At 41.8% G+C, this 288,358-nt stretch overlaps 3 protein-coding genes, 2 non-coding genes and 1 pseudogene across 19 annotated transcripts; 3 read left to right on the top strand and 3 right to left on the bottom strand.

The window, feature by feature from the left end:
* The first annotated feature begins 31,780 nt into the window (after nucleotides 1-31,780).
* On the top strand, nucleotides 31,781-31,910 carry LOC139037256 (small nucleolar RNA SNORA3/SNORA45 family). The gene has a single exon (XR_011490086.1). It is a non-coding gene; the product is annotated as a small nucleolar RNA SNORA3/SNORA45 family (small nucleolar RNA).
* Nucleotides 31,911-65,700: 33,790 nt separating this feature from the next.
* PTH (parathyroid hormone) lies at nucleotides 65,701-68,326 on the top strand. The gene is given in 4 exon segments (XM_020873034.2): nucleotides 65,701-65,741; nucleotides 65,743-65,789; nucleotides 67,617-67,707; nucleotides 67,827-68,326. Coding segments are annotated over 4 exon segments (441 nt in total). The 3' UTR covers nucleotides 68,089-68,326.
* Nucleotides 68,327-83,747: 15,421 nt separating this feature from the next.
* Nucleotides 83,748-153,656, top strand: BTBD10 (BTB domain containing 10). 9 transcript variants are annotated; one of them, XM_020873059.2, is made up of 10 exons: nucleotides 83,748-83,943; nucleotides 102,144-102,219; nucleotides 105,258-105,415; nucleotides 128,676-128,872; nucleotides 130,856-131,141; nucleotides 133,461-133,563; nucleotides 135,037-135,157; nucleotides 145,936-146,133; nucleotides 148,541-148,651; nucleotides 152,546-153,656. In XM_020873059.2, exons 3-10 carry the CDS (start codon nucleotides 105,315-105,317, stop codon nucleotides 152,854-152,856), a joined length of 1,428 nt encoding a protein of 475 aa, XP_020728718.2. In that variant the 5' UTR covers nucleotides 83,748-83,943; nucleotides 102,144-102,219; nucleotides 105,258-105,314; the 3' UTR covers nucleotides 152,857-153,656. The 9 variants fall into 9 exon arrangements, with proteins under 9 accessions (XP_020728718.2, XP_020728719.2, XP_020728720.2 ...); XM_020873060.2 differs by having other exon boundaries at nucleotides 102,141-102,219; XM_020873061.2 differs by lacking the exon at nucleotides 102,144-102,219.
* A 752-nt stretch (nucleotides 153,657-154,408) lies between these two features.
* On the bottom strand, nucleotides 154,409-262,650 carry BMAL1 (basic helix-loop-helix ARNT like 1). Of its 7 annotated transcripts, none has more exons than XM_020873052.2 (20): nucleotides 262,487-262,650; nucleotides 229,583-229,655; nucleotides 190,435-190,563; nucleotides 187,443-187,567; nucleotides 186,585-186,731; nucleotides 183,879-183,917; nucleotides 183,322-183,363; nucleotides 181,871-182,028; nucleotides 180,035-180,114; nucleotides 175,179-175,271; nucleotides 173,961-174,078; nucleotides 171,535-171,684; nucleotides 168,844-169,090; nucleotides 167,398-167,504; nucleotides 165,910-166,060; nucleotides 164,985-165,073; nucleotides 163,362-163,485; nucleotides 160,255-160,348; nucleotides 156,056-156,158; nucleotides 154,409-155,077 (listed from the first exon to the last, which is right to left on the bottom strand). In XM_020873052.2, exons 5-20 carry the CDS (start codon nucleotides 186,722-186,724, stop codon nucleotides 154,917-154,919), a joined length of 1,896 nt encoding a protein of 631 aa, XP_020728711.1. In that variant the 5' UTR covers nucleotides 186,725-186,731; nucleotides 187,443-187,567; nucleotides 190,435-190,563; nucleotides 229,583-229,655; nucleotides 262,487-262,650; the 3' UTR covers nucleotides 154,409-154,916. The 7 variants fall into 7 exon arrangements, with proteins under 7 accessions (XP_020728711.1, XP_020728713.1, XP_020728716.1 ...); XM_020873054.2 differs by having other exon boundaries at nucleotides 168,844-169,087; XM_020873057.2 differs by having other exon boundaries at nucleotides 163,362-163,470; nucleotides 168,844-169,087.
* Nucleotides 262,651-270,548: 7,898 nt separating this feature from the next.
* Nucleotides 270,549-270,655, bottom strand: LOC139037287 (U6 spliceosomal RNA). Its single transcript, XR_011490108.1, has one exon. It is a non-coding gene; the product is annotated as a U6 spliceosomal RNA (small nuclear RNA).
* Nucleotides 270,656-274,706: 4,051 nt separating this feature from the next.
* LOC139037250 (small nucleolar RNA SNORA70) lies at nucleotides 274,707-274,853 on the bottom strand (annotated as a pseudogene).
* Nucleotides 274,854-288,358: the final 13,505 nt, after the last annotated feature.

The following is a 288,358-nucleotide window of genomic DNA, read 5'->3' as shown; positions in this document are numbered from 1 at the left end:
ATCCTCTGAATGGCATCTTCATAGAATTTCATAATGCACATGCACAAAAACAATAAATATGTGTATGATTCTCAGTATTTATGTTGAAAAATGTTATAATCAGCATGAGGTATGTTACAAGTAACTTATTATTAAGAAAAGTTAAAAAAACAATTTACAATCACAGCTGACCTCTTTGCAGAAATTGACAAGCTTTTCTTAAAATTTATATGGAAATTCAAGGGACTAAGAATAACCAAACAATCCAAAGCAGTATTGAAGAAGAACAAATTCAAAGGACTCAAGCCTCCCAATTTCAAGACAGTGCTACACTAATCAAGACAGTGTGGTTCTGGCATAAGGATAGAAAGACAGATCGGTGGAATAAAACTGGGATTCATAAATAAACCCTTACATTTCATGAACAGCTGATTTTTAACAAAGGTGCCAAGACAATTCAATTGGAAAAGAATAGTTTTTCAACAAATAGTGCAGGGACAGCAGGATATCCACATACTACAGAGTGAATTTGGACTTATACCTCACATCATATGCAAAAATTAACTTAAAATGAATAAAAACTTAAATCCAAACAGTAAAAGTATAAAACTCTTAGAAGAAAACATAGGGATAGATTATGATCTTTGATTAGGCAATTGCTTCTTAAATATGAAACTAAAAGCAGCAGCTGAAGGAAAAATAGGTTAATTACACTTTATCTAAATTAAAATTTTTTGCGTTTCAAAGTACACCCACTGAAGAAGTGAAAGGCAATATACATAATGGGAGAGGATTTTGCAAATCTTATCTCTTGGATAAAAGACTAAAATCCAAGGACTTCCCTGGTGGTCTAGTTGTTAAGACTCCTTGTTCTCAATGCAGGAGACCTGGATTCAATCCTTGGTCAGGGAACTAAGATCCCACATGCTGCATAGGGTAGTCCCTCCACAGGGTAGTCCAGAAACACTCTGAGGAGCAAGCCTCAATGCAGAGTGAGAATCGGTAAAAACAAAATGATCAAACCCTAGCTTTCCATCCTTAAGAAGGACAATCCTGAGGCCCATTTTGTGTAGCTCTTTAGAGGGTTCGGAGAGGGATTGAATTCCAATTGCCTATGCAATAACTCACTTAATAACACATCTTTTATCAGGAGTTTGTCTCATTTGTTTAAAAACGTATTTATTTTTAATTGAAGAATAATTGCTTTACAGTACTGCATTGGTTTCTACTAAACATCACCAGGAATCAGCCATAGATTTTCCCCTGTCCCCTTCCACTTGAACATCCCTCCCCATCCCACTCCTCCAGGCTGTTACCAAACCACGGTTTGAGTTTCCTGAGTCAGGCAGCAAATTCCCATTGGCTATCTCTTTCACGTTTGGCAAGGTATATTTCCCCGTTACTCTCTTCATACCTCCCACTATCAGCAGTTTTTCTATGTCTCATTCACTTTATTCTCTCCCTCCTGCTGACCTCCTAAACTTAAGCCCTTGTTTCAAACTTTCCTTTGTGAGAAATTTAAATGAATAATTGTTTAAAAGTATGTATATAAGATTATATGTTGTATTTAGTTTTATTTTGCACACAAAAATATACATACATATTCCTGCTAAGAAAGAACGGAAGACAACTTCAGGTGCCCAGCTAACTAAATTAACTTTCATACATGTTATGTGTGATAGAATGTAAAAATCTCTGGGGACCCTGGCACTAAGACTTGAGTTAGAAGTTTGACTATAACTGGAAACACTAATGTGTGGATCATCCAGATTGCTTCACGGAAACAGATTCCTCCAGTCTTTCCCACTACCATGGCAGGTACCAACAGTGTGACATTTTTTGTTTTTCTCTGTCAAATAAAATCTTATTCCAAGAGGAGGGATAAGTTCAGTGTCAATCATTCTTCATGATTCTTCTTGTCTGTCTTTGGATTTTATCCAGATTCCAGAGCTTACTGAGTTGCAAGGTAAACAAGACAGAGACCTCTAGCCTTTAGTCTAGTGTGATCACTACCAGAGACAGCCTCAAGGCCTAGTCTCATTTAGTCCATGAGTTCTGCCATGAGATCATTTTTCATTAGACATCATATTATGCAAAAGTAGATGGTTTAGTTGCGAAGACTCAGCCACGGGGAACTTTGCCACAGATCACCAAGCCAAGGTACAGAGAGTTCTGCCATGGCTTAGTGCAGCTACCTGTATGTTTCCAGTGCACTATATTTGGATTGTTCTGATTTCTCTAAGGAAGCTATTACTTCCATACTTCTACTGGCCTTTTCCTACTTTTTGCTAATCTACCTCTCCAGGGACACAGGCTTTTAATTCTTCCAATACTTGAAAAACACCCAGGCTTTCTTTTCCCACTACTTACTTTAATAATGGACTTAACCATGCATTAAGAAGCTCTAGATATTTTTTAAAAATATTTATTTACTTCGCAGTGCTGTGTCTTAGTTGTGGCATGTGAACTCCTAGTTGTGGCATGTGAGAACTAGTTCCCTGACCAGGGATCAAACCTGGGCCCCCTGCACTAGGATCATGAAGTCTTAGCCACTGGACCACCACAGAAGTCCCAAAGTTCTAGATATTTTAAACAATGAGAACAAAACTTCAACATCATCAAAAAGAATTTTCGAGGGATATGACACTCCCAGTTTTTAGAAAAGTGATAGTCTGTCAGGGATATGCAGCATGTTGCTTCTAAGCAGCAGAAAATAATACTATTGAGTGTTTGTATCCAAGCTCATTCCATTTAATTCTTAGTAACTCAGCTGGGTGGACATTTGTCTTGGTTAAGGGGCATTGGTGGTGTTTCCTGGTTAATCCAGAGATTAACTGGTCTTTCTTAGCAGGAGAAAAATGTCATGAAGGGTAATAACCAAATGACATGAGCATATATGCATATTACCAAACTCTGAGAAGTTTGGTGAAATAATTGAGAACCCTGGTGAGACAATCTAAGAAATTCTCATGACATATTTGATGTTAGTGTTTTGGTGGGATAAAATGTCTCCTATTTCTATTCCTTAGAATGCTGAAGGAAAGATATCATGAGTCTGGGCCATGCCTTCAGCTCATATAGTAAGTCAAGGACAAGCAAAAGTTGAGAACATACAGCATATGGATGATGCTAGGGGAGGTATTCTAGTCAAGCCCCAGCAGAAAAGGTTAAGATAAAACTATAGCTCATCACAGGATCATACCTCATTAGACACAGAGATATCTCTGTCTCAATAGAGAGAAAATGTTACTGAGCCTTTTTGGAGTAAGCTTCAAGAGCATCACTTTTTTGAGGGGTGATGTTCTTTCTTTTTTGCCACCCTCCCAGTCCTACCAGGTAGAAGAGACAGAATTAAACCTGTCATTGGAGTTTATTAATTTTGTTAAGCAGAGGAGCCAGGGATGATTGGGAGAAGGAAGAGGATAAATGAGAGAACTGCCATATCGGGAAGTGGCAAGGTTGGTGCTAGTAGTTTAAGCGTGAGTGAGTCCAAGAAAGTGCACAACTATGTCCCTCGGCCAGCAGAGCCTTGCTGTGGGCACGAGTAGGCTTGGAGAACTATACCCGCACCTCCTGAGCTGACGGTGAAGATGAATCTTCCAAGAGAGGAATGAATAGAACAAAATCAGGAAAAGTCAAACTGAGGGTGCTGACAATTGATGTGACTCTGCTGGGACTGGTTGTTATGGGGAAAGTAGACACGTAGTGTGGAGAGGCCGAATTCTACTAACATTATCCTCTGAGACATGCACAGCTTTCAGGGAGACCCTTTTTATTTTCTTGACCTTATCTTGCTAAATGGTTTCATGACCCACTATTAATGTTGCAATTAACTTCTTTATTTAATTTTTAAACATTTATAGGCTATGTTTTTTGTCAAAAAAGAATAAAATTATAGATGGAAAAACAAATTTATAAATACTTGTAATAGCTCCTCAGATTTAGCCACCATTGGTTACATATGGCATCTAAAGTTTTTTGTATACAGATACAGACATCTTTGTTCAGTTCAGTTCAGTCACTCAGTCATGTCCGACTCTTTGTGACCCCATGAACTGCAGCACGCCAGGCCTCCCTGTCCATCACCAACTCCCAGAGTTTACCCAAACCCGTGTCCATTGAGTCGGTGATGCTATCCAGCCATCTCATACTCTATGGTCCCCTTCGCCTCCTGCCCTCAATCTTTCCCAGGATCAGGGTCTTTTTAAATGAGTCAGCTCTTCCCATCAGGTAGCCAAAGTATTGGAGTCTCAGCTTCAGCATCAGTCCTTCCAATGAACACCCAGGGCTGATCTCCTTTAGGATGGACTGGTTGGATCTCCTTGTAGTCCAAGGGACTCTCAAGAGTCTTCTCCAACACCACAGTTCAAAAGCATCAATTCTTCGACACTCGGCTTTCTTTATAGTCCAACTCTCACATCCATACATGACTACTGGAAAAACCATAGCCTTGGCTAGATGGACCTTTGTTGTTAAAGTAATGTCTCTGCTTTTTAATATGCTATCTAGGTTGGTCATAACTTTCCTTCCAAGGAGTAAGCATCTTTTAATTTTGTGGCTGCAATCACCATCTGCAGTGATTTTGGAGCCCCCCAAAAATAAAGTCTGACACTGTTTCCACTGTTTCCCCATCTATTTCCCATGAAGTGATGGGACCAGATGCCATGATCTTAGTTTTCTGAATGTTGAGCTTTAAGCCAACTTTTTCACTCTCCTCTTTCACTTTCATCAAGAAGCTCTTTAGTTCTTCACTTTCTTCCATAATGGTGGTGTCATCTGTATATCTGAGGTTATTGATATTTATCCTGGCAATCCTGATTCCAGCTTGTGCTTCCTCCAGCCCAGCGTTTCTCATTATGTACTCTGCATTTAATTTAAATAAGCAGGGTGACAATATACAGCCTTGACATACTCCTTTTCCTATTTGGAACCAGTCTGTTGTTCCATGTCCAGTTTTAATTGATGCTTCCTGACCTGCATACAGGTTTCTCAAGAGGCAGGTGAGGTGGTCTGGTATTCCCATCTCTTTCAGAATTTTCCACAGTTTATTGTGATCCATACAGTCAAAGGCTTTGGCATAGTCAATAAAGCAGAAATAGATGCTTTTCTGGAACTCTCTTGCTTTTTTGATGATCCAGTGGATGTTGGCAATTTGATCTCTGGTTCCTCTGCCTTTTCCAAAACAAGCTTGAACACCTGGCAGTTCATGGTTCACGTATTGCTGAAGCCTGACTTGGAGAATTTTAAGCATTACTTTACTAGCGTGTGAGATGAGTACAATTGTGCAGTAGTTTGAGCATTCTTTGGCATTGCCTTTCTTTAGGATTGGAATGAAAACTGACCTTTTCCAGTCCTGTGGCCACTGCTGAGTTTCCCAAATTTGCTGGCATATTGAGTGCAGCACTCTCACAGCATCATCTTTCAGGATTTGAAATAGCTCAACTGGAATTCCATCAGCACCACTAGCTTTGTTCGTAGTGATACTTCCTAAGGCCCACTTGACTTCACATTCCAAGATGTCTGGCTCTAGGTGAATGATCACACCATTGTGATTATCTGGGTCATGAATATCTTTTTGGTACAGTCCTTTGTATTCTTGCCACTTCTTCTTTATATCTTCTGCTTCTGTTGGGTCCATACCGTTTCTGTCCTTTATTGAGCCCATCTTTGCCTGAAATGTTCCCTTGGTATCTCTAATATTCTTGAAGAGATCTCTAGTCTTTCCTGTTCTATTGTTTTCCTCTATTTCTTTGCACTGATCACTGAGGAAGGCTTTCTTATCTCTCCTGGCTATTCTTTGGAACTCTGCACTCAAATGGGTATATCTTTCCTTTTCTCCTTTGCTTTTGGCTTCCCTTCTTTTCACAGCTATTTGTAAGGCCTCCTCAGACAGCCATTTTGCTTTTTTGCATTTCTTTTTCTTGGGGATGGTCTTGATTCCTGTCTCCTGTACAATGTCACGAACCTCCGTCCATAGTTCTATCAGATCTAGGCCCTTAAATCTATTTCTCACTTCCACTGTATAGTCATAAGGGATTTGATTTAGGTCATACCTGAATGGTCTAGTGGTTTTCTCCAGTTTCTTCAATTTCAGTCTGAATTTGGCAATAAGGAGTTCATGATCTGAGCCACAGTCAGCTCCGGGTCTTGTTTTTGCTGACTATATAGAGCTTCTCCATCTTTGGCTGCAAAGAATATAATCAACCTGATTTTGGTGTTGACCATCTGGTGATGTACATGTGTAGAATCTTCTCTTGTGTTGTTGGAAGAGGGTGTTTGTTATGACCAGTGCGTTCTCTTGGCACAACTCTATTAGCCTTTGCCCTGCTTCATTCTGTACTCCAAGGCCAAATTTGCCTGTTACTCCAGGTGTTTCTTGACTTCCTCCTTTTGCATTCCAGTCCCCTATAATGAAAAGGACATCTTTTTTGGGTGTTAGTTCTAGAAGGTCTTGTAGGTCTTCATAGAACTATTCAACTTCAGCTTCTTCCACGTTATTGGTCAGGGCATAGACTTGGATTACAATGATATTGAATGTTTGCCTTGGAAATGAAGAGAAATCATTCTGTCAATTTTGAGATTGCATCCAAGTAACTTTGTTGAGGTAATTAAAAAAAAATGGGCTCAAACAGCATGTACTATTTTGTGACTTGCTATCCTGAACAACTCGGTAAAAAATAAGTAAATAAATAATGGTTTACTGTGGTTATAGCTAAGTCTCCCCAGCTGTTTGAAATACATCAGAGACTTCCTTGGTCTGCGTTCTTCAAAAGATCCCAAAGACTTGGGTGGATCTGAAGTTTTGTGAGGTCAGTTCTGAAACAGAGACAGCAGGAAGAGAGACATCTCCTTTCTCTTCCCCACAATCTCCCCCACCTCTTAGCCTTTAAGAACTGAGACATGAAGCTAACCTCACAGCACTATTCCAGAATGACTATGCCTCCCTCAAAGTCCCAGACCATGAGCTTAAGAGAATGACTAAGAACAGAGGAGCCATCAGAAAGGCCAATTCTACTCTGGTTTCACTTCTCAAAATCTTCCTGACTATTCAAACACTGCTTCCATTAACCTATTTTGTTTTTTATAATGTACAGCCCGATTCTCTTGTCTCTCTCTTCCCCCATTCCCCGCAGTTTAATTCTTTGCACAATCCAGGATTACTCACTCTTTGAGATTTTCTTTTCTTTTTAATATTTAATAAATAAATGTTTTTATTTATTTATTTGGCTGTGCTGGTCTTAGCTGTGGCACATGGGGTCTTTAATTGCAGCATGTGGGATCTAATTCCTTGACCAGGGATTTAACCTGGGCCTCGGGCACTGGGTGCCCAGAGTCTTCACCACTGGCTACTAGGGAAGTCCCTTAGAGATTTTCTTTGAGGGATGATGGGAAGGCTCCAGAACAGCTGCCAAGTAAAACCCATATCATGTTTAAGGATTTCCAAGGTAGTATCTGGATGTAGTTTTTCTGGAAAGGGCATGGTAGGGTGGCCAAGAGCATGGCTTCTGGAGCTAGGACTGGCTGAGTCTCCCTTCTGTCACAAATTGTGTGACACACCAGGGCAAATTACCTACTATCTCTTTTCCTCAGTTTTCATAATCTGAAAAATAAGAGTGAGTTTATGACAACTTACCTCACTAAGTTGTGAGATGTAAATGATTTTTTACACATAAAGTGCTTAGGACAGGGTCTGACCCATGGTGGACCATTAGTAATTTTCTCTCACTTAGTGAGGGTTCCTCCTTCAAACATCCAATCTCCTTATCCCCTTAGCCTCTGTCTCATCCGATCTCCTCCCTGAAAAGCTCCAGTGTAAAAGCTGAGAGGCATTTGCAATACCGCAAACCTTAACCTGAAATGATGAAACTATAGTTGCAGGTTGTGTTAACATTGGCAACATGTCTCTACACGATGATTCTCAAAGATCAGTAAGTAGAAGGATGCTCATGTTCATAAATAGTAACTCAAACCTCTATATTATTAAAATATTAAAATCCGTAAAGAATATTCCTGAGGGTCAGATTGTACTACAGCCCATGGAAGTGAAGCCTGCTTATTCTTTCCAACCCCTATGTAGGCTACATGTGTTCTCAGTCGTATCTGATTCTTTGCAACCCCATGAACTGTAGCCTGCCAGACTCCTCTGTCCATGGAATTTTCCAGGCAAGAAGACTGGAGTGGGTTGCTGTTTCCTACTCCAGGGAATCTTCCCAACCCAGGGATCAAAACTGCATCTCTTGTGTATCTGCATTGGCAGGGGGATTCTTTACACCTGCACCACCTGGGAGAAGTTCTAGTCTCTAAGTTTTGCCTGACTCCTTGCAACTCCATGAACTATAGCTTGCCAGTCTCCTCTGTCCGGAATTCTCCAGGCAAGAATAGTGGAGTGGGTAGCCATTCCCTTCTCCAGGGGATCTTCCCAATCCAGAGGTTGAACCCAGGTCTCCTGCATTGCAGATTCTTTACCATTCTTTCACAGGCTTCTTTCACAACCCTGTGTAGTTCTGTATATTAGGTGAGGTCAGAAGCCTCTTTTTCCTTTGCTTCTTAGTGTTGCTTTTTCACACTTACTCTTCTATCCACTTGTAAAAATCTTTGCTTTTTCATAGTTCATGCCACTCAGCTTTATCACCTTCTAGTATTCCTTGTGTCTATGGTCATCTCTTGACATCCTAGATTCTACCTCTCAGGCATTGTAGACACAGGCACTCAGCTCATAAACCTTCCTCTCCACTCTTACACCTGACATCACCATAGGTGACTTCCATGTCTGGAGAATACTAATGATCTAACATCCTGCCTTTCGGTCTCCTGAACATTTTATTTTCAGTAACCTCCACCCCTGTCACTTCAGTCACATAGTCCCAATACTACATCCTGGTTATTATTTTCACCTAAAACTATTTGCCTGTAAAATCACCAAATTAGATATCCCATTCTCAGCCTTCTAAACATCTCTCTTCCCATCTCTGGCCCCTTATCAAGTCTCTGCAGATGAACTAACCTTCTATTTAATTGTGAAATTAGGAGTTGATAATCTGGTACTCCTGAAGCTCTACCACAAAATCCTCACATCCACATGCATGTGGACCCAATCCCCTCTGTCCCTTTTGTTGTAAGGTAACAAAAGAGCCTCTTAATGAGGGTGAGAGAGGAGTAGAAAAACTGGCTTAAAACTCAGCATTCAAAAAACTAAGATCAAGACATCTGATCCCATCACCTCATGGCAAATAGATGGGGAAAAAGTAGAAACAGTGAAAGATTTTCTTTTCTTGGGCTCCAAAATCACTGAGGATGGTGATTGCAGCCATGAAATTAAAAGACACTTGTTCCTTGGAAGAAAAGCTATGACAAATCTAGACAGCATATTAAAAGCAGAGACATCACTTTGTCAACAAGGTCCATATAGTCAAAGCTATGGTTTTTCCAGAAGTCGTGGGGTGATGTGAGAGTTGGACCATAAAGAAGGCTGGAACACCGAAGAATTGATGCTTTTGAACTGTGGTGTTGGAGAAGACTCTTGAGAGTCCCTGCGATTGCAAGGAAATCAAACCAGTCAATCCTAAAGGAAATCAACACTGAATATGCATTGGAAGACTGGTTGTTGAAGCTGAAGCTCCAATACTTTGGCCACCTGATGTGAAGAGCTGACTCTTTGGAAAAGACCTGATTCTGGGAAAGACTGAGGGCAACAGAATGGGGCAACAAAGGATAAGGTGGTTGGATGGCATCACTAACTCAATGGACACGAGTTGAGCAAACTCTGGGAGACAGTGAATAACAGAGAAGCCTGGCATGCTGCAATTCATGGGATCATGGAGTCGGACTTGACTTATCAACTGAACAACAACAAAATGTATACTATCTCTTACTTAAAGCTAATATTTGCATTTTTGCTTTTGATATTACTCCTCAACTGTTCTTACTAAACTTACTTTATTATTCTCTTCTCACTTGTGCCATTAAAAGCTCCCTCTCCCCTAATATATAGAGCTGTGAGAAGTTGAGAAGAAAAAGGGCAATAACCCGGGAGGAGGAGCCAAGATGGTGGAGGAATAGGACAGGGAGACCACTTTCTCCCCTACAAATTCATCGAAAGAACAATTGAACGCTGAGCAAATTTCACAAAACAACTTCTGATCGCTAGCAGAGGACATCAGGCGCCCAGAAAAGCAGCCCATTGTCTTCAAGGGGAGCTAGGACAAAATATAAAAGATAAAAAGAGAGACAAAAGAGCTAGGGACGGAGACCCGTCCCGGGAAGAGAGTCTTAATAGAGGAAGTTTCCAATCACCAGGAAACCCTCGCACTGGCGGGTCTGGGGGAAGTTTTCAAATCTCGGAGGGCAACCTAACTGGGAGGAAAAATTAAATAAGGCCCACAGATTACGTGCCTAAAAGCAACTCCCAGCAGAAAGTACCCCAGACACCCGCATCCGCCACCAGCAAGTGGGGGCGGAACGGAGAGGAGCGGGCAGCATTGCTTAGAGTAAGGACCGGGCCCGAAGGCCCTGAGAGCAATCGGAGGGAGCTTTTTTAAACTGTGGGATAGAAAGGGAGAAAATTAACCGGCCTGAACACACTGCCAGCCGTTCGCAAGATGAAGGGACTGAGAAACTCCAGAGAAGAGCCGGCCCATCCCCGCAGGAGGTAGGAGGCAGGGGGGAGGGGAAAGGGGCAAACTCAGCCCCAGAGAAGGCATCCCCTCCCACACTGCAAACAGGCCTCCAGTTTCTATCCAAAGACTTCCTGAGATTCTGGATGGTCGACACCCGCCGCCGGAAGGGTCGTGGCTAGAGGCCAGCTCCTGAGAACAAACACAAGCTGCTGGCACCCGACCTGCATGAGTGGAAATTGAGACTGGGGCCGCGGAGGGGAAAGGGTGTGCCGCACCCGGGGAGAGTGTGCCCGTCAAGCCCCTGGCTGCCTGAGCCGCTCAGGCCGGGGAAGGCACAAAACGCAGGCGCAACCGAATCTGCGCTTTTGTTGAATACCTGAAAACTGGAACCGCACGCAACGCAGGGCCCGCTCCATATAGAGCAGCCGGGATCCTGAGCAGTGTAGACAGGGAAAGCACAGACACCCGTGAGCGGGGCAAACCCAGCGTGGCTGGTGAGCGCTAGCCACAAGGAGCGGTATCTGTCTGCAGTGCCCCGCCCTCCCCGTAGCAGGACTGAACTAGGGAACCTAAATAAGAGATCACCTCCGCCCGCCTGTGTCAGGGCAGAAATTAGACACCGAAGAGACAGCAAACAGAAGCCAAATAAACAAAGGGAACCGCTTCAGAAAGGACCGGTGCAACAGATTAAAATCCCTGAAAGTAACACTGACTACACCAGAAGGGGCCTATAGATATCGAGAAGTGTAAGCTGGAAAGAGGAGCTATCTGAAATTGAACTGAACCCACACTGACCGTAACAGCTCCAGAGAAATTCCTAGATATATATATATATTTTTTTTTAATTAAAAAAATTTTTTTTCTTTCCTTTTTTAAAATTTTTTCTCTTTTATTTTCTTTTAAAATTCCCTATTACTCCCCCATTACTCCTTAACTTTCATTTTCATATATTTTTATGATTTTTTTAATTAGGGAAAAAAATTTTTTTCTTGTTTTTTTTTCTTTTTCTTGTTTTTCTCTCTTATTTCCTTTTAAAGTCCTCTAATACTCCTCTATTATTCCTTAATTTTCATTTTCATTTCACTATAACCTTGCCAAAAAAAAGAGAGAAGCCCTATTTTTAAACCAAACTTCATATATATTTCTAAATTTCTTTTGTGTTTTTGTTTTTGTTTTTAAATATTGTATTTAAAAGAGTCTAACCTCTATGCTAGATTTTTAATATTTGTTTTTCAGTATGTGATATAAATTTTGGACATTTAAGAATCCAATATTCAGTTCCCATTTCTATTCAGGAGTGTGTTGATTACTCGCTCCCACTTTTGACTCTCTGTTTTCTACCTCAGAACACCTCTATTTCCTCCTTTCCCCTTCTCTTCCCAAACCAATTCTGTGAATCTTTGTGGGTGTCTGGGCTACGAAGAACACTCTGGGAACAGACAATTGCGTAGATCTGTCTCTCTCCTCTTGAGTCCCCCTTTTTCTCCTCCTGCTCATCTCTATCTCCCTCCTCCCTCTCCTCCTTTTCAGGTAACTCTGTGAACCTCTCTGGGTGTCCCTCACGGTGGAGAATCTTTTCACCATTAACCTAGAAGTTTTATTATCAGTGCTGTATAGTTGGAGAAGTCTTGAGACTACTGGAAGAATAAAACTGAAATCCAGAGGCAGGAGACTTAAGCCCAAAACCTGAGAACACCAGAAAACTCCTGAATACACGGAACATTAAGTAATAAGAGACCATCCAAAAGCCTCCATACCTACACCAAAACCAACCACCACCCAAGAGCCAATGAGCTCCAGAACAAGACATACCATGCAAATTCTTTAGCAATGCAGGAACATAGACCTGAGTGTCAACATACAGGCTGCCCAAAGTCACACCTAACACATAGACCCATCACAAAACTCATTACTGGACACTCCATTGCACTCCAGAGAGAAGAAATCCAGTTCCATGCACCAGAACACCGAAGCAAGCTTCCCTAACCAGGAAACCTTGATAAGCCAATCGTCCAACCCCACCCACTGGGTGAAACCTCCACAATAAAAAGGAACCACAGACCACCAGAATACAGAAAGCCCACTCCAGACACAGCAATCTAAACAAGATGAAAAGGCAGAGAAATACCCAACAGGTAAAGGAACATGAAAAATGCCCACCAAGTCAAACAAAAGAGGAGGAGATAGGGAATCTACCTGAAAAAGAATTTAGAATAATGATAATAAAAATGATCCAAAATCTTGAAAACAAAATGGAGTTACAAATAAATAGCCTGGAGACAAAGATGGAGAAGATGCAAGAAATGTTTAACAAGGACCTAGAAGAAATAAAAAAGAGTCAATTAAAAATGAATAATGCAATAAATGAGATCAAAAACACTCTGGAGGGAACCATGAGTAGAATAACGGAGACAGAAGATAGGATAAGTGAGGTAGAAGATAAAATGGTGGAAATAAATGAAGCAGAGAGGAAAAAAGAAAAAAGAATCAAAAGAAATGAGGACAACCTCAGGGACCTCTGGGACAATGTGAAATGCCCCAACATTCGAATCATAGGAGTCCCAGAAGAAGAAGACAAAGGCCATGAGAAGTTACTCGGGGAGATAATAGCTGAAAAGTTCCCTAAAATGGGGAAGGAAATAGCCACCCAAGTCCAAGAAACCCAGAGAGTCCCAAACAGGATAAACCCAAGTCGAAACACCCCAAGACACATATTAATCAAATTAACAAAGATCAAACACAAAGAACAAATATTAAAAGCAGCAAGGGAGAAACAACAAATAACACACAAAGGGATTCCCATAAGGATAACAGCTGATCTATCAATAGAAACCTTTCAGGCCAGAAGGGAATGGCCGAACATACTTAGAGTAATGAAAGAGAATAACCTACAACCTAGATTACTCTACCCAGCAAGGATCTCATTCAGATATGAAGGAGAACTCAAAAACTTTACAGACAAGCAAAAGCTGAGAGAATTCAGCACCACCAAACCAGCTCTTCAACAAATGCTAAAGGATCTTCTCTAGACAGGAAACACAGAAAGGTTGTATAAACGTGAACCCCAAACAACAAAGTAAATGGCAACAGGGCTATACCTATCAATAACTACCTTAAATGTAAATGGGTTTAATGCCCCAACCAAAAGACAAAGGCTGGCTGAATGGATACAAAAGCAAGACCCCTATATATGCTGTCTACAAGAGACCCACCTCAAAACAAGGGACACATACAGACTAAAAGTGAAGGGCTGGAAAAAAATATTTCACGCAAACAGAGACCAAAAGAATGCAGGAGTCGCAATACTCATATCAGATAAAATAGTCAAATAAAGACTGTGAAAAGAGACAAAGATGGACACTACATAATGATCAAAGGATCAATCCAAGAGGAAGATATAACAATTATAAATATATATGCACCCAACATAGGAGCACCACAATATGTAAGGCAAATGCTAACGAGTATGAAAGGAAATTAATAGCAACACAATAATAGTGGGAGACTTTAATACACCACTCACAACTATGGATAGATCAACTAAACAGAAAATTAACAAGGAAACACAAACTTTAAAGGACACAATGGACCAGCTAGACCTAACTGACATCTATAGGACGTTTCACCCCAAAACAATCAACTTCACCTTTTTCTCAAGTGCACACGGGACCTTCTCCAGAATAGATCACATCCTGGGCTATAAATCTAGTCTTGGTAAATTAAAAAAAATTGAAATCATTCCAGTCATCTTTTCTGACCACAGTGCAGTAAGATTAGATCTCAATTACAGGGAAAAAAATTATTAAAAATTCAAACATATGGAGGCTAAACAACACGCTTCAGAATAACCAACAAATCATAGAAGAAATCAAAAAAGAAATCAAAATATGCATAGAATGAATGAAAATGAAAACACAATAACCCAAAACCTATGGGACACTGTAAAAGCAGTGCTAAGGGGAAGATTCATAGCATTACAGGCCTACCTCAAGAAACAAGAAAAAAGTCAAATAAATAACCTAAATCTACACCTAAAGCAACTAGAGAAGGAAGAAATGAAGAACCCCAGGATTAGTAGAAGGAAAGAAATCTTAAAAATTAGGGCAGAAATAAATGCAAAAGAAACTAAAGAGACTATAGCAAAAATCAACAAAGCTAAAAGCTGGTTTTTTGAAAAAATAAACAAAATTGACAAACCATTAGCAAGACTCATTAAGAAACAAAGGGAGAAGAGCCAAATTAACAAAATTAGAAACGAAAATGGAGAGATCACAACAGACAACACTGAAATACAAAGGATCATAAGAGACTACTACCAGAAGCTCTATGCCAATAAAATGGACAACTTGGAAGAAATGGACAAGTTCTTAGAGAAGTATAACTTTCCAAAACTGAACCAGGAAGAAATAGAAGATCTTAACAAACCCATCACAAGCAAGGGAATTGAAACGGTAATCAGAAATCTTCCAGCAAGCAAAAGCCCAGGACCAGATGGCTTCACAGCTTAATTCTACCAAAAATTTAGAGAAGAGCTAACACCTATCTTACTCAAACTCTTCCAGAAAATTGCAGAAGAAGGTAAACTTCCAAACTCATTCTATGAGGCCACCATCACCCTAATTCCAAAACCAGACAAAGATGCCACAAAAAAAGAAAACTACAGGCCAATATCACTGATGAACATAGATGCAAAAATCCTTGACAAAATTCTAGCAAACAGAATCCAACAACATATTAAAAAAATCATACACCATGACCAAGTGGGCTTTATCCCAGGAATGCAAGGATTCTTTAATATCCACAAATCAATCAATGTAATACACCACATCAACAAATTGAAAGACAAAAACCATATGATTATCTCAATAGATGCAGAAAAAGCCTTTGACAAAATTCAACATCCATTTATGATTAAAACTCTCCAGAAAGCAGGAATAGAAGGAATATACCTCAACATAATAAAAGCTATATATGACAAACCCACAGCAAGCATCACCCTCAATGGTGAAAAATTGAAAGCATTTCTCCTAAAATCAGGAACAAGACAAGGGTGCCCACTCTCACCACTACTATTCAACATAGTTTTGGAAGTGTTGGCCACAGCAATCAAGGCAGAAAAAGAAGTAAAAGGAATCCAGATAGGAAAAGAAGAAGTGAAACTCTCTCTGTTTGCAGATAACATGATCCTCTACATAGAAAACCCTAAAGACTCTACCAGAAAATTACTAGAGCTAATCAATGAATATAGTAAAGTTGCAGGATATAAAATTAACACACAGAAATCCCTTGCATTCCTATACACTAACAATGAGAAAACAGAAAGAGAAATTAAGGAAACAATACCATTCACCACTGCAACAAAAAGAATAAAATACTTAGGAGTATATCTACCTAAAGAAACAAAAGACCTATACATAGAAAACTATAAATCAGTGATGAAAGAAATCAAAGAGGACACAAACAGATGGAGAAATATACTGTGTTCATGGATTGGAAGAATCAATATTGTCAAAATGGCTATACTACCCAAAGCAATCTATAGATTCAATGCAATCCCTATCAAGCTACCAATGGTATTTTTCACAGAACTAGAACAAATAATTTGTATGGAAATACAAAAAACCTCAAACAGCTAAAGTAACCTTGAGAAAGAAGAATGGAACTGGAGGAATCAACCTGCCTGACTTCAGACTCTACTACAAAGCCACAGTCATCAAGACAGTATGGTACTGGCACAAAGACAGAAATATAGATCACTGGAACAGAATAGAAAGCCTAGAGATAAATCCACGAACCTATGGTCACCTTATCTTCGACAAAGGAGGCAAGGATATACAATAGAAAAAAGACAACCTCTTTAACAAGTGGTGCTGGGAAAACTGGTCAACCACTTGTAAAAGAATGAAACTAGAACACTTTCTAACACCATACACAAAAATAAACTCAAAATGGATTAAAGATCTAAATGTAAGACCAGAAACTATCAAACTCCTAGAGGAGAACATAGGCAAAACACTCTCCGACATAAATCACAGCAGGATCCTCTATGACCCACATCCCAGAATATTAGAAACAAAAGCAAAAATAAACAAATGGAACCTGATGAAACTTAAAAGCTTTTGCACAACAAAGGAAACTATAAGCAAGGTGAAAAGACAGCCCTCAGAATGGGAGAAAATAATAGCAAACGAAGCAACAGACAAAGGATTAATCTCAAAAATATATCAGCAACTCCTCCAGCTCAACTCCAGAAAAATAAATGACCCAATCAAAAAATGGGCCAAAGAACTAAACAGACATTTCTCCAAGGAAGACATACAGATGGCTAACAAACACATGAAAAGATGCTCAACATCACTCATTATCAGAGAAATGCAAATCAAAACCACAATGAGGAACCATTACACGCCAGTCAGGATGGCTGCTATCCAAAAGTCTAGAAGAAATAAATGCTGGAGAGGGTGTGGAGAAAAGGGAACCCTCTTACACTGTTGGTGGGAATGCAAACTAGTACAGCCGCTATGGAAAACAGTGTGGAGATTTCTTAAAAAACTGGAAATAGAACTGCCATATGACCCAGCAATCCCACTTCTGGGCATACACACCAAGGAAACCAGATCTGAAAGAGACACGTGCACCCCAATGTTCATCGCAGCACTGTTTATAATAGCCAGGACATGGAAGCAACCTAGATGCCCATCAGCAGACGAGTGGATAAGGAAGCTGTGGTACATATACACCATGGAATATTACTCAGCCATTAAAAAGAATTCATTTGAATCAATTCTAATGAGATGGATGAAACTGGAGCCCATTATACAGAGTGAAGTAAGCCAGAAAGATAAAGACCATTACAGTATACTAACATATATATGGAATTTAGAAAGATGGTAATGATAGCCCTATATGCAAAACAGAAAAAGAGACACAGATGTACAGAACAGACTTTTGGACTCTGTGGGAGAAGGCAAGGGTGGGATGTTTCAAGAGAACAGCATCAAAACATGTATATTATCTAGGGTGAAACAGATCACCAGCCCAGGTTGGATGCATGAGACAAGTGCTCGGACCTGGTGCACTGGGAAGAACCAGAGGGATCGGGTGGAGAGGGAGGTGGGAGGGGGGACCGGGATGGGGAATACATGTAAATCCGTGGCTAATTCATGTCAATATATGACAAAAACCACTACAATATTGTAAAGTAATTAGCCTCCAACTAATAAAAATAAATGAAAAAAAAAAGGCCAATAACCCAGTGGGAAAATAGTTAGATATAAGCAATAAGACTCTTTGAGAGAAAAAGTACATTATTTAAAAAATGCAAATTGCTTTTAAACATACAAAAACATGTTCAACTGTTTTCATAATAAGATAAATGCAAAATAAAAATATATTAAAATAACAGTGACCACTCATGACATTATAAAAAACTCAAAGGTGGGATAGCATTTTCTGTGACTGGAGCTAGGGGAAACAGGCATTTTCACATAATGCCTGGGAGAACAAAATGATACAAATCCCATGGAAGGCAATTTGATGTTATCCATCAAAATTTAAAATGCTCCAATCTTTAATCCAGAAATCTCACTTCTGAAATATTAACCTAAAAACATGCCCATACATATAAACTTTCAATTGTATAAGATTAGCCAATGTAGCATCATTTACAGTAGCAAATGGTTGGAAACAACCTGTGTCCCTGAATAGGTCTGAAAAGATAGACAGGATCTATTGTTAAGTGAAAAAAATCAAAGCTATGCTGCTTTGGTGTAAGAAAGAGGGGAGGATTATTAATTTAAATTACATTCACATTCACTATGTTAGTATGTGTTTATATCTGCCTAAAGAAATAATGGAAAGATAAAAAAAAAACTATTAGATAGTGGTTACATATAAAGGTCAGAGTAGAGGAAGAGAATTGTGGGGAACTAGAGTAAGACTATAAGACTATTCAGTGTATAATTAAAAAAATTTAAACCAAGTGAATTTATTGAGCTGGCCAAAAAGCTCATTCAGATTTTCCCAAAAGATCTTATAGCATCTTATGGAGAAATCCAAGAAAACTGTTTCGCCAACCCAATATTATTATTCTTATTCAAAAATAATTAAATTGAAGTTTTAAACATATTACCCTCCAACCCATATAGCTGCTCCAAGTGCAAACCTAATTCACTCTTCCCCTTTGCACTCAGATTTTTTTCAGAGCTGTTTCACTTACTGGGCCTATTTGCTTACCTCCTACTCCCGAACACAATACAGTTTGATTTTTGTCCCCATTAGGTAACACTCATAACACCATACAGTCTGGCTTCTGTCCCCATTAGGTAACTAGATTGCTCTTACCTCTTGTCTCCAGTGACCTCCAGGATGCTATCAGGTTGCCACTGTGCCTACGTGTTTAGTCTTCTCTTACACAGTCACTGAGGAGCAGTTGACAAACCGCCTCTTTTGTGACGCATGTTCTTCCTGTGATTTCCATGTCTCCACCAAACCCTAGTTTTCCTCCCCACTCTCTGGATGCCCTTATCTTTCCTCTTCTCTTCCATCTTAACATTTTTTTCACTTTTGGTCAAGGGCAGTGTCTAGAGGCAGACCTAACTGTCAAGCTTTTAGCAGCCCAAATACCTGGCAGTTGTAGAAGGGAAATTTGGAGGGAGTATCACTGCCTCCACTGCAGATACACATATTTAATAGCTTCTCCTGGTATGTGATTTGCCTTTTCATTTTCTTTTTTCAATGCTTCAGTGAATGACTAGTTTCAGTTCAATGAATCTTTTTTTTTTAATTTTAACTTTTTTTCTGTGATGATTTAAAAATATTTATTGTGGTAAAAACACATAACATAAATAGTGCTAAGTAATTCACATTGTCATCAAATAGATCTCCAGAGATTTTTCATCGTATAAATCTAAAACGCTAACCCGTTAAACAACAACTCCCTCTTCTCCCTTCCTCCAGACCCTGGTAATAATCTGCAGACTGAAAAAACTGCACAACCTGAAAGTTGAGAATTATGTTTCATTTGGTGACAAAACTGAGGACTTAAGACCAGGATGCAGTGTCTCAGCTCAGAGAGTCTGCTCCAAAGAAGTAAGAAGGGGACCGGGATGTATAGGAGTTTTCGAAAGACCAGGTAGTCGAAACTTCAAAAAATTACTGTTGATTAAGAAAACCTGACACCTCAAGTTAATGAATTGTGTGCTTTTCTATGTTTGGGAAAATGCATAGCTCTAAGCTCATTGAAATCATTCAGACCTCAGTTCAGTTCAATCGCTCAGTTGTGTCCGACTCTGCGACCCCATGGACTGTAGCACGCCAGGCCTCCCTGTCTATCACCAACTCCCGGAGCTTACCCAAACTCATGTCCATAGAGCCAGTGATGCCATCCAGCCATCTCATCCTCTGTCATCCCCTTCTCCTCCTGCCTTCAATCTTTCCCAGCCTCAGGGTCTTTTCCAATGAGTTCGTTCTTCACATCAGGTGGCCAAAGTATTGGAGTTTCAGCTTCAACATCAGTCCTTCCAGTGAATATTCAGGACTGCTTTCCTTTACGATTAACTGGTTTGATTGCCTTGTGTCCAAGGGACTCTCAAGAGTCTTCTCCAACACCACAGTGCAAAAGCATCAATTCTTCAGCACTCAGCCTTCTTCATGGTCCAACTCTCACATCCATACATGTCTACTGGAAAAACCATAGCTTTGACTATATGGACCTTTGTCGGCAATGTCTCTGCTTTCTAATATGCTGTCTAGGTTTGTCATAGCTTTTCTCCCAAGGAGCAGACATCTTTTAATTTCAAGGCGGTAGTCACCATCTGCAGTGATTTTGGAGCCCAAGAAAATAAAGTCTGTCACTGTTTCCATCGTTTCCCCATCTATTTGCCATGAAGCGATGGGACAAGATACCATGATCATTTTTTGAATGTTGAGTTTTAAGCCAGTTTTTTCACTCTCCTCTTTCACCTTCATCAACAGATCCTTTAGTTCCTCTTCACTTTCTGCCATAAAGGTGGTGTCATCTTCGTATCTGAGGTTATTGATATGTCTCCCGGCAATCTTGATTCCAGCTTGTGCTTCATCCAGCCTGGTATGTTCATGATGTACTCTTTATATAAGTTAAATAAGCAAGGTGACAATATACAGCCTCGACACATTCCTTCTCCAGTTTGGAACCAGCCTGTTTTTCCATGTCCCATTCTAACTGTTACTTCTTGACCTTTATACAGGTTTCTCAGGAGGCAGGTAAGGTGTTCTGGTATACCCATCTCTTTAAGAATTTTCCAGTTTGTTGTGATCCACACAAAGGCTTTAGCATAGTCAATGAAGCAGAAGTAGATGTTTTATTGGTATTCTCTTGCTTTTTCTATCTTACAACCAACTGTAAGTTTCTTGAACTTATTTCCCTCATATTCCTTGAACCTGGCCAGGGGTGTATTACATAATACAAAGTGTTCAATTTTAAAGTGCTTTGTGAAAAAGTATTCCTGGGGACTTCCCTGGTGGTTAAGAATCTGCCTTCCAATGTAGGGAACAGGGACTTGAGCCCCGGAACTAAGATCTCACATGCTGTGAGCAATTAAACCAATGAGCTGCTACTACTGAGCCCAACACGCCGCAACTTGAGAGAAGCTGGTATGCCACAATGAAGAGCCTGCACGCCACAACTAAGACCTGATACCACCAAAAATAAATAAATAAAGTACTGCTGGGAAACTCTCTGCTTTTCCGAGCCTCAGTTTCCTTATCTGTTGGTAAGTTAGAATTATAGTACCTACATTGTATATCAAACCCAATAATTTGCATAACAGCACTTATGCCATACATTTCTGCAACATTTAACTTCTGAGGTCTCCACGCGTCCATTCTCTATGCATCAATCTAAAACCTAGAAAATAATAGACTCTTAATAATCTGTGTTGACTTACATCCAAGTTGCAGGCATTCTGCATTAGCTAGGCTAGTCACCATGACAACATAAAGGCACTGGAACATCTGAATGAACATGTGAGGCTAGAAGGTGTTTCTTCTCTCCCCACTTGATGGCAGCATCACCCAAGTGCAGTGTCAAGAAGCTACACCAGGGGGCTCCCTTGCATTTTCCGAATGAAGTCTGTAAAAACATCTTTCACCACTCCGAGTTGTGAGTTCTCCAAGTATTAAGTGTTTGCTTTCTTTTGAAACAAGACCATAAAGAAACACGAAACAAGACAGAAGCCTGGAACCAACACCTTTTATTTATATCAATCCACTGTCTGAGATTTCCTGTTTTTCTTAGTCCTTTAAAGAGCTGACAGGGAAAATTATTAGTCCCCTTTCTGAAAGGATTTAGCAACTGTAGGACAGTCTGTCATTCAACTGAGGACTACAATGAATTATTTATTATCCATTTTTATTGATCCCAGGTTGAGCTAAATAAAAGACAAACTTAATAATGAAAACATTTAACTACCGTGTTCTGAGGAAGATCCAGCAAACAGTAGATGTGGGAAAAACCAAATAAGTAAAAATACATTTGTTGCTTTTCTTCTTAAAAAAAGCTACAAGTTGTAATACAAATAGACCTAGATAAAGAATCAAGAACTGCTTTTAATGCTAGATGTACTTCCAACTTTGGCTACTTGTATCATCTTTAAATTTCAATGTTTTCACCCTTAAAGGAGGTTTTAGGGTGATGTTCTTTTTATTTTTTATTTATTTTTATTTTTTTATGCTCTTTTTAAAAATAAACTTTGACAATATATTACTTGCATATGCAAGGTGCCATTTTAGGTGTAATTTGATGAGTTCTGAAAACGTGCATAGTCCTGTAACCACCACCATCATCACGATATAGAATATTTCATTTTCATCACCACAAAATCCTACCTAGATAGCATATTAAAAATCAGAGACATTACTTTGCCAGCAAAGGTCCAACTAGTCAAAGCTATGATTTTTCCAGGAGTCATGTATGGATGTGAGAGTTGGACTATAAAGAAAGCTGAGTGCAGAAGAATTGATGCTTTAGAACTGTGGTGTTGAAGACTCTTGAGAATCCCTTGGACTGCAAGGAGATCCAGCCAGTCAATTCTAAAGGAAATCAGTCCTGAATATTCATTAGAAGGACTGATGCTGAAGCTGAAACTCCAATACTTTGACCACCTGATGCGAAGAACTGACTCATTGGAAAAGACTTTGATGCTGGGAAAGATTGAAGGCAGGAGGAGAAGGAGACAACAGAGGATGAGATGGTTGGATGGCATCACCAATTCGATGGGCATGAGTTTGAGTAAGCTCTGGGAGTTGCTGATGGACAGGGAAGTCTGGTGTGCTTCAGCCCATGGGGTCACAAAAAGTTGGTCAAGACCAAGCAACTGAACTGAACTGAACTTGATAGACAATCTCCTTCTCTTCTGCCGGGCCCGTGGAAAACGTATATCTGATTTTTATCACTACAACTTTGCCTTTTCAAAAATTTCATGTCTGGCTTCTTCTATTTAGCATAATGTTTTTGAAATTCATCAGTGTTGTACATCTCAGTAACTTGCTTATTTATTGCTGAATTGCGTGTCCTTTTATGAATATATCACAGTTTTCATCTGTTTGTCAATTGAATATTTTGGGTTGTTCTCAGGTGAGTTTTTTTTAACTTTTATTAATAAGTCTAGTGTTAGCACTCATATACAACAAGTCTTTGAGTGAACATATGTTTTCATTTCTTTTGGGTGTGCACACAGTAAGTGGGATTTCTGGGTTAGATAGTAAGTGCACAATTAAGTTTACAAGGAATTGCAAACTGTTTTCTAAAGTGACTATACCATTTCTCGTTCTCACTGGCAATTGTAGACAATCTAGTTATTCCACATACTTTTTAACAATTTGTATTGTCAGCCTTTTCATTTTGGCCATTCTGTTGCAGAGAATGGGCCCCTTTCAGGGCTTGGGAGTGGGCTCTTGTCTAACACTCAGAAATGAGTTGTCCAAGGAGACACATAAGCTGACAAAGCTGACCTTGGGAAAGGTCACCTGTATGGAGAGCAGCAGGGTAAGAGAACCCAGGAGAATGCTCTGCCATGTGGCTCTCAGTGTCAGGTTTTATAGTAATGGAGTTATCTTCGAGGTAGTCACTGGCCAATATCTCACTTGGCCCATATATGGTGACTCAAGGTCCTTCCGGGTGGCACATGCATCTCTCAGTCAAAATGGATTCCAGCCTGAGGGCTTCAGGAAGGCTGGCAGGACATTTTGTCTCCTACCTCCTCAGTTGGGCCCCTCCTAAACTCTCCTAAACCAGTCACCGTGTTCTCTATCAGGACCTCCTGTCGTGAGACAACTCAGGCAAGCAGTCATCATTGTGCCTGGCCAAGGCAGGCAGTTTCAGTCAATGGTTCCCTAACAATTCTAGTGGGTGTGTAGATGTCTCTAATAGTTACTTTAATCATCATTTCTCTAATCAATAATGATATTAAGCATTTTCCTTGTATTTATTTGTCCTTCATGTATCCTTTTTGGTTAAAGATCTTTAAATCTTTTATCCATTTAAAAAATTGAGTTGTCTTTTTATTATGGAATTCCTTGCATATCCTGGATAAATGTCATTATCAGATAGATTTTTTCCCAATATTTTAACCCAGCTTGTGGCTTGTTTTTATAGTTTTGTTTGAAGGGAAGCCACTGGTACATGTGTCAACAGTCAAATTCTTTGGATCTAAATTTCATCACACTTGAAATGAGGTCTTTGGGTAAATGTTCTTTTCTTTTTATAATGATTTGATTGAGGTATATTCCGCAAACCATAAAATTTACCCTCTTACAGTGTGCAACTCAGTGGTTCTTAGTATATTTACAGAGTTGTGCAATTACTGAAACTGAACGGGACCATGTGGAGCCCTCCTGGGCACAAAAACCTTTTCCATTCCAGTTTCTTGTTTACAGGAGAAAGACTTCAGCCTCCTGAGTTCAGTTCAGCCACTCATTGTATCTGACTCTTTGAGACCCCAAGGACTGCAGCACAGCAGGGGATCAGCCTCCTAGATCTCCTTGAACTCCAAAGAGCTGATTCAAACATTTGTTAATCAGGGAAGTAAAGGAATGCAGGAACAAAGGAGAAACAATCAAGAAACTATAGTGCAGTGATTAAAGCAGGGTCCTGGTTCCTATTCAAGGAATATGCAATGTCTTTGAGTCAAGAACTAAGGTTCTCATCTTAGGTGGAAGATGGTAACTTTGGGCTGAGTAGAAGATTCCTACAACACTGCTCCGTTACCTCCCAATCAACCAATCAGAAAACAGTCATATATGGGACTTTCCTGGTGGTTCAGTGGCTAAAACTTCATGCTCCTGTGAGGCTGCCAGGGCTAACACCATAACAGGTGGCCCGGACCTAAGTTTCAGCTTCCCCCGAAATGGTAAGATTCCCTGCCCCCATCAGGCTACCTGGGGCCAGCCAATCAATATGCGCCCAGTAAGAAACAAAGGGAATCTATCAAGGGAAAGCTGAAAAGCCCGCGAACGCCTAAATTTGAAAAAAGCCCGTGAAAGTTTGTACCAATAAAATTGCTTTGCAAACATGTAACCAATCCGCTTAAGCCAGCTACCAACTGCTTATGCACACCCTATAAATTTGGGTAACAGCTTGGGCTCGGGGCTCCCTGATCCCGCACCACTGCATTGGATGCGGCAGGAGCCCTGACTCGAGTCAGTAATAAACTTCCCTTTTTGCGAGTTGCATTGTCTTGGAAGCCTTCTCTCTTCCCGCCCAGGGATTTGGACATTGGGCATAACACTCCCAATGCAGGGGGCCCAAGTTCAATCCCTGCTCAGGGAACTAGATCCCACATGCTGCAAATAAATATCTTGCATGCTGCATCAAAGATGCCGCTTGTCACAATTAAGACCTAGCACACCTAAATAAGTAAAATAAAACATATGTTTTTAAAAAGACAGTTACATATCCTGCAGCCCTCACCCCAAATTTTGCCTATAAAATGTTCTCCCAGTAAATCAGCAGGGAGTTCAGGTTTTTGAGCATGAGCTACTTGTTCTCCTTGTTTGGCCCTGTGATAAACTTTTCTCTGCTTTGGACTCCAAACTTTTGGTTTACCTGTCTTGCTGTGAGTCAGGAATAAGAACTTGCATTCGGTAACAGTTCAGTTCAGTTGCTCAGTCATGTCCGACTCTTTGCGACCCCATGGACTGCAGCACACCAGGCCTCCCTGTCCATCACCAGCTCCCGGAGTTTACCCAAACTCATGTCCATTGAGTCAGTGATGCCATCTAACTATCTCATCCTCTTCTCCCATCGTCCTCTTCTCCTCCCACCTTCAATCTTTCCCAGTATCAGGGTCTTTTCAAATGAGTCAGCTCTTGGCATCAGATGGCCGAAGTATTGAGTTTCAGCTTCAACGTTAGTCCTTCCAATTGTTAGGTAGTTAGAATAGGGAAAAGGAGTCCAGAATGGCAGTGGCTAAAAGACCTGGAAGGGAAAAGCCCATGAAAATAGAACAAAGGAAGATCCGAGGACTGGAGTGAGAACCTCAGGTAAGACAAACAGCACTCCGGCTGGCCCAATTTACATAGGACAGGCCCAGGGAGAGAAAAACATAAAAACAAGAGCCAAAGCTAGCACTCTCTTTCTCTCTCTCTCTCTCTCTCTCTCCCCCCCGTGCGCTGAGGCGCTCTTCTCTTCGTGTCTTTGGATCAACTTGCCCTCACGCCTCTAAGATGGATTTTCCTGCTATCTTCTAAATACAATAGAGCTGTAACACAGTCTGTCCAAGACCCGAGAGCTGTGACACGCCGAGGGGGCTTTAATGTCCGTCACTCCAAATCTTTGTTGTAACGAGACAAAAACCGAGGAGCATACACTCGCCTGACATAATGAACACCCAGGACTGATCTTCTTTAGGATCAGTCCTGAACTGGTGAAAGTCCTAAAGTGGTAACACTATCACCACTTTGTAATTTCATAACCCCCGAAAGAAACTCTCTGCTTATTAGCAGTCATCCTCCCTTTCCCAGCACCTGATAACCATTAATCTAAGTTCTTTCTCAGTGAATTAAACAATTCTGGGCATTTCATACAAAAGGAGTCATACGATACTTGGTATGCTGTGTCTAGCTTGTTTCATTACCATAATGTTTTCAAGGTTCATCTATGTTATAGCATATACTAGTGCTTAATTTATTTTTATTGCTAATGTTATATAAATATACCACAGTTGATGGATATTTAGATCATTTTGACTTTTTACTTTTTATGAATGACACTTCTTATGAACATTTGCATACAAGTTTTTGAGTGCACATGTTTTCAGTCCTCTTAGGTAGATACCTAGGAGGAGGACTTCTGGGTCATATAACTGTATATTTAACATTTTGAGGAAATACAATATTGTGTTCCAAAGTGCACTTTACATTTCCACCAGCAAGGTATGAGAATCCAATTTCTCCATGTTTTCACTCCTTTTTTCCCACCAATATTTCTTTATTTAAATAACTTTCTGCATTGTTTATTGAAGTCTTTTTTTTCTTTGCTAATTCTTAGTGATCTTTTTAAAAATATCCATTCCATGGTATACAGTTGTATCTGAATTGTGGTTTTGATTTGCATTTCCCTTATGATTTTGATTTGCGTTTCCCTAATGGAGAAGACTCTTGAGAGTCCCTTGGACTGCAAGGAGATCCAACCGGTCAGTCCTAAAGGGAATCAGTCCTGAATATTCATTGGAAGGACTGATACTGAAGCTGAAACTCCAATACTTTGGCCACCTAATGCAAAAAAAAAACTGACTTATTGGAAAAGACCCTGATGCTGGGAAAGATTGAAGGAGGAGGGAGGAGACGGGGACGACAGAGCAGGTGAGATGGTTGGATGGCATCACTGACGCAATGGACATGAGTTTGAGTAAACTCTGGGAGCTGGTGATGGACAGGGAAGCCTGGCATGCTGCAGTCCATGGGGTCACAAAGAATCAGACGTGACTGAGCGACTGAACTGAACTGAATGACTAACGATGTCGAGCATATTTTCATGTGCTTATTGGCCATTTGCATATCTTCCTTGAAGAAGTGTCTATTAAAATCCTTCAATTTAAAGGATTTTAGCACATTTAAAAGTTGGGTTATCTTTCTCTTGTTGAGTTGTAAGAGTTCTTTATATACTTTGAATATAATTCCTTTATTTAATATATAATTTGTAAATATTTCCCCCTATTCTGTAGGTTTTCTTTTCACTTTCTTGCTGGTATCCTTTGGCACAAAATTTTTACTTTTGATGAAGTTCAATTTATCTTTTATTCTTTGGTTGCTTGTGCTTTGGGTGTCATATTTAAGAAACCATTGCTTAATAAAAAGTCACCAAGATTTATTTCTATGTTTTATTCTAAGAGCTTTGTGATTTTAGTTGTTAAATTTAGGTCTTTGATCTATTTGAGTTGAATTTTGTATGTGATGTGAGTAGGAATCCAACCTCATTCTTTTGTATGTAGATACTCAATTGTCCCAATATCATTTAATAAAAGTACTATTATTTCTCCATTGAACTGTCTTGGCATCCTTGTCAAAAACCAGTTGACCATACACAGTGTGGTACTTGCATAAAAACAGACATACATATATATATATATATATATATATATATATATATATACGTATATATATATATATATATATAGAGAGAGAGAGAGAGAGAAGTGGAATAAAATGAAAAGTCAAGAAACAAACTATTTGCATATGTGGTCAGATAATTTTTGTCAAGGGTGCCAAGACAATTCAGTTGGAAAAGAACAGCCTTTTTGCAAATGGTGCTGGAAAACCTGGATGCTTGTGTGCTAAGTCACTTAGTCATGTCCGACTCTCTGGGACCCTATAGATTGTAGCTCACCATGCTTCTCTGTCCATAGGATTCTCCAGGCAAGAATACTGGAATGGGTTGCATGCCCTCCTCCAGGGGATCTTCCCAATCCAAGGATTGAACCATGTCTCTTATTCCTGCATTGGCAAGGGGTTCTTTATCACTAGTGACACCTGAGAAGCCCAGCAAAAGTGGATATTCACATGCAAAAGAATAAATGGACTTTTATTTAACATGACATACAAAATTACCTCAAAATGGATCAAAAACTCAAATATAAGACCTAAAAGTATAACACCCTTAGGAGGAAAAATAGGACAAAAGCAATACAATATTGGATTTAGCAATGATTTCCTAAATGTGCCACCAAAGGCACAGGTGACAAAATTTAAAATGGACAAATTGTGGTTTATGAAAATCTAAAAATTTTGTGCATCAAAAAACACTGTCATGTTTCCCTGGTAGCTAGCTGGTAAAGAATCCACCTGCCAATGTTGGAGTCACGGGTTCCATTCCTGATCCAGGAAGATCTTATATGCCAAGAAGCAACTAAGCCTGTATGCCACAAGTTTTGAGCCTATACTCTAGAGCCCGGAAGCAGCAACTAATGAGCCTATGCACCCATATTACTAAAGCCTGTGCGCCCTAGAGCCTGTGCTCCACCACAAGAGAAGCCACTGCAATGAGAAGCCCAAGCACCACAACTAGAGAGGAGCCTCCATTCACCACAACTAGAGAAAAGCCTGTGAAGCAATGAAGACTCACACAGCCAAAATAATAATAAATAAAATATTTTTTTTAAAGAAACTGTCGATAAAATAAAAGGGCAACTCACAGGATAAAGGAAAATATTTACAAAGAATATATATGATAAGGAATTAATTTTCAGGGTATACAGAGACTCTTAAAACTTAATAACAACAAAAACAAACTGATTAAAAATTTGGCAAAGGACTGAAACAGACATTTCTCCAAAGAAAATATATAAATGGCCAACAAGGGGGAATTCCCTGGTGGGCCAGTGCTTAGGAACTCCATGTTTTCACTGCAGGAGCAACTAAGTTACTCTGATGGGGAACCAAGATCCTCATAGCTGTACTGTGCAGTCAGGAAAAAAAAGAATTTAGGTTGTCTATAAATGGCCAGTAAGCACATGAAGCATGCTCAACATCACTAATCATTAGGAAAATGCAAATCAAAACTATAATGACATACATCCATTAGGATAGGTCCTACCAAAAAAAGAAAGACCAACAATAACACATCAATGGGGATGTGGAGAAACTAGAATCCTTGTGTGTTGTTGGTGGGAAAGTAAAATGGTTCAGCCACTATGGAAAAGAGCATGGCAGCTCCTTAAAAATACAGTTACCGTATCATCTAGCATTCCACTTCTGGAGATATTCCCAAAAGAATTGGAAGCAAGGACACTTCTTTGTACACCCATGTTCCTAGCAGTTTTATTCACAATAGCTCAAACATGGAAGCAACCTATGTGTTCATCATTGATGACTGAATGGCAAAATGTGGTATAAACATACAATGGCATACTATTCAGCCTTTAAAAGGAAGGAAATTCTGACATATGCTACAACATGGAAAAACCTTGAGGATATTATGGTGATTGAAATGAACCAGTCACAAAAAGACAAATACTACATGTTTCTATGAAGTAGGTATTTAGAGTAGTCAAAATCTAGAGAGAGAAAGTAGAATTGTGGTTGTCAGGCATTGCAGGGGAGAGTTTATTGTTTAATGGGTATAGGGTTTTAGCTTTAAGAGATTAAAAGTTATAAAGATGAATGGTGGTGATGGTTGTACCACATTATGAATATATTCAATACCACAGAGTGGTACACTTAAAAATTATTAAGATGGAAAATTGTCAGTTATGACACTTTATCTCAACAAAACTTAAAAAAAAAATCAACTGAATCTTAGATATGGGTTCAACCCCTGGTCTGAGAGGATTTTGCATGCCATAGAGCAACTAAGCCCATGTGCCACGAATACTGAGCCTGGGCTCTAGAACCAGGGAGCTGCAACTCCTGAAGCATGGGTGCCTAAAGCCTGTGCTCTCCAACAAGAGAAACCACAGCAATGAGAAGACCGAGCACTGCAATGAAGAGTGGCTCCCACTTGCCGTGATTAGAGAAAGCTTGCAGGCAGCAAAGAAGACCCAGCACAACCAAAAACAATAAATAGTTGATTTATTAGTAATAATAAATTAATAAGTAATTAATTTAAAATCAACTGATAATAAAAGTGATGGTTTATTTCTATCAATTCCATTCCATTGATCTTTGTGTCTTATGCTGCTACTGCACTGCCTTGATTATCTTCTTAGTACATTTTGAATCATGAAGTATAAGTCCTCCAACTTTGTTTTTCTTCAGAGTTGTTCTGAATAAGAAAGCAGCCGTGTTTCTTTCAACTGTGTGTTTTATGAGAGAAACATTTAAATAACATTTATAATATACCCAAAACACATATACACATCTAATATAATCCTCATAAAAATTATATAAGGTAATATTATGACTTTAATAATTAAGCTATCATATTTTTATCATCTGTTCTGTGTCAGACATTATGGATATAAGACACTGGGCTGCAAGATAGGCAACATGATCCATTTTCAGGTTTAGGTAACTCTCTCAAATTGGAATGCAGTTCTCTTGACTCCAAGTCCCCAAATAGTTTCACTGCAAAAAGATTAATTCCTTCTGTAGTTCTCAAACATCTTCTATATTTTCTCTCTGGCCTGGGCTGGATAAGTGGCCATCTGAATGGCATGAGAACCAAGGTAAATCCTGGATCTTATAGCCTTCTCATTTAAGTGGGAGGTCATTCAATCATTTGTTCATTTAAAGAATATTTATTCAGGGCCAACTGTGCGCCAAGGATTAGTGTTATAATCAAGAAGAGACAATGTCACTGCCTTCATAGAGCTTACTTTCTTGTACAAGAGACATGTAACAAGAAATTTCACAAATAACAAGATAATTACAGCAAGTAATTGCAGGTTTCTATAAAGAAAAGGAAAGTCTGCCAAAATTGAGATTATCAGAGATAGCTACCATTGATGGAGGGTTTACAGAAAACCTCACTTTAAAGACTTAAAATTTTGTCAAGGGACAAAGAATAAGAGAGAACTGGCCCCATCAAAAGCATTTCGAGCAAAGAAAGTACAACAGCAGAGTCCCTGAGGCAGGAAAAAAGCTGGGTGTAGCCTGGGGACTGACAGAAAGCCAATGAGATTTATACTAAGCCAAGAGCACGGTGATCCTGGAGAGGTAAGCAGGCGGTGCTTACAGGGCATTGGAGAGGACTCAAGAACCGAGTTATCCAGCTCGAGACTACAATCACATCCTGACAGCTCTTGGTCCTGGTGTGCTAGAGTCCTTGGAGAAAATCTGCTGCTCTTGATTCACTGGTGAGGGCAATCATTGCCCCCAGCAGTGCCCAGATCAGACACACGCCTTCACTGGCTCCAAGATGGAGTGGATTGGTCTGCATCTTTCTTCACATTCTTGGCCATGGTGTGTTATAAACACTTTTCCCTGTTCTTCTAGGGTTACTACGAAGTGTTGGGGAAGGGAAAGCTCCCAAAGCAGCCTGTCATCATGAAGGCCAAATTCTTCAGCAGAAAAGCTGAGGAGAAGACTGAGAGTGTAGGTGGGTCTTATGGCCTGGTGGCTTGAAGCTACATGCTGGAAAATTCATTAAATGTTAACAAGTGCTTTCTTTCTTTTTTTTTAGTTCTACCAGTTTATTGCTACCAACCCATCTCCCTCCACCCTCATGCACACATGCTCAGTCATGTAATCCCATGGACTGCAGCCCGCCAGACTCCTCTGTCCGTGGATTTTTCCAGGCAAGAATACTGGAGTGGGTTGCCATTTCCTTATCCAACAAGTGCTTTCTTAAAAAACAAACAAACAAATAAAAACTGTTAGCCAAAGTACAATTAGAAGCCATTGAAGGATTTTAAACCAAAGGATGTTGTGATCTGATTTATATTTTTAAAAGCTTACTCCTACCATGTGTATAGAATGGATTGGGTATATAAGTAAACAAGGTTAAAATCCTGAAGTTCATGAAGTTCAGCTAGAAGGCTATTGCAGCTGTCAAAATGAAAGAAAGCTTTCTTAGACTAGAATGGTACTGGTGGAGATACATGGAGAGAAGTGAAAATATTCTAGATGTATTTTGGAAATGAAAATAACAGGTTGACACTCAAGTTTTTGGCTTTAATAACTGTATGGTGACATCATACGCCAAAATGGGGAAGACTACAAGTAGAGAATATATAGGTTTTAAAAAATCATCTGTAATTGCATCTTAGACATGTTGAGTTTGAAACACTTATGAGACATTCAAAAAGCTTGTCGGATAAGGATCAGGCCCTTCCTGCAAGGAAAGAAGCTGAGGAAGAAAGCTTACTGTCAAAGGAAGTCTGATTTCCAGGGTCCTGGAGCAGGTGTCAGCTGAAGGAGACCATTATCCTGAGACCAAAGAGATAAGAACCAAGAACTAACAGTGCTATTGCAGCTCATCTTAGGAAATATTCATTGAAAGTCCATAGGAATCACCATGAGGCTTGTTGTTGATGCTAAATCATGTCCGATTCTTTGCAACCCCAGGGACTGCAGCACACCAGGCTTCTCTGTCCTCCAATATCTCCCAGAGTTTGCTTGGATTTATGCTCATTGAGTCAGTGATGCTATCCAACCATCTCATCCTCTGCTGCCCCTTTCTCCTTTTGCCTTCAGTCTTTCCCAGCACCAGAGTCTTTTCCAATGAGTTGGCTCTTCACATTATATGGACAAAGTTTAGGAGCTTCAGTTCAGCCCTTGCAGTAAATATTCAGGGTTGATTTCCTTTGGGATTGATTGGTTTGATCTCTTTGCAATCCGAGGGACTCTTCAGAGTTTTCCTCAGAACCACAATTCAAGAGCATCAGTTTTTTGGTGTTCAGCCTTTTTTACGGTCCTACTCAAATCCATACATGACTACTGGAAAAACCATTGCTTTGACTATAGAGACCTTTGTTGGCAAAGTGATGTCTCTGCTTTTTTAATAAGCTGTCTCATTTGGGCATAGCTTTCTTTCCAAGGAGCAAGTGTCATTTAATTTCATGACTGCAGTCACTGTCTGCAGAGCTTTTGGAGCCCCCCAAAATAAAACCTGCCACTGCTTTCACTTTTATCCCTTCTATTTGCTATAAAGTGATGGGACCAGATACCATGACCTTAGTTTTTTGACTGTTGAGTTTTAAGCCAGCTTTTTCATTCTCCTTTTTCACGTTCATCAAGGGACTGTTTAGTTCCTCTTCACTTTTTGCCACTAGAGTGGTATCATCTGCATATCTGAGGTTGTTGATATTTTTCCTGGTGACCTTGATTCCAGCTTGTGATACATCCAGGCCAGCATGTCACATGATGTTCTCTGCATATAAGTTAAATAAGTGGGGTGGCAATATACAGCCTTGTCATACTGCTTTCCCAATTTTGAACCAGTCAGTTGTTCCATGTCTGGTTCTAATTGTTGCTTCCTTACTCACATATAGGTTTCTCAGGGACAGATAAGGTGGTCTGGTACTCTCTTTAAGAGATGGGAGTACCTGAATAACTTACCTGTCTCAGGTAACAGAAAGAGGCATAAACTTGAAAAGAGAAGACATGATTTAAGGTCTGGTGACTGGCAAAGTTCAAACTTCTTTGATCCTTTTTGGATGATTGTGAAAATGAAGAGGAAAAATTCATGTGAAAGCATCTGGCTGTATAAATGGAGGTTTATAATGTACATTGTGAGAGCAGGTATTATTATGAGCAATCAATATGAGCTCTGTACCTATAACATTGCTTTCTGAAAAAAACCCAGTAATTTTGATGATGATTTAACAAGATCAAAATTAATGCACTTTACCCTGTACAGGCCAGCTCTAGCATCACCCAAGTGAAACAGATCGGGACAAAATGACACCAAGGAGACTGATGTGTATGCTGAGTTCCCATGTGGGTAAAGAACTCATCTCAGAATCAGTGAGTCTCAGCAGATCTTGACCTTGATTGCAATGTGACCATGACTAATAGCAACAGCTTGGTTACACTGGCTGCAATCTCTTTACCATTGCATTCCAAACATATCAGGGTGTTGTCTGCATATCTTGTACCATCTTTTAGAGCCTACCTGTCAACATTAGCCCACAGTCTTGGCAAACATGCCAGTGATTGTCTGCCTTTCTTCCCATACAATCTCTAGACTTGCTGTTTCAACATAATAAGCATTTTTTCACTCTTTTGCTCTACCCTTGCAGAACAACTCATTTTTCTCAAATACCATGTACTTTCACATTTCCAAACTTTTGTCCTTATAAAGGTTCCTTAGGCCTAGAAAGTCCTCACCCCTCACCTTCCTACTGATTAACTATTTATGCTTTCAGGGTCAGATAAATGTAAATTGCCATCTCTCCTGAAAATACTCAGTGGAATTCATTGCATCCTCATCTATATTTCTATTTTATGCTATTTATAGTTCAATATACTTATTCAGCAAACATTTACAGAATGTCTGAATATCAGGACCTTTTAAGATGCAAATGACAGAAAGCTACTCCAAGTAGCTTAAATAAGCTAGCTCACCACATTTCCATCCTCACCTATATTTTCATTTTACTCCATTTATAATTCAATATACTTAGTCAACAAACATTTACAGAATGCTGCTAAAGGTCAGGACTCTTTTAGATGCAAATGATACAAACTCAGATCTAAATAGCTTAAACAAGCCAGCTCACCTAATGGAAAAGTACAATGAAAAACATGGTGTGATCCAGGCATTCAAATGATGTGATTTGTATTCATCTTTTTTTTGTACAAGTTGATTAGGTTGGGTCCCCTAGAAATAGAGTCTGAGATAGGATTCTTATGAAAGTGATTTATAGTGGGGATGCCTTTAGGAAAAAATGTGGAAGGGAAACAGGGGAAGAAAGTCAAGTAAGAACGCAGCCTCCATTGGAAACTAGTTTCAGTTTTTCCACATGGGGAGATTTAAAGCATAAATCACACCAGAGTTTATCCTACCTGGAGTCAAGAGTGTTTTGCTTTTTAAAAAAAGAAATTATTTCTTATTTTTTTGGCCGCAACATGCCACATGTGTGATCTTAGCTCCCCGACCAGGGATCAAACTCACGCATCCTGCATTGGAAGCACAGAATCTTAAACACTGTACCGTCAGGGAAATCTTGAGGGTATTTTGCCTTTTGTATTCCCTTGATGATGAGTCAAGAGCTGTTAGATGGGAATGTCTGTGTTAATCTTCCCTGTAAAAGGGACATAGGTGAAGTAGTAACAGCAACCATGTGGCAGGCATGACGACTGCCAAGATTGATCCGCAGCTTGGTCAATCTCAGAGGAAAGATCTTCTCCTTAAATCTCTGAAAAGTTCAGTGTGAACTCTGATGTGTGCAATTCTTTTGCAATACAGGTGGAATCAGAATCAAGTAAACCACAAGCTGTAGATGCTTCTCAGGAAAGGGGGGTTTTTTTAATTAAAGAAGGAAGAAGGCTGGTTGGCAATGCCAAGAATTCATTCTACCAGGTTCCAGGCACTGGTGGAGGCAAAGAATACAATGGTGAGCAAAAAATACACACATCTCTGTTGTCACAGAGCATATCAGCTTTGTTTAGTGCAAATAGACAAAAAAGAAGCTGCAATAATGTAAAATATACACTGTGGTATGGGAGGGATTGATGGCTATGAATGCATTATGTTAGTTTTTCCAACTTTGTATATCCAGTGCCCAGATAGTACCCTAAGTATTGTAAGCAGTCAGTGAACGAGCATATGCAGCTAGTTGTGTGAACTCAGGGTTTTGCAGGAAGGAAGTAGATCCTCTCTGGGAGTTGTCCTTTTAGTTAGTTTACGGGCCACGCAAGACAATCACTCACTACTTAATGGCCACATAGTGCCTTTAAGTGGAATGATTCTTACATCTGATTCCTGATGACTTTTGCCTATTCCCAAATTCTGAAACCGTTTTCAAATGGTAGATCTCCCACCTTTGAGGATATTTAATTTCTCTCAGGTTAGTTCAACACATAACTCATTGACCATGAACTTTGTGTTAATAGAATGCTAAGTGTTGCAAAAAATAGAGATGAATAAACCATAGTCCCAACAAACTAATAATTTAGGACAGCTGCCTAGCAGGACCAATATAATGATTTGTAATGACAAGGAATGTAAATTTCACTTTGTGCATTCTCTGGGTAACTGCTAGGGGGATTGCACTTTTTAAAATCTGCTCTTCATCATGTGCAGTGTCATTGAATCTAAGGCCAAAAGAACATAAACTCAGAAAGAGAAACCCTTACATAAGTTCCCTCAAGACAGGAGCAGCCATTTTGATACTAATTCCTCATTTAAATGCTTTCTTCTCTGCAATCACCCTGTTTTTTCCAGCCTCACTTTACTGAGGCTTTCAGTGGCTAAGTCGAAGGTCTCTCTTGGTAAATGTCACATTGCACTTGAAAATATCTGGGTTATTTTCAAACATCTTTTGATACTGATTTCTAACATAATTCCACAGTAATAGGAGAACAGTCTGTATGATTTCAACATCTCTAGGCCATGAAGTTTTTGCACCTTGCTTTATGTCCCTGGATATGTTCCAGTGTCCCCTAGTTTACAGTCTATGGAAACTTGAATAGAATTTGTGTCCTATTGTTGAGTGAAAGAAGTATAAACCTTAATTATGTTGAATTGGTTCACAGTGCTTTTCAGGTCTACTATATCCTTCTACTTCTCTATATATTCATTGAAACTCTAACTCAAAATCTTAATTCATCTGCTTAAAATATAATTGTAATATAGTGTAACCATATGTAACCTTGTTCTGTATTTTCCAAGTCTCCTGTAAATGTGTTATCATACTTTCATAATTTAAAAGAAAAAAAGATAGAAGCAGCAAATAGTCTGTCATCCTTGACTTTTATCTCTTTTTTACCCTCCACCTCCAGTCACACCTACAGATCAAATCTCCAATCCACCATCTTAGTCCAAGTTGCTCTCATCTGCCACCTAGACTTGCTTTCATCTCTCTCCTGCAAGAGCTTTCTAACTAGTCTCTCAGATCCTATCCATTGCATCCATCACATGCATTTACCAACACAATTAGCAAAGTAGTCTTTTGAAATTGTAAATTTATTTATATCTTCTGCTTAATCCTCATATCAGCCCTATTTAAATTCCTGTTTGGCTTTCCCATTGCACTCAGTATGAAATCCAGACCATTTAAACAGCATCCTATCAGGCCCTACATGAACTAACACAGCTTCCTCTCTCTCCTCCCTATGACTAAACTCTACCATCACTGGCCTGTCTTCAGTTCTGCAGACTGTACAAGGGGAGAGCCTTTAGGCACATGGTCCCCGATCTGACTCCAACTCAGTTTTCAATCTTGGCTTAAATGGATTGGCTTTAAAGAGGCCCTCCTTCACATCTTATTTAAAGAGAATATCCCAGGACTTCTCTGGTGGTCCAGTGGCTAAGATTCTACCCACCCAATGCAGGGGGCCCAGGTTCAATCCCTGGTCAGGGAACCAGATGGCATATACTTTAACAAAGATCAAAGATGCCACATGCTATAACTAGATCCAGTACAGTAAAATAAATAAATAAATAAATAAATAAATAAATATTTTTTTAAATAAATAAAAATTTTAAAAAGAGGGTATCCCCTACCCATAATGGTCTTTATTGTCTATCATAAAACCCAGTCTTGTTCATTCATGGTGCTTATCACAATTTGCAGTTCAGTATTCATTTTATTGCCTATGCTTTCCACTAGTCTGAAATTGCAGAAGGGCAAGGGTCATTGTTTTATTTTCTAGCAGTGTACTCATTACATGGTTCAATGCTTTCATATAATAGGTGCTCAGTAAACATTTAAGTTCATTCAATTCATCCACTCATTCATTCATTAAAAAATATTTTAAGCCTTAAGATTTTTAAAAAGCTTTGAAATGAACTTTTCTGGTGGTCCAGTGGCTGACTCTGCACTTTCACTGCAGGGGGCACAGGTTTGACCCCAGGAAGTTCCACATGCAGCAAATGTGACCCCCTCAAAAAAAACATGATGGATGGACATCAGATATGTATAATTTTCAAACTTTAAACTTTGGTTTTTTTTTCTTTCAGTAAAAGGTGAAGGCATGTTTTACCTTGTTTGTCTTTAAGGAGGACCTTACTTGATTTGGGGGAAACCACCTGAAAAATTCTGTTTTATATGAAACAGAACATATATATGCATATGGGAAAGTGAAAGTTGCTCAGTCATGTCCAACTCTTTGCAACCCCATAGACTATACAGTCCATAGAATTCTCCAGGCCAGAAGACTGGAGTGGGTAACCTTTCCCTTCTCCAGGGCATCTTCCCAACCCAGGGATTGAACCCAGGTCTCCCACATTGCAGGTGGATTCATTACCAGCTGAGTCACAAGGGAAGCCCAAGAATACTGGAGTGGGTAGTCTATCCCTTCTCCAGTGGATCTTCCTGACCCAGGAATTGAACTGGGGTCTCCTGCATTGCAGTTGGATTCTTTACCAACTGAGTTATCAGGGAAGCCCATATACGTATACATATACCATATATATATATATATATATATATATATATATATATATATATATATATCTCCCAAATACCTATCCATTGGTTTTCAGGAAAATGAAAACAACACAAAACCAGATGTCTTGGATGAAGCAACTCAGTTTTCTATTTGATTACATAAATTTGATGTGTTTTAGCAGTACTGCTCTTTAGAATTTGTGCTTATCTAGGAAGAATTATTCTTTCCTTTGAATGAATTTAAACAGCTTTATGGTTTATTCTATGAAAATATGAGAGTGTATTTCTACTCTAAGAGATCCAGAAATCTGAAAAATGTGCCAAAATATGAGATTGCAAATTTTATCTGGAGCTGGAGAAAAGAATAGGATGAAAGGATCTAGACTGAGTTAGAAAGCACTATTGATTATTATCTAGAGATCATTTGAAGGAATAACCCAATGGTGCTGATGTTGAAATATTTTTATCTGAGGTTGCATTTTTGTGAGCCATTCTACACTGCAACCCTCTTATGGATAGTAGAAGGAGGAACTTCATTGAAGTAGAAGAACTTCATTCTCATGGATGAAGTTGATATTTCCACTCCCACTCATTCTGTCAACTTAGAAAGACATTGATTCTGGAACAGAAAAGGAGGACTAGAGTGATAGATCTAATATTTGTGATAATTCCACATCATACATGGAACTTCAACGTGTCAGGCAAAATGTTCAAGGGATGGTCTTTTTTGAGAAAGAAGATGGCGCCAACCAGAAGGTGGTGGACCAGTAGCCAGACATCCTTCCATCGTGCTAACAGGGCGGGTCTGAAGACTCAGAGCAACCACATTCAGCAACAGGTGTACACTATTTTCTCTGTTCTACTTTCTGTCCATTATCAACTAAAGGAAGGGTCTACATCCTTCTCTCACTGCCCATGCCAGAAGGGCAGAGGTAGCATATGTTTGATGATGGATGATAATCCCCAAATTGCAGCATGTGATTTGCAGGAAATGAGTGGCTACGCTTATGGATAGAAAACCAATATTCTGAGGCCAGCAGCTTAATTAGGTGGCATACCCTACTAGGTTGGATTTGTGAAACATGTAAGCTTCTCTGAGGTTAAAAACACTTGGGGAAGAGAGCCCAGGGAATGACTAAACTTTCTTCAGTCAAAAGGGATGGGGGCACAAAGCCCTTATAATTTGAATATTAAAGAAATCACTTCACAGTCTTAGTTTGGGGAGGTTTAGAACCATTAAGCCTGTGACAGTTACCACAAGGAAAATGAAGATAAATTTGCAGCAAGTTATTTCCCATCTAGGAGCTGCAGACTCTTTGTTAGCATCTCAGTCTGTTCAGGTTGCTATAACAAACAGCTGTAGACTAGATGGCTTTATAACAAAAAGTTATTTATGTTTCAGAAGCTGGGAAGCCGAAGATCAAGTTGCCTGCAGACTCAGTGCCCAGTGAACCAGCCTTCTGGACTCACAGACTGCTGTCTTCTCTCTGCCTCCTAACTTGTAGAAAAAGGGTGAGGAAGCTCTCTGGGATCTCTTATGAGGAGAATAATCCCACTCATGAGGACTCCACCCTCATGACCTAATTACCTACCAAAGACCCCACCTCCAAATACCACCACACTGAGAATTAGGTGTCAACATATGAATCTTCTGAGGACACAAACCTTCAGTTTACAGTAGTTAGAAACCATGAAGGTGTTGGTTTAACTCATCTCTGAGTGGGTATCAGTTGCCTAGTCGTGTCCAGCTCTTTGCAACCCCATGGACTGTAGCCTGCCAGCGTTCTCTGTCCATGGAATTTTCCAGGCAAGAATGCTAGAGTGGGTAGCCATTCCCTTCTCCAGGAGATCTTCCCCACCCAGGGACTGAACCCAGGTCTTCCTGCATTACAGGCAGATTCTTTCCCATCTGAGTCACCAGGGAGGCCTTAAATCATCTCTAATGGCCCTTTGGAATCTGAAACTTTGTTCCTTTCAGCTTCCCTTCCATGAATTGCTCTTGATCTAATTGTAGAGACAAGATATACATGCAAAATTTTTAAGTAATAACATAATTCCTAATTTTAAAACCCAGCTTGAAGGCTACCTTTTCTGAGAAAATTTTCTTTACAACTTCTCCACCTACCTTGGGATCCGACAGCACTTTGTTTCCATAGCTGCCATTAAGGCATTTATCCCACACAGTCACGTGGATGTTGGTGTGCAAAAAAACAAAGACCAACCAAACGAAATAAACAAAGTCTATTTATTCTAAACATGCTACAGCAAGGGAGCCAGACACTGTTATTTGCATTTTGTCATAGACTCAAAGGCAGGCAGAGGAAGGATAAAGTTTGTGGGGAAAAGTGGAGGTTTCAATATGCCACGATTAGAGGCTGTTGGAAGGTGCAGCTGAGGTGGGAGTGCTGCAGGGAGGAAGCCAATTCTGACTCCATCTTGGAAACTTTCTTTGACTTGCTTTTATTATTATAATCATACTCAATGGTTTGCCTGGAGGACCCTGCCCCTCTGCCTGACTGTAAACTAAAGCGTCTTTGTTCAGCTCACCAAGAGATAGTTTGTCCCTGCCCACCTGTGAAGATTAACACACCCCTTCTGAAGGTTAGACATGCCCTTGGAGATGTTTTACAAGACTGAAGACCCTTTCAGTTTACTTCCCCTCGCATCTCCCTCTCTATTCTGCCTTTTGACTTTAGTTCCTCACTGCTTCTTTCTCTCTGATCTATAAAAGAATGTGGCGTCCAGACACCAACAAATGGTTATTTTGAGGCGCTAGTCTGCCATCTTCTCTGTCTGCCAGCTCCCCGATTAAAGTCTCTTCCTTGCCTCTACACCTCATCTCTTGGATTCATTGGCCTGTTGTGCAGCAAGCAGAATGAGCTTGGACTCAGTAACAGAAGTAGAGCATCCTATGTGGTTGGTTAGGGATACATATTTGGCTTTCTCTGGTTGGTCCTAAGTTGGAAGCAGGGACAAAATTAGAGAAACTGTGATCAATCAAGTCCTTACCATTTGAAGCCAATTGTTACAGAAATTATTGTTTAGCTTCCTGGGCTGTTACCAGAGGTAGCAGCCTGGCTCTCTGCAAGTCTGATTTACAGAAGACTGGCTTCCTGTGTTGTTTATTTTGATGAGGGACTGGTTTCCTGAGTGTGTTGCTGCAGGCTGTGGGCCACGGTCCTACTTTTATGTATGGTCTGGCCATTGTTCATTTGCACATTCAATCTTTTAGTGGCTTCTGGTTCTCTTACCTAAATTATGAGTTCCTCAAGGTCAGTTGCTGTTTATTCTTATTTTGTTTTATGCTAGCACCTAATCCAAGGCTGACACAGTGTAGGCCCCCAATAAATATCTGTTGACAGCTTTTTCAAGAAGCCAGTTAAAGCACAACATTGATACTTTCAGTTTGAAGACATCGAGCTGGAGGTTAGTATAAGTCATAGGATCCAGTTAACAAGTGGAGATATACAATCAGAATTTGGATGAACACTTAGGACTAATAAAAACATGTTAGAGTCATTGGAAAATTAGAATTTAAATTTAAAAAAATCAGTATTTCAAATTTAGAGAGATGACTGTAACCCCAACCAATATATTATCTACAACCTCAGGAAATACCTGTCACAAAACTGACCATCCAAACCACTACTGAATTCCTGACTACAGAAACAGTAGAAATCACAAATAATTATTATTGCTTTAGGCCACCAAGTTTGGGGGTAATTTGTAATGCAGTATTAGATTCCCTTGTGATTTCCCTGGCGGTTCAGCTGGTAAAGAATCCGCCTGCAATGCAGGAGAACTGGGTTCGATCCCCGGGTTGGGAAGATCCCCTGGAGAAGGGAACAGCTACCCGCTCCAGTATTCTGGCCTGGAGAATTCCATGGACTGTAGAGTCCATGGGGTCACAAAGAGTTGGACACGACTGAGTGACTTTCACATTGGTTTCCTAATACATATAGTAATATAACATGGTATTAGAAATGACTCCCCTGGCCTCAGTTTGCACAATGGTGCTAAGTACAGAGGTATCAGACATCAACGTGTGTATGAAACAGACCTCCATAAACAGAATTTACAAAGGAAATAAAGAAAGCTCATTCCATGACTCTCAAACTTTCTCACACACTTTTAGACTATGAAGATGTATAGAAGTGATTTTGTGGAAAAGATACTTTGAAGAAATTGTAGCTTTACCTTAAAATATAGTAAGGGAGGCTTCTGCACTGCTGTGTAATATGTGAGTTCCATAGGTAACAGCAAGGTGATCAAACAAGTCAATCCTAAAGAAAGTCAACCCTGAATATTCATTGGAAGGACTCATGCTGAAGCTGAAGCTCCAGTACTTTAGCTACTCACTGGAAAATGATGTGAAGAGCCAACTTATTGGAAAAGACCCTGATGCTGGGAAAGATTGAGGGCAGGAAAAGAAGGGGGCGACAGAGGATGTGATGGTTGGATGGCATCTCTGACTCAATGGACATGAATTTGAGCAAACTCTGGGTGACAGTGAAGGACAGGGAAGACTGGCATGCTGCAGTCCACAGGGTTGCAAAGAGTTGGACACAACTTTGTGACAGAACAACAGTAATAGTTAACAGTGCAAGATGGACTGTATATGTATGTGTAAAATAGGAGGTTAAAGTGGAAGAGATGTAGAAAGCTTTCCATTGGTCCTAGAAATTAATGGTTTGGAGATTAATGGGAACCAAGGGCAACTGGAAGGTGAATGGAATTTGCCATGGAGGGGCCAAGAGAAATTTGCATAGATTTCTGACTCAGAGACACATAAAATTGCCTACTGTTGTTATGCTCCGTAGCTACTAAACTAACATGTACACTTGATCTCTCTTTAATTTCAGATAATTTAAAGACTTATTGAGGGGGGTTTGTGGCCAAAAAAAAAAAAAAGTTCAAGTATGAAAAGAAATGACCACAGTACTCAAATCACTGTCACACAACTGTTGTTTTCCTGAAAAGACAATCTCCAAATTTTTACTAGCCTCTATTTTGAGATTCATTGGTCAGTCTGCAAGTGTCACAGCTTAGAAGTTAATGTCAGAGGTGGTGGGGGTATTAGAAATGGCTAGACTTGGGTTCCAGCCTTGGTTGCCATTTTCAGTGCTTTGATGGAGATGAGTACAAAGTGCCTTGGCATTATCTCAGTGGTCAGTGTTCACATAGGCATCACAGATGAGGTTATAACTGGTCTGGATCTTAGGGATGGGCAGGTATTTGTCAAGTGGCCAAGGGAAAAACCAGAGCCTCGGAACACAGATTTAGTTCATGTGAAATTGCAGAAGGGTAGAAGCAGACTTTGAATAGGTGATTTGAAATTGTTCACATTGTCTGTTGAGTAGAGGAATTCTGAGGATATTCTGCTGTAGGCATTTTTTTTTTTCTTTTAGTAGAAAAGGACATGGGGAGAGGGAAAAGAGGTGAGGTAGAGAGAGGTCACTTCATGTCAAGCCTCTCTGACCATGGTTATGAGTTTGGATTTTATTCTAAAATAGGAAAACATTGGAAGTTTGTAGGTGAGTGTATGATGTGATCTGTTTCTGTTTTGAAGTGACAATTCTTGCAACTGTATGGAGAATGGATTTTCTGGATATTCGTGCCGTGATCCAGATGCAGGGTGTTTACAGGGAGCTGAGTGGCAGAGTTGCCATACTTGGAAGCAATGACACAAATGTAAGAGAGATAATATTTTTTGAAAACATATTTATATATCTCTTTTTTTGGTATTTTTGAAATTATGATGCTTTGTCTAGTAGAACATAAGCATCATCTCCTTGAGAGAGGTTGGAATTTGTTGCAGAAGGACTACAAAGGTAAAAACAATAAGTAATACCCAGAAATGTTAATGTTTAAAATAGGATATTATAGCAAGAAAATGGGCTTTATGAAGGAATTTTCTAAATTCTTTTAGCTTGTATTTGAAGTATCAGAAGCTAGATCTGAATCAGAGCACAGTGTTCCTTCCATAAAGTAGTCAAGATAATCCCTCCATTTACTATGACTAACACAGGAGACATGCTGCCTGGTAGCAGAAGGGTATGACACAGGGAAACTAAAATAAAATCCCACCACTTGTCAAAAGGGGTGAAAGGGAGACTGGTTGGAAGAGAAAGGAAGACTAAGAAGAGAAGAGGAGAGGTAAGACGTTACACTCATGAGCTCATGGATTCTCTTCACCACTTTAGGATTTACTCTAAGATGGAGAGGCCCTGGATAATTTAAAATAAACCCCAAGAACAGCTTCCCAGGTGGTGCCAGTGGTAAAGAACCCACTTGCCAACACAGGAGATGTAAGAGATGCAGGTTTAATCCCTGGGTCAGGAAGATAACCTGGAGGAGGGCACGGCAACCCTCTCCAGTATTCTTGCCTGGAGATCCCATGGACAGAGGAGCCTGGTGGGCTACATTCCACAGGGGTGGTGAAGAGTTGAACACAACTGAAGCGACTTAGTACACACCCACTCTCCCAGAACAGAACAGTTCTTGCACTGATCCCCATTTGAGACTTTGGAAGGAAATCACTATCCTGCATGGTTCCATAAAAGAAGGGAAGGTGCAGCATAGCTAAATGAGTTGAGTGGCCTTGTCAGGTAGAGAGAGCTTTCAACTTGCTCACTCATGTTCCCTTGGTTCCCTTGAGGTAGGTACTCTGAGTTAAGGGCCAGTGGTTCTGTCACTGTCTCACAGCTCCCAAGTAAGATGTTGTTCTTATTGTTTAGTTGCTAAGTCATGTCTGTATCTTTTGTGACCCTGTGGACAGTAGCCCAGGAGGCTCCTCTGTCCATGGGATTAACCAGACAAGAAAACTGGAGTGGGTTGCCATTTCCTTTTCCAGGGAATCTTCCCAACCCAGGGATCGAACCCAGGTCTCCTGCATTGGCAGGCAGATTCCTCATTGCTGAGCCACCAGGGAAGCCCAGAGCAAGATGATGTAGCAGCAAAGGCATTATCAGGGGGCAGCCCAGGCCAAGGCCTGGCTGGAGAATGCAGAGTCTGGGAGTGGAAACTGTAATACCTAGAGACAAGAAAAATTAAATCAGCAAGGAAAGGCCACTGGAAACTAAGTGAGCAAGAAATAGACTATAATTTCATGCCAAAGGTCAGGAATGAACCAACTGCATCTGAATCGATGGCCAACTGTGCACATGCATGGACCAACTTAGGTGAGGGTCTTTTACTCACCAGTGTCACAAGATCATGTGGGCCAGACCCTTCCAACTATGCCCCTGGATACCATCTTGAAGGGAAAAAAGAGGAGAGGGGGTACATTTAGAAAGACTAAATTAAATTTAGAAACCCTTTTAAATGAGTGACTTGAACTAATTTTTTGGTTTTATTTTTTTGTGGAAAAATACACATAACGTAAAACTTTACACAATAATTTTTATGTGCTCAGTTCAGTGGTATTAAGTATACACATTGTTTTACAGCCATTACGATAGCCCATCTCCAGAAATTCATTCTCCCAGACTCAAACTCGGCATCTATTAAATAACTCCTCACCCACCCTACCCTCTCAACCTCCGGCAACCATTGTTCTACTTTCTGTTTCTATTGTTTTTGACTATTCTATCTGCTAAGTCACTTAAGTCATGTCCAACTCTGTGATCCTATAGACTGTAGCTCACCAGGCTCCTCTGTCTATAGGATTCTCCAGGCAAGAATACTGGAGTGGATTGCTGTGCGATCCTCCAGGGGATCTTCCAAACCCAGGGATAGAACCTTACATCTCCTGCATTGGCAGGCAGGTTCTTTATCACTAGCGCCCCCTGGGAAGCCCAGGAACCATACAATATTTGTCCTTTTGTGTCTGGCTGTGAGAAGATACCCCTCGTTCAAGGTAAGGAGCAGTGGCTGTGCTTTGCTGGAGCAGCCGTGAAGAGATAACCCACGTCCGAGGTAAGAGATACCCAAGTAAGACGGTAGGTGTTGTGAGAGGGCATCAGAGGGCAGACACACTAAAACCATGATCACAGAAAACTAGCCAAACTGATCACAGGACCACAGTCATGTCTAACTCAATGAAACTAAGCCACCCCGTGTGGGGTCACCCAAGACAGACGGGTCATGATGGAGAGGTCAGACAGAATGTGGTCCACTGGAGAAGGGAATGGCAAACCACTTCAGTATTCTTGCCCTGAGAACCCCATGAACAGTATGAGAAGGCAAAATGATAGGATACTGAAAGAGGAACTCCCCAGGTCGGCAGGTGCCCAATATGCTACTGGAGATGAGTGGAGAAATAACTCCAGAAGAAATGAAGGGATGGAGCCAAAGTAAAAACAATACCCAGTTGTGGATGTGACTGGTGATAGAAGCAAAGTCCAATGCTGTAAAGAGAAATATTGCATAGGAACCTGGAATGTTACGTCCATGAATCAAGGCAAATTGGAAGTGGTCAAACAGGAGATGGCAAGAGTGAATGTCGACATTCTAGAAATCAGCGAACTAAAATGGACTGGAATGGGTGAATTTAACTCAGATGACCATTATATCTACTACTGTGGGCAGGAATCCCTTAGAAGAAATGGATAGCCATCATGGTCAACAAAAGAGTCTGAAATGCAGTACTTGGATGCAATCTCAAAAATGAGAGAATGATCTCTGTTCGTTTCCAAGGCAAACCATTCAATATCACAGTAATCCAAGCCTATGCCCCAACCAGTAACGCTCAAGAAGCTGAAGTTGAATAGTTCTATGAAGATCTACAACACCTTCTAGAACTAACACCCAAAAAAGATGTCCTTTTCATTATAGGGGACTGGAATGCAAAAGTAGGAAGTCAAGAAACACCTGGAGTAACAGGCAAATTTGGCCTTGGAGTACAGAATGAAGCAGGGCAAAGGCTAATAGAGTTGTGCCAAGAGAATGCACTGGTCATAGCAAACACCCTCTTCCAACAACACAAGAGAAGACTCTACACATGGACATCACCAGATGGTCAACACCAAAATCAGATTGATCATATTCTTTGCAGCCAAAGATGGAGAAGCTCTATACAGTCAGCAAAAACAAGACCCGGAGCTGACTGTGGCTCAGATCATGAACTCCTTATTGCCAAAGTCAGCCTTAAACTGAAGAAAGTAGGGAAAACCACTAGACCATTCAGGTATGACCTAAATCAAATCCCTTATGACTATACAGTGGAAGTGAGAAGTAGATTTAAGGGCCTAGATCTGAGAGACTGCCTGATGAACTATGGATGGAGGTTCATGACATTGTACAGGAGACAGGGATCAAGACTACCCCCATGGAAAAGAAATGCAAAAAGGCAAAATGGTTGTCTGAGGAGGCCTTACAAATAGCTGTGAAAAGAAGAGAAGCGAAAAGCAAAGGAGAAAAGGAAAGATATTCTCATTTGAATGCAGAGCTCCAAAGAATATCCAGGAGAGATAAGAAAGCCTTCCTCAGTGATCCATGCAAAGAAATAGAGGAAAACAACAGAATGGGAAAAACTAGAGATCTCTTCAAAAAAATTAGAGATACCAAGGGAACATTTCAGGCAAAGATGGGCTCAATAAAGGACAGAAATGGTATGGACCTAACAGAAGCAGAAGATATTAAGAAGAGGTGGCAAGAATACACAGAAGAACTGTACAGAAAAGATCTTCATGACCCAGATAATCACAATGGTGTGATCATTCACCTAGAGCCAGACATCCTGGAATGTGAAGTCAAGTGGGCCTTAGGAAGTATCACTACGAACAAAGCTAGTGGAGATGATGGAATTCCAGTTGAGCTCTTTCAAATCCTGAAAGATGATGCTGTAAAAGTGCTACACTCAATATGCCAGAAATTTGGAAAACTCAGCAGTGGCCACAGGACTGGAAAAGTTCAGTTTTCATTCCAATCCCAAAGAAAGGCAATGCCAAAGAATGCTCAAACTACTGCACAATTGCACTCATCTCACATGCTAGTAAAGTAATGCTCAAAATTCTCCAAGCCAGGTTTCAGCAATACGTGAACCGAGAACTTCCAGATGTTCAAGCTGGTTTTAGAAAAGGCAGAGGAACCAGAGATCAAATTGCCAATATCCGCTGGATCATCAAACAAGCAAGGGAGTTCCAGAAAAACATCTATTTCTGCTTTAATGACTGTGCCAAAGCCTTCGTTGTGTGGTTCACAATAAACTGTGGAAAATTCTGAAAGAAATGGGAATACCAGACCACCTCACCTGCCTCTTGAGAAACCTGTATGCAGGTCAGGAAGCAACAGTTAGAACTGGACATGGAACAACAGACTGGTTGCAAATAGGAAAAGGAGTACGTCAAGGCTGTATATTGTCACCCTGCTTATTTAACTTATATGCAGAGTACATCATGAGAAACGCTGGGCTGGAAGAAGTACAAGCTGGAATCAAGATTGCCAGGAGAAATATCACTAACCTCAGATATGCAGATGACACCACCCTTATGGCAGAAAGTGAATAGGAACTAAAAAGCCTCTTGATGAAAGTGAAAGAGGAGAGTGAAAAAGTTGGCTTAAAGCTCAACATTCAGAAAACTAAGATCATGGCATCTGGTCCCATCACCTCATGGGAAATAGATGGGGAGACAGTGGAAACAGTGTCAGACTTTATTTTTGGGGGGCTCCAAAATCACTGTAGATGGTGATTGCAGCCATGAAATTAAAAAACACTTACTCCTTGGCAGGAAAGTTATGACCAACCTAGATAGCATATTAAAAAGCAGAGAGACTTTGCCAACAAAGGTCCGTCTAGTCAAGGCTATGGTTTTTCCAGTGGTTATATATGGATGTGAGAGTTGAACTGGGAAGAAAGCTGAGTGATGAAGAATAGATGCTTTTGAACTATGGTGTTGGAGAAGACTCTTGAGAGTACCTTGGACTGCTAGGAGATCCAACCAGTCCATCCTGAAGGAGATAAGTCCTGGCTGTTCATTGGAAGGACTGATGCTGAAGCTGAAACTCCAGTACTTTGGCCACCTCATGCAAAGAGTTGACTCATTGGAAAAGACCCTCATGCTGGGAGGGATTGGGGGCAGGAAGAGAAGGGGACGACAGAGGATGAGATGGCTGGATGGCATCACCGACTCGATGGGCATGAGTTTGAGTAAACTCCGGGAGTTTGTGATGGACAGGGAGGCCTGGCATGCTGCGATTCACGGGGTCGCAAATAGTTGGACACAACTGAGCGACTGAACTGAACTGAACTATTTCACATAGAATAAAGTCTTCAAGGTTCATCCATGTTGTACCATGTGTCAGAATTTCATTCTTTTTTAAGGTTGGATACTATTCCATATTATATATGTATATGCTTCATTTTGCTTATCCATTTATCTGTTGACGGTCATTTGGGTTGTTTCCATCTTTTGGCTAGTGTGAATAATACTGCCAAGAATCTGAGTGTACACTTATCTGTTCTAGTCTCTGCTTTCAGTTCTTTTGGGGGTATACCTAGAAGTAGAATTTCAGAATTATATAGTAAGCCTGTGTTTAGTATTTTGAGGAAGCACCATGCTGTTTTTCACAGTAGCTGCACCATTCTATATTTCTATAATAGTACCCAAGGGTTCCGATTTCTCCACATCCTCACCAACACTTAGTATTTTCTGTTTTTCACTTGGTTTTAAATAACTGTCATGATTATAAAGTAGTATGTCATTATGGTTTTAATTTGGATTTCTTTAATGACTATCAATTTAGATCATCTCATGTGCTTATTGGTCAACTGTGTATCTTCTTTGGAGTATTTATTCAAGTCCTTGGTCCATTTTAAAATCAGGTTGTTTTGTTGTTGTTGAGTTGTTGGAGTTCTTTATCTAATCTAGATATTAATTCCTTTTCAAATATGGTATTCGTAAATACTTCCTCCCATTCACAGAGTGTTTTCATTCTGTTGTCTTATGATGTACAAAATTTTAAAATTTTTGTGAAGTCTAATTTGTCTATTTTTAATTTTGTCACCTGTGCCTGGGGTGTCACATCCAGGAAGTCATTGCCAAATTCAATGTTGTGCAGCTTTTGGCCTGTATTTTCTTCTAGGAGTTTTATACTATTAGGTCTTACATATAAGTCTTCAATGCATTTTGAGTTTTGTTTTGTTTTGTTTTGTTTTTTTGCCACTCTGTGCAGCATGTGAGATCTTAGTTCCCTGACCAGGGATTGAAACCAGACCCTCTGTATTGGAAGCACAGTTCCCTTGAGATTCTATATGAATTTTAGGTAGATTTTTCTATTACTGCAAAAAACACCACTTGAAATTCTTTTTGGAGATTGCACTGAATCTGTAGATTGCTTTGAGTTATATTGACACCTTAGGAATATTAAGTTCTCTTGGGAATTCCCTGGTGGTCCACTGGTTAGTCCCTTGGACTATAAGGAGAAAAAATCAGTCAATCCTAAAGGAAATCAACCCTGAATACTCTTTGGAAGGACTGATGCTGAAGCTAAATCTACAATACTTTGGCCACCTGATGCGAAGAGCCAATTCACTGGAAAAGACCCTGATACTGGGAAAGACTGAAGGCAAAAGGAGAAAGGGGCAGTGGAGGATGAGATGGTTAGATAACATGAATGACTCAATGAACATGAATTTGAGCAAACTCTAGGAGATAGTGAAGGACAGGGAAGCCTGGCGTGCTGCAGTCCATGGGTTGCAAAGAGTCAAATATGACTTAGCGACTGAACATACATACCAGTGGTTAGAACTATGTGCTTCTTCTTCTTAGGGCTTGGGTTTGATCTCTGATCCAGGAAGCAAGATCCTGCAAGCTGTGCACTATAGCCAAAAAACAATTGTCTCCCCAGCCATGAAATTGTGTTGTCTTTCTTTTTTATAATTAATTAATTTGGCTGCAATAGATCTTCATTGAGACATATGGGATCTTCATTGTGTCATGTGGCACACAGACTCTAGTTGTGACTCATAGGCTCTGGATTGCATAGGCTCAGTAGTTGCACATGGACTTAGTTGCTCTATGGCATGTGGGGTCTTAGTTCCCTGACCAGGGATAGAACCTACCTCCTCCACATTGCAAGTTGGATTCTTAACCACTAGGTCACCAGGGAACTCCCTGGGTTTTCTTTCTGTTTATTGCTATCTTTAATTTCTTTCAACAATATTTTGTAGTTTTTACTATACAAGTATACAAGTCTCCCACCTCCATGGTTATGTTTACTCTTAAGTATTTTATTCTTTTTATGCTATTATAAACAGAATTGTCTTCTTAATTAGGGGGGTGTTCTTTATTAGTATAAATTAATGCAACTGTGTTGTTGACTTTGTATCCTACAACTTTGCTGAGTTTATTTATTAGCTCTTAACAGGTTATATGTATGTGTGTATGTTTGTGTTAAAATTTTTAAGAGTTTCTATGTACATGTTATCCATGAACAGAGCTAATTTTACTGCCTTTTCCATTTGGATGCCTTTTATCTCCTTTTCTTGCCTAATTGCTCTGGCTAGGACTTCCAGTACTATGTTGAAAAAAAGTGGCAAAAGCCAGCCTTTTTTTTTTCCTATTCTTAGAAAAAATGCTTTGTCTTTCATCTTTGAGCATGATGTAAACTGTGGATTTTTCATATGTAACCTTTATTATGTTGAGGTAACTTCCTTCTCTTCCTAGTGTGCTGAATGTTTTTATCATGGAAGTGTGTTGAATTTTGTTAAATGCTTTTTCTGTATCAATTGGGATGATCATGTGGTATTTTCCCCCCTTCATTCTGTTAATATGATATAGCACATTAATTGATTTTTGGATGTTAAACCATCTTTGCATTACCAAAATAAATCCCACTTAATAATGATGTATAATTGAACTCTTTTATTTTTGGTTACACTGGGTCTTCATTGTGGCATATGGGTTTTCTCTAGTTGTAGCTTAGTTGCCCCCAGGCATGTGGGATCTTAGTTTCCTGACCAGGGATAGAACCTGTGTTCCCCACACTGCAAGGCAGATTCTTAACCACTGGACCACCAAGGAAGTCCTTGAACTCATTTTTAAACTAAATCAAATTAAGAATTTTTATGCTCCTGCTAACTAGCTCTTGGGAGCTCAAGAAGATCAAAATAATTTTAGAAATTAGAGAAACTGATTTATAATATAAGTAAACTAATATACTATTCAGTGTGTGTGTCTCTGTGTATTAGAGAGGGTAAGTGGACAGTATGTTACAGAACGCAGGTTCAGCTGCTGGCCACTTGGAAGGTGTTGTTTGGAAAGGAAAGTTCACTTTATTTAGGTGGCTGGCAACCTGGGGAGAAGGGGGACTCAAGAACCAACTCCAAATATTCTGCTTGACCAAGAAAAATTTGAAAGGGAGAAAGGGGAAGCTAATCGCAGGGGAGGAGGTCAGAGTCTTTATATTCCTGTGTGCAGACTTTCTGCTGGTAGGCTGGTGGGGAGGTAGCGCAGCAGTGTTGAGCCTGCAGTTACTGTCCTTTACCCAGGGTGGGGCCTTAGTTCCTGCAGAAGGAGTCAAAGATACTGTCATGTATTTCCCTTGAGGAGGAACTAGAACCCTGCTTTATCACTGCTCTATTATTTCTTACAAAGAAACAGAGGAAAACAATAGAATGGGAAAGATTAGAGATCTCTTCAAGAAAATCAGAGCTACCAAGGGAACATTTCAAAGATGGGCACAATAAAGGACAGAAACAGTATGGACCTAACAGAAGCAGAAGATACTAAGAAGAGGTGGCAAGAATACACAGAAGAACTGTACACAGGAGATCTTAATGACTCATAATCAAGATGGTGTGATCCCTCACCTTGAACCAGACATCCTGGAGGGCAAAGTCAAGTGGACCTTAGGAAGCATCACTATAAACAATCCTAGTGGAAGTGATGGAATTACAGCTGAGCTTTTTCAAATCCTAAAAGATGATGCTGTTAAAATGCTGCACTCAATATGCCAGCAAATTTGGAAAACTCAAAAGTGGCCACAGGACTGGAAAAGGTCTGCTTTCTTTCCAATCCCAAAAAGAGGTAGTGCCAAAGAATGTTCAAACCACTGCACAATTGCACTTATTTCACACACTAGGAAAGTAATGCTCAAGATTTTCCAAGAGAGGCTTCAACAGAGTGTGAACTGAGAACTTCCAATTGCTCAAGCTAGATTTAGAAAAGGCAAAGGAAACACTGATCAAATTGCCAACATCCGTTGGATCATAGAAAAAGCAAGAGAATTCCAGAAAAACATCTACTTCTGTTTCACTGACTACACTAAAACCTTTGACTATGTGGATCATAAGAAACTGTGGGAAATTCTTAGGGAGATGGGAAAACCAGACCACCTTACATGCCTCCTGAGAAACCTGTATGCTGATCAAGAATCAACAGTTAGAACCTGACATGGAACAAGTCTGGTTCCAAATTGGGAAAGGAGTATGTCAAGGCTGTATATTGTCACTCTGTTTATTTAACTTATATGCAGAGTACATCATGAAAAATGCCAAGCTAGATGAAGCACAAGCTGGAATCAAGATTTTCAGGAGAAATATCAATAATTTCAGATATGCAGATGACACCACCCTTATGGTAGAAAGTGAAGAGGAACTAAAGAGCTTCTTGATGAAGGTGAAATAAGAGAGTAAATAAGCTGGCTTAAAACTCCAACATTTAAAAAACTAAGATCATGGCATTCAGTCCCATCACTTCATGGCAAATAGATGGGGAAACAATGTAAACAGTGAGAGATTTTATTTTGTTGGGCTCCAAAATCACCACAGATGGTGACTGCAGCCATGAAATTAAAAGATGCTTGCCCCTTGGAAGAAAAGCTATGACCAACCTAGACAGTGTATTGAAAAGCAGAGATATTACTTTTCTGACAAATGTCTGTCTAGTCAAAGCTATGGTTTTTCCAGCTGTCATGTACGGATGTGAGAATTGGTCCATAAAGAAGGCTGAGCCCCAAAGAATTGATCCTTTTGACCTGTGGCGTTGGAGAAGGTTCTTGAGAATCCCTTGGACAGCAATGCAATTAAACCTGTCAATCCTAAAGGAAATAAAATCCTGAATATTCATTGGAAATGAATATTCCATTGAATGCTGAATCTCCAAAACTTTGGACACCTTATGGCAGAATGTGAAAAGATGTGAAAAGATGTGAAGAGCCAACTCATTAGAAAAGACCCTGATTCTGAGAGATAGAAGGCAGGAGGAGAAGGGAATGAAAGAGGACGAGATGGTTGGATGGTACTCAGCCATCAGTGGCTATGAGTTTGAGCAAGCTCCGGGAGATGGTGATGGAAGGGAAGTGCTGCTTTCCATGGGGTTGCAAAGTCAGACAACTGAACAACAGCAACAACATTATTTCTTGACTGCTCCTCCTTTGTTTCTGCATTTTCTCCCTTCCTTCCTTGATTTGTTGTTCAGTTGCTCAGTCTTGTCTGACACTTTGAGACTCCATGGACTGCAGCATTCCAGGCTTCCCTGTCCTTCACCATCTCCCAGAGTTTGCTAATCATCTTCCTTGATTGGCAACTGTTTAAATCTGCCCTTTGCAACTCAGAGAAGGTTAAGGAGGCTAAATGAAGCCTATTTTCTACAAACAAGAAATAGAGGCCACAGAAAAGATTTGTACTGGGAAGGGTCCCACAGATTCTCAAACATAATCACTCCTCAGTTCAAATCATATCCGCTATAGTTTGGTAACCCCAGATAAGTTTTAAACTTATTTATGTTTCAGATTTCCTCAGTTGTAAAATGTGTTAAAGTAGTCCTACTTTAGGACTGTTGTAAAGACTAAAGATACAATGTTTGTGAAGCACTGAGAATAGTTCCTGGAATGCTAGTAACTGCTCTATGAACACTGAGTCAAAGTTGCCCTGTTAGATTTGATACTTTGGGACCCCATGGACTATATAGTCCATGGAATTCTCCAGGCCAGAATACTGGAGTGGGTAGCTTTTCCCTTTTCCAGGGGATCTTGCCAACCCAGGGATCAAACCCAGGTCTCCCACATTGCAGGAGGATTCTCTACCAGCTGAGCCACCAGGGAAGCCCACGAATACTGGAGTGGGGTAGCCTATCCCTTCTCCTAGTGTAACTATTATTATATTGTTGCATTCTGACTAATGAGACATAGGAGTATTTTGCTGAATCCAAATTTAAAGTCAGATTGCCAGCTAAACAATTTGGTGGAAAGGAAAGCACTTACAGCTAAAAAACTATAGGCAGCAATCTTTACACTGGATAAAAGACTGTCAGCTTTATCATTTGTGTGTGTCGTCTTATTTATATCTGAAAAGAAACCAAGATGCCTATCCTTCAGTGTTCCCTCAGGTGAAAAAAAATAATCTTCCAATCTGCAGAGATTGCATATAAGTGGAGGAGTCTGACCTTGAAATTTTTTACCGCCAGGAGGAATGAGGTTGTGGGCACATTGAAGAGGTACCTCTGCCTCCCCTTCCCATCCCAGTGGACCTACTATTATTGTAAATTACAGTTGTCCGTCAACCACTGCCCCCCCCAACCTGCCTCCCCCAGCACATACATAAGGTCAAGGTTCATGCCTGACCTTCTCTATACCATCCCTTTCAACATCTGAGCGGATATGTTCTGGATTTAACTCCTTTCTTCCATTCTATTCACCTTTCTATTCACTCTGTTATCTGACACTGAGGAAGAAGCCATGGATATCAGAGATGTAGATTTAAATTCAAGGCCTTGTTCCTTCACTAGCTGAGTAAACTTGAACCAGTAACCTCATAAGTTCAAGCTTCAACTTCTCACATAAAAGCTAGAAATAATATTTACCTCAAAGATAATGTGAGAACAAAATAAGACAATGCATAATATAAAGCGTTATGAAAAGTGATAATAGATGAACAAAATAGTCTTATTTGGCTGAATTTTGCAGTATCAAGTCACCTATCTAGTTCTCAATTTATTTTCTAAACTTTTTTTGCTTAAATTGCCACTGGTTTATTTATCTTGGCCTGCCATATCTCCATGAGCTTTTTAAAAATTAATAGACTTTCAGAACTTCCTTGGTGGTCCAGTGGCTAAGATTCTGCAATCCCAATGCAGGGCTGGAATTTGATCCCAAGTCAGGGAACTAGATCCCACATGCCACAACTGAGAGTAACTAAGAGTTCGCCTGCCACAACCACAACTAAAGATTGATTCTGCATGACACAATGAAGATCTCTCATGCTGCAAATAAGAGCCAACACAGCCAGATAAATAAATAAAAGAATTTAGGACTTTCCTGGTGGCCCAGTGATTAAGAATCTGCCTGCCAGTGCAGGGGGCATGGTATCAGTCCCTGATCCTGGAAGATTCCACATGCCACGGGGCAGCTCAGCCACTGCACCACAACTACTAAAGCCCAAGTGCCGTAACTGTTGAAGACTGAGTGCCCTAGAGCATGTGCTCCACAACAAGAGAGTAGGCCCTGCTTGCCGCAACTAGAGAAAGCTTGTATTCATTAACAAAGACCCAGGGCAGCCATAAATAAATAAATGAAATGTAAAGAGATTATATTAAAAATTAATGGACTTTACTTTTTTAGAAGAGTTTTAGATTTACAGAAAGTTTAACCAAGTAGCAAAAGCATTCCCATAAATCCACCTCTATGCACAGCTTCCTCTATCGTTAGAATACTGTAATGATATAGTACATTTGTAATAATCATGAGCCAGTATTGACTTTTTTATTAATTAAAAGACATAGTTCAATATTTATCTTGTTCAAACTGAATGATTAAATGATTTTTGTAATTTTGTTGGCATTCAGTAGTAGTATCCAGTTCTTTCACATTAAAAAACCCATTGACTTCTCTTTAATAAATACAGTTAAAGAATCCTCAGTTTAATTGATGCATTAAAATACTTTCTAAAGAGAATGTTCCCCAAATTCTTATTGGCTTTTTAAATACTCCATTGAATGAGGCTTATTTATTTTTATACAAGGTTTTCAATATTTCTTTAGTAGTCAGATTATGCAAATTAAAAGAAGAGCAACAGTGTTATTAAAGTGCTCCATTGCTTATAGGAACTTGTTAAATATGTTCAACAAGAGTCGATAAAAAAAATGTTTCCCTTTAGGAACTTATTCTTAAAAGGGATAACATTACTTATTAATAGGTAAAGTAATTTTGACTTGAAGTGGACAATAATTATGGTACTTGCCATAGCTATATTTTCCAGTGGATTTCATCCCTTAAAGAATTTGATTGTTACTTGTGTAGTCTAAATACTTACCTAGCATGGCAACAAATGAAATCATTATGTGTAGTGTTGAAGAAGAGGGTAATCAGTATTGATATTCTTTTCTTGTCAGTGGCTAAAAATTTAAAAAGTCATTGACCAAGAGGTGAAACGTAATTTTGAAGAAAGGAAAAAGTAACTCATGTTATAAAAGATGATACCAAGAAAAGTAGCTCATACCATGAACAAATCAAATTTGAAGAGAAGTTCTTGGAGTTGATTTTATTCCTGTACAGGTTCAGGATACCCCCTTGTATGATAATCTTGAGCATTTTTTCTCATTAATATGTGTTCATTCCAGAAAAGATTAAAATAATTTGGATGTAGTCACTATAGAAGCTATGTTACAATGTAACTGGAACATAGACTGTAACTGCAATAAGTCATATAAGCAAATTCTACAAAATAGGAACTATTAAGAAAAGCCAAATCATAAGGGAAATATAATTAAAGAAGGAGGTGTGGAACTCAGATATTTATCTCAGATAAATGCATATAATTTTTACTACACACATGCCCCACGCAATATCTTTTCTAATTTCAGTATGTATTTGCATAGGTACTTAGAAATAAATCAAATTTAACTGGTTGTCCTGTGGGTTTTTTAATTCCTGTGGTTTTTTTTTTTTTTTTGGTTAATTTTTTGAACCTGTCACACAGCTTGTGGGATCTTAGTTCCCCACAAGGATTGAACCTGGGCCCTTGGCAATGAAAGTTCAGACTCCTAACCACTGAACTGCCAGGGAATTCCTTAATTCTTTTTTCTTTTTTAATTGTGGAAAAAATATTTAACAGGAGATTTAGCCTCTTAATAAAACTTAATGTATAGAATACATTATTGTTGAGTGGTGTTCTGTTTTTATTTTTGAATCTAGTGATCCTACTGATGTCAGGATCTGAACTCAAGTCTTCTGACTCCAAATTTAGTGCTTTTTCCACTATGACCTTCCTTATAATTGATTTCGTAAAAATAACCAGCCACATGAGTATATTTGGAATTGTTTCACAGTGACTTTTTCATACTTTACTGGTGCCCTGGGCATCTGAAGAATGTCCCTGGCAGGGAAATATAGAATCTCATTTTCATGCCTCTCTTTGTACCCATTAGATTATTCTTCTGGACAGTTTGTTGAATTAAGCCATGCTGAAGATTCTCTTCATTGTTGAAAGATGAAGTCAATAGCATTCTAGGTCAAGCCTTTAGATCAGCTCTGTGATGTTTGAAATGTCATGCAATAAGCTTGAAAGGGGGAGACAAAAGCTGCAAACTGGAATTACACAACCCTAACAGGATTTGTAAAAATAGTTATTGTTATTAATAGTCATAATTTTAATCAATACCAGGTGTGCAGTTGACAAAATGCATTCATATATATTATTCTATATGATCCTCATAATAACATGACTTATCCTGGGTTGTACAACTAATAAGTGCCAGCCCTTGCCCTCATCTTCCATCTTCAAGTCTTAAGCATTTCCACTGCATAGTGCTGCTAGATGGATGGATGTGAGAAGGTCGTAGCTTCTAGGGCTGCCTGTCAGTTTAACTTGTGTTGGAATCCACTCTTCAACATTTTGTTGTACATTTTGTTACTAACAATATGAAGATATGCTTAAGTTTTAGTTTAAATTTTACAATTCCTTGTACAATTAGCAAATTCAAAATGGAATTTATGAACACCACAACTATCTACTGCCTCAGAACTCTCTGCACTTCAGGGGGCTGGGCTAGTGGGTCTTGGTCAAACAGAGCAGATTGACTTCAGTAACTCAACACTCTCCAAGTTTACTCCTGGGGACTCCCGAAATGAGGCTGGATCTGTGTGAGAGAATGGGCAAGGGACACTTTCCTTTCTGATTTAGATTCAATATGCATTTTTTGAATGCCAGTTACATGCAAAATACTTTCATATAAGATAGCTCATCTCTGAAAGGGAAGGCAGTATTCTACTTTGACATATTGTTGAATTTGAGATCTGAGAAAGTTAAGATGCTCCAACTTTAAAAGATGACGAGAAAACAAAGTTCAGGGAGAAGATTGTGAGCTGGGAAATTGCTGCTGTTTCTTAACTAGTTGATTTTAAGTGCTCAACAAATATTTACTATGTTGGATTGAAATGGTAATTTAGATTGACATGTTGGCATTCCTAACTGAGATTCTGAGCACCCAGATCCTTCAACTTACAGCTTCCCTAATGGGAAATCAATACCCACTGTCCTGTTGTATTTTCCCCACACTATCGTAAAACATAAAGAAGGAATCAAGGTAGACAGCCTACTGGCTCCAGTTGACTATTGGGAAGGGATGTGAAAGATGCTGTATTTTTTCCCCCTGATATCATAAATTGTGTATGGTATTCTACCAAGGGTAAAGGGGAAATGGTGTGAAACTAAAATCTATTCCAAGGGAAAATTTACATTTACTGAGGAAAACATATTGTTTATACTCCAAATAAGAACCTTTGATCTGAAAAGTATGAGTAAATTTATGAGATAATACAAAAAAAACATTTAGAATTAGCAGTGACATCAGTGGTCTTGTCAGCTCACTGAACAGAGTCATTAAAAATGTGAGACTTTACTTCTCCATTAAATTGCTATGGTTATCCAACTTCCTTATGGTTCCAAAATAAAAACTCTCAATTGAGCCTACATTCCCCCCACCTCCATTTCTTTAAGAAACAGAGATTAGAAATAAATTAAATCTCAGGGGGCTTTTGAATGAAGAACACTCATGGACTTGTTCCAATCTTTCTCTATGTCACAAAAACATGACAGAGGTATCTGCACAACTAGAAATCTTTTCAATCAATAAAGATCCAAAGACTTCCCCAGGTGACACCCTGGTTTACACTGTGACAAGACAGAAACATTCCTCTCTGTCTTTTGAAGGACTGTCTCATCCCTGGCATCCAGAATCTTAGTATTTGTTTACCCTCAGCCCCCACCTGTAGAGATGCCTCTTTATGACTATGAAAGCAGTGCATGTCATCTTAACACTCCTCCATTTCACGTAAGCATGGTGAAGGCTATAAACACATGCAGGGATGCACACTCACTAATAGAATGGACAAAAAGCAGCAGCAGTATTTCATAACATTTGTGAAGGTAGCTGTACATTTCATCTTTGAATGGCTACTCAGGTATAATGGATCCCAGGGTTTATAACAGCTCATACACATAAAGGGATCAATGGCTTATTAAATGCTGCCTATCAGAGAACCACACTCACAATATACATCAACACAAGCCTATGGAAAAAGAAAAATAAAAAAATATTACAAAAAAACACATGGAAAATTCAACAGTAGTTATATGCTGTTGAATATGTCATATGTTGAACATATGTTATATATGTCCTTTAAAACATTTTTACTCATCTCTAACAGCAGAAAAGTCTGGGGGCTGGTGAGTAAGAGGGAGGAAAGTTGTTTCTGAAAGTTCAAGAGCTCAGTAGCTCAATATCCCACAGGAGAGCTTAAAGCAAAAGAGTAGGTCAACTGTTAAGATAGTCATCATCCAATCTGTCAAAAAAACACAAAATTAGGAGAACTATAGCTGTACTTTCTAGGCCTGGAAATTACTTCTTGATGCTAAGTCCCCCAAACCATAGTAATTCCTACTGAACAAACAGAAGGAAAATGTATCAGTCTCAGATTAAACCTCTCACAATGCAAGAGGAAACAACACATGGCCCTTTATCACTCCCAAATATGAGGAATACAGTAGGTTGTCTGACCCTGGCTTCAGAGAATTTGAGAGCATTAAGAAAGGCTGAGCTTTTCAAAGGAAAAAGCTGTGCTCAGCTTTTCCCTGTCACTGTGACATCAGCTTCTTGTGCCCTCATAGCCCTTAGCCCTCTTATTCCTAAATGGTTTCCTTCTATCTAATGTCTGCAGTCCCAAAGGTTGATGGTTCAGATAAACTATGAACCAAATCTTGGCATTATATCTCTTCTTTGTGGGAAGGTCAAAGTTGTACTTTACAGGCAGTAACTGTATGCCAGACCCACTCCAGTATTCTTGCTTGGGAAACCCCATGGACAGAGGAGCCTGGAGGGCTACAGTCGTTGGGTGGCAAAGAGCTGGACACATGAGTTTAGACGTGAATACAAAATAAACCCCTAGGCACATCACACAAAAGCCTTCCACAATTTGTACCATACTCACTTTTTTAAAGGGCCATTGCTGTGTCCTCTCTTCTCCCATTTGCACATATTCAGTCTTCATGGCTTCCATGTCTTTGCACATGCTATTCCTTTTTTTCTTTTCTCACCTTCTGTGATGGAAAATTCATGTTCCTCCTTGAGAATACTTTAGCTTTTCAGTAAAACAGCTGCCAACAGCTCCAGGAAATTAGTCACTTCTTCCTCTGTGCTTTTTATAAGCCTCTGTTAATATCACTACTACAATGCCTATTATATTATATTCTAATTTATGTGTCAAATTTCAGGGCAGGGATCGTGTTTCAATCATGTAATGACTAACACAGTCTGTGGCAGATATCTAGCAGATACTCAATGCACTTTTTGAATGAATAAACCTTGTCTGTTTTCTTTATTTTCCTGTAAAACTAGTTTAATAATGTGATTGTCTTCAATATAGCAATCTATTCTTAAATAATTGTAATAAGAGGAAGACAGTGAAAGCACTGTTTTCAATATTCCCGAAAGTTGTCAATTATATCAATCTCGCCCAAAGAAGCAGAAAAAATATCCAAATTACAATGTTAAACATGGCTTTATAATAATAATGAAAAAACATGTTTATGAAATCATTTGTTTTCCCAATTCTCCTTCTTAGCAAGAGTATAATAAAAAATTATACACAAACATCAGGTTTAGACTTTACATCAGAAGACTTTTAGAGGGTCAAAACAATAGCTGTTTTTTTTTTTTCAGTCAAAAAGGACATCTTGGCTATCTAGTTCAACTTTCTGCTCTGTATGAATCTCTACGGTATCTCTGATAAATGCTTATTGAGCTTTTATTTGAATACTTCCAGTGACTGGGAACTCATTAGGAAGGTATTGATTCTTTATTTTAACAGTTATAATATCCACATTGAGCTCAAATTTGCCTTCCTGTAGTCTTTAGCCATTGGACTCAGTCCTTCCTTCTTAAACCACAGAAAATATTCCTTCTTCCTTATGGAAACCCAAGAGTTAAAAACAGCTTTATCACCTTTCCAAGTCCTTCCCAGTTTTATTCAATTCCTTCTGAGATGTCACGTTTGTCGACGTTTTCACCAAGCTGCTTCATATTCTCCAGACATGTCACAGTCAGTCTCTAACACTTCTGAAATGAAGCCTGGAGCAACTCAAGTGAGATGTGCCCAGTGTAGAGGATTTCTCAGGGCAGCACTAACACGTACCTTTCATTGCAGACTTTGTACAGGTATTTTAAATTTGGATTGGCTCTTACTTGATGTAGAGTCAAACCTTGGCAAGAGTCAGCAGCAAAGAGGATAACATGAAGCCTGAGTAGGCACAGAGCTGAGAGAACTGATCCAATTCTGGGGCTTTTTTTGGGAGGCAAGCTGCCTAATGAACCTTAGACATACCAAGGGGACTCAAGGGGTTTTGGCCAATAGATGGGGACCAGGCTGTAGCAGTATTTGAAATTAGACAGGTGGCAGCATCTTGCTTCCATAGGTTTTAGAGCAGGTCCTCCATCACCAGGTGGGGAACATGAGAAACAAGACCCAATTCCTGTGCAAAGAGGCTGCAAAGGGCTGGGCAAATTAGAGTGAAGAAGACTGGGGTTCAAAGAAGGTATATATAATTTCTTAATATCTTATTTTTAATTGGAAGGTAGTTGCTTTACACTGTTGCGTTAGTTTCTGCTGTACAACAATAATCAGCTATAAGTTTACATATATCTCCTCCCTCTTGAGCCACCCGCCCCATCCTGCCCCTCTAGGTTATCCCAGACCTGAGCTGAACTCCCTGTGCCACATAGCCGCTTCCCACTAGCTAGCTATTCTACATGGCAGTGTATATATGCAGTGTTACGCTCGCAATTTGGGTTACATTTTTAAGGGGAAACTGAGGTAGTAAGAATCAAAATAGCTCTGGAGTCATAAAGACTTGGTTGAATTCCATCTTCTCCACTCTCCAACCCCAGTAGCTTCCTCAAGTGAATATGGAGCTAATCATAGTATTTACTTTAAAGGATTGGTATGAAGATTTAGCTGGATAATATACGGAAGTCTGGCATACGGTTATTGTTGCTTAGTTGCACAGTTATGTCCGATTGCTTGCCATTCCATGTACTGTATCCTGCCAGGCTCCTCTGTCCATTGGATTTCCCAAGCAAGAATACTGCAGTGGGTCTGGCATACAGTTACTGCTTTTCAAGTGTTTTTTTATTGAAAACTAAAATTAAAAGGGATAAAAATATAAGGTAAATGAATTTTAAAATAGTTTTACTTTTGAAGCCTTTAAAATTATGTACTGAGAGCATATTCTCAAAATATTTTTAACACTTCCTTTAAGAAAAGCACTATACATACTTTTTTGAAACAAGATCAGGAATGATATAGATTGGTCCAATATGGCTTATAAAGTAAGCATAACGTAATATGATTCATTATAATCCTCATAATAATTGTGCCAATGTTATGGCTGTAAGAAATATATTTATTTTCAATTTCACTTTCAAATACAATAAGATGGTGTGGTGGTGGTTTAGTTGCTAAGTTGTGTCTGACTCTTGTGACCCCATGGACTGTAACTTGCCAGGCTCCTCTGTTCATGGGATTCTCTAGGCAAGAATACTGGAGTGGGTTGCCATTTCCTTCTCCAGGGGATGTTCCTGACCCAGGAATCAAACCCAGATCTCCTGCATTGCAGGCAGATTCTTTACTGACTGAGCTACGAGGGAAGCCTGCAATAAGATGATGACTTAACCATAACTTTTTGAAATTGGACTTTATTTTAAATTTTGTTGCTAATTCATGTCTAACTCTTTACAACCCCATGGACTGCAGCACACCAGGCTCCCCTCTCTTTCACTGTCTCCCAGAGTTTCCTCAGATTCATGTCCATTGAGTCTGTGATGCTATCTAACCATCTTATTCTCTGCCACTTCCTTCTCCTTTTGCTCTTTATCTTTCCCAGCATCAGGGTCCTTCCAATGAGTCGGCTCTTTGAATCAGGTGGCAAAAGTATTGGAGATTCAGCATCAGCATCAGTCCTTCCAATGAATATTCAAGGTTGAGTTCTTTTAGAATTCCTAAAGGAATATGTGTATATATATATATATATATATATAATATTTATAAATATATATTCCTTTTTGGAATATAGATTCATTAATCCAATCAGAATTACAATTCACTATTTGTTAGAAATCTTTGCATAAACACTTTTCCCAGCCCACACTGTTTTCCTTTTAATATCCAATTATCTAAAATTTAAGAAGAATAAGCACCACCCCATGGGAGTGTGTGTGCTGCTCTCTGATCCTATAGTTAAAATTCAGAGTTGGGAGTGACGTCATCTGTAACAATAAAAAAGCTTCACAGTGTGCGGAAGACTTACATATATAAAAGTCACATTGAAGCGTCTACATACAACTCAATTCATCAGCTTTCTCAGGTTTACTCAACTTGGAAAAAGCATCAGCTGCTAATACGTCTGAAAGAAGATCCTGTCCTAAGACGTGTGGTGAGTAAACTTTATTTTCTCTTTTAAGTTTCTATGAGTTCTTTTCTTACAATCAAGTAGTCATTTAATGTGTACCATATTTCCTACTAATGTCATGCTGTTTATTCAAGGTAAAATGTTAAGGGAGGGTTTGAATTATATTTAATATTAAAATGCCACGATAAAAAATAAATTTATGCTACTAAAATATTGTTGGAACACTTATTTTTGTGATTAAAGTATTTTGAGAGGCCTTGCTTTTTTTAAACTCATCTGCAATTACATGGAAATAATTAAAATTTGGCATGATGTGCTTTAATGATATCTTGTTAAAATTTTGAAATAAAGCAGCCTAGTGAGAAATGAATAATTCTGATTTAAATAATCAATGTAAATTTATGTCTCTGAGTTAAAATTTCATTTTTTTTCCCACATAATATCCTCACAGAGAGCTCAATCTGTGTACTATAGCTGGAGAAACTGTTTTACTGCTGAATATTTGGTCCCTTTACATAAAACATTTTCTAGTTTTCTATGTGAAAACTGTACATGAATTTTAAGGATGTTTTACACCTTTCTAATGACCTTCTTGTAAGAATCTCACCTCTCTATTAAGAACAGGGAAGAAAGGCAGAGGTTCTCACTAGGTGTATGTGACAGAGCTGGGACAAACTCCTGTCCTCTGGCTACAGTGATTGTTCCTCACATAAACCAAAAATGAAGAATATCCATTTGGTGCTCCTTCAATAGCTTATATTGCACAGTGAAAACAAATATAGTAGGTTATAATGTCCCTTATGCTACTTCTAAATGATGCAGTTTCCCACAGCCACCCTATGTGTATGCTAAAATGGAGAAAATTAAATATTAAGAAAAGGCACTTCTATCATGAAGGCTTTTGCAATTGTTGAAATGCAGACCAAGGTAAGACTTTTCTATTTTGAGATAAAAAGCTTAAAAGCAAAAGAGCAAAATTCTAAACATTATACTCAAACAAAATTGTTAATAAAATGAACTGAAAAGATAAGATACAGACAAGCATTTTACATGGACTCAAAGCTCTAAATTTGTATAACAAGTAATTAATTAGATGATGCTTAAATGCTTTGACACATTCTTTTTAATGCTAGAACTCAGTGTTAAGTTAGTAAAAATCTCTAAATCAGAACCTATTAATTTGGCTTTTGTAGTTATCATGACATTGAAAGGAAGTTTTACTTATGAAAAAGAAATTTGCTAAGTAAACAGACACTGTTGACAATTTACCTAATTAAGAGAAGTAGCCCTTTTCAAGCAAACTAGAAGCATTTAATCATAATTAACACGAAATGTGGGAGGAAATTCTAAACAGTGAATTTTCTGATTCTTCACATAGCTTAAAATTCATATAACTTGCACAAGAACTCTCAAAAAGATAAGAAAGTAAAACTAATCTGTCTCATTTCTAAGCCAATTGGGTTATACTTACTATATACTAATTATTGTATATATACAATATATACTAATTATGTGTATATGTAATATATATAAACTGTAAAATAAAGAGACTGATTCCAAAAGTCTCTCACAAAGAAAAATCCAATTAGTCACTGTCACACTCTGTGCAAACTTGTATGGTTATAAATATAAACTACTATAAATTTAATTGTACAGTTTGGAATGTAAAAAGTATTTTTAAATACCTCCATTTTGCTTTTTCTTTTTTAGTTAATATGATGTCTGCAAAAGACATGGTTAAGGTAATGATTGTCATGTTTGCCATCTGTTTTCTTGCAAGATCAGATGGGAAGTCTGTTAAGTAAGTACTATAGCCTATTCTGCATGGTGAGGCCAGGGGAATTAGATTTTTAAGGTTGGCTTTATGATTTGGAAGAGGGGAATTAATGGAGTGATCCTCTCTGATTCTGTTCCCTCCAGGAAGAGAGCTGTGAGTGAAATACAGTTTATGCATAACCTGGGCAAACATCTGAGCTCCATGGAAAGAGTGGAATGGCTACGGAAAAAGCTACAGGATGTGCACAACTTTGTTGCCCTTGGAGCTTCTATAGCTTACAGAGAGGGTAGTTCCCAGAGACCTCGAAAAAAGGAAGACAATGTCCTGGTTGAGAGCCACCAAAAAAGTCTTGGAGAAGCAGACAAAGCTGATGTGGATGTATTAATTAAAGCTAAACCCCAGTGAAAAAAGATCAGATATGATCAGAGCACTGTTATAGACAGCATAGGGCAACAATATTACATGCTGCTAATGTGTTCACATTCTATTAAGTGCCAATATTTCTATGACCAACATTTATGTGTAATCTATTGCTAGCTGTGATACCTACAATTTTAATTGATTATTTTGATTCTACTTTATTAATCTAAGAGCTCTTTTAATAATTCTATTTCTGCTGATTCCAAATAAATGAAGTTAAGTATTTTTCACTTGTAAAAATATCTTTTGGTTATGAGTAACACCAATATGTTAAAATTGATCATGACTAAGAAGAACAACACAAAATGTTTTTTAACCATATGTTTCATGTTATGATATTTTGAAATTATCCTTTTAATATTATCAAAGTACCAGATCCCTGAATCATTACTAGCTTGATACTACTGTCCTCTTCACTTCAGGAAAGGAATTGAAATGCTCAGCAAGCAGAGGCAGAAAGTGGTCAGAAACATGGCAAAAGCACTTGCCTATACCCAAAGCCCTATACCCAAAACTAGGGATACTGATCATATCCCTAGTCTGGAGGTCAAATTGCAATAGAATAGAATTTTTGTATTTAAAAGAATATAACTGTTCATTTGTCCTTCCTCACATGCATTTTTAATAAATTGAACTGACTTAACCAAGGACAATTTAGAATATCAATGGTCATTATGGGGAACTTTTGAAATCTCCAAACTCAATCTTCTTAAAATCAATTTGGATTACCATAGCTCTAAGATTTCCAAAATTGAATGAATTGCCTATTTTGATTGGTATTTTGAGGCCTCCAAATATCACCAGCACCCTAAAATTGCCTCTTTACAAAGTAGGATTTTAAGATAAACTGAAGCAAACAAGCAACTAAGGAAAGATGAGGGGACTTCAGAAACCTCATGCTCCTCTCCCTTGGCTCCTTATGATCAGGCTACATCTTCCCTTCTGTACTACCCACACCTTCTCTACACCCTTAGCTCCCCTGTATTAATTCTCTCGCTGAACTGTCCTATTTCTTTAAAACACTCCCCATTTCCTTTTCCTATGAACTTACCAGAACCTGTCCCCTTAAAATTAAGCCTTCTGAGGACCCGAAGGCTAAACCCTGAATGTCTTATACTCCCTGGACTAAAGATGAATTGCAAGCCATAGTCAAAGATTTTCCCAAAGTAACTGAAGATCTTCACAGATTTGCTGAGGAATTTAATATAGTTTTTCAAACTTGTCAGTCTTGTTTCTCTGACATAGTTCATATGCTTGCTGGTAAAGGCCAGGCCCACTCAGCACGGCATGAAAATTGCTAATTGGAAAAGGAGAAGGAAGAGGAGGAGGAGCGGCTGAGAAAGAGGAATGAGAATCCAGATTAGCAACCTTAGGAAGTCAAGGCTGTGGTGGGTAGGAGAGTGCATCTAAGGCTATTTGGGCTATCTGCCCTTGGAATTGAGCCCCAAGAAACAAGTCATGTAAAGCAGACGGCTACTCAGACTCCTGAAAAATAAAGGTATTTGTTTAAAAAAAAGAAAGAAAGAAAGAAAATTCCTAATTGGAAATATCCTGAAAGGTCTCTAGAATTGCAACTGGAAGACCAGCTGCTAATTTATCATAAGATCAGGCTTGGACAGTTGCTGAGTAACTTCATGGAGCAATTCCTAGGGCTTTTCCAAAGCCTGTTGATAGCAGCAAAGTTTAGGTTTGCACAAAATATCTGATGAATCTGTTCATGACTATTACAATTGACTTCAAATTACTTTAAAGGAAATTCTGGTCTTCCTTCAGATGTTTATTCCATACTCCACTTGGGTAGCTTTAACTCCATGTTTATACAGGAGTTGAACTAGAATCTTTCCCATCTAGTATAAAGGATCAGGATGGAATGGGAAGCTATGTCCGCTCCAGACTTAATCTGATAAACTTGCTCTCTGGCACTGTAGATGATTCACCTAAAAGAAATACCACTAGGGAATTCCCTGGTAGTCCAGTGTTTAAGACTCAGAGCTTTCACTGCTATGGCCTGGGTTAAATCCCTAGCAAGGGAACTAAAATACTACAAGCCATGTGGAATGACCAAAAAAGCTTAAAACAAAGCAAAATTAAGATTATTAATCTTCAAATCCAGCAAACAAAGACCCCATAAACAAAACCCTTCTAGTTCCCATTATTGCAAAGAACTAGGACACTGGCAAAGAGATTGTTATGCCTTCAGGTAGGCTTTCCAGGTGGCTCAGTAGTAAAGAATCCACCTGCAATGCAGAGAGATGCAGGAGATGTGGTTTTGATCCCTGAATCGGGAAGATTCCCTGGAGAAGGAAATGGTCGCCCGCTGCAGTATTCTTGCCTGGAAAATCCCACTGACAGAGGAACCTGATGGGCTAAGTCCATGGGGTCAATAAAGAGTCAGACATAACAGCAACTGAACGACAGCACCGTACATTCAAGTGCTTCAGGCATCTCCGGTCTTCTAAAATGCCTTTCCAGCATCCCCCCAGTCCCTGATGGTGGCGTTCTGAGAAACGACAGGAGCTTTCCCCAAATCTTCATCTTAATCTGCTTGGAGAAATGTTTCTCTGGACTGGGTATTAATTTCTTCCAGTCCTAACTGACACAAGAACCACCACACTCTCTGCTGCTCAACTTCACTAGTATAAAACAGCACCTGCCTCAAAGTACTAAATCAGTTCAAATAGGGGGATCACTATTCAGCCTCAAGAGATGTCTGTCTCCGAACCTGTTTCCTTTTGCTTGGCCCTTTGACAGGTATGCTCCCTTTTCTTCTTATTGCCTCAACCCCATTCACATATCAGGCTTAGATTTCTTAGAGAAGTATCATGCTGGAATTTCTTTCTTCCAGAAGGATAAAGGATAAACAGTTCTAGAACTTGACAGTTGTCATTAAAGTAACCAACCAGGTGAATTAAATAACCCCTTGATAGCTCAGTTGGTAAAGAATCGCCTTCAATGCAGGAGACCCCGGTTCAATTCCTGGGTTGGGAAGACCCACTGGAGAAGAGATAGGCTACCCACTCCCATTTTCTTGGACTTTCCTTGTGGCTCAGCTGGTAAAGAATCCACCTGCAAAGCAGGTGAAGGGAAAGGCTACCCACTCCAAGTATTCTGGCCTGGAGAATTCCATGGACTGTAGAGTCCATGGGGTGACAAAGAGTTGGACACGATTGAGGGACTTTCACTTCACTTTGATATCTTTTACAGGGTGGGTGCTTATCCAGGACCTTTGGCTAATAAACAACTTTGTTATCCCAATACCGTTCTGTTCCTAAACCTCATACACTACTAATATCCATTCCCAATGGAAGTGGTTTCTTTACTGTAATTGATTTATTCACTACATTCTTTAGTAGTTCAGCTGATAGAACTAGTCAATACCTTCTTTACTTCACTTGAAAAGAAAAACAATTCACGTGGACAATAATGTCTTAGGACTTATTTATTTCTCACAAATCTTGAAGACTTATCCAGGTGATAAAAATTTCCCTAGAAGTTCTATTTTGTTGTAACATGTGAATGAAATCTCTTTGCTCTTCTTCTCAAGCCTCTTCACAGAAAGACGCTAAAGCTTTTACCTTTAAAGGGACATACAGTTGTCAAGGAAAGAATGCAGTTTGCCCAAACCCAGGTTTGCTATTTAGTTGGGCTTCCCAGGTGGTGTAATGGTAAAGAATTCACCTGCCAGAAGACCTAAACAGACATTTCTCCAAAGAAGACATACAGATGGTAATAAACACATGAAAAGATGCTCAACATCGCTCATTATTAGAGAAATGCAAATCAAAACTACAATGAGACATCACCTCACACTGGTCAGAATGGTCATCATCAAAAAAAATCTCTCCATTCATCCCACCCTCTCCTTCCCCTTTGTGTCCACAAGTCTGTTCTCTATGTCTGCATCTCCATTGTTGCCCTGAAAATAGGTTCATCAGTACCATCTTTCTAGATTCCACATATATGCATTAATATACAATATTTGTCTTTCTGTTTCTGACTTGCTTTACTCTGTATAATGGGCTCTAGTTTCATCTACCTCATCAGAATGGACTCAAATGTGTTCCTTTTTATGGTTGAGTAATATTCCATTATAGATGGAATATATATATCTTTATCTACAATTTCTTTATCCATTCATCTGTTGATGGACATCTAGGTTGCTTTCATGTCCTAGTTTCCTTTTCTCCACACTCTCTCCAGCATTTATTGTTTATAGAATCTGCCTGCCAATGCAGGAGACACAAGAGATGCAAGTTTGATTCCTGGGTCAGGAAGATTCCCTGGAGCAGGAAATGTAGCCCACTCCAGTATTCTTGCCTGGAAAATTCCATGGATAGAGGAGTCTGGTGGGCTACAATCAATGGGGTCACAAAGAGTAGAACATGACTTAGCTACTGAACAACAACAACCTTTAATCCTGGTACTCTTCTCTCCATCACCAATGACATCCCTCATGATGCTTAACACTGATGGGTCACCTCCTGACTCCTGGTGACAATCTATAGGCAATTCCTCTGTGTAACACTGGTTTCCCATGGTTCACTGGTGGTTCTTATTCAAAAGATGACAGTGGCAAATATTGTGCTGCATAGTCTATTGCAACTCCATTTGATACTGATGAGGCAATATCTAGACCTACGACTACTTTGGCCCAACAGCATGAATTATACACTGTTACACAGGCTTGTGCTTTAGTCAAGGGCAAAACTTCTAATATTTATACTGATAACAGATATGCTCTCAGAATAGCTCACAGCTTTGGAATGTTTTGGAAGCGACATGGCTTCCGTACTTCCAGTAGATATGAAATGTTAAATGGTCCCTTTGTTCAGGAATTGTTGGATGTAATACTTTTACCTGCCACTTTAGCTACTATTAAGATTCCAGGGCATTCTAAACTTGACTCTCTGGAAGCTAAGGAAAATCACTTTGCTGACATTTCCATAAGAAATGCTGCTCTTAAAGGAACCAAGAGCAATCAAATCTCTGTCACGATCCAGAGGGATATTTCCCCAAATGATAACTTAGGCAACTGACTAGAGAAGCCCAATAGTTGGCCTCAGAAAAGAAAAAACAAGATTGAAAATACACAGTTTTTGGTTTGAAAAAAAGAGAAATTTCTGATTTGAACCAAATAACATCCTAGTCCTTCCAGAAACTCTAAAATTCTGATTGCTAACCACTATACATGCATTAAACGATTGGTCTATTTGCAAAATGATAGCATTCATGTGTCAGTATTGGTGAAGAAACATTAACAAAGCCACAAAAAAGTCCCTACCCTACTTGTCCCACTTGCTCTAAATGCAACCCAGGAAAGTCTGTTTGTAGCTCCTAGACATTTTAAACTGTCTAATGGACCATTTGAGTTCTTGCCAATTGGATTTAATTTAATGGATTTAATGAGGTGGAGCTTCCTCCACCTCATGGATATACATGTTTTAGTCATGGTCTATATGTTTTTCACACTGGACTGATGAACTACTGCCTGTTCTGTCCTTTTGGCTAAAGTCTTTTTGGATAGGATTATCCCTACCTGGGGAACTGCTCTTGAACTTCATAGTAATCAAGGAACCCATTTTATTGATCAGGTACTTTTACCAGTCTGCTCTGTTTGGCTGGTTTTGTAACACTTTCACTGTGCACAATCCTCTCATTTGGTTTAATGTACACAGTGTTATTAAGATTCAATTGACAGGAACTTCTCTGGTAGTCCAGTGGTTAAGATTCCAGACTGCAGGGGGGATGAGTTTAAACCAAGGTTGGGGAACTAAGATTCCATATGCCACCCTCACTCCCAATTCAACTGACAAAATTTGTAGAGGTCCTCCAAATACCTTGACCAAAAGCATTGCTGGTGGTCCTTCTAAATCTCAGATCCAGCCTTTTTGGAACGCATCAAATCTCACCCTTTGGGACAGTCACAGGATGCCCAATGCATTTGGCTCCTGCCTCTTTTGACCCACCACTGATGAAAGGAAAGATACTCCAATATTGCAAAGATCTAGTTGCTTCTATTACCAATAATCACAGAGCATTCTTTTCACCACGCATTCCTGGAAGAGGAAGACCTTAAGCATCACACTTTGCCAACTGGAGATTTTGTCTATTGGAAAAGGCACCTCCATGAAGACTCTCTTTAACCTTGCTGGAAAGGCCCCCATCAGACACTGCAAACCAATTTTTGTGCTGTCAAACTCCAGGGAAAAGACTTGGAGATTCATGTGACACATCTAAAGAAAGCACTGACTGGACCTGCACATTATCTAGTGATCTGAAAGTAAAGATTCCTGGAATCGAAGCAGACAACTTTTGATGAGATAGTTTTCCAAAGCTATTTGGACCATGCCTGTTGGAAGTCTGTCTGCCAAACTTGATGATGACATAATGTTTCAGGTGATCTCCAATGCCTAATATCTTGATAATATATAAACTTCAGAGAAAAAGTGCCTGAGAGCTCTGTCACTTACACTCCTTATTACTCAAATGTGACTTCAATAGGTTTCCAATTTATGTACTTTTTCTGAGGTGAGACACTACACTCAGGAAAAGTCTTTCCTGACATTGAGGGACAGGGAGCTGATAAAATCAGAAAACCTGACCCTTGATCAGTGATTCTTTCAGAGAGATCAAGATTAAAAGAGGAAATGTAAAAAAAAAAATAATAATAACAAAACAGAAACGTCAAATCATCAGGAGACCAGAAGGGGGAGCTCTAACGCCCTGCTTCCAAAGCAGGGCCCAACTGGCAGATCTTTTCTTTCCTGCCAATAACTTGGCCAATGAAAAGTCCTGGATTGTTTATTATAGCTCTCCCAAATTCCGTTCCCGTTCTATGAAAGGGTTCTTCTTCCCTTGCTGTGTGGAGACTTACATGTTGCTCGCCATGGTTGCAGATCCTGAACTGTAATTCTTTTTTCATTTTTTTTTGCTGGAGAAATGACTAACAGTTTATTTATTTTAGGTCAACACCTTAAACTATGAGTCTCTTGGGTTTAGTTCAACTTCATCCCAAGCAAAGCCCAGTATTTAGAATTAAGTTAGGTTTTAAAATCAATTGTTTTGTTTTTGCAATTCTTATCCTAAGGCTTCATTTTCTGTTTAAAAAAAAAAGATAATTTTCTCAATCATATAAATTCATAGTAATATCAAAAGAGCTTGGGGGCATATGATCCATTAGTTTCATGCTATACGCTTTTCTTTTGGGATAAGAGATCACATATTTCTTTGAAAGGACAATGGCCAAATTTTAACATTTGTAGCTTTGTTGGCACAAATCTTCACAGGTTACATGTTTTCTCCCTCTCTTGGGATCCCAGGGGAAAAAGGTGGGCACAGGAGGCTCCAAGGTAAGATATATTTGTGAAGACGTATAAATGAGAACCATCAGAGGCATTGAAGAATACAATGGCTTTCAGGTTCCAGTCCAGAAAAATCCTCATCTTTAAGTTTGAGCTCACATGGAGAATAGTCCTGGTTTCTGTACTGGCAGTGACTCAATGTCTCTGCCTGGGGCTCACAACCCAGAATCCCAGACCTGATGATACCAGGAAAGGTCCTTCATGATATGCAGATTCCATGTAAACATCCACAGCCAATTTCAGCGTTTACTCAACTTCCACCTCCTAATAATGGCAGCCAGAAGTGAAGCAGAACCACCCCAGGACACAAGCAGCAGAGATACATGTTTTGGCATCCGCTAGTGGTCTTGTCTGAAACTACCTCCTTCAATGCTCTGCAGGTCATTAAAAGAATAAGAGGAAGTTATTGTGTATAGCCAGATTTAGAGTCATTTTCACATAGAATCTCAGCACAGGCATCACCCCTTTAATCTCAGTCATCAGTTTCCTCAAGGCCATACTGGTCTGGATCCTCTGGATCCTGGAGATGTCCAGACACTGGAGTCAAGAGGACAGGATGTCCTGATTCCCCCTCTCCAAGTGCCTAAGGCAGGTGAGGCGTAAGTTCTGTTTGTGGAATGTCAAACAGGGATCTTGTCTTTTTTGTTTTTTTTCTGCCATGGCCACATTTCAATACAGCCGTTATTGATTTTGTGCTTCTCTTGGGTACTGAGGGCTTCCTTGGTGGCTCAGCTGGAAAAGAATCTGCCTGCAGTGCGGGAGACCTGGTTTGATCCCTGGGTTGGGAAGATACCCTGGAGGAAGGTATGGCAACCCACACCAGCATTCTTGCCTGGAGAATCCCTGTGGACAGAGGAGCCTGGCAGGCTGCAGTCCATAGGGTAGTAAAGAGTTGGACACAACTGAGCAACTATAGCCAGGGTACTGCAACTTCTTACCTGGATCCTAGACTTCTCATAAAGATACTTTGCTCCATACATTACTGGTAAATCAGTGCTTCTGTGAGGAACCAAGGGCTAGGACTTTCTATTCTACCATATTGTTGACTTTGCTAACAGAGGTTTATTTATTTATTTATTAAAGATATATGCATTTATTCATTTATAGCTGCGCTGGGTCTTCGTTGCTGCACGTGGGCTTTCTTTAGTTGCACGGGCTTCTCTTGTTGTGGAACATGAGCTCGACGACATGCGGGTTCAGTAGCTGTGGTGCACAGGCTCGGCTGCCCAGTGGCATGTGGAATCTTCCCTGACCAGTGATGGAATCCATGTTCCCTGCATTGGCAGGTGCGTTCTTAACAACCAGACCAGCAGGAAAGTCCAACATAGGTTTGTTTTTGAATTCTATGTATGTATTGATGTATTTGCCTGTTCTTGCATACTTTATGTACACACACACACACACACATATCCTTCTTTATAAACCTCTATTTTACCATTCAATATTTACACTGAGTTTGAGTTCTCTTCTAAAAAATCCAGCTGCAGTTTTATCTGGATTGTATTAAAATTAAATGTTAATTTTAAGAAGAATTGTCACCTTATTATATTGTCCTATTCATCAACATAGTAAACCTTTTCACTCATTCTAATCTACTTTGGTAGTGGTGGTAGTTTAGTTGCTAAGTTGTGTCCAACTCTGTAATTCCATGGACTGTAGCCCCCCAGGCTCCTCTGTCCATGGGATTTCCCAGGCAAGAATTTAATGCCTTCTAAATAGAGTTTAAACATTTTTTTGTAGAAAAATCTTATGTATCCTTTGTTAATTGCTAAACTCTATATGGTTAATGTGAAAGGTATCTAAATGTTTATTATATTTTCTAATTGGTTAATTTTGGTATAGAAAAACATTATTCATTTTTCTAATTTTCTTTTATTACCAAGAAACTTGCTCTACTATCTTATTAATTCTAATATCTTATTTACATTTGGATTCTATGTGGATGATCATATAATCTCAAAAAATGATAGTTTTCTCTCTTTTCTCCCTGTGATTACACCTCTTTTTCTTTTTTAAATAGTATTATCTAGTACTTCAATACCGTGTTAATGAATGAATGGGCTTCCTTATCATATTCTGGACCTTAATAGGAGTATACATATAATTTCTCAACAAGATGATGGCCTTTAAATATTGATGATATTCCCTTATGTAACTAGTTTTCTAGGGTTCTTTTGAAGTTATAAAAGAATCTTATAAAATGCTGTTTCTCAAAAAATATGTAACTTTTCACCTTTAGTCCATTAATGTAATAAATATTTTTGCATGCCTATAATAAAATCTACTTTATATTGATGTGTTTTTACTTTTAAAAATAGTAAAATTTGTTGTATGTACAAAATTTATTGTGCATATATATATAGATTTTTAAGGAAAAAAACATTTACTATTTAGATCATGAAAGAGAATATCGTTACTACCTCAGAAATTCCTTGTAAGCCCTTCCTTGATCACATTCCCTTCATCCTCACCTTATCACTATTCTTTTGCTCTTCTTTATAGAAAAGCAATATCCCTTGGTTAGGTTGGATGGTCTAATAAATATTTTTCGTATTTATGCTCTTGCATAGCAAAGGTTCTATTTTTCTAGCCTGTGGTGTCTATTTTCTCACTATCTATTATGGCTAAGCCCTGGCTCCCTATTGTTAGGTTTTTACCAGTCACCTTTTTATACATTTAAAGGTACTCATCTCTGAATTGGTTGAATTGGTTAGGGTGAGCAAATTGCTTTAATAGATCCCAAATATATACCCACCTAAATTAAATAGAAGTTTATTTCTTATTCACATATTACTGGAATGTTATACTACTAGGCCAGTGAACAATTCAATAGGATAGCTAGGAACTCAGCTTCTACCATGGTAGCCCTAACGGTCACCTATCCAGATAAGTGGAAGTGAAAAAGGTAGGAATGCCATGTGGGAAGTTTTTACTGGTCAAGCCTGGGAAGCTGACATCATCTCTTCATATTTCACTGATTATAATATAGTCATGGAACCATACCTAATATTGTAAAGAAGGGTGAGACAGCTTCTTTGAAGTCTCTGACTGGGTATAGTATGGTATTCTGTATAGTATGGTATATTCTGTATAGTATAGTATAGTATTCTGTATAGTATGGTTAAGTCTATATTTAACTTAAAAATCTACCAAAATTTTTGCAAGGTGGCTGTAATATAATTATGTTCATACCAGCACTGTATAAGGACTCTTCTCCCTATTTTCATCTACCCTTGTGTCTGATATGTTATTATCAGTGGGGATGTAGTATATTTCATTGTGGTTTTGATTTACATTTACTTAATGACTACTGACATTTAGCACCCTTTCCTGCGCTAATTAGCTATTTGTATGTCTGCATATAAATGTCTTTGCAAGTCTTTGCCATTTTTAAATTGGGTGGTCTTATTTATTAGTGAGTTGTAAGAGTTCTATATATATTATAAGTGCACATCCTTTGTATGATTTGCAAACATTTTCTCTCAGTCTATGGTTTGTCTTTTCATCCTCTTAATACTGTCTTTAGAAGCATAAACTAAAACAAATTCTATTTTAGTGAACCCCAGTTTCAATTTTTTCTTTTATGCTTTGTGATTTTGGTATCATATCTAGGAATTCTTTGCCTAAACCCAAATTCATCAAGATTTTCCCTCTAATTTCTTATAGCAAATTTATAGTTTTAGTTTTTATATTTAGGTCTATGTTCCATTTAAAGTTAATTTCTTTTTGAGATAAGGATCTAAGTTTTTGTTTCTTTTAGCTTTTTTTTTTTTAAGCTCTTTTTTAATACAGATATCTAACTGTCCTGGTATCAAACACCATGATTTTAAAAAGACTATCTTTTCCTCATTGAAGTGAATGGTCTTGGCGCATTTGCTGAAAATCAACCAACCATAAATGTAAGGGTTCATTTTTGGACTCTCAGTTCTATTCCATTGATGTATTTGGTTAGCTCATTGCCAATACCACGTCTTAAAAATTTTTTTTCTTTATTGTAGTTCAGTTGATTTACAATGTTGAATATCACACTGTCTTGATTCCTAAAGCATTGTAGTAAGTTTTGAAATCTTTAAGTGTTAAGTTCTTCAGCTTTGTACTTTTTCATAATTTTTTTGGCTATTCTAGAACTTTAACATTTATACATAAATTTTTGGATCAGCTTGTCAGTTTCCACAAAGAAAGCCTGAAAGCATTTGTCAAAAACTGTGAAAGATCTGAGATTTCACTCTATCACCAGCTAACAAGTTACAGAAAAAGTTAACAAACTCTTACTTTTAATCTAACATTTCAAGGTCTTTTTGTCCCAATTTCAATCTTCATATTCTTTTTAATTGCTACTGTTCTCCCTACATAAGGGCTTCCCTGATGGCTTGATTGCTTGGCAGTAAAGAATCTGCCTGCAATGCAGGAGATGAGGGTTTGATCCCCGAGTGGGGAAGATCCCCTGGAGGAGGGCGTGGCAATCCACTTCAGTATTCTTGCCTGGGAAATCCCATGGACAGAAGAGCCTGGTGGGCTGTGGTCCTTGGATCACAAAGAGTCGGATATGGCTAAAGCATGCATGCGACTGAACACCCTACAAAATATTGAGTTTAGCTATTTATATGCCTTTGTCGATCTTTGCATAGGAATGCCCTTTCCTAACATAGCTTCAAGCCAGACTCCTATCTATTCTTTACAACCTCTAAGACAAACATTCTTTTCCTCCCCTTTTCTGCACCTTCTTCATATTTTCAGTTGGAAGTCATTTTTCCTATTTCTGACCTCCCATAGTCCAATTTCTCTATCTCTGTATGACCCAACTTGTTTTCCTTTTGTTATTTAATTATATATCTCATTTATTCCCCAGTAGAACCTGTATATTGATAATGTCTGTTATCTCCCCTTACATTCTTACACACGGTCTTGATCAATAAATATATTTGCTGAATAGAGATAGATTTTTTTGTGTGTATGATTTTCCTGTTCCTGACGTTAGGTGACAGTGCTTAAATAGTACAAAGAAATCCGAGGCTTTAAAGTTAAATAGGATTCTGGGTATGTGGCTTATCATTCCTTCTTTGAACAAATATTCAACCAGAGGTCTACCTTATCTGCCTTGGAAACAACCTTGTGTTAGCATGCTATGAGGTACAATGATATAGACAACTGAAAAAACTTGTCTGTTCATTGTTTGTCTATGAAACTTCTCTATTTCTGTTTTGACCTCTTTCATACATAGATTGATATCGCAGAAAGAAGACTTGTATTAAGGGTCTGAACCTTAGCTCATTCAGTCAGCTAGCATTTATAAACTATTGTACAAAAGTTTTTGATCAATAGCATTATCTACTAGGTATAAAGCTGCTACTATGCCCCCAAATTAATATATGAAAAGTTGCTTTTTTAAAAAAAATGACAGTGATAGCTTTATTAGATTTTCTTTTCTTTTAAAAAAATAACAGAATAAAATGAACTGTAGGTCCCTCAAAGGTAAAATGACTTGACCTGATTCTAAAATGGAATAAAAGTTCCATACTTCATCTGAAATCTTTCACTAATTATTCCAATGTTCCCTGGAAAATTCCTAGAACTTGAAATTGTTATTGTTGTTCAGTCACTAAGTCGTGTCTGACTCTGTGACCCCGTGGAAGCCAGGCCTCCCAGTCCCTCACCATCTCCTGAAGTTTGCCCAGGTTCATGTTCACTGAAGTGGTGATGCCATCCAACCATCTCATCCTCTGTCACCCTCTTCTGCCTTCAATCTTTCCTAGCATCAGGTTCTTTTCCAATGAGTCAGCTCTTTGCATCAGGTGGCCAAAGTATTGGAGCTTCAGCTTCAGCATCAGTCCTTCCCATAAGTATTCAGGGTTGATATCCTTTAGGATTGACTGGGTTGATCTCCTTGCTGTCAAAGGGACCCTCAAGAACTGTGTGAATTATGCTAAGTAGAGCACCTGACTGGCACACACAAGAGTTTGAAGTACTTTTTCAAAAATTTTTAATTAAAGAAATTGAGGTAAAATTTACATTATTTTCAGGTGTATAACATAATAATTCAGCATTTGTTTATGACATTTTATTTTCCTATTGTTAGGTTTATTTGTACGGAGAGTAAGGTGAGTCAAGTGTATGTATAATATATATATACATGTGTGTGTCCTCAGTTGCTCAGTTGTGTCTGACTCTTTGTGACTCCATGGACTGTAGCCCACTAGGCCCCCCTGTCCATAAATTTTCCAGGCAAGAATATTGGAGTGGGTTGCCATTTCCTTCTCCAGGCTATCTTCCCCACCCAGGGATCCAACCTGTGTCTCCTGCATTGGCAGGCAAATTCTTTAACCTGCTGTGCCACCTGGAAGGTTGGATAATATGAAAATAATGTCTAAAGGGAGATTGGCAGAAATACTATAGTAGAATATCAGGGTCTCTCTTTAGGAAATAAAAAGTGAAAACTGTTTAGTCATGTCCGACTCTTTGTGACCCCATGAACTGTAAGCCTGTTGGGCTCCTATGTCCATGAAATTCTACAGGCAAGAATATTGGAGTGGGCAGCCATTTTGTTCTCCAGGGTATCTTCCTGACCCAGGGATCCGACCCAAGGATCTAACCCAGGTCTCCTACACTGCAGGCAGATTGATTATCATCTGAGCCACCAAGGAAGCCCCTCTTTAGGCAATGATAGCTTTTATTTTTATACAGGGAAATAATTCCTGTTTGACAGATCTCTCGAACCTTAACTTGGATTGTAGAATTTCTTCTCTTGATCTTGTCTTACAGAAGAAAGCCATGATAATACATAAAGGTCAGTGGGGGTGTTTGTGGTTGTTTTGTTGCCTGAGGGTTTTCTTGAAGTTTCTCCATGAGATATACCTGTATTACAAAACTATAGATTTTCTTTCTAAGAAATCTTCAAAGACTTCCACATGAGCAAAATGTGGCAATGATAATTTGGTGTACTGTGACAATAACCTGTTTCCCTGGTGGCTCAGATGGTAAAGAATCTGCCTGCAATGCAGGAGACCAGGGTTCCATCCCTGGGTTGGGAAGATCCCCTGGAGTAGGGAATGGCTACCCACTCCAGTATTCTTTCCTGGAGAATTCCATGGACAGAGGAGCCTGGAGGGCTTACAGTTCATGGGGTCCCAAAGAGTGGGACATGACTGGAAGACTAACACAACTATGACAGTAACCTGTTTCCCTTAGGTCTCTCATATGTAGGTGGCCTGAGATGTGGACGAGGATGTTCACTATTCTCTACTGTACAGTCAACTGCTCATCTCCATGAACACTCGTTTGAAAAAACATTTTGGTTATCATATGTAGGAGTCACGGAGTTTTCTCTTCCCAACTAAAAGTGATTAACAGATTTTCAACAAAGTTCTTTCCGCAAAATCTGTTTTCATAGCAAATTACTCAACCCGGTCCTCTCCCTCTTCGCTTCCTCTGGGGAACAAATGCTCCTCCCACTCTTCTCAAAACTGGGGAACTCTTACCTATCCTTCAAGATTCAGCTCAAATGTCATTCCCTGGTGATTTCCTCAACATGGCAGGCCAAGTCGGTTCCTTCCTGTCACAGCTTATAACTTGGCCTTTACCACAGTTCAACAGGATTATCTGTTTCAGGGTGGGTCTCGCTCCCAGGGCGTGAGCTTTAAGATCGGAGACCTTTTTTCTTTTTTTCCATTTGTGTAGTCCAGCATGTGACTAACAGTAAAGATGAGTGACCGAAACCCTATGATTGCAACCTTCTGCCGCAAGGAGTACTATCCCATCCTCGTTGCTATCGATGTTCCACAGAGGCCCAGCTGCGCAAGTTCCAGCTGGTACACGGGTTCCCGCTTACCCACAGTTTAAAAACAAACAGCTGCGGACGGTAGGAAATAGAGGATGGCTCTGACGAAAACCGCTTTTCCTGAACTCAGACCGGCTAATAGCCGCCAGCTGAGCCGGCAGAGCGAGTTCGGAGTTCACCCAGTTGAGGAAAACGCTTTCCTTGAGTAAACTCAGCGTCTTTATGGTATTTCTCCAACTCTGGGACGTCCGCTTTTTTCTAACGGTAACAAGAAATCAAGGGAAAATGTGGTATTCAAAGATTTGGAGGTGACAGCTCGCAGCCACTGAGGCTCGAGGATCGCAGTAGATTCCAAGCTGACGTCTGTGGACACAAGCGCTTCCCATTTTGTGGCACCAGCCCCTAAGCTGAATGCCCACCCCAGGCTGCCACTCCCTCAACCGCCAGCACCCTCTGCGCCCCGCCCAACTACTGGGAGGTGAGGCTCCATTCTCGCGACGACTCAGCTAATCTCGCCTCTTCGATCTGAGGGATCTCGCGAGAAGCAGCCTGGAGCCGGCCTGTAAACCTGCTGGGGCGGCTTTAGTAGCCGCAGCCGCTTGGGCGGCCGCAGCCACAGACACCTCTCTGGAGGAATCTAGTTGGGGAGGAAGCCGAGGTGTCGCTGGCCCTGGCCTGTGCCTGGACACTCAAAGGGAATTACAGGTTCGAGGGTGACTGGACTCAGTTGGGGAACTCGCTGGGGGCGGCGCCGGAGCCTGGGCTTGGTGGGGGCGAAGGAGGAAGGGGGCGGAGGGCGAATCTGGGCTTGAGAGCTCAACTGCTGTGGCGGTGGGCTGGGCGTCCTAGATCCTGCTGGGGGACGGTGGGTGGGGTTCTGGGCTCCGGCCGCTGACTCCCAGTTCGGAGAGGCAGCGAAGGGACATGGGTTTCGGGGGTGCTGTTTTTGGGTTGGAAGTTCTGAGGCCTTTCCCCAGAGATGAAGGCGATACCCTCAACCCTCTTTCCCAGGGCAGGGGAACCCTGTGCCCCGCCCCCTTTCTGTCATTCTGGGTTAACGCCGCGACATCCTGAGGAGGGCGCAGCACAATAGGGGCTAATTTGGCCCCAGTGACTAGCTTTGGTTGAAGAGGAGTGAGACCCCAATAAGGTGTTGCGTGGTTTTATGTTGTAACGATATCACGTGCGCTAAAGCGTTGTTTTCCCAAAATTTGCACAGAAAAGCTGCTAATTTTTTTTCTTCAGTTACAAGTTTCTTTTTTTTTCTTTTTTTAGATATAAGTTTCTTGACACTCTTTATCCTCTTGAATGGGATGCAGGGAGGTTAGACATCACGTAGTAACTTGTTAGTATGGGGGCAGTGTGACCATCTTTGGGCCGCACAGATTTCCTGCTAATTTTTCTCCTTAGTACTTTGAGTCCGTGATGAGAAGTCACTAGTCCAGTCATGGTTAGAGCATCAATCTCTTGTCACTTTATGCACTTAGCATATACAGTTTATTTATTTTTTACTCTTTAAGAGCCTTCATGCTTTTTATTTAAATTAATATCAGAGAAAAATAACAGTATATTGATTTTCTTTGTACAACTGGTATCCCCACCCCCTTACACAAATTTGATCAAGACTTTTTGGAGAGGGGATTATAGATAAATTTTGAATGAAACAGATTGTAGAAATTGGAATAAGAGATATAATAAAGAGTGCAACTGTAAGGGCCAAAAAAGTTTCTATACTGGAGAACCCATCCAGGACTGAAGCCCAGGCTTTGAAAGTGAGGACTGTAGTCATTAGAATACAAGGCAGAAAGCCATAAAAATAATTTGGGAGAGGGTTTGATAGTGGATAAAGACTATTAAAAAGTGTGTGAGGAGAATTGTTTTGAAGATGTATATGTGTTTTCATAAATTTCTCTAATATTTCTCAGAGTTTATGGCATAACTGCTATTGTTATACATAAAGAGAAAGTGGGAAGGGAGGTTCTGAAGCTTGGAGTGTGACAAGGAACTGGAGTAACATAGGTTCAATCAGGAAAGCTTTCAGTGTCTTGACAATGTTTTTGAATTTTCACCTTTCTTTTTACTCCTAGAAAAACTTTCAGGTGGGCTTCTTACATTTTGTTACCTTTCTACCAATCTGAATTTTTTTCTTTCTCAACCTTCTAAATCTTGTAAAAAATTTTTTTTATTATTAACTATGAAGTTGCAAACCGATATATCCTGCTTTGTGATTTGATACATTAGGTGACTTGTTGGAGTGATCTGGAAAATATGCACCTTTCAGCAAACTTACATGCTTCAGATACTAGGCATATGAAAATAAAAATGAGTGAAATACATTAGAGAGTTTATGCCTCATGTAAGAGGAATATCTAGTTCTCAGGTTCATTTAATTAGTGCAATAATGAATATGGGCCCAGTCTTCAACCTTCTCAAGAGAACACAGGAAATCTAGATTTTTGCTTGCCATTCTCCTGACTTTTAAAAATATTGACAACTACTTGAAACAGTTAAAAATTACTTCATGTGGCTCAACCAAACCAAACCTGTCAGTTATTGTATCCTGCTCTCTAGGTTTGGAGCTCTGTTATAAGTAAAAATTAATAATTGTACAACTAAAAAAGGTTTTAAAGCAAGTATGCCAATTAAGTTTGCAGTTTCAAAACTAGAAGTACTTGGGGAGAAAATGTCAGTTCTAATTGAAAGCAGTTAAGTTTAGTAGCCTTTAAATGTGGTTGGGCAAATTGAACTGATGCTTAGTAATATTTTAAATAATTTAAATTTTTAAATATTTAAAAAGATATTTCCTTGTGTGGAAATAAGAGAAGGGAAAAACTCTCAGTATATTGATTTAATAACTCAGGATTCTGAGCAAAGCTGATTTGTAGATTTCTTGAATTGATATATTAAGCAGCTTTTTATTGTACTTGTGATTAATACATAAAATCTAGGAGGCCCTCTACTCATGTGTGGTTTTGAATGTTTATTGTTTCTGCCATTGCTTGTTGTCTTCCCAGTCTCTGACTTTTATTGGAAGCAATATTGATTCCTGGAGGATGGGCTAGGGGGAAGGGGCACTGAGATGTGAAGAAATGGGAAGAGTGTGAAGTGAAGCAGGCACTCAACGTACTTCTCTTTTACACTGTCCGTTACAAGATTGATTTGAGTTAACTAGTTTTCTTGTAAGAAGAATAGGTACTTTGATTAAACACGTGGTACCTTGTATGTAGTAGAGCTTAATGATATTTGTGGAATTGAACCCTGTGGATTAAACCACATTTACCCATTAAAGGGAAGTACTTTAATCACATAATCTGATTCATACTTAGTTGGACTGTGGGGAATGGAAGTTTAGAGGTCAATCCTAAGAAAGAAGTGAACCTTAGACATATAGAGGGCAAGGTGAAGGTCTTCGGAGGGAGTAAGGTTGAGAAAAAAGGCTAGGTGAGGGAAAGAGTTTTAAAAAGGAAGATAAAATGGTTAAGGACTACTTTATCTTCTGTGCAGCTTTACAAAGAGCTCTGCCTTTTACACGGTCGAGTTATTTATTATAACTTATGAAAAGACTGCATAGAATATTGGTTTTCAATCAGGTCTACTTTGGGAATTGGCAGACTTAGTTTTCTTTGTTTAGCTTAGTCTTTTTAGGTCAAGTTAGTCTAACACCTCTTCACCCAATCCCTGCCTCTCTCTAGTGTGGGAAGTGAAACAGGAGAAGATGGTATGTTTTCTATGAGGTGTTCCTCTTTGAGAGTTTAGAAAACATCCTTAAAAATCTGTTATGTATTTTTGGAGATTATGTTTGTTGAAGGAGGAACCATCATTTTCTTCTCCCCATGTATCTACCTGACTTGTAAAGTAAGGAAGTTCTCTCTTGGAAGTATTTTTCTCCTGTCTTTCAATTCCTTGAGTGAGATGCCTTCCCAAGGGAAGATTAGATGAGGCCTGTGAAGCAATTGAATATGCTTTTGCTCAGTGGCTTCTGGTTCTATTTTTAGAGCTTTCAATTCTTAGGAGATAACATTCTCTACTCCTCTGTATGGTCGATGCATCTGAGCAGGCTAGACTCTAAGTATGAGGGAGAAGGAAACTAAACATCTACAGTTCTAAGTTTAATTTACAATGAAGTAATAGGAAGCTTTTTTAGCCACTCATTTCAGCTGTATTTTTATCTTTGACTCCCGTTTTTGTTTGTTTTTTGTTGGTTATGACTTACAATAAGGGAGAAAGATGCTCATTAATGGAGGAAGAACTACTAGAAATGTTTTCTCCCCTTGGATAGAATGTTTATTAGGGCTTAAGCTAATGTGTTTCCCTATTATAGCTTGCTCTTGTTTACTTTGTCATAAACTGAGTCTTGGCTTGTTCAGGAAGCAGAGATCTAGAGCTCAGCTATGGAAGGTAAGCAATCAGAATTCAAAGAGATGCTTTTTGGAAGAGAATTAAGAAGTTGGTAAATGTTCCATGTAGAAATAATAGAAACTTGACATTAAAGGGGAAAGATTTTATGTGGAATATGTGACCTTATGTCATTTTTGAAGATTTGTAAAATGCTAAAAGTATGTCAATAAAAGCATCTCCATTTATCCTAATAGTTTAATTATATTTTTCTGTTTAAAAAATGTAAGATATCTGATTACATGGTACTTGTTTTTATTTTTTTGTAGTTGAAATCAATGACCTATTAGTACTTTTGGTCATGAACTGAAATTAACATTTTTGATACTTGGTTGAGGGTGTCTGTCATAGTGAAATGACTAACTGAAATACTTAATTAGAAACTATTAATAATACTTTTCTAAGCTCATTTAACATTGTAATCATACTTTTCTACTTGGAATACCTTATTTGGGATCATTTAGATCTGTGTTTAAAGCTAACTGTTAGGTCTATGACATAAAAGTTACTTAACTACTCTGAGACTTTGTTGGCTCACATGAAAAATGGAGGTTGAACATAATTGTCAGGAGTTTAATAATGAAATAAATTATGTAAAAGTGCTGTGTAAATAGTAAAGGGAATATAACTTTTTAACACTTTGTATTGTGTTTATACTCAGAAAATAACACCTTCTGGTAATCTTAAGACACATGAGGGAAATTTACATTTACATCTAGCTGTCTCATTTGTAGGGAACAAATTCAAATGGCTATTTACAGCCTTGACAATATGACACTTCCACTGGAAATTTAAAAAGTTATTTTTCTTTATTCTAGTCCACATTGAACATAAGGGTTCTCTTTCTTGCTTTTCATGTTGGCATCCGTTGACATCTGGTATTTTAAGTAAAAAATTGGAATATAGTTGACGTACAATATTATGTTAATTTCAGGTGTACTACATGATGATTTGATATTTGCATACATTGTGAAATGACCATGATAAATCCAAAACTATCTCTCCCCATATAGTGACCATATCCTTATGCTGTATATCACACCCCCATGGTTTATTTGTTTTTTAATGGGAGGATTGTACCTGTTAATCTCCTTCACCTGTTTCAGCTTCCCCCATACTTCCCTCTAGATACCACCTGTTTGTTCTCAGTGTCGTGAGTCTGTTTGCATTTTGTTTTTTAGATTTCACATATGAGAGAGATCATGTGGTATTTGACTGACTTCACTTATTATTAGGCTCTCTAGATCTACTCATGTTGTTGCAAATGTCAGGTTTTTTTTTTTATGACTGAAAAATGTTTCATTGTATTTATAGACCGTATCTTCTTTATCCATTCATCTATCGATGGGCACTTAGGTTGCTTCCGAATTTTGGCTATTGTAAATAATGCTTCAGTGAACATAGGGTGCATATATCTTTTCAAATGGGTGTTTTTGTTTTCTTAAGGTAAATACTTAGAAGTCAAACTAGTGGATAATATGGAAGTTCTGTTTTTAATTTTTTGAGAAGCTTCTATACTGTTGTCCATAGTGGTTGCACCAGTTTACATTCCTACCAACAATGCAACTTTACTGAAATCATTTGTTTAGTGGGTTTTAGTAGTGTATTTAGGATTTTCTTGGCACCCCACTCCAGTACTCTTGCCTGGAAAATCCCATGGACGGAGGAGCCTGGTGGGCTGCAGTCCATGGGGTTGAGAAGAGTCGGACACCACTGAGCGACTTCACTTTCATTTTTCACTTTCATGAACTGGAGAAGGAAATGTCAACCCACTCCATTGTTCTTGCCTGGAGAATCCCAGGGAAGGCGGAGCCTGGTGGTCTGCTGTCTATGGGGTCACATAGAGTCCGACACGACTGAAGTGACTTAGCAGCAGCAGTACTTAGTATCATATCATCTGTAAACTGGGAGTTTTACTTCTTCCTTTCTAATTTGGATTTCTTTTATTTCTTTTTCTTGTCTGGTTACTAGGGCTAGGACTGCCCAACACTGTTGAATAAAAGTGCAAGAGTGGGCATCCTTGTCTTATTTCTGATTTTAGAGGAAATGCTTTCAGTTTTTCACTGTTGAGTATGGTGTTAGTTGTGGTTTTGTAATATGTGGTCTTATTTATTCTTCAGCTTGCCAGTGTGGTATATCACTTTGATTTGGAGATACTGAAAAATCTTTGCATACCTGGGATAAATCCCTCTTGATAATGGTGTGTGATCCTTTTTATTTATTGTTGAATTTGGTTTGCTCATGTTTTGTTGAAGATTTTGCATCAGTGTTCATCAGTGATATTAGCCTGTAATTTTTTTTGTGGTATCTGCCTGGTTTTGATATCAAGGTGATACAGGCCTTGTAGAATGAGTTAAGAGGCATTCCTATCTCTTCAGTATTTTGTAATAGTTTAAGAAGGATGAGTGTTAGCTCTTCTTTAAATGTTTTGAAGAATCTACCTGTAAATTCTGTAAAGTCTGTAAAATCTACCTGTAGAATCTGGTCCTGGACTTTTGTTTGTTGGGAATTTTTTTTAATTGATTCAACTTTATTACTGGTAATTGGTCTACTCATATTTTTTACTTCTTCCTGATTCAGTTTTTGAAGATCACATGTTTCTAGGAATTTATCCATTTCTTCTAGGTTGTCCATTTCATTGGAATATATTTGTTCTTAGTAACATGATCCTTTGTGTTTCTGTGGTGTTGTTTCTATTTTATTTCTTTTCATTTCTGATTTTATTTATTTGGGCTCTTTTTTTCTTGATGAGTCTGATTAAAGGTTTATCAATTTTATCTTTTCAAAGAATTACTAATTTATTGGTCTTTATTATTTTTTTAAAGTCTCTTTCATTTATTTCTGCTCTATATTATTTCTTTCCTTCTACTAATTTTGGGTTTGTTTTTTCTTTTTCTGGTTCCTTTAGGTATAAGGTTAGATTGTTTGAGATTTTCCTTGTTTCCTGAGGTAGGCCTGTATCACTGTAAACTTCCCTCATAGGGAGAGAACTGCTTTTGATGTGCCCCATTAGATTTGGATTGTTGTATTTCCATTTTCATTTGTCTTCAGGTATTTTCTGATTTCCTTTCCGATTTCGCCAATAAACCATTGATTGTTTAGTAGCATTTTTTTTTATCCTTCACATTTGTGTCTTTATAGCTTTTTTCCTTGTAGTTCATTTCTAGTCTTTTTACTTTTTTTTTTTTTTTACTTTTTACTAAGAAAAGATAATTATAATTTCAGCATTCTTAAATTTTTTGAGAATTGTTCTGTGGCTGAACTTTTGGTCTACCTATTTGCACTGAAAAGGATGTGTATATTCTGCTGGCTTGGGTGAAGTGTTCTGTATATATCTATTAAATCATCTGCTCTAATGTATTATATAAGGCCAGTGTTTCATTATTGATTTTCCATCTGGATGATCTGTCCATTGACATAAGTTAGGTTTTAAAGTTTGCTGCAGTTACTGTATTGCTATCAGTTTCTCCCTTTATGTTTGTTAATATATCTTATATATTTAGGTGCTCCTACATTGAGTGCATGTATATTTATAATTGTTTATATCTTCTTGTTGGATTGATTCCTTTATCATTATGTAATGACCTTCTTTTGTTATAGTCTTTGTATTAAAGTCTGTTTTGTCTGATATAAGTATTGATATACCAGCTTTCTTTTCATTTCCACTTACATGGAATAAGATCTCATCAGTTTCTTTTTGTGTATATCTTTAAATCTGAAGTGACTTTCTTATATGAGCATGTAAAGTGAAAGTGTTAGTCTCTCAGTTGTGTCTGAATCTTTGTGACCCCATGGACTGTAGCCTCCCAGGCTCCTCCATCCATGGGGATTCTCCAGGTAAGAGTATTGGGAGAGGTTGCTATTTCCTTCTCCATGGGATCTTTCTGATCCAGGGATCTAACCCAGGTCTCCCTGGTCTTTTTTTTTTTTTTAATCTATTCAGCCACTCTCTTTTCATTAGAGCATTTAGTCCATTTACATTAATTATTGATAGGTTTATACTTTGCCATTTTAATTATTTGCTGATTGCTTTTGTAATTATTTGTAGTTCTTTTGCTATCTTCCCTTGTGATTTGATGACTGTCTTCAGTGTTATGTTTGAATTTTTCTCCTTTTTGTGTGTTTGTATTTATTACAGAGTTTTGGTTTGTGGTTACAATGAGGTTAATAAATATATGTATACACATGTATATGATTGTTTTAAATTGATCTCTTAATTTTGAACAAATTCTAACCACCCTCATTTTTATCCTACACATATTTATTATTTTTGACATCATATTTAAAATTTTTCTATATATTATAGCCATACATTATTTTATTACCTTTGTCTTTAACTTTCCTGCTACTATATAATGGTTGATCTGTTACCTATACTGTATGTTTACCTTTACAAGTTTTTTTTTTCCTTTATAATTTTCATATTTCTAGCAGTGGACCTTTCTTTTCTACTTATAGAAGTTCTTTCAACATTTTTTGTAAGGCTGGTTTAGTGAGTGATGCTGACCTCTTTTAGGTTTTGCTGATCTCTAAAGTCTGTTTCCCCTTCAAATCTGAACAATAACCTTTCTGGGTAGAGTATTCTTGGTTGTAGGTTTTTTTCTTTCTTCACTTTGAATATGTCATGCCACTCCCTTTTGGTCTGCAGCTTCTGAAAAGTCAGCTGGTGGTCTTTTGGGAGTTCCTTGTGTGTAACTAGTTAGCTTTTCTTTCACTGCTTTTAAGATTTTCTTATCTTTAACTTTTGCCATTTTAATTATAATTTGTTTTGGTGTGATTAGAACAAAACAAAACCCATATATATGCTCCTATGCTCTTCCTGGTGGCTCAGACCATAAAGACTCAGCCTGCAAAGCAGGAAACCCGGGTTTGGTCTTTGGGTCAGGAAAATCCCACGGAGAAGGAAATGGCAACCCACTCCAGTGTTCTTACCTGGAGTGGACGTTCCATGCTTCCTGAACCTGAATGTGTTTTCATTTCCTGGGTTAGGGAAGTATTCAGCTATAGTGTCTTCAAGTAAGTTCTCTGTCCCCTTTCTCACTCTATCTTCTCCTTCTGGGACCCCTATAATGTTAGTATGCTTGATGTTGTCCCAGAGGTTTCTTAAACTATATCCTCATTTAAAAATTTTCCATTCTTTTTTTCTGTTCAGCTCAGGTGATTTACAGTATTTTGTCTTCCAGATTGCTCATTGGTTCCACGTATTTTTAATTTCAGTTATTCTATATGCTTTGTTCTTCTTTTTATTTCTAGCTGTTAAACTTCTCACCATTCATTCATTCCTCTGAGTTTGTTGAGTATCTTTATGATCACTACCTTGAACTTTTTTCAGGTAGATTGCATATCTTCATTTAGTTCTTTTTCTCAGATTATGTCTCATTCATTCATTTGGAATATAGTCCTCTATCTCCTTATCTGGCCAGATCTTTGTATTTCTTTCGGTGTCTTAGTTGGGTTATGTATGTTTCCTTATCTCGAGGTGGCCTCATGTAGGAGATGTCCTATGGGGCCCAGCAGCACACTCCACTCTGGTTACCAGAGCTGTGTGCTCTAAAGGTGCCTTTTATGTGAGCTTCATGAACTGTTACGTTGTTCTGGGGCTGAGTACTGTGAGTGTGCTGCTAGGCAGGCCTGTCCTCTGTCGAGTTAGCTGTGTCTTATGTGGTGACTGCAAGCCTCCTGGAAGGCAGGATAGGCTTCTTGTGTGGCTTTTTGTAGGGCCTGGTGGGCACAGGACTGCTGCTGGCTCATTGGAGGGTTGAATTGGGTCCCTGGCACTAATAGAATAGAGGGAACATTCCAGAATGGAGATTGCCTGTATTAGCATTAGCATGGTAGGACAAGCTCCCCCAAACAGCTATTGTCATCATTTTCTCCCCCAAGGAGTGTCCCATTTGCCTCTTGTTTCTCTGGGAGGCTCTCCAAGATCAGCAAATGGGTCTTGCCCAAGCTCCTTTCAAACTATTGCCTCTGCTTGGGACTTGGAGCATGCTGAGATTTTGTGTGCTCCCTTTGAGAGCAGAATCTCAGTTTCCTAACACCCCCTCGCTGCCTCTCATGCTCCCAAACATAAGCTTTCCTGTTTTCAAAGCTAGACTTGTTTCCTGGTGCATGCCCCCATGGACTGGGAAACCTGATGTGGGGCTTGAGCCCCTTTCCTTGGGGATGATCAATTATGATATTTTTCCTATTTGTGGGTTGCTAAGCAAGTGAAACCTAGACACATTAAAAAGCAGAGACATTACTTTGCCAACAAAGGTCCATCTGGTCAAGGCTATGGTTTTTCCAGTAGTCATGTATGGATGTGAGAGTTGGACTGTGAAGAAAGCTGAGCACTGAAAAATCATTGCTTTTGAACTATGGTGCTGGAGAAGACCCTTGAGAGTCCCTTGGACTGCAAGGAGATCCAACCAGTCCATCCTGAAGGAGATCAGGCCTGAGTGTTCATTGGAAGGACTGATGCTGAAGCTGAAACTCCAGCACTTTGGCTACCTCATGCGAAGAGTTGACTCATTGGAAAAGACCCTGATGCTGGGAGGGATTGGGGGCAGGAGGAGAAGGGGGACAGCAGAGCATGAGATGACTGGATGACATCACTGACTCAATGGGCATGAGTTTGAGTAAACTCCGGGAGTTGGTGATGGATAGGGAGGCCTGGCATGCTGCGATTCATGGGGTCACAAAGAGTCGGACACGACTGAGCGACTGAACTGAACTGAAGCAAGTGATGAGGGTCCTGACAGTACAGTGTCTCCACCCTTCCTATCTTTCTCATGTGGTTCCTTTATGTCTTTAGCTGAGGAAAATCTTTTCTGCAGCAAGTTTCCTGCAGCAATCTAATCTTCAAGTTGTTCCTTTAGATAGTTGCTCTGTAAGTAGTAATTTTGATGTGTCTGTGGATGGAGATGGGTTCAAGGTCTTCCTACTCCAGCGTCCTGGCCATCTCCTCTATTTTCTGTAATGTGAATGTCAGGTGGAAGAGTAGAGAAAAGGGAAGAGAGAATGTACCATAGAGAAAAATGGCATGACATTTTAAAAATCATCTCCTTGTTGACTACATTAAATGTAAATTTTAAAGCTCAGATACCTAAGGAAGTATTTCAGGTGCATAATTGTGATCATATTGTTCAGGAAGCCATTCTGATACTTACTGGTCATTGCTTATTATTCTAGCATAGATGGTAGTTACAGCCACATTAGTTCAGTTCAGTTGCTCAGTCATGTCCAACTCTTTGTGACCCCATGGACTGCAGCACGTCAAGCTTCCCTGTCCATTACCAACTCCTGGAGCTTATTCAAACTCATGTCCATTGAGTCAGTGATGCCATCCAACCATCTTATCCTCTTGTCCCCTTCTCCTTCTGCCTTCAGTCTTTCCCAGCATCAGGGTCTTTTCCAGCGAGTCAGTTCTTTGCACCAGGTGGCCAAAGTATTGGAGTTTCAGCTTCAGCATCAGTCCTTCCAATGAATATTCAGGACTGATTTCCTTTAAGATTCACTGGTTGGATATCCTTGCTGTCCAAGAGACTCTCAAGAGTCTTCTCCAACACCACAGTTCAAAAGCATCAATTCTTCCTTTCTCAGCTCAGCCACATATTGCTATTCAAATTTAAATGAATTAAAATGGAAAATTAAAAATTCATTTCATTGGTTGTACGTTTCAAGTGTTTTATTGCCACCTGTGGCTCGTGGCTGCTCTTTGGATGGTGCAGACATAGAACATTTTCTTTGTCACACAAAGTTCTGTTGGGCAGTACTGCAGTCTGGAGCTTGAGTCATGCTTAGGGCCTTTTCTGTCTTATTCAATTGAGGGCAGTTAAATAAGCAGAAATCAGAAAGGAATGGAAGGTAATGGGATAATGGGTCAAAATGCAACAGCACAGTAAAAGTTATATGAAAAATATCATGTAACTTATTTTGAAAACCTCTCAGAGGGGAAAAAGAAGACATTGTTTAAAAGTCTGACTTTGTTTAAAGGATCATGGAGGAAAAAATAGAACATTACTGGAGTCTGCCTTTGTTTAAAGGGTGCTGGTTCTTAAGGAGTTGAATATAATCTCCTTTGATTTAGGGCACTTCATCAGCTTATTGGGGATTTGCCTATATTAAATTTTATGTCAAGGTGATTTGCTTCAACTGAGATGTTTCCGGTTTTGAAGGCATTACTATTTAGTCATAGAAGAAAAGGAAAAATAGGGACACACACATAGAAAATAAAACATTGATGCTTTTTTTAGAAAATTAAAAAAAATCATATATGCCTTTCAGTGAGCTTTAAGAATTTAGCACTGTAAACAGCATCTAGTTCATTATAATGCTAATTATGTAATATAGGCATTTAGAAAATGCGTAAGATAGAGAAAGATTTTTCAAACATTGATTGAGCTGTTTAAGATGGGAAAAAAATAAATGGTTCTTGAAGTGTTAATGTCTTAAACAAGAAGTTAGCAAAATTTCAATAGAAATTCTATAAAAGTGATAAGATCAATCAAATCAGAGATTTTATCTGCAAGTCACACCTGGAAGTTCAAGAAGTGAATATGAGCTGACTTTGGAAGTCTTACATTTTGGTTGATTTGATTAAGAAGTCTTTCAAATAGACAAAGTACCCTACTCTTAATGGAAAATTCATGCAATTTTATTAAATCTGTTTGTTAGGGTATCCCTGCTGCTGCTGCTGCTAAGTCGCTTCAGTCATGTCCGACTCTGTGTGACCCCATAGACGGCAGCCCACCAGGCTCCCCCGTCCCTGGGATTCTCCAGGCAAGAACACTGGAGTGGGTTGCCATTTCCTTCTCCAGTGCATTAAAGTGAAAAGTGAAAGTGAAGTTGTGTCCGACTCTTCGCGACCCCCATGGACTATTATTCCCCCTGGCTCCTCCATCCATGGGATTTTCCAGGCAAGAGTACTGGAGTGGGTTGCCATTGCCTTCTCTGCGGGTATCCCTAGCAGTTAGCAGAGTGCCTGGAAAGATACTGAGTACTCAATGAATAGATTTTGAATGAAAACATAAGTCAGTTGAATTTGATATCCTGGAACTATTTACATAAAATTTAGTCAGATATAATATAAAAGTGCCCTGAATAAAATTTTCAGTTTTATTTACTGGCTTTATTTTAGTTGCAGCCAATTAAAAAAAAATACAAGTCTTGACAATTGAAAGTGCTTCTGTGAGATTTAGACAGGCAGCTTTGAGGAATCTTTTGGGGAATATTAGGATCATTTGATAATATCTTTAAAAATGTTTACAGGAATGTTTGTTATGTTCCATCCTCTAACACCATTTTCTTAGTGTATAGTTCCTAAAAGTGAGTATTGGCATCAGGTGCTCTTTGCTCATTTGAGGGTAAAATTGGCAAGAATGGTGGGTATGATTTGCATGATTGGTGGGTATGATTGTACAATACAATTCTTTTCAAAGATAAGCAATTAAGTTAAACTAAGTTAAAGTGAAAGTCACTCAGTCATGTCTGACTCTTTGCGCCCCCATGGGCTATACAATCCATGGAATTCTCCAGGCCAGAATACTGGAGTGGGTAGGCTTTACTGACCCTTTCTCCAGGGGATCTTCTTAACCCAGGGATCAAACCCAGGTCTCCTGCATTGCAGGCGGATTCTATACCAGTTGAGCCACCAGGGAAGCCCAAGATACTGTAGCCTATTCCTTCCCCAGTGGATCTTCCCGACCCAGAAATCAGACCGGGGTCTCCTGCATTGCAGGTGGATTCTTTACTACTGAGCTCTGAGGGAAGCCCAAACTAAGTTAAAGACTCCCTGTAAATCTTCATAGTAGTGGATTGTGTTAAATGAAAAGCCCTTTAGCTTCCTTTTATCTTAATTTTATTCATTAAAATATTTTGTGAAAGCTTGCATACAACATGTGCTAAGCTGTGGGAACACAAATATGAGTCATACTTTGATCTTGCCTTCAAGGAGTCTTACAGTTTAAGGGAAGATGTGGCAGAAATATATTCTACCAATGCATAATGATGGGGTTCAGAACTTGCTACCCCAAAGTATGTAGCCTTCATATATTGAATATTTTAAGCAGAAGGAATTAGAGCAACAGCATATGCTGGAGGAGCTTTCCGACCTGCCTTTAAAGCAGGTTATAAAGTCCTCATGAGAAGTTTCTTTCCTATGCCCAGAGGAAGGGAGCATCTTTAGCTCAAGGTGAAGGAACATAGAAATCTGAACAACAGCTAATACTAGTAAGTTCACTCTACTCAGCTCATCCTCTTTGTCCTGTCATATCTTTCCATGATTTTCTGCTTTTCATCAAACTTGGCATGAGAGCACTCAGGTTTAATTCTTTCTTCAGGTCTTCATTTCCTTAAGAAGGCTCCAGTGTCAAGTACTGGGTTGGCCAAAAAGTTTGTTTGGGTTTTTTGTAAGATCTTACAGAAAAAAAATGGATGAACCTTCTGGCCAACCCAGTAAAACTTACATTAAATAAATTTGTATGCTTTTCTTTTGTTAATCTGTCTTGTTACAGGGATGCCAGTTGAAAACTTAGGAAGGGTAGGGCAAAAAGATTTTTCCTCCCCTACAGTATGTATTGACCATATTTAAGCAGTCAGAAACAAAAACAGAATTATAGGTAAGCAGTAAAATTAAACAAGGAAGAAAATTTCTGTAACAACGCCATCTCCAAATACTTAACCCCCCCTTCCCCAGTTTTGAAAACAATGTGTGATATTGTCAGATAGTGTAAGAAGTACAATGAAAAGTGAAGTGTTATTTGCTCTGTCATGTCTGACTCTTTGTGACCCCATGACCCCTTTGTCCATGGAATTCTCCAGGCAGGAATACAGGAATGGGTAGCCATTTCCTTTTCCAGGGAACTTCCCGACCCAGGGGTTAAACCTGGGTCTCCTGCATTGCAGGCAGATCTACCGTCCGAGTCGCTAAGTCTCACTTCAGCCTTTCCTCAGAGGCAACTAAGTATAAGTTTTATGTGATACTGCTAGACATTTTAAAAACATAAAAACATGAGTGAGTGTTTGCATACATATTTTAAGACTATAATGGAGTACACAATATGTATCTGTACCATGCTTTTTATTTTATTTTTAAAAGGATTTTTAAAAAGATTTATTTTATTTATGGCTACGCTGGGTCTTCGTTGTTGTACATGGGCTTTCTCTAGCTGTGCTGCATGGATTTCTTATTACAGGGGTTTCTCTTGTTGCAGAACATGGGCTCTAGGATGCTTGAGCTCAGCAGTTACGGCTCATGAACTAGAGTATTAGTCGTGGTGCACTGGCTTAGTTGTTCCGTGGCATGTGGGATCTTCCTGGACCACAGATTGAACCTGTGTCTCCCTTACCCAAGAGTATTCTGGAAGTATATGGCATCATGATCCTTTACTCAAACAAGGCTTAGCCCCAGTCTATTCCTGCCATGACTGTTTTCTTAAGGTATCCACAGGAGAGAAAGCCTGTCTATTTACCCTGTTTCTGTTGTTGCTTTCATTTCGGAGGGCAAACAGGAGGCTGATTATAAATGCCTTACCTGGAGCCCACCTATCTCCTGTCTCAGAAAATGTAAACAGGAGGCTAGTTCTAAGTGTCCAGCCTGAAGCCCTTCTTTCTCTTGCCCTTAGAAATGTAAACAAGAGGTCAGTTGTAAATGCCTAGTCCGAGGCCCAACTATCTCCTGCCTCAGACACACTTGGAGTCAGTTTCTATTGACTGCCTTTTTACTGTCTTGTTTCTTTGTATCTTATAATTTTGTGTTGAAATGTTTGGTGTTTTGTGAGGATTGTTGGGTTTTTTGGTTCTAGTGGACCTTTAACTTGCCTGGATTCAGTCTGCAAACTTTGTTTCCTATGCAGTGTGAAAGGGAAAGTGTTAGTGGCTCAGTCATGTCCCGACTCTCTGTGACCCCATGGACTGTAGCCCACCAGGCTCCTCTGTCCATTGGATTCTCCAGGCAAGAACACTGGAGTGGGTTTCCATTTCTTTCTCCAGGGGATCTTCTGGACCCAGGAATTGAACCCATGTCTCTCTCCAGCATCGCAGGCAGACTCTCTGTGGTGTGAACCGTTGGGGAAGCTCGCATTGTGTGAGACAGCTGATGCCTGTGCTCAGTTCTGTTCTTTCAGCTACTTGTTTTCTTAGCTTGGCCTCCTGGGGAATAGGTTAAGGGTAGGGCTCTCTGTACCTGTGTAATTTGGTCAGCCAAAAACTTGCGCAGAGTTTATAGTCAAATTTTGGAGCTCACCTGCCCTGTGGTTCCCTGCTTCTGGGGATTCCTCCTAACACCGATTTTGTCTGCCAAGAGTAATCTCTGTCCTCTGACACCTCCAAACCAGTAAGGGCTTCAGCTTTCTGCTGCTTGGGCTGTGTATGGTTGGGGAATGCATTTGGTTTAAAAAGCATCAAACTTATATAGATCTTACATCATGCAGCTTTCAATTCTTCTATGGTCTACCATAGAGACTACCTGGGGTCTCCTCCCCAACCCCCCATTCATGTGTAATTTAACTGAGCAGAGTTTATGCTCAGATTTTTATGCTCTCGTGGTTCTTCCATTCCTGGTATGTCTACCTTAAATTTCCTGCTGCACTTCAAGCCCTGAACTATTTTGTCTACCACTTTGAGCTTTGTGACTGCCTTCACCTTATCTGTCAGGGGATAGGAAGGGCCCTCAATAGAAAAACTTCAAGTTAATCTCATGATTCTGTTCCCTTTCAGTTGGAGTTTTTCAAGAGTAAACTCTTCTTTTACTACTCTGTACTTTGTGACACTTTCCAAAAAATGCTTTAAAACAATTTAAAAAAATTTTATCCAGGTTTAAATAGTTGTTATTTGCAGGAGACTTGCATGATCATTTCTCTCAACTGTGTTTGCAGGAAGTTTTAAAAGTTGCTTCCACCTGTTCTTTTTCTTTCACAGTTACATCTATATTATGTATTTTGTGCCTTTAAGATGGTATAGTCTCTCTTTTATGGCTATAAGAGGGAATCTCATCAAATGATCCCTCAAGTTTCTGGCCCTTCAGAAATTGTTCCTACATCTAGACCCCTCTGAATATGTCAGTGTTTAGGTGTTTGCTCTTTCAGTCTGCCCATCTCAAATGACTCATTTGCCTTGTGAGGCTATCACTCCTTTTGATCTTTTCCACATAGGAAAGGTTACCTTAGGACATTTTACTAGCTCAGGTGCCTTCTTGACTGCCTTTTGGTCAGTCTTTCCCACCATTCCTCTGGATATTTGGCTTTCTGTGCAGCTGAAGGCAGTCCTTGGTGACTGCCCCCGGTATCACTGTGTGATTCTGCTCTCTTCACTGGTTTCTTTTTCTTTAAGGTCTTTCTCTCCAATAAACACCTCACTTGAATTACTTTGTTTTCAGAGTTTGAGAGAGAAAAACAATTTCACTTAACAGAAAAGCTCTTGTGTAGTGACCCTATTTAGAGTGAGATCTCAGTAGTTTGGGGAAAGCTACAAGATGGCTGCCGTTAAAACGCTACATCTGTTAGCAATAAGGAGCAAATATATGAATTTCTGCGTACTTCGCTTATTATGTTGGAAAGAACATGGGCTTTCAGTTAGGCTGGAATTCTCATCTTAGCCCTAACGTTTCCTCACCTGTGAAACAGGGTAGTAATGTTATTGGGTTGTTTTGAGCTTTAAATAAGAGAAAATAGATAAACTTCCTAGCACATTGATAATAGTAAGGACAGAATAACTTGTATCCATATACTATCATGGTTTTTTTTTTAACTCTTCTGTGGGTCATTGTCATCAAGTAATGCTACCTGGAAGTAGTGTCCTAGGGAGTACTTACTTATGATATTGTAGTTGTAAAGATTCTGGTTTCCTCCACACCTTTTTTTCTTCTAAAGATAGTAATATCCAAGAGGAGAAGTAATTGAATCACTTTTTTTCACAATTGACTTTTGGCAGTGTCTTGAATGCATGTCTTTAGCCAATAGGCCATCCTAGTTGATCCATCCTCTGTACAGATTATTTCTAAATTATTTAGAGTTTACATTATTTCTGTCATACTTAAAAATAGTAATGAATTGTTACATTTTGTCTTTGTTTTGTTTGTTTCCAATAACCTAGTAATTATTTTTTGATGATTACAAAATCCCAACAAGATCTTTATTTTGCCTAATATGAAGTAGACATTGAGGATGAAAGTGTCAGATTTTAAAGAACTTTTTATGGTAAAGAATTTAGATCAGGAAATAAAGAATCATTAAAAGTTTTAGACCGATTGTCTAAATTGATTATGGCAGAGCAAATGTGGAATTGAATGAGATAAGTCAACTAAGAGGTTTATTGATAGATGTTAAGGGTTTAAATGAAGGCAATCGCCTTATGATTGATAAGAGAGAGAAGGAGTCAAGAGAAGAATTTGAAGTTAGATTTGGTGGTAGGAAAGGAGAGGTCAAGGATGACTTCTGGCTTTTTGATTCAGTATATGTTGTATGTAAAACCTGGTGATCTCAAGGGTTTGATTCTTATTTCTTTGTCTGCTGTCTTCCTGGACCTAGCAGATGAAGATGGAATCCCAAAGAACATCCAAGATTTAACGAGGTTGAAGAATTGGGGTGATGGCACAAGACTACTCAGGTAGGAGAGATACAGGAGTAAGTGGTATAGAGCTGTTAGTGGAGTTTTTTTCTCCCATACTACAGTGAATTTTTTGAGCACAAGAACAACGTTGAAGGGACTTCCCTGGTGGTTCAGTGGTTGGGAGTCTTGCTGCCAGTGCAGGGACCTTGGGTTCAATTCCTGGTTTGGGAAGATACCATATGTGGTGAAGCAGCTGGGCCTGTGTGCCACAACTACTGAGCCAAAAGTAAATAAATAAAATTTTAAAAAGAAAAAAAAAACAACATCCAACTTGCTTTAGCATCTGTAAATTTCTTAGCATATTATGTTAGGTGTTCAGTAAGTGCATGAATGAATAAATGAAATAAGATAAATATAACTTCACTGAGTATGGTACAGAGATTGGTTAAAATATAAAAGATTAGCATTTGAAAATATTAATAGCATATAATGTGTCATTTACTTTTTTATCTATTTGTAGTTAAATCTGTAGCATTTAAAAGTATGCTAACATGTGGAGGCAAACACAGGCATATTTTTTTCCAACTTCATTTATATGTTTGTACGCTTACTATTGGTAATGAGAAGTGGGGGTGAAATCCTTCACATGGTGATACTCAAGTTTTATTAACAAATGAAATGTAAATATGATTTTTCAATTGACTTTTTCAGTAGTCTTCATCTGAACATTTTTTACTTTCTTGTGGCTGGCTGCAATATACATGTTGTTAATTTCAGTAGGATTGATTAGGAATACATACTGATATTTTCTTGCTACTAGATATATGCCATCCACTATAAAATAGTGGAAAATATGAGTCAAAATTTATTCATTCCTTGGGGTTGTATTTTTTAATCAGTGTCTCCCATGGTTTAGGATTGTTCATTTTTGTTTGTTTGTTTGCCCTGCCATGTGGCATGTAGGATCTTAGTTCCCCGATCAGGGGCTGAACCAGACCCCCTGCACTGGGGTCATGGAGTCTTAACCACTGGCCCCCCAGGAAGTCCAGGCTTATTATTCTTTACTCAGTGGCCTTCTGTGGGTTTCCAGAAGGTTGTGTCTTATAGTTAAGGGTTAGAAGCTAATGTGCCCCTTGAAGGAAATGCTAATAGCTGAAATAGCTTCCGGGAAAACCTATCCATCCTGTAAGGGGAAAAAGCTCTAAATCTCATTCTACAGATCGTGCTGTGTCTACATCTTTCTTCCCCCCCTTTATCAATTTTCCCTACTATTCTTTTTTACTTTTTGGGTCTCTTTTGATCTGTGGCCATTGTTTCCTATCTGAATTTCTCTTTTATCTGATTGTTCTTTTTTACATTTCTTTTTTGCCTCATCTTTTCAGTACAGATACCTAACTGTAATACCAAATTGAAGTTTTAAAAAGTTTATTTAGTGAATACATTTTTATTTTTCTGTATAAAAAATCAAATGAGTTTTTTTTTGTTTTCATAATAATTTTGTGGTTTTTATATTCATATACTATCTGACTGATTTTTAATCATTCAGCAATCTTTCAGGAAACATTTTCTTTTCCAGAAGTATTAAGCAAATAAACTGTGTCATTTGCTGAGAAATTTGAATTAGCTGTTGTATAATTTTCTTCTTTCCCCCTTTACTATTTTTATTTCACTGTTTGAGCTCCTTATTTACATATTTATTATATTAACATGTTCATGTATTATTAGATTTTTTTCAGTTGTTTTGGAAAGAAAGTACTAGGTAACTATGAAGAAGAAAATTATAGAAAAATAGTTTCTTTAAAATTATTTATTTTAATGAGCTCTGAAATAGACTTAACAGTTTTCATGAGTTTGTCTTTGGCATTTTTGGTGAACTTGTACTGGAATAACCTATACAATTCAGTGAGGTACAGTATTTCCCCAATTCTGGATTCCCTTTGCCTTTGTTTGTTTGATGGAGAATGTGGACATCCATCCCACTACCTCTCATCCCTTTGTCTATTATACGTAACTCACGCTTCACTTCCGTTTGTCAAATCTGACTTAGAAAAGTATTTACAAAGCATACAGGAGTGGGTGTCAGGAAACCTGGATTCTAATCCAGTTTATATGACTTTTTTCAAATTGTTTAACCTTATTTGTTTTTTCTTTTGGTATTTGTGCAGTCTTTGAAAGTCAAATCTGACCTACTATTTTTATACAAAATACTCCAGTCTGAGCATTTTTCCATCTTTGAAGATCAATACTTTATTCTGTGTAGTAATACATTCTCATTGTTCTTTAGAATCCTGCCATTAACCAGCATTGTAACCTTTGTCAAAGTTACTAAACTCTTTTCTCTTCAGTATATGGGGAGTATAATGCCACCTTTGTAAGTCGATTGTGAAGATTAAATTGGATAGTGAATATACTTTAAAGTGCTCAGTTCAGGTATTTTGTAAAGCTATTATTAAGTGAGTTTTCTTGTAATTTCAGATGACTGTAGTAGCACTAAGAGTCATAAGCCTTATGTGTGAAAAGGCATAAAATACATGAATCATATTGATACAATGTTTTTTGATAATTACACTGTAAAGAAACATTAGGATGTTTGCATACTTTTAGTTTTGAACAAATATTAAATTTCTGTTCATGGTCTTTAACTTGGTTTAAGAAATAACAGCATTGTCATCTTACTTATTTGTTAAGCATCTTAAACTTTAAGTAATTAAGAAATGTGTTCCAAATGAAATTTTGTCTAAAAGAATCATTCTTCTGTGGAATTGTTTTTGTCTTTTTGGTTCTATATTAATGTTTGGAAACGTGAGGCATAAGGTACTCAAATGGCAGTTAAGTATATTTGCTAAATACAAATGGCACATTATTAAAATGTTGCACAGGAATAACACATTTAATCAGATAATCAAATGAAAAGTACCTAAAAAGATGTCTGGTGTTTATTTGAATCTGATTTGTGACATTTTTTGTGTCTGATGTTTAATAATCCTGTTTATCACTTAAAAAAATCACAATAATATCAGAAAATATATACAATTCTGTGACTATTTCATTCTGCATGGAATAGATTTAAAGGTCAACACTACTCTTTTACGTAGGTTATGGGTGCTACATGTGTGCTTTCAGAGCAGTAGTGTGAGGAAGCTTGAAGTGGGATGGCAGGACGGCCTCATCCCTATGACAGTAACTCCAGTGATCCAGAGAACTGGGATCGGAAATTGCATAGTAGACCTCGTAAACTTTATAAACATTCAAGGTAGGTAGAAAATATGTATTTCACATATCAGAACTCTGCTAAAATTAATTTTTATGAAGGACAAAGCTGTGTTTGGTTGTGGCAAAGCCTTCAAGAGGATGGGAGTCAATTCACAAAATACTGTGAATATTTGCATTTCTCTTTAAATAACGTCTAGGGAAACATCTTCCTTTTAATTTTCTTATTTGTGTTTATTTAATTCTTATTTGTATTTTTATGAATTTTTGTTTCTGTTTCTAAATAATGTTAAAATATCCTTAGTTGACCCCATGAATCAATGCTATAGTTAATTGGGAACTCTGGCAAGACAGATTATTTTTTTGTATTTAAAACTCTCTAATAGGAATTTATTTTATGCTCTAAATATATTGTGTATGATAATTTATAGGCTTTTGTCAGTCTTTGCCTCTGTACATTTTTAACTGTGTATATTTATATTGGGTTATCATCCTGATCCTAGTGGTAAAATCAGTCTATCTGCTGTGACTCACCTGGTTCATTTAAAGTTTGATGCATTAAGTGAAACTCGGTTCAAAATTTCAGCCCTTTTATATATTATTTTTAAAGCTTTCTTTTTGTGCTGTGTGACTTAATGAGGAACAGTTCATTTAGAAGACTTTATGATCTGATATTTTAAGGTGTTAACAGCTCATAAACCTCACATAATGCAGGTATGTAAACATTGTTTTCATAGAGAGTTGGGGGATATTATTGAACATTTAACTTACTTGAATGTAAAATTCTCCTAACTAGGATAACTAATACCACCTTTCTTAAAGAATAAAACATGCAGTGATATTGAAATCCTTTTTGTAATTTTAAAGAAATGATTCAGCTACTTTTAAACCATATACATGGCTAGAAAATATGAGTGATGAGTACTATTCAAGTCTCCTGACAAGATGTATTTTTTATTGTGGACTTTTACTGTGGTGAGGTCTAAAATGATGTTGAGTTGATTTTGATTATAAAGTTCACAGCAATGGTGTGAGTGTTTTTTGGTTTTTTTTTTTTTTTTTCGTGTGTGTGTCCTTCAGCTGGTGCTCTAGTTTTCTTTCTGCAGCCTGTTTACATGGATGTTTATTTTGTCTTTGAGGTAGAGATACTTGTTTTATCTCATTAAATGTGGGGCTGTATTTTTATCTGATATGTTGTATACATTTTTTCAGGTGATTTTCAACTTACCCTTGCTAGTTCTTAGTATTTTTCTGATATACAAGACTGCATTGTATATTAAGTGGTGACAAGGTAAAAATAAGCTATTGTTTGCTTTATAAAAGCTATGTGCAAACAGTGGGAAATATTTTTAAAAACAGTTTTAAACTTGTTGTTATTTAACTTCAGTAACAGATATAGCTCTTCCTGATTTCTATAACATCAATACCTTTCTGATGCTCTTTTTAAATATGATTGCAATACTATTGGTTGCTTACGTGAATGCAAATTTATTGATTTTTTTGTTTTTTTGTGGAAAGATGAGGAAATCCTTTGACCTTATTTTAACTTCATTCATGGAAAATCTGCCCATGGGAGAACAGTTTACTTTTGGGGAGCTTTTGTTCCTATGTACTTATAGAACTTACTATGCTTTAAAAAATAATTCAGTTTGACTTTTTTAAAGTGGTAGTTTTTTAATTAATTGTTAATTTATTGAGCAGTATTAAAAACTAACAGTATAAGTATTGTTGAGAACCTGTGCTCAGTTCAGGAAAGATTCAGCAGTTTGTCACAGTACCATCATGGAAGACTTTAATATCCAGGTATGAAGCAATCAGAGGACAAGAGGGCAATAAATTGTGATAATGAGTTGTAGTAAAATAAGAGTTCAGAGAAGAAATCAGTGCCAGTCTGAGCAGGTAAAAATGAGACTTGAACTAATCCTTGGATAATTGGATAGATGGAGGGCATTCCTGCCAAGGACCTTCTGGAAATTACCTTGACTAAATCTGAAGGTTGAACTCTATGAATAGTATTACTGTCTCCAATTAACAGATGGAAAAAATGAGGTTAATAAACTTACCTAAGACTATCCAACTTATAAATTACAAAGCTGGAATTTATAAACAAACTGCTTATTCTTTTTATTTTTAAAAATTTTCAGTAACTCATTTTGGTGCATTTAAAATACATATAAGAGAAAACAGTTATAATGAACCCCTATGTACTCATTCCCCAGTTTCAAGTTACCATTTCATGGCTAATTTTGTTTCATATGTCCTTCTACATATTTTTGCATCATTTTTTTTTGAATCTTGTGTATTTTATTTAGGGATATCTGAGTAAAAGAAAGCCAGAGTAAACACTGGCTTAAGTTAGGGGGTTATTTTTTTGTACACAAAAGTCCACAGGGAGGCATACCTGATATAGACTTAGACTTATAGATCTTTGATTTTTCTCTGGTTTCCTCATGATCACAAAATGGCTTACTATACAGTTCCAGCCATCATGCCCACCCTCCAGACAAGGAGGAATGGAGACAGGGATAATGGGAAAGAGGTTTCATTTATATCAGGAAATTAAATTTCTCAAAAATTTCTAGCAGGCAACTGCTTATAAATTATTGGCTAGAACTATGTCATATGGTCATCTCTAGATCATGGAGACTTAGAAATATAAGTGCTCACATTGCCACCTCAAACAGAATTGGGGATTTAAATCTACAAAAACTAAATGGCTCAGTCTGTTAGGGCTGCTATAACAGAATACCATATGACTATATTATAAACAGCAGAAATTTGTTTCACGTAGTTCTGGAGGCTAGGACGTCCAAAATCAAAACGCTGGCACATATGGTGTCTGGTAAGGGCTTGCCTCCTGCTTCAGAGAGATTTTTTTTTCCCTGTGTTCTCTTATGGTGTAGAAGGGACTAGGGATCTTTCTGGGATCTCTTTTGTAAAGGTATTAGTCCCATTCATGAGTGCTCTTCCCTCATGAGCTAATTACCTCACCTACAAATACTGTATCAGTATGTGAATTTTGGAGCTAAAAACACTTAGACTTTAGCAATAAAGAAGTAAGCATATTTATTAAAAGAGTCAGTTTTTGGAGTTTTTCTAAAAAGTTATCTTTTCACATATTGGAATAGCCTGCTTTCTGAAATCCTTTTCCTTTGATTTTTTTTTTCTCTACTTTTCCTAACTGGCAAGGATAAAATTGAATTATAGAAGTAGCAATAGTAATTACTATATTCATATGCTTATGTTGGAGGTTTGAGGGTTTGGTGAATATTGAATTATTTCTCTTTTACCTAATACAATTAATAATACCTTTCTTTTGTGAAGTTTCTTTGCATGGAGATTTCATTGGTATAACACTGATATAAAAGACAAGACAGGGAAGCTGATAGGGATGAAATTCAGGGTCCCTCTGGTTCCTCTGCAAGTGCATACAAATGAATTAGTTGAAAAATTACTCAACTTTTCTTTCTGACTAGTAGTTGTATAGTTATTACTTATATTGAGGAGTTTGGTAGCTTGCCGAGAAGTTAAAGGTCATTTCAGTTGAAATTTATTTGGCCTGAAATGTGACACCTTTCTTTAAATTATAAAGTAGAGGAGTTTTTGCTATTTAAAAAGGAAAAAGAAAGAGTACCTTTTCTATATAACTAATGTTAAAATGCCCTAGAGTGACAACATGCTAAAAGCTCTTGCATATTTGAATTGGGTCGAATACAGCTATTTAAAACTCAAATCTGCAGTCTGCTCAGGTTACTAAAGATAAATGCATCATACATTCAATATCAGACTTTGCCGCAAGGGTTCATTCCCACATAGAAGTACGCATGCTCCTTTCTTCTGCATGAAGATTGAGCTTTCCAGTTTCCTTTTTAAGTCGCTCTTTAGTCCTAGCAGCAGTTTAGAAATGGAAAAGTTGGGTTGCTTTAAAAAGTAGTTCTTTTCGTGATTCCTTAAAGTACAGATAATATTTTCTCTTTGGTTTTAAAGAGAAGATTTATTGCCCAGAAAGGTACACAATAAAATATTGAAAGGAAAAAAGAAAGTTAGCTGCATCCTAGTTTTTTAAAACCTGGCAAGCTGGCAGAGCTAGAATTAGCTTTACAGATGGTATTTGGCAACATATCTACATATCACTAACCCTCATCTCCTGAGTTTTCTTCATCCTGTCTATCAATTACAATATCCAATCACTGCACAGAGATGGAGAAATGGGATGATCACAGCTCACACGATGCTGTTTGGTTAGAAACGTCAGTGCTGCACAACCCACGGCTGAGTCAGTGTCTGTGAGAAAATGAACTGAATTAATACAGAGCGGGGGTTGTATCTCTGAATATTTAAGGCCAAAATAACTGCAATAGCATTATTACACAGTAGAGGGGGGAAAGCTAAAGGAAGTCTGTAGACAGGTGAGGTAGGGGACTGGGAGATTTTTTCATTGTTCAGAGGAATTCTGAAGATGATGGAAATATCAGATGTGCTAAAGTTTCCTAGTAATGCCCAAGGATGCTGACCTGGCTTTCAGTGCTGCATTGTTTGAAAAAGCAGAGTCCCTTTATACTCTGATTTCAAAATTTTTTTCTTGTTTTTGTGTGTCTGCCTTGGCATATACTAAAGTAAGGTGTGTATTCATTTATTACATGATAATATGCTGGGTTATAATTCTATAGATTTCTAAATATGAGAAAGGTGGAGAGAGAGATGTTTGGCTTTTGTTTCATTATGATCATTTATGTTTTTGAATGTTAAAATCATATGTCTTGATTGTCAGTTTAATGGCACGTTATTTAAAATAGTATGTGTTTTTATTATTTTCATGGATTTGAGGCTTTGTTTCCTATTTCATTTAAAGTCTTAGTAGAATCATCATGTAACTTGAGAATACATTATGTTTGATCTTGTTTCTTATGAATGTCATACAAAATTTTATTTAAGGAAAAGCTAATTTTGAAATAATATTTTTATATATTTGAAAATAAAATTCAAGATAAAATAATTGAAATAATTTCCTAAAGAAGAAGGTGAATGTAGTCTTACTTTTGGGTGAATTAAGAATTAGTTGATCCATTTTATATGCATTTTACAGAACTGTATGTATTTGAATGATAAAGTTTTAACTGGTTAAGATGACTTTTTTCCCTAGTCTTTTAGAACACAGACTCTGAGTGGATGATCTAGATACTGCCATTGAAAGAGTAAATCAGATAAGTTTTTGGATTATTGCAAATTGATTTTCAATGAGAAAAACATTCCTGAATAAAGACAGTTATTCTTTCTATAAGATTTTAAGTCTTTACAGGTGACAGTGCTTACTTTATTAGGAAATTTTGGCACAATTTAAAGTAATTTGATTAATGATATTTTTCCTTTTGTCTTCATTATCCCTATCCTACTGAGTCTTCATTTTGTAGGGATTTGGGGGGATATACAACATTTTAAAATTATTTTAAATGTTATTAGGTAGTTTGTAACATTCTTTTACTTGAAATGTGAGGAAGTTCTTGTGACTTGCCCCATTTAATTTCTAAAAGTGTGAACGATCGTTACAACTTGTTTGTTTAGTTAGACTAACTGGTGGTGTCTTGTTTTGGCCTTTTTCTTTTTTCCTGGTTTGGTGTCCAGAAATGTTTTTCTAAGCTTGCTTAAGTATAAAGTTATAAAGGCAAAAGTTTCATGTTAAGACTTTTTTGTCTTACACTTTATGGAATATTTTTTTCTCTAGATTGGCTGATTTTTTTAAAAATAATGCCTATTATAGGAGTAATACATATTTATTACATAAATTTGATAGGTAAGGAAAAGCACATAGAATAAAATAAAAATGTTATCAAAAGAAAAACTTTAAATATTTTTGTATATAACCTTTTTTTCCTGTGTATATATAAAAATATAAATTCACATGTATACACTTAAAAATAATTTAGGGATATTACTACATGTACTGTTATATAACCCATCTTTTTTTTTTTTTTCTTTAATGAAAAGCAAACTTAATCATGAACATTCCCTGTGTCACGGGATAGTCTTCTATAGCATAATTCTTAAGAATTGCATAGGGTTTTCTGATATATGTTTTATAATTTATTGAATTTGAGTTTTTCTGGTTCTTGATAAAAGGTCAGTTTGATTTCACAGCATCAACTTCTCTAAAAAAGAATAATATCTTGAGTTCAGTAAAAATACAATGTTGATACTTTTCAGAAGGAAAAAGGCCCTCAATGTGTATTATACATTGAATTCTTTAAAGATATGCACATTACTTTTAAAACAGAGCGAATAAGATTGCCATAATAAAGTATAGAAAAAATTTCAGGGAAACAAGAGCTCAGATGAGCTGAGACTTTTATTTATTTATTTATTTATTTTTTTTTAAACATTTATTTTTATTTATTTGGCTACATAGAGTCTTAGTTGTGGCATGTGGGATCTAGTTCCCTAACCAGGGATCGAACCCAGCCCCCCTGTATCAGGAGCGCAGAGTCTTAGCCACTGGACCACCAGGGAATTCCCGAGCTGAGACTTTTAAAAAATGCTATGGCCAGCCAAAAGAGTTTCTTATGTTACACTTTCAAAAGGTTATCAATGAAAGTGTAATAATAGTGAATGGGAATGAGAGAAGAAAAAAAAAATCCATCAACTCTTATTTAGGAGCTTCTTTGGCAGAAAGGAAGAGCAAACTACCACCATCATCAATAATAATAGCAAAGACATTTCTAGTAAAGAATGAAACCGCCACTAATACAGAGATAAGTAAATGCATCTGGCTAAATGAATTGTCTTCTGGAACATCTTATAGTTAAAAAAGAACCTGACTGTAAAATCTTTAAATTATTGATATTATTTATAGTCTTCAAAAGGTTTTAGGAGGTTACAAGAAGTACTGAAAGATGGGAGATCCTCGGCCTGATTTTGAAAAAGATAGGAGATTTTAGAGCAAAAAACAAAAGATAGTTATGACTAACTTGAAGGAAAAGACAGATTAAAAATTATCCAGAATGGGTTTGCTAAAAATAGATTGTCAGAACAGCTTTAATTTTTCTCTGATGCAGTTGGTAGTTTAGTAGCAATATATATTTGTACTTCAGATTTGTTTTAGCTTAGTTTTTGGTAAAGTCTTTATATATATATGTATCTCCCCTTGGCTGAAGAAAAATGAGTTAACCATTAGTGGATTGTGTTAACCAACACAGTTTTCATTTTGAAGGACCCTGTTCAGAGGTTATTGATCTTAGAAGGTGGCTCTGTTCATTGCTTTGTCTTATTGCTCATATGGAGAAGGAAAATTCTTAAATTTATAGGTAACAGTGAAGAAAGGATAGTAAATAAAAAGCTAATGATCCAAAGTGGTCTCCAAATCTGATTTGTTGAACTAAATTGAAATGAACTTTTGAAGAATATAGATAAGAACTGAAAAGCAAATATATATTGTTAGGATGACTTTATAGCATCACAGTTTGAAAAGACTTGAGGGGTAGTTGTTGGTGATAAACTTGGTATAAAACAAAAATACAGTGTGGCTGCGATCATCCCATCTTTCCCCCTACCACCATCCCCCTTAGAAACCATCGCAGTGAATGTGAAAGAAGGTTAGAGCCACTTCATTACACCAAAGTATTGTCTTTAGTTCTGTGTAAATTCAGAAGGAAGGATGTGAGTAAATTGGATGCCTTATCAGCTTAGGAAACTGAAAATTAAAAGGTCTTGGGGGCAACTGTGATAGATGTTAAGGAATCTCACAATAAGAGTTGTGTCTTCAATATGTTAAGTTGTCTTCAAATATGTGAAGAATTGTCATTTTTAAAAGAAACTAGATTCACGTTTGAGTCAGAATTGTTTAAGGTTAAAAGCATGAACTCCAAAGTTGTGCTCCTTAGGTCACATGTCAGATCTGCCGCTTGCTTAGCTACATGACTTTAGGTAAGTTGTTTAGCCTCCAAATTGTCATTTTCTCAACTGTGAAAAGAGGATAGTTTTGTGGATTAAATGAAATTATGTGTAAAGTGCTCACTGTTGTGCCTGACATGTTCTAATATTAATATTAATATTGTTGTTGTTATTTGGTCCTAGAATATAGAATAAAGACAGTGGTTCTCAACCTGAGGGTTAATTTTGCCGCTCATTGAGCATTTGGTTTGATCTTTAATTTTATCAGTCTAATTGTATTGTAGTTCAGATTTTTAATTTTAATTCTTTTAATACTTAAAATTTTAGTATGAAGCATAGGAGGAGGAAATTTAATGGAACAAGTTATTTGTGTTTTCAAAAGGCCTTTTGGGGGACTTCTCTGGTGGTCCAGTGGTTAAGACTCCATGTCTCTAGTGCAGGGGGTGTGAGTTTGATCCCTGGTCAAGGAACTAAGATCTCACATGCTGTATAGCCCCCTCCCCCCCCCCCCCAAAAAAGGCCACTTGAAAATGAGTGATTGTGGGGTTGCTTTGATTTCTCTCTAGAATCTTGGTTTGTGAAAGTAAGCTTTGTTAAAGTATTCATGGTCATATGATAAATGTTTCTAAAACTAAGTATTGTATTTGTACTTCATATATTTTTTCTATTGGTTTTACTTTTTAGTAGAAAAAGATGCTCCCAAGGTCTTAAAAAAGGAACTCTTCCCCTCCTCTTCTCTGCAACTGAAAGACATGCAGGATCTTAGTTCCACAATCAGAGATCTGACCTGTGTCCTCTTTTATTTGCCATGAAGTGTTGGGGTAGATGCCATGATGTTAGTGTTTTGAATGTTGAGTTTCAAGCCAGCTTTTCACTCTCCTCTTTTACCCTCATCAAGAGGCTCTTTAGTTCCTCTTCATTTTCAGTCTTAGAGTGGAATCATCTGCATATCTGAGGTTGTTGATATTTCTCCCAGCAGTCTTGACTCCAGCTTGTGGTTCATCCAGACCAGCATTTCAAATGATGTACTCTGCATAGAAGTTAAATAAATTGGGTGACAAAACACAGCCTTGTTGTACTCCTTTCCCAATTTTGAACTAGTTCAGTTCCATATCCGGTTTTAACTGTTGCTTCTTAACTTGCATACAGGCTTCTCAAGAGATAGGTAAGGTGGTCTGGTATTCCCATCTCTTGAAGAATTTTCCAGTTTGTTGTGATCTACAGAAGTCAAAGGCTTTAGCTTAGTCAATAAAGCGGACTTTTTTTTTTTTTTTTTTCTGGAATTCCCTTGCTTTCTCTACAATCCAACGAATGTTGGTAATTTGATCTCTGGTACCTGTGCATTTTCTGAATTCAGCTTGTACATCCTGAAGTTCTTGGTTAACATACTACTGAAGCCTACCTCGAAGGATTTTGAGCATATCCTTATGTGTGAATGAGCACAGTTGTATAATAGTTCGAACATTTTTTGGCATAACCCTTCTTTGGGATTGGAATGAAAACTGACCATTTCTATTTCTGTTTTCCAAATTTGCTGGCATATTGAATGCAGCACTTTAACAGCATCATCTTTCAGGATTTTAAATAGCTTACTTGGAATTCCATCACCTCAACTAGCTTTGACTTCACTCTCTAGGATGTCTGGCTCTAGGTGAGTGACCACACCATCATGGTTATGTGGGTCATTAAGACCTTTTTTTGTACAGTTCTTCTGTGTATTCTTGCCATCTCTTCTTAATCTCTTCTGCTTGGTCCTTGCTGTTTCTGTCCTTTACCATGCCCATTCTTGCATGAAATGTTTCCTTGATATCTCTAGTTTTCTTGAAGAGATCTCTAGTCTTTTCCTTTCTATTGTTTTCTTCTATTTCTTTACATTGTTCATTTAAGAAGGCCTTCTTATCTCTTCTTGCTGTTCTCTAGAATTCTGCATTCAGTTGAATATATCTTTTCCTTTCTCCTTTGTGTTTTGCTTCTCTTCTTTTCTCAGCTATTTGTAAAGGCTCCTCAAACAACCCCTTTGCGATGTTGCATCTCTTTTTCTTTGGGATGGTTTTGGTCACTGCCTCCTGTACAATATAGGGAACCTCCTTCCGTAGTTTTTCAGGCACTCTGTTTACCAGATCTAATCCCTTGAATCTATTGTTTCTTCACCGCCACTGTATAATCATAGGGATTTGATTTAGGTCATACCTCAGTAACCTAGTGGGTTTCCCTACTTTTTCCAATTTAAGCCTGAACTTTTCTGTAAGGAACTCATGATCTGAATGAGTCAGCTCCAGGTCTCGTTTTTGTTGACTGTATAGGGCTTCTCCACCTTCAGCTGCAAAGAATATAATCAGTCTGATTTCAGTATTGATCATCTGGTGATGTCCATGTGTAGAGTCGTCTCTTGTATTGTTGGAAAAGAATGTTTGCTATGACCAGCATGTTCTCTTGACAAAATTCTTGTTAGCCTTTGCCCTACTTCATTTTGTACTCCAAGGCCGGACTTTCACCACCAGACATATCCACAACTGAGTGTCGTTTCCGCTTTGGCCCAGCCTCTTCATTCTTTCTGGAGCTGTTAGTAATTGCCCTCTGCTCTTCCCGGTAGCATGTTGGATACCTTCCAACTTGGGGGCTCATCTTCTGGTGTCATATCTTTTGCTTTTTCATACTGTTCATGGGGTTCTCACGGCAAGAATACTGAAGTGGGTTGCCATTCCCTCCTCTAGTGGACAATATTTTGTCAGAACCCTTCAGTGTGACCTGTCTGTCTTCAGTGGCCCTGCGTGGCATGGCTCACAGCTTCATAGAATTACGCAAGCCTCTTTGCATGACAAGTCTGTGATCATAGTGATTATCAATTTTTCAGAAATATTTTATAATTTTCTGTGATAGGGCTTGAGAATACAAAGTATATAATGTTTTTTTTTTTTTTAATATATAGTGGTTTTTAATTCCCCTATTTTTGTCTCTAATCTGGACTTTTCCCTGTACTTTAGATTGGTGTATCTAACTCCATATTTGATATCTTCACTTGGATGTCTAATAAACATTTCAGTGTTAATGTGTGTAAAAAGCATTTACACTTTTCAAACCTAATCCTCCCACTGTTATTCTAACATGGGAGAATGATAGTCAAAATCTGAAATGTTTCAGTTTTTCAGGCCAAAATCAAAGTCATCCTTGATTCCTCTGTCTCACCTTTTACTTTTAATCTATCAAATTCCAAAAAGTCTTGTCCTTCAGAATATAGTCTAGTCCAGTGTTTGCAATGTACACTGCTACAACCCTGGTCCAAGTCACTTTGGCTGTCACCTGGATTATTTGTAGTAGCCTCCAAAATGGTCACTGATCCTACTGTTACCTTCTTTCTTTCATTGTCTGCTTCATCTAACATAAATTAGATCGTGTAATTCAAATTTTATTGGTACCTATTTCACTCAAATCAAAAACAAAAAAGCTTTGAACATTCTTTAAAGGTCTTTCTTAATCTGGTCCTAGTCTTATCTCTGAGCTCGTCTTTTAACACTGTCCTTCTTGCTATCTGTGCTCCAGCTGTCCTAGCCTTCTTGAATGCCTTGAAAAAGCCAAGGGTTACTTTGGGCACCGGATATTTTTTATCTACCCTACCCTCAGTTTCATAGTTTCATGTTTCACTTCGTCTTTGCTCAGACATCTCCTCTGAGAGTCCTGCTTTGACTACTATGTGAAATAGAACCTCTCAGCTGAAAATGATGCCTCTGTCCTCTTAACTCTGCTTTATTTTTCCTCATAGTGCTTACCAGCACATGATATTTAATGTATTTATTATGTATGTTCTGTGTTTTTGTACACTTGAATGTATAAATTTTAAGGGCAGAGACTTTCTGATTTATATCCACCAGGGCTAGAATAATAAGTAGCATATAATAGATATTCAGTGAGTATTTGGTAGAATGACTGCATGATAAAAACTTAAAAGCATTGCTAGAGGAGAGGGTAAGAATAATGTTAGTTATTATGGGGTATAATTATTGTATGTTGCAAGCACCTAATGCTTTATTGATGAATTAAAACCATGATTATTTTTTAGAAGTAAAAAAATTAGCAATGTAACAATTAGATAACTTCTTTTCACAGACTAGTCATTTTGGAGAGGTTCTTTCCTAGCAACATCTTCCTTCATTAAAAAAGTTCAAAATCTGAGAAAGCTCTGTCAAAAGAAACCTTTATTAATTTTAAAGTCAAAAGAAATGTCTGTCACTGTCTGCATGAAAATAGTTTTTGTCAGGAAAGCTGACAGTTACCTTGATAGTAAAGTGTTAAATGTTTAACCAGTAAGAGTTCCTTTTCTGTCAGAATTCTTAGGATCTAGGTCTTCATTTCACCTCAAAGAAAACATACTCTCAGAGTGGCCATGCAGCAGCATATCAGGCTCCCTTGCTGTTGCTTCTGCTTCTGTCTCACCAGAGTTGCTGACGTGTCTGACAGATTTTAAGAAGAGAAAGACTAGTATTAAAACTATTCTTGAGCTGTATTTCTTCTCTTTTGGCAGCAGGGGAGGAGGGGAGAATCCGGGACTTAAGTATGGTTTAAAATATTTATGGACAGTATGCATCAAACAGCATACTAACCGATGGACTTTCAGAGCACAGCCCCTTCTTCAGCTGAGAACTGCCCTTTTCAGTGATTAGCCTTTGTTTCTTGGGAAACTGACCGTAAATTAAGAACAACAAAAAGCTTATAGAAAAGGCAAATTGAAAAAGAAGGGAAAAACAAAAAAAGAAAAGGGAGAGAAATTTGCATTAAACCTGTTGAAAATACATTTAAAAGTTTCATTGCATTTCTTATGTCATCACAGTTGCTAACACTTAACATGAGGATCAGCAAACAGTTTTCTGTAAAAGGCTGGATAGTGAATGTTTTTGGCCATGTGGGCTACAAAGTCTGTCAGAATCACTCAGTTTTGCCATTATGGAAAGAGAGCAGCTATAAGCAATATGTAAACTAATGGGCATGGTTGTGTTCTAATAAAACTTTATTTATGAAATGAGATAACGGGTTGAATTTGGCTTTGTTTGCAAACTCTTCACCTAACATGTTAAAAATGCTTGTAAAAATCATATGCAAATTGATTGCTTATAATATATTAATGTAAGATCATTTAAATGGTTTAGTTAATAAATCTAAAACAATACAGAACATAGTAATAGAAACACCTTTTTTTCCCTCAAAATAATATTGCTTCTTTAATATGGACAGACTAATTAAAAAATGGATGGGAACATCTAATATAAAATTTACAAAGATGCTTACGTTGTTTTTAAGAAAAATGATGCATTTTTAAAAGATTAAATGTTTAAAACACCTCATAAACTGTAAAACTTCATGTCTTTATCTCTACAGACACAAACACATGGAAATATTTGACAAGGAAAAAACAGTTGACATGGGAAATGCTTAGATGTTATATATCCTGAAATTTCAGCTAAATTCAGCAAAGATTAATAAGTTGCACCAGGGTATGATGTTGCTGGAAGTATTTAAAGATAATTCCTCAAAACTGGAAAGTGATATCACATAAGGTTGTATTTCCCATGTGTAGATTACATAAGGGGGCCATACATAAGTGAGTACCACTCACTTTGTAGATATTTTAGTTTTGTGTATTTTTTACAATAATTTTGTAGCAGCAGTGCTGGTAATATTTATTTTTGGAAGTTTTTCATGTGTTATTTCTTTGATAACCCCCCTCTTTTCTCTGTTTTGTGTGGAACATATATTATTTGAATACTGAGTGCCTTCCTCTAATTTTCTCATCCTTTCACTTTCATTTTTTATTGCTTTTATTACCAGTTTTTTCTTTCAGCCTTCTTCTAACCTTTAAAAATAGCTAAGAACTCTTTTTCATTCTCTTAATTAAAAAATTCCTGTCCTTGTTTTATGGATATATTTTTTAATAGCACTGAGTTTCTTTATCATAGGTTGTTTTTTTTTTCTGTCTCTACATTGTCTTTTGTCTTTTTGTTTATGTTTATTAAACTTACTGTGAAAAATTTTTATTTTATAAGAAGTTAAAAAAAATTGTACTGAGTTCCTGGATACTCTTCATCCAGCTTCCCTCTATGATAACATCTCACTTAAGTGTATCAAACTAGGAAAATGACATTGATATATAATTCTGTAACTGACTATAGACATCAGTTTTTATATGTCCTCTTTTTCTGGTATATATTCTGTGATGTTTTTATCACATACAGATTTGTGTAACTACCACCACAATCAGGATGCAGAACTTTTGTATCACCATGAAGAAACTTTCATGCTGCCCCTTTAGAGTCATACCCTTTCCCCGTCCCTAACTTCTGGCAACTCTGATTTGTTTTCCATCACTGTAATTTTGCTCTTTTGAGAATAATATGTAAATGAAATCAGATAGTATGTAAACTCTGGGGTTTGGGTTTTTTCATTCAGCATATTGCCTTTGAGATATCTACCACATTGTTGAACGTGTCAGTAGTTCGTTTTTTTTTTTTTAATTTTTGAGTAGTATTCCATTGTATGTATGTGCCACACATTATCCATTCTGAGAGTGGCATGGGTTTTGTTATAAACTTTGCAATATTGTTGTATTTAAAAATTTCACTCTATATATTACTTTAGTTTATTATCCCTAACCCCTGTAGGAATCCATCATTTCACTGTGCAAAATGATAGAGACCCTAAAATTTTTCTTTGTTAGGAACCTGCCTATCATTGGAAGTTGTGTGTGTGTGTGTGTGTGTGTGTGTGTGTATATATATATATATATATATATATATATATAATTTTTAAATAAATTAGGTGGCAAAGTCACATGTGGAAATTCATATAATATTAATATTCCAAAGTTTGATATAAATAGATACTTCTGAGGGTGACTCTTTTAGTAAGATATAAAAACTTTTGGAGAGATTTACTGCCTGTTGATTTTGATGTTAAGTGAAAGTTGGTATAAGATGAAGTCAGAAGGTCATAAAGTTGTAAATTTTAAAAATGAAACTTTTTTTGCAAAAAAATAATGAGGTTTGTATTTAAGATGGGTTTGTTTACATATCTAGAGGTACTGGAAGCGTTCTTTTAAAAAAAAAATTTTTTTTTATGGATGCACTGGGTCTTCTTTGCTGCACGTAGGCTCTCTCTCGTGATGAGGGGGGTTACTGTCTGTTGTGGCGCATGGCCTTCTCATTGCCGTGACTTCTCTTGTTGTGGAGCAGGGGCTCTCAGCTGGAAGCATTATTTCTTAGTTAATAAAAATTGTGATCTTAGAGGATTCATGATTAAGGATTCTTATTTGAGTTCTATATTAACATTATTGGATAATAAATTTGATCTGTGGGATTTTCAAGTGGTAATCAGTTGGAGATGGTAGTTGTTTTTTAGTTTAATGGTAGGAAAACTTTTGGTTTCATGAGGACATGAACCATTTTAAGAGGGGGATGCAAGAATCTATGTAGTTTAGTGAAAGAAAATTTATAATTTAATAGAAGAAAGGCCTGACTTTTATTACTTGTGTGTAGTTGAAATGATTAAGTAGCAGCTTCCTTGTAGAGTAGCCTTAATTGGGCTGTGTTTGGCCAAGAGGCCAGTTTTGGCATATAGTTTGGTAAGTTTTGATGTATGTATGCATTTACGAAACCTCATCACAATCAGGGTAGTGAACAAATCTATCACATGCAAGTTTCCTTGGGGTCCTTTGTAAGCTTTTCCTCCTCCTCCTTCCAACTCCCACACTCCATGCCTGGACAACCACCAGTCTGTTTTCTGATACAAGACATTAGTTTGTATTGCCTAGAATTTGATACATATGTACAGTATTTGGGGAAGGAAGGGTATTTCTCTTCTTTCACTGGGCTTAATAATTTTGTACTTGATCCATTTTAAAACTTGCATCAGTAGTTGATACTTACTGTTCAACAACAGTATGTATGGTATACCACAAATTGTTTATCCAGTCACCTGTTCATAAACATTTAGGTCATTTCAAGTTTTGCTTTTTTAAATGATATTGTTTTTAAAATATAGATTTCGGATTGTTTGCTGTTGCTAGTATATAGGAATATTGTCTACTTTTGAATATTGATCTTCTGTGACCATAGTAAACTCACTCTTTAGTTCTAGTAACCTTTTTGTACTATAGCCTATGATAGATGATTATCTTCTCCGTCGATTGGGGGAGTTTTGCTTCTTTTTATGATCTGGATGCCTTCTATATCTTTTTCTTGCCATATTGCTCTGGCTAGACTCTTCAGTAGGTGGGTGAAGAGAAATGGTACAAGTGGCCATCCTTGTCTTGTTCCTGGTCTTAGGTGGAGAGTATTTGGTCCTTGACCACTGAGTATACTGCTGGTTGTAGGTTTTCCATGGATATCTTTTATCCAGCTGATGAAATTCCATTGTATTCCTACTTTATTGAGGGTTTTTGTTGTTGTTTGTTTTTTTAAATCAGGAATGGATTTTGAATTTTGTTAAATGTATTTTCTTTGTATATTGAGATACAAGTTTTTTATTAATGTGTTAATATGGTGAATTGTATTGATTGATGTTTGAATATTTAACCAATCTTGCATTTTTGATATAAAAATCTATAGATCATGATGTATTGACAGTTTTGTATATTGTTGTATTCAAATTACTAAAATTTTGTTGAACATATTTGCATCTATGTTCTGAGGGTTGTAGGTTTGTAGTTTTCTTGTAATATCTGTCTCTGGTTTTGGTATCTGGGTAACGCTGGCCTCATAAAATGAGTTAAGAAATGTTATCTTTTCTTTAGTTTCTAGAGGATTTTGTGTAAGATTTGTATTATTTCTATCTTAAATGCTTGGTAGAATTGTCAGTAAAGCCATCTCAGCCTGGAGTTTTCTTAGAAGGAAAGTTCTTAACTACAAATTCAAATTCTTTAATAGACATTGAACTGTTCATTCCATCTATTTCTTCTGGAGTGCAACTCTATGAACTGTAGCCCACCAGACTTCTCTGTCCATGGAATTCTCCAGGCAAGAATACTGGAGTGGGTAGCCATTCCCTTCTCCAGGCAATCTTCCTGACTCAGGAATCGAGCACAGGTTTCCTGCATTGCAGACAGATTCTTTCCTCTCTGAGCCACCAGGGAAGCCCAGTTTGGCTATATATTCTATCAATTTTATTGACCTTTTCAAAGAACTAGGTTTTGTTTTCACTGATTTTTTTTCCCCCCCAATTCTTTTTCTATTTTCTATTATTTTGATTTCCACTCTGATCTTTAATAATTTTTTCTACTTTCTCTAGGTTTATTTTGTTCTTTGTCTAGTTTCTTTTTAAAAAAAAATTTGACTGCTTTGGGTCTGGGTCTTAGTTGTGGCATGTCTAGCTGTGGCTTGCCTAGCTGTGGCTTGCTTGCAGGCTCAGGAGTTGCCGCATGTTGCATTTCTGATTGTGGCTTTAGGGCCTAGTTGCTCTGCTGCATGTGGGGTCTTAGCTCCCTGACCAGGGATCAGACCTTTGTCCCTGCCCTGCAAGGTGAGTTCTCAACCACTGGGCCACCAGGGAAGTCCCTGTCTAGTTCCTTAAGGTAGAAACCAAGGTAATTTTTCTTAGACCTTTCTTCTTTTCTATCATAGGCATTTAAAGATATAATTTGCTTCCTAACTACTGCTGTAATATCATGCCATTCCACAAATTTTGATTCATTGGGCTTTTTCACTTCAAAATTTTCTCTTTTCCTTTCTGATTTCTTTTTTGCTCCATGGGTTATTTACAAAGATGTTATCTAATTGCCAATATTTGGGAATTTTCCAGGTATCTTTCTGTTATTGAATTTTAATTCACTTGTAATCAGAAAACATATTTTGAATGAATTTTTTTGAAATGTATTAAGACTTGTTTTATTGCCCAGAATATGGTCTGTCTTGATAAATGTTCTATGTGCATATCAAAAGAATGAGTCTTCTGCTCTTGTTGGATGAAATGTTCTATAAATGTCAGTTGGGTTAAGCCAGTTGATAGTGCTGTTCAAATCTTACTCATCTTTACTGATTTTCTGTCTGCTTGTTCTATTAAATATCTTAAGAGAGATGTTGAAATCTGTGACAATAATTGTGGAGTTCTCCTTGTAATTTTATTCCTTTTTTACTTCATGTATTTTGAAGCTCTGTTACAAGGCAGAAGAACATTGGGGATTATTAAGTGCTCTTAGGGGCTTCCTGGCTCAGCTGGTAAAGAATCTGCCTGCAGTGCAGGAGACCCCCGTGAATTTACCCTTTTATTCTTATGAACTGCCTTGGTAATATTCTTTGTATTGAGGTCTACTTTGTCTGATATTAGTATACCACCCCTATTTTCTTTTAACTAGTGTTAGCATAATTTGTCTTTCCGTATCCTTTTATATTGAACCTCTTTGTACCTTTATATTTAAAATGTGCTTCTTGTAGATGGGGCATACTGTTTGTTGGGTCTGGTTTTTATAATCCAGTGTGATAATCTCTACCTTTTATGGCTTAGACCATGTACATTTAATGTGATTGTAGATATGGTTAAGTCTGTCATCTTGCTGTTTATTTTCTGTTTGTCCCATTTGTTCCTGTTTTCCTATCCTCCCCTCACCTTTTGCCCTCTTTTGGATTGTCATTTTTTATGATTTCATTTTATCCCCTTTGTTGGCTTATTGACTATAATACTTTGTTTCTGTACTTAAGTGTTGCTTTAAAGCTTTTAATATGCATCTTCATTTTATCACTACTTACCTTCATTATATTAAATAATTCTTGTGTCATATGAGAGCCTTATAATATTGTACTTCTGTTTCTCTCCTCCCAAACTTTGTGCTATTTCCAGTATTCTTAATTCCTTTGTGTAGGCTCAGATGGTAAAGAATCTGTTAGCAATCCCTGGGTTGGGAAGATCCCCTGGAGGTTCAATCCCTGGGTCAGGAAGACCCCCTGGAGGAGGGCACAGCAACCCACTCCAGTATTCTTGCCTGGAGAGTCCCATGGACAGAGGAGCCTGTCCGTCCACGGGCTACCGTCCATGGGGTTGCAAAGAGTTGGACATGACTGAACGATTAACACTTCCATATTTTTACCTGGTGTTATTTTAAAGAATTAATTTTTTAAATTAACCTGGTGTTAATTTAAAGAACCTGATGTTCTTTAAATTTTCTTATAGTGCAGATTTGTCCATGATGAATTCATTCATCTTTTTCTGTGTGTGTGTCTAAAAATGCATTTCCCTTTTATTTTTGAGAGATATTTTTACAGGATATAACAATCATAGGTTGCCAGCAGTTATCATTTTGGGTTTTATTTTTTATTAAAATGTGTTTGGGATTTGTTGTGCATGTTACATCTGTGGGTTTGTAGTTTTAATTACATTTCAAGACATTTCTTCAAATGTTTTTCTTTTCCTCACCTTTCTTCCTTTATGGACTCCATTTATACCTATATTAGGAGTCTTAAAGTTGACCCACAGCTCACTTATGCTTAATTTATCCTTCTATAATGAATAGTGTATTCATTTGGGTATTTCCTACTGCAGTCTTCTAATTCATGAATCTTCTGTAATGTATAATCTTCCATTAATTCCAAATGAACATATTTTTCATCTCAGATACCATTTTTGTCTCTAGAAGTCTGATTTGTATCTTTTTAACATTCTATATTTCTATATAACTTTTTGGAGGAATATGGTTATAATGTTTTTGTTTTTAATTTTAAGATGTGTGTCTATTTTTAAATTTTTCTTATTTTAAGATACTTGGGTTGGTTTTAGTTGAGTTTTTTTCCTGCTTTTTTGCTTGCCTGTTAATTTTTGACTGGATGTCATATATTGTGAATTTACCTTGTTTGGCTGGTGGATACTTTTGTACTCCTATAAATTTTCTTGATCTTTGTTTTAGGATTTAGTTTACTTACTTGGAAACAATTTGATTCTTTCACATCTTGCTATTAGCATTCGTTGGATGTGACTAGGACAGTACTCAGTTTAGGTTTAATTATTTCCCACTTCAGAGTCAAGACCCTTTAGATTCCCCCTCTAGTGCCCTTTTATGAGGTTTTCCAGCCTCACTGTGGGGAGAGAGGGACAGGCCCCTTTCCTGGCTCTGTATGAGTCCTCGGCAGTGTTTTCTCTAATTCTCCGAGTCAGTTGTTTCTCCAGCTTCATTAATGAGGTTTCCTCATGTGTGCGTTGATTGGTACTAGACTCTGCAGATTGCTGAGGTTTTCTCTGTGCCGCTCTTCCCTCTTTGGCATACTCTTTCCTTAGAACCCTGCCACCTATTGTCCCCAACCTCTCAGCTCCTCATCCGTAACTCAGAGTCCATCAGCTTCTGCCTGGGTTTTGCCTCTGTGTTTTACTCGAGAAACTCTTCTCAAGGTAGTAATTTGGGGCAGTGGTTGGCCTTTGTTGTTGTTGTTGTTCAGTTGCTAAGTCGTGTCCAACTCTTTGCCACCCCATAGACTGTAGCCCTCCAGACACCTCTGTCCGTGGGATTTCCCAGGCTAGAATACTGAAGTGAGTTGCCATTTCCTTCTCCAGTGGATCTTCCCGACCCAGGGATTGAACCCATGTCTGCTGCATTGGCAGGCAGATTCTTTACCACTGAGCCACCAAGGAAGCCCATGGTTAGCCTTATCCGATTTGTTTTTTCATCTTCCAGGGATTACTCTCTTTTCCAAATGTGCTATGTCTTTGTCATTGTTTCATATATTTTGCTTTTGGGTAGTTTCAGACAGGAAGGTAAATTTAGTCCTTGTTTCTCTGTCTTGGCTAGAAGCAGGTGTTGGGGCTGATATACTTTTCATCTCCTTTCCTGTTCTCAGTTCATGTATCCCAAACTCTTAGATGCAACAGGAAGCAGTTATCCTCTATGAACTTGCTTGTCCTCATTTTCGTTTGCACTTGTTAATTATGTTTGCCCTTAGAGTGCTTTCCTGATCTAAAATTAAAATTATTTAATTAAATAGAGTAGGACATAATTAGTCTTCCTTGACATCTGATTTTGAAGGTCTCATTCAGAGTACATTCCATTTGAGAATGAAAAAAAGGAACAGGAATATATTATGACACCTTTTGCATTTGTTTAATGTCTAAACAGTTTAGAAATGAAGCCAGTATTTAAGCAAAATACTTAGCGGTATTTAATCTTTCAGCTATAAAGATGTCTAGTTGAAATCCTTTTTCAGTTAATCAGTTGGCTTGGCCCTTACGGAACATTTATCTATCCTTTATTTGCCTTAGTTGTAATTGTGTTTGTATCTTATCTGCTATCCGTTAGATTCATATTTAGAAAATGTGTTTAGTAGTACATTTATAACTTAGAATAATATGAGGGTTTTTTTCCAGTATGTAATGCTTATTCTATTATTGTGGATTCCTTTCTTTTTCCTACTTTTGGAGATGAGTCAGAAATTTCATTGTTCCTATTGTAAGGTTTTTAACTTAAAAGTAGGATCTTTTGATTTGTTCTATTTAAAGAAAAAAAATTATATTCCAATGATGTGATCCTACTCTGATCTTTTTCACTGGAAGGAAGGTGGGAATAGAGGGTTGTTCTTTTTTTCTTTCTGTAGATTTATGAGAGACAGATGACTGATAAAAACTGGTTGGTTGCCTTTATCTCCTTAGAAGTCACTCTTAGGGTAGATACAGAGTCAGCCTTATTTATTGTTTTTTTTTAGTCTGTTATAGTGAGATGATAACGATCTTCATAATGAAAGAAACCAGTAAAATAACAGTGTTACAGCTAATAAATCAGAGGAGATGATCCCTGAGCACTGTTGGATTTAAAACTGACTCATCAAGATTAAATTTTTAAATAATGTGGTTTTGGTGAAGGACAGTAGGGACATCATGGAAGAGGCACTGGAATGAATTGAAAGGATTAGCATATCTAAAATTCCATGTGACTCTGAGCAAAATCTTGTGATTTTGAACTTTAATGTCTTCACCTGTTAAAACTAAATAAAGTAACATTTAGTGGGTGATTCTATTGTGCCAGGCACATTATTGGTCAGTTTACTGATTATACTTCATTTAATCCTCGTATTAAACTTAGAAAGTCGGTAGGATCTACAGTTACAGGTGAGGAAACTAGGGTTCCAAAATGTTAAATTAGCATTCAACATGTTGAACAATTAAGTATTAAAAGACAATTTGATTGTAAGTCTTTATTACTCTGAAGCCACGAAGTTCCTTCTATTCCTCTCTTTTTCCTGTTTCTGAAAAGCACTTTAATATTTTTAAATGATGAACTATGTTGTTTGCTAATAAGATGGTAAATTTTCACCTGCCTTAGGTTAGGCTCTTTCATTTCTGTCCCTGTCAGTTTTCCTACTTACAGTGTACTTTGATTATTACAATCTTAGCTATTTGTTAGTGCCAGGTTCACCAGCGATTTACAGTAATGTCTTCTTGTGAAATCTTAGAGCATTTATTTGTCATTCATTTATTAATTGTATTTGAAATACATTTAATTATTTTATACTTTAAATTTGGGATAACATCTGAGTTGTTTACACTGTTTAAATGTAACAATTCATGTATAACTGCTGCACTTAAATCATAAGCATTCTAAGGAAGCTGCTTCTATCCTGGCATGTAACAGCATTGTGCACATACTACATATAACTTAATAGGTAATTATGTGAATGAATGCTGTCAACTAGAATATCTTAATCATCTTCAGTTACTCATTTCCCATGGGCAGATTTGTTCTATGTAAGATGTTTTAAAATTTTAAATTCTGTTACTTTATTTAGTCAGTGCTATTAGCTTTTTAGAAAATACTTTTCAGAATTTTTCAAGAGAGTCCAATCAAAATGAATTGATTTGAGTTAGCATGTATTCTTTTTTTTTTTTTAATTACTTTTCGACAGTGTTTCATGGCATGTAGAATCTTAGTCTTATGCCCCCTGCACTGGACTTGGGGGGAGTCTTAACCACTGGACTACCAGGGAAGTCCCTGGCATGTATTCTTATTTTATTTGGCAGCAAGACCAATTATTTTGTCCCATACCTCAGTGTTTAAGAGTTCCAGAAGCTGGTGCTCATCCTCTCCTTTTCCCTTACAGTCAGCAAAACCAGGAGAACACTTGAGTTATATTTAAGAGATTTGGATGGTCTCTACTGCTAGCACTACTACTGCTGCCTCTTCTACTGTGATACTAACTCAACGTCAGTTAACCTTTCTGGGCTTTAGTTTTCTCATCCTTAAAAAGACTGAATTGGAGTATGTGATCTTTAAAGACATAGTGTTCCAGAATTTATAAAACCTGCAAGTTTAAAATAAATTAGATTTCAGAATTGTTAAGTATAATAGCATTTGACTGTTGCACTTCAGAATATTAGTAATTTTATATTAATTGGGAGTTTTTATGGAAAGTGTTTGCAATTTCATGTTCTACTTTTATGGTTAATTTTCTTTTCCAATTTATCAGCACTCCCTCACGTGTTGCTAAAGGAGCTGTCGACCACACCAAAATGAGTCTGCATGGTGCTAGTGGGGGACATGAGAGATCAAGAGATAGACGAAGGTCAAGTGACAGATCACGAGATTCATCTCATGAAAGAACAGAATCTCAGCTCACTCCTTGTATTAGAAATGTTACTTCTCCAACACGACAGCACCATGTTGGTATGTAAAATCAACTAAACTTCCCAACAGGGTTTTTTTTGTTTTTTTTTTTAATTTGGCTATGCTGCGCGACTTGTGGGATCTTCGCTTCCTGACCATGGATCAAACCCGGGCCCTGGCATTGAAAGCACTGAGACCTAACCACTGGACTGCCAGGAAATTCCCAATGCACTTACCTTTTCAAAGTAGTAATAACAGTGAATTATGCCTAATACTTTACAGTAAAATTAACATCTTACTTCTTTCAGTTGCTTCGGTTTTAGCTTGATTCTTGCTGTTAAAAAAAAAAAACTTACTAAATGAAACTTTAAAGTGCATTTTTTTCAGAGTTTGGGACAGTTTTATAAAAGAAATAATTTGAGCAGGATTTACAACTGTAATATATAGATTGAAATTTTTTTTCAAGTAATTTTTATCTTTTGAGATATATAGCAGTGGTTTATTTAAAATAAGCTGTAGTAAATTATTGATGAGAATCCTTGTTAATCATACTAAAAAAGGAAGTGAAAGAGTAACCATCATGGAGTCATTTAGCTTGATTTTTGACAATATTTTAAATTTAATTAAAATTAAATAGAAAACAGAGGAGGAAAAGGAGGGTGGAAGTAGGTTTTTCCCCCCTTGACAGCTCAGGTCTTTATTCCTTCCTACTCTTTTTTTATAAATGAATGCTATTCCTCCAGGTAAATACAATGTGAGCTTGCTGATTTTTATTTTTACCTCAGAAGTGGCAAATTAAATATTTTGACTTACTATTTGAGGCAGTTTCTGATTACCTCATATAAATAAAAATCATGTATATTAGGTCTAATTATGTGGAGAGGTTGTCAGTATCTAAGTAGGTCTTTAAAGTCAGATTAATGCTAATAAGCTAAAAACCTACAAAAGTGTAAATAAGAGCTGACAGTTTGTTATATGCAAAGTTTAGTATCTGGGAAGAGAATAGGGGATATAATAAGTTATTTTATTGCTTTAGCAAGTTTTACTTTTAGGGTGCTACCAACATTGTAGAAATAGGCACTACAAGGGAGGTGTCAGGGTATCTCTGGAGATACAGCAAGCCTAATTATATAACCAGTAAAGCTGTACAGAGTGTTCTAAGTAGCCTGAGTCATGAAGGAATTTGGCAAAAGCTGATGAAACTGATGAGATGGAGGTACATTTTTAGGTCACCTTTAAAGTTTAGTAATCTAATCTCTAAAGGAAACATCACAGAATCTTAGTTTTAATTTCCCTTTTGTAGACTGTTGGAACAGCTAAAGAAAATTTTCTGAATTTTAACAGTGTTTCCTTATATTAAAATTATAGGTAATAATAATATAATCCTATGAAATTTGTAGCAGTGCTTTTTTCAAAAATGAGAGTGAGAAGAAAGCAGTATATCATCAGCTATTAAACCACTTAATTTGGTAAAACATTAAAAGTCATTTGAAAACATAAATACTTCTTAGGGTCTGTGGTAAAAATATTTTCTTCCTTTGGTACCTTCCTTTTGTGAGATAAATGGCTGGCTTGGGGGTTTCCTTATTAATGTAGTCCAAAGTTTGTACTTTGTGTTTTCAGAATAGTATTAATACTTCCAGTATTTAGGATGGTTAAAATTGTTACTAATCTTTTACTGACTTTCAATGCTTGCTTATATGACAGAATATTCTACTCCTTTTGTTTCTGTATATTTTTAAGTAGAGCAGTAATATAATTCAATTTAATTTTGATCTTAGTTTGGGTCAACATTGGTTAGGTATACATCTTTTTTTAAAAGTCTACAAAATTAATTGTTTTAGAAAACAATGTAATGTTTTCGGTTTATTCCTAGAAAATAAATGAACATTTATGATGTTCTGTGAAAATGTTATTTGAAATAAAAAAAAGCAGAATTGCTATGATAAAAAATACTTTTCTAAATCACTTTTCAAAAGATACATATATATCATATTTTTTCAAAGAAAATTTGCATAAATTTGTTTAACATCTTTATTTCAGAACGTGAAAAAGATCACAGTTCCTCTCGTCCAAGCAGTCCTCGTCCTCAGAAAGCCTCTCCAAATGGATCCAGTAGCAGTGCTGGGAACAGCAGCAGAAACAGTAGTCAGTCAAGTTCAGATAGTAGCTGTAAGACGTCTGGGGAAATGGTGTTTGTGTATGAAAATGCAAAAGAAGGAGCTCGGAATGTAAGAACTTCAGAAAGAGTGACACTTATAGTGGATAACACTAGATTTGTTGTAGACCCGTCCATTTTTACTGCACAGCCAAATACAATGTTGGGCAGGTTTGTATTATTGTGATTCTTTGCATTATTAATAAAAAGCACTTTTCCATTACCTTTTTAAAAAGTTTTACAATAATTGTCTAGTGGAATACAGTGTTGCTGTTGAGCTATGGCTTTTAAATAACTTGTTCAAGTTAATCCAGCTAGAAATTGTAGACCCAGATCTTGAGCTTGATTTTATTTTGAATAATGTTTGCTGTACCTGGAAATAGCAAATGCAGTAGTTAAATGAAGACAGGATACTTAAAGATCTGAAAACATAGATTGTATTTGACAAGAAGAATTTAACAGTGATAATGTTTCCTTCACTTGGGGCTCCCAAATTCAATCTTCAGATACAGCAGACATCAGCATTTGGTTAGCTGAAAAGTCAGCATGAGTTATCAGTTTGATGTATTTAAAGAAATAATGCTAACAAGTAGTCAGTAGAATGAAGGAGAAATAATGGTCTCTGAATCTGTACTGGTCTGGAGTAATAGATTAATATAACATTTGTAGTTAGGGAACCCATATTCTAGAATTGGTAGAGAAAATATGGGCTGTAGTTATGGGAACTTCAGAATAGACTTGATTTTTCAAAGTATTCAAAAGTAGGATCAAACACCTTTTAATTGTAAAATAGTGCCTTTTTTCTATTTGTTCTAATATAAAATGAAGGAAACGTAAATGAAATGGAAGTTTGCATGAGGTTAAAAAGGAAAACTTGAATTTTTTGCTTGGTTGCATATGAGTAACTATTTGGGGTACCTGTGTATGTGTGTGTGTATGATTTGTAAGTATCTCAGAATCCAGAACAAATGCCAGCATGTGACACTGTTTGCATTTTGGGTAGACAAATATTTCCTTTTAACATTGGCTCTAGACTTTACTTTCTTTAAGGAAAGAAATACTTGTACTCTATAGGCTTTTACATATTATTAGAAGCATAGGAAAGACTCTTTCTTAAAAAAATCAAAGCATGACATTACAACAAACAGTAAAACTTGAAGGAAAGATTGTTGATGGGAATTTTTAGGAGGATAACTTGACACTGATCATATTTTATATTTTTACCTAAACTTAAACAGTTGAAAGGCAGAAGTAGGTATTTGAAATTTTTCTTCAGCTGATAGGCTACATTTCCTTTTAAAAATAAATTCAGAAGATTTTTTGTGTGTTTGTGATCCATATTGATCTGAAAAGTATAACTTTCCTTTTTTGCAAAAAGTTCAAGTATTTGAGAAAATTGCATGACATTTGATTCCTGAAAGATTTGCTTCTTTTTTTCCAAATCAGTGAAGGCTTCTTTTCATGTCAGTTGACAAAAGCATGTCGTTGGGGATGAAAATTAATATTCATGGGAACTGTAAAAAGCAGTTGGCATTCTTTTGGAAACTTTGAAATAAGAAAGCTTTGTTCTTTATAGATTCTGTGTTAAAAAAAAAAAGAGGGAACTCTTTAAATTGGGAAATTGTTGAATAGGAAACTTAGATCGGCTGTATTGACTTTAGGAATAATGTCATTGAATTTAGAGGTTCAGATTCTTTTAATCACACTTTAAAAATTTGCTTGGAAATTATGCATTCAACTTTTTGTTTTGAAGGACATATTTAGCAGATCGCCTCTTTTTTAAATATTTACTGTTAAAGGGCCAACAACATGACTTGAAAAAATAGAAGTTCATCTGCATCTTCTTTTTGTAAAAATTAATATTATGAGCTTGTTACTTATTTAGAATTTTCATTCTCTTCTTCATTCCTCTCTACCCCAGTATTTGATTGCTTATTTTTCAGTTCTAGGATGCCAGTGTAAGAGTTTTGTGCAGGATTTGTTATGTTTATAGTTTTGTGAAAAGTAAAATAACCTAATCTTCCTGTGTTTATTTTACTTTTTTCTAGTTTAGATTATCATACATGCTACTTAATAGAGTAACTTTGCATTGAAGATAGTTGTTTGCCCTTCCTCCCTCTCTCCCTCTTTTCTCTCTTTCATTTTTCTCTTTCTCTGGATAAAATTAATATAAGAATCTCTCCTAGATTGGTTTTTTTTTCCACTCCTGTAGAAGAGGGACTGGAAAGTTTTTTAACTTTTGAAGCTTATTAATTGATTTTATTTTCTTATGGGGAATCTTTACTACTGTTTCCTCCCACAAAAAAAAATTTTTATAATCCTTCATTTATCACGTTTGCCAGAGTAAATGTCTGATAAATATTTGTGGGCTAATTTAATGATGTAATTGGGATGCTAAAATTACAATTCCTTTTTACTTTTGTGCATGAAAACAATTTTCTCTTGAAGGGATAGCCTATTGATTTATTTCTCAATTACTTGCTACTATAGGATGTTTGGATCTGGCAGAGAACATAACTTTACACGTCCTAATGAGAAGGGAGAGTATGAGGTGGCAGAAGGAATTGGCTCTACTGTATTTCGAGCAATTCTGGTAAGTGCTGTTTCTTGTGTGTATTGATTGAGTCAGTTGACCCTTTCTCGGTAGGTACTTGGTTTGAAAGCAGAATTGTATTTGGATATCTCTGGAAGTATCCAGTGTATTTTTTAATATCATTTAATTCATTTTCTTTTGGTATGTAAATATAACATGATAAAAATAAGTGAATTTTATAACCTTGCAAAAATAAGATAGGGGTAATTCATCTCTCAGGTCTGCATAGGCAGCTCTTTCAAGGGTTTAGTGGTAACATTTCTATAGTCAGACTATTCCACTTTCCTCAGTTCTATTAAATACAAGAAGTTGATAATTTTTTGCTGTCACAATGAATCTGGCTACTAGAATTCTAACATTTTGTTGCATATAACTAGTGGTGGACAGTTAGGAACATTTGAAAGTCATCTCTAAAATGTATTTCCTATCATTTTTTGTATTAAAACTTAAATTTTTTAACCTTTTATTTTGAGAAATATTTGAATTAGTACTACAGTCACTACTTGTAATTTTAATCGGTGATAAAATTTGATTCATAGCATATGACAGTTTATTTTACAGTTTGAAAATATGGTTTCTTTAAATAGTTTTGTGGGAAGACGAGAGGGAGGATCCTGAGGTACAAGACAGGAAAAGTAGTTGATCGTGATCAGTACTAACAAGTACTTGGAAAAGTACCAGAAGATCTCTTGCTTGATTCATGTAGCAACTTCAGAAATGGTGTTACTGTGGCTCTGAACATCAAGAAGCTTGAGGCAGATCTTAATTTTTTGGGAAGTGCTTTCTCAGCTGCCCATACTTCCATTTGTCCCTTAATGGTATTGACCAGTTACTCCATGACTCAGCTGTGGAGTAACTTATCTATAGCTCTGGGCCAGCCCCTAACAGCATTTCAAGTAGATTTTGGAAATAATAGCTATTATTGTTTGTACTTCTGTGGGAAACACCAGAGAACAGTATTTGGAAGAAGAATAATTGTATGTTCTGTTTCCATATATTTGAATACTTGGAGATGATTTTGAAGTTCTTTACTAAAAACCTTAAGTTTTGCCCCATTCTCTAGGTAATAGTTAAGGTAACGTAAAGTATATCATTTAACTTCCTTAAAATTTCTTTCAAAAATATATGGTAGGTATGTAGACAAATAACTTGTAAGGGGGGAATACATGTGAGTTAGCATGGTACAGTAGAGAGAAGAGATGCATAAGTAATGAGGAGACCCGGGTTCTAACTTTATCTCTCTTGTTAAATAATTTCATAACTGGAGGAGTCAGTGAATCCATTTGGACATAAATTTTTCTTGTCAGTAAAGGGAAAAAGTGGATAGGTGAACTGAGGTCCCACCTAACTTAAAATTCCACAATTGAGAAATCTCAAGAGTATCACAATTTTTAAAAATTCTATCAGCCCAGTCTTAAAATACATTTTGTCTACCTTGTGCATTCTTTTATGCAGTCTTTTTTTTTTTTTCAGGATTATTATAAAACAGGAATAATCCGTTGTCCTGATGGCATATCTATTCCTGAATTGAGAGAAGCTTGTGACTATCTTTGTATCTCTTTCGAATATAGTACTATTAAATGTAGAGATCTCAGTAAGTATGATGTTTTGTGTGTGAATGGTTTGTAGAGTTATAATGTTTTGGAATGAAATACCTGAAATAGTGCTGTTTACCTAGACTTCAAGTATTTGTTTAATTGAATTCTAAAACACTAATTCTGTGAAGATTTATGAAGGTCTATAGAAATCATTGTTTGATGCAATTTTCCAAAACTTTCTTTCAACTTAATAATTTTTTTGTTTGTAGAGTCTCCCATATTTATGCTTCTATTTGTTCTTCCTCTGTCATTTTTTGCCAGTCTGTATCTCCCACCTTGGTAGCCCTGACTTTGTCCAAGTGTGGTATTTGGCTTCACTCCTCAGATCACATCAACCAAGAATTTATAATTTCTTTTTGTATTTGCCATGCAATATAACATCCTAAGCAACTATGGAAGATACAAATCATTCTCAAAAAGAGTATTTGTCATTAAAGATCTTAGATTGAATACCAAATACCAGCCCTCATTTATACAAAGAATTAAATGGCTTTATTCAGGAACATCAAATATAGTCTCAGAGCACGTCTAGAACTTTGGAAATCGTAACTCTTTGATTGATATTTTCCTGTCATGTTACCCCCCTGCCTCCATGCCCATCCCTTTTACTGTTATGTTATGCCTAAGAAAAAAGGTGATTAAACACAGAAAATTTAAAATGTATATGAAAATTATCAAATGTTGACTTGGTTATTAAGTGGTTGGAAAAGCCCAGAAGAAGGAGATGTCATTGTGGGCTAGTAGGATTAGGGAAGAGTTCAGACGAGACAGGTTGTAGAGTGAACAGGAATGATTTAGCAATAATAGAGTAGGAAGGTTAGGGGATTACAGACATGAGTGGTATACTTTGGAAATAACCTATATAAGAAACTGTATTGGGACCAGAAGGAGATGAGAATAAATATGGGGGCGAGATTGTGGAAGGTCTTAAAATTAATATTCTTACATTTTATGCTGTATAATGTGGGAAGCCATTGTAAAACTTTGCTACCTGTGCTTATAGATGTATGTTAGTCCCAAGTATACGGTTATGTTTACTTCATTACCTAAATGTAACACTAGCTTAGCAAAGTAGAGCCATACTTTTCTGAAACATTGCTGTGTTAGAAATTGCAAATGGGAAACTTGTAGTGCATTTATTATACATTTAAATATAGCTATCCTTCATGCATAATTATGGTCTAACTTCTTGAAAATGAGTGGTCCTGATTAGATCTGTCCTTAAGTACCAGTTTTTCTTTGTTTTATTTATTTGGTCAAATATTCCTTTAAAGTCTCCATAAAAATATCAGTAGGTGAGACAAAGATTAGATGGTCCACCTCTCAGTCCATTTCTATATAAATGATATTTAAAAGTTTAAAACCAAATAGTTGGACAGCTGAAGCATACAGCTGTAAACTTGAACAAATTTGCTGTCTTTTCACATCTTAAAAAATGTTTTTAGTTGAAATCATGAGCATTATTCTAATTTATAAATTCTTGACTTCATAAAACCTTCTATAAAGGTTTTGTGCTTTTTAATTCATGGGAACATTTTAATTTAATTGCATATGACTAAATGTTGAATTTTGGTGACTGCCAGATTAAAAAAACACTAGAATTCCTTAAAGATAAATGGATTTTAGTTCTGTAATCCTTTGGACATTATTTACCTTGTCATCACTATTAAATATCATTTATTTGTTACAAAATTAGCAATTCTCATAGGCTCTATTAAAAGAAAACTATATAGAATCTGAAGAGATAGAAATGGTCTTGTAAAATATGAAAGTGTACTGTAGGTGTAGACTTGAGTCCAAAAATGATTTTTTTCCTGCCAATATGTGCTTTTACTGAATATTGTAATGGTACTTTACATGAAAATGTCTGTTTATCTCTTACTTAAAATTATAAAAGTACTCAGTGTATTGAATATATTGAGTACAGCATCCTGGATTTCTTGGGCAGATTACTTAAAACCTAATTTCTTAGTTGTGTCATCTTTAAAATGGGAGACTAATATTACTTACCTCACAGAGTTGTTGTGAAGATTAAATGTATAGTGCTTGACACATAAGAGCTTTCCAGGTGGTTCAGTGGTAAAAAAAAAAAAAAAATTTGCCTGCCATTGCAGGAGAAGGAGGAGATGCAGGTTCAATCCCTGAGTCAGGAAGATGATCTGGAGGAGGAAATGGCAACCCACTCTAGTATTCTTGCCTGGAAAATCCTATGGACAGAGGAGCCTGGTGGGCTACAGTCCATGGGATTGCAGAGTCAGACAGGACTATTTCCACATGAAAATATATTGTGAATAACTATATTAGAAGATATCCTTTAGTTACAACTTGTTCAGTGGTTTAGATAGTTATTGCTCATTTTCTACATTTTTATTGAATGCTCATTTTATACCAAATACTCGGTATGTAAAAGGCAATAAGAAAAGACAAGATCCCTTCTCTTGTGATGCTTGCAATGTAGTGGAAAAAGCAGATAAGTAAATTATATTGTGATAGAGGAAGAATGGGGTACTAGATGAGCATGTATGAGCTGTATCTAACTCAGGTGTCGGGGCTTGAGAAAGCTTTCTGGAGGAGAGGGAAGAGGAAGTGTGTTTCAGGCAGAAGGAATGCTATGTTTGGAGGCAACTAGGCTTTAATTTCTTCTTTGTCCTCATCTTCCCAGACAAGCACTGTAATCCAGAAGAGGTTTTGAGAACCAGGGCTGACCTCAGGAATGAAGGCCTGGGGCTAAGAGAAATGAAAATACAATGTCCCAGGTTAAATTGGTATTTGTCCAGTCTCTTAAGTTGTGTCCTACTCTTTGTGACCCCATGGACTGCAACACGCCAGGCTTCCCTGTCCTCCACTATCTCCTGGATTTTACTCAAATTCTTGTCTATTTTGTTGGTTATGCCATCCAACTATCTCATTTTCTGTCACCGCCTTCTCTTCCTGTGCTCAGTCCTTCTTAACCTCAGGGAATTTTCCAGTGAGTTGTCTCATCACATCAGGTGGCCAAAGTATTGGAGCTTCACCATAAGCCCTTCCAGTGAATATTCAGGGTTGATTTCCTTTAGGATTGACTGGTTTGATCTCCTTGCTGTCCAAGGGACTCTCAAGAGTCTTCTCTAGCACCACGATTCCAAAGCATTGATTCTCGGCGCTCAGCCTTCTTTATGATCAACTGTCACATCCAAACACAACTACTGGAAAACCTTAGCTTTGACTATTCGGACATTTGTTGGCACAGTGATGTCTCTGCTTTTTAATACCCTGTCTAGGTTTGTCATAACTTGCCTTCCAAGGAGCAGGCATCTTTTAATTTCATGGCTGCGGTCACTATCCACAGTGATTTTTGGAGCCCCCCAAAATATAACCTGTCACTGTTTCCACTTTCTCCCCACCTATTTGCCATAAAGTGATGGGACTGGATGCCATGATCTTAGTGTTTTGAAAGTAGTGTAGAAAATGAAATTTGAAGTTTGCAAAAGGACAAGTTCAGAAGGCCTAGGAAGAAAGGCATCATCCTTGTGGGAGACAATGGGATTACAAATGAAGATCAAAAACTGAAGTTACATTTAATTTAGTTTAGGAAGGGATATTAAGAGGCAGAGACTACTTTTGGAGTCACAGAAATAGAGACACTGAAACAACAGACACCTGTATGTTTTCTCTCTGTCTTTCTCTGTCTTGCCCTCTTTTTCAGTTTATAGCATTAAATCAATTGAATTTGAGGACGGGGAGTATACCTTTTCACTCTGTGTCTGTAGTGTCAGGCACATAGTAAGGACTCAATAAACATTTGTTTGATGAATAAACTCTTTTATTCCCTCATGCATTTTTAAGACACTTTTCCACTTATTGTCTTCTCTAGTATCATTAGTCTTTATAGAGTAATCCTCAGGCTCAAACATACTCCAGTCTGACCTGTGTCTGTTATAGGCCTTCAAAAATACATCATTTGAAAATTTTTGAGCTTTTCACTGATTCTTTGAAGTTATTTTTTTGTAAGAATTAGCAGAACTCTATTAGCCTTTGCCCCACTTCATTTTGCGCTCAAAGGCCAAACTTGCCTGTTACTCCAAATATCTCTTGACTTCCTACTTTTGTGTTCCAGTCCTCTAAGATGAAAAGGACATCTTGTTTTGGTGTTAGTTCTAGAAGGTCTTGTAGGTCTGCATAGAACTGTTTAACTTCAGCTTCTTTGGCATTAGTGACTGGGGCATAGACTTGGATTACTGTGATATTGAATGATTTGCCTTGGAAACGAACTGAGATCATTCTGTTATTTTTGAGATTGCACCCAAGTGCTGCATTTCAGACTCTTTTGTACTGTATCTTGCTCCTTGGAAGAAAAACCGTGACCAACCTAGACAGCATATTAAAAAGCAGAGACATTACTTTGCCAACAAAGGTCCGTATTGTCAAAGCTATGGTTTTTCCAGTGGTCACGTACAGATGTGAGAGCTGAGCCCTAAAGAAGGCTGAGTGCTGAAGAATTGATGCTTTTGACTGTGGTGTTGAAGACTCTTGACAAGAGTCCCTTGGGCTGCAAGGAGATCAATCAATCATAAAGGAAATCAACCCTGAATTATCATTGGAAGGACTGATAATGAAGCTGAAGCTCCAATACTTTGCCCACTTGATGGGAAGAACCAACTCATTGGAAAATAAACTAATCTTGGAAAAGATTGAGGGCAGGAGTAGGGGGCAACAGAGGATGAGATGGTTGGATGGCATCGCCAGCTCAGTAGACATGAATTTGAGCAAGCTCAGGGCGATGGTGAAGGACAGGGAGGCCTGGCGTGTTGCAGTCCATGGGGTTGCAAAGAGTCAGACACTACTGAATGACTAAACAGTGACGACAAGAATTAACATGTTCATTATACTGCCTCCTATTCCAACTACTGTGTCTTTCCATTTATTCAGTTTTCTTTTGTGTTTCTGCAATGGTCTATGTTTATTCTTTATAATTTGTATTTTTGCTACTGTTGTGTGTAGAATATGTTTAGATTTTCTAACTGCTAGCATAAAAGAAAATTATTGAATTTTCTATATTTAAATGTGTTTAGCCACCTAACTGAACGCTGCTGAATTCTAGTAGTTTTTCAATTGTTTCTTACATATTCTTGGTAGATAATTGACCCTTTTGCAAGTAAAACTTTTTATACCTTTTTGTCTTGCTGAATTGATTATAATATTTTGAACAATGTTAAATTTAATGGTAAATCTGGTATCTGTCTTTAAAGGCATTTCCTTTAGGTTTCACTGTTTTGTTTTGTTTTTTCCTTGACTCTTTCTTCAATATTCTGGCTCTTTGACATCCTTCTTTTAGATCTTCTGCTAATTTTTTTTCTTACCTGCTTCCTGATCATTTATACGTTGAATATGTTCCTTGCCAACAGTTTTGTCTTCAGCTACCAGTGCATCCTAAAGGAGATAAATCTTGGGTGTTCATTGGAATGACTGATGTTGAAGCTGAAACTCCAATACTTTGGCCACCTTATGCGAACAGTTGACTCGTTGGAAAAGACCCTGATGCTGGGAGGGATTGAGGGCAGGAGGAGATGGGGATGACAGGATGAGATAGCTGGATGGCATCACCGACTCGATGGGCATGAGTTTGAGTAAACTCCGGGAGTTTGTGATGGGCAGGGAGGCCTGGCATGCTGTGATTCATGGGGTCGCAAAGAGTCAGACACGACTGAGTGACTGAACTGAACTGAACTGAACCTTCGCTCTTACAGAATCTATACACTTAATCTAAGTAATGTCATTCATCGCTGGGACTTCAAATATTACCTATACACTGTAGGTTTCCAGCTCTTTATCTCTAATTCCTAATTACCAGTTTTATGTTTCTAGTGTACTATTTAACTTGTATAACTTTTTTCTCTTCTTAATCAGGCTTTCACTGAGTTCCATGCATATACTACATGTAGTGATGAACAAGAAAGACCTTGTCCCTGTATTTATGGAGTTTACAGTCTAGTGGGGAAGACAGGCATTCAAGAAGTAATGAAAAGCTGTGAAAATAGAGCGAAGAAATGAGATACTATGACAGATGTATGGTAAATGGGCTATGAAAAATCATTATCTGAATTAGTGACATTAAAGCTGAGACCTAAGGGAATGGAAAAGAGAGTGAGGAGGTATCCAGGCAGCAGAAATAATATTTGCAGAGGCTTTCAGGTTTGAAGGAATATGACATGCTTAAGGTCCTGGAAGAAGGGACCTATGGCTAGATTGGAAGAGATAGTAATGTTTGAGTGATGAGACATAAGGCCAGAGGATAGGGAGAAAACAAAATTGGTTAAGTGTTGTATTAACTGTTCATCTGTACCAAGTCCTGTGCTAAGTTTGGGGGATGCAGCAGGAACAAACCAGGCAAAGCTTCCTGTTCTAATGGAACTTTCTCTCTCGCGGGGGAGACAGACAACAGACGAGGTAAGCAGTAACATGAACAAACAACATATGATACATTAGGTAGTGATATGTGCTGAGGAGGGAGAAGAAAGGTAAAGGGATAAAGAGTAGTTTGAGAGGCCTTCATTGCAGAGGAAAATTGAAGTAAATTTCAAACAGAGGTTAACAGTGAGAGTAAGTATTGAAGCCGTTTGCCTGGTAAGTTCGAGAGTAGCAAAAAGACAAAGGAGTTGGAGTAGAGTGAGTGAGGGTGTCAGTAGTGGGAGATGAAGTGGTGTAGGGCCTTTATCTTTTGACTTTACTCTGAGTGAGATAGGAACCATCAGAGGGTTTTAACAGAGAAGTGATATGATCTGTAAGGATGCCATGTTTTACCATTTTATGGGCACACTGTTCACACAGAATTCACTTTAGAGTCATGCAGTTGTGTATTCCTGATCTGATGTTTATTTTAAAAGAATCACTCTTTCTTTTGGGTTGGAGATGGACTGCAGGGGGAACTAAGGTAGACACAAAGAGGTAATTAGGAAACTGTTACTATAATTTAGGTAAGAGATGATGGTGGCTTTGATTAAGGTGGAATCAATGTGAAATGGTCAAATTCTGAATATACTGGATGGTAGAGTTGTAAGGATTTACTTGTTGAGGCTGAAAAGAGAGAATAGTACTTAAACTATCTAGAAGTGTGGAGTTAACCATTGATTGAAATGGGGAAAGACTTCATGGGGGGCAAACACTTCAAAGCTTGACTTTGGACATAAGTTTGAAATATCTGTTAGACATTCAAGTGGAAATGCTGAGCAGGGCATTGGGTATACATGTCTAAAGAGAGAAATGTGGACTAGATATTTATATGTGGGAATCATCAGAATTTAAAGTATTTTTCTTTAAATACTATAGATAGTATTTAAAGAAAAAAAAAATTAAGTACTGTATACACTGATCTATAACCTCCTTTTTCACATAACAGGCTTAAGGACCAGGTTGAGGATTGGGGACTTTTATTCTGAGATAGCACAAGCCATGAAAGGTTTAAACTAGAGACGTCTATTTGTGTTTTTTTGGCTGCTATGGAAAAAATGAAGGCAAAAGCAGCTGGTGAGTTTTACAGTGGGACAACTGAAAGGCTGGGTTCAGTGAGGATTGTCAGAGTACCTACATGTGACCTCTTCGTGTGGGTTGGGCTTCTTCAAGCCTGGAGACTGGATCAGAGAGGAAACATCTGAAGAGCAAGCATTCCCAGGACCAAGGCAGAACCACAAGTCATGTGCCCATCACCTCTGCTGTGCTCCCCTGGTTACAAGCAAGTCCATAAAACCAGCCTAAATTGAAGGGGAGAGGCATTGGACTTCTACTGGGAGGAAATATCAAAGTCACATTGCAGAGAAGTATGTGGCGTGAGAAACTTTTTGGCTATCTTTGGAAAATAGCATCTTTCAGAGAAAGAAATAGCACAGTTCAAGATGTATTTAAGAGGTGGACTTAATAGGGCTTGAGGAATGGTTAAGAGATGAAGGAATCAAATATTCATTCATTTATTTTACAAATAGTTAAGAGACTGTAATATGACTAACACTCTTCTGAGATGGTTCTGAGAACTTGAGTGCATGGTGATGCCATTTACTCATTTGGAAAACTGCACAGAGAGAGACTGAAATGATAAAGTTCAATTTGGAATATATTGAGTTTGAGATGCCTGTGAAAGGGCATCCTAGTGGAGATTTCAGGAGGCAGTTGAATAGAATGCATCTGGAATATAGCAGGCAGAAATTGGTAGAATAAATATGAGAATTGTCAGCTTAAGGTGAAAGAAAATAACCTAGAACTTCCCTGCGAAATAACAATATTTAATGGCCAGCTAAATATTTAGGAAATATTTAACCTAAATATTTAGAAAATATTTAGATAATTTCCTAAAGGAAATCAGTCCTGAATATTCATTGGAAGGACTGATGCTGAAGCTCCAGTACATTGGCCACCTGATGTGAAGAACTGACTCATTGGAAAAGACTCTGATGCTGGCAAAGATCGAAGGCAAGAGGAGAAGGGGATGACAGAGGGGGAGATGGTTGGATGGCATCACCGACTCAATGGACATGAGTTTGAGCAAGGTCCAGGAATTGGTGATGGACAGGGAAGCCTGGCGTGCTGCAGTCCATGGGGTCACAAAGAGTTGGACGTGACTGAGCAACTGAACTGAATGGCCAGCTGCAGGAGAAAAAATTGAAAAAGGTGACTGAAGAACAGCAGCCAGAAAGAAGAAAGAAAACCAGGGATAATGATACCAAATCTTAGTGATGAGAGTGCTTATTAGAGAAATACAAATCAAACTATAATGACCTCATGCTGGTCAGAATGGCCATCTTTAAAGCCTACAAATAATAAATGCTGGAGAGGCTATGGAGAAAAGAGGACCCTCTTAATACTGTTGGTGGGAATGTAAATTGGTGTAGTCAGTATGGAGAGCAGTATGGAGGTTCCTCAAAAAACTGAAAGTAGAGTTGCCATATGATCCAGCAGTCCCAACCAGGGCATATTTCCAGAGAAAACTGTAATTTGAAAAGATACAGGCACCCCATGTGCATCGCAGCACTGTTTATGATAGCCAAGACATGGGAACAACCTAAATGTCTATCAGTAGACAAACGGATAAAGAAGATATGGTTTGTGTGTTCTTGTGGGTATATAAACACATAATGGAATATTATTTAGCCATAAAAAGAATGAAATAATGCCATTTACAGCAACATGGATGAACCTACAGATTATCATACTAGGTGAAGTAAGTAAGATAAAGAGAAATACCATATGATGTCACTTATTTGTAGAATCTAAAGTAGGACACGAACATACCTATGAAACAGAAGCAGACTCAAGACGTAGAGAACAGACTTGTGGTTGTCACGGGAGAGGGGGATAGGGAAGGAAGGATTGGGAATTTGGGATTAGTAGATACAAACAAATACACACACACACACACACACACACACACACACACGATAGATAAATAGAACTCCTGTATAGCTCAGGCAACTGTATTCAATATTTTGTGACATAATGGAAAAGAATATGAAAAACATTGTATGTATAACTGAATCATTTTGCTGTACAGCAGAAGTTAACATTGTAAATCAGTAAAAAATTTTTTACTTCAGTAAAATTTTTTTAAAAGATGTTCATTTTCTTTAACAATCCAGAGGTCATTTGGAGACTGTATAAGAGAATGTATTTATAAGAGTTTACCTATAAAGGGAATTAAAAAAAATCATAATGGAAGTATGCAGCCTAGAGAGAGACATGGCTAAATAATAATAACATAGTTAATTATTTAATCATTTATTATTAATAGTTACTAAGTAACATTTTGTAGAGAGGAAAAAAGCTCTCATTTGGGAGACTATAGATTTGGTTTTAGTGTCTTCTCTCACTCTCCTGGTAGTTTCTGAGGTGATAGATCCTTAGATAAGAAATCAGACATTGCCAATGAAATAGGAATAAAATAAAAATGAATAGGTTGGTGCAGGTGAGTTTGTGACTGTGTATTTGGAAAGTTGTTATGTCAGAAGAAGGGTCAGCTGAAGTGTATCTTTCTTTCCTCTCAGTTCTCGAGTCACATAAGCTATGTGATTCCTGTAGGCTCAGTCGTGTCTGACTCTCTGCGACCCCATGAACTGTAGCCTGCCAGACTCCTCTGTTCATGGGATTTTCCAGGCAAGAATACTGGAGTGGGCTGCCATTTCCTTCTCCAGTGGTAATTCCTGTACCATGCTGTATTTTGGTTGACCTTTTGCCATCCTTAATCCAAAGCCAAGTGACCCTTTTCATCTCACTCTGCTTCCTACACAGTAATATCAATGTTGTTTGTAAATAATTTTCTGAGAAAGAAAATGTGGGAAGTGGACTATGGGGACTATTTTATTTCATACGGATAATCTGCAAAAATATCCTTAGAATATACTTTAAAATATAACTGCGGAAAAAAAAATATATAACTGCATACATTGATTGAAGACAAAATGATCTAGTAAAAAATACCCTGGACTGCGAATACAGTCATGGAGGGTGGATTTAATTCTGATTTTGAAAATTAGTTTTATAACCTTAGGCAGATTGCTTCATGACGTGTAAAGTGAAGAGGCTTTTGTTGGATGACTTTAATTGGCCCTTCTTGCTGTAAGATTCTGCAGTTCCATAAGAACTCTTTCTGTGAAAAGTTTTAGTGACTAAAGAATAGCCATTATATTATCTACAGGGTCCCGAAGTAGATGCTGAACTAATGTGGTGTTTTGTTTATGTGTTTGTTGTTTCTGCTCTTCTTTTACTTCTCAGTCACCGCTAAAGTGAAGTTATTTTGTGTGTTTTATTTCAGGTGCCCTAATGCATGAGTTGTCAAATGATGGTGCTCGCAGACAGTTTGAATTTTACTTGGAAGAAATGATCCTGCCTCTCATGGTAGCCAGTGCCCAGAGTGGGGAACGTGAATGCCACATAGTGGTGCTTACAGATGATGATGTAGTTGATTGGGATGAAGAGTATCCACCGCAGATGGGAGAAGAATATTCACAAAGTATGTACTGTGGCATATTTTCTGTCTCTTAAATCACCACAGATTTTCTTTTTATCATTTATAATCTTAATTAAAGGACAGTTTTTATAAAGAAAGTTTTCTGAACTTTTTCTTATACCAGGAGTGGACAAACCACAGCCTGTGGGCCAAATCCAGCCTTTTGCCTGTTTTTATAAATAAAGTTTCATGTATTGTCTATTGCTGCTTTCGCGCTACAATAGCTGAGATGAGTAGTTGGAATGAAGACCGCATGGCTAGCAAAGCCCAAAGTATTTACTATATGGCCCTTTACAGAAAAAGTGTATTCACCCATATCATGCACAGAAGTGGTTTGCTCTTTGTTGAGTATCCAGACCTTAGTTTTTTCTTTTTTTTTTTTTTTTTTTTTTTGCATTTAGAAGCATCTAAGAGAAATAGATCCTGGAATAGTAGATGATGAAAAATAAAGCTGTTTTTTATAGAGGTGAATTTTTATTTGTATATAAAATGAGAAGCTTCAACTCACTGATTACAAAGATGACTTTAAGTCCTAAGACATTCCTTTTTTATTGTCACGTGTGTTCTTGGAGAATACATGACCCTTCTGAAAGCTTTGTGGAACTTTAGGTATTTTTGGTCAAAACAGCACATCTTGAGCAGCAGTGACTTTTTTCTTACTGTACTTCTAAACTTCTAATTAGAACCTTTTGATTTTTTTTTTTCTGTTAGAAAGTGTATCTCATATTGATTTTATTTGTTTGAATGTTTGTTTTTTGGTGAGCCCAATATAGTATTTTTGAACAGTTCCATAGATTTAGAAAAAATTACACGTAAAAGAATGATTCAAGAACAGGATTATATGAAGTATTAGAACCCTTTAAGCTCTGGTTTTTCTATTTTATTTACCCTTGTCTAAAAATAATACAGACTTCCAAGTGGTATGCTTTTCTAATTTTAATTCTAAAGATTTTCAGATGATTATTTTAACACAGACTATGGTAGTACTTTTCAGAATTTACATTGAGATGTTTTCTTTGAATGATACACTTGAATGAGTACTGTGATTCTTTTGTGGACAGTTGCAGTAATAAAATGTTGCTGTTTCCTTATTCCTAGGCTTTTTGCTGACCATGGTTTTCTATATTATGTGGAATAAAACATTGAGCTTTAGTTTTCAAGAGAGGAGGGCCAACCATAGAGCACAGAAAAAACTTTATAGTGATAGAGGAATAATATTAGACCTGGCTTTTCGTTTTTAGTTATTGAGCTTTTCATTTCAGTGTTTTTTGGTTTGTTTGTTTTTTTTGTTTATTTGTTTGTTTGTTTCTTTTCTTGAACTTTGAAGTTTAAAAGGACTGGAAACATTTTTACTTAATTTGTCTAAATATGTTTCATTTTGTGCCAAGATGTTCCAACCTAAAGAAGATAACATTTGAGGAGACAAGAGATAGCCTATCTCTTCAGGCTGATTTTGCTAAGAGTGACATACACCACCCATTCTGAAATGTCAAAAAATCTTTATCTTAAAATATCAGTAATCTTAAGGCTGTAGTAATAACCACAACTTTTACCCCATGAGTAGCTTCTGTATACGTTTTTTCCTTTTATTGGCTCTTAAACCAGCATGTTTGGTTTGTGAGTGTGTTTTTCTTTTTTTGAAAAAACCTTTGCAGTTCACCTTTTAAGGGAGATAACTCCACCTGAAAGAGAGAAGGCGAGGAAGGTCCATCAGTCTAACTCCCTGAAGTGCCCAGCACATTTGGAAGACTCAACATGTTGTCAGTGGAGTGTCTGTCCTTTGCAAAACCAGTTTGCTCTAAACAGACTAACCTAGGCAGAACATGCTCGAATCTGCCATTTTTAACATCAGTATTAAATGGGGCTGTTCGCCTGAATGGAAAACAGTTTGTGGGGAGGGTCTTTGCCTTTTGGGGGAATTATTAATAGTTGCTCAATCCATGAAATGTAAGATGTATCCATTTTGTACTTTCTGATAAGGCAGTTTTTTCCCCTCCAGATGAGGCCTTGTAGGCATCCTGGCAAAGTGTTTTACTTTGCCTGCTTGATAATGATGTGATACTGATACCTTTTTTAAAATTCTCTTTATTTGAAGAAATTGGGGCAGACCCCATTCCAGTAAGTCTGTGTATGATATATCTTTCAGAAGGAGAGTCTTCCTATGGATTGGGTTACCTGATTGGTTATTAAAGCTTTTCTTGTTTCATCTTATGTAGACATTTGCTTCTATATTAACTGTACTGAATTGTCCTGTCATGTTGGCTAGTCATCCTTTGGCATCACTGCATCCATTATTTGGGCTTTTAGGGTTGTCAGACCCCTTTGATGATCAAGATAAATAAGCTTGAGTCAGTCATCTCTTAAGTACTTTGATTTTAATAAGAAAATATTTTTGTCTCTTTGTTTCCAGTTATTTATAGCACAAAATTATATAGATTTTTCAAGTACATTGAAAACAGAGATGTGGCCAAATCAGTTTTGAAGGAGAGGGGTCTTAAGAAGATTAGACTGGGAATAGAAGGTAAGTTTGTTTTTTTTTTTTAATTATCTTTTGGAACCAGCAAGGTTTAAAAGCTGGATCCCATTGAGATTATATTTTGAATACTTTGAGAAAATTTCAAATGATTACTGAATGCTTATGCAGTAAACACATAAATAACAAAAGTCAGCTTTCTTTATCTAAGATGAAAAATAGAAGGCCCTTAAAAATGAGTATTTATTCTATAAGATTCTCTAGCAATATAGAGATATGAATTTGTCTTTTCTGCCATCACTCTACTTAATGCATTTTTTACTAAGCCCATGTAATGTGTTTGGCACACGTGTGTATACTCCCATAAGATTGACAGGACTCTTTGCCTAGTACTAATTGTGATCATAGCCCAACAGAACTAAAATCTAGTACTTTTTTGAAAATTCATGTAAAAACTGGTGGTGGTGGTTTAGCCACTAATTTTCCAGGATTTTACCTGGAAAATCCTATGGTCAGAAGAACCCTGCAGGCTACAGTCCATGAGTCAAAAGAGTCGGACACAACTGAGCAACTAAACCACCAGCACCACTCTTTACATGAATTTTCAAAAAGTATTAGATTTTAGTTCTGTTGGGCTGTGATCACAATTACTATAGCTTACTAATGTCTTAAGGTATGATAATAGTGAGCTTATTTTCAAATTGAATTGAATGTCCATGTACTTCATCTTACTTAAAAAGCAATCTAAAAAGTTTGCATTTACTTTGTGATTTAAATGAATTTTTACAGATGCTACCTCAGATCCTTCTTTTATTTTAAAGTGTCCTTACTGAAAACAAAATATCTTCCTTGGCATATCATAGCCTAGGGTAATGAGTAAAGGTTCTGGAGCAGGATTGCTTATGTTCAAAGCCTATGATTTAATAGCTGTATGACCTTGGACAAGGCACTTTACTTCCCTTTGCCTTTGTTTTCTCATCTAAAATGAGAGTATTAATAAGTACTTTATAGGGTTACTGTGAGTGTAGAATGAGTTAATCCATGAAGAACACTTTAAATAGGGCCTAGCACATAGTTCATGGGTTTCTCAAGGCAAGAATACTGAAGTGGTTTGCCATTCCCTTCTTCAGTGGACCACATTCTGTCAGACCTCTCCAACATGACCTGACCATCTTGGGTGGCCCCACACGGCATGGCATAGTTTCATTGAGTTAGACACGACTATGGTCCTGTGATCAGTTTGGCTAGTTTTCTGTGATTATGGTTTTAGTGTGTCTGCTCTCTGATGCCCTCTCGCAACACCTACCGTCTTACTTGGGTTTCTCTTAACCTCAGACGTGGGGTATCTCTTCACGGCTGCTCCAGCAAAGCGCAGCCGCTGCTCCTTACCTTGGACGAGAGGTATCTCATTGGAAGGACTGATGCTGAAGCTGAAACTCCAGTACTTTGGCCACCTCATGTGAAGAGTTGACTCATTGGAAAAGACCCTGATGCTGGGAGGGATTGGGGGCAGGAGGAGAAGGGGGCAACAGAGGATGAAATGATTGGATGGCATCACCGACTCGATGGGTATGAGTTTGAGTAAACTCCGGGAGTTGGTGATGGACAGGGAGGCCTGGTGTGCTGCGATTCATGGGGTCGCAAAGAGTCGGACACAACTGAGCAACTGAACTGAGCACATAGTTTCTGTGTTTGTGATGGTGACAACAAAGATGACGGTGTTCAGATCAGTGATCAGATGAGCTGTTGGAGATGATGGAGATGATGTCCTGAGATATACAGGGAAGAATGACCAGAAACGAGGTCTTTGCAGGAAGGGGAGGGGAGGAAATTTGGGGTTTACAAAGAGGGCACATTAGCTTCACCAGTATATGTCCTCTTCTGTCATTTTGCAAACAGTGAGTTTTAGCTGCTTGGTTTCAAAGCTAAAGAGACTGTAACTGGAAGGGGAATTACTTTAGCAGGCCCCTAACAGTTATTTGAACTGGTAACAAGTGGGTTGGAACTATGTTTAAAAAAGCCTGATACACTGTGCTAAGGAGTATGGACCTTCCCCTTTAAGCATGAGGAAACCATTGGTAGTTCTAAAGCAAGGATGTAATATGATTATACTTGTGTTAAGAGTGGTGATTCAGTGTGGAAAAGAGATTGGAATACAATGAGATGGGAATTTAAAGACTTTCTAGTAGTCCTGGAGCAATCAGGGACAAGGGAATAGAGAAAAGGAAACCTTTCTGACCTCTAGAGCTGCCCTTCAGATGGTAATTGGAAGTATGAAACAAAGAAGACATTCTCTACAAGGTCTTTAGAAGGTGTTTAGTCCTGCTTGCCCCTGTGCCTCCCTCACCTCACCACCCCCCCCCACACACACACACGTGCACGCGCGCGCACACACACACACACTGCACACATGGCTAAATATACTGGCTGCCAGTGATGCCTGCATAACAAACTCCTATGCAGGAATCCTTAATTGAACCTTTACTACATGAGGCCTGTTTTTTTTCTTTTTCTGATTTTAACTGTGGCCCATAGGCCAAATCCAGCTTACTACCTGTTTTTTATAAATCAAGTTTTCTTGTTACATAGACATACTCATTAATTTTATGTATTGTCTGTGGCTGATATCATTTTATTACGGCATAGTTGAATAGGTGTGATAAAGACCATATGGCCCACATGCCTGAAGTATTTACTGTCTGGCCCTTTACAGAACATGTTTGCCAGTACTTGGTCTAAACTAGCAATTCATGCTAGCAGGAAAGAGAAGGAGCTTATGATAGCATCTAAGGAAAGTCTATCTTTAGAGAAACTGCCGTACTGGTAAATGACTGGGATGGTTGTTACCAGTTGTTACTGTTCAGTGACTACCATCTAAGAGAGGGAAGATGTGTAATTACCAGGGAGAGCTGTGTCTACTGAAAAAAAAAAGTTGCACAACCTGGAAGCTGAGAATTATGTTTTATTTAGTGGCCTTACTGTCAGTTGTAGCCTTGGATATAGCCTCTCAGACAGCTCTGAGAAGCTGTTCCAAGGAGGTAGGGGAGGAGCTGGGATATGTAGGAGTTTTTGCTGGGAGAAGAGAAAAAAATGATCGAAAGATTACTGCTAATCACAAAAAGCAGACATCTCAAGTATTGATTTTAGTGCCTCTCTACCTTTGGGGAAATGCAGGAGTCTGGGCTTGTTGAAATTATTCCTTTGATACACATCTTAACTATCTAGGGCTATTTTTCCACCCTGAATTCCCCTCAGGGGCACCCTTGGGTCGGGGGTGGGCTGCAGGGGCTGATGACTTCATGGCCACAACATTTCTATTTACTTAAATGGCAGGCAACTTTTTTTTTTGTCTATGCTACTTTGGAATTGCCAGTCTGAATGAACTTGATTGTTCATAGTAGTAACATTTAAATGATATTGAGGTTAAAATATTGGCTTTGCTGACCTAGACACAGAAATACCTGCAATTGATGAAGCTGGAGATCACTACAGCTTCTTGCCACTTGAACAGTAAAAAGGAAAGAAAAATCCCAAAATGATGTAAAGATGAGATTTAGGTTTAAAGAAAGTAGAAAACATATGGCAGTAAATTGCAGGCCCTGAGGCCAAATAATTGTGTGAAGGGAAGGGATCAGGGATATCAGGGTGCACAACCAGAGCCCATGATGCACTAGGTTACCTCCCATTATATTAGGGACCCAGCCCCACCATGCTTTCTGAAAGTTTTTCTGGTGGTTGGTGGGAGGTTTTGTGAATTATATCAGTAGGATTTCAATTTCTTGCTGTTGAACTAATGACCAAAGAGAATATTGGTTTCCTTCTTTGTTTTAATCTATTAGTTCAAGAACTATAGTAACCCTCTTTAGGTTAAATTGAATGAGGAATGTGGGGACCTGTGTGCCTGCATGCACATCCTGTTTTTAAAACCTTTCTCTCCTTTAGGTTATCCTACCTACAAAGAAAAAGTAAAGAAAAGGCCTGGGGGCCGCCCTGAGGTGATTTACAACTATGTCCAAAGACCCTTTATTCGAATGTCTTGGGAGAAGGAAGAAGGAAAGAGCCGGCATGTAGACTTTCAGTGTGTGAAGAGTAAATCTATCACCAATCTTGCCGCCGCTGCCGCAGACATTCCCCAGGACCAGCTGGTAGTCATGCATCCGACTCCGCAAGTGGATGAGCTGGATATTCTACCCATCCATCCCCCTTCTGGCAACAATGACCTCGATCCCGACGCACAGAATCCGATGCTGTGACGGTGATGTTCCTTGAAACCATAGCATGCTACTCTCCACAGTGACGCTGCACTCTCCTCATCCTGCACTGCAAGGCCACTCTCTTCATTGTGAGATGCACAGGACGATGTTTAGGATGTTGCAGTGTAGGCTTTTTTTAAAGACCAAAGGTAGCTGAATGGTTTTTTAAATGAGTACAACTCTAGCATCTTGAGGTTCCAGTTATATAAATGTATTTGTTTACTAGTAGGCTTGTGAAATTGGTTCTTTGTATGGGAGACAGTCCTTTTTCACACATCTAGATCTTTCCAGAAGTGGTGGAAATTGGCAGCTGGGGTACTTTGTCTAGATATTCATCACACCCCAGATAAATTGTAGAATATTATATAGTTGCACTTTATAAATGGTGGTTAAGTGGAACTGTTCAAGCCATTTTTATAGTTGTGATGCACAATATAATTTAAATAAGTGCTTCTATCAAAGTATTCCTTCAGTAAAATATGTATAGTTTGCTGCCCATGATGAGCAAAAAATGAGTATCACTGGGCTTATTTGAATGATGAGGATGAGATTCAACCATATCTTATCAGTTATCTCAGTGCCGTTTTCATCCTTTTCAAGTGAGTCACATGCAGTGTGTGTGAGCATCAGAGGTGGGTTATTATCCGGTCTGCCTTACCCTTAATCTGTTCACAGATATTTATTTACTAATGATTTTTTTTTGAAAGTTATGGGATAGGCAAATGAAGTGTTTGCTCTTCATTTACTAAATGATTGTAAACTTGTTTTTCATCAAAATAAAATTCCATTGTTTTAATGTTTCTGATCTTTATAAGCATCTTGACCAGATTTTCAGTCTCGTATTTTGCAGATTTCCTGTCTTATTGGTGTCAGTATAATTAGAAACCAGGAAGTAGCTCAAGGAACTCCAGTTTGACATATGTGTGATGAGGCACTTATATTCTCCACTCACTATAAAATATACTATAAATCCAAAACATCATTAGAGCTGAAAAGGGAATATTTTCTAGTGCAACCTGATACGAAGATAAAATACTTTTACTAGGTTCTGTAGTAACCTTAAGTTTCAGAGCCAAATTCTGATACTAGTTCAGTGCTTTCTTCATTATACTGTGCTGTTCTGCCTAGCAAATTGTTCATGCATATGTTTTTGTTTTGTTCTTTAATATTCTGTGAGTCAGTTCAAGAAAAATCCAGAAGTATTTCGATGCTTTCAGTCTGGGGTCACTTACTGTTTGAAGCCATACAACTGGTAGTAAGAGAGGAGTTGTATTAGAGAAGCCAGTTTGTTCTGTCTAATCTTGAGTTTCTAATTTCAGAGGTCTTGACATTTGTGTTTAAGCAGTAATATCTTTGTTCTCACAGAAACTAAAATTATAGTACAGCTAAACAAGTGACAAAGGAAAATTATGTATGTCCTAGAATTTTTATGAAGACCAGAAAGGCACTGTAAATGTTTTTGGTGTGGATCATCCATAAAACACCCACCATGGAAAATCAATGATCTAGCCCTATAGCATTTTTTCCTTAATTATTTGAAATGTGAACAATATTTATAGAACAAGGGAAACATTTATTAAAAATATTTAACTAATACATTATACTTTAACCCATATTTATAGTAAAGGATTCTTACAAGGAAGAATAAACGGTTTTATGATACAATTAGTATAAGAAATATCCACATGGGGAACTTCTTTGTAGTGTAAAAACACCATACATCTGAAATGACCATTTGCATATAAAAGCTACCAATGATGCTTCTGTGCACAATGATTAAAAAATTCAACACAAACAGAATCCAAAATATACAATTAATGCAAGCTATCCACAGCTAGCCCAATAATCAATGATGAGGAAACACTGGAGCAGGCTTTAGTTCCACTTTTTCTGAAGTTACACATAGTTAAGATTGACTTGTATCAATGGCTCTGAGATGGCTTTTATGAAGACAGTACATAAAAGCTGTTCTCTCCTTATCCAGTAAGCTTCACAGACTGTATAACTCCATCAGTAATGCACTTTGATACTGTAGCTGTCGCCAAAGCAACATATAGTGTTTACAGCGGCCATGGCAAGTCGCTAAAGTCAACAGGGCCACCAAGCCCAGCATCTGCTTCCAAGAGGCTCATTATGACAGCCATTGCTGCTTCATCATTACTGGGACTACTTGAGCCTTGATCGTTGTCTATCATGTCTATGCCTATGTGAGGGTTTTCACCTGTGGGAGGAGATAAAGACTGATAAGTGATACCAAAGCATGGTTAACTTTAGTAAGCAGTTCCTAAGTACACTTTTAATAAGAAAGTTAAACTTAACAGTAGGGCAAGAAGGCTGCTTTGCCATTTTTTTTTAAAAATATTTGTGTTTTTCAGATGGAAGACCCAACTTTTTAAGAAGGAACAACTTAAAATTCAATAAAGATTAAAAGTATGAATTGACCTCATTTTAATATTCTGAGATAACCAGTTATAAGGAGGGAATTAAAGAAGGAAAACCATGCAGGAGACCCGGTTTGATTCCTGGGTCAGGAAGATTCACTGCATAAGGGAGAGGCTACCCCCTCCAGTATTCCTGGGCTTCCCTTGTGACTCAGCTGGTAAAGAATCCGCTTGAAATGCAGGAGACCTGAGTTCAATCCCTGGGTTGGGAGGATCCCCTGGAGAAGGGAAAGGCTACCCACTCCAGTATTCTGGCCTAGAGAATTCCATGGACTATATAGTCCACAGGGTCGCAGAGTCGGACATGACTGAGTGACTTTCAGAGATTAGGGGGAAAAGATCTAGAAAGAGAAGTAGAGAAAAAGATTGGTAGTGTGGGAGAAGCAAACTCTTCATTGCTTGGTGACTTTCAATACCCTCTGAAATGCTTTTTGATCACCCTTTTAGGTTCTCTCTGAACCTCCATGAGCTCTCCCTCTGAAGAGATTATGTTCCACACATAATCCTACACATAATAGGAGAAAGCCTGTGTCCAGACTGCTGGAAACCCCTCTTGAATTCCAGAGAGACACCTGGACCCCCACCAGAACCCAACCATTAAACTTAACTTTGTAGTAAAGATTTAAATAAATTTTAAACCTTTACTTTGTTCTTAACAAGTTTACCTAGAACTGATTTGTACGTTCAGTTCTTAAAACTGACATCATGCCAGATGTTTTTTGCAAGCTCACTGCCATAGAGATAATAATGCTACTTACCAAGAATAGAAGAACTATCAGAATATGGATAGCCTGGATTCTCCTGAGCCTGCCCTGGTAGTAGGCCACTGGAAGGAATGTCTGGAGTCCCTCCATTTAAAATCTACAAACAAAAGTGAAGTTTTCGTGTCATCAACAGTTTCAATCGGTATTTTATGCAGTGTCACCAAGAAAATGAATTGTGTTGAAAAGTGGAAGGTGAGGAGAAAAAGCTTCAGGTGGCTTTGGTTTCTTACTGGATGATTTCATACCAGAGACTATTAGGAATGGTCACAGTAAGGAGGAAATCTCTCCCCCAAACCAGTATCCTCTTTACTTGATTCAGCCCACACAAGCAATTTAAAGGCCGAATAAAATCCGTAGAGCATTCATTACCTTGGATCATGCTGTTCACATGGTCCTTTAAGGCCAAGGACTAAATCTCAATGAACTCAGGTGGGCAGGGCCCCTCCCCTGTAAGGGAGTAAGATTCCTTATAGCAACAGATACTGCTGAAGAATCAGTAAGAAAGGGTTGTTATACTGGGAAGAGACACAGCTTTGAGGAGTCACAAATGAACAACAAAACACTACAAGTTCATCATCATTCGTTGTCCCACAGGGGCCAACATTAGTAACCAGTGGTTTAAGCTCTGAGAGAGGCTACTGAGAAATACTGAATATTATTACCACTCCTCAGTAGAAGAACTCTTGTCTTCCCTCAACTGTCTACTCCCTTCACCCTCCCATGAGAAGTATCTGGATGTGGGTGAGGATACTGTTTGGCAGCATCTAGATTTCAGGAGAGGCAGTGATTCCAGGCCTTGCCAATAGATGGCACTACAACTTTATCTCCACAGTTCAACTTTCTGAAAAAGTGTTGAAAAACTTGACACTCTAAAAACGATTAGGCACTCCAAAGAACTTTTGTTTATATAGGCTATATTTAACAGTATTACTATATCTGAAGTTAAAACCACTAAAGATTATAATAAACTTATTACACATGAACATGAATAGCATTTTAATGAAAAAACTATTTTCCAAAATAAAAGTTGGAAGTATCATTTTATCTATATATATATATTTATTTATTTTGCAAGTTGAATGTCTAGCTTAACAGAACTTAATTGGATTCTCACTTGCTTCTCCACTCAATCTGTTTAGATAGGCTGTCTGAAGTACATATCTGAAGAAAATCTGACCTCTCATTAACAGGCAGTTGGAAAAGGGAGGTACTTTAATGGCCTTTTCAAATAACCATGGTATTATTCTTTGATATTACATCAGAACTCAGCAGGTGGAGGTTTCTTAAAGATAAGGCACAATGTGGAATCTGAAACCGTATCAATGAAATTTTGGTACTCTGTAAAAATCCATTGGTATATATTGGTATTTGGGATGGATCTTTTTTACCTTCGCACGATTCTGAAATATATTGGTCATTTGGAAAATATTGGTTTACTGAGTTATGCAGATCTTCCAAATGTTGACACACTTCATTGTATAACATAAAACATCACCACTGTTAATATTATCTATGATCAGAAATATCTTAAGTTTTGGCAAGCAGTTGAGCTCAAAGCAGCAGATACAAGTTTTCCCCCAAATTCTAACTTTTGCTTGAAAGCTAAAATGTTATCACTTGTCAGTTGTTTTTCCTTGAAGTTGCAGGTGCACTCATTTTCAAGAAAATATATACTAAATGCCCAAGTCTGAAAAACCATAGTTTGCAATAGTAAAAATGGTGTCCTGTGAAAAAAGTGATTGGTTCAGTTTAAAACTTAAACTGTCACACAAGTGCTTTTTCTTGAGACAACCATCATACTTTGTGTGCAGCATAAGTGCTTTAAGCACATGTCTCATTCTTTAACTATTAAAAAGATTTACTCAAGGATTTTATAAAATTATTTTACTGCTTTATTAAGGACATTCTTAAATGAAACTGGCTTTTAAATTTATTGTTTTTTTATTGCGAGTATATGGTGGTGAAATGCAGTGACTGTCAGTACAGTTTGGTGCTTACAAGCTTGATTTTTTTTTTGCAAAAGCACCAGCAGTTTTATACAACATTGCTTTTGCACTGTCAATTCACATAACAGCACAATCACAAAAAACTTTTAGCATTGCTATGAAAATACTTCTGACCACACAGACCCCTGAAAAGATTCCCCTCTCCATTACCCCCACCAGAAGACCATAGATGATGTTCAGGGAAATTTGGCTTTATCCAACCCTGCCTTGGTGCCTCTAGATGTCCAGAATCGCCTGGAATCTGAAGCTCACTAACCTTCCTACTTTTAGCTTGACACTAATTAAAACAACTGGCAGGCTAAATGACTCATTTTTGGACCTGCCAAGTTTGAAAGTGACTGGGAAGTGTTGGGACCCCGGGGCCACCTTTACTCTCGTGACTTTGGTATACTAGTTAATGCTGTCTTTTTAAACTCTGTCTTGTTTAGATGCCCTTCTTATAAGTTCTGCTGCTACTGACTCAGAATACATTCAGAATTTCTTCTCAGATCCACTTTTATAAGCCCAAAGAAAAGGAAACATTTTCCATAAATGCCTCAAAAATACTTGGGCTCTGTGATGTACAATATACATTCACATCTCTGGCAGTTGTTGGTGTGAAAAGAATCAGAAGTCAAGAGACCTGAATTTAGTTTGGGGCCATACTTATTAAATTCTGGGCTAGTCATATACCATTTGGTAGCCTGGATTTTGCCACCTATGAGGTTGTGAGAATAAAATGAGAGACTGTATATGAAAGTTGTCTGAATAATATTTAAGCACTGAAGTGATGACCTTCCAAAATAGAATAGTGGGATTCTTGGTAATACCAGAAAGTCAAGTGCCTACAAGTTGAATTGAGACCCAGAGAAAAGGATACCACACTAAGATGGTGGATCCAGTATGGAAGAAGGACCTAGCAGTATAACAAAACACGGCTAAGAGCTCAGCCTGTGAGCAGTGGGGAGGGCTGTGCCCAGGCCAGACTTCATCTACGGATGCTATACTCAAGTCATTACCAACCAGGCACTTCCACATATATTCTTCTCATAACAGGACTTCATGTGCAAAGATGCTGGCTGCCCTAGCCTATTATTAGCCTCATTATAGAGAAATCAAGGGCTTAAAAAAAATTATACAAGGCCACACACCAGTGCATGGCAAAGGCAGGCTTCAAACCCAGGTCTCTTTTCTAAATGTGCTCTTCCCCATTAATGGCTTTCAAACCTTATTCCAAATAAAAATTTTTATGGAAGACTCGCACATCATTAAACAGAAATAAAGCTACCCTGGTAGAAGCAGGAGTCCTGACCATATCTTTCTCATCAGCTGGCCCCCTCCCCAGCTCCACCCTACCTGGCAGCACCACAGCTCCTGATAACCTGAGCCTCTAAGAAGCCAAGTTTTGAAAACCCATGCCCTGCTTTTGATACAGTTTGTGCCTTAGGAGTCCAATCTGGGTAAATTCTTTCCCTGTGTCTATGTTTTGGGAGATAGGGGAAGGAAGACTTTATGTCTCAAGATGCTAGCCATCTGGGTCATCCTAACCTATGTTAACATCAGACACTATAAATAGATTTATGATTTACAATTAACATTGGCCTAGGCTTACAAATTCTCAGCTCCAAAAATGAAAACAGATTATTGGTTTCTGAGACTATAGTGTAGTCTTCTGGTCAGTTCTTCATTAGGGCTGTCAACAGATAAACTACTTGTACTTAACGCTGTCCCATCAGAGAAAACCAGGCAATCCTAAGTATTCTGCAGCTGCACAGGCATGACTTGCCTTCCAAAGCACCGCTGGTACCACTGTTTCCAGGGCCTGCGCTCGACACTAATGATACTTCCTCCCTTAAAGATCCCTGGCAGAGAATAGGTAGTTTTACATACCGGTGAATCCTTCCTTCATGGGAGCTCTTGAATTCCTCCTTCCATGCAATGGACTAACAGCTCTCCAATCCTTACAGTCTCTTTCTGCCTGCCTCTGCTCACACAGGATAAACCCTCTAAGGATGTCAGCAAGCCTCCCTAGTCCACTGGGGTGCTTTGGGCCTCACCTAACACAGATGCAGTTACTTCAAGGAGGAAAAAAGGGTCCTACTTGTTTCAGCAACCACAATTAACATACTTCCACTTCCAGTATTTCAGAACTTGGGCAAGAGCTCTCTACATGAAGAAGGGCCTTAGTCTAAGAGTCATCAGCCCTACCTTCTTGCCTCCTGGAGAAGAGGCATCAGGGGGAGGTGTACTTGTGATGTTCAATGGGCTGGAGCCACAGCTGGAAGGCGATGACCCTCTTATCCTGTCAGAGAAAAGAGGAGTTAGTTACATTGCCTTTCCTTTTCTTCAGTGGAGTGTGTGTGTTTTGATGAGGGATGGAGGTCAGAAGATCTAGAATAGGGATTGGCAAGCCTTCAGTAAAGGGTAGGAGAGTAATTATTTTAGGCTCTGTAGGCTATATGGCCTCTGTCACAACTACTGAACTCTGCCACTATAGCTGGAAAAAAAAAGCCACGATCATATGCAAACGAATGGGTGTAGCTGTGTTCCAATAAAACTTTATGTATAGGTGATAAGCTGGATTTATCCCATTGGCACCTGACCTAGAAAATCCTGGAGGCAAGCTTATCACTGACAAAGCCCTTGGATTAAGGTTTAGATTTCAGGTTTGTGAATTTCAAGTAGGTGGTCAATTTCCTCACAGCCAGATCTCAGAGTGGATTGGTAGAACTTTAGAAGTCCAACCTGTATCTCTGATAGATGAACTAGACTCCACAGCAAATGATTTATCCTCTAACCCACAAAACACTGCTTGGCTAGTGAATGCTCAGAAGGAGGGTGCTGGGGCAGCTCAGCCACACCTAGAAACTAGTCTTACAGTCATAGCCGTCATCGTCTAGGGAAACAGGTGATGAAAAAAGGTTCAAGCCCTTCTCAGCTAGCTTATTTCTCAGCATAGTAGGTTTACAGAGGCAAAGACTTAGAATATAAATCCACATAAACTCTTGTCAAGTTGAAGAACCTCAGGAAGGGAAAGCACGACAGGGCACCACAGCTAGAGTTTAAGGGAGACTTGAGTGGCAGCTGTGACTACCAGGCTCTTAGCACCTACATGGATGAATGAATGCAGCTTCTGGGTGACCCTGGGACCCCTCCACTGCCCAGGAGACTTGGCTCTTGGCTGTACTGCCTAGTTCTGTAATTTTTTTCTTTTTAAGCTTTAGAAGGTTTCTACCCTTTCTAGTCTCTGCAGAAATATGCATGTACCTGAGGGGTCCACAGACCCTAGGTTTGGGATCCTATTTAAAAAGTTCAGATTGCTTCAGAATAATTCGTTTCTTCTTACACAACACTCACAAAGTGAAGTCGCTCAGTCGCGTCTGACTCTTTATGACCCCATGGACTATAGCCATGGGATTTTCCAGGCAAGAATACTGGAGTGGGTTGCCATTTCCTTCTCCATAGTTCTGTAATTTCTGAGTAAACAAGATCTCTCTCTCCCCTCTGGACCATAAGCTCCTCAAAGGCAGGCTACAACTATATACCAGGTATTCTTCACTCACACAGATGACTACTAATTGCTTATAGAAAAAATTATTGAATGTCTCCTACTTTTCCCTACCTACACCTGTGGAACCACTATCGCCCCAGTTTCCCTATCTTGGAATTGCTTTTTCATCATTACTTATTTCATCTTCAATATCTAGTCCTTAAATGACTGATTTCTCTTTCCAACACAGTTATCGCTCTAGAGTGGGCCTCATTTTGAGTCATAAGCATGCTCAGCTTCATCTCTCCCTATTCCGATCCAGCTTCGAGGCTTATGAACACACTGCTCAGCACTCTACAACGCACGGGGTCTTAACATTTTCTTCCCGTCTCAACTTCTCAGCATCATTTCTGAGAACCCTTAGGACTCTCCCATCACGGCTCTGTGGTTCTTTCCTACAAAGAAGCTGCCCAGGCGTGTGGCCTGCTTTTTTTTCTTTTAATCCTGAATATGCCACTCACATGCCCACTCGAGCGCGTGGCTGTCTTTTTAGAAGGAATGTACACCTTCATCACAAAACTCAGCTAAAGCCAAGTTCAAACCCTTCCTCCCTTGTTTGCTTATGCCCAAGGAATCTTCGTTTTTGCTTTTATCATGAAGAAAATAGGCTTCGCAAAGATTCAAGGGCTGTTTTATACTATTCTTGGATTGTTTCAAGCAAAGCACTGGGTATGCACACAGTGGCTGATCAGCACCACATTATCACTGCACACCGCCCCCCACCCTCCCACATCTCCTTCCTGAAACAGACAAGCAGCCACATCCGTCCTTCCTGAAGGGCTGGAGCAGAACTGTGCTACCCACTGGGATGAGAGCCCCTCTGTGGCCAATGAGAAAACAAGGCCAGCTTCCCTTTCTCCTCAGAGAATCAATCCAGTGGCAGCAGGGATCCTTTGATTAAGTCCCATTAAGTTTGCATTCCCAAGGACCTGGTTTCCACCCTCTCCATTCTCTAAATTCAAATGGACTTATAATTACTGCTTCCCACTCAATGACTGCTCTTAAAGACTTAGGTTTAATTAACAATTTTTGAGCACTCACCACTTGTCAGTCTCTGTCGCTACATGACACCAACATATCAGTTCTAGGAACTTTCCTGAGTTCTCTCACAGTCCTAGAGCAATCTGGGGGAGACAGATAATTGCCTTCCTTTTATGGTTTAAGTCAACAGAGTCCAAGGAGTTGAGTGACTCTCCTGAACAGAGGCCCAGGACTCAGGTAAACTGCTTGAGCTTCTCATATGCAAAAGAAGGCCCACCCACGCAAGTTTCTATTAGGAGCTGATTATCTTGGCCTCTATTACTAATCCTAGGCAGCTTTTTGACCGGAAGTGTTAGGCTGGGATCATGGCAGTTCACAGTCTGCTTCTGCAGTCCTGTGATGTCAGTGCTCATCTATCCGCTGGGAAGCTCCTTGGGTCCTACACAAAGTAATAAGCAAGCTGGGCCTCCCAGGGTTCCCTTTAGCGCTGACCTATTCAGGTTCAGCTTCTTTATTTAAAGGCACTTCTTCTTAATCCCGACACTCCTGACATTTTGGACTGAAAAATTCTCTCTCAGGGGGCAGGGGTTGGGAGGGCTGTCCAGCGTACTGTAGGATGTTTAACAAGCAGCATCCCTGTCCTCTCTCCCTTGGATGTTTAGCAGCAACCTCCCACTCAGCTGTGACAACCAGAAATGTCTCCAGACATCAACAAATCGTCCCCCGGGGGGCAAAATGCCACAGCATGAACACTGGTTTAAGCGAACAGCTAGGTGCTACTTGCCTGTGGATTTCCATGATTTCCTCAGCAATCATGCGACCTATTTTTCCTGCCCCAGCCCTGGTTCCCCCTGGAATCCCTGGAACAGTGGGGTGGGTCCTCTTCGGGCCACCTACAACAGAGGAATCTGAGAGTGGGAAAGGGGAAAACCGAGGGAGAAGACGCCATTACGTGTTGAATTAAAACCAGTTCTTCCCATGATCCACTTGAAGTTCAACTTTAGGGTTGTGCCCAGAGGACATGAGAGCCATGGCTTTTCAGGAAAGGGCATTCCAGCAGGAAAAAGCTCATGTTTCCTTCCAGGATCAGACATGCTGATACATAGCCTCTAATTACTCATGCATGCCACATACATTTACTGAACACCACTGTGCTGCAGGCCAGGGGCACAGAGATTAGGTCCGCATACCTGCCCTCAAGGAGCTCACAGTCTAAGGAGACACATAAGACAAACAAGGGCTGGAGCGCACTGTGCTAAGTCTGGCAGGGCGGCACCAGGCATCCGGGGTCAGGTGCCATTTCCTGGAGGAGACTAACTCTGAGCTGGGTCTCGTGAGAGGAGCACGTTATCAGGGGGGCAGAGAGGAAAGGAAGGGAAAGTGTTCCGGGCACAGCCGCCGGTGTACACCAGAGTGCCGAGGAGGGCACAGCTTGGGAGATGATGCCAAGAAACTCAGTGCAGTGATGGTGGAGGAGTAACTGAGTGATGAAACGGAGAAGCAGCTACCAGCCGGACCAGGAAGGGCCTTGGACGCCACGCTAACAGATTTGAGCCGTACCCACAGGGGATAAGCAGTGCCAAAGGACCGACTCAGATGCAAGTCACTGAGGTCACCGCACAGCGAACTGCAGTGGGGGACGGGGCACAGAGTGGGGAGTGTGAGATGAGGGCTGGGGAGTTACCTGCAGTAATCCAGGCAACAGATGGGGAAGGTGGCAATGGGGAGGTTTAAAGGTAGAAGGGGCAGGATTTCGTGTTTCCATGTAATGGGAGAGAGGTAGGAGTCATGGTTTCCGGCTTAACCAGCCAGGTTGGGGGTGGGGGGCTGCTGTTGTGCGGAAAACCGACGTGGACGTGCGGAGTTATAGGTGCCTCCTTTGGGACTCCAGGAGGCAGCTGGAGGAACAGGCCTGGAGGGAGTGAATGTAGGACTCGACGAAGAGATGGGGACTGAAGCCATGCAAGCGGCGGCAGGCCCAGGAAGGAGTCGGGGGCACAGAGCGGCGGCCAAGGCCGGGTTAGGGGAGGGGGCCCAGCACGGCTCACCCCGCGGTGCTGACAGACACCCTCCTCCCACCTCAGGAGCCAGTGGCCGTGACTGAAGAGCCCTTCACATCACAGCTGCTGGGCAACACCGTGGGAGGACAGCACACGCAGCAAGGTGCTGGCCATTTCACGGGCTTCCGGGGTCCAGGCAGCCTCAGGAAAGGCAAGACCAAGTTCCCAGTATTTCAAGCTCAACAGAGGAAGCGAGATGGCAGGGTCCTTTGTGATCACTCTCGCGAGGCCCCCCTCCTCGTTCCACAGAATATGGTGGCCGGGGAGCCCAAACACGGGGGTGGGGGGTGGTGGCCACAAGCAGCTCCTCACGGGCAAGCCCCAGCGCCCCGGTGGCACATAGTTACCTTCTCCAGAGGGCAGCATGCTGTCCATGCTGTGGGGGGACGCTGTGAGCTGCGGGAAGCTGGGGTCCCCGCCTTCCAGGACGTTGGCTCTGTGAACATCCCAGCAACAAAGAAACGTGAGTCAGGCCTGCCCAGAGCTGTGCACCTTTCACCTTGGCCAAGGTGTCCAGTGTCCACTCTGGACCTGGACAGGCCAGAAAACCAAGTGTCTGAGTGGCTCAGCGGGTCTCCTCGCTGTCAGAGAACACGGCGGACGGTGTCCGGGGCTCCGGCCTTCCTAGCACACGCAGGGTGCGGTCCAGCGGGGATGGTGATGCAGCAGCCACTGCCGCTGCCACGAGGCTCCTCTCCGGGCAGCCGGCAAGGCACCGACCCCAGCCCCTCAGTCAGCTCTACCTACGGGTGGGGGGTTGCACATCACCAAGAAGGAGATGTGGGGAGCAGGCGGCAGGGTGGGGGCCTTCCCTTCCCTGCTCACCCAGCAGGCGGCAGCCTTTGAGGCGTCATTCTGGCAGTGGTGAGTGCTCAGGCCACCAGCCTGGGGGGGCACAGATCCCCACCCCTCCTCCGCCAAGGACCCTATGGGCTGGTGAGCCTTTTAAGGGTTATCAACCCTTCCCTCCATAGCGACACCAATGGACGCCAGGCCTGCAGAACTCAAAGGCTGGCTGCTTTGTCGTGAAGGAAAGGCTGCCGTCTCCGAGAGCCTTTCCAGCAGCTGGGGGCCTGAGAGTTCTGAGTACTGAAGCATCTCCTTTGTTAACCACCTTCTGGCTTCTGCCAGTCCTGAGGCTTCACAGGATACTAGCAAGATGACAGTAAAGGATGGGATACTGGTTGTTGCCTGTATCCCCTTTTCCAGGTAAGGGGCCCAAGGCATTTCTCCTTGAAGCAAGGGAGCTTCTGAAATAGGAAAGACACTTACAAAACAACGGTGTTGGTGGAGACAATGTACTCTACTTCCTTGGTCCAAGGGTTCATGAAACTGAACCACCGACTCCGTAGTGTGATGAAAGAACCATCTTTGATTTTAAACTTGTAGCAGTTAGTGGTAATTTTTTCTCTTGTCTGTAAAACTGATAATACAAAGAAACCATGAACATTATTGTTCCCGCAGAACAATGCATTAAGCTATAACCAAATCCTAAATGTGCTCAGGCTCCAAGGCCATCCCCTCTTTAATAAGCCATGGGAGGTGGCACCTCAGAGAAGAGGATGTTTCTGAGGCCCTGATTCTGAGCCTTCCAATTTGGTTGTGAACCTGTCACTGTTCCTTCAGAGTGTATGAAATGAAGGAAATAACAGTGCATTCTAGACATTTAACTGGATTCATCTATGAAGTGAACGCCACACAAGAAGGCACGATCCACAGGGACCACGTTATCTCCCCATCACAAAGCCAGATGTCCAGAGGACATCCTGATTCAGACAGCATCTCACCCATGGAAACCTCATTCTTTCATGTAACAAACATGTAGCAAGTATGCTTCATGCGCCAGGTACTAGAGATAAAAGAGGAGACAGGATATGACTTGCCCCTCAGGAGAGGAATGAGGGACAGCTACGCAGAGGAGATCAGAGCCTTCAGGGGTGAATACAAGTCTGCCAAAAGGAAGGAGGGAAGAACCCAGTGCTGCCTGAGGAGTGGCAGGGCGTGGGGCGGGGGAGGGGATGGTAAGACGTCAGTATGTCTGGAGGACAAGGCCACTGCGGGCAGGGATCAGGTAGGGAGGTGAAGCTGGGGAGGTGGCTCAGCGCCGGGACGTGAAGGGTCTTGAGCATCTGTCAGAGGTGACTAGGCAGGGGGCTCTGAGTAGAGACGTGGGCTATCAGGCTCAGCCTGTCAGAGCCTAAGCAGGACAGCAGTGGAGGATGGATTGGTGGGTCAGAGGCAAGTCCATCACAATTATCAGGTGGGTACCAGGACTGCACCAGGGGGTTGGCAGAAAGGGGCCTCTTTGGAGATGCATGGCTGAGGTGAATGAACAGTTCTGATGGAGCAAAGAGTAAAGGAGGCTACTGTCTCAGGAGGCCATGTATGTAGCTGCACCATTAACCAAGAGGAAAATGCAGGAGGCGGTACAGGGGTTTGTAGAAAATTAGATCTGCTTGGGCCATACTAAATCTTTACATAGTCCAGGGAAACCCTCTGAACCAGAGATGCCTTCCAGAAATTGCCCCGGCCTGCGTAGAGATCTGCTAGGCAGCTGGGGTGGGGGGTTATCTGGAAGGGGGTAGAGGGGGCCTGGGGGCAGGAGCAGCATCCTCTCCTCCCAGACGGTCTGGCCTGCAGGTCCCTGGGCTGGCTGACTCCCACCTCACGGGGGCAGATTGCTCTGCAAGGGTCCATGACATGTCTAGAAGCAGGGGGACACTTGAAACTTAAGCCTTGGTGTACAGCCCAGCAGCTTACCCTGCCTATGACATTCTGCGAGATGTCCTATGTCGTCTTGATGGAAATACTCATAACACGACGTGCCTAGAAGTTCTTGTGGTAAATATGCCAAAATAGCTGTTGCCCTAAAAGGGGAAAAAAATTTTTTTTTTTTTTTAAAAAAGAAAAAATCATTCAGACAACTAACAGCATCTCTGCAGTGGATGACTCCTGCTACAGCCAATGAAAACAAGGTCAAAGCTGGGTGAGTTCAGAGGGCTTATTACATGGGTTTTGTTCTTTCTCATGAAGCTGACTTTAATCGGGGTTACAAAAACAGAGAGAGAAAGCAAAGACTTTCAGAGGAGCTGTTAGCACAAGACATCAAATTTTAGGTTTAAAAGTAGTAACTGTTTTAGATTAAAAAAAGTAGTAGGACTCTAAACTCCAGATCAAAGCTTCTCCAATTTACTGCCTGCTTTTTATCAGAGTGACCAGAAGCCCGTTGTGGGGCCCACAGGGACCTTGAGAAGTAACTGCCTCCTTTTCTAGTATTTAGTGGCTGGCTATTTCCAGTAGCCACAAAAACTACTAGCCTGTGGATACTTGTAAGGAGGCAGCAGAGAGCAGTGGAAATTTGGGTTCTTAGTCCAGGTCTACTGCCAATGAGTTACGAATCTTGGAGGGGGCTGCTCTTCAGGCTGAGCCTCAGTTTATCACCCATAAAGAAAGAGACTGGACTAGATCAGTGCTGCCAGCAGAACTTTCTGTGAAGACAGAAATGTTCCATTCAGGTACCACTAGCCACTGCTGCTGCTGTTTAGTCACTAACTTGTATCCAATCCTTTGTGACCCCATGGACTGCAGCCCACCAGGCTCCTCTGTCCATGGGATTTCCCAGGCAAGAATACTGGAGTGGGCTGCCATTTCCCTCTCCAGGGGGGTCTTCCTGACCCATGGATTGAACCCGTGTCTCCTGCATTGGCAGGCAGATTCTTTATAGCTGAGCCACCAGGGAAGCCACATGTGACTACTAATACCTGAAATGTTGTTAGTGAGCTGGGGGAATTTAATTTCACATTTTATTTAATTTTAATTGGTTAAATTAAATTGCCACATGGGGTTACTATAGCCAATGACTACTGTATTGATAACTCAAGACTAGATAATCTTTTCTAAGTCCCATATCCCAGAATTCACAGTAATTAATGAAACACTCCATAGATTCAGATAGCATGCTATGTCTCTTATTTCTCTTTTAGCCACGGACATCAAGCCACCCCACTTCACTGTCTCTACCTGCCAAAGAATGACATGGAGAAAATCTCTGTATTTATGATGATAACCCACTAGGTTTCATTTTTCAGCAGATCCACCCATCACTTCCTCCTCTCTGTCCTTATGAAAGACAGCCAGTCTGCTCTGCTTTACTCAGGGTTGAAAATCTGCTGCCAGACTGTCCAAGGGTAACGTGCAGACTCTCACCTCTGGTCTACAAAAACAAACTTCCCATCTATCGCGTGCCGGGAGACATACTCCATTGATTTCACCCTGATTTCCCCGTTTGCCGGCTGTGGAAGCATGTGAGAGTGCAGCCGTCCGATGGCGACAAGGCAGCTGAGATTACACCCCTCGTTGTCTGGCTCGTTGTCTTCATCCAGCCCCATCTTTGTGGGCGGCCAGCTTTTCAGATAGCCTGTGCTGTGGATTGTGCAGAAGCTTTTTCGATCTGCTGGAAAGCAAAGTCCAATGTCAGTGGGGCTTTGGGGCCTGGAGGCACAGGCAGCCTATCGTGCGTTGGGATGTAGGGAGGGACTGAAAATATAAAAATCAAAGCCTACTGTCCAGAAGTTAGCATCAAGTGAAAGAGAAAGACAGATCAGGCATGATCCCGCGTCATGTGTGTCTCGTAGCCATGATGACACCAAATGGGCATCACATACACCAAGGAAGGAGCAGCACAGTCTCCCTGGGCAGAGGCAGGCTGCCCGGAAGAACTGTTTAGGAGGAGGGCCGGGAAGGATGAGCACTGGCTAAAGGACCAGAATGTGTAAAGGCTGAGAAGGCACAAAGACCCAGAGGGGTATCCTGTGCAGCAAACAGCAGAGAGCTCCATGCAGGTGAAGTGAAAAGGGCGCTGCTGGGGGTAAGTGCGGGGAAGGCAGGTTGGCAGCATATTGTCGGGGCCTTGGATCATTTGCTCACAAAGGTGTTAACCTTTTCCAGATTGGAAATGGAGAGCTTCCAAGGGCACTTAGGGTGGGGAAACAGCAAAATCACATCACGATTTGGATGCTTTAGTGACGGGGGGGGGGACTGGAAGACAGTAAAAGCCAGGAAGAGGATAGTAATACAGCAAGATATGCCGGGGACTGTACTATGGCAGTGCTGTGAAGATGAGGAAGAGGCAGAAAAGATGCAGGAGAATTTCTCAGATGAACATTGGGGATCCGGTATGAGTATCAAATATTTGGTATGAAAAAAGAAAATAAAGATGAGGCCAACTTCTTCGGATTGAGTGGTTACCAGTACAGATTGTTGGCTCAGGGAAGAGAATACAGAGTATGTTTTAGAGGAGAGGGAGAAAAGATTTCAGTGTGAGACATGTTAAGTGTGGAGCATCCATGAATTTCAACAGTACACATATCTTTTTTGGGGGGGCGGTACCTTGCCAGGCAGCGTGGGATCTTAGTTCCCCAACCAGGGCTCAAACCTGTGCCCCTCCTGCAGTGGAGGACCGCCAGGGAAGTCCCAGTAGACACATTCTTATGGAATGTTTACCAAGCATCGGATCTGGGCTAGTTACTGGGAAAGAGTGGAAAACAAGTCAGGCACGCCTCTGTGGAATTTACAGCCTAATGGGGGAGAGGTACTTTAAACAAATAATCGCACAAATAACTACATAACTGCAATGGGAAGCAAGTGTTAGAAAGAAAACCTGCAGGGTGTGACAGGCAGACAGAAGGCGGCCGGAGGGACTGAGTGACAGACATCAAGGTCCACTCTGAGGGAGGGTCTGCAGAGAGCCAGGGAGGGGAGCCGATGGCGAGGGAGGCAATGCCTTCAGAGGTGACACCATGTGCACAGAGGTTGAGTGAAAAGGGGTTGGAGGCATCAAACAGAGGTCTGCATGGCTCAGACCTATGGAGTAGTGTCAGCGGAGAACACTGCAGGGTCACATTCAAGATTTTAAACTTTCCTGCAAGAGCAATGGGAACCATTGAAGGGTTTGAAACAGGGGACTGATACAACGATTTGCTTTTAGAAAGGTCAGTCTGGCCATGTGAAGGGCTGGAAAGTGTGAGGAGGGTACTTCAACAGACTTATGAGATCCAGGGCAGCCTCGATCGAGTGATAGCTCGAGTAACAAACACACTTCTGCAGGGGCGATTCACAGCAGCAAGACTTTAGAACCCTAGGTCAGGTGGGAGGGAAACGGGGAGAGGGTATTTCCCAGGCTCTTAGCACACACAGCTAGATGCAAGGGACTGCCACTAACATTCCAGAGGAAGCCTGGGTGGTTACTTCTATGTGCATCACCTATGAGATGCCCTTGAGATGTCCAAGCAGGTAGATTAAATAAGCAGTTAATTTACAAATCTGGAGTTCAAAAGAGCAGTGTGGGCTAGAAATATGAGCCTGGAAGTTACTGGCATATAAATGTCATTGAAAGCTACATGGGTGGATGACATTACCTATGGATTGTGTATGTATCTACTCCTCTTAAGAGAAGAAGGCTGGAAAGGAACCAACAGAAAGAACTCAGAGGAGAGTTCAGAGTGGGAGGGGGGCAGGAAGGTGAAAAGAAACACTTCACCAGGGAAGAGAAATGACGTGTCTGCTGCTCCTAGGCACCTGTGGGCACTGGTGAACTTAGGGTAATTCTGGCAGGCGCTGGGGAAGCAGGGAACTGTGACTGAGAATACTCTTTCCCAACTACATGAAAACAAACAGAATTTAAACAGAGGAAGCCTTTCCATGAATCTGTCACCATGACTCCATCAGGGCTTTCTACCTCCCTGCTGCTCCCCAAATGCCCTCACAGAAGCAGGGCCACAGAGGTCCTGGCTGCAAACCTGCGACCCGCCTGCTCTGAGCGCACACCCTGCTGAGTGCCCCTCTGGGGAAAAGCCAGCCTCACCTGTGAAAGGATTTAATGAACTCTTAAATGGTTACCTTTTTTCTTGGAGCAGGTGGAGGGGAAATCCTTGTCTTCCACTTTTACTGAAGGCCTGTTACACTTCATCCTACAGAAGAAAGAACGCCGTGCTCCAGAACATAATCGAGATGGCCCAGGGGTTATATCTGTTTTAACTGGAAGTCCAGCTGCAAATCAATACACAAAACGTGATAAACCAAGGGTCGTGTTGTCTGTCAGGCAGGGGAGCGTGCCCTGGAAGAAAGCCTTTTCTTTCCCGCCTCTGTTCTGTAACGGGGATCTGACACTGACACTCCTCCTCACAGGCCGCACAGAAGCTCTACGGATGGGGCGCTGTCAGCCCGCAACGCTGCTAGACCACGGAGGATGCAGCTGCTGATGAACGGACTCGGTGCTCCGGGAAATAAAGAAATAGACACGGCACCCTCTTCTCAGCGGGAGCTGAGCAGGGGAAATGGCAGTTCACCAGGAGGACGGTGCTGATGCCACACGTGGTGTATGACTGAAAAGGGCCAAATAAAGGGCAGAAACAATCGGTGTTTCCCAGAGGAGGCAGAAGGTGGGCTGGGAATTGGACACTGGAATGGAAAAGAGGCAGCAGGGCTGACTCAAGTTCTCAAGCCTGGCTGGATGCCAGAACCCCCAGACGCTGTATCAACCTGGAGATGCTTGAGCCGCATTCTAGATCGGTGCTACCCGGTGTGGGAGCCACTAGCTACATGCAGCTACTGGGATCTTCAAATTGCAGGCATGTTCTACATGTGAATATACCCAAGATTTCAAAGGCTTAGTGCAAAAAAAAAAAAAAAAAATCGGAAAGACTTCCTTTTGGATTTAGTGTTAAATAAAAGTTAGTATTAAAATTAGTTTTGCATTTATTTTTACTTTTTAAAATGTAGCTATCAGGAAATTTAAAATCATATATGTGGCTCATATTTGTGGTTTGAATTCTAGTTTTGGACTCACTGAATTAGAATCTCTGGAGAAAAAGCCTGACTGTTACCCTGACAGAAACATGGGCTACTTGTTAGCACAGAAGCTGGGGATCTGAACCTGCCCCCCTCCTCCACCCTGCAGCCCTTCACTGTGTCCTCACAGATGAGACGGTCTGTGTGGTCCAGCCCTCCCCCTCCGCTGCATGTTTTTCTCCAGCAGCACCAGCAAACCCCAGCACCACCCTTCTGCCCCCATCCACCAATCATTTCCTCTGCCACTTTCCTCCCTTCATCACCTGGCAAATATTAATTCATCTTTTCAAACCCACCTGGAGCTGTCACCTACTCCATGATGCGTGTGCCCACACCCACATGAGGATGAATCATCGTTCTCTGTGGCTGGTACTACGTATATGGCTGCACCTATTATACACGGTGCCGTCTCCTCGTCGCCCTGACTACATGGGTAACAGCCTTAGAGGCAAGGACCAAACAGCATTCACCTCTTCCTCCTGCGGTCACTAAGACAACTGCAGGACCAGACTATAAAGGGCAACAGGTGGCAGGCACTATATTGTACTTATAGGAAGACGAGGAGTGCCTTAGTGAAAAGGATGACTTAAAGGAGATTCCTCTGGTGGTTATTTCCTTCCAGAGACTATAATGGAGAGCTTGGGAGCAGGAAACTAGTTAGGCTATGATGGCACTGGGCCAAGGTAAATACAACGTTGTGCTCACTATGTGCTGGAAACAATGTGCTCTATGTTTTTAGCATATTAAATCATCATAACAACCTGATGAAATCAGTAATACTGTGCAGGTAAGGAAGCTGAGGCACAGAGAGGTTAAGTAACTTGCTCAAGGTCATGCAGCTAGTGAATGGTGGAGCCAAGATTTGAGCCCTGCCTCTGACTCTGGAGTCCATGCTCTTAACTGCTGGAGTGCAGAGCTCCCCATGGGACTGAAGCGGGAGAGAGCTTCTGGCTGGCACAGGGGCAGGTGCAGGAAGCCGTGGGAGGATGTGAGTGGTGCTCCACTGCTGCCACGAGGAAGCAGGGAGGCAGGTTGGGGTGGCAGGGGAGGAACCTCAAGAGAAACCACTTTGGTCAGAGAGATGTCATATTTAGACTTTTTCATCTTATGAGGCTGATTGAGTACAACTCAGACACACAGAAGTGATTTTTTCGGAGGAACAAATAAAACTGATGTGAACCCTTTTAACTCAGGAACATACAACTGGGGATTTTTAGATCCTAAAAAAAAAAAAATTGACTAAAAATCAGAAAGAATCAAATTAAAATGGCTGTTTTTCCCCTCACGAATTAGGACGTTGAATTTTTTCCTTCTTTATGTAAACCAGAAGAGAAACAAACATGAAATAATACAATAATTCCATTTAGCCAAAGAGCTCCTGTGACCCAGTGGAGGGCAGAGCGGGAGGAACCCAGCCGCTGAGGCCTGCAGAGCACATGCCGTGCGGCCTGGCGCTCGGCGGCCCCCAGACTCACTTTTTGCGTCTATGAGCCGCTCCCGGGGTGCGGTGTCGGAAGAGGAGAGCTGCTCCTTGACTTTGGCGATATCTTTAGGATGCAGGTAGTCAAATAAACTCTGACCAATCAGATCATTCTGTGGGAACGCATCACCAAGAAGGACAAGTCAACGGCACGCGGAATATAAATTAACTAACAAGGGCTTTGCCTTTACTCTGCACGTTTAAGCATGAGAATCTTGAGGATTTCACATGTTAACATGGACACACATCCAGGCACTTTGCCTAGATAAGGACACCATGAATGAGGCACTGAGAGTGTGGTGCTGAGAAGACGAGAAGGGACAAGGGCTCACCCACATAAACAGCTCACGCTCCTCTACGGCAAAAGTCTCTCACAGCATGTATCCCTTTATCATTTACTTCTGATGCCCACAGATTCCCTTCTGAGACCTCAGCAGGAGGAATGTAGGGCGTGGGCTCTGACTCCAGCTCCATTAGACCTCTGTTCTTAAACAAGTTGTGTCATACTATATGCCTCACTAGCCTAATTGTTAGCAGAGATATAAATAACTTCCTCCACAGCTTTGCTCTAAGACTGAAAACAGCAAAACACTTTGGAAACATGAAATTTACATTAATTTATATAAATGTTATTTTGATACTGCAATTCTTCTGCTTTACCAAATTTCCATGCAAATACCAGTATGAGCATGAGTGAATGAATGAAAAAAATGAGTAAAAACTCTAGGGACAAAACAGGTGATAAACTCTGTTCTAGAAGCTTTTATATAAACAGTTATATGATTTTACAAACAGTCATAGAATGTATGGATTGATACAATCATTTTACAGAGGGTGCTGAGGTTCAGTAGAGCTAATAAGTGATACATCATTGTAGACACAGTATGGGTGGATCCCCACTTTTCTTATTCCCTGGCCCTGTCCTGTCTGCCTGTCTTCCCTGTCAAATAGCCCCTTGCCCCGCTGCCCCTACATTTGCAGCAGTGAGAAAGTTACAAGGCTGATAAGGTCAAACTTCCCAATGAAAGCATATTAAAGGAAGTTTTCTAAGTTTATATTCATTTCTATGTTAAGAATTTTCTGGAAGAAGGATGGGGTTGGGGAACAACAGAAGCATTTCACACGTCACTTGTCTATTAATTATTCTGAGAAGTGGGGTAACCTTTTAGGCCGCTGTAAGGCTGCCCACCACCAATGGGAACAGGGGCAGTACCTGGCTGTAGTTGAGGATCTTGAAGACAGACTCTGACACAAAGAGGATCTTCCCTCGGTCACATCCTACGACAAACAAAAATCCATCTGCTGCCTAATCAGGAGAAATGGATAATCAATTTATCACACTTTAGGAAACATGATTTATAATCACTCTGATAGCAAATAAGGATTTATTTTCTAAGTGTCCAAAGCACGGGACTGCAGTCACTGACAGTTTCATAGGTGTCCTGAGAACAGGATGCTTAGAACAAATACCTTCTGAGAATGATAAGATTCTCTCCAAGGCAGACATATACACATGTATCACTAATGATTACCGGGGCAAGTCCAATTACAGAGAGTTTTGTTTGGAAGGAGAACTCAGTTTAAGAATTTTCCTTTGACTGCATGAAGGTCCAAAGGAATCCATTTCATTGCTCTAAGTATAACAACAATTTAATATCATAGAATCTGAGACTGGAAGGAAACTTTAGGGTCAAAATTCCCTCTTAAATATTGAAGCCACCATCTGTCCAAGACTTGAACACCTCCATTTCCAGGGAGCTCTCTAGAACAGTGGGTTCAGCATCTGAAGTGTGGTCTGCTTTTGTTTTTTTATGCTGATGGTCTGGAGTCGGGTGGATCACTGGTATGATTTTTACCTCCCCCACTTACCCCCACCCCAAAGCGGTTCTAATGTTCACAGGGTTGAGAACAACTACTCTCAAGTTTTATTCCTTGATGCAGAGATGAGCTGTTTGTATCCTAAGTGCAACAAGAAAAGCCAAGCAAAAATTTCCCCTGATATTCTTTCATCTCTTCTTCACTTTAAATACAGGCAAAATCCAAAGTGTCGACAAAGACAGGTGTGGAGACAGGACAGTATTTGTCAGACAGACTAAGGCAGATAAATACTGAAGATGTGGAACATGAGAGCTTAGGATGTTTTGTGCAAATGTGACTGAATGCTACCCAGGACTCCCTAGACGGGCAACCCCTAAGAACCCCTGCTAGGGCCTGCTGGGCGCCAGAGGGTGCTCCCTGCCCTGCCACGCACTGGCTCTATGCTCAGGTTGTCTTTGTTCAGTCACCCGGTCACGTCCGACTCTCTGCAACCCCATAACAGCAGCGTGCCAGGCTTCCCTGTCCTCCACTATCTCCCGGAGTTTGCTCAAACTCATGTTCATTGAGTATACTCAGCTACCACAGACTGAATCACATGCATCATTATCTTCGTTATTCGCTGGTCCTCAGTCTGTTTTTGGAATAGACTACTAAAGAACCTGGGGCTTTCCCAATGGCTCAGATCAGCCTGCTAATGCAGGAGACTCAAAGAGACATGGGTTCGATTCCTGGGTTGGGAAGATCCCCTGGAGAAGGAAATGACAACCCACTCCAGTATTCATGCCTGGGAAATCCCATGGACAGAGGAGCCCGGCGGGCTACAGTCCATGGGGTTGCAAGAGTCAGATGCGACTGAGCGCACTTACACACACTAATAAAGAACCTACTCCCTTTTCCACAAAAGGGCCTTTGGGATGCAGTTAAACTCAAAGAACTAAGGAAATGAATTCATGCACCAGAAGGTAACAGAGTGGTATGCTCACTTGTGCTGGGATAACAGACCTGAGTGAGAGGGGGACAGACGCACTACTGCTGTGAGAGGGCCTGGCAGGCCACCTGCCAGAAGGAAGCTGGGGCTGATCCTTTCCTAAGTTAGGCCTCTGCGCTGGCCTGGGGGCAAAGGATGACAGTGAGGGGGAAGCCACTTCCCAAGCACCATCTGCTAGAAGCCTCATTCTGTCAAGAAAAAGAGGGTATTAATAACTTCCTCATTTGCCTTGCAGACAACCTTTTATCTTAACTAGAGAAGAGAGTATTTTGAGGCTTTTCATTAATGAAGTGATGTGGCTCAAAAGGTGCTTGGGAAGACGGTTCCTGTGACATCCTGGAAGAGATGCTGAGCAGACTCAGGCCCAAGCTGATGACAAGGGGAGTGGATTTCAACACATTCAGGGGAGGGAGAGAAGGTTCCAGAGGTCAGTGTAGGGGAGGCACAAAACATTCCGACTCCGCTTCGCTCGGGCAGATGAACACCAGCAGGTGAAGGAGCCAGGCTGAGGGGCCAGCCAGAGAGCAGAGAGGTGTGAACACGAGCCCCACGGGGACGGGAAGACCAAGGCAGGCTCGCCCTCAGGGAAAACGGTGTTGAGTTAATGAGTGACACGGAGCCCGAGGGGCCGCCTCACTTTCAAAACTCAGCACGTACAGGTTCCAGACGTTATAAACCGATCAGGTTCACTGCTCCTTGACATGCCGGCATTCAAGATATTTTTGAAAGCACTTGGTAAGGAAAGCAATTAGTCAGATGTGCACTGGTAAGGGAGACTGAAAGTCCAGTTCCTGCTGCCAAACTGTTCAGACATCATCTGAGTGGACCCTGCTGTCTGCTGAAGCAAATTCCCAGGGACTCAGCATCCAGAAGTGGCAAGGAATTAGACAGTGGTTCCCAGCCACTGAGATGGGGCAGAGAGATGAGAAAAGTTCCATGAGAGAAGACAGATCACCACTGACGTGTGAGAGAGAGGAGCAGAAAAGGCAAGCCCAAGATGAAGTCTTTCACTCGAACAGCATTAAAACCCTTATTCCAGACCCTGCTAAGTATGAACATCTAACAGAGAATCATTTAGAAAAGTAGCAACAATTACTAAACACTTGTCACTATGAAAGGAACTTATTTTATATGTGTACATACATATACGTATTTCTTTAAAAAACACCAAATCACCAGTATGGTGATCAGGACCAGTTACATAATTAGTAGGGTCCAGGACAGAATGAAAATGCAGGGACCCTTGTTTTCAAAATACAGTCTTCAAGATGGCAAGAGCAGAGCATTAAACCAAGTACCGGGTCCTACAGAGCTGCAAGGGTTGCATGCCTGTGAAGCCAGCCCTGATGGTTTCTCTGGAGATGCTGCAGATATCGTTCATATCGTAATTCTAGCATGTCCTCCCTGAGAACAAGGACATTTTTATGAAAAGGATGGAAAGGTGAGGGCAGAGTTGAGTCCTCTGGGTCTGCCCTGAGAGGTAACCAAATGACCATCATTAACTTGCTGAGAAGCCTCGCCGCCACCCTGAAGTGTCTATCAGTGACTGGACGTCTGTAGGACAGTGCCGTGCAAAACCCATTAAGTACTAAAATGTTTGCTGAATTAGTGAACAAATGAAAATGGAAGACAGAGGCTATGCCTATCCAATCTACAAGTCACACAAAGCTTTGAAGGATCGCTAGTGACAAGCTGGAATGTGGGACTATCCAACAGATTGACAGAGAAGTTCAAAAAGACCAACTGCACCTACACAAGATGTAAAAACCCTTGCCTAACAATAACTCATGTACAAGAGAGCCGGGGAGGGTGCTGTGACAGCTGTCCCAGATGTGGCACTAATGAGATGGCTTCTCCTGCAAGGAGGCACCAGCCCCACTCGACCCCAGGCCAACCAGACCACAGCTGCAGCTCCACACTGGTCAGAACTTTAAATCAGCCACCACTGGAGGGAAATCCAGCAGACGGATGTGGCTCTGGAAAGAACGTGTGCCATCTGCTGTTCCTGACCCTTCTTCTCCTGCCTGCTTCTCCTCTGGAGGCTGGAAGATCTAGATACCCGTGCGGCAACCTGCTTTGCACCTCTGGGGGACCAGATGACATTTTCAAGATAAGCTGATGTCTACTCCTGTGCTTCCAGGAAGGCATGCCCTTTCCTGATACAAAGCATGGCTGGCCTGGAGTCTCCCCTGCCCTCTTTCTGGCTGGTGAGCTACTGAAACCTGGCACAGCCATCTCCCTCCAAGGTGAAAATCTGGCTCAGCAGGGTGGTGCGAGAAGACAGAAAGGGCCTGGTGCCTGCTGACCTCCCTGAGCCTCCAGAGCAGCCCCTCACTGCCTAACCAGGACTGCCTATGCTTGAGAAACAAAGCCCTGTTGACTCATAATGTCCTGTTCCTTGCATTTAATACAGCATGTCACAAGGGGACGGACAGACACTACTGGAATGAGCAGGCAGGCCAGGCTAACAGGGGGCCTGAAGCCAGGGTGAGCTGAAAATGGGTAGTGAGGATGCAGAAAATCAGAGGGACCACCCTCTATGCTGGGGCCTTGCAAACTTGCTCCAAGACGCGAGGGCAGCCCTGGCTGGGGGGAGATGGCATAGGTATTCTTCCCTTAAGTTAGGTTTCTTTGGTTTTCTTTCTACTGTTTCCAAGAGGACATGTCTCTGAATTTAGTGTCTCTCTCTTCAGTTTCCAAGCGAAATCTTGCTCGGCCTAGAGCAGACCTGATTCTCACAGAAGCCAGGTTCCTGCAGAGACCAGCCGGTGAAGCGAGCACTACGGTCAGGCAGGTGGAAGCACCTGCCTCCTCCACTCTTCTTCCTCCCCAGATCTGCAACATCTTTGGAAGCTTTGTTGTTTTGATGGAATTTTAGTAGAAAGGTTTAGGTGGCCGTTTCTGTGTTAGTGGTCAAGTGAGGATGAGAGAAATTCTCAATGGTTACCAGTTTCAGTCCCTTTCTAAAACCTTCATATGCAGGATGGGGATTCTTGATTACCTCCTATTTTTAACAAAATCCTGCTCTTCTGATTTAAAGTCCCAGTAGCCTAGGCCTTCCATTTTTGTTTGAGTGAGGGTAGAAGAGGAGGGTCCCAGGGAAGAGATGTGAGGCCTGTTCAAACAGTAAGAACAAGGGGGGAGACCCTGCCAGAGGAAGTGAGCCTAAACAAGTTCAGTGTTGAGACATCAAATTCCCACACTGGCACTGAGATTTGTGAAAATAAATGTTGTGTAAAAACAATCCCATAATTGCAACATACCCTGAGAATAAGGTGTTTCAATTCATCATCTGACAGAAAAGTCGGCTTGTAGTTTGCTTCTGTGTATGGATTGGTGGCACCTTCCAGGGGAGAAAAAGAGAAAGAGTTGGAACACTTTATTTTCAGATGATGTCTTGTTCCGCTCGACTGTCTCAAGTCTTCCAGGTGCAGCCTCGTCCCTAGCCCCTAGGAGCTACATTTTATTTTCTTTCTCCATCGTGGAGATAAGGCGAGCTCTGGCTTTGAACAGAAGCCTCTAACGCCAAAGAGAATGTCATTGAAAAGTGAACACCGTTCACCACAGGAGACTTAACAAGCTTGCTTTTGTCACCACAGTGAAAATTCAGGAGCTAACAGAAGTTTAGAAACTGCTTCAAATACAGAAGGAAGCTCTGGAAGCAAACTGGTCGAGACTCTTGGGACACTCCCTCCCTCCAACATCTATATTAAATGGGTTGTCTAGCGGGTGCTCAAATCACCACTCTAAATGTTCTTGGGAAGTCATCCAGTCTGCCAGGCCCTGAGTAAATACGCTGTGGAAGGCGTTTGCTGTGAGTTCCTCTTCATCAGGGTTGAGTTAAATGAGGTTGGCAACCCAGAGAAATGCATTACTTCAGTAAATGCAACTTGAGCTCCCAGGACTGAAAGGGCATAAGACTTATGTTTAAAAGGCTGTCAATCTGGCATCTTTCGGAAGAATAACTTAGAGAAGAATGCCAGCAGTAAATGACTTGGAATCTGCAGAATGGTTAGTAGCACAGTGAAGTAAAACAGCTCATGACAATTCCAAAGATCACCAGGAAGGAGGGAAATAGAACCTTTCAGTGACTTTCAAATCAACTAAAAAGGTGCATATCACTGATCCACACCCCTGCTTTTTAGGACCACTTGAGTTCTGCAACTCTTTTCTTTCCAATGTAACAGAAATTAGTTGTAATGATTTAATCTCTATCTTCCCTAACATGAATTTTAAAACACCATTCTCCAAGCCCAGTATACAACATTTATATTTTTGAATCAAGGTCAAAAGACAAAACCAGCTACTTCTTATTTCTGGTGGCTTTGTAGAAATATAAAAGACGTAATTCTTTTACCACGCAGGTCAGAGATCTGAGTGAGCGCCTACTTTCCGATTTCCTCAAATAGTCCAAGTCTAGCTGTGGAAAATTCCAGGGACGGCCTTCCCTAAAATGCCTGCCACAGTTCAGATTTCTCCTGTGGTTTGGATAAGTCACTTCCACATTTCTGCCTCTGTTTTCTCACCCTCCCCACACTCAGAAAAGAAGGAAAACACTGCCTCCCTTATAAAGAGTTGATCTGGTTTGGGAAAATTCCAGGAAGATGAAAATATCATCAGTGTTCACTCAACAATAAAATGTAGCAAGTGCTGTCAACCAGTGACTCACTCTTCAAAAGAAACCAGGATGAATTTTTCCTCTTAAAAACTGAAACAGACTTTCCTGTGTCATGAAGGGCAGCTACATTTCTGATGTTTATCATTGTATTGGCAAGGTCCAGGCACCACATATATGCAAGATGGGACGTGTGCCTCTCTGATATGTATGTAGCCTGGGTATGTGCACACACACATGCATGGCACACAGCCTCTACCCTCTGGGGATGCGGGACAGCAACCCTGCATCTTGATACCCACAGAAGCTTGGTAATGCCGATTTCATTTGGCATAATGTCTGCTGCTGAAAATGACTGGTATACTCCTCAAGGCTACACATTTGCAAGTAATAAACATTGGCCTTAGGGACTCAGGGACATTCTAAGTAAGGGTGGTAACATTTGTGAGCAAGGGCATAAAAGACAATAAAGCTGGGATCTCACCTCGTAATGTTTTCATGTGCTGAACAGCCATCCTCAGCACAGTAAGTTTATCTAATTTCCTAGACATTGCGTTGCACGTTGGTACCAAAGAAGCCAGTTCATCAATAAAACTGTTCATTTTATCCCGACGCCTCTTTTCAATCTGACTGTGAGCTTCCCTGAACAACAATATGAAAAATGATTTCTGTAAAATGTAACAGAGCATCAAGGAAACAATGATGAAAATAACTGTTTTCAATATTCATCTGACAAGGCAAATTTAGAATCTGAAGAATGTTTCAAACTGGGCTTTTCTACTAAAGTCACCAAAAAAAGTGCGGCTCACTGCCAAGTCGGTATTAGTGTTTTTCTTTTTTAATGCTTACCTTATCCTTAGAATTGAGAAATACTACAAAAATTGTCTTTTCACAGTCAACTGAGCTTTTAATTTCTCCTCATTTCTATTCTTCTCAGCCCCAATAAAGTTGGATTTTAAGATGTGGGAGAAAGAAAGAAGGGGGGTGGAGGACTTGAAGGGCAAAGCACCCAGGAACAGACATCAGTGAGGCCCCAGACTGAGCTGTCTCTGAGGTCTGAGGGGAGTCTGCCATGTGGTCTGTGGGAGACAGACTGAGACACCAGGTAACTAATGCTGCTGTCCTTGGACCAGCCGTGACCCCACCAAGACGCAGCAGATGCTACATCTGTCCCTAAGAGCTGCTGCCCGCTGAGCAGCGTGACACTTCTCATGGCACACACTCTTTTCCTGACTGGTTTGCACCTGCTATTTGTGACTGTCTCCCAAAGAGGTATGTCAACAGTGCCACAGCCACAGCAACAGAACCGTGTGATCTCTCGCCAAAGCTGGTCCATGAGGGAAAAGCCAGTAGTTTCAGGTCCTTTGAATTCTACAGCCCTAGTTCTGTGTCAGGACACAGCATCAGATGGTCCTGGGGTTAATGGCAGGAGAGCGGAGGACCCACATGGAGGGGAGTCAGCAAGTGTGAATGGAGGCAGGAAGGAGGGAGTCAGAGAATCTACTTGAGGGAGCAGGGACTCCCCAGGTCTGGCCTTCAGCCACACCTTGCAGAGCAGTAAGGGCCCTTTCAGAGGCCAGGCAAAGCCGGGGAACTGACTCCTCGAGCCAGGTCTCCCCAGAGGGCCCCAAGGCAGGAAGGAGAACCTGCTGAAGACAGGGAAAACCTTTAGCCTTGATTTATCTTTGGCTCCCTCCAGAGCTCCCGTCAGATTAAACATGCTTAGACAGCAAAGAGCGAAGGCAGCTCAGCCTGGAGGCAGTGAGGGACAGAGCCACCTCAAGCCAGGGCCCTGTCCCCCTCCTCATTCCCCAAGGACATGACAGTATCAAAGACTGTTCGACAGACAGGGAACAGATATTCAGAGCCTCCTTGACTGCACACTAAGCAACCAAACCAGGATGGCTTATAGACAGAAAGAAGGTCCAAGCTCACCTTGCATTTTTGATTCTTCCTTGGTGCTCTGTGTATTCTAACCTGGAAAAGAAATAAAAAGAAACACATAATCCCCTGGAGATTAACAGTGGAGTTACACATCCATTTTCTTCCCTGCCTGATCCCGGTCCTCTTTACATGACACACAAGGGCTTTGCTTGTTAGCTACATAGGGCGGGGCATGTATGTATGTGTGTGTGTGTGTGTGTATGTTAGTTGCTCAGTCATGTCTGACTCTTTGCAACCCCACTAACTAGAGCCCGCCATGTTTCTCTGTCCATGAAATTCTCCAGGCAAGAATACTTGAGTGGATTGCCATTCCCTTCTCCAGAGGATCTTTCTGACCCAGGGATCAAACCCTGGTCTCCCGCATCACAGGCAGATTCTCTACGGTTTGGGCTACAGGGTGGGGCATGGGGGGAGACAGTTCTGAACCCACAGGCTCACAGCCTCCTTGCTTATCCCTAATCAAGGAGATGGGTAGAAACTGCACATTTAATTATGCAAGGAAAATGGCTCTAAGGATGCTGAAGTTTAAATGACTTAATTCATGGTACCTTCCGTGAGGGTCATCTTTGTCTGTGTCCATGCTTTCTCTGAGAAAACAAAAGAGAATATAACTGTTAAGACATACAAAATTGCTTCTTACCATAATACAGAAGGCCAAAATTTATCCAGAAACCAAGCAATTAGAAAGCTCAAAGAGCCATAATATTGACTCCTAATGTATAAAAGTAAAACCAACTCAAACCTACTATAAAACCAGACTCATTTTCCAATTTATCAAAAGTTATATATACCACTTCAATGAAGTTTGTGTGCTCATGCATTTTACTGTATTGATTGCTTGAGAAAAGTGGGAATACATGGCATTCATGGAAACTCTTAGTTAACCAGAGTATCCAAGTAACCATACAATCTCATCCCCCCCACCGCACCCAACCCCCATCTTTCTGGATAAATGGAGTTTATTAATTTGTAAAATATATCAAGCATCAAACACACGTGGGTATACATGCTTCTGCTGCTGCTAAGTCGCTTCAGTCGTGTCCAACTCTGTGCGACCTCATAGATGGCAGCCCACCAGGCTCTGCCGTCCCTGGGATTCTCCAGGCAAGAACACTGGAGTGGGTTGCCATTGCTTTCTCCAACGCATGAAAGTGAAAAGTGAAAGTGAGGTCGCTCAGTCGTGTCCGACTCTTCGTGACCCCATGGACTGCAGCCTACCAGGCTCCTCCTTCCATGGGATTTTCCAGGCAAGAGTACTGGAGTGGGGTGCCACCACCCTCTCCATGTGGGCATATATACTGAATATCTATCTGGTGGTGCGTAAGGTGAGGAGGGAGCATCAAAGTGCCCGTGAAGGACACTGAGTAGAAACACAAGCCAGCTCCCAGAGGGACCACTGCTATCCAGTGCTCTGATTCTCAGCTCGGGGGAAACCCTGAGCCCCGAGGAACTGGGACAGATGGAGGCATGGGTTGGGGACCACAGAGAGTCCTGGGGTCACAGAAGGATCCGCCCTCCCCTCATGGACTCCTGAATCCAGTTTTCACAGCACGTTGTGGGTTCAGTAGAAAACAGACTGAAATCCTCTAAGAAAGGAGTTCTAAATCCCCCAGGTGAGCTCACACCTTCCTCTAATCCCTAAATGACTCAGGAGGACACCAACTACCCTCTGGGCCTCTCTCCCTTCTCCAATCATGGCCCTACAAACATCATCATCTCAAGAGCAAAAGCAACTTTCTCAGGAGCACTGAGGTACACTGCGGGCACTCAGAACAGTGGTTCCCAACCAGGAGCCCTCCATCTCCTAACAGGCAGAGACTTTCTCTACCTGGTTCTGAAGTTTAGAAGAAATTCTACAGGCCACAGGGGAAAATGAAAAGTCCCTCTCCCTTCTATCTAGACTCGTGTCTGCTCACTGAGGCAGGTGATCATCTCAGGTGAAGAGCCCTCCATCTCCTAACAGGCAGAGACTTTCTCTACCTGGTTCTGAAGTTTAGAAGAAATTCTACAGGCCACAGGGGAAAATGAAAAGTCCCTCTCCCTTCTATCTAGACTCGTGTCTGCTCACTGAGGCAGGTGATCATCTCAGGTGAAGAGAAGCTCTGCCCTAAGGTAGGAGTTTGGTACATCAAGCTGCTAAGAAAGGGATGACAGATGCTTAATTCATAGGGTGTCCATGAATTACAGAAGACTTGCAGACTGGGGTCCATGCAGGAAACCTGGAAGTCCGGAGTGGTGACAAGGTTGGAAACCAAATATCTAGACAGCAGAGGTCTCAGAACATGTCAAGGGCTCCATCAGACAAAAACTCCACAGAAAACATCTGGTTTCCCTGTTGTGGAGTTAGTGCCATGGAAGAACACCCTCTTGGTCCTCACATCCACTCTCCATCCCCTGGGCGGCCACTCTCTTAATCATCTGGGCTCACTTACTCATAGCAACTCCTAGTGGGCATCTGACCTCCAGCCACCATGCTCCCCAAATCTGACCTGTGAACTTCAGCAGAAAGGACATCTGCTGTAAGGGGGCACACCTCCTTGGAGATTTTCTCTCATTAAACAGAAGAAAACTCTCAAATGGACATTTGGGCAAGATTCCTCGCAGTTGCCTCTACAAAACAAAACGTGCCTTTTGGATGTTCTATGCTGACATATTCCCTAGATATCTGTATAGATACAGAAGAGTTGACTGCAAGTGTGAAAATTTACTTACTCCAAAGAAAAGCCACCAAGTCTTAAAAAAAAAAAAAAGGTGCTATTTAATGTAAGAGGAACACTAATTCAAATAACATTTTAAGGACAATGTCACTGCTCCTATATTGTTTCCAGAGATGACCTCTACTTTCTCATTCTACAAACACTAAGTAAGCCATCGATGTCCTCCTCTAGAGAGGGTCTTAAGCAAAGCTTAAGGAACCACTGAGGTTATACCCGTGGACTCAGCCATCTTGCTCAAAGGAGCAAAGGAAAATGAAGACAGTGGTAAGAGATGGAACTTGGCCTTAAGGCTATTCTTTTTCCCTCGAAAATCTGGGGACCTGAGTGGGGAGCACAAAAGGAGAGTAAATGGCTCAGCTGCCTCCTGCTTGCAATCCAAGGGAAGATAAAGGGAAAAGTCAAGTCAGATCTTTCATTCCCGTCCCTTTTCATAGACAGGATTCCTTCTTCCAGAAGGAACAGTAGGGCCCCTGGATGTTCATGCCCGTTAAGGTGACATCAAGTTTAGTCAGAGGAAGACAAGCCCAAAGGCCTTACTGGTAGTCTGTGGAGCTGCCCTTGCGTTTCCGGTTGCAATCCACGCCACCGGTGCCCAGAGGGCTGGAGAGGAGGTCGGTGGCACCTGGGGACATGAAGTCACTGATTGTTGAAGAAATGTCCATTCTCTGGTCGGCCATTGGAGGTCTGAAATAGGTACAAGGAGACAGAGGTGCATTTATTTCCACAAGCTTTTCTAAGGTGGTGGAGGACTAGGGTGGCGCTGTGGAATGACAGGCACTTCACAAGAGCACTGACATCTCTCTCACCCAGCCAGCTGGGACGAGGACAAGGCACTGCCAGAAGAAGCATCATATTTATTCCAGGAGTTGTTATAGGTAATTTAGGCTCATCTGCTTGTTCTTTCTGACAAAGACACAAAGCTCAGAGAAATTATGTGGCTTCTCTTAGGGCCCTGTGCCAGGGCATGAAGAACTAAAGCAGAACCCAAGGCTCTAGCAGGTACAGCCCCATGTTCCACCCATGGAGGTGACCAAGTGTCCCAGATGTTCTCACAGTCTTAATTTTCTTTTGATCAAATCTAATCAATGAAATAAATATGATCTACTTGTTATCTCTGTATTTTTATTACAGCTTTTATCAAAGTTGTAGGAAAGCATACAATATCCTTTCTCAGCCTATAAGTCCCACTTGGGAGTCAAAAAAGCAGTCCCTCCCGATCACTGATCCAGGCAAAGTCTGTCTATTCTCTGCCTGCCCTTTTTGCATGTGGGATTCCATTTCAAGGAAAACCTTGCATAATGAAGTGAAGGCACTGCAAACATTTGCAAAGCATTTTGAGAATTCGTATCTTAAAAGCACAAAGCAAGTCAGCTCAAAAGAGAGACTGGCTAGTACCTTGCAAGGGACTCCAACTCCAAACCCAGGTGAAGGGGGCCGTGCACTGCCCACCGTTGGGGTCTGAGCTCCAGGCGACGTGACTGGGGCTGTCACTCCCTCTCTCTGGGCCTGAGTTTCCTCATCTGCAAAGTGAAAGGTGAGGGTGAGCTTTTGTTTCCACTGTGTCCACTGATTGGTGACCAGAGCCCTCCTGGTCACTCTCACCATCGCTGCTGGAGTGAACACTGACTGTGCACATAGCTCTGTGCATTTGAGCTATTATCTCTTAGTGTAAACTTCTAGAAGGAGGACTGATGGGTCTAAAGGAGACACACATTGCATGTTTTGCTAAATACAGAAACACTGTGCTCCAGAAAAGCACAATGACTTTTATCCCCAGTAAAAGCTCTTGTCAATCTGAAGGAAAAAACAAAACCTCACTATTTTTACTTGTATCTTAAAATTATTATGGATGGTGTTTCTGTTTATAGGCATGTCTTTCTTTCTTTGATGTGGACCAATTGTTTTTAAAGTCTGTTGAATTTGTTACAATACTGCTTCTGCTGTTTATGTTCTGGTGTTTCGGCCACGGAGTATGTGGGATCTTAGTCCCCCAACCAGGGATGAACCTGCATCCTCTGCATTGGAAAGCAAAGTCTTAACCACTGGACCACCAGGGAAGTCCCTATAGGTACTTCTTGGTTATCGCTGGTGCCCACTTGTGTCCTGTTTTCCTACCATACTGCCTTGAACATCGAGGGCCTCCTCACTCATGCTCGCCTGGGCACCTGAGCCTGGGGAAAAGCACACAGCAACACCTGACTCCCCTGCTCTGCGACCACACTTGCGCTTTCCTCCTCAAACCTCCAACGTCTCAATTTTCACCCTTTGCCGATAAATCAGCTTTCTACGCCGCTGAGAAAAGAGGCCAGTGACCACTTCTACCAGCAACCTAGACACTGCCGGCTAGGACCCCACCCCAAAGCGTGCTGAGCCCTCCTCTCTCAAGAGTGTGGACCATCCACCCCCAACCTGGCATCATCCACATTCCGCATTCTCTTGCATCGCTTCTATAAGGACAAGAACACATTGCAACAACTCTCATCTTGGGGGCAGGGGGAGGGTGGGGAATAAACTCTCTTGAACTTGATTCCCTTCCAGTTACTGCCCCATTTCTTTGTTTTCAATTGCTTTTCTCTTCCTCGCTACAAATAACTCAAATCAGGCTTTTGTCGTCATCATTCCAATATACCGGCCCCTGCTGGGTTCATTAATGACCTCCTCATTGCTAATGCAATGGCCACTTCTCCATCCCCTCCCGGCTTGGCCCATCAACACATCTGATAGAGCTGACCTCTCACTCCTGGCTCTCAGCTTCATGGTTCTCCTACTTCAGTGGTCCCTCCTCTGTGGTCTCTATAGCTGGTTCCCCTCGTCTCCCTCACCTCTAGGTGAGTGACCCATGGATGTTCTTGGCCCCCCTCTCTGTCTACTCTCCCTCCCTTGGAGATCTGCCTAGTTTCATTGTTTTAAATAACTACCTATACTATGACAACTCTCATGTTTACATCTCCAGCCCAGACCCTTTCCTGAGTTCCAAAGCATCACCTTGACATCTCCCCTTCAATATACAACAGAACCATGAAACATCCATAACCAATCCCTGGTTGTCCACAAGCCCAGCCTCTTGGTCATGCCCAGGTCAGTAAGTGGTGCTTCAATCCTGCTTGCTGCTTAGGCCCCAAACCAAGAAGTCACCCCCTGATTCCTTTTCTTTCATGGCCTGCATCTAATCCATCAACAAATCCTAATAGCTAAACAGTCAAAAAAAAAAAAAAAACCCAAAATTCAACCACTTCTCCCCTTTTTCCTTCATATTTCTGTTCAAATGTCACTTTATCAATGAAGTTTCCCAGGATAACCATATAACATGCACCCCCACAACTCTTTCTAACCACCTCAGTCCTGCTTAATTTTTTTCCATTGCCTTTATTCACATCTGGCCAGCAATAACCTACCTCATTTACCAGCTGTCCTCTCCACTAGATCATAAGCATCAGAGGAGTACGGACTTTGGTTTATTGTTTGCACCCTTAGTGCCCAGATCACGTTTCAGCACATAGTAAGCGCTCAATAAATACATATTGAAAAATAAATAAATTTGCATGTTAGGTATATTAATCTTTGCTCATCATAGATGCTGTAAATAATTTACTCCCCTTTTTGTCTTTTATCTTTGCTTATGGTGTTTGCAAGTGATACTAAAAGTGACAGGTTTTAAAAACTCTTTTCTCACCCCCAAACAATAAAAATATCTTCTTCTTTGCTAACAGTTTTATAACTTTAAAAAATAAATTCAGTTTTAATCCACTTGGAAATTATTTTCAGTGCACTACTTAAGGTTGGGAATTTCTAATTTCCTTCCAAAGAATACAGTTATTCCAACACTACCTACTAGATCTACATGTCCTGTTACCAGTCACTAGAAATGCCACTTTTCTTGACTCATTTTTTAGTCTGAACTTTCCATTCTGTTCCCTTGACCTGCTTATTTCCATTCTGGCACCACACTGTTGATGACTATGGCTGTAAAATACATTTTAATATCTGATAGAACAACTCTTTTTCCTCTTTGTACTTTTTGTTTTCAGAAATTTCCTGGCTAGTCTTAGATGTATTCTTCGAAGAGTATTTTATAATCATTTAATCACACTAATGGCCCTGCTGTAGCTGCCATTGCTGTTATTACCAATACTGACATTAAGAGAAGCCAGTCAGCTGTGAGCAGAGCCCTACACTTAGGGTCTCAGTGACCATCTGGGCCACATGTCAGACCTGGGATGCCACTCCAGCCCCCACCACTCTTTCTGAACAGCCAGACATTTGCAGGAGGTGGAATATTCCAGGTTTCAGGGATTTGGGGAGAAACCACACTTCCTAAATGAAGAACGACCGTCGGAGGTGCAAGGAGAGTGTATCTAGGTGGTGGTGGGTAGGATAGGATTGTTACCTGAAGTTATGGTTCTTAAACCTCAGATCCACCTTGGGAGAAGCAAGGGGCCGCTGGACTTGTTGGTCACCTCAAAGCGATTTTCATGTTTTGCCGCTTCCTTTCAGGCAGTCAAGTTCTTCCAGAAACCTGCAGTGGGGCCCACAGGAAAAGAAACCCCAGACAGGTCACTTTGAAGTAGACACAGTTGAAAGTCTCACAGCAGCTGAAGGAGATGAGGAGCTCAATCATGACTCCTGATTACAGGGAGCAATGCTGAGCTCACCATCCCATCCTTCAGCTGCCTGTTCAACTCAACTGCAAACTCGTGAGGAAATATGCTGGGAGATATTTTCTGTGAAAAACAATGCCTTTAAAATTACTAAACGTAGATTCTTGGACATGGCCTTAAGAGGAAGAAGATAATTATATTTTTCATTTCTCCTGCTGGGTCAAGCAATAATAACAGTGGACGCTAACTGAGCGTGTACTTGGCATCGGGCACTGCTCTTACTGCACCATGTAGATTAACTCACTTAAACCCGACAATAACTCTGAGGTAAGTATTAAAACTACTGTTTCCACATTTGACCAAGGAGAAGATTGAGGCAGAGAGAGGTGAAGAAACCAGCCAAGATCACTCAGCAGGGGAGCGCAGTAGGGCTCCCAGAGCTACACCTGCCCCCGAGGATACTACTCACCTCGCTCCTGCCAAGTGAGTTACCTACACACACACAACGTGGAACAACAGAAAGCAAGTCTTCAAGAAACATGAAGCCAAGACGAAATGCCAGCAGGGCCAATGCCTGAAATGGCTGGGAATGAGCTAAGATGTTTAAAGAAAATGTCCCTGAAATCAAGTACGTCTGGTAGAGAAATCAGTTCTGAACAGCTGCTGACGTCAAAGGGGGGGCGGGTGGTGCTGCCCTGCCCACCTCCTGCTGGCAGGATACCGGGTCTCCTCCCTGTCCCTGTGAACCCTGAAAGGGGAACAGGCTCTAAAGAAGCCCCCTTATTCCTTCCCTGCTCCGCCTTGAGATGAAAAGACAGGGGCTTTAAATGGGGTTCTCCTGACCTTTCTGAAGCACAAATTCTGGCACTTCATGTTCCTCGGGCTAATTCTGGCCTCTTGGATAACCTACCTTGCTGAGATCATTACAAAGGTCTTCAAATGAGTATCCAGGGAATAGAAATGACCATGTCCTTCCAATTTACTCTTCTTTGCAGTCTGATTCAGAACCCCTCCCTGTCTAACGCTGGTAACCCCATCTCAGCCCCTGCAAAGATGTGTCCAGGAATTCCGGGCTTCAGTTCCTAAGCCTTATGGATACAGCAGTGGCACAAGGATGCAAAGTCCCCAGGGTAGGGCTGCTAGGGGCAGGGGTGCACTTACCACACAGGACCCCATCTAAATCAGACCGGCATCCAGGTCCCACACTATCCTCCCAACCCCAAACGGGCGACCCAGGATCCACCCTGGGCATAAACTCCTCTCCTTCCAACACCCCAGAGCCCCCGCTTGGCCCTTGGATAGCAGGGTCCAGCCACTTCCCTCCATCCGGGCTGCTCCCTGCTCCAGCGTTGCCCTCTCTTCACTGTGGTAAGAGGCAGGACGCCCCCTTGCTTAAAACATTTCAACAGCTTCACTGCTCGCCCAGGCCCTCCAGATAAAACCCCAACACCTAGCAGGAAACACCAGGCCTCGGCAATGGGCTTGCTTACTCCCCAGCCCAAGCAGCGCATTCGCTGCCTGAGGCGCCAGGCCACTGAAATACTTCAGTTCCCAAGAGCACGAGGCCTCAGCTGCGTCCACTTTGTTTTGCAGGAAGCAGGCATGGCTCCCTTTGCCCACTCGGTCACCTGGTGAACTCCTGCGTGCCTTTCAACTGCCCTCAGGAGTCCCCTCAGGGAAGCCTTCGGCTCTCCCGGCTGCCGACCCTTCCCCGCACCCGCTGCGGCCCCGCCCCCCGCCGTCCCGGCCGCCCGGCCCCGCCCGGCCCCGCCCGGCCCCGCCCCCTGCACCTGGATCTCAGGGTTCCGCGTCTCCCAATACCATGCCTCTCGTTTTCTCTTTCCCCCACATCCCTGAAATTTAGATAGAGGTCCTCAGTACCAAACGCCCCACGAATTCTCATTTTGATCATTTTTTACCAATGCTCAGATTTCCTTTATAGAAATCATAAATGCTAACAAACATTTTTAGCACTCTGTTTTGCAAAATCTAAACCGTATTTCTTATATGCTTGGACAAGGAAATTGAATCAGTTGTGACAAATATTTTTGGGAAAACTGTTTTCTCTCCAGGAAGGTGTTCTTAGATATAAGACAATAAAGGAAACAACAAAAGAGACAAAAACCTTTTCTGTGCTAATTACCTCTTAAAAGAGGTTTGAGCCAAGGAAGGTGGCCCCAAGAGACCAAAGGTACCTGGGAGGGGGGAACCCAGCTGAGCGGGGGTTGGGCCAGCCCTGGTGCTGCCATCCAAGTGACACATAGTGAGGATGCTCTGGGGAGAGCCCGGCCCTGGTCCTAGAGTGGGTGTCACATGTGTGCCCACCTCTGAGCTAGAGATTTCCGAAGGTGGGAGGGAGGCTCTCTGGGTGGCCAGAGAAAGCCAGACATGAAGGGGCCTGGGAAGTGTGCCAGGGAAGAGCTTGGGGGCCCCCCATCCCACCTCAGTCCCCTCGTGGTCCTCGGAGCACAGGAAGAAGATGCTCTGGCTCCACACAAAGGAACAAGGGGGCTGGAAGAGGAGGGTATGTCAGCCACTGTTAGACGCCCAAAGGAGACCACCGCTCCTTCGAGCACAGCCGGCGAGGCTAACCACCCCTTAAGGGCCCCCCCCACAACCGTCCACAGCACGATGGCGACCGGGAGCCCTCCAGTCACAGACCAGGCATCTCTCAGCTTGCCCTCCCTCTCCCTGCCCCAGCGCCCCGGAATGACAAGAAGAGAAAGCGAAGTGTGCAGATTGTACTAAGGTTCAAACCTATCGCTGCTGCTCTGTGTGGGGAGTCGGCAGGCTGCCCCATGTCAGGCCTGGCCAAGTGACTCTTCCGGACAGATGAACGTGAGTGGAGGGGACAGCAGCAGCCTTTGAACTGGCCCTGACCAACTGCCCCCTTACCAAGGGATCAGCGACTGCCAGATAGAGACTCCCCCTTTAGCCAAGGTCTCGGATAGATGATACTTCCAGCAAGAAGCAAACCTAAGCCACTCTAAGCCCCTGAGATGTTGAGGTAGTTTTCTACTAGGGTGACCAGCTCTTCTGTTTGCCTCCAACCTTCTTGTTTGAGCACTGGAAATCCTGCATGCCAGGAAACCCCTTTGTCCCAGACAAACCAGGAGGGCAGGCCCCTTGCCTCTCTCTGCTGTATCACTCATCCTAAGCCGACTGACAGAGGCAGGAAGAAGGAAAAACTGACTCCGATCCTGGAGCCACAGACCAAGCCTGACCTGGGAAGAGGGAGAGGGAACAGTGCAGGTCACACTGGCAGAGTCTAATCTTCACAGTAACCTATCTGTTCCTTGTGGTCATTTCCAGGTAAGGAACTCAGCATTGAAGAGGTAAAGACATCTTGCCTAAGATAACACGGTTAACAGGTGGGGACTGAAATCCACGTGTGTCTGGCTCACTGGTAGTTCTTTCTTCTGCCACATCACTGCCCATCCAGCCCCCAAATCTATCCCCACAATGGAAAATACAAACAGCCCAAAACAAGCACTCCTGGAGAAGGTATCAGGGAAGTGATGAGAAGACGCAAGCAAAGCTACAGAAACTGTCTCTGGGCTTCCTGGCAGCCAGGGCAGAGAGGAAACGGCTCAGCCTTCTTCCTTCATTAGGGTTACCAAAGAGGGGTAACTCTCTGGGAGACCGTGGGACCTGAACAATGCTATGCCAGATGGCTCTGGGAAAATAAGCTTTGCGAAGGGACAGAGGGCTTCTCCCTTTATAAAACAGGACCCTAGTAAAAGCATGTCCCCCCTCCTGCCCCCACCTGCAAGTGTAACAGCTGGATGGAGCTCTATTGACACCACTTTTTGAAGACCCAGATGTCACTGGGGTACTGGTTTTCGGTGATGTGGCTTAATAAAAGAGCTTGGCTTAGGAAAATATGGACGATAGTGTATCAACACCCTTGCTTACCCTTGTCTAGTCAGCTGCATGCTCACTGATGGACTTCCTCACAAAACCCCCAGCTCCCTGCAAGGACCCCTGTGTGGCCACCTCTGCCTCCCCACAACCTACAAGGAGCTGGCCCTGGACACAGCACCTGCTCCAATTCTCCATCATATTCTTGACTTGAGGTTTCCTGTGGGGAGGACTGTGGAGTTGCTCTGGTCTGTTCCTATGGTGGTGGCCTTTGAGCAGAGATGACAGACTGAAGGGTCCCTGGTCCCCACTGCAAATCCCTCTGAGGCCCTCTGGTTATTCTGACAGCTTGTGGGAAGTTTGGTTGCCTTCCTTTGCAACAGATGGATTTAGCGATCATTCAGCCATGAAACAGGTGCCTCAAGTCTAAGGTAACAGCGGCTTGCATCAATATCAAGCATTTCTTCAGCCCAAGTGGAAGCCAGGGCACATGAACACAGAGGGGAATGTTTAAGATCACCTCAGTCCTGATCACTGCAATAGGCAGCGCCCTGCCTGCAGTCGTGCAGCATCCTATGCAATGTCAGGATGCACCTTCACTTCAGTTAAGCTGCAGAGATTTGTAGAGCATTTACCCTAAATTTCCAGCAGGTGGCAGTCAAGTGTCTTGAGGAAGGAGTGCCTTTTTTTCTAGCTGTGGGGCGCAATGTAGGTGAAGGACAGGAGCAGAACAGGAGAAAACGATTAGCTTCTTTGATGGTGTGCGCGGGGCAGTGGAAGGAGGAGGGACCAGGGAGGAGGTGAGTCTTGAACCAGGTGTTGTAGATGTTTGCTTGGCAGGTTGGATAGTTGGAATGATGTTCTGAGCAGAGGAGAGTGTATTTGCAGTGGCTGTCAGGGGCCTGGGGAGAACCCCATTTGTGGCACTTGTGTACCCAGTCCTGCTGGAAGCTTTAGATGCTTGGGAATCCTGAAATCACACAAAAACCAAGGAGCTTGCACTTGGAACTATGGGACTTGAAGGGCCTGTTGAGAGGGTCTCACAAGGGGCAGGGGATGTGAATGCTGGATTAGGCTGTAAACAAGGCTGGTCGATGTGGAAAAGATCGCCAACACCATGGACAGAGGAGAGTCTGCAGCATTCCAGTCTTGGAGGCCTACTGAGGGCTGTGAGATTCTGCGATCTAATTAAGAGGCACAATACAGGGCATACTCCTAGTCTAGCAATGGCACTAAGTAAATGTTTGCTGAATGAGTGATAAAAGGGATGACTTCTTAGACCTTTGCCAAGTCTACCACCAAAGTATAGGACAGAGAACAGCTGGAGGAACAAGCTACAGATCCACAGTGCTTTCTGGGAGGACCCTTGGTCCTGGATGGGGTTGCACAGACCACTAGCGGGACCAGTTTGGAGACTGGCCCAATGCCAGTAGACAGTTGAGACACTGCCCAAATTGAGGTGGATCAGCATTTGAAGGCAAAGCAGAGAGGTCATAAGAGAAGTGTCATAACTTTTTTTGACACTGGCTGAAGGAGAATTTTTATTTTATGTGTAGAAAGCAATGAGTGGACAGGCAGATCCAGATTACTCCTTTAACAGGTTTAATAAGAAAGACTGCAGAGTAACTTGGAGTCTCAGGAATGACCGATCTCCCTGTAAGTACCCATGAATCTCCTGAAAAGGGAATGGATATTCCTTGGTGCCTTCAATGCACCAGGCCCTTTATGACATGGTGGTTTGGAGCATGCTCTCTGCTGGGGGGTGACGGTTAGGGTTCAAATCCTGACTCCAGCAGGTTATCAGTGCCTGGGATGTAAATCTCAGTTCTGACATACACACGACCCTTAACTTGGTGTGTCATAGCCTCCTGACCTGGGAGATATGGATGACAATATATCCTGCCTCTGAGCTGTGGTGAAGATGAAAAGAGAGGCAGAAAGTGCCTAGTCAGATGTGCAGACCCAGAGCACGCCTTGCCTCCCCAGACATTGAACATCTCCCCCAGGCCCTACACGGGGCACCTGGGTGCAGAGAACGAGGCCTGGATCTTTCTGCGGAAAGCAGCATGTGTGAGCCCCCCAGTGGCTTCAAATTCCATTATATCTGACACATGATAAGCCCTCCACGTGGAATCTATCATTATTTTCTCATTTAACCATCACAGCAGCCCTGTTAGGTGGCTAATGTTCTCCCATTTTAAAAATGAGAAAGCTAAGTTTCAGAGAGGTGGTTAGGTAAACCGAGAAAAGTCAGAAATTATACAGGAAGGTAGATGTAAACCCAGGTCAGTCCTATCTAAAGCCCACAGTCTTTCCAGTATGTAGCATGGCCTCCAGGCAAAATAAGAAGTGGGCACATTCCAGAGTATGCAGGGATTGAAAAATTCTCCACAGCAGCACTTCCCAAAGAGCTGTCACAGAACACCGATACTATGAGACTTAAATGCAAAGACATGGGGGGCGGGGGCAAGCCGTGGTCAAAGAAGCATGGGGAATTCTGTTTAAAGGCTGGGTTTCTCCTCTGCAGGGCTTCTAGGAACCTTAAACACAGCCCTGAAGAGGGTGACGGTGGGGGAGCAGCAGGGTCTCCATCTCCTCACAGGCGCTGGTCCCCACGCTTTCCTGCACCCAGCATCTAGTGGAGCTAAATGGGAGCTTGGGTGGGGCACGCGAAGGGGACACTTGCTCTGCAGGATCACTCAGGATGCAGCAATCCTGCTTTCCCCTCCTTCCCTGCCCACTTCCATGCCAGAAGGTGCTTGGCATGGCTTTGTCAGTCAGCTTCTCGGCTCCTCTGAGAAAATCCTAATGTCCGAGGTCTCTGTCCCCCCTGTCCCCGGCCACCTCCTCCGCCCAGTGCATGCCCTCTGCCCCATGTGCCCTCTGCCTCTCAGCACCCACGTGCATTCAGCCCCCCCGCCGGCCAAGACCCAGGATTTCTCTGCACTGCCTGGAGGATGACAATGGGATCTGAAGCTTCTGGGGGGCTCACATGGGCTGCCTCCCTCAGAAAGAACCAGGCCTCATTCACCTCTGCACCCAGGTGCCCCGTGTAGGGCCTGGGGGAGATGCTTGATGTCTGGGGAGGCAGGGCGTGCTCTGGGTCCACACATCCTGGCTGCTCTGTACTGTCAGTTCTGGGAGGCAGCCTCCTGAGGGCAAAGCTCTCCTCCTGACCTTTAGCCCTGACACATCCCTGCATTTAATGATGGCACAAGGATAACCCCTCCCGTCCCCCACCAAAAAGGCTCATTAACCAAAGACACATCAGCCTGGCTTCAAGTTGTTGTTGTTTCTTTTCCTTCCTCCCCCCTCACCCACCGCTTCTTATTCCTTTTTTATACATGCTACAGACTAAGAAAATGTAGCTTGGCCCTAAAGACTCGGGGAAAGAACACTCTTTCCACCAAAGAACCTGCTGCCTGATGTTGGAAAAAAATTATGGAAAACACCTGTATCTTGTTCTAAAGGAAACAAAAGGATGCACTGCTGTTATTTGGTGATAAAGAGAAGGAGGGGCTTCCCAGGGAGCGCTTCTGGTAAAGAACCCCCTACACCAATGCAGGAGGTGGGGGTTTGATCCCTGGGTGGGGAAGATCCCTTGGAGGAGGGCATGGCAACCCACTCCAGTATTCTTGCCTGGAGAACCCCATGGACAGAGGAGCCTGGTGGGCTACAGTCCATGGGGTCACAGAGAGTCGGACACGACTGAAGTGACTTAGCACACACACAAAGAGAAGGATGCTGGTGTTGAGGGGAAGCAAAAGCAAAGATGGGGCACTGAGCAATATTATAGGGAACAGCCTTCACCTTTTTGCCTTGGCAGAGAACAAGGCCAACTGCAAGTGGGGAAGGACCTGAGGACTGGCCGGGGAGGGCTGTGTGGTGGGTGCAGGGCAGCAGAGCGCCCTGGTGGGCAAGGCCGTGCGGTGCGCATTTATCCAGAGATGCTCAACCACGCCTGTCACCTCCCCCGGCTCCCCAAGCTGGAACAGAGGAAGAGCCAGGGATCCCCTCCTGCCGAGCATCAGGCAGGGGGTGGACAAACGGGGGATGGCATGATGGGGACAGGAAGGGAGGACAGAGCAGTGGTCAGTCCTCTGAAGCCAGACAGCCTGGGTTCAAATCCCAGCCCTGCTGCTGACTGGGCCAGTTCCATGACCTCTGGGAGTGTGGTCTCCTCACCTGTAAGAGGAAGATTCCTCTTCCCAGATTGAATGAGGCCAACGCACAAAAAGCACTTGGGATGCCTGTTGGCTTAACTGTGGTTACTGAAGTGATGAGCTGTGAGGTGAGACCAAGAGCAGAAGGCCGGGGGCTGGGCATAACTTTGCAGGTCACAGAGAGCAAGCTTGGACTGCAAATCTGGGGTGAAGGGGCACAGAAATGGTGGGAGTGGAAGCTCCTGGGGGAGAGGGGAGGGCCTGGCCAGTGGATAAGCTCCGGGAGTAGGAGGGAGAGGATGAAGGCGACAGGGAAAGGCCTGAAGAGGGACCTGGGATTGGGACTGGAGAACATGCCAGAGGACCGCATGCTACAGTGGGCAGCATGAAGCGCACCTCTGAACCTGAAACCGGGGATAATACTTTGAGAGTCCACCCCTTCTGTCCTACAGCCAGTGAAACTAAAATCAGAGCAATAACTGCCATGGGAAGCTGGGAAGACAATAAAGAGAAAGCCAGATGAACAGGTAGTAATAACAAAACCGTAGTTACCAGGAAGATGAGACGGTGAGAGCAAAGGACGGTGACGTGCCTGCAGAGATGGGGATACAGGGGAAGGGGGGCCAGCCGCTGACAGTGCCGCCAGAACCAGGATGCACGGTGGGGAAGTGAGGGGTCCGGGGACACCGTCCCGCCCGCTGCAGGGCTGGGCTGATGGGGAAGGAGGGCGCAGATGGCTACCACGGCCCCAAAGCCCCAAAGCAATGCATCCAGCGGAACTTACTAGGCACCCCTGGGTGCCAGGTAATTGCTACAGTGAAAGAACTGGTAATCGGAGTAAATTTCCACCACAAATTTCAATTCGGGACAGTTTTGTAATGATGAAGACACTATGCATGTGTGGTCCCACAATCCTTCATGAATCTTTCAACAGATATTCACTGAAAGCATCCAGGTGCCAGGCACTGCTCTCCACAGCAGGACTGGGGTGGGGGACAAGACCCTTGTCCTCCTCTCATATGCATTCTGTGACCAGGGCCAGCAGAGGGGTAAAGAAGTAAATAATGCTGGGAGATGGGAAGTGCTGGGGAGGAAGGTCAGCCACAGGGCAGGAGGAGCACTGGGGAGGAAGGTGGGAGACGTGGGGAGCCAGAGGAGAAGCAAGGAGTGCTCCAGGCGAGAAAGGGGCCAAGGCAGAGGGCTGTGGTGAAGGCCGCAGGGTGCTGGGCAGACCCCGCAAGGACCGTGGCTCTGACTCTGAGTGAAACAGGATGGATCGACCCACTTGGGACTGAAGTCTGGCTGTGGGGTTGAGAAGTGAGGTGGGAATGGGGGACCCTGTGGGGGAGGTGCTGTGCATATACCCATGCACAGTGATGGAGGAGCTGTGTATGTGCGTGTGCGCGCATGCATGTCTGAGTGTATATGGCGGGTGTGTGTGTGTGTGTGTGTGTGTGTGTGTGTGTGTGATAAAGGTAGCAGCAGCATCAGTGAAGGCCAGTGAGGAAAAATCTAGAACAGTGAACAGTCTGGGGAAAAGATAACACACCTCAGGCGCGGTCTGAGGAGTGACTGAAAGAATTCAAGGTATATTTTCAGGCAGGCGGTGCGGATGAATGGGATGTGAGGTCTGAGAGGAGCTGGGGCTGGGTGGCCGTGGTGGGGTGGTGAGAAGCTGCTGAGTGTTGGATATACGTTGAGGGAACAGCCGGTGGGATTTCACATCTTTTCCTGGCATGAGGGCTGTAGCCTATCTGTGAACAGAACAAAGGCCCCCAGCCCAGGGGGCCAGTGGGAGAGAAGATCCCCCCCTGAACTCCCCCTGCTGGGCCGCGTGCCCGTGTGACGGCTGGAGGAAGAGGAGCCTTCCTGTGGTCCACCTAGCGGGCAGGAGCAGACGGTCGGGGACATGTTGAGCGGGAGGTCTGCATCACAGACTGCACTGTGGTCCACATACCTGCTGCCTGCCTTCCTGGAGCAGCGCCCACCTCCCATTGACTGAGTGTCACACATGCTGAGGACGGTGCTAGCCCTTACCCAGCTCATGTAGGCCTCATGACCTTCTGGGGAAGGTATTATGATCACCATCATGTAAAAAGATGGTACGGAGGCTCAGAGAGGTGTAGCAACTTGTCCAAAATCATACAGCCAGAACGGGGGATCAAAGACAGAACCCCGATGTGCCCAACTCCCGGAGCTGGAACTCTGCATACACTTTGTTGCTGCAGAGACTCAGCAAAAAGCAAAAGTGATATCCCACGGAGGAGGAAGAGGGCACGGCTGGCTCTCAACCACCCACCTCCCGCCTCCAGTTCAAGGATGCCCAAACGGGTCACAAGGTTGTGAACTGACCACAGTGCTGGGGGCACGGCTGGTGTGTTTAACTGGTTAAACAGTAAATCAGATGGCCCTTCCTGTTCCAGTTTGGAATGCCTGGGAACGTTTCTGAATGCACTTGTCCACTTGCCTGCCCTGGCAAACAGTTTGAGGGTGACAATTTAATTGTATGATGAGTGCCAAGGCCTCCTGCCAGTGCCCCAGATCTCAGATGTTCATCTGAGTGTTTCCTGACCCCAGGAATTACCCTGCAAGTTCCTCCTTTAACTAAAATGGAATCTACTTGTTTTCTTTCACTGGTCTCTTTCCTACACAAGGAACAAACAAAATTTCAGCAAGTTCAGTTTCATTTTTCTGAGCCTTAGCAACAGCAAGTGAGAGTTACACGTCTAAGAATCTCAAACAACGTGAGTTGTAGAGCTCAAGATACTTTTTCTGAGAAAAATATTCAGTGCGAGAATCACAACAAAAATGACGACACAAAAACTAGCAGTAGGAACCACGCACTGGGCTTGTATTTTGTGCCAGGCAGTGTTTTTCCATCTAGTTCTCAATTAGCAGTAACTAATCTCAGAGATTATATGCAGAGGACATCATGAGAAGCGCTGGGCTGGAAGAAGCACAAGCTGGAATTAAGATTGCCTAGAGAAATATCAATAGCCTCAGATACGCAGATGACACCACCCTTATGGCAGAAAGTGAGGAGGATCTAAAAAGCCTCTTGATGAAAGTGAAAGAGGACAGTGAAAAAGTTGGCTTAAAGCTCAACATTCAGAAAACTAAGATCATGGCATCTGGTCCCATCACCTCATGGGAAATAGATGGGGAGACAGTGGAAGCAGTGTCAAACTTTATTTTTTTGGGCTCCAAAACCACTGCAGATGGTGACTGCAGCCATGAAATTAAAAGACACTTACTCCTTGGAAGGAAAGTTATGACCAACCTAGATAGCATATTAAAAAGCAGAGACATTACTTTGCCAACAAAGGTTCATCTGGTCAAGGCTATGGTTTTTCCAGTGGTCATGTATGGATGTGAGAGTTGGACTGTGAAGAAAGCTGAGTGATGAAGAATAGATGCTTTTGAACTGTGGTGTTGGAGAAGACTCTTGAGAGTCCCTTGGACTGCAAGGAGATCCAACCAGTCCATCCTGAAAGAGATAAGTCCTGGGTATTCATTGGAAGGACTGATGCTGAAGCTGAAACTCCAATACTTTGGCCACCTAAAGCGAAGAGTTGACTCATTGGAAAAGACCCTGATGCTGGGAGGGATTGCAGACAGGAGGAGAAGGGGGCAACAGAGGATGAGATGGCTGGATGGCATCACCGACTCAATGGGCATGAGTTTGAGTAAACTCCGGGAGTTTGTGATGGACAGGGAGGCCTGGCGTGGTGCGATTCATGGGGATGCAGAGTCGGATACCACTGAGCGACTGAACTGAACTGAATCTCAGAGAGGTCAAGTAAACTGCCTGTCAACTCTGAGCACATGAGTGGGAAAGTCAGGATTCAAACTCAGGGTCATCTGACTCCAGAGCTCTGTGGCAGGTAAAGAAATATTATCCTTTCTGAATTAAGTGAAACAAAACAAAAATAAAACCTGCTGTAAATCAATGAAAAGGCAATCACCTCAGTGGAAAAATAAAGCACGTGAATAGGTAATTTGCAAAACTTGTACAGTCCATTTGTTCAGGCAGAGGTCACAAAACAACAAAAACAAACTTGGAGGCCTGCCTGTTTTCCTTTCTGAAAAATCTATACATAGATGGTAATACACACACACACACACAGAGTTGGGAGGGATGAGAAAAACAGAGATGGCCAGGTTGAAAAAAGATGATAAAAACTGTGTTTTAGACTCTAAGATTATATATTTTCTAAAAGGGCCAGGGGAGACATCAAAACACTTTATTTCTCTGACAAGGGATGCAGTTAAATTCTGACTTCTATTACATATCCTTACGTAAAAGGACATTTATAAGTGAAACCATTTCTTTTTATTTCAAGTCTATCCTAAGGTTTCTCCAGCTGATTTATAAGCTCACACACACACACACACACACACACACACACACACACACAAACTCTCCCCCTCTCTCTCATACTTTCAAAGACTCAATACAGATATTTTTAATATTCTTTTCATTCACTTGAAATAAAATTTGTAAATTATATAACCTACAACACTTACAATTTCAAGACAATCAACATGGCTATAATATAAAGAAGAAAGAAAATAAAGTTAATTAAAATAAAATAATACATCCATTAATATGCAGAGGTTGGGCACAGCTACTCTCCAGACATAGTGAAAGATGTAGTGAGATGCTTGTAGCTATTAATAGCAAATAGGTAAACCTCATATACTTCGGAGCTTGTGTTCCTGGAAAATTCAGTATATATTAAAAACATGCAAAATGTAATTTTGTTTATATGTAAAATGAAGTCAGATTCCAGGCCCAGGTCATTACACACAATTTCACCTACACGCATGCCCTCTGAACTTTAGGAAACTGGGTAGGATGCTGGACAGGTTTTTGTTCTTCACGTGTTAATCCAGCATCTCTGCGGCCCTATCCCACCCAGCGAAAGCCCTGACCCCCACAGCGAGCCCAACCACCCCACACATTCCCAAGATGTCCTATAGGGGGCGCGATGCACCCATTCAGAACAAGTATGTTTCAACTCTTTCCTGCAAAGAGAAGGGTCAAAGAGGGGATAAGAAAAAAAAAAAAAGAGGGGGTAAGATATTTACTCAAAGCCATATAAGAAATTAACAGTAGAGTAGATGGAGGGGAAGAAAGGGGATTGTTATAATATTTATAAAGTGCTAAACACAGTGCCAGATGCCTTTTGTTACGCCATCGAGGATCTCATCTAATCCTCCTCCTGCCCTGTCGGGTTAGTTCTTTTATTGCCCCCAGTTTTCAGACAGAGACACTACGTTTCAGGGAGGCTAGGCCACTGGTCAGGGCCCTGTTTTTGGTAACTACAGAACCAGATTTTATCAAGTCCTGTTATCAAGCTGCTCTCCTTCCAGATTTCTGGGTCCAGACCTCAGAAATCAGGTCCCTCACTTTGCCGCTTATCTCTGAAAAATAGTAACCAGGATGCATGCAATCTGAAAAAACAACTGACGAAGAGAAAGATGGTTCAAGCCCCATTTCCCTGTGTGACCACCGCCTGGAGCAGGAAAGCCCAGGGACGAGTGAGCACAGGAAGCAGACTCTAGATGAATCACCTTTTCCTGGACTCTTGGGGCAACCTGGCCTGAGCATTGTGGTCAGGGCAGGGTGACTGTTGTGGCTGCAGGCTGGGTCTTGGGGCTGGTTAGGATGGTTACTGCCTCAGAAGACCCCCCACCCCCACCATCCCATTCCATGCCTCACAAGACAATAGGCAGCCGAAGGCTTGGGGCCCCTGCTAGCAAAGCAGGAAGGGCCAGACATTGATCGAGGGCTTAGGCACCAAACCTTGAGGTATCAGGTGTGGGAAATGGTCTGAAACAACCACTGCAGCTTCATGGCACATCTGCTTTTGCTCATTTAACCCTAAAAGAAGCATCCTTAGGAAAAGACACTGTTACCTCTATCTTACAGAAGAGGAAATAGAAACCACAAGTGGCCTGTATCTCGTCACACAGCTCGGGGACACAGCACTCAAGTCCAGTTCGGACTGGCCTTGACACGCCCTTTCTCATCTCCCTCACCTGTGCTTCCCAAACCCTTCCTGATGCATGCATTTCAGGAAAATGTATATTTGGCACCTGCCATCCCAGCTTTGGAGGGCAGGGGGTATCTCATCTCTCCCTTCCACAACCACTGGGGCCTTTCTGGGAGACTGAATGCTGAATTAGGAACTTGAAGCTATGGTCCCGTCTTAGAAGTCTTAGGCACTTTTCTGTCTCTGCTTTATGGCCACCAAAATCATGATGAAGCATTCTGAACAAGAAACCTATTGCATTTGACTTCATGTGCAGAAAAAGAAAATATTAAGAGCCCACATTTGCCACCCTGATCAAAACCCACTGCACCATGAACCCTGCAAGGTCTGGCAGAGTTTGGATGAACCCATTTTTTGGTGACAGACAAAGGCCTCTGGACTGCAGTAGTTCTGTCAAAACAAATTCTGAGGATGTTTCATAGGAAATGGTTCAACTCAAGCTCCCTCCAAATGATTCCTTGCAAAATCAGTCAAAGTAGGGGCCAGTCCCAGTCTAATGCATCATGGGCTTACTTCCAATGCTATGGCTATAAGACAGTACAGCGCTATGACTGTAAGATAGTATGGCCCCACAGCTTAGGGCATGGGCACTGGAGCCAGACCACCCAGCTCCAGTCTTCACCCCACCACTTCCTTGTGTGATTCTGGACAACATTTGACCTCTGCTCCTCAGGTTCCTCATTGGTAAAATGCAGATAGTGACAGTACCCACCTCATAGGTGATTGTGAGTAGTAAGAAAATTCACGTAAGGAGCATAGGACAGCACCTGGCCCGTGAAAAGCACTTAATGAATGTCGCCAATCGTTACTATTAATACGGACTGCCAAGTTGCCAGGGGTAGCGGAAGGTGCTGGAGAACACAGACACTGGGGAGGGAGATGAGAGGCTAGGGGGAGAAAGGAAGGGGGCCCATGAGCACGAATTCCAAATTCTACCACGGCCCGCCTATGGACCTTTGTTCTGTGTTGCTACAAAGGGCAGAACTAGGTCAACGAGGAAACAGTGCCAAGGGGCAGATATGGATTAGAATAAAGAAGGATTTCCTAACAGGCGAACATATCCATAATGGGGGGAGCAGGAGGCTGGGCGTGTGGGCGCCCGAGGGGACCAGGGCCTGGCTGTCCTGATCAGCACAGATGGGGTCTTCCTGCACAGGAGGGTGGCCACAGGAAGTGACCCCTGGATGCCCTTCCCCTGGACCATTCTGTCACTCTGATAAGGAGCAAGTAAGTGCTGATAGCCAGGGTGTGGCTCATCAGCCTGAGGATGGAGGGTGGACTTTGGACAGGTCTTAGTAATCACAACCCTCAGGACTTTCACTTGAAGCTCTCAGGACTCCAGGTGGTGGTGGTGGCCGAGGCAGCAGGGGCTCTGACCAGCAATGGCTCAGTGAACCAAAAGTGCTTCCTGCATGCCGGCTGGGCGCTGGCACAGTGATTCAAAGAAAGTTAAATGACAGAGCTGTGGCCATGAACCATGAACACTGCCTTACTTTGGAGAATTTAAAGCTGGCATCAATTATGAATGCCATTGCTACTTAGGGGACACACAATATGAAGCAACCAGGCCTGCTAGTAACTCCATGGGCTGGGACTGGGACAGGAAGGCCACAGGCAACTTCCCAACCTCGTCTCAGGTGAAGATTTCAGTGTTCTTTATCCCAGAACCTTTTACTGACACAGCCCTTGACCCGGGTTTACTTGGGCTCCTGGGCTGAGCTGCACACACAGAAAGACACTGGGACACGGTTAAATGCCAGGAGCAGGATGCAAGACAGAAAGGAGAGAATCTGCTCCTTGAAAATTGGTTCAGAAGTGGGACACACAAGAGGCATCCACCACACTGAAATCATGTTACCTTTATAAACTATAAAAATGAAAATTTTTATCAACCAAAATATTACTAGGTTGTATTAAAACTACAACACACATCTGAGAAAAAGTATGAACTTCTCATATTAAAACACTTGCTCCTTGGAAGAAAAACCCAGATAGCATATTAAAAAGCAGAGACATCACTTTGCTGACAAAGGTCCGTGCAATCAAAGCTATGGTTTTTCCAGTAGTCAGTCGTGTATTGATGTGAGAGTTGGACCATAAAGAAGGCTGAGTTTCGAAGAATTGATGCTTTCGAACAGTGGTGCTAGAGAAGACTCTTGGCAGTCCCTTGGACAGCAAAGAGATCAAACCAGTCAATCCTAAAGAAAATCAATCCCAAATGTCCACTGGAAGGACTGACGCTGAAGCTGAAGCTCCAATACTTTGGCCACCTGATGCAAAGAGCTGACTCATTGGAAAAGACTCTGACACTGGGAAAGACTGAGGGCTGGAGGAGAATGGGGTGACAGAGGATGAGATAGTTGGATGGCATCATCGACACAATGGACATGAGTTTCAGCAAACTCAGGGAGGTAGTGAAGGACGGGGGAGCATGGCGTGCTGCAGTCCACGGGGTCACGGAGAGTCAGACATGACTTAGCGACTAAACAACAACAAAAACTCATCAGCTATTTTCCAGGTAGTGGAAACTGCTAATTTATACATCCTTAACTCAAAAGCAGATGAGTGGCTGTAGGTATCAAAAGATTAACAAAAAACCCAACAAATTATGGAGGTGACACTGAGGACATTCCAGGTACTGACTTTATTCTTTGCCACATGGAAATACCTGGCAACATGTTTGAGAACCACTGTCCAGAGCGGGGAGGAGCTCACTGGGCAGGAAGACAGCCTCTGCTCAGAGAAAGAAGTGTGCACTCTGTAACCCGAGGGCCCAGCCTGAGTAACTCGGGGCCCGGCCTGCTGTGGCCCCGATTGCTGCCCGGCCCCACGGACTCCTCAGTCCCAGCGTGTCACTGTCCTTCCCTCTCCATTTGGCTTTTTGTCTGCCTGTGAGTAACTCCCACTGCTTCTTCCGGCCTGTGATCTCTTCCCTCCCACTCACTCCTCTCCGTGCTGCCCGCTACAACCTCAATTGAAAATCACTGCCCTCCAGCGCTGCAAGAGGAGTCTTCCCCAGAAGCTTCCACGCCCCTCCTTCCTCAGAAAGGCTTCCTCAGCCTCCACTGTCCCCTCCCAGCCTCAGAAAGAACTAACACCCAGGGCCCACTCAGCCCAGGCATGCGCTGGGCATCAGTCCAGGGCAAGAAAGAGACACATGTTCCAGCTCCCATGCCAGCCCCAGTCCATAGTTACTGGCCGCCCAGAGAGTTACACAAAGAAGGATCCTGAGGGTCAGAGAAAAAGACCACCATGATCTGCTATCACCCTTCTACCTGGAGGTCAGAGGGCTGAGAATAGCAGCACTCACGCCTCCCGCCCCCACCACACTGTCCCAGGATGGGGCAGAGCCTCCCACAGAACTCAGACCACCCACCCTGGCCTGCACCCCAGTCCTTCATTCCCTTTGGAGTTCCCTTGAAATCTCCCCAGTGATCCACTCCCAGGCTCTCCAAAACTGCAATATTTACATCACCTTCACTAGCGCACATGGCTGCACCGTACTTCCCCTCCTGCAACACACAGCAAGTTTGCTGCACCTTTTCACACCAGAAACTTCGCAGCATCTATAAAGCTCTGACCTACTGATTTTACCTTCGCCTTGGTATCCAAACACACAGACTCCAAAGCTACCCCATTCTTAACCATCATCTCCTCCACTCACTAGCTGGTTTACTGTACATATAACTTGGTTCAATCATGCATATGATGATTATTCGACCATCTGTCTGTCTGTCTGAGACTGTGAAGCCTGAAGGGCAGAAATCAGATCTGTTTAACTCATCAGCTTCAAGCTCAGTAGAGCAGAGACCGTCAGAGAAAAGGGTAGAGACTGTGGTCTCAGGGCAGCTCTGCTGCGACACGCCATGGGGCCCAAGTCACTTTGCTCTCTGAGCCTCAGCTCCCCCAACTACAATAAGATGTACTTGAACTAGAGGGTCTCTGAAGTCTCATCCAGTTCTGATGCTCTAGGAGGCCAAAAGGCACTGGAGTCACATCGTTTCATGACATATGTGGGTAATATTTACTCAGGGTAGGGCTCAGCAAGATGCCACAGTATAGCTCCCCTAAGAAGCGTGGATCCACCATCACAATGAGTGAACAGCCCTACAGTGGATATTTAGTGCGGTGGAGTATATGCTTGGATGGCTAAGTATGATGGACAATGAAGAGTGATTTTTATTTCCCTTTGAGAACATAAGTACACTATCCTATATTTATATCCTCCATCTCCTAATTTAGACAGCGTAGAACTTCTGATCAGCACTCACTTGCCAATAACTTCCCTCTACATCTAAATGAAGAACAGGAGTCATATAAGTTCACAGATTGAATGGATGGTTGATTTACAAAGCCCTTAAAACGTGGCTGCAGGCCGACGCTGGCAACCCCATAATTAGATATGGCATACTCTGCAATGATGTATTTTTTTACTGTTTTTTAATAACTCAGTTCTCCTTCTGGGATGAGGGGAAAAATGGAATTTGTTAAAAATAAATTGAGATTTAGTGGCTTTTGAGCCTTATGCTGCTTGTTGCTCACAATACTCTATAAATAAATGAAGCCCTGCCCTATAGTGCACCGTAAACACCCACAGACACTCGGAGCCAAATTCTTCCAATTATGACCCTGTGCCAGTTGCCAAGCTACTGCAAGGACCCACTTGAAAGGCGGCCATCTAGGCCATTTCCTGATTAAGCTGCCCAGTAGCAAGGAATCAAGGCCTGCTGCCTTGGCATCATATCTGGTCACAAAGAATTGCTCAGTGTTCCTGAAATTAAACCTTTTCCTTGTGATCGAATTACCATTCAGAGGTAAGAGAAAAACTAACTACCCATCCGTCCGTCCATCTGCCTGGGTCATGTGTGTGGTTAAGATCCTGGGCTGTCACATGTTGGACTTAAATCATCATCAGAAGTGCGTTCACAATGGTGTCTTTAATTGTACTGAGCAAATCAAGGTCAAACAAAAGTAGGTTAGCAATGAATGTGACAGGTGAGTCAGAGGCAGCCTGCCCTTCTGCTCAACAGCTTCCCTCGCCAGTCAGTTTGGGTCACTGTTGCCCAAGTTAGAAGCTGAACAGTCATTTAAAAAATGCATACTACGGCACTTCCCTGGTGGTCCAGAGGCTGGGATTCTGTGCTTCCAATGCAGTGGGAGTGGGTTCAGCCCCTGGTCAGGGAACTAAGATTCTACATACCATGCAGTGAAGCCAAAAAGTAAATTAAATATGAAAAAAAAAATCAATAACATTTTTTAAAAAGGCATACTACACTCGAGAGGGGCGATGCGGTGGGCATGGGAGGTCAGGCTGATGGCCCTGTGGTCCAACATACAAGTCGGGGTGGCCCAGCTTTCACATGGCCTCCACAAGCCATTTAAAAGCTGCATGCAGAGAATCGGGAGACTGCAGCATGACAGCCTCCCAGAGAGAGAATCTGCTCCCAGCAGCACTGGAGCGAAGTGGGCTCTGGCTAGAAACTGATCGCCCCTCCCTCCCTACACAGCAGAGGCTCTTCAATCGGCATCAGCTCCGCTGGGTGAGCGGGGAGCAGCACTTCCCAAGCTCGCCAGAAGGCCTTCTAAAGGCCCTGCAACAGAGCCCCAAGCTCAGGAATGGGGAGCCACATAAAGGAGAACCTACAAGTGCTCACTGGTCAGATCTTCCAAACTTAAAACTGGGACCCGCCCCTAGAGGGCAGAACTGTTCACACTGGGTGTCCTGGAAAACTTGGTGTCTTCGGTCACAAAGCACCGAGCCTCACCTCCAGAGATGGCCCCAGGGATCCCTCCTAGGGCTCTCAAACCACCCAGGGCGGGGGGTTCTAACTTCTTAATTTCTGAAACGACCTTGAGTCTTTGCATTGCCTCTGATTACAATGTGTGCTTCAGTGGAGGAGAGGCCCCCTCTGTCTCATTACTGAATGTTTCCAGAGCCACTAGAACTCTGGTTCGGAGTGGTGCTGAATAAAACAGTCACTGAATCAAAGAATCCACGCCAAATCTTTGCAGGTGCATCCTATGGACCAATCTCCCTGAATTCTTGCCACAGTGTTAGGAGGTGGAACTCCTCTGTCTCTGGCACCAGGAGAAAACCAAGGCTGCGGAGAGCGTGTGCGTTTTCCCAGGCCTGCGCATCTAATGAGCTGATGGAGCTGGAATTCCAAGCCAGGCGTGAAGAGTTCTAATCCTGGCTTTGAAGTGAGCATCTGTTGCTTTTATAATTTAGAAGAAGCAAAGAAGAAATACTTTAAAGAAAAAAACTACGCATCAGAAAAAGCTTTCTGGCAAATGATCTAATATGTGATGAATTCAGTTCCTGCGCCCGAAATCCAAGTCCCACTTCTAACTGCAGAGGGCAGTGGCGCCGTGGCCTGAGCCGGAGGAAAGATTCTGGGGCTTCCACTAAGGAAGGTTTGGTCCTGTTTTCCGGGAGGACCCGAAGAATGAGCAGGGAGGGGAGCAGCCACCAGCAGCCACACCTACAGTCCCCGCTACTGCTAGAAACAGCAGGCCTGTTCCACGCTTCGCTGGAAAGGCTCCAAGGACAGGCCAACAAGCAAGTCAGAAAACTGAAGATTTAAGGTGCTTAGGAATCAGACCCCCACCCTGAAAACTGGAATGAAGAAAGGGGAAGAGGCATACTTTTGAAGACTGAAATTTCAAAAACGAAGTTAAGTTTAAAAGTAGAGATTTACATTTACCTGAATCTAGACCACTAAACCCTACTGAAGCTAAGCTTATGCACCTTTATCATCTATATATCATGATAAATGGAGAAGGAAATGGCAACCTGCTTCAGTGTTCTTGCCTGGGAAAGCCCATAGACAGAGGAGCCTGGTGGGCTACAGACCACGGGATCGCGAAAGAGTTGGACATGACTTAGCAACTAAACAACGACAAAATTACGATTAAATTCCTATTAGCCTGATGTGTGCATGTGCTAAGTCCCTTCAGTCAGGTCTGACTCTGAGACTCCAGATTGTAGCTCGCCAGGCTCCTCTGTCCATGGAATTCTTCAGGCAAGAATATAGGAGTGGACTGCCATTCTCTTCTCTGGGTAATCTTGCCAACCCAGGGATTGAACCCATGTCTCCTGCATTGGCAAGCAGGTTCTTTACCACTAGCACCACCTGGGAAGCCCATTAGCCTGATTTTTGGGGCCAAAAAAAACCTCTCCAGTTGGTCTGCTAGGTGCAGGTTATGGTTTGAATTTATGTGCAAACCAGCAGGTCAGTCTCATCAAAATGACTGGGTCAGTTCTAAGGCGTGGATACATTTCTCAAATATGGGAAAGAAATGAAAATGGCAAACCATATCAGTAAAACAGGTATTTCCAAGTGCTACCAGGATGGCCCAACAGCCTTCGAGTACAAACAGCCTATAGACACAGAACAGCCTACGAGTATGTGAATTAACCTTCTGGGTCTGAATTTCTCAGCCAGGATCCCTGGGTGGGCTGTGGAGAAAATGTTGGCCTTATCATGGCATTTTTTCCGGAGAGAGGCTTCATAAATCTCACCAGATTCACAAAGTCATTAGTGACTCCCAAAGATAAGGACACCCACCAGCCCTTTCTGTTGCCACACCTGTTTTCTCTGGATAATCCTACTGATATAAACAACCAGACAGGAACCCCCCTCAACATCCCAGCTTTCACAGCAGACAACACGACACTGGCGATCAAGGAAAACTGTCCAAGCCCTTTGCTGAACAGTGCAGCCACGGGGGATGCCCAGTCAATGACTGAAAAGAGGTCACTGGCTGGAGGAGACTTAGGGTCTGCTGAGCCCCGGCTTGAGCCTACTGTCCAGATGGGAACACATGGGACAATCAAGAAAACAAGAGAGCAACCTTACGGACCAGAAAGTCTCAGGCAAAATGAACTTGAGAGTGTGTGACATGGGGAAGAACGCGGGCTCTGGAGCCAGGCAGGGTGAGGTTCAAATCCTGGCCCCATCTACACACTAGTCCTGTAGCCTTGGGATGGGGATGAAGGCGATGATGGTACTGATGCTGAAAGCAGTATCTACAATGAGCTATTATTTACTGACAGCACAAAGTCCAGCATTTAGTAAGCAAGTACTTATATCTTCTGAAATAATATATGTAATATTATTTAATTTTTCACAGCAACCCTGTGAACAATTTCCATATTATCTTCACTTCACAGGGACAGCAAACAGGATTAGGAACTTTGAACCAAGGCTTAAGAGCCTGGGATGACTTATTCCCCTTTAAGGGACAGAGTAGGGACACCTCAGCAAGATGGCTAAGAATGTGTTTCTAGATCTGGGAAAAAGAAGGTTAAAAAGATTAAGTAGCATACCCAAGGTCCACAGCTAAGTGGGATTCAAACCCAGGTCTATTTGACTCTTAGCCCAGACTCTTAACAACTAACCTTCACTGCACTGCCAAGCCTCAGCTTCCGCATCTGTGAAAAGGACAATAATACTCACCCCTGCAAGATAAGAATCTACCTTCAGTGCAAGAGACACAGGTTTGATCCCTGGGTTGGGAAGACCCCCTGGAGAAGGGAATGGCTACCCACTCCAGTATTCTTCTCTGGAGAACTCCATGGACAGAGGGGCCTGGCAAGCTATAGTCCGTGGGGTCACAAACAGTTGGACACGACTGGGCAACTAACACTTCACTGTAGGATAAAGATTAGACAGAATGCATGTGAAGGGCTTAACACAGTACCTGGTATGCAAGAAGCTCTATAGTGTAGCTATTAACGTCATTCCTATGATGTCTGAACCTTTGGAAGAGAGAAGAAGATGTGGGAGGTGGCATCTGGCCACACAGATGGGACAACATTTCACTTCACAGGATTAGGAACTTTGGACCAAAGCTTAAGAGCCTGGCCTGACCTACTCCCCCTTAGAGGCAGAGAGGGGACACCTCAGCAAGATGGGTAAGGATCTGTGCACTCAGAGATGAAAGGCTTTGCATCAAAACTTGCGGTGGACTGGGGATTTGGGGAGAAAGAAATAATTCAAGCTCAAGAAGACATTCTCAAGAGACAGTGCCAGAGAGCACAGCTCTGCCTGGTCTAGGAATGTGGGCCCACTGTTTATCTGACTCCCTGACACCCTGACACCCTGACACCCAAGACAGGACGAGAATTCCTGGGAGTGTTTGTCATAAGGAAGATGCTGAGCCCCTAGGTTATCAGTAACCCCCACCTGGAACTTGAGCAGAGCCTAGGTATTCTTAAAGAAAAAGAGAATGTGTTAGCGTGAGTCTCCTTTGGAGTTAAATATAAAGAAATGTACCCATTGCAAGAAAGAACCAACCACTTATTGTGGCTCGTAATGTGTAACATCAACCCGTCAGCAGAAAGAAGTATCAGACTTACTGACAACATCATTGATTTACTGACAACTTTCTTAGTGAAAGACTCAACAGGAAGTCTAGGAGCAGCAGAGTCTCTCCTCAGAGACAACTGCACGGCAGGGGACATGCATCCGGGGGCTGACACCTACCTCGGGAGGAAAACTTTATGGAGTGTCACCAGCCTCCCACCCAGGCCAGCTCGTCCCCTCCTGTCTGTCTTTTAAAAGGATTGTTACACCAAGTTATTCTGGTAGGAGCCAAAGATACTCAAAGGTCCTCACCACCTGTCATTGGTCCCCTCTTCCTCTCCACAGTGCTACGTAGGCCTCAGCATCAATTTCCTGGACCATTTTAACTGCCTCTAACTAGTTCTGCTGCCTCCTCCTCCAGTCCAGCCTCCACACTGCCACCAGCTGGCTTTCTAAATAAAAGAGCTGACCACGTCACTCACCTCCTGAAAGATGTCTACTAGATTCACACTGCCCACGGAATAAACACCAAAGTCCTAACTTGCATTTGCTCATTCATTCATTTTTCTGGATTACCGACCTAATGTGCGATGAACACCTACTGTGTGACTGTGTGCCAGGTTCTGTTTTAGGGCCTGGAGATAGGGTGGTGAATGAGAGAGAGAAGACAAGGGCTCATCCTCATGGATTTACATTTCTCTGTGCGTGTGCGTGTGTGTGTGTGTGCATGTGCGCACACGCGCATGCTCAGTCAGGTTCAACTGTTTGCAAGCCCATGGACTGTAACCTGTCAGGTTTCTCTGTCCATGGAATTCTCCAGGCAAGAATACTGGACTGGGTTGCCATTTCCTACTCCAAGGGATCTTCCCAACCTAGGGATCGAACCTGCATCTCCTACATTGGCAGGTGGTTTTTTTTTTTTTTTAACCACTATGCCATCTGGGAAGCCCAAAGGTGTAAGACAAATGATAAAGAAAACAGATAAATATATAATGTAAAGCCAGTGCCAGTGAAGAAAAATAAAGCAGAGTAAGAGAAAAAAGTGATGGTGTAAACGGTAGGACAGGACAGGGCCTTTTAAACAGAGGAAAGACCATGTGACGCTGGGGTAATCCAGGCAGAGGAGAGCCAAGTTCAAGGGTCTGGAGGCAAGAAAGAAGGACAGAAAGAAGGACACAGGGCTGGAGTGGAACGAGCAAGGCTGAGAGTGCTAAGAGATGAAACCAGGGAAGTAGGAGGGGCAGGCAGGACAGGGCAGGGAGTTCAGATTCTATTTCAAGATGCTAAGAAGCCACGGGGTGTTTTGAGCAAGGAAGTGACACAATATTATTTACTTTTTGAAAGGTCATTCTGCCTGACTGTGTGGAAGGCTGGTAGCACGGGGGGCAGAGTGGAAGCTGGGAGACCAGCGGGGAGATGGGAGCCCTCTGGACTAGGGTAGGGAGGTGTGGTGGTTTCCAAGATATACTGTGATGGAACAGCAGCAAGACTGCAGACAAAGTGAGGGGTGAGGGAAGGAGCAGGGTCAAAGATGACACCCACGTGTGGGGCCTGAGTAACCAGGTAAATGGTGGGGCCACATACCATGGGGGAGACCGGGGAGGAGCCGGGTTAGGTTTCTGCCCAAGACTTCCGTTTAGTTCTATTGCTTCTGGGGTGCCCATCACACGTCAAAGGGTGGGTGCTGCGTGGGCAGTGAGTGTGTGGGGTTCAGGCTCGGGGGAAGGGTCCCGAAAGGCCCTCGGCGTGCAGATGACCAGCAGGACGCGGCCACTCAGGTCCTCCGCCCCTGGGCCCTGGCTCCAGACAGACACCCAGCGTCCCCCCGCCCCCGAGGGCTCCGCCCGGACCTGTGCAGCGTGGACTGCTCCTCTCTTCTAAAGATCTGCTCTAGTCTGCTGGGTGCTCAGGAGAGGCCGCTGGGCCCTCTTCTCCCACAGCCCCCTAGGACATGCCTAGGGGCAGCACAGCGCGTGTGTCAGACTCTCTGCACCTTTCCCTGTGAGCTCGAGGGCAGCGTCTGTGAGTCCATTCCTCTCCGTGTCCCACCCCTCACCTGAAGCCTGGGCACAGCCAACACTGGCTAAATGAATGGCATCCTCCTCTCTCCAGAGAGATGCAAAAGAAATGATAATACATACAGGCAACTGACTCACGCCGCAGCTGCTGTCTGCAGGGCAGACGGGCAAGAAAGGAAGGCGCCGCCACGGAAACAGCAGCAGAGCTCAATGGGCTGTTCCCTTCCTTTGAGGAGTTTCTCAGCCACACAAAGGAGCGTCAAGAAATCCGGGAGGCGAGACGCTCAGGGTGCTGGAGGTGTGATGAGCACTGCACCTAGGGAAGGTGTTTGGGTTTGCTGCAGAAATGCTGGCAAGTCCCCAGTCAAAGCACTCGGGAGGCGGAGCCAGAGGGAAGGAAACTGCCCTCTTTCCCATGGACTCCCCTCATCCAGACGGTGAGCCTGGAAGTGGGTCCTACTTGCCTTCCTTTAGAGTCAGAGGGGTTAGTGGGTGGGCCCAAGGTCACACAGCTGGGCAGATTCAGCCTGAGTAGGGCTTCCTGAAACCGAGACCTGAGTCCCTTTCGGCACACTCCACAGGCCGGCTCCATCACAGGAGCTCCTATGGCAGCGGGCAGGATAGCTGGGGAACACCTGAGCCCTGGATCATGCTGGGGAAATGGATGAGGGGTACCCACGGTTACCGGGGAGTCCCCAGCAGGATGAAGCTGAAACCTCATCCTCAGACGTGCAGGCCGGGCCCTGGGAGCACTGTGCATGCACCCTGTCATCATTCCTTAAGTGGAAGAGGCAGAGCAAGGACGAAAGTTTAAGTCAAACCTAGCTGCTTCTAAGCAGCTCAGAAATAAAAGCAAGAGGACTGGGAAATTGTGGTTTTCTTCAATTATTGCTGTTGCGTGATTCTGAGAGTCCGGTAATAGGTAGGAAGCTGTGAGAGGAGAGTTGGCACCACACCCAGTGGGTCACAAAATCAGCAGCACAAAATCAGGGCAAGACCCTGGGCCAGGCAGCAGAGAACGACGGGCAAAGGACTCCAGAGCAGAAATATGGCTTCACGCTCGTGGGATGTCAGTATATTAACCTCTCTAAGCCCCAGTTTCCTCATCTATGAAAAAGATCCCAGCAGGCCTTGTCTCACTATGTTGTTCTGGCTACTAGACGGGATGGCACAGGCCCCTGCGAACAGGCTGATGCAGAACACATCGAATAACTGGTAGTTTGTTCGCTACTGAGAAAGCAAAAGAATTTGTTCATACTATAGAAGAAAGGAATGAAAAAAAAAAAAAAAAACAACAACTATACCAAAGCTCTTATAAAAACTTGGCAGGAAAAAAAAAAGCAGAGTAAAATGGCATCATCCTCTGAGGATCTACTAAAGCATACAAAAACTCGTTAAGAAATTGTTAGCAGCTGGGGACCTTAAGTATGGTAGGAAGGAGAGGCAGAATGGGAGGAGAAAGGAAAGCAATGGAAAAGAGAGTGGATGAGTTTGAATATTTCAATGTATTAGTAAAAGTCAAAAGAAGTCAACATATATACATTTAAAAATGCAACTTTATTACTAACGAATAAAACTGCCTATAAATTTTGATTGTCCTTTCAAACTCCTATTCAACCTTCAGCACCCCAGTTGCTTGATGACTTCTTCCACCCCCTTCCACCTGGAGTTTAATTACTCTTTCCTCTATTAATCGATTCTTATCTCTGCACAAATTACACCGTCTCTGCTCACTGGGCTCCCCTACCAAATAGTGAGCGTCTTCATGATTCATCTTAGGGCTCATGTGGTGGCCTTGTCCCTGGTCCCGGGATCCCCAGCTAGCAGCTACCACTATGGAGCATCCCCAGAGAAGAACCTTCTCTCTATAGCAGGAAAATAAGAGAGGACTCACGTTTATAAAGTGCTGAACATCTTGGAGGTACATTTCAAATCTTAATTCATGATTAACAATCTTATCTCAAAGTGTCCCTATGAGAGAATCATTTTCCCTATCTTCTAGAAGAGGATACTGAGGCTCAGAGAGGTAAGATCAGCAGTCAAAGGTTCTCCCTGCTAGTAATAAAAGTACCGGGGTTAAGGATTTCAACCAACTCCAGATCCCTGTTTCCACTAGGCCAGATGACCTTGCATGGATCTCATGCAGCTAATGGCATCCTAGAAGGATATGCGGGGGTGCTTCTCTGGTGGTTCAGAGGGTTTGATCCCTAGGTTGGGAAGATACCCTGGAGGAGGAAATGGCAACCCACACCAGTATTCTTGCTTGCAGAATTCCATGGACAGAGAAGCCTGGTGTTCTACAGTCCATGGGGTCACTACAGTTCATGGGGTCACAAAGGGTTGGACATGACCGAGCAACTAATACTTTCATCAAATTTACCTTCAGGTTCACAACTGAGGTTAGGGCTAAGGAACTTTGGCTAATAAAGGGTAACCTGTTAGCAAGAGCCAGACAACAGGTCAGACGGGCAGAGAGGAGGCCTCCCGAGAATATGGAATTTAAAATTTCACATGTCCAAAAGTGACCACAGCAAGTTGGAGAATGTCACTTCCCTTTCTTGTCTCCACCCCCAGCTCAGTAAAGGAAACTTCCATGGTGTCCTACAGGCAAAAAGCTGCCTATCAGCCTCACAGGGGTCTGACTCCACCGTATTTGGAGTCAGAAGACCTGGTCCAAGGTATTGACCCTCAGTGGCTGTGTGACACTCACTAAGTCAGACCTTTGAGCCTAAGTGTCTCCAGATGTAAATGAGGGGTGAGGGGAGTGTCCGCTTCACAGGACGGTCATGTGGACACCACGAGAAAATACAGGTGGGAAGGACCTATCCATGTGAAACGGCTTTACATGTCAGAAGAGGATGCTGGAACACCTCAGATACCTCCAGACATCACCTGCCATCTCCCCATACCAAGGCCTGGCACTCCTGCTTAAATGCTGACCTGACCTTTGCCCTGAGGGCTCAGACCCTAATAGGAAAGACAAGGCAGCCCTAGTAGAGCAGCAGAAAAGGAAGCCGTGACTTATTCTCCCAAAGGCTCCCTGGGACAACTAAAATCCTCAAGTAAGTATTTAATAATTAAACTGATAACAACAGTTGGGGGACATTTTTGTCGTCTTGTAGGATGATAACTGTCACCAAAATCAAGGTATGTAAATCATTTATTTAAATCTATAGATGTATATTTTGAATGCTTTTCTAAAACAAATGTGTAATTTTGATGGCATATTTGTGAGTTTTTAAAGTTTACTTTTCTCATGCATGGTGAAGCAAAAACTAGATTACTGGAGCCATAATTGGATACTCTTGAAAGGAATGTGAGTTAGTGCAGCTTTTTTGGAGGGCAATTAGACAATATTGATTCAGTTTGCAAATGGCAAACTATTTAAGCCAAATGTCCTACTTTCAGGTGTCTATGTGCAGGAAAATCTCATGCAGAAGTTCACAGGTGGGTGTAAACAATTTCCACATCAGCAGTGATTGTAATGGTAAAAAATCAGCAACAAACCGAGTATCTACCAATACAAGATGATTAAAGAAGTTTCCAAGGTACTCACACCATGGATTACAACTGTTATACATAAGATACATTTATCTGTACATGTCAACTTGAAAAGAAAACCATAATAATTGACAGTTGGCTAAAAAAAAAAAAGGGAAAACTGTAGGCATAAAGAGAGTCCATTTCTACTAAAGTAAAAACGTGTATGTTGGACATGAGGGCAAAGGGGATACAGGAGGATACAAAGGGGTTAAGGGGATACAAGCAAATGAAGAAGTCCAGGACTATATCCAACAAAGCCTCAAGAATGCCAGTCCTGGGGGAAGGTGAGGAGGGCAGGTATCACAGATTTTCTTCCTGAATGTTATACACTTCAGGGTTGTCCAAATTTCTTACAAGTGTATGCTTTCTCATGATAACAGAAACCAAAAAATGTTGAAGCTCATAGAATAATAATTAATTTTAAAATTGCTTGCAAGGACTCCCATTAAGTAAACACTGTGGGGCCCAGCACCCCACTCCTCCATGTGGCCCCCAGACCTGTGCAGGCTCACTAGCTGGAAGAGGGTGAGGGCCTGCCTGAGGAAAACTTGATAGATAAGGATGATCTCCACGACTAAGAATCCCCAGCTTCTCACCTCTTTCAATAAGGATTCTGCTAAATTACAACTATTTCAATGAGATGAACTCAACATTCAAAAAACAAAGACCATGGCATCTGGTCCCATCACTTCATCGGAAATAGATGAAGAAGTGATGGAAACAGTGACAGACTTTATTTTCTTGGGCTCCAAAATCACGGCAGACAGTGCCTGTAGCCATGGAATTAAAAAATGCTTGCTCCTGGGAAGAAAAGTCATGACAAACCTAGGCCACATATTAAAAAGCAGAGACATTACTTTGCCAACAAAGGTCCATATACTCAAAGCTATGGTTTTTCCAGTAGTCGCATACAGATGTGAGAATCAGATCATAAAGTAGGCTGAGCGCCAAAGAATTGATGCCTTCAAACTGTCCTGAATATTCATTGGAAAGGCTGAAGCTGAAGATCCAATACTTTGGCCACTTGAGGCAAAGAGCTGACTCATTGGAAAAGACCCTGATGCTGGGAAAGATTGAAGGCAGGAGGAGAAGAGGACGACAGAGGATATGATGGTTGGATGGCATCATCGACTCAATGGACTTGAGCTTGAGAAAACTCCAGGAAATGGTGAAGGACAGAGAAACCTGGCATGCTGCCGTTCATGGGATTGCAAAGAGTTGGACATGACTGAGCAAATGAACAACGAGATGACCAATAAAAAGGACTAAGTATCTTTAATTTTTCAAATTTGCAACATCATAAGTTACTGAATTAAAGCAGGTCACTTGTGTTCAACCTTCCTTAAATAGAAACAATCAAAATTTATATCTGGCCTTAGCCAACATTTTACATTGACTTATAAGTCTTGCTGAAGACTTCTTAAAAATTATTAAGGAGGGAAACACACAGGAGGAGAGAGGTGACTGTACTAAACCCAAAAGAGTCTAAATAAAACACTGAAGCTACCTGGCTTATCACAAAAATGACAACTTAGCAAGTGAAACAATCTTCCTCTCTATGGTCAAAGTTGCTAGTGAAAATAATTCTCAGTTGATACACTGTGTCTAAGAGGTATTGGTTACATTTAGCTCAGACTACAGATTTAGTTACCTACAGGCCATATACAGGAGCGGGGCCTGGGCGGGGCTGGACAGCTGGAGAAACAGGTCCCTTAAGAGGGCTGACCATCTTCATCAATGTCATGAGGGTAGATGGACCCAGTGTTGTTAAATCTTCTGATTTTCACAAAGATCTAGAAATCCAGATTCCTAGATAACATCTCCCAATTTTTAAATGTTACCCACTAATATTAAGGCTTTTAAAACATTGTGAGTGCTTAACAAAATACATCTGCAGGCCAAAAGCAGCCAGTGAGTAGAAAAATTTCAACCTCTGTCTACATGTTTAATTTCTGATCAATTTTATTTTTGGAAGGATGGGTGGAGGCAGTGAAATGGTATGGGATGGAGATAAACACGAGAGGCAAACCTGTTGATGTTAAGAAAATATTCCTAACATACTTGAGAAAACAATGGTAGCTATCTATATCTAATGCTGAATAAATTGCTTCCATTTCCTCAGCTATATTAGGTACAAAGCTCAAAGAGTACGTATTTCTCAAGCAACTTCTCAGGAATTTGTCCTAAGCAAATGACCACAATTTGCTGTCAATGAACTTTACAAAAACTTAACTATACCACTGTGTATTAAACGCTTATCATAAAGATTTAAAATAAGATGGGCAACCACAGAATCGCTCCTCTGTGCCAGGTGCTATTCAGACATTTGGCACCTGGCATCACCAATGTAGGTCACACAGCCTCTGGGCAAGATTCCAGTGAAGGCCTGTCTCACAAATCTCCCTCCAAAACAAAAAAACAAAACAACAAAGAACTTAGAGTCGGCATCATAAAGTTGTGCTCAGCCATTTTTTTTTCCAAAGTCAAAACAATAAAAGAGATGTTTGTGTTAATAATAACATCCAATGATGATAATAATATGCTAATAATAATATCTGCACACAGTCTGCAATTCACAAAGTGCTTTTCCTACACTACCACCTCATTTACTCCTCACAACCTTTTAATGGTGCATTTTAGACTTCGCATGTCGCCCAGAGTTATTGACAACGCTGCTTTTTAAAAACAACAGTAAAATGATAACAGATATTCAGCATTTTCTATATACCGTGTACCGTGCTCAGCATGTTTTCATCTCACCCTCACAAGAGCCTCACAGAGGTGATTACTATGGTCACTGGCCCATTTTACAGGTGAGAAAACTGAGGTTTAAAGAGCCCGGGGGGGTTGTCTTCGGCCCCACCATTAGCAGGCAGAGTCAACACCGTGAAGCATGTCTGTCTCCACACCAGTATGCTGAGCGTCCCAGAGGCCATTTCCCTGTAAGCTGATTTCAGTTTGTTGCCAGCATGTTTTGAAGCCTCAGCCAAGTCCTCGGCTCCCCATCCCCACCCCACCCATGCCCACTTTCCCAACTTGGTCAGAAGCCATTTTTATGTTTCCCACTCAAAACCAGCATGAGACACTTGGAGCTCAGCCAGCCTGCTCCTGGAGAGCCCTGGAGCCTGGTGAGGTGCCCGGGAGACCAGCCTTCCCTGCTGCCACCAGTGCAGAGAGCCTGGTGCCTGCTAGCCTGCTGGGGTCTAGGTGGGGCTTTCACATCCCTGTCGCCTGAGTGGGGTCTGGGAAGGGGGTCCTGATGGTCATAACAACCCCATGAAATAGTCGCAGGGGTACCAGAGTGGGGATGTGGGAAAGGGGAGGTGCCTTCGGCTAGAGGGAGGAGAAGCAAATCTATTTAGCTGACAGCTCTGTTGTATCTATTATTCAGAGCCCCACATCCGACCCCTGAGACAGTGAGGCATGGTCTCTAATGTGCACAAGGATAAATTATACAAGCAAAAGCATGAAGCAAGAAACACACACACATAGAGTCAGCAGCACACGCACCCACACACACTTGGAATCACGGAGCAGCTGCTTGTAGGGCAGTAACTCCTGTCCTCTTACCCCTCTGGGGCCCCCTCAGTCCTGACTGCACAGGATGCTATCTGCCCTCAGAGGCCGCGCCAGGGATGGTCCCAAGCGGCTGCGGGAGGGCGAGGCAGGCACACAGGTCAGGATGGCCCGTGGCGGTCAGCGCCAGCCCAGGTGTGAGCAGGTAGGTCCAGAGGAGCAACGGAAAGGCGAGGGCTCTGTCCTAGGGGAAGGAGGGGGTCCACTTTCTCATACAAGGATGAGGATGGGTTCACAAGGTGGAAGAAAGATGAAGGGACAGATGCTGCCAGGGACAGACGCTTCCTTAGCACCACTGACTAGGACATGGAAACAGGAGGGAACAGTGCGGGCTAAACTGTGAGGGCCCCCAGGGAGTTCATGTTCACAGCCCAGACTCTTGGGATGCAAGGGGCAAGGAGATTCAGCAGGTGAGTGTCTACCTGGGCGGGCAGGCTGTTGGTCAACTCTGTGCTGAGCTCCTGCCTAGAAGTCGGGGCTTAACAGGCTGCCCAGTCAGTGAACAAAATATTTACTCATCTATAACCAAACACATGTATGCGAAATGGCCTCTGGGATGAGGGCTGAGGATGAGTAGGAGGATGGGCTGCCGAATGTCTGGAGAAGAACAAATGGGAGCGAAGACCCAGTCAGGCTCCTGGGGTGCAAATCCTGCTCTCATGCCTCCAACTGATCTGGACCTCTGGTCCTCTGAAAGGTATCTGCGGTAATAATGCTAACCCTGACCTCAGCACACGCTACTGAGGCTCTAATACTAAGTGGTTATCCACCCGGCACTTTGACAGTGCCTGCCCTGTGGCCAGCAATCAACGAGCAGCATAAAGGGATCACAGTAATGGTGATGATAAGACCCAGGTTCCTTATCGAGGAGGGCAGGGAAGGTTTCCTAAGAAGAAATGAATCAGCTGATATCAGACGGGTGAAGGGGCATGAACCAGGCAGGGCAGAAGGAAAACGCATTCCATGCTGAGGGAACAGCTTCTGGGAAGTCCCTGAAAGGGAAAGCAGCAGCAGCATCAGTGTTTCCAGGCGGGGAAAGCAGCCCAAGCGCCGGCTGGAGCACTGTGGTCAGCAGGACACCTCTGGGGGGAGGAGGACTGCTTCTTCAAGGAAGCCTTCCTGGATTACTTGAAGCTCCCAAAGAGAAACTGCATTCTCGACATAATTTCCTGGTTCTGCAGCAGAACATGGAAGTGAAGGAGAGGCAAGAGCATGAAGCCGAAAGCCCCACAGGAGAACATGAGAAGGGAGCAGCTAGCACTGAGGTGTACTGCAGGAGCTCCCAGGGTGGGGGAACGCAGACATGGGCCTGGCATCGCTGGGCTCATAGCTGCTTCCTGTTTGCTACTCCTCAGTATTCACCGGGAAAGGTCCCTGGTGGCTCAGTAGTAAAGAATTCACCTGCAATGCAGGAGATGCAGCAGGAGCTGCGAGTTCAATCCCTGGGTTGGCAAGATCCCCTGGAAAAGGAAATGGCAGCCCCCTTCTGTGTTCTTGCCTGGGAAATCCAATGGACAGAAGAGCCTGGTGGGCTACAGTCCACAGGGTCGAAAAGAGTTGGACACAGCTAAGTGACTGAGTGTGCACATGCGCGCGCGCACACACGCACACAAACACACACACACACACACACAGTATTTACTGAGGACCTTACAATGTTCCAAGTGAAGATAAAGATGCCACTGGGGCCCTCTACAAAGGACCAGTGGCCTTCCTCACCCCCCAGCCAGAAAAGCACTCTCCGCTGGACTGCACAAGGGAAAAGCTGTCAGTGGTTAGCAAGAGTCATTACTTTGGCTAATTTAGGAAATTTGGGATCTGTCCAGGAAGCTGGGTGGACCTCATTCTTCAGCATTCCATGATGGACTATTTTTCATTTTGAACTGCTTTCCTAGCCCATCAACAACAGGAGTTAAAAATACAAAAGTCAGCAGCAAAAAATATAGAGAAGTTATGTTCCCAAAGCTTCCACAGGTGGGGAGATGCAGTAGGCAACCATAAACCCCAGCCCACACCAACCTATCCTGCCATCAAAACTGAGAAGCTCAATAACCAGTGAAACTCCAATTTCAAATACATTTGATCATGTTATAAATTTGTTGTCTGGCTGCACAAACAGACTCTGGTATCCTCACTCTTTCAACAAAGACTTCCTGAGCCAGGTGTTCTGTGCTGGCACCAAGAACACAGAGATTGCGTGCGTGTGTGTGTGTGTGTGTGTGTGTGTGTGTGGTCTCCACCCTAAGGAGCTCAGTTTTCTGAGCTAACAGATAGTAAATCAACAGTTACATCAATAAGTGCTTTGGGAGACAGAGCAATGCAGGGTGTTCCGGGAGCCAGGAGGAAGGTCATGTCCAGGGCATAGAGAAGTGCAGGCTGGGGGGAAGGTGTCCAGAAGAGCAGAAACCTGAGCTGAGTTACTGAAATGGGGAGCAGGGGAAGGGTCATTCCAGGGAAAGAGCCCAGCTCTGGCCAAGGCACCAAGGGGTGACAGCTGTTGAGAGGCTAGACTGAGGCTACGGGCTATGGAAAGAGTGAAATGGGGAAGGTGGCTGAAGGCCAGTTATGAAAAGACTGCAGGCCTGCTCAGCCGGCTGGGGTTCTATTCTACAAGCAATGAGGAGCCCCTGGAGAGTTTGGGGGGGTTTTGGCCATGCGGTGAGGCATGTGGGATCTTAGCGCCCTAATCAGGGATTTGAACCCTTTGCATTGGAAGCCTGGAGTCTTAACCACGGGACCACCCCGGAGGTCTGGCCCCTAAAGAGAGCTTTCAGCAGAAGAAAGCCTCGATAGACGTGTGAGTTAGAAACTTCATGCTGCGAGGAGATGGGGGTGCAATTAGGAAGACAAAAGCGGTCCCAGGAAGGCCAAAGGAGAGGCTATTAAAACAACCCAAAGGAGGAGTCCTAAGTGAAGGGGTGGGGAGAGAGAAGGAAGGAGGGAGGGATGAAGGAGAAGATGGGCTTTTCCAGATGAGATAACGGGTGGAAGATGACCATGGAGGGAAAGCACAAAGCCAAGGATGACTCCTGCAGCTGACACGCCTGAGGAGGTTTAAGTTCCACCTTAAGGCAGGCACTGCAGGAAGACAGACGCACTGGGTACCAGGCGAGGGCTGACCGGAAGCACCCGCCGGACCATAGCTCGGAGCGGGGGTGGGCGCGGGGTAGGGGTTGCGAGAGGCTCTGGGCATTTCCGGCTACTTCAGGATACAGGTGAGCAGTGGATGAGCTCGGCGGGGAGGAATACTGGGGCTGACCCGAGCGGGATCAAGCAAAACCTTATTAAGCTAAAGACGGAGTAAAAAGAACCGGCACAGCAGGCTGCGGAGGCCCGGTCTACAGAACTGCCGAGAAGCAGGGGGCGGCAGGGCAGACAGGGAGCAGAGGAGGGGCGCGAGTGGGGAGCGCTCAGCTCCGCCAGAGGCAGGAGGCGCCTCTGACACCCAGGGGGCGCTCTGGCAGCGGGGAGCAGTTAGCTGGTATTGGCAACCGCACCAAGCCTAGCAAAGAGAACAGTGTGGACGTATTCGCAGTCATCCCAAAGAGCGTTATTCCCGCTTTCTTCAGAGCCTTGTCCTGCCTGTCTGACCTTAGATCTCACCCCCTCTATTCTGTCTGCCCTGCTCATGCATCTGCCTCATGAGGACAGAACTTGTTTGGTGTCTCCTCCATGACCACAGTGCCCGGCCCAGTGCCTGGGACACCGAGGTTAAGCTCCTTGTCCCAGGCTGCCTGGTTCACTAGAAACAACAAAATTCAGTGGGCACATGCTACACACCCGATACCAGGCTGGATGCTGGTGGGGAACAAGACAAAACCAGACCCTGCCCTTGGAACCTGAAGTTGGAGGTGAGCAGAGAGAAACTCAAGTATTTCAACAAAAAGCAGATTATCACCGCCGCAGAGCTAGGACTGGAATCTGACTGTCACGCCTCCTAGTGAGATTTCCTTTCCAAGCCCAAGAGTGCTGCCTTCTCTAAACTAAAGGGACATTTCAGCATGGGGAAACAGTCAAGTAAGTGTTTGAAGTTTGGCCACTTCTGCCACCATTTTAATAGACTCCTAAGAAGCAGGAACACCCATTGTAGGCTCTAAATATATAACCTTAAGAGCTCATGCTCTCTCCAATCCTTCTACATAAGACAGAGGAGCAATTCCGGATTTAGGTGGGAATTAGGTGGGAAACAGAAAGCAGTGCAAACCAGGGGTCAGATACTCTGGGTTCAAATCCCTTCTAACCTTGGGCAGGTTACTCAGTCTCTTGTGATTTGATTTCCTATGGCTGAAGTGGAAACACTAATGCCTCTGTAGTAGGTTGTTGCAAAGATGAAATAAAAATGATACCTACAAAGCACTCAGCACTGTGCCTGGAACTCGGTGAGATTTCATGAATCGGAGGCTGCAAACCAGTTCCACCTGTTGCTTTTATGACTCCATCTCTAACTGATATATTTGTGAAAACCAAGCCAAAAACTACTTAGAATTCAAACCCAAGAACACTCAAAGTGTTCGAAACATAAATTGCTATCTAGTTAAGTGACTTGAGGAATTGTCTCAAATTCCCATACTTGGGCAGACTCTGCAGTAAGGAGTTTCATTTCCATTTCTTGCTCTATCCTATTTTCTCCTCCAATTCAGGCAAATGCAACTATTTCCTCAACAGATCGCATCTTGTCTCATGGCAGGGGTCCAGACACGGACTGGATTCCACTGGTGCAAGTTGTAGCAGAGCTCAGAACGCCACACCTCAAACAAAGCGTAAGAACACAATCGCAAGCCCAAGGTACACACAAACTCCGAAACACACCTGGCTCCAGAGAAGGACAGGAGGACTGGTCACAGCATGCTTTTCTTGCCTCAAAGCTAAAAAGCTTATTTTGGCATTCAGATGCTGAAATCTTTGTATCTCCTTTCTTTTACCACTCAAACTCTCCATAACTGGTCTCTTTTTACTAACGTCTCTGATTCTTAATCCCTCATTTATGACGGACCCGGTGCAACCTCGCTGCCTCCCGCCTTCTGCCTCCCCGCAGCATGTTCTCAAGGCCAGCTGTAACCACCTTATCACTAACACAGCAGCCTTCCCTCAGGTCCCTTTCTCCCTGGTCTCTGCTGCCCCATCCTCTCTGCTTCCTGAGACTCTCACCCCCTTGGCTTCTGGTTCTCTTCCAGCTTCTGTTTTTCCCACCTCAGAGTTATGCACACTCACTAAGGCTCAGCTCTCGGCACATCACGGGGAGCACTTATTAATCCTATGCTTCTGTTCTACATCTCCAGGCCTACCCTTCCCAGCCCAGGTGCTGGCCGTGCATTTCCAATGATCTGTTAGACATGTCCTGTGGATGAACCACTGCCACCTCGAATTCAGTATATCTAAAACTGGATGCACCAACTATCCTTCTGCACCCTGAACAGCCACATTTTGGTCAATGGTATGAACTATCAAGTTTAAACTTTCATCTTCCTTGGCTCCTGTCTTTAAAGTCTAAGAAGACCACAAACCCTACATTTCTCCCTTTGCACTATCTCTTCTTCTGGTCCTTTGCTCCATCTTAACCACCGTTAGTCACATGACTTCACGCCTGGACTGCTGCTGCTGCCTTGGAACAGAGCCCATGCTTCTTGTCCAGAATGCCCCTAACATGTTACTTCGGCCATTTTACTTCTTTGCTCCAAATAACTTCAATGGCTTCCTACTGTCTCCAAGTGCTTCAGCCTAGCACTCAGGGTCTAGAAGAGGGGTGGGCAAACTATAACCCACAGGCCAAATTCGGTCCACTATCTATCTTTGTAAATAAAGTATAATTGGAACACAGCCACACCATCACAGACATATTATCTATGGCTGCTTTCCTGCTACAATGGCAGAGTTGAGGAGCCATGATAGAGACCATATGGCCTAGGAAGCCGAAAATATTCACCATCTGATCCTTTACAGAAAAAGTTTGCTGACCCTGGTTTACAGTAATCAGCCACCAGCAGATCCTGCCAAACTTCTTACTCACCACTCCTTTGGATGAAATTTTTGTTCTCATGGGTCTTTTGCTGAGTCCACTTTCTTTCCATCTTATACCCACCTTCTCAAGCCAGAAAAGCATATTTCATCCCCCAACTGGACTTGTCCATCCTTCAGAACACAGTCAAGCTCTGCCTCTCTGTGAGGCCAGCTGTATCCATCCCCTGCACGTGGGACACTTCCCCTCTGGCCTCTCTCTCTGTATCTACCACAGAAACATAAACTGAGATCCCCTTCTCCTGCAGATCTTTTCCACCTACACTGTAGGCTTTTCCAGAGTACAGGTGCAGTACCCTTCACAGAGCAGTACCAGTGATAACGACCTTGCCCTTCATTCCAAATACCAATCCTTGACAGCATAATTCGGTAAGAAGGCATCAAACAAACTTACCAATGAAGGCCTCGCATTCCACATTTGAAAAGTTAAGCTTGAGTCCAAAAACATGCACGTTAGACAGCACCACCTAAAAGCCAATGAAATAAGAGTTTAGCTTTAGAAGAGAACATTTCTACATTTTCTTTAAATTTACAACTCCCAGTGAGTTTTGATTCACTGTCCTCCCAGGCTGTCCATCTCTGCCTAGAAAATACTGCTCATCCTTCAAATCCACTGGACAGCCTCTCCCTGGAAGCCAACCCAGTGTCCCAGACAGGCCAGGCACCCCTCCTCTCAGCTCCTGTGGAACTCTGGTGAGACATTTATGGTAACATGGGGTACAATGTAGCATAACTTCTTATTTGTGAATAGAGGTCCTTAGACTGTACTCTTGTGAAGAGGAGAGATCTGATAAATTCACCCCATCCCTTATCCCCACTGCCTAGAATACTATGGGCATTTAGATAGTTCTCAATAAATATTTGTAAAATGGGTGGGAAAGTTAACCCACTCAATCCATGAAGACATGCCCAGGTATCTAAAATTCTGCTGGACCACAACTGTCATCCTAGAAATGCATGCTTCAGTCCCACTGCTTTTAATAGGCAATGATTAATGAGATTAATCTTCTAAATGCACACCTTTGGAATGCCACTTCCCTGAGCAGAAATCTTTAGAGGCTCCCAGAACCTAAGAAGGCAAGCCCGACTCCACAGGCAGGCTGCCAGGCCTACAACAGCTGGCCCAGCCTGAGCCTGCAGCCTCAGTTCATGTGGTCTCCCCCAGTGGACCCCTCACTCCAGACAGAAAGGACTGGTGGCCAGTCTCTTCTCTCAGCATTCTTCCTCCCCTTCTTGCCACATTATCTCCTTCTATACTATAGTGACCTCCATTTCAACATCTTGTTCCAGACCAAGGTCATGGTGGGGCCCAAGAAGGTTTTTTTTTTTTCCACTCCTTTAGAATTATGTGTGTGTGTGTGTGTGTGTGTGTGTGTGGTGGTGGTGGTGGTAAAAAACATAACAAAATTTACAAGCTTAACCATTATTAAGTGTGCAGCTCAGTGGCATTACATACATTCACACTGTTGTGCAAACACTACCATCCACCTCCAGACTCTTTTTTATTGTCCACAAAACTGAAATAACAGCTCTACTTTCTCCTTTCCTCCCTGTCCATGGCACCCAAAATGTTTCTGTGGAATGAATGAATGAAGACATGAATAAATCTGACCTCAATCCTCCCGACAAAAGCCCGAAGTACTGTCTCTTTCTGCTGGACTCCCATGGTACTATCTTCACATCTTTCTCAGACCTATTTCCACCAGTCTTAAATGACCCTTTTTGCACACTTGTATTCTCCTCCAAGGCACGAACTACTACTTATTGGAAAGGCTGAGCTTGGGTGCAAAAGCGTGCATTTAGCTTCTCCTCCATGTCATTAGATCTGACGGGCAAGTCTGTGTCTTCCCCATATAGCTCTTGCCGTCAGTGAATCACCCCCTCTTGTTGACATCTCTCTTCACTTGGCTTCCAGGCTAGCGTTCTAGGCTTTCCACCCACCTCACTCACTGGCTGTTCGTTCCCTTTGCTGGTTCTTCCTCGTCTCCCCACATCTTAATGTCAGAAAGCCCCAGGGCTCGAATCGTAGTTCTCCTTTCTATATTCCTTCTATTGGCCCCTGGGTGATCTCACCTAGCCTCCTATCACCTATACATGAAGGATGCCCAGATGTCTCTCCAAGCACAGGTCTCTTGTTTGGTCTCCTGTCTAGTATATTTTACTGCCTGCTTTAGGGAAGATGTCAAGTGGAGAGGAGGTCTCTGTGAGATGTGTTTGATGTATCAAACTTGACATGTCTCACATAGACCCCTGACCTTCCCCCAGACCTGCTCTTCCCAGAAGCTTACCAATCTCAGTTTAAGGGCATGGTCTCCTGGTCTTCTAGTTGCCCGGGTCAAAGGTTTGGAGTCGCTCTCATCTCCTCTCTTTCTCTCCCCAATCCTCACTAAACTGGTTTTTACCTTCAAAATAATGGGTTGGTCAAAAACTTCATTTGGGTTTTTCCATAACATCTCAGGAAAAACCCAAATGAACTATTTTGCCAATTCAGTGTATTCAGAATGTGACCATTCCTCACCTCCTCCACCATCACCACCCTAGGTTATTGCCAGAGCCTCTAACTGGTGTCCCTGCTCTCTCTGCTTCTGTGTTTGGTGTCACTGCCACCTCCACCCATAGCCTAGTCTCAATACAGGAGAGAGTCTGCCATGAAGGAAGTCAGATCATGTCACTTCTTCGGTTAAAATTCTTATGAGCCTTCCCAGCAAGGACACTGCCCAAGGGATGTGTTTCCAAAGTAGACCGGCGGGCCCCGGGGTAGGCTGATGGGCGAGGCGGGGTCTTCTGGCCAGTGTCCCCCTCCCAACCATCTATTTCGTGACTGGCAGTCCTGATATATCTCCTATTATCTGACTCCTTAAAGAAAAGATACTTCTTAAAAGGAGAAAAATATAATTAATCAACTTACTTTTCCAGTTAGGATACCACAAGAAGCCATTAACATTCACATTTCTTAAGAATTCATAAGAAAGACATGTTGAGTCTGCCACCAATTCATAACTCGTTTCCAAAGAAGAGTTAGCCTTCTGGAGAAGAGCTATTACCGCTTGGTGCTGGGGGTGAGTCCTCCTGAAGCCCCCTTCACTCACCATGCCCTGTCTGTCTAACTGTCTCCTCCAGATTCTCTCTCTCTCTCCTTGACCTGCCTGATGCTGTGGCTGGAGGTGAAGCCCAAGTGAAATAAGAATTGAAGGGCTTAAAGTAGCTCAGGTCTTATCCATTCTCCTCAGAACAACAGCAGCAGCCTTTCAACCAGTCTCCCCAGATCTACACTGATGGTTTAGCTGCTAAGTCAGGTCCAGCTCTTTGGCGACCCCACTGATTTTCAGTCACAACCTCATATAGTGATAATTTTAAGGAAAACCTAAATTTGATCAAGTCTCCTGCTTTATAACTTTCCAAAGAGCTCCTGGGCTTTCCAGGTAGCACTCGTGGTAAAAAATTCACTTGCCAATGCAGGAGACATAGGAGCCACGGGTTCGATCCCTGGATTGGAAAGAATCCCTGGAGGAGGAAATGGCAACCCACTCCAGTATTCTTGCCAGAAGAATATGGGGTCGCCAAGAGTAGGACATGACTGAGCATCTAAGCATAAACACAGAGTTCCTACATTGCCATATGATAAATTCTTCAAAATATATTACAATAAACCATAGTAAATATTCTTTTTATCTTCCCTAGATACTTTTATTCTGCTTTCTTCTTAAAAATGTCTTGCTTGACCCAACAGGGGGGTGGGGGGGCAGGTAGGGTAATCCATCCAGCTCAGATTAGAGCAATCTTCACCCCCACAACAGCCGATAGAGATGCAGTGCTCCCAAAGGCCAAGCACATCACCCAAGCTGGGCCATCCAGAGCTGTTCTCTAGAACTGATATATGGATGCAGAGAAAGGAGTTCTCCCTTCTCTGGAATTGCAACACTGGGGCTATCAGCAGTGGTGCCTCCCCAGGGAGAGAGGCCAGTCTGCAGTAGGAAACACTGATGCTAACGCACAATGAACGGGAGGCGCCAGATGGACGACCAGCAGTGTCAACTCCTATTCCGGAACCTCCTGCTTTTGTGAACTCCTACAGCATCCAGCATCTTTCCCGGTTATGGAACCAGTAACTACCCACTCCTGCCTCTACGAGCTGGAGTCCCAACAGGCCCACTGTGATGCTTTCCCTATCTGCGCCTTTCTCCACATTGGTTCCTCTGCCCGGAACGTGAGCTCCCTGGGTTTTTACATAGCAGCCAGGCTTCCTCTGTGAGGTCAGCCCTGAAGGCCAGCACAGCCAGTCCAATCTTACTGACATGCTCTAAAAGGCCTAGAATATACCCACTGGGTTACACCCACACCCCTCCTCTGCCTTCCCAACCTCCGAGCTCGCTGCCCAAGCTAGAAACCTCAGACCCACCTGGTCTTCTCAGACTTCCTCAAGGCCCACGTGGGTTCCCCACTTCTTCTTTCTGCCCCATGTCTGCTGTCACAGTCCAGAACCTCATCTTCTCCTCTCTGAGCTCAGGTACCAGCCTCCTGGTCTCTCTGCCCCTCCCCTTCCCCATCCCTCCACACTGTGGCAGAGATGAACTTCCAAGAGCCCTTCTACCACCTACAGAGTCAAGACCCTGGTGTGAAGGCCCTTCACGTACAGGCTTCCACCCAATCGTCTAGTTTCTCCAACCACTTCCATTTCCAGGAGGATGGAGAAGACACACTTTCCCCATTCCACCTTCTGTTTACAACGAAAACTCCTACACAGGACACACAAAACAAGTGTGAGAAGATTCTGAAGGCAGAGTGAAGAAGGCAGCCCAGTGAGGGGCCTCAGGCCCCGAGGAAGGACACTGTGGTGAGCGGCCCACAGTTGCTTTTGTTCCCACTTGGAATGGAAGAACCTGGAGATGCCAACAAGCACAGACCAAAAAGGCTCCAACAAAAGCTTGCTGCCTGCAGCAAGACGGACAACTTTTAGATAACAACTGCTCTATATCAGCCAACACCACAGAATAACCCATGGTCACACCCATACCATACAACAAAGGGCATGACATCTGTAAAAAACATCTACAGCTAACCATGCGCTTACTGGTGAAAGAACGAAGAAGGGTTGCCCCCAAGATCAGGAATAGATGATGCTGTCCATTCTTAGCATTCTCACTCAACCAAGTGCTCCAAGTCCCAGCCAGCACCAGAGGCCACAAAAGGAAATAAAACAAACAGACCGGAAAGGCAGAAATAAAACCGTCATCTCTATTTGTAGATGATATGGCTGTCCAGATAGAAAATCTTGATGAATTTAACCAAAAAAGAAAAAAAAAAATGCCTACAACCAATGAGTGAGTTTAGCAAGGATGAAGGATACAAAATAAAAACAAAAACTCAATTGTTTTCCTGTATACTAGCAATGGACATGTGGACACTGAATTAAAAATCTAGTATCATTTACAATCACTAAAAAAAAAAGAAAGAAAGAAAGAAATACTTGGGTGTAAATATAATTTCTTGCAGCAAATCATTCTAGTCTACTCTGCCAGAAGGGCAGGAACAGTGTATATTTGTTTCCCTCTCCAATGAAACCAAAATACTGAGCCAGTGCCCAGCACCTAGAAGACAGGCAATATTTGTTGCCACAGCTCTGTTTAAGATAGACTTTCTTTCCCTTTATGCTCCTAGTGGGAGCATCGTCCACTCAAAAATTCCCTCTCTCATTTCTGCATTGGCAGGTCATGATTGCCAAGGAAGAACCAGGGAAGCTGTTTCTGCTCCCACTCCAAAACACACTTATGTTCTTACATTACACACAGCATGGACTGGAAATGGCTTCTCCAGGCTCCTCTCTCTTACCCAGAGGGAAAGTGGGTGCCTTCCACATCAGTCCGAGGGAGGGGCCCTGAGGCTCAGCCCGAAGACCCCCGGCAATGACATGAGGCCCCTGGCAGTGCTATCCTCTCCAGACTGTGCTGAGAAGAGCCACAGACGCCCCGCCCCCCCGCCCCCAGTCCCACTGCCTAAAAGCTCATTGTGAAAAAGAACTGCCTATCTGTGTTAAAGGAAGTACTGTAGAAGAGAAGAGGCTATGAGAGAGAGGTCAGGCCCAGAGGGTGTCCAGTTTCCAAAAACTCTTCCCCTCTTTTTACTTCCAAGGGTTGAAAGTTGAGTCTAATGGTCATTGAGCAAAAGCCACAATCTCAGAACCATCCTGAGTCCTTTCTTTCGGTCCCACCCCACCACCCATTCCACAGCAAAACCTGTTCCACCTTCAGAACAGAGCTCAAATCCAACCACTTCTCAGCATCTCCACCACCACCACCCCCACTCGGGACCTAGCTGCTCTCCTCACTCGCTGGATAATGCCAACAGACTCAGCCTCTCTCCCTGAGTCCTCCCTCAACACAGCACAGTGAGCCTTTCAAGATATGACTCCTATCATGCCATTCCTCTTTCAAAACGCTGCAGTGTTCCTGGCTCTCCCTGTCACTCACAAAGCAGCAAAGTCCTGACAAGGACCTTAATGGCCTGGCCCCCTTACTTCTCGGCCCTCACTTTCCACCACATCTTCCCCTCCTCCTCACTCCACCCCAGCCCCCCTGTTCACCTTTACCCACTATTCCCACACCTAACTCTTTTCCCCAGTTAAACCCATGACTAACTTCTTCACCTCATTCACTATACACTATACCAGGAGTTTATCCATCTTTGCGAGCTTGTCAGACTCCTCTGTTCATGGGATTTTTCAGCCCTCTAGGCTTCTCTGTTTATGGAATTTTTCAGGAAAGAATATTGGAGTGGGTTGTCATTTTCCTCCTCCAGGGGATCTTCCCAAACCAGGGATCGAAGCCGCATCTGCTGTGTCTCCTGCATTGCAGGTGGATTCTTTACCTGCTGAACCATCAGGGAAGCCTGCCCACCAAAATCCATTTCCTTTTACTTGTAAGCACATGTCTGGACTACATTTCCCAGCTTCCCTTGCAGTTAGGCGGAGAAGGCAATGGCACCCCACTCCAGTACTCTTGCCTGGAAAATCCCATGGACGGAGGAGCCTGGTACGCTGCAGTCCATGGGGTTGGAAAGAGTCGGACAAGACTGAGTGACTTCACTTTTCACGCATTGGAGAAGGAAATGGCAACCCACTCCAGTGTTCTTGCCTGGAAAATCCCATGGACGGGGGAGCCTGGTGGGCTGCTGTCTATGGGGTCGCACAGAGTTGGACACAACTGAGCGACTTCACTTTCACTTTTCACTTTCATGCATTGGAGAAGGAAATGGCAACCCACTCTAGTGTTCTTGCCTGGGGAATCCCAGGGACGGGGGAGCCTGGTGGGCTGCCGTCTATGGGATCGCACAGAGTCGGACACGACTGAAGCGACTTAGCAGCAGCAGCTTGCAGTTAGGAGTACACATGTGGCTGAGTTCTGGATGTGAGGGATGCAAGGCTTCTTCCACACTGGCCTGTAAACGTTCCCACAAAGTCCTCTCTCTTTTTCAGCTGAATGGAAGGGAATCTGAGGGTCTTGACAGAGGCACAAGATAGAAGGAGTGTGGGTCCCTCAACAACCATCAGGAAGGATGCTTGCTAACCAGGAGCAGCCTCACTGGAACTTTTCTCTGTGAGAAATAAAAGTTTTCTTGAGTTGACACAGTGAGATTTGGGATGTCTGTCTGCTATCTGACCTAACAACTTGGTCTCCTTCTCAATGAGGCCTTCGATTACTCCATTTAAAATCCTCCCAACACTTCTTAGCTGACCACCTTACTGTGTTTATCCCCATAGTCCTTATTACCATGTAGCATACTGTATATTTTGTTTTTTTTCTCTATCACTCCAAATATGAACGTAAGCTAAAGGCAGGAATTTTTGCTTTTCTTTTCCCCTTGTTATATCCCCTGGGTCTAGAACAGTGCTTGGCAAGTTGTAACAACAATCCTGTGTGGTTGAATGAATGAATAAATGAATGAATGGGACTATATGGGCTCCAAGGTCAGAAAGGCCTGGGTGGAGGCCTGCTCTGCCATTTACTACCTGTGTGACCTGGGGCAAGTTACTCTCCCTCTGCAAGACTCGTTTTCTTCATCTGTAAAATGGGAGGAAGTAACAGTAATTTCTTTATAGAGACTGGAAATAATTAAGATCATGAACATAAATCTTTTAGTGCAGTGCCTAGAAATAGCTCAGGCTCCATAAATGCTAATTACCAACATTGTCAACTCAAGGTCAGAGGACAAGACTGGGTGTCAAGGCCCTCATAAGGTCACTGGCAGGGCCATCTATCAGAGAGAAAGGAACTGAACAGATATTTACATGCACAAAGTCTTCTGGAAGAAATCGTGGCAAACACCTAGGTCAATTCGAGAGCTGCCTGGAAGTTCTCAGTAAATAGCAAACGATCAGAAAAACATGACAACTGGTGTCAGGGGTGATGAAAAATGTGTGCCGAGTCTGCAGAAAAGCATTGCTCTGGAGAGAGCACCACCCCAGTGATGAGAGATCACTCTGTGCCTTTTAAGAAACAATTTTCACAGCAAAGCTTGAGAAAAGAGAGGCCTCTTGCATCATGAGGACAAGGTAATAAGGCTATAAAAATGGAACTCAAATAAACCACACACAGAGCCCACATGGGCCCAATTTTCCAGGAAAAACAGCGATTGCTGCAGCATTCAGATGAGGCAGTCACACTTATGCCTGAGCATGGCAAGTAGCTTTCAGAAATCATTAGGCTGCAGAAAAGCCACAGCGTTTGCCAGATTAGCCGTGCCAGCTCTCACCTGCCCTCTCTGTACGACTGCCTCTCTCTACCAGTAAGAGGACACAGGCAATGAGACCCAGTGCCTGCACCTGCTCCGCCGTCCTCAGAATACAGAGCCTCCCGGAGCGAACAGCACTGCAGTCAGGAGAGCCACGCTGCCGCTCCGGCGTCTGCAGCCCGGCCGCCCCCTCCACACAGGCCCTCTAGGCTTTCTGACTGGCTCAGACACGCCCTCAGATCTCACCTCCTGGAACTCTCTGCCTTGTTGACAAACCCCTCCTTGAAACTCCTTCTTCCTGAGGCCCCTTCCACAGCTCTCACCAAACTCCCCCAAACCCACAACCATGGTCCCTCTCATGTCCATGGCCCCTCTCCCACCTCTGCATCTCTAAACGTTGGTACCCCAAGCCTCTAAAATATGGTGTCTACCCACCTTTCTGATTCCAGTGGCTGTTCTTCCTCTATATGGGAGGCAGGACAGCTTTCTGGTTTGAAGGAGATATTCTGGAGCCAGACCAACTGGGTCTGATCTCAGTTGTATAACACTATAGTCTTAGGCAGTTAACAAACTGTTTTATGTATATCCCTTCATCTGTAAAATGGAGAAGATTATAAAAGACCTCATTTGGGTCACTGCAGGGATTAAATGAGCTAATAGAGCTCATGGTTCTTAGAACCATGCCTCAGACCTGATGCACTCCATAATGTGCTGGCGATGACTGCTGTTACATGAGCCATTGTCTAAGCCAAACCCCAAACACACACCCTGTCCTTCTGCCTCAGTTTCCTCTACTCGGGCCTTTTATCTTTGCTGGAGACGTGCAGGTGCTATCTCGGCCAGTCCTTAAGTTGCTGACAGGGGTAACCGCTCTGAAACACCTTTCTGTAATCCCCCACCCCAGCTGTCCAGTGAGATGGAATACCTCCCTTCTCTAACAGGGTGGGGCTGACTTCTCCCAGGGCCCTCTTCTTAATCTCTCTTGAGTAATCATTAACTTTACTTTAGTTTTTTAAAATTTTCATTGATTTATCTCTGGCTGAGATGGGTCTCTGTTGCTGGCACGTGGGTCTTCTCTGGTTGTGGCAAGCGGGGGCTGCTACTCTCTAGTTGCAGTGAGCAGACTTCTCATTGTGGTGGCTTTTCCTGTTGCAAAACATGGGCTCTAGCGCACGGGGTCAGAAGTTGTGGCGCACGGGCTTAGCTGCCCTGAGGCATGTGGAATCTTCCCCGGCCAGGGATCAAACCTGTGTCCCCTGCATCAGCAGGTGGATTCTTAACAGGACCACCAGGGAAGTCTGAACAGTCGTTAATTTTAGACTTGTCTTACCTTCCCACTCCCAGTTCATAAGCTCCTCAGAAACAGGGGTGCATTGGGTTATTTTCTTCCCAAGTTTTTATCCCCTGTAACTTTATTCACTGTAAAGACTCAGTCAACATTTGCTGGATTATGTTGAAATGCAAAGCCCGGAGCCCGGGTCTACATAATAATCAACAACAGATCAGCAGGACGGAGGAAGCCTTCCCCATCACCCCAATACAAATGTCAAGTTAAAAAGAACACAAGGGTCCAAGTGAGTGACACCTGTTTCTCTGTTTCACTCTAGCCATTTACTAATGGCCAACAAAAAGCCAAAACCTTTTCAGGAAGCTGGCAATCTGCTTCCACTGCGAAGAAGACTTCTCTCCCTGTCAGGCTCACTCTGTCTTAGGGAGACATGGCTTCTCCCTCAAAAATCCTGTTTACTTTTTCTTGTTTTAGGCTACTTCTCTAAAACATCCTCAAGAAGAGATCATTGTTTATTTTGTTATTGTTTTAAACAAAATGCCAAAGATACACAGACACATAATTCCTCAATTCTCCACAGGTAGATTACTCCTTAAGAGGATATATGGGGCTCACCTCCACACTTAAGAACAGACATGCTATGTATTACTTGTAGATACACAGCCTTTTCCTTACGTCTAAGTTCACATTACCATTACCCTGCTTATTCAATCATGGAAAACATGACAAAGACCTTCCTAGCATTTAAAGTAAAATTTGAATATATCCTCATGATATTCTTAGGGAAAAAAAAAATCTGATTCTTTATCTAATCTTGGGCCATCACCATTAGCTAGATAAATGCCAACCTAATGAAACGATTCTGTAATACACAAAGATGGCTTAATGCAGCATTAGCTGAAAGAGCAAAAATTAGAAGTAATCAAAATGACCCATAACAAGCTCATGGCTTAATGAAGGCATTCCCTTGACAGAATATTACACAGCCATCTTAAAGAAGCATGTTGGAATGAGGGAGCCATGTGCAAAAAGCCTGAAGGTATTGTCTTAAGAGGAAATGGGATGCTAAGTGTAGGATGTGTGTTCTTGCCACTGAGGTTGCCCCAGCTGGGCAGACGAGGCCCAGAGTTTGAAGTCAGAAGCAAGGAAAGTTAAGGGAAGGCTAACAGGAAATCCCAGTTAACAGGGCCAGTGGGGCTGGTGGTAGGAAGATGAGAAGCTTGTGCGTGGGGCAGGGTCCCTGCTAAGGAGCAGAGAGCAGAAGAGGGCAAAGGTGCCCCAAAGCCAAAGTCATTTTGGGATTCCATCCCAAAGCAGGCAAGGGGAATGGGAACGGGAACCCTTCCATTGCAGAATGAATCAATCCAATCCCTGGGTGAGAGAACAACTTTCAAAGCCCTAAGACGCTTAAAGTCAAGCCTTGGCCTTTCCACGGGGCTCCCACCAGAAGGCTCAGCCCTTCCCAATCCTCTGAGGCTAATCCTGCCCCAAGGCAGGAGGGATTTAAGGGGCTCTAGCCTAGAACCCAGGGATTTAGCTTGTTTGCTGATAGCCTGGCAGATAAAGAAATTGAGCCCCCTGAGAACAAGTATCTTAGCCGAGGCCACACAGAGAGTTAGGGGCTGAGCTGACACTTGAATCTAAGCCTGCCTGTCTCTGGGTTTACAGCTCTTCCGCAGAGCAACTTGGTGCCAGACAACTGACAAGTCAGACCAACTGGCCCTGCACGATGACAGAGAAGCAGTGGATTATGACCAGGTGAGCCAAGCAGAGCAGGGCAGGAAGACCCCAGGACACCAACCAACTATAGCCCCCAAAGAGGGACATGAAGGCCCCCAGGGCCACACTGTGCAAAGGCCAAGGCTTCAGGAGTTTGGGAGTTGTTCTCTCATGCAGGGATTGATTCATTCTGCAATGGAAGGGTTCGCATTCACCTTGCCTGCTTTGGGACGGAATTCCTGAAGTGACCTTGGCTTTGGGGCGCCTTTCCCATCTTCCATTCCCTACTCCTTAGCAGGCCCCTGCCCTGTGCCCCAGCTTCTCATCTTCCTACCACCAGCCCCTCTGGCCCTGTTAATTGAGATTTTCTTAGCTTGCCCCCTGCTGTACCCCAGCCCATGCCAACCCCCTGCCTCTAACCCCTCAGCCTCCTGCACTTTGTCAGTTCCGCTGAAGCTCACTGCCCCTGTGGGTGTCACTGCTGTCCCTGAAGCCATGACCTCCAGCACTGCTGTGCCACCTGTGGGTCCCACAGGACCATCTCTGGACACGAGAAACAGACTCCAGAGCTCCTCCCCACAGCTCCCATCCCCCTTGACTTCTACCCCTACCTCCACCAGAATCCCCAATCTGAACGTCTCCTGCCAATACAAGAGACCAAACTCCCTGCCTGGCATGTAAGGTCTCCCTCGTGGAGCCCAAACCAGCTACCTGGCCAGGCCTCCTAAGGCACCCAGCCCCCTCCCCAGGTTAAGCAGGGGCTTCTTCCTTATGCCACCTCCAGAAGGCATGCTCTCCTCACCACCCCAATGCCCCTATGTGCCAGCTCAAGCTTTGTCTCATTTTTTTCTTCCAAACACACTGATCTCCACTGAAAGAATCCAACCCTTTGGGGTCTAAGTAGCCAAAGATCCAGGCTCTCAAATATGGAACAAGCAGCTCATCCTGATGCCGTGGCTGTGCACAGGAGCTCCTTCTCTCCCCAAATCCACTTGAAACACACCATCAGAGAGCCCATCATTTCAGCAGTTGTCAACTCTCCCTTGACCCCTCCCCGCCTTGGGAACGGATGCAAATGTTAGGCAGTGATGCTGGAGCCAGGACAGCTGGTAAGGATCCTGGCATATTCAAAAGCATCCCACTTGCAGTAAGCACTTCCTGGGCTCCTATTCTGGGCCAAATGGCAGGCAAAGGGCACAAAGACACAAAGTCAGACACACCGGTTGTTGCAGGAATTCAAAGTCAAACAAGGCAAGGAGTGAGGTAAGCTTCACTAATGCAGCATGACAAAAGCCAGCCAGAGAGGGAAGGGACAGAGGGAAGAAGAGCCAGGAAGAGAGGCAGCAACGATTCAGTTCAGTGGAGAAAGGTGTGGGGAAGGGCTCAGAGAAAGCCGAACTGAGCTGATCCCTGAGGGGTAATCAACAAGAAACACAACAGCCTTCCCCACGTACTGGGTGCTGACCGTAAGCTGAGCACTGCACCAGACACTTCACTCGCTCTGTCACAAACTTATCCACTCATTCATTATGGACCGGACCACCTGTCAGGCTCTAATTTAGGCACACCAGATAAATACAAAATAAACACAAATTGCGGCCCTCAGAACCTAGATCCTGTAGAAAAAAGACAGACAATAAACCAGATAAGTAAAATGTATTATATGTTAGATGGTGATAAAAGCTAAGAGGAAAAATAAAGCAAAAAAGGGAAAAGGGAAACATGGGGGTGGGGCAGTGGGCTGGGTGGTACAACTTTACACAGGGTGACATTAGAGAAAAGACCTGGATAAGCTGAATGAACAGCCAGAGGGGTATCGGGGGAAGAGCATTCGGGGCACAGGTGCGCTCACTGGCAAGAGCTTGGACAGGAAGCATGTTTGGGGTACCTGAAGAACAGCAAGGGCTCCAGCATGGCTGGAGAGAAGCGAGAGAGGGGCAGGCAGGGTCGGGGCGGACAGCTGTACATGTTGTGCACTGCACAACTCAAGAAGGTGCAACTCACATGCACCACGGTGCGCCAGGCAGAACCAGTCTGCGCAAATCCTCACCAGGCCCTGGGGTGGGAGACGAGGTCAGCGAAGTACCAGGAAGCCCTGTGGGCCAAGAGAAGGCTTTTCCTCTGAGTGAGACAGGAAGCGGCCGTCAAGAGAGTTCTGAGCCTGAGGCATGACCTGAGCTGATCTCCTCATGGGATCACGGGCTGAGAGTACAGGCAGGAGACAGGCTGGAAGCAGGAGACCGCTCGGGAGGCTACTTGTAATAATCACACTCAATTATGTATCTCACATCCTCACAATCCCGTGAGGCCAGTGCAATGCTCACTCTTTCACAGATGAAGAGATTAGGCTCCAGAGATCTGGTCACTAGCCCAAGGTTCTGGCCTTGGCAGTGGCAGGCTGGCCAGGAGTGGGAAGTGGGGGATGAGAACATTCCAGGGGGAGTGAACAGCATCAGCCATTGAACAAGAGACTGGCAGGGCTGGCATACTTGGGGAAGGACAAGCTCATGATCCAGGGAAGGTGGAGGCAGGGCTGGCGCACGGCGGCAAATAGCCAGGCAGCCGGTGAGGCCCGTCTGTGCCCTGGCCACTCCCACATGGCTGCCTACAGTGTGTGTCCAAGCAGTGTCCAAGCCAGCGCCGCTGCCCAGACCAGAACTGCCACCTCTCAGCTCATCTTCCTCTCCATGCCAGTCATCCCTACCTCAGTCTACAGGCAACCGGAAGAGTCCTTGAACAGCACAGATTAGATACTAGTTTCTTGCTCTCAGCACTCCAGCGGCTTCGCATTGTGCCAGGTGACTAGCAGACCCTCAGCTGATGTTGAGTGAAGGGATGACTCCCTCATCCCTGCAGCCTCAACCAGCCCTGGCCCTGGAAGGGGCAGGACCCCTTCCTCCTCCCTCCTCAGCAGGTGTGGCCAGTGAGACCCTATTAACCCACCAAAATGCAGGAGCAGAGGGCAGCCATTCAGACCACCTGGGGCAGCTTTGAGATTCAACTTTTTAAAATAAAATTGCTTACTTCAAAGCAAACTGGAGGCGCTTTAGAACGCTGTGGCCAAGGAGAAGGAGGTCTGCAGATACGCCCGGACTGGAAAGACTGTAAGAGGTGCCTTGTCCCTGAGTCCCCAGCGCTCTGGACAACATTCTTCGTGTGGATGATGTCTAAGAGCTGTGTGAGCAGGACAGAACCGCAGGCGCTAGGCAGGCAGTGAAAGGCTTTCCTCCTGGAGACCGTGAACTCAAAGGGTGGAGCCAATGACTGCTTTCTCTTCCGGAGCCCTAATACAGTGGATCCAACGTTCTCTCAGAAACTAGGGAAAACTATGAAGCTAAGGCTTAAACAAAACTTTACAAAATGTGAGCCAGCCAGGCCTCCTGAGGCTTAACTCACTGCAAAGCCCTTTGTGATGAGTAGAAGGAGGTATATAAACATACACACATGCATGTATGTAGGTCTATTTTTAAAGGAATGGTAACAACACCAAAAGAATGAGAATAGTAACAAGCTCTCCCCCACCCACCCACCCAGGAAAACTGAATTTAGCAACAAAGAGCCTCCCAAGGAGGCCCTGGTAGGAGTGTTAGCCGATCACTGCATGAATGACTTGTTTCTCTGGTTAAACTGCACCACTGTGGGTGGGAGAGGGTGGGGGGTGCACTGAAGCCAAGTGAGTCCCCAGACCCCTTCAGAAGGCAGATAACCTCCTGGTTTTCTGTACTGCATCAAACAGGTACGAGAAAAGCTTCAAAGGCTTTGTTCTTTGTGCAGGAAGATGGGAGAAGTAGGGTCAGAAAAGCAGTCCTAACGTCTGGAGAGGAACGAGGTTGAGTCTCCATGGGGGTGAGGGACCTGTGTGTCCTGGTTTTCAAAAGGAGGGGACGCAAAGAGCAGGACGGATGGCTGAGTCCTACCCTGACAGAGAAATCAAATATAAAAGACGACTCAACAAGGACGTTCAGGAAAACTGCTTTCACTTGCCCAACTCCAAGCATTTCTGGGCAGTCTAAAACTAAGCGTGTAGTGAGGCGGAAAGATCCTGCGAGAGTTGGTCATCAAGGGTTTCAGAAAGGGCAACAAGGGCTCAGTGAATTCTCTTCCAAACATGCAAAGGTCAGACTCGGCCATAAGCAAAAGGACTGGGGGTGGCTGGGTGATGGGGAAACCCAATGAAGTTAATTGAAACTAGTTTCCTGATGGTAACAGCCCAATGTCCCACTGAAGGGACAGTGAGAAGCTGGTCCTCATTCAAAGTTGAGAATTATGGAGAAAATGTAAGCTTGTCTTTAGACAAAAGTTCGGGCATGCATAAATCTAGACTCCTGTGTGCAAACTGGCTCATCACTGTTCAGAAAGGATGGACATGCACTTGGGTAATCCAGACATGGGCCAGGGGAGGGGCAAAAGAGCCAGCCCCTAGTTCATGCCTTCAACTTTTGCTTCCTCCGCCTGTGGACTCTGGCTGGCCCAGGCTGACAGAATGGGAGAAGCAGCTCAGAGGTCTCTGTCATCTCCTCCTTCTGCACCAGTAAGTACTGAGGATATAGAAAGAGGCGGGCCTTGGAAGCATCCCAACACTGGACCCTCCTGCTCTACTACAAATGGGGGCACCTCTGGGGCCGATCTTACAATCGGTAATTATCTTTATCACTTATTTCTCTGTGAACTGTTTCTCCCACCTGAATGAAAGCTTCAGGGAGCAGACGCCAGGTCTGCCTTGCTCATCACTGTGCTCCCAGCCAGCATCTAGAGCAGTGGCTGCCACATCGCAGGACCATAGCAAACGAATGCACGGCTTGGGGACTGCCTGGCTTCAAACACCAAGCACTCATCTCGAAGAGCTGTGGCTGAACCTGTCCTGCCAGGAGTGGGCTAAGTGCTGGATGGATCACTTCGTGCCTCCCCCAAAGCTCTCAGCCAGCTCAGGGCCCCCACCCCGCCTGGCAGTCCCGACTCATTCTCCCCAGTGCACTCTAGGAGCACGGCTCAGACCACGCACCTAAGCCACAAGAAGAAAGGGGAAGCTGCTACGGGGAACAGGGTAACAATCACTCTTTAAAAATGTTGGTGGAAAGAAGCCACAACCAAATCTACAAAGTCATGAGCAGATGGAGGGGACACTAGAGATGGAAGGGTCCGGAGAGAAGACAGGACAGGCTAGCTCAATTCCAGAGTAACAGCCCCAGAGGTACCTGAGGTACACGGGAGTATAGGACAGGAAAAAAAAAACAAAAACAGTCACACAGCGAATGGGAAACCTGCAAAATTCATCTCCTTAGGTGACCGTAATAAAGGCCAGCTAATTCAAGGAAGAGCATTACTCAGGACATCTTGCCTAACACATTATAAACACTTAGCTTTGTATGTTAATTTCCAGAAGGAAAACATCCTATTTATAACAAGTTCCTAAATGCCTCGGTCAGAAAATAAGCTGGATAGGTCTGCGTTAATTTGATTTGGCTGGAGAGTATTAATTTGTGGACCTAATTTTTAACTGGCCCTTTATGACTGTAAAAGTAATACATGCTCATTGTTGAAAAATAGGAAACTGCAGAGAGGATGATGAGAATAAAAATTACCTCTAATTCCACAAGATGAGAGCCACTGTTAACACTCTGGTGTATTTCCCTCCTTCTATGAATGAAATTTTAACACAGTTGAGGGCATACTGTGAACACAATTTCAATTCCTGACTTTTGCCAGTAAAGTTCATTAAAAATACTTCACTGGGTTCCAAGAAAGAAGTTCACCCTTAGTGAATATACAAATTAAATAACACAATGAATAAAAGTTATTCATTTGTGAAGTTAAAAAAGAAAAGCAAAATTGATTATTTCACTGAGCCCCCATTTCCTTATTACCAAAGGAAAAAAAAATCACGATTGTTAAGATAAAAATGGCCCATAAGATAGAAACATTAAATTCATCTTTATATCCTCTTACCTACACCATATTTTCAAGAAATATTTTTTTAAAGCCACACATTTTTTCAAATCAACAGAAGAATTTTATAACTGGATCTTATTATTGTGAAGCAAAAAATCAAGTTTTAGTAGTGTTGCTAAGGTTTTATCTTCCAATCTGCAGGTGAACTAAACCATTTAAAAATGATCAGATCACATTCACGGAACCGTGATATCCAAATGAAAGTCTTATCTCCAGTTTTGCTGTATTCTGTGACCTAACCTGTGGAGTAAACAAATCACCCTGCAAAGGACATATGCTAGCCGGCTGGGAGCTGTCCTGCTGTCTGCCTGCATCCTGGTGAGGTACCTGGTTTTATATGTAGGTCCAAGGTCTTGGCCAGTGAAGAGCAGAAGAAATGTTCCACCTAGCAAAGAAGACCATCCAAACTCAGGAGCTCTGTAGCACAATGCATTTTTTTTTCACCTCTCATAATAGTTCACACCTCACTGAACACATGTGTCCATGCCAGGCACTGGGCTGGGTGTTAGGGACACAAAGGTGAATAACACAGATGCTGTGCCCACCGCCAAGGAGCTGCACTTTGCAGAGCACTTCCGCATCCATCATCCTCACACTAAGCCTGGGAGACAGAAAGGTCACCACCACTGTTCCCATATTCTAGACGGATAAAGTGAACATTCATTGGATTATTTTATCCCAGCTTATGACATGGAAGAGCCAGACTCAAATCCAGGGTTTCTGACTCCTCATCCAGGGCTCTTTCTGCTGGTGAATTTCCTTACTGTCAATTGAAGTCTTCTAAATTACTCATATGCCCTCCAGCACCTGGGTTCTACCTGGCTGCCCAGCTTCTGAGCAATGCGTTCCCCTGATCACCAAACAGCTGTGTGTATCCTGGTTTCTGGGAGTCTTCTTAGATTCTGACTCTGGACTCGGGTACCTTTCCAGCTTTCCTGGTAAGAGCTGCAGACCCCACTCACTCCTTCCCCAAGTGTAGCACACTACTAGCCTCCTCCATTGTTCAGTCTCCTTCCCACCCGAAAAGTAGATTTAGCTGTACTCCTGAGAGTTTTCTCAGCGTCCTTTGCAGGTAAATGTAGCCAGATGACTAAGTTCTGGCCACTGGGATGAAAGAATGTTCGGCTTCCAGGTCTTGCCCTTACGATGACTGCATGTATGACTCCTTGATCCTCTTCCCCTGGGAGATGGTAAAAAGTAAGGCTTCCACCTTCAGCCACCAAGTGGAAGGCACACACTAAGACAGTAGGACTGGATCACTGTCTACTCTAAACTGGTATATGAGAAAGAAGTCAGCTTCCACCCAATTGCAGCCAATGTGTCTGTGGACCCCCCTAAGACAGGATTGTGCTCTGTGTCCCAATCAATACAAAAAGCTTGACTGAAATCAGTTCTGCATTCTCTAGGCAAAGCCCCGTGTCTCTGATGAAATATCTTAAAGGGGATGTTCAAAACTGTGTGGGTAAGTATTGCATTCAGGTTTATTTCACGGAAAACCTTTCAAAAATGAAATTACCTCAAATGAAATTATCTCAAAGATGACTTATGTTCAGGTCACAGGAAAACTGAGAGAGCCCAGAAAAACAAGCCTGCCTCCTGTAGTAACAGGAGGGGAGAGAACTCTAAGTGATAACACAACCAGTCCTCTCTCCTAAAGCAGCTCACTCCATTCCTAGAAAAGGCACGGAGAGCTGAAATCACGTGAATCAAGGCTCATTTCTCCATGGAAACAATGTGATAATGAGAGCGTGTGTTCCCAACCAAGAACTCAATGGTCAACTTTGTAAAGAAATTACGTAAACTCCATGTTTTATCATCTCTTGAAGCCTTGGGACTTGTAAAGCTAGAAGAACTGATGGTCCAATAATACACCACAGAAGATCTATGTGTTCCATACCATTGAAAGTAGGTGCAAATCAATTAAATTGAACACAACAACCAATCACATGACTGTCTATGTATTTGGATTCAGTAACAGCGTAGTGTGCAATGCAACATACTTCACCCTAATAATTCCTGCCCACCTCCGAATGTAGTAAATCAGAACATTTAAGAATGTCTTCAACAGAGTAAGTGACGAGGAACTTGGGAAGAGAGTAGGAGTTGTCAGAAAAGTGGTGTTTAAGCCTGACTCTGCCACTGACTAGCTTTGGGACCCTGGACAGTAATTTAAGTTCTTTATATATTTCTAGCATGCAAAATGAAACTTTGTAACACCTCTCCTTATAAGGGTGTGGTAAAGACTAGACAAGACAACAGAGCTAAAAACTGCTTTGTAAATCACACATGAGAGGTGGATGGCATTGTTATCAGGACCATGACTTCCAGATAGGCTAAGGAGATCTTGACAAGCATCAACATGAAAATGGAACAGACTACCAACCACCCTGTCACTTTCTGAGAAAATGACCCAGAGCAATTGTTTCACCATTCTTCTCTTTCCCCAGACCACCACCCCCTCCACCTCTTGGACTAGCCAGCTACAGTTAGTCAATCTGGCGCATTCATCTTTGGCATCCTTTGCTCATGAGCCACAGGGCAGTCGGCAAGAGCTGCCAGATGCGAGCCATGGGCTGTGAAGGAGGGAGAACCGTGGTGAGCCAAGGTCACTATCAACCCAAAATGCCTTCCAAAGATGCACTGTGCTGTCAGAAACCTCAAAACCAGATTCAGGAAGCATTTTAGGGTCCCAGGAAAAGGGAGGAAGAAGGCTGCAGCAGGTACGAGGGAGACTGTGCTGGGTCTGAATCTTGGCTTTTCCACTCATGGACCATCAGAGGCACTGGGTCTCGGTCTCCCTAACTAGACAGTGGGAATCCACGTGACAAGGCTATTGTGAGCACTAAAGGAGAACAGTCATGTGAACCCTAAGCGTAGTTCTCGGCAGATGGTAAATAATCAGAGGTCAAGTACTGCTATAATTATTATTATGAATAATAAATACATCATGCAATACTAACAAAAATTAAGATTCGGCAAATCTCCAATCCTTCATGTCAAGACTCTGCCACAAGCTCTGTAACCAAGTATTATAAGGGCAGCATGCTGGCTCACCCTCTAAATATCCAAAGTAATCAAGGTTCTTCTGGATTTCTGCCTATTGCCCCAGGACAGGTGAAATATCTAAGAATGCCCAACTGGCCAGCTGGCTGGATCCTGACACTGGTTTTTCCAGTTCACAGCAGCCCATCACTAACCTGAGTGGTGTGCAGAGAGGAGTACAGATTAACTAGCATGTCTGGTCTAACTTTTCTATCCATGCCCAGGCTGGTTCCCTATCTCTGAGGGTGAAATATACCATTATCTTTAAAATATGGCCTTACCCAGCAAAGTGAGGCTAGTCAGCACCCATCTGGTGGACAGCGCCACATCCCTAAACACACCCTGGAGGCAGGAGAACTTCTGTGCCCTCCAGGCTCTGCCTGAAAGGCTAGTATACCTTCACTATTAAAACCACAACTTCTGCTCCCTACAACCAGGGAGTGAGTTTACAGCTTCCAAAACTCTTGCTCTTATCTTACTCCAGCATTAGTACCACACTATAAGGGGCTGGATAAAAATTTATACCTGTTCCACAGATAAGGAATCAGCCACAGCTAGAGACATTAAGTTTCTGGCTTAGGCTATCCAGTGCTTCCCTGACGGCTCAGGGGTAAAGAACCCACCTGCTAATGCAGGAGATGCAGGTTTGATTCCTGGGTCAGGAAGATCCCCTGGAGAAAGAAATGACAACTCTCTGCAGTATTCTTGCCTGAGAAATCCCATGGACAGAGGAGCCAGGAGTGCTATAGTCCATGGGGATGCAAAAGAGTTGGACATGACTTAGTGACTAAATAACAACAATCTGATGCTTAGGTATTGGAAGCAGCCTAGAATGCAGGTTATCCCATTTCTAATCAGGGAACCTTCCTGGCAAATGTGGGTATTTGTTTTTAAACATCTGACTTCCATAATGGTGCTTTGCTTCTCGAGAAGTCATTAACCAAGGTGTCATGATCACAGTACACTACAGATTCACATACTTGAAAGCCACTCACACAGGCAGATGTTCCCCACACTCTAAATTCTAAAGGGCGGCTGAAAACAGCCATGCCGATTAACATAATTGACAATTAATTCCCAGTTCTGGCTCCACTCAGCTGAATCTCTGTCTGGATTCAGCCAGTAGCCTCCTATCCTGTCTCTGCTGCAGTCAGTCCCTCTGCTCCAATCCAACTGGAACACTCACACTGGACTAATGCTTTATGTGTAAGTTGCTTCAGTCATGTCCAATGCTTTGTGACCTTATGGACTGTAACCCACCAGATGCTTCTGTCTGTGGTATTCTCCAGGCAAGAATACTGCAGTGGGATGCAATTTCCTCCTCCAGGGGATCTTCCTGACCCAGGGATCGAACCCACGTCTCTTACATCTCCTGCATTGGCAGGCGGGTTTTTTACCATAGTGCCACCCGAGAAGAATGATTTCACATCACTAAAAACCATAATCATAATGAAACCACCTCACTGGTTCTCTACCTCACTAGGTAAACTGTGACTTGCCATTTAAGCCTGCTGAGTTTCTTCTTCTACAAAATGAAGTAGACTAGAGTCTTGTCCACTTACAGCTTGTGATTCTAAAACTCCCAACCAAACCCAAATCCTGCATCTGAAGGACGGTGGGAGACAGCGGCTTCCACTGGTCAAGAGTCTCCATGGCCTAGTTTTTAATCCTGGATCCACTGCTTCTTAGCTATATGACCTTTGGACGGTTACTACATCACTCTGTGCCTCAATTTCCTCATCTCTTAAATGATGCTAATAATAGCATCTCCTTCATGGGCTTTTGTAGGCATTAGATCAGATAATATATATGAAGTACAAAGGACATCATAAGAACTCTCGGTATGTTAGTAATTATTATTGTCTGAAATGAAAAACCCTCCATTCCACGCAAGTCTGTGTCCCTGAATACAAATTGGTCATCCCTACCTTGATGCTTTTGATTATGCTATGTTCCCACCTACCTACTCCCTGGAAACACCTGTGCTACGTTTTTCCATGAATCTCAATTCTACACATCCTTAGAAGTCTGGATTTGATCACTTCCATGAAGCTTCCTCCCTACCACAGCAACTCAAAAAGAGCTCTCTAGTCTCCGAAATCCCGTAGCAATTACAGATCATCTAGACCACTTTACTGGCATTGTATATGGCCTTAGGTTATCCTCTATATGCAAATAAAACTGCAGGCTCCTTGGCCATAACTATTTCTGTTCTTCCTCTGGGTCTAGCATCATGCCTGGTGTATGGCCCTTCAGATATTTGTCAACTGAATAAAGAAATGCATAGTACTACACCCAAAGAAATATGCAGGAAGTTTTCTTTAGTTGATGTGGCTCAGCTATTGATTTGCTGTACTTTGGAGCCAATTAAAGATAACATAAAGATGAACATCAGCAGGGCAGGGACAACCACGGCCAGGTAAGTCCTGATCATCAATAAAAGATACTGATATCTGGTCACCCTGAAGAATAGGAAAAATACAGATAGCAAAAGGAAAGAGAAATCTAAAATTCAAAGTACCTCACAAGACCAAGCACATGAGCCTATATTATCAGACAAGGTGGGAAAGTTCAGGTTTTCCCAAGCTGAACTCACTCAATCAGCAGCTATTTATCGAGTAGTTACTTGTGCAGACACTTTCTTAGAGGCTGAGATACAGCAGAGAACAAAACAGACAAAATTCCTGCCAGTATTCCAGGATTCAAGGAGGAAGCCTGGGTATAACACTACCCTCTAGCTCCTAAGTGAAATCCACAGAGCAACAACTCCTTGTACCAACCCCTCCTGCTATGCCTTCAAGCAAGGGAAAAGGAAAAAAACGGAACATACCATTCACAAGTAACTAAGCAGAGGCAGTGCTCAAAGTGCACTGTCACTGCCAATGAGGCTCACTTCATTCTAGAATCTACTGGGGAAGTTCATCATATAGCACTCTGCACCCCAAGACAGCTCAACTCTAAGCTTCTAATACCCTAGGTCCCAGTTGAGCCCTGAGACTAGCATTTGCTTAAATATCAAACCTCTCAAATAGCAAATATCGTTCTTGAGGCCAAAAACCAGACTTAGAGGTGGGAGAGGAGGAAGGGAGGGGTGGTAGGTAAAGACCTGGGTAGTTTTCACCATGGTAAAACCCGAGGCTCTTCTCCTTCAGAGCAGAAACCTCTTCTATCATCTAAAGCCTTGAAAAAAAATTTTTTTTTTCTTCCAGCAAGATACTGAAAATAGCTTTGCATTTAACATTTAAAATTGTTTTTGATCCCACACTCCTTCAGCTCTGCTCTCTCCTGCAAACTCATTCCATTCCCTAAGGGCACTTGTAAGTCTATTTCAAAAGCAACAAACCAGAGTCACCATTTTTATCCCTAAGAGTTAAAAAGAAAAAACGATTTACATAATTAAAGGGAAGATAAGTTGACCAGGAACACAGGAATCTTATCTGGACCGAAAGTTCTAGGACAGAATTTCTTTCCACTGGTCAAGAGAGATAGCAGATCAAAGTCAAGGTTCATACTGAAGGCATTAACTGTTGAGCACTAAGCATGGGAACTTACTGAGTTCTTCATTATTTTGTATGCCACCTGATTCTTCAATAAGAAACTGGAGGTTGCTATTGGAGGGCAGGTGTGAACAATGCAGTGTATGTATGTCTCCCTGTTACACTGAGAAAACAGGATTTTATAGCCATGAAGGACCTGAGAAATCAAAGTTCACTGAGGGCAACTTTACTCAGGAAGCCAGCTGTTGAGCCGAGACTGGAGCCCAGGTCTCTCCCAACTTCCAGCCCACAGTTTCCCATTTTTCACACCATTGTCTCATTTATAACACAAGAAATGAAATCCTAAAGGCACAAAAGTAAAAAAAAAAAAAAAAAAAAAAAAAATCCCTTTTATAGAGCTTTTCAGACTAGAAAAATTGTAGGAGAAGTGACTGAGTTCAATGAGTCCCATGAACACTAAGAGTAAATGACCTTTAATGCTATATAAATGGGGGTCTGGCTTTGGAAGGCTTAATTAACGCTGATAATGCTTTACCACTAAATAGTATGGTTTCAATTATTATAGAATCAGCATTAAAAGGCTTTTGTGGGCTTGCTTGGGAACTAAACCACCATTTAGTTCATTTTTTTCCACAGAAAAATTTATCCCAAGTTTCCATCAACTGCCTTACAAATGAACTTTTGGAGCCAAACCTGTTTTTAAGATGGCTGTGCATGTAAAACAGAGTTCTGAAGTCTGAAGCTCTGCACTAGATGTTATTAAAACAGTAATACAGTGATAAATGCTAAGAGTATATTTATGAGAAAACTCTTCAAACTCTTAATTTGTTTATATGCATGCAATGTAATGTTTTAATAAAAGCCTCTGAACAGGATATGGTCAACTGCTACTTATACAATGTATGCTGCTGTTGCTGCTAAGTTGCTTCAGTCGTGTCCAATTTTGTGCAACCCCACAGACGGCAGCCCACGAGGCCCCCTCGTCCCTGGGACTCTCCAGGCAAGAACACTGGAGTGGGTTGCCATTTCCTTCTCCAATGCATGAAAGTGAAAAGTGAAAGTGAAGACACTCAGTTGTGTCTGACTCAGCAACCCCATGGACTGCAGCCCACAAGGTTCCTCTGTCCATGGGATTTTCCAGGCAAGAGTACTGGAGTGGGGTGCCATTGCCTTCTCCTATACAATGTATAACCAAGGGCAAATGCTCCAATTTTGAATGCAAGTATTTACAGGGCCTGTCAGCACTGGGCTACGGACTGTTGTGGTGATTGTTTACTTGATGAGTCATGTCCAGCTCTTTGCTACCCCATGGGTTGTAGCCCACCGGGCTCTTCTGTCTATGGGATTCTCCAGGCAAAAATACTGGAGTGAGCTGCCATTTTCTTCTCCAGGGGATCTTTCCAAGCCAGGGATCGAACCTGCGCCTCCTGCATTGGCAGGCCGACTCTTTACCACCGAACCACCAGCGAAGCCTGGGCTGAGGATTAGAAGGAAGACAAAACATCTGTACTCGAACTCATCATCCAGTTTCACTGGCCTGTACTTTCTTCAAAAACAATCAAGGTGCTTCTAATCTCAGGGCCTCGGCACTGGTTGTTCCCTCTTCTTGAGGTCCTTTACCTGTATCTTCCTTTAGCTGAGCTCTAACATCACCCAAGGACCCAGAGACAGCAACCTCCTTCATCATCACTGCTGTTTTACTCTCTGTGGTTGCTTACCCAGCATCTATCACTACAAGGAGGTAACATGCTTAGGTATTTATGATCTGTCTCCTCCCCCTAGGATTGTGTTTTGTTCACTGTGGTATCTCCCATGCCTGAAACACTGCGATGCACATGGTAAGCATCCAAGAAACTTCACTGAATGAGTGAGTATGGGTGCAGGGTGGGGAAGTAAGGACAAGATAATTATTCATGAAGCAACTAAAAAATGAGAGCACTGGCCATCCTGATTGAAATCAATATGATCAATATGCTAATTATGTAGTACCAATGCTTCTGAATGAATGGCTGGCAATCCAAAGTAAAAAAGAAAGAAAGAGCAAAAGGGACAAATGTTATCCAAGGAGGCTTCACAAAGAAGAGAGAGTCAGGGCAGGCTGGGGGAGAGAAGAGAGGCCTCTCTAGTCAAGGGAGAATCCAAGAGAAGACAGACAGCCAGAGAGAGTAGGGCATGGAGTGGCCTGGGCGGGGACAAGCAGAACTGAACTGGCACCCAGCTCGGTGTGGGAATGGGGGGGGGGGGGGGGCAAGGCTGGTCAGGGGGAACACAGTCAGACTCTGCAGAGCCTGGAGAACAGGACACAGGGGTGTCAACCGCGGGCCACTGGCAGCAGGGCTGCTCCTGGGAGGCAAAGTTGGATACATCATGTGGGAGAAACTGAAGGAAGCAGAAAACTGCTTAGAGGATGACCTTGATGGTCTGAACAGGACGGGGACAAAAAGAGCCACCCCTCTCTGCTTAGACATGAGAGAGACGTAAGTGAGCAAGCAGCACTCCCCCAGTTTAAAAAAAAAAAAAATAGACAACTTCCAGAGTATTTCCCAGTAGCATTCCATGGCAGATTTGGGTCAAGTTCTCAAACGTCCTGTCTATACTTGGAGCATTCAAGGAGGGGAACAGAGGTTCAAAATGATAACTCTAAGGGCAGGGCATGTCTTTCCATGCCTTTCACATCTGAGATTAATTACCTTCAGTAAGCCTGTGTTTACTGTCTTTTTATTCTTTGGGGGAAAAAAAATAGTATTTAACTTCACTGTGCAGTATATATTTGAACATTATATAACACATTTTTATGTAACAGGTTCTTGACATAAAACAACATTTTCCTTACTATCTAAATGCATTCGGGGAACAACTGGCATTAAAGAAATCTATCTATATATACGTACACATTAAGGCTGTGGACATCTGTCTTTGGGGTAAGGCGCTGGGGAGAGGAGGGGAAGGTGAGAGACTTTACAAAAGTTCTCCCAGTGACGGCCACATCAGGGAGCGGTGGGTAATGAGTTCTGTTCATCTCTCACAAGCTGCCTGGGGAGGGGTTGACTGAACCACATGAGGCCCATGTCAGGGCAATGCCACAGAAAGGCAGGAGGGAAGAAGGAGACACAGAAATGCACAAGAGAACGTGAGGAGCATGCCCACAAGCCCCTGTAAGTGCCCGTGGGTAACATCCAAATGTGCACCTGTGCCCCCTCTCAGAGGACTTCAGTCCTGTTTAAGAGGAGGCATGCACCACGTTTGTCAACAAGAAGTGAAAGTGAAAAGTGAAAGTGCTACTTGCTCTGTCATGTTTGACTCTTTACAGTCCCACGACTATAGCCTATTGGGCTCTTCTGTCCATGGGATTTCCCAGGCAAGAATACTGGAGTGGGTTGCCATGCTCTCCTCTAGGGGATCTTCCCGATCCAGGGATCAAACCCAGGTCTCCTACCTTGCCAGCAGATTCTTTACCATCTGAGCCACCAAGAAAGCCCATCAACAATAAGACTGGTTACCAATCACCGAGGGCCTGCTTGGCTGGACACTGATTAAATCCAGCAGGCATCCACCACCGTGGTTAGAGAGCAGACTTTGTCCCTCCCCCTTCCCCTGCCACAAATCCAGCCCAGCCCCATCCCAGCTGGGCAGTTCACAAAGCCACCTCACTTGTAAAATAAGGATAATAGCTCTACCTACCTCATTGGATTATTAGGAGGATTGAACAAGTTAATAAACATAAGGTGACTAACATATCTGCTGGCACTCAGAGAATGTTCAATAAACATTAGCTGCCGTTACCATCATTATTACTATTTCTATTTTGCAAATGAGGTAAATCAGACTCAAAGGAGCTAACTAATTTGCCCAGGTCACACATTTCAAACAGCAGTTGAACACATAAACACTTGTAAATGTTTTACTTAGCATATGTACAAAATCTAACAGGTAGAGTATTAACCAGAATATTAGACAGACCATCCATCCCCTTCTTTAACCAGGCTGGATAAACATGAGTTTATCCTACTTAAAAGGACAGCATGTACTAATGTAAAAATCATTTCCCATCATATGCCAGCACTCCACGTTCTCCTGAAGCAAAGATGACTAAAGCTTATCCAATTTCATCTCCCCAGTTGTAGGTCCCCAACTCAATCCCTCCTTCCACTTGGACTTAATTACTCATGGCCACGTCCACTCGTGCCCCTGTTTCGCTCCCTCGTCTCACACCCCACCTCTCCACAGGTGTCCCTCCTTCCCTCCTTGTGCATCTTCCCTGAGTGCCTACCCCACCCCATCTCCTCCTCCTCCTCAAGATCATTCACTGGGATTGGACAAACATGTCCTAAAGCTCTCTGTGCCTCTACTTGCCTGCAACCTGCAGGTAAGATATTCCCAGAGACAGCCCAACATGATAAGGGATGCAGCAGTACCTAAAATAACTAGCGCTAGCTAGATCAAGGGCTGGGGTGACACGGCTGCCCAGCAAGAGAGGAAGAAAAACAAAATGAAGAATAGCTCCAGGAGGACTAAGCATTTGAGCTGGAGCTTAAAGAAGAGTAGGATCTGGATGAGGGAAGGTTGAGGCACAGAACAGGCCAAGGGCTGGTCTAGGGAGCAGAGAGTCCTATAGCACATAGCCAGGTAGGCTGGGTATAGAAAGGGAAAAAGGAGCAGCAAAACTGATACTAATATCCATGAATGCTTACTATGATTCATGAAGAGCTTTACATATTTTTCATTCTTTAACTCACTGAATCCATACTGCACCCTGAGGTAAAGACTAGAAAGTGAAAGTGAAGTCGCTCAGTCGTGTCTGACTCTTTGCAACCCCATGGACTGTAACCTGCCAGGCTCCTCTGTCCATGGGATCTTCCAGGCAGGAATACGGGAGTGGGTGACCATTTCCTTCTCCAGGGGATCTTCCTGACCCAGGGATCGAACCTGGGTCTCCAGCACTGCAGGCAGACTCTGCCATCTGAGCCACCAAGGAAGCCCAAGGACTAGAATAATTCCATTCTTACTGATGAGGACACCAAGACAGAGAGCAAAGCAGCTTGACCACAAGCCATAAAACCAGTAAGGATATAAAATCTGGCTCCAAAGTCTGCACTTTTAGCCACCCAACCAAAGTCCCTTTCAGGACAGCCTGATGGTGAAGGGGTATGGCTATCCTGAGGATGAATGAGACCATGTTTGCAAAGTGTTTGTAACCTATTACACCAAGGCCACCGATGCTGGCAACAGGTTGCAGTTAATATCCACGATGGACCTGCTAGCAGCTGAAGCAGGAGAGACACATCAGGATAAGAAACGGGACCCAAGCCAACAAAGCCAGTGTGAAGAGCAGAGACCTGGACAGACACCTACCTTTAGGGTGTGTAGGAAGAAAACCAAGAAAACCCAGAGGCTGAGGGAGAAAGGGATTTCAAGAAGGAAGAAAAGACAAGTGGGTAAAAGCTGCAAAACGGCCAAGATCAACAACTGAGGACTAAGATTGGGTGCCTGGAATTCAAGACTTAAGTTTTTGGAGATATATGAGAAGAAATAAGGACGGTAGAGAAAGAAGCCAGAGGGCAGGAGCTAAGGATGGAGCCGATGAGAGAGTGGAGGGGGTCAACGTTCAGAGCCCTGGGAGAGGCTGCTGGGCAGGGAGGGGAGAGAGAGACAGAGGGTCCCAGGAGCAGAAGTGCGCACGTGTGAAAGTCGCCTGCTGCAGAGCAGCCCACAGTAGGCCTGCTTCTTCCTCTTCCATCCTTCCCTCATCAGGCAAGTCAAGGGCTTTTCTCAGGTGGGTGAGAAGGCTGAGAGAAAGAAGCACGAAGGAAATTCTAGTGACAGCACCCTGGCAGTGCTGGGAAGGGACTGAGGGAGGGCTTCCCGTGTGCCAGGCATTTTACACACGTCAGCTGCCCTGATCTAGGGACTCCGACAGGCAGGCACCTTCACTACACCACCGAGGCGGAGCCTGCGGTCAGAGGAGGCCAGCACTTGTCCAAGGACACACCACCCAACCCAGGTCCTAGGTCCTGCTACCAGAGACCAGGCTCCTGCCCAGAGGCTCCAAGAGGGAACAGGAAAGAAATTCACCTGCTTTTTCCAAACTAAGAGGCGAGGAGGAGAGATGAGGGAAAGAGACAAGACATTTTGAGCAGAAAGGAAGAGATGCTGAGGAAGCTTAAGTCAGAGCAGGTCTTGTTTAGAGAGAGAAGGAAAGCCAGGGTGGATGTTAGGAGTAAGTCTGAGTGTTATGATGAAGCGGCAATGAGGAGAGAAAAGACTGGAGAAGGGTGACATGCCTGCATTTCCAGCCTTTCAATTAAACCTCAAGGTTTAAAAAGGAAGTAAACAATTACTTCCATTCATTTGCTACCATGATGTTAACTAAAATCACTGCCTGTGACTGTAATGTTATTTGAGGCAGAAAATGTTCCTTTAATATTTGACTTTCTCCAACCACCATGGGAGTCGATGATAGAATCACAAATAGAAGAAAGCCCACAAAAGGAAGGCAGCCCTTATATCAAAGAGACATACTGAATATTTAGCTTTTACATATTCATATGCATTTTGTTAACGAGTCTTTCTACAGTGCCTGTCCCTTGTTTAGTATATATAAATGGCATATAGATCATTGGTATGAAGTGATAAATCTGAAAGTAGGGCCACTTCCTTTTCCTCTCTTTGGTAGGCAAAGCTCTTCTGCAAATAGCTGACAAACTCCTGAATAGTCATCATTTTATAAATCATTTGAAATGGATTCTTTAAAACACCATCTGTTGATCTGTTTAAGTTTCCTATGAAAATAGGACGTCAGCTCAGATATTCTGGAGGTTCCAGCAGGTAAATACCAACCCGAATTCAGCCGTATTAAATATTGAGAAAAGCACAGAACTTTAGAGCAGAAGGAACTGTTGAGATCACCTCGTTCTCCTGCCTTACTTTCCATCTGAGGCAAGTAGAACCCAGAAGGGTTCTGTGACTTGCCCCAAGTGGCACAGCCATAAAAACCCAAGTCTGGGCTGGAACCAGGAGATTCTAACTCTCAGGCTAGCACTCTTCCACCACCCCTGCTCTTTTCTCTCACCCTCTTTCTAAACCTTAGGAGTTAGAACAAGGTATACATTTAACTATAGTTTTAACCTATTTATATTATTCACCAGCTGCATCTACAATCAAAACAAAAAATACGTCTACAGATTCAGCTTTAGATATACAGGAAATTTCAAATCCTGCCCGGGAAATTTTAAAGCCTTCCAAATATGTTCAACAAAGTGTTTTAAAGACTTAGCAATAAAGTGAACTCAGTAATAGATCATGGAGTGAAAGACTGAACTTTGCATTAAGAAAACATTTTGGAGTTTCATTGATATGGAAATCGAATTTAACAGCAGTGATTTTTTTTTCTTCTTTTTTTAAATCTTGCAAGCACGGAGAGCATGAGATTATTCAAAACTGCTCTGGAGCAGCAAAGATTATTTTAAGCTCATGATTCAACCAGCACATTAATTAAAAACTCTACCAACCCAAATTGACAGATCCTGATATCAATGGGATAAGAAGAATTAAAATAATAGTTGTCACATAAAAATAGATTAAAAGAGGGAACAGCGGCGGATGTCAGAAGGACAAATGACAAGCAAGCGTTGTGGGAAACTAGATGCAGCTAATGGGCAGCTTTGATGGATTTTTTTTTTTTAAACGAAGATCCTGGAAATACACGTACAGTCAAGAAATGCTTCTTTGAATCTTGTTTCTGGAAGCTAAGTGATAAAACTTGGCTAATAATTCCTTGCCGAGGAGTAGCTATGCAAGCAGGGAGAAGAGACCACAACCGCGAAGAGACAAAACAAGGCTAGGTGATCGGAAGGGGCCAAAGCAGAGAAGGGAACAGGGGATTGAGAAACGTGAGGTGAGGGGGCACAGCCTGGTACTCCACCGGCCAGCACCAACTTGACAACAGACGCCTCTGGCCAGTACAGCCTTTCCTTTCCCCGCGTCTGCCCTCGGCTCTGCAGCCGGCTCCCACGACCCCTCGGGGTGACTGACTCGAGCCCCACAAGGTCGGCATTAATTTCTATTCTTCCACTCATTCCTCAGAGCAAACGAGAGCTCTCTAGGCTGTCAACGCCCGACAATCTCGAGCGGGAAGCTTTTTCTGTGACATCTGTCAAATCCGGTGCTAAGGCCAGCCTCGCTGCGCCCTTCGCGGGTCTCCAAGACTCCAGGGCGGCCGGCGGACCCACACCTGGGCGCCGGGTGACATTCCCCCTGTCGTGGAGCACCTGCTCGCATACCCACGGGGATCTTCCTCGGGCTGCCCAGGACCCAGACGGCGCAGGCCGGACCGAAGTTCGCAAGCTGGGGTCGGCCGCATCCCCGGGCCAGGAATACCCAGGTGCAGCCCCAGCACCCGTGAAAGGGCCGAAGGGGTAGAGGGTGGCTCGGACTCCCCAAGCCCGACGTAGACGCCCTCCCCGCCCCCACCCACCCCTGCAGGCTCCCGAAAGGAAAGTAGAAGGGAGAAGGAGGAAGGGCAGAAGCTGCATCTCTAGCCCAACGCCCTTGGAGTGCAGCCGTCAAGGATGGTCCCCTCGGGGGTTCCTGAACCTTCCGGGGATACATCCTAGGACTAGCCCTCAGCCGGGTCACTGATATCAAAGGGTGGAGATGTCCCTTTAAGAGGCAGCTGGCTGCTCCTGCCACCACCACCCCCACCACCCCCACCCCACCCCCCCTTCAGGTAGCGATGCCCGCGGAGGGGAGATGGGTATTTCCGCGGACTCTTTCCCGGTCCCTTTAAGGGTGCCTGCGGCACCTCTGCCCGTTCTAGTCCGCAGCGCCAGCCCCCGCGAGGGAGGATGGGGGCGGACGAGCGCGGCGCCTTTAAGGGGCGCAGCCTCCCCGCGGCCCGGGTGGGGGCAGGGAGCGGGCACGGGCCCTTTAAGGCCGGCAGCGGGCACGTCGGGCAGGGCTCCCCGGCGGCCGGGCTGCGCCCCGGGCGGCGGCGGGGGCTTTGAGCCTACCAGGGTGCTAACGGCCCCGACGGGGTGCCCGCGGCCGCACCGCTGGCTGCGGCCAGCCCGACACTCACCGTGGCTTGCCGGGAGCGCCCGCGCCCGCGCCCCCACTCGGATCCCGCGGCGGCGGCGGCGGCGAGTCCGGCGCGGGTAAACAGGCACCTCCGTCCCTGACCTACTTTCTGCCTTCCCTAAATGTCGCACCACTAACCTACTTTCCGACCAATCCGCTCCCCGCCGGCCCAGGCCCGGCCCCCCGCCCACCAATCGCTGTGCCCAACCCCCCTTCCCCGCCCACCAATGGAGGAGTCGCGGAGCCCGGATACCTGCCTCTTCCCTCCAGCCAATCCTAGAGCCCGAAGAGAGATGGTCTCGGCGGCCGCCCCCGGCCAATCCGCGCGCGGCTCGGCGGCCTGATAGCCAGTTGTGTGGCAGCAAGAGAGGCCGCTGACCAATGGCGAGGCGGCGAGGGCCGGTTTACCTGCTACTTTCCCGCCACCAATCGTTTGGCGCACAGAAGCACACGCCCCAAGGAGAGGACCAATCGACGCGTTTTCCCTGGATTTCCTCGCCTCTGTGCTCTCTCTTTCCCCTGCTCTCCCGTTAGCCTTGGCCACTGCGGGTCCAGACGCCGCACTCTTTGCAGTCGCCTGGGATGTCCTTCTTCTCTAGGTTCCTGACTTGCTTCTGGGTCACGTATCTCACTCCTCTTCCTTGCCCTTTTTCACTCGGGGCATCCTGACTAAAGCAACATTTCCTCGTTCCCCTACCTCCAACTCCATCTAGGAAACCAGTTTTAGGAACATAGTGTCAGACCTTTCCCAAAACATCCTGGTTTGCCAAAGTCCAAACGAAGAAGAAATACTTGGTATTTCTAGAAGGATTTTCCATTCAAGTGTTCTTACGTTCTTTTCGTTCGTCCTGACCTCCAAGCATCCGATTGGAGCTGTCTTTCTTGTTCAAAAGAGAAAACTCGAGCCTGGAGCGATTCCAGTGCTTTTCCTTTCAGTGGCCGCACCACTGTGTGGCAGACAACTTCCCAGTGGCTGTTTCTACCGTAGAAAAGCTGTCCAAGGACTGAGACGGAAGGAAACAAATAGTTGCAGAAAACAAACGTTTCGTAACAAGATACAACTTGAGTACTGAGAGGACGAAGAATCTTATTTTTGCATCTCAAGCCCTTAACAGAGGGCCTTTAACACAGAGCTCCCTTCCGTTTTAGATGTTAAACTCCCTAAATGAAGGGACCTCGTCTTCTTTTTTGTTATAGTCACCCCCTCACCTTTAGCACCTAGCTGTGAGTGAGATGGAGGGATGGGGGCAGTGCCTGATTCCTAGCATGTTTGTTGACTGCATATGGGAACAAATTGATCTAAATCACTTAGCTCAATCTTGTGACCCAGACTACTCTCTAAGACACTAGATTTCTAGCCTTGTTCATTGAACACAGAAACTGCATTTTAAATATTGTCAAACCATAGCCTGTCCTCAGTTCACTGCCAGGCACATGGTGGTTGTCCAGTACATGCTTGTGGCCTGAATGGTGACCATTTGCAAGGTTAACCAACTTCATCAGTACCTTACTACTTTTCTGAAGTTTAACTGCAGGTGGAATTTGATTGCTGTTTACTTTGTCTCTGTCCTGATTTCATGAGGTGACCACACTATGTAAGTAGGATTTTAGCAATGTACTTAACAAGATGTTGTGGACAAGATGAGGAACTATAAATCTAGATTCTAATGTAATTAGTTGGATAAGAAACTTGTTAAGTAACCATTACCTAAAGATGCTGATTAATGAACCCTTGTCCACCTGAAGGAAAAGTAGGGGTGTAGACATTTGTGCCACATCTACTGTGTGCTAAGCACTTTCCCTGTATCCTCCCTCTTAATGAGGAAACTGAAACTCAGCGTTTAACCAGCTGACCCAAGGCCATGCAGTACATGGATCCATAGAAGTCTGACATGTAAAGCAAGATGGGGTTATAGTGCCCAGTGGTGGTCATTACGCATGTGGAGTATCATCTCCAACGAAGGCTTGGCAAAGAAAAACCATCTACAGGCCCAGGAGAGGGACCAGGATGTAACAAGGCTGGGAACTATGTCATAGGAGGAAAGATTAAAGGAAGCAGAAGGTTTTGCCCCAGGGATACAAGATAACTGTCTTCATACATTTGAAGAGCTGTCAGATGGAAGAGAAATTGGACTTACTTTTAAGGACCCCACAAGGTGAAAGGGGGACCTGTGGGTAGAAATTCTAGAATGACTCAATTTTCTAACAACTAGAGCCTCTTCTGCCCTGATAAGTTGAGTTCTTGTCACAGAAAGTGTCCAAATAAGAACTGGATGCCCACATTATTTAATATAATCTTCATGTCACATTGGCCCCAGCAATTAATATGCTGGCTCTCCACACTTGCTAGGTAGACAGCTTCTATCCAGTAACTTAAACCTCTTTTGTATGCCATATAGGGATAGTAGAAGTATTAGTCACTCAGTTGTGTCCGACTCTTTGTGACCCCATGGACTACAGCCCACCAGGCTCCTCTGTCCATGGAATTCTCCAGGCAAGAATACTGGAGTGGGTAGCCATTCCCTTCTCCAGCAGATCTTCCCAACACAGGGATTAAACCCAGGTCTCCCACATAGCAGGTATTCTTTATCATCTAAGCCAGCAGGGAAGCCCCATATAGAGATAATCTAGTATCTACTTCACAAGATCATTGTGAGAGTTAAATGAGATAATAGACAGAAAGCCCCTAGTACAATGCCTGGCACACAGTAAAGAATCAATGTGTATTAAATTAAAATTCTATGAAATAGATATTTATTGCATCCATTTTATAGATAATGTTAGTGAAAACAAGGTAACAGAATCCAAAGTAATCCCCCAAACTCTGATTCAATGATCAGATCCACTAGAAGTAACTGAAGAGTTGTTTTTTTTTTTTTAATACAAATTCTCAAACCCCAATCTAGAAGATTCTGTTAAATATCTTTGGGATCGGAGATGCAGTCAAATTTGGGAATGACTGATTTAATGGAATAAGCACAGGCTCTTAAGTCAAACAGACCTGAGGTCAAATTCCAGGACTGTTAGATTGAATGGAGAAGCTAATGACAGGACCAGGAAGTTATGCAGTCTGCTGTCTTTGGAAAGAAGTTGAGAAATTCTGAGATGGACATGTTAAAATTCTTGTGGAAAGTCAAATAGAAATGTGTTGCTATAAATGATAGCATGACAACAATATTTAAAGCAGGTTTACAGTGAGTCCAGTACTCTTCTAAGAGCTTTATTCAGTTCAGTTCAGTTCAGTCACTCAGTCGTTTCTGACTCTTTGTGACCCCATGAATTGCAGCATGCCAGGCCTCCCTGTCCATCACTAACTCCCGGAGTTTACGCAAACCCATGTCCATCGAGTTGGTGATGTCATCCAGCCATCTCATCCTCTGTGGGCCCCTTCTCCTGCCCCCAATCCCTCCCAGCATCAGGGTCTTTTCCAATGAGTCAACCCTTCGCTTTAGGTGGCCAAAGTATTGGAATTTCAGCTTCAGCATCAGTCCTTCCAATGAACACCCAGGACTGGTCTCCTCTAGAATGGACTGGTTGGATCTCCTTGCAGTCCAAGGGACTCTCAAGAGTCTTCTCCAACACCATAGTTCAAAAGCCTTATTACATTACCTCAATTTTCACACACTCCTATAAGGCAGTTACTTCTATTATTCCCATTTTATAAATGGGGAAACTAAAGATATCAGCCTATTTAGACAATCTGACCCTAGAGCTCACACTCTTAAGTACTTCAGTAAATTACCCCTTCCTTTTGATGATTCCTTTGGAAAACAAAGAAATTTCAAACTTTAGAGACATAAGTTCAAGAGTCACCAATTCAAAGGTGGTGAGCATTTTTTTTTAAATTTCCAAATGATTAGGGTTTCACGTAGACGAAAGGAGAGTGCACAGGAGTGTGGCTTAGAGATGGGGATGTCATCTCAGACTTAGGGAATGTAAGAAACAGGAGCCTCTCAACTAACTTAGTCCAAAGAGGGAAATTTCTCTGGAGGAGACAGTGGTAGCTCATAGAATCCTAGAGTAAGAAGCACAGCATATCCTTATAGAGGATTAGAACTGGGATGTAGCAGTTAGGCATGAAGCAGTTCCCATTTTCTCCTCTGGGGTCATGTGGCCTCTGGACTTGTCTTTTCTCTATCTGCTTGATGATTCTCTTTTTCTGTAGCTCTTTACTCCACCCCATTTGTACATGGTCCTTTATGGATGCTCTCAATCCCTAAGAGAGAGAGAAAGAAATAGGAGAGATTGTCAAAGTGGGGCATGGGCTGAGCAACAGTCCCCAAAGATGCCTACTGAAGTGAAAGAAGAATCAGAACAGGAGAAAATACAGAGTAATAAGAGAAAAAGAAGGAGAAGCAAGAAAGTGAAAAGCTGGATTTGAAAAACTGGAAGAAAATCTCAACAGGTGTAGAAACAACATAAGGGGAACTTATACTTGAGCAAAAGGTTTTGTTACAACTAAGAAATTTGACTGTAAAAAAGCTGTTTTCGTGAAACTGCTTCTAGAGCCAGATCAATGCAGGGTATTGGGAAAATCCAGCATAGAAAAAAATCAGTGAAGACAACGTGTCACCAGTGAGTACAGATCACTTTTTGAAGACATTTGTCATTTAAGGGGAAATTAGGAAAAGAATCATCTATCACAGCAGCTGATCCAGTTGAGAATGGTTTATGATGATATGCGTAGGTTCACTTTGATTTTTTTAAACTGAGGTGGACATATCTGCTGCTGCTGCTGCTAAGTCGCTTCAGTCACATCCGACTCTGTGCAACCCCATAGATGGCAGCCCACCAGGCTTCCCCATCCCAGGGATTCTCTAGGCAAGAAAACATATCTGGGTGTACAAAAATGGGAACTTGAAATGATCAGGCATTGATGAGTTAACCAGTGTTTATAACACTTTCAGCTAATTTTCTTTAATGACCTTCCTTGACTCTTTTTTGAATAAGATAGTCCTAGCAGCTCAGAATTGGAGAAGGAAATGTCAACCCACTCCAGTGTTCTTGCCTGGAGAATCCCAGGGACAGAGGAGCCTGGTGGGCTGCTGTCTATGGGGTCGCAGAGAGTCAGACACAACTGAAGCGACTTAGCAGCAGCAGCACCAGCTCAGAATGGGAAAGCAGTAATACCTTATTTGGAATGTATCCTAGACCGTGTAATTAGGCTTTAGATTAGATCTTGTTTGCAGACATGGCCAAGATTTCAGAGATGTTGGTGATCAGATGTCAAAGGGGCTTTTCCATTTGGCTGAGGGGTGTTTGCTAGAGGGAGCTAAAGCACCAGTAACCACATTGCTTCTCCAGCAGAAGCCCTGAAGAACAAATAGACACTGTCTTCATAAAACTGGCATAGCTTTTGCCCTGCTTTGCTAGAGTGAGCATCACTAAAATTCATGCTTCAAATTAAAAAAAAGAGAAAGAAAGTTTCTAGTTAGTAAAGCAAAGTGAAGTGTTAAGTCAAGCCTTTTAAGTAGTACATCAACTTAAACAAAATTACAATATGCTTTTGAGAAAGAAAAGGGGATATATTGGGAGGAATTTGACCTAACACATTATCAAAGCACACTACAAAAGTGTAACAATTAGAGTATGGAATTGGTTTAGAAACAAACCAATAAGTGAATGAAAAGGCATCCAGAAATAGACCCAATGGACGTGAAAACTGAGTCTAATATAAAGGTGACTTTTAAATTATCAGGAAAAAAAGATGGATTTTTTTCAATAAATGCTATTAAAACAACTAGCTAGCCATGTTGAAACACATAAAGCTTGTTCTCTACCCTAATCTTTACAACAAAATATAACCAGCCATTATTTAGGATTTGAATGTAAGAAGTGCAATCTATTAAAAAAATTAGAAGAAAATGTGAGTAAAATTTTTATAAACTTGAAAGGCCTTTCTAAGCTTTACACAAAATTCAGAGATCATAAAAATAAAGGCTAATTATATAAATGTATGTGCACACCTATAGACCCACACACATACCCACCCACATCATGAGCAAAAGAAATGGGAAAACCAGCAAACAAGCCAAGAACACACTAGAATGCATCAGGGTTTCCCTGGTGGCGCAGGGGATAAGAATCTGTCTACCAATGCAGGTGACATGGGTTCGATCCCTGGCTTGGGAAGCTTCCACATGCTGAGGATCAACTAAGCCCATGCACCACAACTACTGAGCTTGCATTTTAGAGCCCACAGGTTACATCTACTGAGTCTGCGTGCCGGAATCACTGAAGCCCGGGTGGCTAGAGCCTGTGTTCCTCAACAAGAGCAGCCACGGCAATGAGAAGCCCGTGCACCGCAATTAGACAGTAGCCCCTGATTGCTGGAAACTAGAGCAAGCCTGCGGAGAAGGCAAAGGCACCCCACTCCAGTACTCTTGCCTGGAAAATCCCATGGACGGAGGAGCCTGGTGGGCTGCACATGGGGTCGCTAAGAGTCGGACACGACTGAGCGACTTCCCTTTCACTTTTCACTTTCATGCATTGGAGAAGGAAATGGCAACCCACTCCAGTGTTCTTGCCTGGAGAATCCCAGGGATGGCAGAGCCTGGTGGGCTGACGTCTATGGGGTCGCACAGAGTCGGACACAACTGAAGTGACTTAGCAGCAGCAGCAGCATAGAAAGCCCACACAAAGCAACAAGACTCTGGGCAGCCAAAAGTAAATAAATAAGTAATGCACCATGCATATTCCAGTTAAAAGGTCAGAAGGTAGGATAGTGAGACATAAGTGATACTTCTGGAGGTATTATTTAAACCTGTCATTTGTAATAGAAAAAATACTCTTTTTAAAGCATTATTGCTTATAAAATTGTCATTTTTTTGGCTCTCCCTCTCTTTGTGTTTCTTTAAAAGTCAGTGATCTCCTTAGAATGTGTGTATGTGTATAACTGAGTCACTTTGCTATACAGTGGAGGTTGGCACAACGTTGTAAATCAACTATACTTCAGTTTAAAAAATGTGGAAAAAAGATTAATCACCAAGCACTATCCCAGGCAACAAAGCCTGTTTGGATTCTCTGCAGTAACTCTGGGTCCTTTACTCCATTCATAGAAAAGATACTGATTCTAAACCTGCTTAAGGAAAACTTTCATTTTGTACACAGATGTGTGTGCATTAAAAGAATGATTGCTACTCAAATCTTTCCTTTCTCTTTGCAATTAAAAACAAAGAAAGAAACAAGAACAAAGAAAAAGAATATCCATTGCTTTTCTCCCCCTGATTATAAAACTAACACATTTTTGTGACAAAAAATTCATAAACATAAAAAAGAAAATAATGTGTAATCTCATTAAGCATGTATAACCCCCATTAAAATATTGATGTATTTTCCTTGTCGAGTTTTCTTTGTAACTATGTTATATTATAATCTAACTTTTATCACACTGAAATTTTGTTTGGTATCCTTCTTTTTATTTTTTTTTATTTTTTTCATTTATTTTTATTAGTTGGAGGCTAATTACTTTACAATATTGAAGTGGGTTTTGTCATACATTGACATGAATCAGCCATGGAGTTACATGTATTCCCCATCCCGATCCCCCCTCCCACCTCCCTCTCCACCTGATTCCTCTGGGTCTTCCCAGTGCACCAGGCCCAAGCACTTGTCTCATGCATCCAACCTGGGCTGGTGATCTGTTTCACTATAGATAATATACATGTTTCGATGCTGTTCTTTCAAAACATCCCACCCTCGCCTTCTCCCACAGAGTCCAAAAGTCTGTTCTGTACATCTGTGTCTCTTTTTCTGTTTAGCATATAGGGTTATCATTCCCATCTTTCTAAATTCCATATATATGTGTTAGTATGCTGTAATGTTCTTTATCTTTCTGGCTTACTTCACTCTGTATAATGGCTCCAGTTTCATCCATCTCATTAGAACTGATTCAAATGAATTCTTTTTAATGGCTGAGTAATATTCCATGGTGTATATGTACCACAGCTTCCTTATCCATTCGTCTGCTGATGGGCATCTAGGTTGCTTCCATGTCCTGGCTATTATAAACAGTGCTGCAATGAACATTGGGGTGCATGTGTCTCTTTCAGATCTGGTTTCCTAAAAATATGGAACGCTTCATGAATTTGCGTGTCATCCTTGCGCAGGGACCATGCTAATCTTCTCTGTATCGTTCCAATTTTAGTATATGTGCTGCCAAAGCGAGCACGGTATCCTTCTTTTTAAGATTAACCTGTTGTGGGACTTCCCTGGCGGTCCAGTGGTTAAGACTCGCACTTCCAATGTAGGGGACGCTTCTTCCATCCCTGGTCAGGGATCTAAGATCCCACAAACCTCATGCTGTGGCCAAAAACATTAAAAAATAAAAGGAATCTATTGTGAACATTCACCCATGTCATTAAGCCTTATTCTACAACATGACACCTAATCAGTCAGTCAGTCAGTCAGTTCAGTCACTCAGTCGTGCCCAACTCTTTGAGACCCCATGAATCGCAGCACGCCAGGCCTCCCTGTCCATCACCAACTCCCTGAGTTTACTCAAACTCATGTTCATCAAGTCGGTGATGCCATCTAGCCATCTCATCCTCTGTTGCCCCCTTCTCCTCCTGCCCCCAATCCCTCCCAGCATCAGGGTCTTTTCCAATGAGTCAACTCTTCGCGTGAGGTGGCCAAAGTATTGTAATTTCAGCTTCAGCGTCAGTCCTTCCAATGAACACCCAGGACTGGTCTCCTCTAGGATGGACTGGTTGGACCTCCTTGCAGTCCAAGGGACTCTCAAGAGTCTTCTCCAACACCATAGTTCAAAAGCATCAATTCTTCAGCACTCAGCTTTCTTCACAGTCCAACTCTCACAGCCATACATGACCACTGGAAAAACCATATCCTTGATTAGACGGACCTTTGTTGGCAAAGTAATGTCTCTGCTTTTTAATATGCTATCTAGGTTGGTCATAACTTTACTTCCAAGGAGTAAGCGTCTTTTAATTTCATGGCTGCAATCACATCTGCAGGGATTTTGGAGCCCCCCAAAATAAAGTCTGACACTGTTTCCACTGTTTCCCCATCTATTTCCCAAAACAGGCTATTTCATTGTATGGAGTCACCATACACCAACAAGCGCAACCCTCACATTGTCTCCAATTTCTTCTATTATTAATAGTTTTTGTAGAGTATATGTTTATGGAATGGGCCCATAGCTTCCCTACCCTACATCATTACCCCACGGGGTTCAAAGAATCAGTTGGTATATGCAGTGAATACCAGATATATTTTCTTGTCAGGTTTTGGGGTTTTTTTTTCCCTCCTGTGACTGTTTCTCTCTCTGTCATAAATCTTATGTTAAAGATACAAGAAAATTTATACACAGTCCAATTAAAACAAAATAGGAAATGATTATAGCTTGATAAGTGGTCTTTGAAAAATTTATTACCCCAATCCTGTGTTTCAAAGGGCACTCCAGCTATCAAAAGGATTGATTGACAATAAAACTTACTGTAAATAAAGATATTCAAATCTTGAATATCAATAGAGTCATTTAGTTTCAGTTGTATTATTTTTGTCCCCATGTTGAGTCTTTTTCTTTATCTGCTGCCAAATCGTTTCTTTGTGCATTTGTACATCTGCCAGAGAGAGGCAAAGAAATATGGTCAGATGATGTTATTTCTTGGACTTTGAGAGATTGGATAGGAGACAAAAGTTGAAAGTTATCAGCAAAACAAGGTTGTACACTGACTCCTCTGCTTGTATATTTCCCTCACTCTCAGCGCCTCTGTCCATGCTAAGCTGGCTCACACCTGCTGCTCCAGTTTGAAGGTCACTTTCTCAGGGAAGCCTTCTCTGACCTCCAAGGCATAAAAAGCACCCTGTGCTTCCTTTCTCAAAACATTATTACACTTGTGATGTCTTGTCTTCCCATAAATTCTGTGAGGCAGATACCATACCTCTATATTCTCTCCTATCTCCCACAGCTATCAGAATAGTACCTTCACAAGATCAGATATTGTTTGGATGAGTAAATAAAAAACAAGGAAGAGATGTGAAAGTGTACTGCTCTTCCTCCATGGATATACAACACCTCCTCCCACAGAAACATGTAGGATTCAATTGTTCCCTTTAATTCCACCCTCATCCAAAAACTCCCCAGCCACCGTCCTCATTTCTCCCAACCTCGTCACTCTCCAGGCCTCTTCCCTTCTTGGCTTTTCTTCAAATATTTTTTACTATCTGACATTTTGTTATGTATTCATTTATATATTGCATGTTACCCTCAATGATCTGTGAGATAAGGGGTATTTTTACTGCTGTGGCTCCCACACTTAAAATACTCTAGCATATATTAGGTGTGTAAATATCAGTTGAATGAGTGAATGAATGAATGAGATTCCAGAACGCAATTGGGCCGTTTTGGCCTTTAGCGTGGTTATATCAGACTTCAGCAAAATCCACTGCATTATAAACAAATAAATTATCTTTAATTTTCCCTTTAATTATTTGCATTGTTCCTATTATTTGTCATTTTTAGATGTGCCACTATCAAATTTTTATGGTATATTACGTAAGAGTGAGTTGACGATATGTTCTCATAAAGTATTTCATTGGGTATAAATAGAAACAAACAACAAGCTTTTCCAAAAGCTATAGTAGAAACAGGTTTTTTGTTTTTTGTTTTTTTTTGGTTTGCTTTGGAGTTTTTATGGTCAGAGAGTCTGACAATAAGGAGTAAGAAGTTTGATTCACCTTTAAGAAAAATAATTTGTTTTATCAACTGGTTATGATATTATGCCATCCCTTAACATGTTAAATGAAATATTAGACCACAACTGTACAGAAAAAGTCAAAGAAAAATATAAAATAATGCTACAAACAAAATAAAACCCCATCATATGAGTGAATAAAAGTTAGTAAAGATATGTGTACATATGGACAAAATTGTAAATATTCATAGAGATAAACCTAATTTTATTGAAGAGGTTATGGGTAAATTTTCTGCAAAGTTGTTTATAATAATCAAAATTATTTTAATAGGAAACTAGGAGAGCCAAGTGCCCCAGAACACTTTATGTGTTCTCTGGCACCACTTCATGTTACTCTGGTTTTGTCTCCTTAGTTAAAGTCACCAGTTATCCACCTTCCAATTGGACAGCCTTTGAGATAACTTGCCGTACTGGGCTGGGATCCCTGGAAAATTCCAAGGTGCTCTGCTCTTTGGCCTTGAAACCCCTTTTTGTCTCAATAAATTAACTGAGAAATACCAAGAGCCGCATTGTGAGTTTCCAGTTCCAAGATGAATTCAAACCAACTTAAACAGTGTATTAGTAGTGCTTAGTGTTGTTTTACTTTCAAATATTCTCCAACTTAAAGCCCTGCTTCTGGGGAAGACACTTTGCTGCCCAAGAACATTCGGAGCTAAGGAACCACCGCAGTATAATACCAGAACCCCGTATCCAACACCACGTCATTGCCTTAACTGAGGGTCCCAGTATGGACCCAAATGAGGGAAGTATATTTTTTTCTCAGTGACTTCCTGCTTCCTGGGAACAGCAGGTTTGGGAAAATGAAGGTGACTGGGTGATTAGATTGCTAGGTGTTCTCATATGATCCCTATCTCTTTTACTCCTCTATCCTCTTCTCCCATCATGGGATGCCATATTGGCACCTTGGATGGTTGGCCTCAAATCCTGGTTCATCACAGTGTTTATGAGTTAACCTTTCCAAGTAGGTGAAGCTTAAATAGTTGGCAACCTCCTCCCTTTTTTTTCTTTCCACCTACCAAATGGAAATTCAGTATTACAATCAAAACTTCAACGTCTTCCTCCCATACAGCTCTAATGTAAGAAAAAGTAGACTTTTATTTTACTTTAGGCAGGAAAGTAGTATTTATTGGTGGGTGGGAATAAGCAGGGGACGGCATCAAGGTTTTATGAACGCAGGACAGAACCAGGGATGTATTTGACCCTACAGTTCTCCGTCCGGCATAAGCTACTTTTCTGCCCCCGAGTTTTCAAATTCATCCACGTTAAACTTAGTAAAACCCCACTTCTTGGAAATGTGGATCTTCTGTCAGCCAGGGAACTTGAACTTGGCCTGCATAGGGCCTCAGTCACCTGCTCCTTGTTCTGCAGCTTGGTGCCAATGGACATTACGACTCTGCCAATGTGGACCCTGGCCACTGTGCCCTGGGGCTTTCCAAATGTACTGCGCATATCCGTCTGAAGCCTAGACTAGGGACAGCATGCCAGACACGAATATCCACTGGAAAGGGCTGTCTCCAAGGTGCCTTAGGGCAACTCATGCAAGCAATAGACTGCTTGCACTACACTATTGCATACACACTACATTACTGCCTGCAGCCATTGCACACCAGGCCCCCATGGGGTAAAGAGGCAACCTACCTTTTCAAACCACATTCCCACCACCACTCCTGCCTAGTCCTAGGGACTAAGGATATATCTAATAAACAACAATTTTGCTATACTAGAAAAAAAGAATATGTTAAAACTTTCAGTCTACTTAATGCTTCAGACCAGGTTTTAGGCATCCAGCTGTCTTCATTCGCAAGGCATCACATGTTTTCATATTCTACAAATGGGGCTATTGTACAATGATGAATGAATGAAATACAATGCAACTATTTTTAGTATAATAATTGTAATTAAAAGGCAGTGGAATGATAATCTTGCCCAAGCATGTCTGAGATCTCCTTTCCGTTTTCTCAAAACAATACTTTCCAAGTCTGACTGCAGAGACTTGTTGCTTGTTTCCCTTCTGGTGAAGAATAGGTAACACTTGACATTCTTTCTAAACCAAGTGAAATTGTGGTTTTTGGCTAGACACAATCCTCCTTTCTCCATTTGCACATTCTGGGGGATGAAATTTTCTTTCCATACATAGTGATAAATTACCATAAACCGAATTAGTTTCTTAGGAAAGTAACCCTATTATCTACCTATAGCTTTTTTTCCTTAGCTTGAGATGATTTGCTTTGATGATTTAAGAGGCAGAAAGCACACATAATAATAATAACACTCCCATGGTAGGTATCACATGCCAAGTGTTATTCTAAACACTTTCTGTATAGTGACTCAACCCAACACATTCCACAAAACAACTCTAGAGGTGTTTCTATTTTATCCTCATTTTTAAAAATTTTATTTATTTGGCTGTGTCACATCTTCAATGCATCATGCAGGATTTTTCCTTGTGGTACAGGGATTTTCTACTTGTTGCACACGGGCTCTCTAGTTGTGGCACCTGGGCTCCAGTAGAAGCATGCCGGCATGTGGAATATTACTTCCCAACCAGAGATAGGAACCTACATCCCTTGCATTGCAAATTCCTAACCACTGGGCCAACAGGGAAGTCCCTTTTTTCTCATTTTATAAAATCAGGAAATTTATGCATGGAGAATTAAGTCCTAGATTCCTAGCAGGTAAATGGAGGAGCCAGAATGCAAAACTGGCATTTGGCTTGAGAATCTCTGCTCCCAATCCATGTGCTGTTCTCACAGCAGCAACCTAGGAATCTGAGCATTATCCTCATTTTATTGGTGAGGCCGCTGAGGCTAGGAAATGTGAAGTTACTTGCCCAACATTGCAAAACCGGTAAGCAGCTGACAAAGGATTTAACCCAGGCTCAAGCCTCTTTGGTTCCAATGTCTGTGTTCTTTCCATCTCTTAAATTGCACTACCTTAGTACCTTTGGGGCTTCCCTGGCGGCTCAGACACTAAAGAATCTGCCTGCAACGTAGGAGACCTGGATTTTATCCCTGGGTCAGGGGAGATCTCCTGGAGAAGGGCACAGCAACCCACTCCAGTACTCTTGTTTGGAGAATTCTGTGGACAGAGGAGCCTGGCGGGCTATGGTCCATAAGATCACAAAGAGTTGGACACAACTGAGTGACTAACATTTCACTTTCACAGTGCTTTTTATTCCTACTGTCCTTTTAAGTATATCTGGCTTAACTAGATTTGTGTGGACTAGGGTGAAAATCTAGCCATTGCAAAGAACTTTTTCCCCATTAGAAAATGATTTCAGACTTCCAAAAGCTCACCTTATAATTGATTACCTGCAATTCATTACATCTGAAAATTATGGATTAATTGAGATTAGAAAATAAGATGCTAAAATATTAGGTGGCACATGCAGTTATTTGAAAAAGTAGACAAACATTCCATTTTGTTTCTTAGTCTACAAAGGGTCTATCAAGTTGGTTGCACTAGAAAAATACATTTTCTCTAAAAGAAAACAAGGAATAGAAAAACAAAAAATATATAAGTAGTACTTTTTTTTCTTGATTAGTTACTATTATGCTTCTAGATTGCTTATTCTTTGCAAAGCAAAGCAACAAGAGGCCATTAACTGCAAAGCAAAAAGTTCTCTCTCTTTTTAAGCTTCCCTCTCCAAGTTTCTATTTGCAAAAAAGTCCTTGGTGCACATTCAAACACACTGAAGGGAGTACCGTAGATGAGCTTGCCTGGAGGATGAATCCTAAGATAAAAGCTCCCTGGAAAAAAGGAGTCAAAACTGACTGTCATAGAACCCCATCATTCATATTTCTTTGTACACATGAAGACCCAAAGGGCCTCATGTATGTTTTTATTTCTATTTCAGCAAATTTTAAGCTGAAGTGTGACTTCCATGTTCAGCATTTATGAGGCTTTTGCTGTGCTTTGAAATTTGCTGTCATCTGTTTCCTGTGCATTATTGTTTTTGAGACCAGCTCAGCCAATGAGAGTCCTGCTTGCCCTCTCCTGCCTTGGTATGCAGAACCTGATTTATTGAACAGTGTTCTTCTTCTCACAAGGTGCAGCCCATTTTAAAATATTTATCCTTTAAAGCAGCAACAACCTATTTGAAAGAATAGGCTTGGGAATCCATTGGTAAAGAAAATGTCCTTGGAAGGAAATACTAAAATGAGTTATGTGTATATTTGAACATTTGCTTCATAGAACGTAGAGGAAAAAATTGTAGGACTTTAGATTTAGAATGCCTGGTACTTTGTGTTAAAATCATTTTGAATCTGGTAGATATATCATGTGTACATGCTTAGTCACATCCGACTCTTTGTCAACCCTATGCACTATAGCCTGCCAGGCTCCTCTGTCCATGGAATTTTCCAGGCAAGAGTACTGGAGTGGGTAGCCATTTTCTTCTCTAGGGGATTTTCCCAACCCAGGGATCAAAGCTGTGTCTCCTAACTTGACTTGTCAAATGGTTTTCCTTAGTCTTCAGTCTCCTTGACTTGAGAGTAACACAAATGGACAGAGTTTAATGCTGGAAAAATAATTATCACAGTTAATTTGACATACATTAAGTGATAAGTAAAACAGTATTTTGCTGCTTAGTAATTGGGCATAAATAGAGATTTTAAGCAAATATTGTAAATGACTTTAATTGACAGTGATAGTTTTACCCAGATCAATCAAGTTTCGTTTTTCAATTGTTCTTTTTGCTTTATTTTATCAAATACTAAATTTTATTTTATTTACTATTTTCTATGTGCAAACACCATGCTAAACATTTTAGGCATATTATTTCACTTAATCCTCACATGCTAACATTATTGCCCTTATTTTACCAATGTTAAAACAGAGGCTCAGAATGATCGATTTATCCCAGATGATGTGGCTAATGATGGAGCAAAGATCTGAACTCATCTTTGTGAGACATGAAAGTACCTGCTCCCAGTTCTCAGTATCTACACACAATATCAATTGTGATAGTTTTTTTTCCTGGCACCACATACATTTTAATAACTCTTTTAAACATATCCATTCATCCAGTTGGTCTGGCAGACAATAAATATTTCCGAGATCAGACGAGTTCGGGAGCGTTCAGGGTGGTGTGGCCATAGACAGACAATAAATATTTAAGTGTTAAGTGAGATACCAAAATAAGACACAGTCCCACCTATCTAGGAATTTATGGTCTTGTAGGGAATATGGGTCAATAAAAAATTCATAGTCCTATAAGACAGTTATCATAATAGAGAGATGTATTAAGTGCTATTATTAAGTGCTATGAGAGTGAGGAGTGGCCAAAATCTGCCTGGGGAAATGAGAAAGCTTTGCCTTGATTTGAAGATCGGCTTGAAGGACACAGAAAGGTTTGTGGGCAGAGAAGAGGTGGATTGGGGTCCAAGGCAGCTTGGCTCCAACAGCTGGGAGCTGTGTTTTCCCTGCTTTCAGATTCTTCTGGAAAGTGTGCACTTACCTGGACTACTAGCCAGCTTGTTCATCAAGGAGAACAACATATTTAGAGATAAGAGGTATCCAGTTCTTCTGGCTTAATGCTCTATTAATCCTCTGTTTTCGTCCTCTCTAATATTTTATTCCAATGGTTCTCAAAGAGTGCTTGTTGCACCACCAGCAGCAGCAGCATCCCCTGGGAACTTGATTGAAATGTAGATTCCTAGACTCCACTCCAGGTTTATGGAATCAGAACCTCTGCAAGTGGAATCCAACAGGGTTTTTCTTTAACTTTTTATTTTGTATTGGAGTATAGCCGATTAACAATGTTTAGATTGTTTCAGATGCACAGCAGTGACTCAGCCATCCATATCCATATATCCATTCTCCCCCAAGCTCTCCTGCCATCAATGGTTTAACGAGGCCTCCAGGTGATTCTCATATATGCTGCAGTTTTACATATCTTCTCCTCTGTGTATGTACTTTAGCGCAGTAAAGCTGATTTCCCTAACAAACTCTGAAGTGGAGTGCCTCTGTTTTGTTCACCCTTGTATATCCATCACCCAGGCCAGCGTTGGACACATAGTAGGTATTCAATAAATGTTTGTGGAAAGAACAGATGAATAATTTAAAAATGAATCCCACAACTCCCAACATCCTTAGAAGAGCTAACTTAATTGTACCACAATCTCAACGTCTGATCAGAATGAGCAAGGGCAGAAAGTGAGAGGCCTTGGGAAAGAAAGAGAATTAACATCTGCCCAGGGAGGGACTTTTTCAGCTGCTCTCTAATATCTTCACAACAACCCTGGGAGGCAGGTGTCATCCTCACCCACAAGATGAAAAAGCTGTGGCTTAGAGAGGAACTGTTCCCAGAGTCACAGATGCTGGTGGTGACACAAACCCAGCATCCTCTTGTTCCAGAGACCTTACCCTTGTGTTCTCTCTGTGGCACCTCTAACGACCACTAGCAACCTGTGAGGGGAGAAATGGAAACAGAAAGCCCCGAAGGGAAAGACAAACTTCAATAACCACAATATTGCTGGTCATCATCACCATCACCTCCACATTGTTCAGGCCACAGAGCTAAGCAGAGTCTTTCCCTATCAGCAGTGTGTTCTTAGGCATGTTATACTGTAGTTGGTCTCTTCTTCAGAAACCTCCTTCTCACTCTTGGCCCTGACGTCACACCCTGAAGACATCAATTTGCTGATTTGTCCACATCTGGGCTGGCTGAGATTTCCCAGGCTGGGTCAAATTATAGGCTTCTGGCGCCACTCCTGATGCTGCTTTTCATGAATTCCTTTACATTTTGGTCTTGCAATCATATTACCCCTGGAACCCAAAGATTTGGGTTCCCAGAAGTGGCGTCTCTTTTTTCTTCCTTCCCTACCCTTCAAAGATTTCTTCTATTCTGTGAGATTTGCTGATATTTTCATGACTCTCCAATTGGCGACTCCAGCCCTGGCCCTGAGTTTCACTACAGCATCGGTCTACCTGCTGGATGTTTCACTTAGGTATCCTGCCTTCACTTTAAATGTACCATATTTGACCCTAACCCTGAACTTGTCAATTTGTCCTCCAAAACTATTACTGTTTTTGCCATAGGCACCACCTTCTCCCAGTCATCAGGCTTTTAAAACTTACCCATTTGAGTACTTAGCCTTTCCTTTCCATTATGGTTTCTTCTCTATCTCTATTCCTTCCTACTTCTCCCTTTCTTCTCTCCTTCCCTTTCTCTCCAATACCTCTTTCCACAAATATCTATCAAGTACTTACAATGTGCTAACCCAAGCATTGTCTTTGCCTTCCTGGAGCCTCCATTCCAGAAAAGAGAAAAAACTAACAAGCAAGAAAATAAACACTGTAATTTGTGATATGTACAATGAAATAAATACACAGGGGGCTAGGTAGAGAATAAGGGAAAGGGTGTCCAGGAAGAGTCTCTTTCATTTAAGCTGAGACCTCGAGGAACAGTAAACATGGGAGGATGGGGTAAGGCCACTGCTGATGCAAGGCCCTGTTGGGAGCCAGAGCTTAATGAACTGATGGGAGGAATGGAGGAGCTAGGACAGACGTGGGTGGGGGCAGGTCATGGGGGAACAAGAGAATAAGGAGGAGTATGACTTCATCCAAAGAGAACCTTAAGAGAGATTCACAAGCCAAGTGGCCTAATCTAACTTACACTTGGAGGAAGTGTGGAATGGGCTGTGGTCTTTTGAGCTGCTCTCTGGAGGAAAGAGTTGGAGAAATACAGAAACCAGGGAACTGACTTTTATCTTTCAGTGTTTTCCCGGTAGAATGCCATCTAATTAGGACTGATACTCTCCTTTCCATCAAAAGGATGAGAGTTATGTTCTGCACCACTCAATAGCTATGTTTCAGAGAGAGAGGTTCTTGGGCATTGGTAATAGGCCACATCAGCAACAATAATAGAAAAGCTTATTGAATGTTACCATGTGCCTGTGATATGAACACTTACACACATGTTTTAATGTTCCACAGTGCTATAAGGAGTATATGATTATCTTCATTTCACAGGTAAGGACAGAGAGGTTAATTAATCTTCCCAAAGTCACACAGCTGCTAAGGCAAAAAAGAATAAAGAGACCATTTCCAAATAAACATGGTCAGTCTTTGTTTGTTCCTTACTGTTTTCCATACTCACTATAGAAAATTCAAATTGTACAAAACTACACAAAATACAAAGTTAGGGTTCCCTATAATCCAGCCCCTAAGGTATGAGATGGATCTATCACCAAGGTTTTGCCCCTAGCAGTGCTAATCCTTTATGGTGGCAATGCTGAGAAGCTCTCCAATACAGTCCCCAGGTCCTCGGAAGTGGTTCTTTCTCTCTCAAGCTGGTTTAGAAACCAAGGGACATAGAGCCACTTTCTTACCATCTCTGCTGCAGGAAGTGGACGCCAAATTGTTCTGGTTCCAGAAGGAACCACACCCGTTTGGGGTGAAAGAACTTCAGTGAGTTTACATCACTGCTTAGAAGGACAGGCCAAAAACAGCAGAAGAAGACAATGAGCGATTCCCTACACCAAAACCCAACAAGAAGAATTCAGCGGTGAAATCGCATTGTTTACTTCTCCACATTTTCACGTCTCATTAAAAGAGATCATTTAGGTTTCCTTTGTAACAACAACTACAACTTCAGCAGGAAAATTAATCACAACAAAATGATATTCTGGTGTCATTTATAATTTCAGTAAAAGCCTGGAGGTGTTCACATTTCTAAAACCTATGGAATAAAAGGTGGTTTTCCAAGCAGGGGTAGGCCATACTAACTGTTGAAGAGGAAAAGTAATTAGCATCCTGTGTGAACTATCTTGTCTTTTTTTAGGACCGGAAATCAAATGGGAAGGGTTCCCTCCTGTTCCAAGTGAGTTCCAGAAGAATTACTCATGCTCCTTAACCTATGAGTCACACAGGAGTCTAGGAGAGTGTTTCCAAAACAGGCCGACAATAAGATAAACAGAGCAATTGATATGTGACAGTCTGGAGGGGCAGGACTGCAACTGACCAAAGCAAGTGACTGAGTCTAGAGCAAGAGGACAGTCAGCCTAGAATGCCTGAGCTTCCCTGGAGAATCTGTGGCCAACCAGACCTTGGCGAACCAACTCAGAGCATTTCCTGAAAATGAACATCTACCCGGAGGTTTGTTTTTGGATCCTTTTTTCAATTTCATTGACTCAGTATCATGGAATTATAGCATCTTTCCCCCTAAATGACTCCAGGGGCTGACAGCCACTGCACTGCACTGCTGGCTCTCCAAAAGCTTTGGCTATCAATGCATTTTGACATCTCACAGCACAGGATATTAATCATTTTGGGACTCTGGGCCTGTTCCCAGTATCCATATTTGCCATTGTTGATCTGCAGCCAGAAAAATAACTCCTAAATGACAAAGGCTTTCCCAAATTGAAATATAGAGTCATCGAGAAAGCTCCGCTTAGGAAATAACCAGCATCATGCTGGACTGTCTCTTGGGCACATAGAGGATGAGCTTCCTTTCTGCTCCCTCTAGGAAGCAGTCCGAAGCCAGGTCTCAGCTCTGTCTGAGCCAGTCAAGGGCCTACAGGCATCTCCTCCGCAGGGGTGTAGCGGTGTGCACTGGGCCTCCTGAGGATGCTGCCCTACCTGCTTGGTTCCTGCCATCCCAGGGAAAATGCCTGGGTGGGGGTGCATGGTTCGCCTTACCAGGGGGGATGAGCTAGAACTGGCCGATGCTTTTCTCCATCCCCTGTTAAAACCATGGGGGTACAGAGGTCAGGCTGGGGTAAGGGTGGGGTGTCTGTCCTCCACACTGTCAGAGTGATATCTAAACACTGCTCTGATCACTTCTCTCCTCCTAAAAACCCTTGAGGTCTCCCACCCTCTCCCCTCCACCTACAGGAGGAATTCTAAAGTTCTTCGTAGGCCATTCAAGGCCCTTCATTCCTTGATTCTCTGCCTAACTTTCAGCTTCATCACCAGCCACTCCCTGACCTTCTCACCACAACTGCCTGCTAGTTATTTCCTGAAAACACTGTGTACTCTCAGCTCTGTTTTCTTTATTCACACTGCTCCTTCTATGTGGAATGAGATTCCCCTACTTCTGCCCAGCCCCCGACATCACCTCTTGTTGCTGGAGGGCTCCTAGTCCTACCCCTCACTGAGTGCTTTACCCCCTGATGTGTGTTTCCTTTGCACCACAGGCAGGCTCTCTCCTAACAGTTACTATCTGTGTGGGATTGTCCCACGGGTCAGTCGTTCCCACTTGTCTGTGAGCTCCCTGAGGACAGGCACTGTGTTTGCTCCATCTGAGACTCTTAAAAATCAACAAAGTTTAATTGAATGAAAGAGAGTTTTGCATATCAATTATTATACTCTTTGCTATTCAGATAATAGCCAGAAGTTTAAAAATGCTGTACCCCAGCTCCATGCTCGCTTTCCTTGAAGCTTTTCGCAATTTCAATCTGACTTTCAGTAACAATTGGCTTGCATAATGAAACTTACGGTAATCAATTTCAAAGAGTAATGGTTTCAGAGAGCACTGTTTTCTGTGTTTAATTGTTTAAAATAGAGACAGATAGCATACTTATACTCCCAACTTCCCACCCTTTCTCCCTCTCTGTCTCTCTTTGTCTCACACACACACCACAAATATAGAAATTCCTATTGATATGCGAATAAAGGTTACAGGGACTTCCCTGGTGGTCCAGTGGCTAAGAATCTGCCTGCCAATGCAAGGGACATGGGGTCGATTCCTGGTCTGGGAAGATCTCACATGTCAAGGGGTAACAGCCTGTGTGCCACAACTGCTGTGCCTGTATGCCTAGAGCCCACACTCTGCAACAAGAGAAGCCATTCCAATGAGAAGCCTGAGCACCACAAGGAGCAGTAGCCCTTGCTTACCACAACTCAAGAAAGCCTGAGTGCAGCAATGAAGACACAGTGCAGCCAAAAATAAATTAATTAATCAAATTAAATTGGGGGGGGGAAGCTTATAGTACAAAACTCAGTATTAATAAGAATTTTAAGTGGCACTTAATACAAAAAGCTGATAAGTTCACAGGTATTTCCAGGTGTTCAGTGAGCTCAGTTCATGGTGTTATTTTGAAAAAATAGTCACACTGACTTAATTTTCATTTTCAAATAAACGTTTTCTCTGCTTAGTGTTGTACATGCTGTTCTCTGCCTAAAAGGCCTTGGCCTCTCCCCAGCCCCTTTATTAAGTGAGTGCTCTCACCCTTCAGGATTCAGATTAAACATACCTGCCTCCAAAGGGTCTGCCTAGACCCAGCCTCCTCATAGTCACCATTTTAGTACTGTTGACATTTTCTCCAAAGCCCTTGCAAACTATTTTTATTTTATTTAAATGTGTTTGATGTCTTCTCCCATTAGACTGAGAGCAGCTTGAAAGAGAGGGTTCATATGGGTTTTATTTATTGTTGTATCCAGAACACATAGTAGGTGCTCAATAAATACTTTTGGTTGAATGAAGGTACAGTCAACCCTCAGTATCTGTGGGGAATACCACTCTGGAACCAAAAGCCATGGATGCCCAAGTCCTGTAGTCGCCTTGTGCATCCTGGTTCTGCATCTGAGATTCAACCAAACAAGGAAAATAAACACAGTACACAATTAGTGGTTGGTTGAATCTGAGGATGCGGAACCCTCAGATATGAAGGACCAACTGTAGTCTTCTAAGCCAACATTTCACTTGTAATTTAGGGTAGTTGCTTTAATCAATCCAGTGTCATTTCTTGCCTGGCCAGCTCCCTGGCCCACTCCCCCTAGTCTCCCAGGTGTCCACACCCTCATCCTGGGAGTGTCTTTCATCACCTTCTCCTTTTAACACATTCCTATCCACCTCACAGCACCTTGTCAGCCACCATCTCCATTGTGACACTTTTCCCAAGCTGTTAGTCATTCCTGTGTCTGGGCTCCTAAAATACTTTGATTTCTTCCACATTTTCCCATATTTGTTTCTTTCACCACAAAATTAGAAAATGCTCCTAGAAAACTCAAGCAAGCATCACAGAGATATATGAAGTCCAAAGCAAAATCCTCCCTTCCCATTCCCAGACTGCCATTGGTATCACTGAGTTCTTTTCTCTGCATTTACAACAACACATTAACATCTTTTCATTTAAATAAAGAAAGGAAAGTAAAAAATGGATCATACAATAATACTAGGGAGTGACATTTTTCTATTACTCTCATTTTTCTTTTCACGTTGGAAGAGAACAACCTTGATCTTTCTATGCTGGTTATTGGTCCATTATGTGCTTGTACCATAATTTAAAACATCAATTTCTTGATGGCTCTTTAGGAAGCTCCTAGTTTTTCTAAATTACAAGCAATACTGAGATAAATCCCTTTATACATCTGTTATTATGCCATTTGGTATCCCATTTTGTACTTTGATAGACTGTCTGATTGTCTTCTTAAAAAGTAAAGCCCAGTTACCCTCCCGCCATGGCTGGTAAGAATGTCTGAATCTTCACAGCCATGACTGGATATTATCAGTGTTTCACCTTTGTTATCTAATTGGTCAAAACTTTCCTGCCTTTGATTGTTGTTGAAATTGAATAGTTTTTCATACTTAATGATCACTCATGTCCTTTGTCTGTAAGTGATTATTTACAGCCATTATTCATTTTCCCATTGAAGTGTTCAATTTCACTTTTTACTCATTTGTAATGGCTTTTTAAAAAACTGTGGTAAAATACACATAACATAAAATTTGCCGTATTAATAATTTTTAGCCTAATTTATGTCTTTCTTTTTAAAATTAATTTATTTATTTTTAGTTGGAGAATAATTGATTTACAATAGTGTGTTGGTTTCTGCTATACATCAACATGAATCAGCCATAGGTATACATATGTCCTCTCTTTCTTGAACCTCTCTCTCACCTCTAACCCTATCCTACCCCTCTAGTTTGTCACAGAGCACTGGGTTTGAGCTCCCTGTGCCATAGAGAAAATTCCCACTAGCTATCTATTTTACATATGGTAATGTATATTTCAATGCTACTCTCTCAATTTGTCCCACCCTCTCCATCCCCCACTGTGTCCACAAGTCTGTTTTCTATGTCTGCATCTCCACTGCTGCCCTGTAAATAAGTTCAACAGTACCATCTTTCTAGATTCCATATATATGCATTAATATATGATATTTGTTTTTCTCTTTTTGACTTACTTCACTATGTGTAATAAGCTCTATCTTCATCCACCTCATTAGAACTGACTCAGATGCATTCCTTTTTATGCTGAGTATATTCCATTTTATGCTGAATATAGTCCATCCTTTATATCTGCTGCAACTTCTTTATCCATTCATCTGTTGATGGACATCTAGGTTGTCTCCATGTCCTTGCTATTGTAAATAGTACTGCAATGAACATTAGGGTACATGTGTCTTTTTGAATTAAGGTTTTCTCAGGGTATATGCCCTGTAGTGGGATTTTGGGTCATATGGTAGTTTTATTCCTAGTTTTTTAAGGAGTCTCTATACTGTTCTCCACATTGGCCGTATCAACTTACTTTCCCATCCAGTGCAAGAAGTTTCCCTCCACACCTTCTCCAGCATTAATTGTTTGTAGATTTTTAAAAATCAATTAATTTATTTTAATTGGAGGCTAACTACTTTACAATGTTGTAGTGTTTTTTGCCATACATTGACATGAATCAGCCAAGGGTGTACATGTGTCTCCCATCCTGAACCCCACTCCCACCTCCCTCCCCATCCCATCCCTCAGGGTTGTCCCAGTGCACCAGCTTTGAGTGTCCTGTTTGATGCATCAAACTTGGACTGGTGATCTTTTTCACATATGGTAATATACATGTTTCAGTGCTATTCTCTTAAATCATCCCACCCTCACCTTCTCCCACAGGGTCCAAAAGTCTGTTTTTTATATCTGTGTCTCTTTTGCTGTCTCACATATAGGGTCATTATTACCAACTTTCTAAATTCCATATATATGCGTTAATATACTGTATTGGTGTTTTTCTTTCTGACTTACTTCACTCTGTATAATAGGCTCCAGTTTCATCCACCTCATTAGAACTGATTTAAATGCATTCTTTTTAATAGCTGAGTGACATTCAATTGCGTATATGTACCACAACTTTCTTATCCATTAGTCTGCCAATGGACATCTAAGTTGCTTCCATGTCCTAACTACTGTAAACAGTGCTGTAATGAACATTGGGGTACATGTGTCTCTTTCAGTTCTGGTTTCCTTGGTGTGTATGCCCAGCAGTGGGACTGTTGGGTCATATGGCAGTTCTATTTCCAGTTTTTTAAGGAATCTCCACACTGTTCTCCATAGTGGCTGTACTAGTCTGCATTTTCATCAACAGAGTAACAGGGTTCCCTTTTCTCTGCACCCTCTCCAGCATTTATTGTTTGTAGATTTTCTGATAGCAGCCATTCTGACCAGCGTGAGATGGTACCTCATTGTGGTTTCGATTTGCATTTCTCTGATAATGAGTGATGTTGAGCATCTTTTCATGTGTTTGTTAGCCATCTGTAGGTCTTCTCTGGAGAAATGTCTGTTTAGTTCTTTGACCCATTTTTTTGATTGGGTTGTTTATTTTTCTGGTATTGAGCTGCATGAGCTGCTTGTATATTTTTGAGATGAATTCTTTGTAATTTGCTTCGTTTACTATTATTTTCTCCCATTCTGAAGGTTGTCTTTTCACCTTACTTACAGCTTCCCTCATTGTGCAAAAGCTTTTAACTTTACTTAGGTCCCATTTACTTATTTTTGCTTTTATTTTCCATTACTCTGGGAGGTGGGTCATAGAGGATCCTGCTGTGATTTATGTAAGAGAGTGTTTTGCCCATGTTTTCCTCTAGGAGTATTATAGTGTCTGGTCTTACATTTAGATCTTTAATCCATTTTGAGTTTATTTTTGTGTATGGTGTTAGAAAGTGTTCTAGTTTCATTCTTTTACATGTGGCTGACCAGTTTTCCCAGCACCACCTGTTAAAGAGATTGTCTTTTCTCCATTGTATATTCTTGTCTCCTTTGTCAAAGATTTATGATTTATCTTAAATCATGGATTTATTTCTGGGCTTTCTATTTTGTTCCATTGATCTATATTTCTGTCTTTGTTCCAATACCATACTGTTTTGATGACTGTGGCTTTGTAGTAGAAACTGAAGTCAGGCAGGTTGATTCCTCCAGTTCCATTCTTCTTTCTCAAGATTGCTTTGGCTAT

The sequence above is a fragment of the Odocoileus virginianus genome, chromosome 10 (genome assembly GCF_023699985.2).
Source record: "Odocoileus virginianus isolate 20LAN1187 ecotype Illinois chromosome 10, Ovbor_1.2, whole genome shotgun sequence".
Taxonomy (NCBI): Eukaryota; Metazoa; Chordata; class Mammalia; order Artiodactyla; family Cervidae; genus Odocoileus; species Odocoileus virginianus.
This window is presented reverse-complemented; position numbering and strand designations above follow the sequence as displayed.

Coding starts and splice junctions, on each gene's coding strand:
- BTBD10 (XM_020873058.2), top strand. CDS start 109,869: ATGCCCAAGGATGCTGACCTGGCTTTCAGTGCTGCATTGTTTGAAAAA. Junction 109,994..128,675: donor TTGGCATATACTAAAGTAAG/GTGTGTATTCAT, acceptor CCAATTTATCAG/CACTCCCTCACGTGTTGCTA. Junction 135,158..145,935: donor TATTAAATGTAGAGATCTCA/GTAAGTATGATG, acceptor GTTTTATTTCAG/GTGCCCTAATGCATGAGTTG.
- BMAL1 (XM_020873052.2), bottom strand. CDS start 186,724: ATGGCCGACCAGAGAATGGACATTTCTTCAACAATCAGTGACTTCATG. Junction 163,486..164,984: donor CATGCTGCCCTCTGGAGAAG/GTAACTATGTGC, acceptor TCCCACTCTCAG/ATTCCTCTGTTGTAGGTGGC. Junction 156,159..160,254: donor CTTCTCCAGGAGGCAAGAAG/GTAGGGCTGATG, acceptor TTTTGTTTGTAG/ATTTTAAATGGAGGGACTCC.